The 283,999-nt window shown below is 42.9% G+C and overlaps 4 protein-coding genes across 7 annotated transcripts; 3 read left to right on the plus strand and 1 right to left on the minus strand.

Annotated features, from left to right (window-relative positions):
* Positions 1 to 11,048: 11,048 nt before the first annotated feature.
* Positions 11,049 to 70,374, plus strand: Lars1 (leucyl-tRNA synthetase 1). Its single transcript, XM_021650734.2, has 32 exons — positions 11,049 to 11,215; positions 15,448 to 15,572; positions 19,294 to 19,381; positions 19,768 to 19,848; positions 24,300 to 24,437; positions 28,267 to 28,428; positions 29,174 to 29,286; positions 29,474 to 29,537; positions 29,899 to 29,966; positions 30,187 to 30,412; positions 32,704 to 32,791; positions 32,868 to 32,944; positions 33,895 to 33,948; positions 34,595 to 34,735; positions 36,740 to 36,817; positions 38,677 to 38,762; positions 38,847 to 38,912; positions 38,993 to 39,075; positions 40,107 to 40,245; positions 40,902 to 41,114; positions 41,864 to 41,921; positions 43,293 to 43,356; positions 53,063 to 53,246; positions 54,770 to 54,860; positions 56,003 to 56,143; positions 57,104 to 57,244; positions 57,538 to 57,648; positions 60,243 to 60,353; positions 62,414 to 62,518; positions 63,992 to 64,087; positions 65,127 to 65,259; positions 70,006 to 70,374. The coding sequence occupies exons 1-32, from the start codon at positions 11,210 to 11,212 to the stop codon at positions 70,209 to 70,211; spliced, it is 3,537 nt and encodes a 1,178-aa protein (XP_021506409.1). The 5' UTR covers positions 11,049 to 11,209; the 3' UTR covers positions 70,212 to 70,374.
* Positions 70,375 to 74,614: 4,240 nt separating this feature from the next.
* Positions 74,615 to 89,590, plus strand: Plac8l1 (PLAC8 like 1). Its single transcript, XM_021650728.2, has 4 exons — positions 74,615 to 74,733; positions 79,874 to 80,010; positions 88,162 to 88,298; positions 89,450 to 89,590. Exons 1-4 carry the CDS (start codon positions 74,615 to 74,617, stop codon positions 89,588 to 89,590), a joined length of 534 nt encoding a protein of 177 aa, XP_021506403.1.
* Positions 89,591 to 93,227: 3,637 nt separating this feature from the next.
* Positions 93,228 to 209,834, minus strand: Sh3rf2 (SH3 domain containing ring finger 2). 4 transcript variants are annotated; one of them, XM_021650742.2, is made up of 10 exons: positions 209,723 to 209,834; positions 207,294 to 207,779; positions 161,353 to 161,622; positions 159,127 to 159,222; positions 151,997 to 152,317; positions 126,111 to 126,202; positions 123,760 to 123,930; positions 115,063 to 115,304; positions 111,916 to 112,274; positions 93,228 to 109,122 (listed from the first exon to the last, which is right to left on the minus strand). In XM_021650742.2, the coding sequence occupies exons 2-10, from the start codon at positions 207,669 to 207,671 to the stop codon at positions 108,847 to 108,849; spliced, it is 2,205 nt and encodes a 734-aa protein (XP_021506417.1). In that variant the 5' UTR covers positions 207,672 to 207,779; positions 209,723 to 209,834; the 3' UTR covers positions 93,228 to 108,846. The 4 variants fall into 4 exon arrangements, with proteins under 4 accessions (XP_021506417.1, XP_060233320.1, XP_060233319.1 ...); XM_060377337.1 differs by lacking the exon at positions 209,723 to 209,834 and adding an exon at positions 208,879 to 208,951; XM_060377336.1 differs by lacking the exon at positions 209,723 to 209,834 and adding an exon at positions 208,398 to 208,581.
* A 43,374-nt stretch (positions 209,835 to 253,208) lies between these two features.
* Grxcr2 (glutaredoxin and cysteine rich domain containing 2) lies at positions 253,209 to 267,147 on the plus strand. The gene is made up of 3 exons (XM_021650729.2): positions 253,209 to 253,565; positions 259,757 to 259,984; positions 266,649 to 267,147. Exons 1-3 carry the CDS (start codon positions 253,209 to 253,211, stop codon positions 266,829 to 266,831), a joined length of 768 nt encoding a protein of 255 aa, XP_021506404.1. The 3' UTR covers positions 266,832 to 267,147.
* The last annotated feature ends 16,852 nt before the right edge of the window (positions 267,148 to 283,999 follow it).

Consider the following 283,999-nt stretch of genomic DNA (forward strand, 5'->3'; position numbering starts at 1 on the left):
ACAATAGCTGGGTTGAGAGGTGGTTCAGCAGGTAAAGATACCTTCTACTGAGCCTGGGGAGCTGAATTCAGTCCCTGGGACTCATGGTGGAAAAGAGAACTGCCTCTCACAAGTTATCCTCTGACTTCCACATGTTCACTGTACCCAAACACACACACACAATAAAGTGTAATAAACATAAAAAGAAGAAGAAAAATTAACAAAAGCTGGCCAGTGCTAACACATGCCTTTAATCCCAGTGCTCCAGAAGCAGAGACAGGTAGATTTCTTGAGTTTGAGGCCAGCCTGGTCTACAGAGTGAGTACCAGAACCAGGGCTACACAGAGAAACCTTGTCTTAAATAAATAAATAGATAGATAGATAGATAGATAGATAGATAGATAGATAGATAAGGAAGGAAGGAAGTAAAAAACCCACAGCAGTTAAGATTGCAAGAGTGCTTGCTGCTCTACCATAAAACCAGGGGGCAGTTTCCAGGTACCTATATAGCAGGGCTCACAGCTGCCTGAAACTCCATTTCCAGTGGATCTGACATCCTCTTCTGTACTGTAGGGGCACAAGACACATGCCTGCTGCATATACATAGATGAAGGTATATACACATACTCATGAAAATGTATCACTCTTTTTTAAAAATAAGAAACAAACAAACATAAAAGCTGGGCATGGCAGCAAATGCTTTTTTAATTTTTTTTTAATTTTTTATTTAACTTTTATTAATTACACTTTATTCATTTTGTATCCCCCCATAAGCCCCTCCCTCCTCCCCTCCCGGTCCCACCCTCTCTCCCCCCCCCCCCGCTTTCTGTATGCCCCTCCCCAAGTCTGGCCAGGTGCAGTGGCACACGCCTGTAGTCACAGAACTTGGGAGGTAGAGGCAGGCAGATCTCTGTAGACTCAGGACCAGCCTGGTCTACATAGCAAGTGCCAGGACAGCCAGAGCTATATAGTAAGACCCTGTCTTAAAAAACAAAACAAAATAAACAAAAACCCCCAAAACTGGACCTCATGATACAAATGGAACAGGTATTGCCTATCACTGTAAATAAATGCTTTGCCAGAAAGACAAGCAGGGATTACAGTGGTGGCTTATCTTGTAAAAACACTTACTGCAAAGGACTCCAGCACCCACACAGTGACTCTCATCCAGATGCAAGTCCAGGTCCAGGAAATCTGATGCTCTCTTCTGATTCTTCTGATTCTTGTGGCACCAGGCACCCACATGGCACACATACATACATACATACAAGCAAAACATTCATGTACATAAAATAAAATAAATTTCTTCTAAAAATGCCTAATGTAGTTATTGAACAAGTTTACAAGGCTAATCTCATAGGTTAGTATTGAGTAATCAACTTCCTGATAGCCAATGTCATCTGTTGACTGACAACACTGCAACATGAGCAGTCATGATCATGGCAGCAGGATACGCTGAGTAAATTTTTTCCCTTTTCTCTGCTTCAATGTTATCATAACTACTTTGTGAATTTAGGACATTCTATACATGTATATATACCTGGTGTGTGTGTGTGTGTGTGTGTGTGTGTGTGTGTATAAATACTAGGACCACTTTTTTTTTTTTTAAGAAGGAGGCTGATGCTTCCCCCCCAGCTGCTGCTACTGGTTGCTGTTGAGAAGCCTGAGGTATCCTGAAACAAAGATTGGACTTGCCCCAAGGAATCCAATGACTCTAACCAGCAGGGAGTAGCCAAGAGACTTATACCCCTTCTCCCCACTAACCTTCTTTCTCTCCTACTTGGTGTTACGGTGTTGGAAGGATTAAGTTAGGTAAGAGTTGGAAGAGAGGCAGAGGTATAAGAACCCAATAAATTAGATTAAAAAGTACACCTACAGACTTTCTTTCTTTCTTTCTTTCTTTCTTTCTTTCTTTCTTTCTTTCTTTCTCTTTCTTTTCTTTTCTTTTCTTTTCTTTTCTTTTCTTTTCTTTTCTTTTCTTTTCTTTTCTTTTTTTTTTAAGACAGGGTTTCTTGAGACAGGCCTGGCTGTCTTGGACTCCTTTTGTAGATCAGGTTGGCTCCAAACTCACAGAGATCTGTTTGCCTCTGCCTCCCCAAGTGCTGGGACTACAAGCGTGTGCCACTGCACCTGGCCAGACTAGCTTTCCTGGCATTGGAAGGCGCTACGGAAGCTGCCAAGGGAGAAAAGTAATCAGGAGTCCTACCCAGCCATGATAGCAAATCACAACAATGACCAGCATAAGATACCCAGCATTAAGATATCATAAGGTCCAGCAGTGGCGCCATTATCTTGAGGGAAACCAAAAGCTGTCTAATTGGTCTAAGGCCCACCCCCAAAAAAGGAAATTCAGTTTGTCCTGAGTCTGGGTCACCTGGATCAACTCACCTGACGGGGGGGGGGGGGTCATTTTAATAAGAGTAGTTGGAATTTTAGTACTTTCTGTCTAGAGAAGAAGCGACTACTGCCGCTTCCCTAAACCAGTGTAACCCCTACGCCCCCGGGCAGGGGCAGTTCTCAGCCCTCGGCAGAGGAGCTTGCTTTCACAGCAGGATAAGGCCATTCCAGCACACCAGCACCGGTGGAAATGTAGGGAACAGCTACCTGTTTACCCCACCTGACAGACTAGAACAGAACTCCCATACCGCAGGCTTAGGGGACATCTCGGAAGAGGGGGGCAGAAATATCGTGAGAGCAGAGGACCAGGACCTTTGCTGAGATAGTGTGTTCTCTGTATATGACAGAGAAGCTGGACCAATATAATTGCCTGAAAAGGTAAAGCGCAAGTCAGCGTGGATGGGGGAAATCTCACAAGGCCCCACCCATAAATAAAGAGGTGCAGGCAGTTAATAGTCGCTGTGTGGGGAAGGATCATTCTTCTTCCCCTAGGGATGAGTTCCTTCATTGGCTATCTAATACTAAGTGGCCAGCCCTAAAATATATACAGACAAGCAACCCTAAATGGACACAGCAGATTGTGTGTGTGTGTGAGAGACAGAGACAAAGAGAGAATAATAAAGAAAAGGAGGTCAAATATTTGAGATCATGGTGGGGGAAGGGTTTGGAGGGAGGAGAGAGAAAGAGAAATGATATAAATATAGCACTTATATATGCAATTCTAATTAAAAAAAATATCAGTTGGTCCTGAGTCTGGGTCACCTGAATCAACTCATCTGACTCGGGGAAAAAAAAGTCATTTTAATAACAGTAGTTGGAATTTTATTTGGTGGACAAATTATGAGTCAAATTGTGCCTTTATTGAGTGCCTTTATTCTGAAAACAGATTTGTTTCTCTGGGAGAACTCTGTTTTAAGGGGTTCAAAAATTTTATATATGTATATATGTGTGTATGTGTGTGTTTAAAACAGTTATATGTCTCTTTATGTGAATGTATAATACTGAATGATATGGTGGACATAGAGAGAACGGAACCATTCACACCTTCCTGGTGGTGATGTGAAATGATAGCGTCTCTCTGAAAAGCAGTTTGACATGTTCTTCACAATTAAACCTATTGCTGGATGTGTAGCACACACCTGTAATCCCAGCACTTAGGAAGCAGAGGCAGGGGGATTATGCCAGGCTAGGTTACAGTTTCAGTCCAGCTACCTGAGATTGTCTCAAAAAACCAAACCAAAACCCAAACACACAAGTAAACAACAGAACACTAAATCTAGAAATTCAGTATGAGACAGTAATTGCACTCCTGGGCATACATTTCAGAGAAATGAAAATGAAATAGTATGTTCACATACAAAACCAAAGGTGTATAAGCTCTTTATTTGTATTTGCCAAAATATGTAGCCAGCCAGGATATCATTTAGCAAGTGGAGGGTTAAAAAAGTGTAGTGCATACAGCAATAGAATACTACCCACTGTGAAGAGGACTGAACTATTGATTCATGAAACAACTTGGATGGATTACACTGAGCAACAAAGCCAGTCTCCAAATTTTACATACTTTCTGTTTCAGTTTGTATAATGTTTGAAAATAGCATGAATTTAAAAGCAGAGGACAGAAATAGGAGATGAGTCATATGGTAGTATAACCTTTTTGTACCTCAATGACAAGGTGGATTGGAGAGATTACTCAGTTGGCAAGAGTGCTCGCTGCTTTTCCAATAGACCAGAGTAGGTTTCTCGGCACCTATGTTAGATGGTTCACAACTGCTTGTTACTCCATCTCCAGGGATGTGATACCCTCTTCTGACTTCCATAGACACACAAGGACATCTGGACACCCACACACACACACATACACCTTAAATGAAAGAACAACGAGAATAGTGACATTGTGTGTATATACAAATGAATACTAGTAAAGATTAAATCAAAGTCAGGATTCTGGTTGTGATACTATAGTTTTGCAAAACGTAACTCCTGGAGAACATTAGGAAATATGTGCAAGGGTTCTGCCTTTTTTTTTGTTTGTTTTTATGACACAGGGTTTCTCTGTGTAGCCTTGGCTGTCCCGGACTCGATTTGTAGACCAGGCTGGCCTCACAGCAATCTGCCTGTCTCTGCTTCCCAGAGTGCTAACATCACAAGTGCACCACCACACCCAGCTGCCTGCCTTATTTCTAAGTTGACTTTTCACTATAAGGATCACAAGAAAAAAAAAAAAAAGAAAGACAGAAAAGAAAGAAAAGGAAGGAAGGAAGGAAGGAAGGGAAGGAGGGAAAGCTGTTTCACTTGGTAAAAAACTGTCTACAGAAGAAAAAGTTAAAAGCAGTATCTGTAACTAGATAGCCATCCTGTTATCCTTGTTTTTAGAGGGGGAGACCAATTTGGTATGTGGCCACTCAAAATAGTCCTTGCCCCATTCTCTGAGCTCTGTGAGCTTTTGTTGGACCCCTGTGGGAACAGCGTCTGACACCTTTGCAGACAGGAAAAGCATCTAAAAGTACGTGAGGTTCTGCTTCCATGGCATCTTCCGAGGAGGAGCACAACATCAGTGGCAGGAGACTGACCGGAAGGCAGCTCCCTCTGATTATCTTCTGATGTAAGAACTGACTTTTCTCCTTTTGAAGAAAAAGACTGAACAAATCCTTTGAAATGTGGGCATATCAAATAATAATAACTGATACTGCTGAGTTACCTTGGCCTGGTACTTACAAACAAACAAACAAACAAACAAACAAACACAAAACAGGACTGGATAGATGTCTCAGCAGTTATTAGTGTTTCTTTTTTCTCTTCCAGAGGACATAGGGTTTGTTCCAGCCCCTACACTTAACATCTCATAACTGTTTTTAACACCAGTTCCAGGGGACCAGGCTGCCTCTTCCAGCCTCCATGGGTACCCATACATTTGTTCTTAACAAACAAACGAAAACCAACCAACCAAATGGAAAAGAAATCACGGGCTGTCCAGATGGCTCACTCAGTAAAGACTCTTACAGTTAAGCCAAAAGACCTGAATTCAATCCTCAGGACCCACAAAGTGCAAGGAAAGAACTGACATCCAAAATTTCTGCTCTGACCCCTACATGTGTGTTGTGGCACCAGCAGGCATGCCTGTGAACACGCACCCGCACCCACGCCCACTCGCACGCGCACACGCACACACTCACACATACACACGCCACAAACAAAATATATATGTTAAAATTAAAAAAAAAAATAGACTCACTGTGACGGCTTCATGTCCATCAGACTAAAGGAGGCATAAGTGAGGAAGGGAAACCAGCTAGGGCTGGTACATTAATCTGAACAAGAAGAGAAAATAGCAGTTTGAACTAGGTGAAAGGTGAGAGGCTGGACTGTGGATGCATGTGGAAGATAAAGTCAGTTTGTTTTGATGACAGATTAATCCGGGTGTTAAAGACAGATATGAGTCAAGACTGACACCAAAGTGTCCGGTCTGAGCAACTGGCCTGGAATGGGGAGAAATGGGTTTAAAGAATAGCTTGTAGGGCTGGACATAATGGCAAATGCTGTTCTCGGTACTCTGGAGGTTGGGGGAGGAGGAATGAAAGCTCCTGGCTGGCCTGAGCTATCCAGCAAGATTATGCCTGAATAAATAAATAAATAACAAACCAAACAACAAATCAAACAACAAACTCACTGCTCTCTCCTCCCACTCTATTTCTGACCCCGTTCTGATCACATATTCATGAAAGCACCCAAAAAGCACACGGTGCACCAAATTCCTGATCCACAGGAGCTCTGTGTGATAATAAATGGTTTGTCATTTTAAGCCAATAAGGTTTAGAGTAATTTTTTGGATGGCAAAGGTTGTTTTTTTGTTTTTTGTTTTTCTTTTCTCCCCCCCCCCCATCTTGGCGATAGGACTAGGGACTCACTTCTCCTGAGAGATATCTGAAACTATTTGAAAATTTTAAATTTTTAGTCGGTTTCTTACTAAGTTGCCTAGACTGCTCTGAATGAAATGTGCAGCCCAGGAGGGCCTTAGATTTGCAATTCTACTTTCCCAGGAATTCAACTTCCTGAGCAGTTGGGATTAGAGGCCTATGTCATCAGGCCCTGATTTTTAAATTCGTTTCAACACTGTCTAAGTATTGACTGGCCTAGAACTCCACTCCTCCTGCCTCTGCTTCTCCTACCAGATGACACACCTGCACCACATCAGACACAAAAACAGTGTTTAATGACTCAGGTGTCACACTGCCCATATAAGCTCATGACGTAGCTCTCAGTGCTCTGTGGAATGTCAAAGATGGCAGCTGCACACTGTGTGTGCTGTACCTGGAGTCACTGCACAAGTGCTGGACTTCTAGTCCCTTCGAGTTACAGATATTACCGTTTTAAAAAAATGTACGCCAGGTCTTCAAACATTTTGTACCTGGGGATGAAAATTTCCCCAATTTGGTTGCATTTATCTAAGACAAAGAGCATTTTCCATTAACTTAACAACTGTTCCTAGCTTGTAGCCATCGGGTCTAGAGTTTTCATCAACTGATGAAACTGGTTTTCCGTAGCATTGCTTGCTTGCCTCTTTCATATTTCTTGAGCACTTAGCTATGTACCAGACATTGGTAAATAGTACCCACGTGTGGCACAAGCCCATATTCTGTCAGCAACCAAAGGAGGTAAGTCTGATCATTATCTCCATTTCACAACAGGATTCAGAGGTCCTGGGTCAAAGGAACATGCCTAAAGTCACAGAGATAGACAAGCCTCAATACAGACCTTGGCACCTGATTCCAAAGCCCATAAACATAAGCACTGTACACACCCCCAAACTCAGCTGACTCATGAGCTGTGTCGGAAGTTGCACACAGAATAATGTTGTTATTAGTTGAGCTAAAAGGATTATTCCTTCTTCTCCGTATTTTTCTTTTTATTGCTTGGATCATGAAAAAGGAAGTTCACCTGTGTGCAATGATTCACATCTGTGATCCTGGACCCTGGGAGGTTGAAGCAGGAGGATCATGTATTCTTGGCAAGCCTCAGCTACAAAGCGATCTGGAGGCCAGCCTGGGGTGCATAGTCAGGCTATTATAAAAAAAAAAAAAAGAAAAAAAAAAAGAAAGAAAAATGTAGACGTGTAAAGAGAAAAGTAAAACATGAACGTAAGAGAAGAAAACCACTTATAGACTGAAGCTGTCTAAAGTAAAATAGTCACTGGCTACCATGTGCCTGGGCATCTCCCTTGAGAAGTGTGCATAGCTTTTTCCTCACAATCCCTTGTAATTTCAAGATAGAGAAGGTGGGGAAATAGGCATGTAAAACAATGGCACAAATGAACTCAAACACAAGACAAAACTGATTATAGCCTTACGGATCTAAATTTAGAAAAGGTATGAAACTGAATGAAATAACCAGGGACAGGTCTGAGAGGGAGGAACTGGGTTCTATTATGATTTTTGAATTCTGAGTGTTACATAGTTTGGCAATCACAAAGGCATAAGTCACAATTATATGATCATAACCAGCTCAATTAGCCTGGGGAAGAGATTCTTAGAAGCATAAGTAAAGCCATTAAATTGGGCTAATGTTTTTAGGCTTATTTTCCTAATGCCGTAAATAGCTAACATTTTAAAATGCTTACAGACACATGTACAAACAGAAACAGGGTCCATGCACACATCAGTTCTTTCCTCCTCATAGCAATCTGATGAAGTACATGTTATTATTACCTTTAAAGGGTAGTATTAGTTGTGGCCTCAGGAAATTGATGTGTATGGGTGTTTGCCTGTAGGTATGTTTGTGTGCCATGTACATGCCTGGTGCCCTCAGAGACCAGAGAAGGGTGTTTGATTTCCTGGAATTGGTGTTATGGATAGTTGTGAGCCACCATGTAGGTGCTGGAAAACTGGATCCTGGTGCTCTGTAAGAGTGCTCTGCTCCACTCCTGCACCCTGAAAAAAAAAAAAAAAGTCTAGTGTTATGGTGCATGCCTGCAATCCCAGCACTCAGGAAGCAGAAGCAGGATGATCTCAGTGAGTTTGAAGCCAGCCTGGTCTCCGAGTGAGCTCAGCACAGTCAGGACTACATATCAAAATCCTGTCTCAAAACAAAAATAAAGCAGGGTGGGGTGGCGTATGCCTTTAATCCCAGCACTTGGGAAATACATGCAGGAGGATGCCTATGAGCTTAAGGCCAGCCTGGTCTACAGAGCAAGTTCCAGGCCGGCCATGGCTACACAGAGAAACTCTGTCTTGAAAAACAAATGAACCAACCTATCAACCAACCAACCAACCAACCAACCAACCAAAACCCCAAAATAAGTAAACAAAAGAGTAGCAATTCTCTTGATTACTGAGCCATCTCTCCAGCTCTTTTATCGTGAGCCCTCACTTGGTTCCCAGGGACTTGGCCCAACTGGACGTAGCCAAGGAATGAAGAAAAGAGAAACTCAAACACACATATATAGAAAAACTGGGATTGGGTGGACTGGGGTCCTCTGATGAAGACACGGAAACATAGCTTAGCATGTTCATTACATAGAGATAGACACAGAGGCAGGGTTATCTGAACATGGAGGCAGATTTAGCTAACCTTGGTACCATCTCTGGAGGGAAGCAGTCTTCAGATGGGAAATAACTAGGGGGAGAATGTTATGTGGATGTTTTCTGCAGGCACTATCAACATCTATACATGGACCAGGCTCACCCTTGGGGGAGGGAGGCTCTGGCATTTTCCTGTGGGGCTGAGGCACTGGGGTCCTTGACATGGCCATGCCCCTATCAAAGGCACACATTCACCCAGACCTTCCTCTGTTCCCCACACTTTATTTTCTTAATTTCTTTCTCCTTCTAACTGGTGCTTCTATAGTTAATGACACCATCACTTCTGAACAGCAGTCATAGCTCTGCCTTTCCACTATTACTCTTTTCTACTCTTCTTCGGAATGGTCGTTGTAACACATAAATAAAACATTCCTTTCCTGCTTAAAGCCCCTGACTGGGCTCTCATTGTTCCTGCTGTTTAATGTCAGCCTTTTCCTTCCAGTCTCTATTCTCTATGAATGATACGACTATGTCTGTCTCTCCAGCATGAGGAGAGTGTCATGTACATAAAAGATGCTGGATGAATGGAATCCAGATGCTGCTGCCCTCTTTTGTGAAGCCAGGGATCAAACCTGGGACTGTGAACATGCAAAGCAAGCGCACAATCCTCGACCCCTTTAGAAAGACACATTTCAGTCATTTAAACAGGAAATAAGAATGAATTTGGAAGCATGAAGGTGGTTTGGCATAGTTTGTAGTCACTGAATCACTTGTTTCCTTTCTGCTTAAATGTCTTATTTTCTTTAAATGATAGCAACTTTGATGTCTTTAAAAGACAGCAACTATGATTGTTTTGTTCTTCATTCTATCTTATTTCTATGTCAGGCTCATGGGAAGTGCTTAATAAGTATTTGCTACGTGAGAGATTTCAATTACTAATGTGATTTGTGATGACAAATAGTACAAGTTAGGTCACAATTATAACAGGAAACTACAACACCAGTTATAAAAGCTGTGGAGCATGAGATTCTCTCACTCATTTAAAAATATTATAAAGTACCTACCATGTGCCAGACATGCTAGGCATAGGCCTACTATCATGAAACTTGAAGTCTGGTGATAAACAGGCAATTAAATTTAGCTTTTTTAAAATTTTTTATTTTTTTAAGGAAGATAAAGAACAGAGCACTTCAGAGGAGACATTTAACCAGGTGTTAGGAAGTGATTTCTTAATTGTTACTAGTTCCAAAAAGGTGTGCAAAGTGATGGGAGTGTGTTTGTGTGTGCAAAACCCTTATTTGAGAAAGCTTTCTTCTATGTAGCCTAAGGCTCCTTCTTTCTTTCATCCAACATTTTTTTTTATTGAGCTCATATCGTATACCAGACATGTATTATACCATCATTAAATTTTATATTTCTCTACAACTACTTGTGAAAAAGAAGTCTTTAGTACTGTAGATAGCCACATGTTTGAGCTGCTCGCCTCTTTTAAAGTGCTTTGTAGTCGCTTAATATTTACTGGATTGATATTAATCTGAACACTAGAGAGTAAAAGCCGTCTATCATTAGGTCTGTTCAATAGGATATTTTTGTGCTAACAGAAAGATTTTTAGCATATTTACATCCGACCAATATAGGTACGTGGACCGAGGAGTACTTGAAATGTGGCTTGGGCGTGGTCTGAGCCAAGCTCTGTGAACAGGTGGGTTTCCCATCTCGCGCCTAAAGGTGCAGATTGTTCGGTAAGTACTATTAAATGTCTACATGCTGAGCTGTTGAATGCCACCGGTAGTAATAAATACCCGTGCATAGTGGCAAGCTATAATTAGCACCTCACTCACTGAATAGTAATCAATTCCGCATTCTGGCATCCTGACAGACGGACAGCTCCACAGGGTGAGCAGGTTCAAATTCCTAATCCCACCTCCTTTAGGGCGCACACGCAGCAGGCCATCCCGAACTGCAACACGGATCTTGTAGTTCAACGTACAGGTGACATCACTGCCGGTGTCACCTGGGAGTGGGCCTATGGCTACAGATAACTTCCGGTATCACGATTGTCTTCTGGGAATTGTAGTCCACAGACTCCTGCTGGCCTTCGGTACTCTTGGTCTGGGAACTACAACTCCCTGCTGCCCAGGAGATGACCCCGGCTGTAGTCAGTGAGCTGTGCGATTGCCTCAGCAAGTGTGAAGTGTGTGCTCTGGTGTCTTGGGAAGCAAGACTTCCATTAGTGGGAGCGAAAAGTTGGACCCAGTTTTCTGAGGGAATCACTGGGGCCACTGTGCTAGATCTTGAGTCGTTTGGGCGGAGCCATGGCGGTGAGTTTGGGCGGGAAGAGCGTCCTCGGGTTCGGGCCTTGGAACTCAGCTGGTAGGGCACTCCGGGGCTCTCCACATGCCACTTTTCGCCGAGAAGGGAAGCACACCTTTCTGAAAGATGCCTTTCCCTCGCTTGAGACAGGGATATCCTGGAGAAACATTAGCTTTTCTCACTAGTTGAGCCAGGAGCTTAGTGTCTGCACTTTACATTGACTACTTGATTTCCGAATACGGAATTTCCTCATAAATTATGGTGAATAAAAATAGAGGTAGGTAAGAATACGTAACATTTCAACAACAGCAAAAGTCGGGCATCTCACTGTGAATGTGTTTACTATCTCTGAAGCACTGACTTTTAAATATAATCTTAATTTAAAATTAAGCAGCTGACCGGGTGGCACAGGTTTAGTAGTTTCACCTACACTGGAGATTGAGACAAGAGGATTGAAGTTAAGGCTTGCGTGGGCTGCAGAACGATTTCAAAGCCAACCCGAATAATTAGCCAGACGATTGTCCCGAAATAAAAAGTGAAAAGGGGTGGGGAGCTAGCTCAGTGGTAGAGTTTTTATCTAGCATGATCAAGGCCCTAGAGGTATTCTTTTAGGCGGTTTTTCCTCCTGCCAAGTCCACCTACCCAGGTGGAGGAGCAGAAATGACTGGGAAGGGTATTTCCAGGTAAGAACAATGATGGGAGAATAACCAGAACCAGAAGCGATTGGGCAACGGATACAGAGAGGGAATGAAAACGTAGAAGTAGGTGGGCTGACAGGCTAAGGATTGATGAAAAGGGAATCTGGATCGATAGAAGATCCCTATAGGGTTGAAGAATCTATCTGTCTATCTATCTATCTATCTATCTATCTATCTATCTATCTATTTTTGACTTAGTATTATGTAGTCAGATGAGCCTGAAACTCAGTATGTAGTTTAACCCTGAATCTTCCTGCCTCTTTGTAAAGGGGACTGGATTTCAGGGGTGCAATACTGTATTATTGGCTTAAAAGAAACCTATCTGTACATTTCAGAATATAATGGCTTTTCTCTTCCTTCCTTCCTTCCTTTCTTCTCCTCTTCCTTCTCTTTCTCTTCCTCCTCATCTTCTTTCTTTTTTTGGAAGTGCTATAGGAAATTGAACCTAGTGCCTTGCACATGCTAGGCAAATGGCCTGGAATTAATGTTGCATATCACTGTGAAAGAACAATTTAGAGTTATAGTAAAATCTTTGGAAGTAATGTGGTAGTAGTGCATTCCTTTAATCCCAGCACTCGAGGCAGAGGCAGGCCAATCACTGTGGGTTAGAGGCCTACAAAGTGAGTCCAGGACAGCCAAGGCTATACAGAGGAATCCTGTCTCAGAAAAGAAAAAAATCTTTTGAAGTGATTATATACATGGATATTGATATCCAATGTTGTGTTATGGGAGGAATAGTGTGTGTGTGTGTGTGAGAGAGAGAGAGAGAGAGAGAGCCAGAAAGGAAAAACCACAAGAAAAGAGGCAGGGACTGATTTTTCCATTTTATTCTGGTGATGATACGTGTTTCTGATCCTGCAAGGTTAAATATGTTTAAGGAAAAAGTAATATGTATTCATGTAACACCTTGCAGTTCACAAAAGTATGTTGTGTTCCAAATAGCCTGGAGTGTTGAGAGAGTACTGAACCGTTAGACTGAAAACCCAGATAGAACTTATTTAGGTTTCTGCATCAGAATGTGGTGGAGCCAGGATATGGGCAAAATAACAAGTGAAAGCAGAAATAGAAGTCAGAGGATGGTATCTGTTTATTTTCACCATTTGCCAGCTTGCTATCTGAAGCTCAGATCTGGTGTCTTGAAAATGATAGTCACAGTACATCTCCTTAGGGTTATCAAATTGAGATGCTCTTTATGAAGCTGTCCTAATAACTGCTGAATAGCAGGGCATGGTGCTGTACACCTTATTCCCAACAGGTCAGAGGCAGAGGCAGGAGGATCTCTGTGAGTTTGAGGGCAGTCTGGCCTAACATAGAGTTCTAGGCTAGCCAGTGCTGCATAGTGAGAACCTGTTCCCAAAACAATGTAACAACACGAAACCCAAACCACAAATCAGAATAAATGAACTGCAGAATGCTGTGAATAGGAAAGTGTTTATTATCTGTCTCAGTGATTCTAGTCAGGGAGTGGGCTTTCTCCTTTGCTAATATTTGTAGACTTTTTTATTGCTGGGTATGGAATCCAGTTCATTATGCTTGTGAAGCAAATGATCCACCACAGAGCTGTATCTCCAGTCCTCGTCGTATTTTAAATTTAAAGTTTTTGTTTTATTACTTTATGTGAGTGAGGCTTTTGCCTGTATGTTTGTCTGTATCATGTATGTGTCTGCTGCCCAAGGAGGACAGAGGTAGGCGTTGGATCCGTGGAACTGCAATTACAAGTGGTTGTGAGCCTGCATGTGCTGGGAACTGAATTCAGGACCTCTGGAGGAGTAACCAATGCTCTTAATCCCTGAGCCAGTTTTCCAGCTTCTTTCTTTCTTTCTTTCTTTCTTTCTTTCTTTCTTTCTTTCTTTCTTTCTTTCTCTCTCTCTCTCTCTTTCTTTCTTTTTTTCTTCCCTTCCTTCCTTCCTTCCTTCCTTCCTTCCTTCCTTCCTTCCTTCCTTCCTTCCTTCCTTCTTTTTTCCCTCCCTCCCTCCCTCCTTCTCTTTGTAATGGAGTCTTGCTGAGTTGCTCAGGTGTCTTTGAACTTTCTCTATATCCCACATAGGCCTGGAACTTGCTGTCCTTTGTGCCTTAGCCTCCCAAGTAGGTAGGGTTACAGTTCTGTGCCATCAGGCCTGGCCTGGAGACTCTTGTCACACCTAGAGTTGTGCTACTGGTACCTATTGAGTAGAAACCACATGTGCTTCTTGTAAACATCCTCCAGTCCGCCAGAGTGCTCCTGAAAGCAGAACATGGCACAACCGGTAGTGCATAGTTTGGCCTCAAAAGTCAGGTTTTTTTCCTTCTGATAATGAAAAGATACTGTTAACATTTTCATAGGCCTGAATATAAGTTGCCCTCCAGTTGTGGCTTAGCCAGGTAGAAATGACTGACTTTTGTGAGTACTTTGAAGTATTCATGTGGTCTAATAGGAGCAGTATGCTGGCAATATTAAATTGCAGTGTCAAATTTTATCTGTCTGTCTGTCTATCTGGAATAATGTCTCTCTTTGTAGCCCTAGCTGTCCTGGAACATGCTATGTAGCTAAGGCTGGCCTCAAACTCAAGGTGACCCTCCTGCCTCAGCCTCCTGCTGAGTGCTGGGATTACAAGTGCTGGGATTACAGCTTGTATTTAATTGGTATTTCAAAAATTTTACATAATGATTTGAAGTAGAAAGAGAATTAATCTAATTTTGTTTTTCTGTATGAACAGCACTTTCTTCATCTATTTATGTATTCAACCAACATGTAGTGAACATCCTTTCAGGCAGACCCTGTTAAATGATGTGAGTTAAGTCAGCAGGCAGAGGCCTGATGATTCAACCTGTGGAGTTCGGCAATATGGTATGTTCTGAGGATTGAGTACACAGATTAGGTAAAATGTTGGGTGGAGATGCAAAACACAACTTGAATGCTATCTCTTCTCTGTGTTTTGTTCTATTTTCTTCATTTAAAACATTGTTTTACTTGATTTCTATAAACTTTATCTATTAATGAAGTACCATATGGTGTTTTAATGCGTGCATACATTGTGATCAGGTGACACGCCTATTTCGTCAAACTTAACTACTTTATAGTAGCAGCAGTCTGTCCTTGTTCTCTAGTTTGTTGTGGGTCTAGGTATATTATTATTTTGGTTTTTTGAGACAGAGTTTCTTTGTGTAGCCCTGGCTGTCTTGGAACTCAGTATGTAGACCAGGGTGGCCTTGAACTCACAGAGGTCTGCCTGCCTCTGCCTCCTGAATTCTTGAGTTAAAAGTGTGAGACACTTGCTCAGCTCAATAATTACTTTTTGGTCTTGTTCATTTACATTTCAAGGTAGGCATGGGGAATTTGATTTGTCAGTGAACACTCAGTTCTTTATAAAACTGCTTTTTTTCCCCTCACAGTTTTTCACACAGGGTCTCATGTAGCCCAAGTTAGCCTCAAACTTGCTGTGTGAACTTGAGTTTTTGATCCCCTTGCTTTCACCTTCCAAGTGCTGGGATTACAGACATGTACTAGCATCCCTGGCTCTTACTTTTCAAAGCAAGCCATTCTGTCTTTTTGTATTTAATAGGAGAGAAAAGGAACAGCCAAAGTAGACTTCTTGAAGAAGATTGAGAAAGAAGTCCAACAGAAGTGGGAAGCTGAGAAAGTGTTCGAGGTCAATGCATCTCCCTTGGAGAAGCAGAAGCAGAGCAGGTGAGTCTTTGAAGATCCTCACGCTACCGGGCTACCTGGGCAGGAGGAGGGAGGTGAGACAGTGTGGACAGTGTCTGAAATGGGCTGACAGAGCCGAGTTCCACTGTGGAGTCAGCTCAGACTCTCTATGGAGTTTTCCTAGAATTTGTTCATATTAAGATTTTTTGAAAACGTTTGTGTGTGTGTGTGTTTGCATGTGGAGGTCAGAGGAGAACTTACAGGAGTCAGTTCCCTCCTACCATGTGGGTCCTGAGGATTGGCCTATTTATTTTATATGTGAGTACTCTATTTACATATACACTTGCAGGCTAGAAGAGGACATCAGATTCCAGTACAGATGATTATGAGCCACCATGTGGTTGCTGGGAATTGAACTCAGGTTCTTTGGAAGAGCAGTCAGTGCTCTTAACCTCTGAGCTACCTCTCCAGCCCCACCCTACAGATTTAAAAGAAAAATTAATTTTATTCTCTGTGCATTGATATCAGAATCCATGGGATTGAACAGTTGTGAGCTGCCATGTGGGTGCTGGGAATTGAACCGAGTCTTTTAGAAGAGTAGACAGTGCTCTTAACCACTGAGCCATCCCTCTAGCACCCAGATTTTTTAAATTAATATTTTTTACATTTTGACAGAGGAGACTGTTTTGAAGTTTTGTATTTGTTGACTGATGAAAGGAAAGTTTTTTTTTTTCCTTTGAGATATTTTTACTGATACTTATCTCTAATACAGAAGGGTCACTGTATTTGTTGATCTTATTTTATAAATACTATATTGCTTTTATACTGAGATAATTTGGAGACAAATTGTAGGTGATGATTATTGGAAGGAAAGCAAAGCAAAGTATTGTCCTCTAAAAGAAGGCCACAATAACCTGGCAGTGATGGCACACGCCTTTAATCCTAGCACTCTGGAGACAGAGACAGGCGGATCTCTGAGTTCAAGCCCAGCCTGGCCTATAGAGCAAAATGCCAGGACAGCCAGGGCTGTACAGAGAAACTCTGTCTCAAAAAAAAAAAAAAAAAAAAAAAACCAAGCATTAATACATTTATTTTAAATTAATGTGTGTACCTTTATTTTGGATATGTTGATGTGTTCAAGTCAACATGGCTTATACCATTGGCTTATACCGTGGTGGCTTATACCGTTAATCCTAGCATTTGAGAGGCAGAGGCAAGGAGATCCTTGAGTCCAGGCAGCCTTGTCTACGAAGCAAGTTCCTGGGCAGCCAGAGCTACATAGAGAAACCCTGTCTGGAAAAAACAAAACAGAAGAAAAATATATGTGTTCAGGTAACAGTGGTGGTGGCTAACTGTGAACTTACTGTGTGCTTGGAAGTACCATATTCTTGTTGAATGTTAAGAATTTTAAAACTTGTGTATTTTTTAATGTTTATGGGTGTTTTGCCTATATGTATGTCCGTGCACCATGCGGGTGCCTTGTGCATACAGAGGCCAGATGAGGGTGTCAGATCCCTTGAGACTGGAATTACAGACAATTGTGAGCTGCCTTGTGGGTGCTGTGAACTGAACTGTGGTCTGATGGAAGAGCAGCAGATATTTTTAGCCACTGGACCATGTTCAGGCCCTTGCTTAGCTTCTTAATAACCTTTTAAGGTTAATGTTTGTTTTTGTTTTTTGAAACAAGTTCTCATACTATCCCAGGCTGGCCTCAAACTTGCCATGTCGCATAGAATTACGGGAATTGATTCTTTGCCTCTACCTGGGATTGCAGGCCTGTGTCACCATGCTTGATCTATGGTGTGCTGGGGCTCAGACCAGGGCTTTGTGAATCCTGGGCAGGCACTCTAACTAACTAAGGTCCCCAACCTGGTAAACAGATACAGAGATGCTAAGTAGACATCTCAAAGTTGATAAGAGTTTCACAGGCTGTAAGTCTTTCATACTTCTGCCCTTTTAAGGTTCTATCTATCTATCTATCTATCTATCTATCTATCTATCTATCTATCTATCTATTTGTGGCAGGGTCTCTCCATTAGATAGCACTGGATGTCCTGGAACTTGCTATGTGGACCAGGCTGGCTTCTAACTCACCCTGCCTCTACTTTCCCAAAGTGTGGTCACTGGGCCTGGTTCTGCCCTTCCAACTATTATCCAGGCAAGGCCAGCTTAGTTTCCGATATCTGATGAACTTAACCTGAGACTATAGACTGTTTTTAGGGTTTATTCTATTCTCTTTACTTACTACTTAGCTATACTCAAATGGAATGCATATAGTATGAAGAAATTGCTGGCATACATTATATATTGTTATACCTTAAACAGGACAGTAGTTGGTTGCTTCTGCTGTTTGGTTTTAGAATTTTAGTCCACTTTAAAGAAGTGTAATAAAAAATGAGCCACAATAATGCTTTGCTCAGTAAAAGAGAATTAACTGTTGAGATTTGCAATGATGTTGAGGGAATTAATACTGTGAAAAGCAAATTGCCAAAGTCTTTATGAAGCATACTCTGCTTTATATAAAGTTCACATGATCCACACTAAGTGACTAATTGTTGAAGAGCATATCTGTATTTGTAAACTGTGGAAAAGGAAGATAATGAAAAAGCCAACTTGGAGGATACTGGTTTTCTCTTGTGGGGAGCAGAGAGCACACATGGGTAGCTTCACTGAGTTGTAACTTGGAGAGTGCATTCGTAAGTGCTCAGTTATTCAACCTGGCATAATAAAATGAAAATTTATTTTATTTTAATTTTGAGACAGGGCCCTAGTATGTAGCCCTGTCTGTCCTGGAACTCAGTATTTAGACCAAGGATTCCCTGCCTCTGCCTTCAATCCTGGCTGAAAAATTAACATTTATAAATGCGCTATTTATGCTGAGTGGTATAAATACATAGTTTACAAATACTTCTTGTGAAAAAGGAAGATGGCTTGACACAGCTTTCAGTAAGGTGTGCCACTGCAAGTGCTGCATGACATGTAGGAAGTTTTCCCCCAAGAACTTGAAATTCTTCAAGTGTATTTTTGAGGAAAAAGAAATCTCACTTTTTCAACTAAATCTTAAAGTAGTACAGATTCTTAAAAATGTTAATTTTTAAATTATGTCATTGTTATTCAAATATTTCAGTCTAAGTTAAGCCTCATACTTGCTACAAAGATACTTATTTTCTGTTTTGGATTGACCTCAGGCCTTATACATGCTATGCAAATGCTCTACCATCAAGCTACATGCTCAGCTCAAGGAAATTATTTCATAGTAGTCATTTATGAATGCACGATGTTTAAAAGTCAACCTTATTTTAAATGTTGGAGAGCTTTTAATTTCAGGTTTATAAACTTAAGATTTATTTTTTTGAGGCAGTCTTACTGTATAGCTTTAGCTGTCCTAGAGCTTTTTATGTGAGCCATGCTGCTGGGCTCACATGCACAGAAACCCACCTAATTTGGTTCCTGAGTGGTGAGATTAAAGGCATGTACCTCCATGTCCAGCCCAAACTTGTTAACTTCTACCTTTTGTATTATGCACATGAGCTGTTTTGCTTGCATGTAAGTGCTCCAGTGAGTACAGGGAGCTGTCCTGTGGTTGCTGGAAATCAAGCCTGGGTCCTCGTAAGCACTAAACCATGTCCTTAAACAACTAGACTTTAAACAGAATACTCATCTAACCAAGAATCCTTTCCATCTTATCATTTATTGTGAAAGAAATTTAACATTTCCTTTTTCATACTTTTTTATTTTTATTTTTTACCTGACTATTTTGCAGCAAGGGCAAATACTTTGTCACCTTCCCATATCCATACATGAATGGACGCCTTCATTTGGGACACACATTTTCCTTATCCAAGTGTGAGGTAAAACTTTTGTTTACTAAGATGGGGTAGGGAGGGTCTATAATAAATATCAGATTGAAGAAAATTACATGTATAAAATTTATTTTCTAATAAAGGACTTCAAATTCTTACTTTTAAAGAATAATTTTGATTGTTTAATTTTTATAGTTTTGTTTGCATGTGATGTGTATATTTGTTCAGGGTTCTAAACATGTTTGCATATTTAAAATTTCTGTATTGGTGAAAAACTGTAAAAAAAAAAAGTAGTACACTAGAATTTTGCAGCGACAGACTATCTGCTGCTTTCAAAGCTGGGAAAAGTGAAATTAGTGCTGCTGTCAAAAGTTAGCATTTTGTGTACATGTACCATCTACACTTATACCTGAAATTTGATTTTCTTCCTGTAGTTTGCAGTAGGATACCAGAGATTAAAAGGAAAAATCTGTCTGTTTCCATTTGGGTTACACTGTACCGGTATGCCTATTAAGGTAAGATTTGCTCATTGGGTCTACCCTTTAGCTTAGAGTAACAGTAATACTGGACATGGTCTAGGCTTGGGATTTTCATATTGTGCCATATTACATTAAAGTTTTCTATGAAATAGGTTGAATTTGTTACAGTGAAAGTTAACTTAAAAAAAATACCTGCTGGGCTAGAGAGATGGCTTGATAGTTAAAGCACTTGCCATGCAAGCCTGATGACCTGAGTTCAGAGCCCTGGAATCCACCTAAAAGCTAGACACAGCAGAGCATGCAAGTGTGTCAGCTCAGTGTGCTCCAGCCAGGAGATGGGAAGCAGAAGATTGCCAGGAGCTCAGGGTCAGCCAACCTGGCATATAAAGCAGTGGACAAGAGACTGTCTCAAGGTAGAGGGCCAGGGCTGACACCTCAGGCTGTCCTCTGACTTCCACACATAGGCTCATGCATGTGCCCTCACAAAAGTACATTAGCCAGGTGTGACAGGGCAGTAGTCTCCGTTCTTCAGAAGCTGATGCAAGAGGATTAAGGGTTTACGGCCAGTGTGAACTACACTGTGAAACCCTGTTTCAAAGAAAGAGAAAAACACAAAGCACACAATAATGCAGAAGTGATTTCTATGTTATCTTTAATGTGTTTTGAATAATAGATGTGTGTGTGCGTGTGTATATTTGTTTTATTTTATTTTTTGTCGAGACATGGTTTCTTTGTATAACTGCCTTGCCTATTCTGGAACTCACTTTGGGGACTAGGCTGGCCTTGAACTCACAAAAATCTGCCTGCCTCTGCCTCCCAAGTGCTGGGATTAAAGGTGTACCACACCGTGCCTGGCAATAATTTATATTTTTATATCTGTTGGAATTGGGTAATAATTTCTAACAAGTAAAATATATAGTGAAGTATACATTTGTACACACGGAACAACAAAATAATACATATCATATTTTGATCATTTTTGTAAGTTCATGTCTTCATGTCTTGCTGATGAATGGTAATGCACACCTTTTTTTTTTTTTAATATTTATGTATTATATATACAGCGTTCAGTACTGCATGCCAGAAGAAGGCACCAGATATTATAGATGGTTGTGAGCCACCATGTGGTTGCTGGGAATTGAACTCAGGACCTCTGGAAGAGCAACCCATGCTCTTAACCTCTGAGGCATCTCTCCAACTTGGTAATAATCTCAGCATTCAGGAGGTAGAGGCCGATAATGCTGTAGTTTTTTTCTCCTGTCACCAAGCCCTTGGAATAACTCAAAATATATTTACAAATAGGCTCCTCTCTGACGAGCTCATAACTTATATCCTGTTTATTTCTTTCTGAGTTCTGCCATGGTTCTTCAGCTCAGGTACCATGTGTCTCACCTCTTCCTGGGTGAATCTGCTGTGCCTGGCTCTATCCCAGAATTCTTTCTGCCTACTGATTGTACCACCTATTCTACCCTTTCCTATAGACTGTAGGCTTTTTATTGACAGGTGTTGCATCCATGCAGTACACAAGATACTCTTTCTACATGCCAATGGATGTCTGTGAGTTTGAGGCCAGCATGATCTACACAGTGACTTCCAGGCCAGCCAAGTCCACATAGTGAAATCCTGTCTCAAAAAACTAAAACAATCCTAGCACTCAGGAGGTAGAGGCCTACAGATCTCTGAGTTTGCAGCCAGTCTGGTCAAATAGTTTACACAGGCAGTTCCAGAAGTCTTCCGTAGTAAGACCCTTTCTCAAAAACAAAACAAAACAGATCAGAAAAACAGAATTGAAAAGTGTTTTTTTTGTTTCTTGTTTTTTGTTTTTTTTTTGATACAGGGCTTCACTTTATGGCTCTGCTGTTCTGGAACTCATGTATACCAAACCAGCCTGAACGTACAGAGATCCAGCTGCCTCTCCTTCCCAGTGCTGGGATTAAAGGCATTAAGTCACCATATCTGGCTGAAAATTTTTTTTTTTTAAAGTAATAGAATTAGTTTTTATGTAACTCAGGCTATCCTTGAACTTTTAGTATAGCCAGGATGACCTGCCCCCACCTTGTAAGTGCTGGGAATACAGGTGGTACCAACATGCCTGGTGTGTATGGTATGGGGGCATAGAACCTAGGACTTCATGTGAGTGAGGTAAGCACTGTGATGCACTCCCAGCCCAGGAACTTTATTCTCCAGCTTGTTGTTTTGGCAAATGTCAGACTTGCAGAAGAGGTGAAAGGATGGCACAGGGAATATGTAATTTTTTTGACTTACAGTCTGCTGCCTTTGCTTCAGCTCTGGCAGCTTACATCTAGGCACTCAAGTCTTACAGTTACTCTGTATACTTTTTGAAAGTGAGTTGCTGATGTCATGCTATCCACCTGACTATTTTAGCAGGCATCTCTCTCTATAGAGTATAGAGTGTGTCTGTTTTATAGTGTGTATCTCTTTTGTAGCGTGCATCTCTTTTGTAACATTCATTGCTTGTGATGTGCATCTTTTTTTGTAGTGTTTATTTTTCTTTTGTAGTGTGCATCTCCTGTAGTCTTCATTTCATTTGTTGCATGCATCTTTCTTTCTTTTTTCTTTTTTCTTTTTTCTTTTTTTGAGCCAGGGTTTCTCTATGTAGCCCTGGCTGTCCGGGACTCACTTTGTAGATCAAGCTGGCCTCAAACTCACAGAGATCTGCCTGCTTTTGCCTCCCTGAGTGTTGGGATTACAGGGGTGTGCCACTGCATCTTTGCATCTATGCTGCATCTTTCTTTCCTTTAGAGCATGCATCTGTCTTGTGTGCATCTCTGGAGAGCAAGGTCGTTCTGTGTATCACTGCAGTCACCTTATCTGTTTTTGATTGAGTACTAATGTGATGTCAGCTTTGTCTACTCTGGAGTTAAGTTTCTGTGGTCATCTCAAGATGTCTTTCCTGGTTGCAGTTTAACAATTTTTTTTTTGTGGGTTGTACTTTGCATATAGTTCACTTTAGACCTTGTTTGTCATGATATTAGTGCTTGGGTTAGGTAGTTTGAAAAGAATACTACATTGTACTTGAGAGGCAGAAGTAGGCAGATCTCTATGAGTTTGAGGCCAGCTTGCTCTACAAAGCGCATCTAGGACAGCCAGAGCTACGGAGTAACCTTGTCTTGAAAAACCAAAGAAAACAAACTACATTGATGAAGCATAAACTTCCACTGTGTCACATCAGAAAGCAGCTTGTCCCATTTTAGTAACATTAAGTTAATACATTATAGAGTTCCTCATTCTAAGGGTGTCTTCTTTTGTAATTAATAAGTAGCCTACCCAGGTGGTGGTGGTGCACACCTTTATTCCTAGCACTGGACAGGCAGAGGCAGCTAGATCTCTTGAGGCCAGCCTGATGTACAGAACGAGTTCCAGGGTACCCAGGGCTCAGAGAGAAATCATGTCTTGAAAAAAAAAAAAAAAAAAGGGAGTCTATGGGGACTATGGGACTATATTGAGAACCCCAGAATGGCCTATTATTTAGTAACCTAGTGGTTTGAACATTTTCCCATGATCATGGCTTATTTTAATTACTGTATTTGTGGTTGTAAAATGATGACTTTTTTGTATGTGTGAACCCAGGGTCTTATACATGATAGCCAAATGCTTTAACACTGGGTCACAGCTTCAAACCAATTCAAACCAATTGGTGATGACTTTACCCCCTTTCAGTATTGGGTTTTGAGGTGGGGCTTTGCTTTACTAGGTAAATAGTCTGTCCATACCTGAATTATATCCATATTTCTTTTTATTTAATTTTATTTTGAGACAGTTATAAATTGCCCATGATGGCCTTGAGCTTGTAATCCCAGTGTCTCAGCCTCTAGAAAAGGCCCTTGAGGCCCAGTTCAAATAGTTTTTTTTCTAGTTGTATCTTACCTATTAACTGAAACTTCTGGATGTAAGAGCCCTTTCCTACTCTCATAACCCTGTCTTTTTGATGTTTTTCCTATTTTGGGGAGTGAACTCGTGGTATAACTGGAAGAGCTGTAGTAGAAAGCCCAGTTCTGTAGCTTGTTAGCTTATGTCCTTGGGTAAATCACTTTGTGGTAGTGTCTGTTTTCTAATGGAGTATTTGTCCTGTCTGCCTAGTGGGAGTGCTAATAACTAACAGAGGGTAAGAATTTGTCTTCCACTACAAAGACAATAGTAATCTTTAAAGTGAGAAACCTTCCCTAGTATTGTTTCCCAGAATGACATGCTGTGTTTTATGTACCTTTGCATTTCTGCTGTGTAGTGTAATAGCATGCCAACCCTAACCCTGAGTACTGTAGATAATGAATGAAATACAAACTATATTCGTGTATTTTGAGGTATGTGACTTACATCGTTTGGGTTTTCTTTTCTATAGTGGTATGGTGTATAATGGTATGTATGTGTAGGTGTTAAACGAAGTTTCAAGCAACCAATTTAAGTTGGCCTTGGAAACAGCTTTATTTCCTTGAGTTCTGAACTTGGCTCTCTCTAACGCACTGTAGGCATGTGCTGACAAACTGAAAAGGGAAATAGAGCTGTATGGTTGCCCTCCTGATTTTCCAGAGGAAGAAGAGGAAGAGGAAGACAGCGGCGTTAAACCTGGAGATATAATAGTGAAGGATAAAGCCAAAGGAAAAAAGGTGTGGTGGTTATTTACATTTCAGTGAACATTTTCGCCTGTCTGGTTTATTTGTACTTGCCCAGCACTGGCACTGTGGGGGGCATAGGAGATGGTCTGGTAATTTAGAGACAAGGCTATTTATGTGGCTCTGTGGTTAAAGAGTTCTCTGGAAATTGCTGCATTTTCATCCTAGCACTGCGTTGTTGAGCTGGAAGCTAGAGGCAGAAGCTTGTGGGCCAGCTGGTCTGGAGTCAGAGTATCGAACAGCAGACAGACCTTGTCTCAAACAATGTGGAAGGCAAGGAATGCTACCTCCACATGGATACTGAGGACTGCGCACAAACATGCATCATGTATATACCCACAGCAATGAAAAAAATACCAGATCGGGCTGGAGAGATGGCCTGGCTGTTAACAGCACTGCCTGCTCTTACAAAGGGCCCATGTTCCATTCCCACCTGCATGCACATGGTATACAGACATACATGAAGGCAAAACACCCATATACATAAAAAAATCAAATCAAAATATCATCTGGCTTTAGTTTTTTTCACTTTAATTTAATGTATTTTTGATTTAAAAGAGTTTCAAGATAGCACAGCATTGCAGCATAACCTTTGCCCACCTCCCGTACACAGTCATTCTACCTAAGCAGCTAACTGTAGTGCCATGCTGGATACTAAACACTTCACCTGAAGTGTTTTTAAAACAAGAACTTTATTTCCAAAGATTTATTTTTTTAATATATGTATGTGTGTTTGTGTGGATATGTGCAGGTGTTTACAGAGTATAGAAGGAGCTGTTGGAACCCCTGTCGCTGCAGTTATAGGCAGTTGTGAGCAGCCTGACATGGTTGGGAACCGAATATTGTGTCCTCTGCAACAACAATATGCATTCTTAATTGCTGAGCTGTCTCTCCAGCCTCCTTATTTGAAATAGAGTTTGTGTGTGCATGTGAACGGGGATAGGAATGTCAGGTCTGTGCACAAGCACCTGTACAGCCTTCTTGCTGGCCTCTCATTTGAAGTCTTATCCATCTTTTTTCTAATGTCTTTTCTCTGACTTAAGAACCATTTGGGGTAGAATGGGGGTTAGGAGGGCTGGAGAGATGGCTCAGCAGTTAAGATCATGTGTTTCTCTTGCAGAGCATCCAGGTGTGATTCTCAGCACCCACACACATGGCAGTTCACAACTGTCCATAACGCAGAGTTCCACCAAGCCATCTCATTCTCTCTGTGCTTAACTAGAATTCTTGTGAAAGAGCTTGTTCTTTATCCCATTTCTTGGTCAGGGATTTTGTATCCACCTGGATTCATTGGTGTTTATTCTTTGGGCTATTAGATGTTGTCAGGGCTTTTCTGTATGCTATTGTTTAAGTTGTATCTCTCATTTGTGTAAGTTTTTTTTTTTTTTAAAGATTTATTTATTAATGTCAGTGTTCTGCCTGCATGTCTGCTTGCACACCAGAAGAGAGTACCAGATCTCATTATAGATGGTTGTGAGGCACCATGTGCTTGCTGGGAATTGAAATTAGAACCTCTGGAAAAACATCCATTGCTCTTAACCTCTGAGCCATCTCTCCAGCCCTGCTAGGAGGTCTTGTGAGTGGTTCCTATGCCTGCCTGCCTGCCTTTCTTCCTTGTATATATTCATTAATTTATTTACTTAATTAGGTATTTTGACAGTCTTACCTTGTAGCCTAGGCTAGCTGTGAACTTGCAATTCTTCTGCCCTAGCCTTGTTTGTGCTAGGATGACAGGCATGTGCCTACTCTCACCAGGTTCTCTAAGCTTGTCATATTTTCCCAGTTTCAGCCCTAAAATCAGTTGCTGCTCCAAGGAGCTGTTGTACATTTAAAAATATATTTTATTTGGTTTCTTATGCCTCTACCTCCCTTCACCCCAATTCCTTCCAACTCCATGTAAGAGAGAATTTTATGTGTAGTAAAATTTATGTGTAGTAAAAGAAGGTTAGTGGACAGAGGGGGCATAGTTCTCTTTCGACTACTTCCCGTTGGTTAAGGTCATCGGGCTTCTTGGGGCAACTCTAATCTTCATAGTCAGGATATCTCCACCTTCTTATCAAATTGCATCAACAGTAACCAGGAGCAGCAGTGGGGGTTGGGGAACTGCAGCAGCTGCCTTCTTCTTCCTTGGAGCACCCTCCCTCCCCATCCCTCTTTCTGGGCTCTGGCATCTATTCCCTCTCAGAGGCTCCCGAAGTAAAGTGTCTGCCGCTGGCAAAGATCATGCTCCTCTTCAAGTCTGTAAAAGGCCAATAGTCTGCAGCTGAGGACAATCAGAGGCAGCCACACCTGGGATTAAAACAACATGTTTACATAACACTTGAATTTTTAAAGAAACCAAAACTCCACTATAAGGAGCCTTTATTTTTTGTACTGAGGAATAGTATTTAGAAACTGAGGTCTGAGTGTGAGGTGTGCTCATTGTTACTGTGAAATTGCTGCTTCTGTGCCTCTCCATGCAAAAGAACAAGGAAATTATTCACACACATATTTCTCTTCTATACGACTCAATTATTCTATTCTGTTCTGTTCTGTTCTGTTCTATTCTGTTCTATTCTATTCTATTCTATTCTATTCTATTCTATTCTATTCTATTCTATTTTCTACTTTACAATCTTCATGTGCATATATGTATACACATATCTATATTTATCTGTTTGCATAAAAGCAAGTCAATTCACAGTGATAATCTCTACCTTCATTGTAGCAGCTTGGAGATCATTACAGCCTTTCCCCTTTGCTTCTATGTGATTCCTCACTACAGCACTGAGGCACCTGGCTGTTACTGTGTCCCATGTGTTTACTTATTTGTTCAGTCCTACTATACTTACAAAATAGTTTCAAAATTGCTACAAAGATGTTTGAGAGAAATAGTTCTATGGACTAAAATTATATTCAGTGTATATAATTACTTTTGTCTTTAGATTCTCATTAACACAATGTTTCCAGAATTGTTTAGTTTACCTCTTTCCTCAACTCTTTTTAGTATGGCCATGCCAGATATTTACAATGTAGATAGATACATTTTTTAAGGTCTGCATCCTGTATTTTCTCCAAATCCTGCTTGAATTAAAAAATTTATGTGTAGTAAAATTTTCTCATTTTCAGTATATGTAGTTAGGTTTTGAGCAATGCAGAGTCATGCCTCTGCCACCATTGTTATGCAGAACAATTCTCTGTTGAGCAACAAACCCTTTGGCCACCAGTTTACAGCTTTTCATTTTGATTCCATTTTTTTCTTTAAAAAAAGTTTAGACTTCTTTACTTCCTTTTATGTGTATAAGTGTTTTGCTCACATGAAAGTGTGATGCCTGCAGGGATCAGAAGACTGCATTGAATACCCTGCAACTCAAGTTGTGGTTGAGCTACCACGTGGGTGCTGGGAACTGAACCCCGGGTCCTTTGCAATAGAGGGAAATTGGGAGCAGTTTCTTTTATCTAAGAAAGGTACAGAAGAAAGGAAATAAGAGATTTTGGTGCTAAGTTTGTCATGATGATGGTTCTTAGTGGTTCTATGCATCTTGTTGTTACTGGTGTCATTTTGCTGATGGACCTCCTGACTGTATAGTGGACAAAATAGTATCCACATCCTGTGGTATTCTGATATATCAACAGTGTTGATGTTAGGCAGGGCAGGTAGATCCCTGAGAGATATCCTGATCTACATAGTGAGTTTCAGGCTAGCTAGGGCTACACAGTGGGATCCTTTCTTAAAAAGAAACAAAGGAAGTACCAAATGGGCTTACTCAATTAAAATTACTGCAGTCCTGGGATGCTGAACAGTTGCTGCGTATGCTTTAATGGAATTTGTGTTTGTCTGTAGAGTAAAGCTGCTGCCAAAGCAGGATCTTCTAAGTACCAGTGGGACATCATGAAGTCCCTTGGGCTCTCTGATGAAGACATAGTGAAATTTTCCGAAGCAGAACATTGGCTTGATTATTTCCCACCACTGGCTGTTCAGGATCTGAAGAAAATAGGTTTGAAGGTACACTATCACCTTCAATGTTGAAGAAAAGTAAAAGGCATTTACTTTATATCATTTTAAAAGATATGGATCACTGTTTAACTTACAACACTACATTTTGGCTGAATGTCACCAAAAATCTGAATTAGATTGGCAACTAGTGGGACTTAATGTGAGGAAGAAAAACTTCAGTATTTGTCTTGTCATGATATATTAACAATTGGTAGAAAGAAGTTTTATTTAAAGAGTATGAATACACCAAAGTTTAACTCATATACTGCCTATATTAGCTAACTTTTTTTTTAAGTTTATTGTAAATATTATGTGTAAGAATGGTTCTGTTTTTGTTTTTCTAGATAGAGTTTCTCTGTGTAGTTCTGGCTGTCCTGGAACTTGCTCTGTCGACCAGGTTGGCCTCAAACTCAGAGAAGGATCTACCTGCCTCTGCCTCCTTAGTGCTGGGATTAAAGGCGTCTACCACCAGCCAGGCTGTCCAGGACAGCCAGTGCTACACAGAGAAACCCTGTCTTGAAAAACAAAAAACAAAACAAACAAAAACAGAAGCCATCTACCACTACTGCCAAGCAAGTATGTATATTAATTAAACAACTTATTTTAATGATTCATATGTACTAATATGTGTAGCTGGAAACTTTTTTCTTAATAGTTGGTCTAATTTTAAGTTGGAATAAGTTATAGAAAGGTAAAAGATTGACTCATAAGAATCCTTATTTATGAAAATGGTCTTTCCCTCTTCTGTCTACAGGTAGACTGGCGACGCTCCTTTGTCACCACAGATGTGAATCCTTACTACGATTCCTTTGTCAGGTGGCAGTTTCTCACATTAAGAGAAAGAAAGAAAATTAAATTCGGGAAGCGGTGAGTTTATTTTCTTTCAGCATAATACACTAAAAATCATAATTCTTTCATTACAATTCAGTTTCTGTATCCTATCTCTTCTTATTTTCTGTCTCTCCACCCATCCATCATCTGTCTGTCTAATCTCTTTTCTCTTTTTCATCATTCTCTTCTTGTTCTATTGTATCTTTTGTTTTATTTTTTTTAGGTACACCATTTATTCTCCAAAAGATGGGCAACCTTGCATGGATCACGACAGACAAACTGGAGAGGTGATTATCTGGGACACTGAGTAGTAACTGTAATACTCTTTGTTTTTTGTTTTGTTTTTCAAGACAGGGTTTCTCTGTGTTGGCTGTCTTGGAACTCACTCTGTAGACCAGGCTGGCCTCAAACTCACAGAGATTGCCTTCCTCTGCCTCCCAAGTACTGGGATAAAAGGACTGTGTCAGCACCGCCTGTCTCACTGTATTGCTCTTTAGTGTGGCCACACCATGGGTTCTTCATTGAGAGGAAGAATTAATTCCCATGTACAAGAATCCATGTCAGAAATTTGAAACGGATCCGTGCATAGGCTAGCAAGGTCGAGTCCCCATCTTTCTCACTAGGTCTTTGCCTTGTTTACTTGTTTAGGGTGCTGGACCTCAGGAATACACCCTGGTGAAACTGAAGGTGCTTGAGCCACGCCCATCAAAATTAAGGTAGGTTTGCTGGGAGTCACTGCTCAACGGCCTGTTTGCTTGTCTCTTTACTTTCTTCTCTTCTTTTCTCTTGGAGACAGGGTTTTGCTTTGCAGCCTAGTGCTCTTGCCTCATGGGTACTGAGATTGTAGGTGCTATTATGCCTGGCTTGCTTGATTGTTGAGGGCATCCTGATGAAGGTATCCATATATGAATATAAATATGTGCCTTTTCTTTTTAGTGGCCTAAAAGGGAAAAATATTTTCCTAGTAGCTGCTACCCTCAGACCTGAGACAATGTTTGGACAGACAAACTGTTGGGTTCGGCCTGATATGAAATATATTGGGTTTGAGACAGCAAATGGTGATATATTCATCTGTACCCAGAGAGCAGCTAGGAATATGTCATACCAAGGCTTCACCAAGCACAATGGAGTGGTGCCTGTTGTGAAGGAGTTAATGGGAGAGGTAAGTTGGGGAACAGACTCCATTTTCATTGTATAACCAGGAAATATATGATATAATATAATATAATATAATATAATCACCTAGAGGTGGAGTTAGAAAAATATCAAAAACCTTGTAGTACAGTATAGGTGAGATAATGTACAGGGTATTTGTGTTTTGCTGACTTTTTACATGTACATCACCTCAAGCAAACCCGACCCCAATCAAGGCACAAGCTGCTCACGGTTTTCTAGAAGGCCCTGCCATGTAGAATATGAGCTCAGCCCTCCAATGGGGCCTCTGCCCCGACTTCACCGGTGATAAATGCTGTCTTGAACTTGACCTAATGGAATCATTCTATGTGTCCAGCTAACCCCAGCATTCTGGTTGTGGGGTTTGTAGGCATTGTATGTAGCTGCTCCTTTTTATTTACTGTATAGTAAGTAGTCGCTGCATTATCCCTAAAATGGTGTTTTTGGATTTTGTTTTAACTTAACAAGTATTTGATTGAAAAACACATAGTTCTTTGGGTCAATAAATCCATGAGAATAGTGTTTTTAAAAACATTGTCTGTGTTCTTGAGGTTGAATGAGAACTACTTTTCTTCCAGTTAGTAAATGATGTCCTTGGTTTGTTTGTTTCTTTTTTTTGTTTTTTAAAGATTTATTTATTTATTATATATACAGTGTTTTGTCTGCATGTATGCCTGCAGGCCAGAAGAGTACATCAGATCTCATTATACATGGTCATGAGCCACAATGTGGTGGCTAGAAATTGAACTAAGGACCTCTGGGAGAGCAGCAAGTGCTCTGAACCTCTGAGCCAGCTTTGCAGCAGCCCTGTCCTTGGCTCTTTCTTCCTTTCATTGATTGATTAATTTATTGATTGATTTTTCAAGATAGGGTTTCTCTGTATAGCCTTGGCTGTCCTGGACTCACTTTGTAGACTTGGCTGACCTTGAACTCACAGAGATCTGCCTGCCTCTGCCTCCCCAAGTGCTGACCTCCCCAGTCAGGTGCTTGTGCCAGGCTTTGTCCTTGGTTTCTTGATAAATAACCTTTAAAAATTTTTTTTTAATTCAATTTATTTTTTATTTTTATTAATTACAATTTATTCACTTTGTATCATACCTGTAGCTCCCTTCCTCTTCCCCTTCCAATCTCACCCTTTCTCCCTCTTCTCCATCAATGCCCTTCCCCCAGTCCACTGATAGGGGAGGTCCTCCTCCCTTTCCGTCTGATCCTAGTCTATCAAGTCTCATCAGGACTGGCTGCATTTTCTTACGCTGTAGCCTGGTAAGGCTGCACTCTTCTGAGGGGGAGGTGATCAAAGAGCAGGCCAATCAGTGGTCCTCATGTTTGTTTGTTTCTTTTTCTATTTTTTTTTTTTTTTTTTTTGTTTTTTTGTTTCTTTGAGGCAGGGTTTCTCTGTGTAGCCTTGGCTATACTATACTATACTATACTATACTCCTTTGTAGACCAGGCTGGCCTCGAACTCACAGAGATCCGCCTGCCTCTGCCTCCTTGATGGTGGGACCACAGGTTTATGCTAGGGTGCCTGGCTGGCCCTCATGTTTCTTTAAGAAAAAAGAAATGGATATTTAAAACAATTATTTATTATTGCTAGTGTGAGGGTAGGGTCATAGGTGCATGTTCCCCAGTACACATGGAGGTCAGAGGACAACTTTGTGGAGTCATTTCTCTTTTTCTATATGTAAATTATGTATCTTTATGTAGATTCTGGGAATTGAACTCAGGTTGTCAGTCTTGTGTGGTGAGCACCTTGCTAAGCAATCTTGCTAGCCCATTTTGGACATTTTGTAGTTCTTGCTATGGATCGTGGTACTGTTGTTCTCAAGAAATACAATATCATATATTAGTATACTAAGTTTACTATTACGTTGTTAAGTTTGCTATTAACATCATTTAAAATTATTTTTAACTATTTAAAATCATAAAATAATTACTTTTTCTATATTTTATATTGTTTACTTAGTGGAGAAATTCTGAACACTTATGTTTTGAAATGTGTCTCTTTCAAATTATTGTGGTACTTGATACTATTGCCAGGAAAAGCTAATGAACAAACAGTACTTCACAGACTTCCCTTTTTTGCTGTCAGAACATCTAAATCATTGTGATTTTCAGCACGTCGTTAACTTCAGCAGCTGCCTTGAGCGAGTTGATGTCAGTCTCGGGAGCTTATTCCTGTGCTGTTTTCAACAGAAGCTTCTTGACCTTAAAATTGTAATGTTATCCTAATTTTGTCACGATAGCTCCATTTCTTCATGTTTTTGCTGCTCTTTTACATAGGAAATCCTTGGGGCTTCACTTTCTGCACCCCTGACATGCTACAAGGTGGTCTACGTTCTCCCTATGCTCACCATTAAGGAGGATAAAGGTACAGTCGTTGCTGTTAGAATGCTTTGCTAATGGAATTCTTACTGTATCACTTAATTTCACTCTGTCTCTTAAAGGCACTGGCGTGGTCACAAGTGTTCCTTCCGATTCCCCGGATGATCTTGCAGCACTCAGAGACCTGAAGAAAAAGCAAGCAAGTACCTGTTTCATGCCCTTGTTTTAGATTCAGCATGACGTTAGTGAGGTGCTGCTGAGCTGCTTCGAGACAAGGCTGAGCACACACACGCTTGTGTTCCAAACTGTTACCTCTGACCTGATTTTCAGTGTTCGTATGTTTCTGTGGTTGGAATTGTGAGTACAGTTCTGTGACAGATTTGGAAAGGCAGTGTGTGTGGTGTGTGCACCATCACTCAGAGGACAGACCAGCACACATGGTGTTCTGCGCTTCCACTCTCCACCTTCCTCTTGAGTCGGCGGCTCCCGGAGCCTGGAGCTAGGCTGGTAGGCAGCAAGTCCCAGAGGATCTTCTTGTCTCCACCGTGTGCGGTGCTGGGATGACAAGGATGCCTGGCTCCTCACATGGGTGCCAAGGATTTGCCCCAGTGCTCACACTTGTGTAGGGAGTCCTCTCACCCACTGACTTAGTCTCTCAGCCGCCGAAAAACATCTTCTATTCAGTTTCATGACAGCTAAGAGTATTACCCTTAACTGGATGATGTCTGTGTGCATTTTTACATCTGACTGTGGGTCCTATAGGCATGTTCAACCTGTGGCCTGTATCACAGGGAAGCTATGGGTGGGGCTCAATGAAAAAAATCATAAACTTATTTAAAACAGGGAGTTTTTTTTGTAAGTTGATTGCACAGTTCTTTATTGGGAACTATATAGATGACAAGTTTTTTCACACTGTCAAAATATTAGACACAATTGAAGGTCATTCACTTTAAAGTAAACTATATGGTCAAAACATAATGGAAGAGAAATTTGAAGCCAGGCAAGAGGGAGGCTGAGGCAGGAAGATCTCAAGTGTAAGACCAGTATAGGCTATGTAGTAAACATTAGGAAACAGTTGAGTTTGCTTTTTTTATCGATTTTATCAGTAACAAAACTGAGCATTAATGTTAACTTACTGAATTTCTGTAGGCCTTACGAACAAAGTATGGAATTAGAGATGACATGGTCCTGCCATTTGAGCCGGTGAGTATGTGAGTGTTCACAGGCTTCACAGCTCTTACTCAGAGGGAAAAAAGAAGCACTGACATGTTTTCCTTGCAAGAAAAACAAACAATTGACAGGGTTTCAAAATAAAAGAGGGAATTGTGATACTTTAATTTGATAATTTAATATTGTAAGTAACAGCAAAAAAAAAAAAAATTAACCATGCACATTTTTGTCCCAGTTGGTACCTGCAATCGAGGAAGAAACAGCTCTTTAGTCTCATCATGTTCACAGTATGATTAATTCACTGCACTGTGAAGTTAGCATCGAACATACCTAGCCGTGGTTGTTTCTTCTGTAGCCTTGCAGAACTGCTTAGTGGTTCTTGCTTTCATGTTACTGCCTGCAGAAGAAGTCATAAGATTACTAGCAAATGACTCTCATTGAAGAGTCTGGGAGCGTGAGCTTGGCATGCTCAGTGCCCTGGAGTGATCCTTAGCACTGGGAAAGACTCCAAGAGTTTAATATAAACTTGGAACCATCACTAAAAATAGTTCACATTGCCTTGTTTCTTGCAGCCTTAGTGACCGTGGGCAGTGGGTGAGAGGCGGGTCGGCGTTAGTCCACGGCTGATTTGTGTCTGCCTTTCAGCATGAATACCTTCTGGTGTTCCTGTTCTCTACAGGTGCCAGTCCTTGAAATCCCAGGGATTGGAAATCTTCCTGCTGTGACCATTTGTGATGAGCTGAAAATTCAGAGCCAGAATGACCGCGAAAAACTTGCAGAAGCAAAGGAGAAACTGTATCTAAAAGGGTTTTATGATGGTGTAAGTCAGAGTTTTTGTTGTTTTTATTTGTAGCTTTGTGCTCTGGTGTTTCTCCTATTAATTTAACTTAAAAGAAAAAGAAAAATTCAACATAGTTTTTGTATCACATTAACTTGAAAGAGACAAATACATTTTATTAAAAATTTTCAGTTTTAGGGCTGGAGAGATGGCTCAGAGGTTAAGAGCCCTGGCTGTTCTTCGAAAGGTCATGAATTCAATTTTCAGCAACTATATGGTGGCTCACAACCATCTATAATGAGATCTGGTGCCCTCTTCTGGTGTGCAGGCAGAATGCTGTATAAATAATAAGTAAATCTTAAAAAACAGAAAAACCCAAAACTCTTTAAAAAATTTTTTTTTCCAGTTTTTTTTATCATGTCCTTTTCAGAAACATTTCCAAAAACAATTTTTTTTTCTTTTTTGGTATGTCCTGGGAATCTCTAAGAAATGAATTTCTTGAGATATTTAAAACAAGTTCTTGTTGTTACACAGTACAACTCTAAAGGTTGACTTTGATCCCAGCAGTTGGGAGGTGGAGATAGATGGATGTCTTCATTTCAAGCCCAGCCTGGTCTACAGAGTGAGTTCCAGGACAGCCAGGGCTACACAGAGAAACCCTGCCTTGAAAAACCAAAAAAAGAAGGAATACATTTTTCAGGACTGGGAGATGACATAGGAGCTATGTGCACTTACTGCTTTTGCGGAGGATTTGAGTTTGATTCCCAACACCCACGTGGTCGCTTACAGTAGTCTGTAACCCCAATGCCAGGGCATCCAGTAGCTATGCATGATCTTTTATTGCCTTTTTCTTTTTCATTTTTTGCTTATCCGTTTTATTCAGTCTATTAACTGACTTGTTGATGCCTCCTAAGTGCCAAGTGAGGACAGCAAAGCCATCCTGAGCTTCCTTTCTACGTTCTGCCCTTGCTGATGTGCCTTAGATTTCCATGGGAAGGCTAAACTAGAGGAGGTGAAAACTCAGACACGTGTTAGCCACTTCAGGTTGAAATGAATGTTTTTAAGGACACCAGAGGGAATGTTTTTTTATTTTTATATTTCTCTTTTTCTAGATAAACAAAAATTAGCTTAATCTCTTTTTTTAAAAATCAGTTGTATACTGCATTTGTAAGTAAGTGCTTTATTGCTGTGAAGAGACAGCATGATCAAGGCAACTCTTACAAAGAAAGCATTTAATTGGGGATTGCTTACGGTTCAGAGGCTTAGTTCATTATTATGGTGGAGAGCATGGTGGCATGCAGGCAGACACAGTGTTGGAGAAGTAGTTGAGAGTTTTACATCCCAATGTGAGAGAGAGAGACAGACTGAGAGGCTGGGCCTGGACTGGACTTTTGAAACCTCAAAGCACACCTCCAGTGACACACTTTCTCCAACAAGGCCACACCTACTGCAGCAAGGCTACCGCTCCTTTTCCTTCTTGAGCAGTGCCCCTCCCTGATGACTAAGCATTCAAATATACAAGCCTATGAGGGACATTCTATTTCAAACCATGGCAGTATTTTGAATGAAAGTAAGAGCCAACACTTAAATATCTTAAGAATATTTATTTATTTAGTATGTTTCTGGGTGTTTTGCTTGCTTATGTGTACGTATGCATGCATGCATGTATGTATGTTTGTTCACCACAGATGTGCCCAGATCTGTGGAGGTCAGATTGTCAGAAACTGGAATGACAGATGCCTGTGAGCCACCATGTGGGTTCTGGGACCTGAACCCAAGTCCTCTGTAAGATCAACAAGTGCTCTTAACTGCTGAGCCATCTGTCCAGTTTTAATTTACTTAATTCACAAAATAATGCTGCAGAGTGGGCATCAGGTAAGGAAATTGTAGCACAAAGAGGCTATGTGCTTTACTCAGGGCCAGCAGAAAGCTTGTGGTAGGGTTAGGATTCAGACGTGGCAGCTTTGCCCCATGATCTGCGCCTGCACAGGGAAACTTGAAGCAGATTTTAATTGTTTTGTATGTTTCCTCCTCTCATCCTTGTAGGTAATGCTGGTGGATGGATTTAAAGGACAGAAGATCCAAAACGTAAAGAAGACTATTCAGAAGAACATGATTGACGCTGTATGTGGTAGCCTGTCCTCAGGAGGCTGCTTGGGAACAGCAGTTAACTAATAGACCTAAGAGTACTATTAGCAGTGAGTTCTGTGGTGGTACCTAGCATTGTGTACAAACACAGCATAGTTTTATGGCAGGAAATTTATTTATTTGCAGCTCATGTAACTTAACTTGTCCTGGAGCAGGGATGAGGTTATGCTCTAACATATAGCCAACATGTGCCATGTGTGGAAGAGCATGCTTGTCATCTCAACGTTTAGGAGGTAGAGGCAGGGAGATCTCAACTTCATGGCTAGCCTGGGCTACACAGGCCGTGTCTCAGCCTGGCTCCTCCCCAACAACAATAGTAAAACAAAAGGCAAACCCAAACAAAAGCAAAGCTAGTGTGTGCAGAGAACTTAGGTGATGGCTCTGTAGTGGCCATTTTAGAATCTGTTACCATGGTTGCATCCTTTTTATTTTCACCTCCTTAGTCCTCCTTTGAAAGAACTCTGCTTTGTTATTTACCACTTAAGGTTTTGATTTTTGAAAATCACACTGACCCATGATACAGAGACCGTGTTCTTTATATTTACTGAATTCAAAAGACAAAGCTGGGTATTGTGGTTCACATGTGTAACCAGGAGGCAGAGACACACATACATACACACAACATCAATAGAAAGCAGTCATTTACTCTGTTCTTTCACATTCTTCTTAATTTCTCATTGGAGAGGAGAGCTTTCAACTATGTTGCTTATTGTAATACTGATCTCCAACTGTTACTCCTGTGTGTCTCTGTATCTCTTGGTTTCTCTTTCTCTCTCTCTCTCTCTTTTTTTTTCTGAGACATGGTCTCACTTTGTAGTCTAGGTTGACAACAAACTATTGGCAATCTTTCGTTTTAGCCTCTTAAGTGCTGGGATTACAGGTATGAGCCACTCTGCCCAGCTCTTTCTCATAGCTCTCTAATCTAAATGCTTATAATGTAGTTTTTTTTTTTGTTTGTTTGTTTTTTTGTTTTGTCCCCAGACAAGCTGTGTTAAAGCCCTGGTTGTCTTGGAACTCATTCTGTAGACCAGGCTAGGATCGAATTCAGAGAGATCTGCCTGCCTCTGCTGGGATTAAAGGCGTGCACCACCACGCCTGCCTTGTTTTGCTTTGTTGAGATAGGGTCTCTCAGTGTAGCCCAGGCTGACATTGAAACCTTTGCACCTCAGCCTCCTGTGGCTGGGATTATACTGTGGTACCATACCTGCTGGAGTATAGTTTTTGTTTTGATGTTTTTTTAGGTTTAGTCATTAGCCACTGACTTCCTGCTATGGGAAAAAATTACGATTTTAAAAAAAAATTATTTATTTATTTTACGTAATGAGTGCTCTGTCTTTTTGCACACCAGAAGAGGGAATCAGATTCCATTAGATGGTTGTGAGCCACCACGTGGTTGCTGGGATTTGAACTCAGGATCTCTGAAAGACCAGCCAGTATTCCTAACGACTGAGCCACCTCTTTAGCTCAAGACCTTATTTATTTATTTATTTGCTTGTTTGTTTATTTATTTATTTATATTGGAGGATCGCATTATAAGTACAGAGTAGTGAATCACTTGTGAATGACTATTGAATTTAGTTTTTAAAAATTATTCTAGCTTAAAGTGTTTGGCTCTACAATTTATTAAGAGATATTCACACCTAATAAAAATAAATAAATAAAGTTTGAGCCCATGTGGTAGTGCACAACTATCTCAGTACTCGGGGTAGAGGCAGGTGGACCAGAAGTTCAGGACCATCCTCTGGTACATAGCAAGGCAAAGTAGACAGCATCCCTGGGAGGGGAAGGCTTGATTGGATGTGACATCTGCCATGTCTTTATTTACCTTCATTTAGGGAGATGCACTTATCTACATGGAGCCAGAAAAACAAGTCCTGTCGAGGTCCTCGGACGAATGTGTTGTGGCCCTGTGTGACCAGTGGTTAGTCCCTTTTATTTCAAGAAAATTCATGAGTCACTTTGGTCACTTTTGACATTAAGAAAAGTTTATTTTGTTCACTCCCAGGTACTTGGATTATGGAGAGGAAAACTGGAAGAAACAGACATTTCAGTGCTTGAAGAGCATGGAAACGTAAGATGGGGGAAAACAAGATGGGCACGGGAGTGAGGCTGATGGAAGAAAGGACACACTTTGGCCTTTGTTCTTCTTAGATTCTGCGAAGAGAGCAGGAAGAATTTTGAAGCTTCCTTAGACTGGCTACAAGAACATGCTTGCTCAAGAACTTACGGTTTAGGTCAGCAGACTTCCCATCCTACTGTTTGGATGACTGGTTGATTTTGTTAAATAGGCAGAAAATGTACCTTTATTTATTTATATAATTTATTTTTCCTTTCTTTCACTTTTTTCTTGGTGTGTGCTAAGTTGGAAGTGATAGGTATTGGTTAGACGATGAGAAAAACTAGGATGTGGTTCTCTGTACTCTACCTAGTGCTAGATCTATCCTCTCTGACCCACAGGGCTTTTATATTATGATCTGTTTGTTTATCTGTGTGTGTGTGGTGTGAGTATGGTGTATGCAAACAGTATATGCACATTTATGAGCAGGGCATGCATGCCTGTGCATGTGTGGAGGCCAGTGGAGGATGCCTGCTTGTGTTCTGTCACTTTCCAGTACTTCTTTGAGACAGTTTCTTGCTGAACCTGCACCTAGGCTAGCAGCCAGAGCCCCAGTGGTCCTCCTATATCCCCCCATTGTGCCAGGGCTGGGGGATGCAGGATTTTACATGGGTGCTGTTAATCCAAATTTTGTTTATATGTGTGTGCAACAAGTGTTTGTACTCATTGAACCCTCTCTCTAGCCCTGTGACTTTTTTTTTTTTTTTAAGAATTTTATTTATTATTTATACAGTATTCTGCCCAGAAGAGGGCAGCAGATCTTATTAGAGATGGTTGTGAGCCATCATGTGGTTGCTGGGAATTGAACTCAGGACCTCTGGAAGAGCAGCCAATGCTCTTAACCTCTGAGCCATCTCTTCGGCCCACCTTGTGACATTTTTATTAAAGGACTCCAGAGGTTCATCCAGTTTTAGTTTTGTGCACCTATTTTATCTTTATAAATTATTAAAGTAGAATCTAGGGCTTGTTAGTGTGGGGATGTACCTCAATGGCAGAGTGCTTGCCTACCATGTGCAAGGCCTGGGGCTCAAGTCCTAGCCAACAAACAAAGCAAAATAACGTCCTAGACAAGCATCTGTGAAGACAGGGCTTCTGCCCGTGGGCATCTCTTAGCTCCAGTCAGCATTAATGTTTTTTCTTGTGTTGTAGGCACACGTCTGCCTTGGGATGAGCAGTGGTTGATTGAGTCACTCTCAGACTCTACTATTTACATGGCATTTTACACAGTTGCACACCTGTTGCAGGGGGGTGACCTGCATGGACAGGCGGAGTCTCCATTGGGCATCAGGTTGGTACATAGGCTTTTTTTTTTTTTTTTTGAGACAGGGTTTATCTGTGTAGCCTTGGCTGTCCTTGAACTCACTCTGTAGAACTGGCTGGTCTCTAACTCACAGCAATCCACCTGCCTCTGCCTTCTGAGCGCTGGGATTAAAGGCATGCGCAAGCATTGCCCAGCCTAAGTTGGTACAAAGTTAAGGAAAAGAAGTGGTTCAACTGCACATGTTGTGACATTTTGGTTTACATATTTAGACATTCATTCTTTCATGATTATTTTTTTCTTAAGAATGCGGCTAGCAAGAGGCATTCACTTTTAATCCCAATATTTAGGAGTCAGAGATAGGCCATTCTCTGTGAGTTGAAGGACAGCTTGGTCTACGTAGTGAGACCCTGTGTTTTTTTTTTTTTTTTTTTTTAAAAAGAAAGGGAAACAAAAGAATTTGGTTAGCAGTATTTTGTTATGTTTTGCTTTTTTGCTCGGCAACTGAGAAAGTTGATTAAGTAGACCAACCCCGACCCCCATGCTCTCATGCCTTCTCGATTCTTAGGATCCGTTTCTTTTCTTCTTGTTTGATAATTAAGTAATTCAAATCTTAATTCATGATTAGGTAAAAATTCTGATTGTTTTAAAATAATAGTGCGTTTCTTTGCTTTATTTCAATGCAGACCCCAGCAGATGACTAAGGATGTTTGGGATTATGTGTTCTTTAAGGATGCTCCATTTCCTAAGACTCAGATCCCAAAGGAAAAGCTGGATCAGTTGAAGCAGGAGTTTGAGTTCTGGTATCCAGTGGACCTTCGAGTCTCTGGCAAGGATTTGATTCCAAATCACCTTTCATATTACATTTACAACCATGTGGCCATGTGGCCAGAACAAAGGTGAATGCTCACATCTATGCAGGATGCATTTATTGATGGTCAGTAAGGGCATCTTAACGCTTTAAGTATCTAAAGGAATGGCTATGGAGGGCTTAGTTGCATTAACATTAATGTAGAGTGTGCGCTTCTTCCTGTCTTACAGCAACAGCCCAAAGAGTATGTTATATATATATTTCAGGTCATCAAGGGCTAGTGATGTGTTTGGTGAAGGAGTACAGCAGTTTTAAGACAGGTTGTAAAGTGCATAATGCAGTGTATAAAGATAAAAGGCTGCTGTGACCTTTCACCCACCTTTGTACTTACTCAACTCTGCTTTGCTATACTATTGTTTTCTATTTTCTTTTGGAACAAATGTTTATGCATATTCTGGGAATTGAAAGCTATTTATTTTCATTCATGTAAAGGTAACCACATTGCTCCTCTGTTTGTTTTGCATAATAGCATATTTTCAAGAGCCCTGCCTACAGTTTAAAACAGTTTGCTGTGTTTGTCTTATAACTGACAGCCAGTGCTTTGGTTCTTTCCACTGCCTCCTATTGAAAACAGAAGCATAGCACAGGGCGCACTTCTGTGGGATGAGCCAAGCCCCGGTTTTGAGCCCTAGAACTGTAAAACAAAAGCCACCTGCAATTGCAACAAAACCTTTGTTTCAACAAACTGCTTATTGTTACACTAACTTCAGGGTATAATGGAGAACCGCAATTTTGTTTTACTTTTTGTTTTCTGTCTTGCAACATGTGCCTATGAAGTGACAAGTGGCCTGTGGCTGTTCGAGCAAATGGACACCTGCTGCTCAACTCAGAGAAGGTAAGGCTCTGGGCAAGGCTTTTCAGCTGAGGAAGAAAATAGAAATGTGAATGAGTTAGAATTAAGAAAAAAGTTAACTAAATGCTCTAGGAATAATAGCATGAACTGGATTTTAATCTTTTGCTTAAGCAGAACAGATAGTACTGAGGTTTGTTATGATATTGGTATTTAGGATTATAGAAATCAAGACCGGAGGAGAAAGATGAAGAAAAAAGGAAGAATACGGTGCATAAAGATCTTAGAATTATGACCCATTGGATGCCTCTTACCCAGTGGAGAGAAGGCCACTGTGTCTTTTGTTTGCTACTGCACAGCTCTTGAAGAACAAGAGAGCTTGGAGCCTCAGGGGAATTTTATATGTGTATAATACTAACTGTGTTCTTGCCTGCATAGCTACTCCCAGCACCTGTCCTCAGGAGTATTTTCTTTGACTGGCCATGTAGGATTTATTATCAGTAAGCCAGTGTTCTAGTAAAAAGTTATGCAGACTCCCTTCACCTGTCCCTCTAATGTCTACTCAACAGAAACCACAAAAATAAAAAACAAAAAACCAACCTCAAAAGTGACTGCATTTATCTTTGCATTAGTAAGTTAGGTTCATTGCACAACTAAAATGGCAGGGCTGACTATTCTGAGTGTTACCGTAAGTGCTGATGGATAATGCAGACCACGCAGCTCCTTGTACCCATGTCACATTAGCTCCAAGGATCGTGCTAGCTTTTGGACTCTGTTGGTGCATGCATGCTTACATAGATACATAAATAAAAATAAATTTTGTAACTGTTACAATGGATGTGGTTGCAGATTTGAACAAATAGCCGATGGTACAAATTATAGTGTGCAGTGTCAGATGTAGCCATGTCCTAAAAACAAAAGGTGATTTTAAAAGTTCTTCTGTTTTGCTGGGTGTAGTAGCACACACCTTTTATCTCAGCACTTAGGAGGTAGAGGCAGGTGGTGGCTCTTCAAGAGTTCCATTCCCGTCAGGGCTATGTTGTGAGATCCTATTAGAATATGGCATTTTCTTGGTCTGTTGTGAATGCTGCTTCTCTAAGTGCTGCTGGAGGTCCTGAGAGCCTCACTCTACCCTGGTGAACAAATCTATTCTGCTAATGCCTCCAGGCCAGCAAGGCCCTTCCCTGTGTAAGCAGCCAGTATTCTGTTACATTTGAATCAGTTCTGTGCAGACCATCCTTACAGAGGTCACAGTGAGACCCTGTCCTAGCTGCTGACCTCCCCAGTCGTGTCACTTCCTTGTCTTTCGCATTTCAGATTCTTTTGCTTTTCACTTTCATGACCAGTCTGATTAACTTGATTTGGATTGTTTTATTTACATATATTATTAATGCCTGATCACTGCTTTCTTTTTAGATGTCAAAGTCTACGGGCAACTTCCTCACTTTGAGCCAGGCTGTTGACAAATTTTCAGCTGATGGTGAGTGCATTCTTAGCCTTGTACTCAGCTAGGGCTGCAGGAGATAGGTTGAAATTGTTGCTTGTTCTTTTGATTTAAAAAAAAAATTACTATTATTTCGTTAATCTTTTTTATTGTTATCATTTATTACAATTTATTCAATTTGTGTCCCAGCTCTGGCCCCCTCCCTCCTCTCCTCCCAATCCCACCATCCCTCCCTCTTTTCCCCCTCTACCTCTCCCCTAGTCCACTGATAGGGGAGGACCGCTTCCCTTCCCTCTGACCCTAGCTTATCAGGTCTCATGAGGACTGGCTACATTGCTTCCTCTGTGGCCTGGTAAGGCTGTACCTCTCAGAGGGAGGTGATCAGAGAGCCTGCCACTGAGTTCATGCTACAGACATCCCTTGTTCCCCTTACTAGGGCACCCAGTTGGAGACAGAGTCTACATCTGAGCCAGGGTTTTAGGTCCTCTCCATGCATTGTCCTTGGTTGGGGTATCAGTCTCTTCAGGGACCCCAGGGCTCAGTTTTTTTTGGCTCTGTTGGTCTCCTTTTGTAGCTCCTGTCCCCTCCAGGTCTTTCTATCTTCCCTTTCTTTCATAAAATTCCATGCATTCTACCCAAAGTTTGGCTATGAGTCTCGGCCTCTGCTTCGATACCTTGGTCAGTAGAGTCTTTCAGAGGCTGTCTGTGGTAGGCTCCTGTCCTGTTTCCTGTCTTCTCCTGCTTTGGATGTCTGTTGTGTTTGCCCTTCTGAATGAGGATTGATCATCTTATCCAGGGTCCTCCTTGTTGTTTAGCTTCTTTAGGAGTGTAGATTTTAGTATGTTTATCCTATATTATATGTCTAATAACCACTTATGAGTGAGTATATATCATGTGTGTCTTTCTGCTTCTGGGCTACCTCACTCAAGATGATCTTTTCTAGTTTCCACCATTTGCCTGCAAATTTCATGATTGCCTTGTTTTAATACCTGAGTAATATTCCTTTGTGCAAATGTACCACAGTTTCTGTATCCATTCCTCTGTTGAGGGGCATCTGAGTTATTTCCAGCTTCTGGCTATTATGAATAAAGCTGCTATAAACATGGTTGAGCAGATGTCCGTGTTATACTTGAGTAGCTTTTGGATGTATACCTAGGAGTCGTATAGCTGGATCTTGAGGAAGCCCTATTCCTAATTTTCTGAGAAAGCACCAGATTGATTTCCAAAGTGATTGTACAAGTTTACATTCCTACCAGCAATGGAGGAGGGTTCCCCTTTCTCCACATCCTCTCCAGCATGTGTTGTCACTTGAGTTTTGATCTTAGCCATTCTGATGGGTATAAGGTGAAATCTCAGGGTTGTTTTGATTTGTATCTCCCTAATGACTAAGGATGTTGAACATTTTTCTTTAAGTGTTTCTCTGCCATTCAATATTCCTCTAAGAGAATTCTGTTTAGTTCTGTACCCCATTTTTAAATTGGATTACTTGGTTTGTTGCTGTTTAACTTCTTGAGCTCTTTATATATTCTGGATATTAGTCCTCTGTCAGATATAGGGTTGGTGAAGATTCTTTCCCAATCTGTAGGCTGTCATTTGTCCTGATGACAGTGTCCTTCACTTTACAAAAGCTTTTCAGTTTCATGAGGTGCCATTTATTGATTGTTGATCTTAGAGCCTGTGCTGTTCAGGAAGTTGTCTCCCGTGCCAATGAGTTCTAGGCTCTTCCCCACTTTTTCTTCTAACAGGTTTAGTGTGTGTGGTTTTATGTTGAGGTCTGTCATCCACTTAGACTTTAGTTTTGTGCAGGGTGATAAATGTGGACCTATTTGCATTTTTCTACATGTAGACATCCAATTAGACCAGCACCATTTGTTAAAGATGCTATCTTTTTTCCTTGGTGGTGTTTTGGCAATACTAAGTATCCGTAGGTATATGGGTTTATTTCTGGGTCTTCAATTTGATTCCAGTGATCTACCAGTCTGTTTCTAAGCCAGTACCATGCAGTTTTTATTACTGTTGCTCTGTAGTTCAGCTTGAGGTCAGGGATGGAGATACCTCAAGAAGATCTGTTATTGTACAGGACTGTTTTAGCAATTCTGGGTTTTTTGTTTTTCCATATGAAATTGAGAATTTTTCTTTCAAGTTCTGTAAAGAATTATGTTGCTATTTTGATAGGAATTTCATTGAATCTGTAGATTGCTTTTGGCAAGATGGCCATTTTCACTATGTTAATCCTACTGATCCATGAGCATGGGGTATCTTTCCATCTTCTAATATCTTCTTCAGTTTCTTTTTTCAGAGACTTGAAGTTTTTTCATACAGGTCATTCACATGCTTGTTTAGAGTCACACCAAGGAACTTTATATCATTTGTGGCTATTGTGAAGGGTGTTGTTTCCCTAATTTCTTTCTCAGCCCTCTTGTCTTTTTTATACATGAGGGCTACTGATTTTTTTTTTTTTTTTGAGTTAATTTTGTATCCAGGCACTTTGCTGAAGGCATTTATCAGCTGAAGGAGTTCTCTGGTAGAATTTTTGGGGTCACTCATGTATATTATCATATAATCTGCAAATTGTGATACTTTGACTTTTGCTTTTCCAATTTGTATTCCCTTGATCTCCTTCAACTGTCTTATTGTTCTAGCAAGGACATCCAGCACTATGTTGAAGAGATATGGAGAGAGTGGGCAGCCTTGCCTTGTGCCTGATTTCAGTGGGATTGATTTAAGTTTCTCTCTGTTTAGTTTGATGCTGGCTATAGGCTTGCTGTATATTGCCTTTACTATGTTTAGTATCCTATATCTTGTGTCTTGTTTAGTATCTTCTATTCCTGATCTCTCCAAAACTTTAAACATGAATGGGTGTTGGATTTTATCAAATGCTTTTTTGGCATCTAAGGAGATGATCATGGGGGTTTTTTTCCTTCTATTTATTTATGTGGTGGATTACATTGATGGATTTCCATATATTGAACCACCCCTGCATGTCTGGGATGAAGCCTACTTGGTTATGGTGGAATGTTTCTTTTATGTGTTCTTGGATTTGGTTTGCGAGTATTTTATTGACTATTTTCGCATCAATGTTCATAAGAGAGATACGTCTGAAGTTATTTTTTTGTTGGTTTTTTGTATAGTTTAGGTATCAAGGTTACTGTGGCCTCATAGAATGAGTTTGGTAATGTTTCTTCTGTTTCTATTTTGTGGAGTAGTTTGAAGAGTCTTGATGTTAGCTCTTTGAAGGTCTGATAGAATTCTGCACTGAAACCATCAGGCCCTGGGCTTTTTTTGGCAGGGAGAGTTTGATGACAGCTTCTATTTTCATGGGGGATATAGGACTGTTTAATACATTTACCCTGAGATTGGTTTAGCTTTGATAGATGGAATCTGTCAAGAAAACTGTCCATTTCATTTGGATTTTCAAATTTTGTGGTATATAGGCTTTTGAAGTAAGACCTAATGATTCTTTGAATTTCCTCAGTATCTGTCATTATATCCTTCTTTTCATTTTTTTATTTTGCTGATTTGGATAGTTTCTCTCTGCCTTTTAGTTTGGCTAAGGGTTTGTCTAGTTGATTTTCTCAAAGAAGTAGCTCTTAGTTTCATTGATTCTTTGAATTGTTTTATTTGTTTCTAATTTATTGATTTCAGCCCTGAGTTTGATTATTTCCAACCATCTACTCCTCTTGGGTGTGTCTGCTTCTGTTTTTTTTTTTTTTTTTTTTAGGGCTTTCAGGTGTGCCATTAAGCTGCTTGTATGGGATGTCTCAAACTTTTTTTTGAAAGCACTTAGTGCTATGAACTTTCCTCTTAGCACTGTTTTCATTGTATCCTGTAAGTTGTCCTATAAATTATGCCATCATTTTCATTGAATTTTTAGGAAGCTTTTAATTTCTTTTTTTATTTCTTCCCTGATCCAGCTGTCATTGAGTAAAGCGTTGTTTCGTTTCCATGCATGTGTAGGCTTTTTGTTATTTCTGTTGTTGTTGAAGTCTAGTTTTAGGCCATGGTGGTCTGATAGGATACAAGGGATTTTTTCAGTCTTCTTGAATCTGCTAAGGCTTGCTTTGTGTCGGAGCATATGGTCAATTTTGGAGAAGGTTCTGTGGGGTACTGAGAAGAAGGAATACTCTTTTGAGTTTGGCTGAAAAGTTCTGTAGACATCTATTAGGTCCATTTGATTTAGGACCTCTGTAAATGTCATTATTTCCCTATTTAGCTTCTGTCTAGATGATTTGTCCCTTGGTGAGAGTGGAGTGTTGAAGTCTCCCACCTATTAAGATGTTGTGATTGATGTGTGATTTGAGCTTTAATTATGTTTCATTTATGAATGCAGGTGCTCTTGTGTTTGGAGCATAGATATTCAGAATTGTAATGTACTCCTGGTGGATTTTTCCTTTGATGAGAATGAAGTGTCATCCCTCTTTACCTTTTTGAATAATTTTGCTTTAAAGTCTATTTTATTAGATATTAGGATAGCTACTCCAGCTTGTTTTCTGAGTCCATTTGCTTGGAAAACCTTTTACCAGCCTTTTACTCTGAGGTAGTGTCTGCCTTTGTTGCAAAAGTATGTTGCTTGGATGTAGCAGAATGTTGGATCCTGTTTCGGCAACCATTCTGTTAGTCTGTGTCTTTTTATTGGAGAGTTGAGTCCATTGATGTTGATAGGTAATAGTGACCAATGAATGTTAGTTCCTTTTATTGTGAAGTTGGTGGTGATAGTGTTTTTGTGTGCTTGTTTTCTTTTAATTTTTGTTGGGATATTATCTGTATGCTATGTTTTCTTGGGTGAAGTTGTTTTCATTGGATTGGAGTTTTCCTTCTAGTATCTTCTGTAGGGCTGGTTTGCTGTGCAGATATTGCATAAATTTAGTTTTGTCATGGAATATTTTGTTTTCTCCATCTATGTTGATTGAAAGCTTTTCAGGGTATAGTAGTCTGGGTTGGCATCTGTGGTCTCTTAAAGTCTGCCCAGGCCCTTCTGGCTTTTATAGTTTCTGATGAGAAGAGTTTTGTTCGTTTCCTCTTTACGTGCCTCTAATAACTGGGTAAACCTAGCTTTAAAATCATTTTCCTGTGTTTCCGATGGATTAAAATATCCATTGCTTCAGGGGGTTGCTGGTGAAGCCATGATGTCCTGATTTTTGTTGGGCGTGTTCTTACGCCTGCCTCTAGCCATCTGCTGGTCAGTAGCCTTTGCTGTTTGTTCCTGGAGCCTGTACTGCAGACTGCATCCATCCGTCTGTCTCTGGAGTCTGGAGTATTCTTCAGGAAGTTGAGGGAGGTCCACCAGTTTGAGAGTGGGTGTTGGTGTTTCAGATGCAGCTAAGGGATTAAGGTTGCAGGCTCAAGTGTGCAAAGGCAGGGGTGTGTGTGGAGGTGTGCCTGCCTGGAAGGGTGAAGTGAGAGGGAGAAATGCAAGCGAGCGCAGGTTGTGATGCTGGCACAGTGCTCATGCGCACTGTGAATGCGCTGAATGGCTCAGTGGCTCATAGACCTGTCTCAATATAGTGCTCCAAGTGCTCAGATCTGTCTGGGCTGTGCCATCTTGGTTTCAGGAATTATTTGCCTGAACTCCACCAGGAGACCCATAGAACAGGGGCTTCAATGTTGAGAAGCTGTCCAAGGGATCTCTATATTATCCACAGCAGGTGTGTGGATGGGAGGGATCTAATGTCTGGCTGCTAGTGTGGAGGGACCGTGGATCTGGGGCTCTGTATGCACTCTTGAAGAAGCACTCACTTGTAGGCGTATGTGGGAAGCACAGAGGGCCTGTGAACTCACTCACAGGTGTATTCGGTAAGCTAAGAGAGCCCAAGTTTTCTACTCTCAGATTTGGGTCCTCTGTTTGGCCATTAGAGTAAGGAGTCCCTGTTATGGCCGGCCCCCTCCTGTCAGCAGGAGCCAGGGAAGGTGCAGCCGAAAGTGCAGGAGGTTGATAGTTTGTACTCTCAGACCCCAGGATGTCCAATGGGAGGTAGGGGTGCTGGATCTCATCTGTCCCAGCTCACAGGTTGTCCCCTCTTGCCTGGGAAGCCTCAAAGTTGATGCTCTAGCTTCAGATGCCCATTTCACTCACCGGTTTTGGAGTTTTGGCTCTTCTGCCCTTCAGAAACACTGCACACTGGTGGCTGCCATCTTGGAGTCCGTTCTTTTGCTTTTAACACAAATTTAAATACCCAGGTTATCTTTGTTGATAAGCAGCACATCAAGTTAAAACATGAGAATTGCTGATATAATCTGTTTAAGAAAAAACTCAATGTGTTTAGAGACTTTAAAGATGTTTATTTTTTTGTGCATCTATGTATGATGTATGTGTGAGTGTGAGCACAACCGTACTGTATAAGTCAGATGACAGCTTTCTTTTCCCCTCCACAACATTGTTTACAGTGAACAGATGACAGCTTTTTGGAGTGTATTCTCTCTCCACCTTGCTTTGAGGCAAAGTCTTATTTCTCTACTCTGTATGCTTCAGACTAGCTGGCTCACAAACTTGTGGATGAGTCTCCTGAATTCTTAGAAGCTTCACCAGTGGTTATGAGTTGAGGCTAATAAAAACAGTGATTTGTGAGTGTAAACATACATGTTTGTTCAAATCTGTACAAACATCATTGTTTGACAGGCACATCTCATCCATCTAGTAAAAACAGAATGCTTTCTCATTAGGACTTATGACCTTTCCAGTCACAGGTTTTGTCCTGGCTTACAATAGCAGACATGAATATATTCTTTTGGAACAGACCTTAACGCCAAATGGAAGGCTGTTGGTCTCACCCATGACAGCTGAGCCACTGTTGTGCAAGCAGGCACATCTTGCCTAGCATGTTGGTATTTTAGCACACAGGGCCCATAACCGAGCAGGAATGTTGGAGACAGTTCTCTACCAGTAGCCTGCATTGTCCCCTCTGTCAGTACAAAAGCCAGCCAGCAGCGGAACTGGTTGGATCTTTTTTCTTTTAATTAACCCAGCCCTGATTGGGTAACAAAGTATTTAGAAGTACTATGCATTATACCTTGTTGTCTCTCCAAATCTGCAAAACACTCAGATAGCATTATAGCATGTGTATAACAAAACATTTTCCAGAGGCTAGGCAGGACAAGGCAACATCCTGAGCCATTGTCCTGTAACAAGAAGACCTCGGTGCAGCACTCTGAAAGTCTGTTGTTGTCTGTCCTCAGCAAGCGTCAGGTAAGCCCAGAAGTTCACAACTAAGAAGATACTAAAGTCACAGGGAAAGAGGGTCTAAGTCAGCATGGAAAGGTTCTGTCCATTTGGATCAGTTGCTCGCTCCCCAGATCAAGGTTGGGTGCCAAGCATGGATAAGAGATGCTGACTTAATTATCTCCCTCCAGTCCATAGTCACTCTGAGACACTGTATGTCCATATCCTGGAGCTCTCCATGAAGCCTTCCTGGAAGGGTTTCTCCACACCTGATAAACTCAGTGGGCCTGACTTGATCTGCTCAGACTGACTTGGGGGCTAAAGGCGAATGTGACCCTGCTATACTTGCTGGCTTCCTTGGGAAGAGTGGCTCCAGGTTGGCATAGTGGCTTGTATCCTCTCCAATCACTACACCTAGCTGTTGGGGGAGTTCCTGACTGAGCAAGCCATCTATACTCCTAGGAAAACCTTTTTCTTCTCTAGTCTGGGAGGATAATTATCCACCCTTGGGACAGGTTTGGTCTTCTTTACTTGTTTTGTTGTATCATGGAATTTTTCCCCCCCTGTGAACTGCTCCTCAGGCTTTAGACAAACTCCTTAGCACATAGTTTGGCTTCTATCAACTTTTTCCTTAGGATTCCAGCTCAACACAAATCTTGCCACATTGTCTTTGAGTAACCCTGACAGACCTCTTCCTATTGCTTTACCCTTTTCTTATTTCCTCTAACTTGTTCTTTTACTTTACAGACATTCTTTACATGCTGTCTAAGTCACTGACTGCTGTGAAAGTCTTTCCTACGTTATAAACGATCTTCTGTCACCGAACGACTGGGCTTCATACCAGCTGTGAGGTCCATGCTCAGTCAACCTTTTCTTTAACTCCTGTGAACACAGTTCTATCTGGCCCAGTGAACTAGAGTTCAGACACAGCTCCTCTTATTCCTAGTTCCCTCAATAGTGTCTGTCCCTCCTCTGTGGTTCTGTAATTCTTCAAATTTATGGGAACTTTAGATAGAGATAACCAAGTGTTTCTAATGGCTTTCATAAGCCAGTTCACCAGGGACCAATTTCCCTCATACTGTCACAGGTTATGTAGCCTTTGCTCTAAGGAGGAATGGGAAGTTTCATTACTCACTTCTGCCTCCACAGAAGTCAGACTGATCCATCTACTCCAGTGTCTGCACCTTCACAAGCAACGCTGAGACAGGCTCTGCCATTGCTTGTTTGAAAAATCTTCCCTGATTTCAGTCCTTCAAGTATGGAGTATTTGCTGATCACACTAATTTCTTGCATTGGACCATTGTTAATGCCCCTATCTGGCCTCCAGTTTACAGATTTCCTCTTTTTCTACTAAAGGTTGACTTGAGGGTTATCTTTATTGCTCTTACTCTTCCTCTTCACTCTGAATCTTCCCATGGGTTCTAAGTTCTGAGAACCAAGGAAGGGCTTTTGAGCAAAGATCTGACTTTCTTCTGTCTCCCAAGAAGTGGCAAGCCAGCACCTTTATCTCATCCTCTAATTTACATGCCAGATCAGAGGCTAGCTCAGAGGATGCTGCCACATCTCTCTTGTTGCAATTGCTCCTTGATATAAACAGCTTCCTGCTTGGCTGCCATCTTGGCCTCAGATGCATTTCTAAGTACGCACAGCAGAGTCCAGGCAACCTCTGCCACTGCTGCCAACACAGTCTTGACCTTGTACACTAACCTTACTTAAAGGCTGCAAAACTCCCTCTAAACCTTTAACTGTTTTCAGGCTATCTCCAGTGTTTACATGGACCCCACTCATCTAGCAGGCATCCTATCCCATTCAACATCAAAGAAGACTCTCTCCTGGGACTCCTCCCACAGACACTGTTATTCCTGGTGGCTCGGCCTTAGTTGGGTGTTTCACTGCTCATAGCAAAAACCATGCCTCAGCATCATTATCTTCTTAACATGTGCTAAATGTGTGTGAACTGATACAAACACATTCAAATAATACAAATGTGATACAAAGGATAAAACAGTACCTTAAGAGTTGAGAGTCAGGGTTGGGGATTTAGCTCAGTGGTAGAGTGCAAGGCCCTGGGTTCGATCCTCAGCTCTGAGAAAGAGTTGAGAGTCTTAGTTATGCTGTTGATCCAGGACAATCACATATAACATTTATTACTTTCTAAATTATATGTAAGGACTGCAGTGTACCCAACTGGATGCACAATTTTCCCTACAATTTGAGTGGATTTTTTTTTTTTAATTTTGTCTCTTTTGAGACATTATCTTATATAGCTTGGAATGGCTTTAAATTTTCTATGTGGCCAAGAACTTCTGCTTCTAGGTTCAAAGTGCTGGGATTACAGTTGCTTGCCTGGCCATATATATATATATATATATATATATATACCTTATATAAATGAAAATAAAAATAAAAAAATGTAAAACCAAATATATATACATATTCATATATAAGACAGAGTTTCTCTGTGGTGACCAGGCTGGCCTCTTCACTCACAAGTGCCAGCTTCCCATGTGCTGGGATTAAAGGCGTGTGGCACCACCGCCCTGTCAGTAGCTGTGTTTTTAAGTGACCCACTTTGTTTTCTTTCAGGGATGCGCCTGGCTCTGGCTGATGCTGGTGACACTGTTGAAGATGCCAACTTTGTGGAAGCCATGGCAGATGCAGGTATCCTTCGTCTGTACACGTGGGTAGAGTGGGTTAAAGAAATGCTTGCCAATTGCAGCAGCCTCAGAAGTGGACCTGCCAACTCATTCAATGATCGTGTGTTTGCCAGGTAATCCTGGGCTAGCGCTGTGCCATGGGTGTCTGGTTTTTAGGGTGTCTGTTTTCCTTTTTTTCTAAGATAAGTTAAATAATAGAAATAGTTGCTATTGTTGAGGGCCTCCCTATGCTGGGCACTTGATGTTACTCTCCTTAACACAGCCTCATGCAGTAAGAGCGTAGCTGCCTCAGCATTAGAGATGTAAAAGTGGAGGCTTAGCACTTTTTCATTAAATGCCTTGATGTATTAATAGGAGACGTGGAATATGAAGTTGTCTGCATCTTGTAAACCTCTCTGCATTACCTTTCCCTAACCGTCTCCCATTACAGTAGGATAAAATGGTGACAGGAAAAATAAGAGCAAATGAGAAATACCTTCTAAAAAAATGTTCAAGATATTCATTGGCCTTGTGCTGGGAGGAATCCTCAGTGCTAGTGCTACAAAAATGAGTAAGACTTGCTGGAAAGACAAAGCAGTACTAACTGTGAATTCAGTAATGGGTGTAAGGAAGACTCGGGAAGCATAGGAAGTCTGGGTTTCTTGGGAAAAAAAAATAGACACTAGTCTTGCAGGGAAAGGAGAAAACATAGAGTCCCTGGGAAGGTGTGGCATTTGAAGTACAGTATATGTAGATCAGAGACAAGAGATGAAAGAGATCAGGGCCAGGTCAGGTTAAATGAAATTGGGTGGGGAGAGATGAGCTTCTAACAGCGGGTACCCATACTTTCCGTGCGACGCCTGTAAATCCCAGGTACCACTTTAGTTAGGTGATTTTTGTAGTGTGTTTAAGCATTACTAACAATGTTTTCATTGAGGAAGTGTTGGGGAGACAGGGTCTCACACTACCCTAGGCTGGCCTTGAACTTAATACACTCCTGCCTCAACCATCCAAGTACCTGGATTACAGGCCACCATGCCCAGCTCCACCAAGAAACCAAACAACAAAACACTGTTGGGTGTGTTATCATATAAATAGGAGCCTGAATAAATAGTGAAAACTGACATTGCATACAAGTGGGTAGATAAATAGACTTACAGTTTTAAGGAGGACAAAGCAGTTTTGTATTGGGCAATTTTCTTAAAACCAAAAATTTAAAAAGACTGTGTGTGTAAGAGAAAACAGCCTCAGGCATTGGTCTTACCTTCACCTTGTTTGAGACAGGGTCTGCTTTGTAAGCCAGGCCAGCAGGACTGGGGGGTTCCTGGGATTCTCCTGTCTTGGCTTCCCCTCTTCCCTTGGTGCGCTGTTATTGCAGAAGTGTACTGCATCATCTGGCGTCAGTTGGGATCTTGGCATTGGAACTCAAGCCCTCATGCTTGTATAGCAAACGCTCACTGAGCCATCTCCTTGGTCCTTGTATTGAACAACTTGTAATGCTTTTGGTGTCATATTCATTTTGCTGGTTATTGGTCTGTGTGACAGATACATAATACATAAATATGTCATTTAAATGTAAGCATACCATAATATTATGAAATACATAAGATATATAGTTGCCTTTAAACTGAATAGATTTTCTTTCCCTATTCAATAGTGAAATGAATGCAGGAATTATAAAAACAGATCAAAACTATGAAAAGATGATGTTTAAAGAAGCTTTGAAAACAGGGTTTTTTGAGTTTCAGGTATGCTATTCTTTTGGTGTCTAAAACATGTAAGCACTAACATGGTAGATTTCCTTCTTTTTCTTTTTGCCATGAAATAATTGCATGTCTATAGTGTAGACTGAGAATCTTCAACGAGTTTCTGATAAGCTTTCTGATAAATTGTGATTTTAAAGTAGGTTTCTTTGACATTGTGTCTGTGGTATCTATTTAGATAGAAAATTCTGTTCTTATTTTTTACTCATATGCATTAAGGAGAGATCTTTTTCCACTTAGGCATGTGTCACTGTGTCCTGCTGCACAAAAGCATTTTAAATTGATAAATACAAAGGCAAATGTGTAATTAATTGCCATCACCAGGAAAGCAAATGCTTTCTGAGTTTTTCCACAAGGTGTCAGTATTTTTCCAAGTTAGGCATGTCAAGGGCCAGGTGTAGCTTTATTCAATCAGGTCTGTAAAATGTCATTGTTGGGATTTATGTAACTCTCTTTTCAGATGTGGTTAAATAGGGCCAAATGCTGAGCAGAGAAACATTGTATTCATACCCCTTTATGTAAATGTTGCTTTGGGCACCGCTTAGAAAAGAGATGTAGCTTTATGTCTCACTGACATGAAAATGCCTTAACATTGCCAAAGAGAGAGAGAGAGAGAGAGAGAGAGAGAGAGAGAGAGAGAGAACTCTGAGCATGGTGGGCTTGTGCTGGTAATCCTAGTACTTGGAAGACTAAGGCAAGAAGATTTCTGTGAGTTTGAGGTTAGCCTGGGTCAAAGAGTGTGCTCATAAAAATGGAGACAGGGCAAGCCTAGGACACATAGTAAAAACCCTGTTTCAGAAACTCCAAATATTCTGATTTTTTTTTTTCTTGAAGTCAGGAAAATTGAAACAACTTTCTGGTTTATTTTAAATCCAGGGCCTTTCATGTGCTAGACATGTACTCTTGCTACTCAGCTTCCTAGCCTTCTTGCTTGAGAATTATTGATATAAAGACTTAATGTTCTCTCGATAAGAGATTGTTTTTGTGTTGTAGAGTTTAAAAAATAAATTGAAGTGTTTATAATAATTTTTAAAAGACTAATCCTTAATAGATTAAAACCAAGAAACTGAATTTGTCATCTTTTTTAAAGATGAGGAAAATGACAAAACATTTAAATATTTGTATAGGCTGCGAAAGACAAATACCGTGAACTGGCCACAGAAGGGATGCACAGAGAGCTCGTGTTCCAGTTTATTGAAGTTCAGACAATCCTTCTGGCTCCATTCTGTCCACATTTGTGTGAGCACATCTGGACACTGCTGGGAAAGGTATGTCACTGGGTTAAAATGTCCCGGCAGCATGCTTTGGTCTTAGTAAGTGTTGTGATAATGTCATTATTTAATGAGAAGTTCACGAATAATAATAGATTCAACACCATAATTCTATACAAGGTCCATACAAGACAGACACTGTATTTGCATTTGTACATACACAACCTGTATTTGGTAAAAATGTGAACCTATGTATATTGTGTACTGCTTAATTCCTATCTGTGTTTGAGTATCTGTTCAGATGTATATTTGATTGCACGCATGTAACGTTGTTCTTCTAGTGGTTAAAAAAGGTGGAAATATTTTAGAGACTTAAAAATATCATAACAGTGTGATTATAAACAAAAATATAAGGGCATATTTATATAAATGTTCTTGTTGTATATAAAACTGGTACATACAGGGCATATATATATGTGTGTATATATATATATATACATGTATGTGTATATATATGTGTGTGTGTATATGTATTTATATACACATCAGTATATTGGCCTGTTTCGTGTTCCTTTCCAGCCTCTTTAGCCAGGTGTTAGTGTTTTTCAGTCTGTGAGCAAATGCAGAATGTGCTAGTGATCCATATGCCGAATAGTCATGCTTTTAATATTGGGTGTATTAATAGGATAAAGACAGAGAGCATGCATAATTTATATAATAATGATTAAATTTAGGCAAATTAGCATTACATAATTTTCTTTGAAAGTGAGCATATGTGTGTGGGTATTAATATGCTTGTACAAATGGATGCTAATTAAGAATGTAGAGTCAGACTTCACAGCTTGAGTTCTAGGGAACATTAGATCAGGGACTGTGGAAGTGTGCTATGTGTAGTCAGGTTTGAACTTGGGGCACTTGAGTACAGATGGCAGCTGTGGTGTGAAACTGTAAGCAAGGCCTGGAAAGCAAGTGTTGTTTAATCTCACTCAACAATCTTGTTTGTTTTTTCTTTTAAAGCCTGATTCAATTATGCATGCCTCATGGCCTGTGGCAGGTCCTGTGGATGAATCCTTGATCCGTTCCTCACAGTATCTTATGGAAGTAGCACATGACCTTAGATTACGGCTCAAGAATTACATGATGCCAGCTAAAGGGAAGGTGAGGTCATCCTTTAAACAGTTTTAAAAAAGATAACAAACTCATGAAAATTAAGTGATTAAAATGGGCAGTACTCTTCGTATGGTGGATATAGCTCTAAAGCATGTATGTTCTAACTTAAAGGTCTGGAGCATATATGTACTAAATGTTAAGGGTCTGGAGTATGTCTGTTTTAACTGTTAAGGATCTGGAGCATGTATATACTAACTGTTAAGGGTGATGGTCTAGGTACTGAGTGTTCTCACCTTTGGTTTACACAAGACCCTGTGTTTTTCCTTTCTTTTCCTGTATAGAAGACTGACAAGCAGCTACCACAGAGGCCCTCACACTGCACCATCTATGTGGCAAAGAACTACCCTCTCTGGCAGCATGTCACCCTGTCGGTCCTGCGAAACCACTTTGAGGTGATGCTAATTTCCCTTAGTACTGTTGTCTGCTTAGGATATGTTTGGTTTTAGAAGGTTAGCAGTATGGGGGAGGGAGCAGACAGGTGGCCCTTTTTAGTTCTCTCCAGGCAGAGAGTGTCCTTTCTTATTTTCGGTAGCTCATATATGGATGCCAAGAGGAAAACTACCATTTTCAACATTTCTGAAGCTTTCTTAAAACAAACAAAAACAAAAAACCCATACACTGAACGTAGTTGTTTGTAATTAAAAGATGTTTTTATTCTTTTGCATGTATAGTTAAAATGATAAAGCACAGGGACAGAATTTACCTTTTGAATTTATTGTGACTTTAACAGTGATTGGATTCATGAAGGCTCAGCTTTGTAACATTTGGAGTACATTGAAGCTTTGCTCTTTACTATTTAAAAAATTGATGCATAATTATCCATGGGATAATCTCTTAAAGATGTCAGGTCAATACCTACGAAATGAGATAGTTCTGGTTATAGGAAGCCCAGTGTTTAACTTACTTCTGATTTTTTGTTCTTTCTTTTATTTTTATTTTTTTGAGGCAGGGTCTTACTGTGTAGCTCTGACTGGTCAGGAGCTTGCTAGTAGACCAGATAGGCTTTAAGTTTACAGAGGTTCGCCTGCCCCTGCCTCCCAAGTGTTGGGATTAAATGTGTGCCACTACTCTTTGCCTTAACTTTTTGTTTGGTTGTTTGTTTTTAAGGCAGAGTTTCTTTGTGTAGTCCTGGCTGCCCTGGAACTTGCTCAGTAGACCAGGCTGGCCTTCGAACTTAGATCTGCCTACCTCTGTCTTAGTGCTGGGATTCAAAGCGTGAGCCACCATTGCCTGGCTCTAACATTTGTTTTTAAAAAAATATTTAATTATTTTATGTGTATGATTAAAGTATGGAAAATGCATATTAGTTTAACTATGTTACCTGTATGTAGGCATGTCTATGCATCATATGTGTACCTGAACATTGGTGATATATGATAAGTGGTTTGTTTTTTTCTTTTTTTGGAATAGATAGAAATGATACTATTTTTAGCGTCAGAAACTCTAGGGAATCTTTTTTTCTTCATTTTCTTTCTTTCTTTTTTTTTTAAAGTAAAGAATTATTTACTTAAGTATCTTAGGGCTTTGTCTGTATGCATTTTTGCACACCAGAAGATGGCATCAGATCCCTTTATAAATGGTTGTGAGCTGCCATGTGGTTGCTGGAAATTGAACTCAGAACCAGTGCTCTTAGCCTCAATTATTCAAAAGCAGTCATATTTCAGGGCTAGAGAAATGGCTTTTGCCAAGCATCTGGGTTTGATTCTCAGCACCTAATTTAGGCAGCTCACAAAACTGCCTGTAACTCTGGCTCCAAGGGAATTTGATGCCTCTCACTTTCATGGCACCTGCTTTCATGTGCACATATATACACAGACACACACAGACAGAATTGGAGAGAAAAAAATCTCTTCCAAAGTAGTCATATGTTTCGTATAAGAAATGTGTTACCACCCAGGGGTGCAGTGGTGCACACACCTGTAATACCAGCACTCAGGGAGGCAGAGGCAGGTGAATCTCTGTGACTTCAAGGCCAGCCTGGTCTACTGAGTGAGTTACTGAGTGAGTCCAGGACAGCCAAGGCTACACAGAGAAGCTCTGTCTCTAAAAACAACAACCACAAAAAAAAAAAAAAAAAAAGAAAGAAAAGAAAAGAAAGAAAAAGAAAGAAAAGGAGTGGGGCAAAGCCTAGTTGCAGAGTGCTCCCCTAGCATGTGGGAGGAATTAGGTTCAAGTCCCAGTATTAAAAAACTGAACTCCACAAGGAGAACAACAGAGCCAAAATACCTGGGCCTAGGGGTCCTGCAGAGACTGATACTCCAACTAAGGACCATGCATGGAGAGGACCCAGACCCCCTGTTCAAAGGAAGCCCATTGGCTGCTCAGTTTCCAAGTGGATTTCTTAGTAATGGGAACAGGGGCTGTCTCTTTGATCACCTCCCCCTGGAAGGGAGCAGCCTTGCTAGGCCACAGAGGAAGACAACGCAGCCAACCTTGATAAGACCTGATAAGCTAGGGTCAGATAGAAGGGGAGGAGGTCCTCCCTTATCAGGGGACTAGGGAAAGGGCATAGGAGGAGAATAGGGTGTGTAGGTAGGACTGTGAGGAGATGAGGGTGGGGGCTGCAGTAGGGATACAAAGCAAATAAATTGTAATAAATAAATACATAAATAAAATTTATAAAAAGAAATGCATTGCTTTCCATTTTAATATGGCCAATGAAATTAAGATCTTTAAACTTGAAGACAAGTTCTTTATAAGAGTTCACCAGGTAAGCTTGTCTCCAGGAGGGGCTGCTTTTATTAAGGAAGATAAATATTTAGTATACCACACTGTTTCTCATTTGGACTGAGAAGCATGCTTCTTCCATTCGGAGAGGAAGGTCTTTCTGCATCAGACACTGAACTTACACTTGATGATGCTGGCCCAACACCCTTCTCTAACAGCTAGCTGAGGCCACCTTCTGGCAGTCCCTGAGGCATACCCATGGTCTTGCATCACCTTTTAAATATTTTTCTTACATCCCTCTCCTACTCCCCATTTTTAGGCCAATGGTGGAAAATTGCCTGATAACAAAATCATTGCCAGTGAACTAGGCAGTTTGCCAGAACTGAAGAAATATATGAAGAAAGTTATGCCATTTGTTGCCATGATTAAGGTAAGTGAGTGTGGACCACAGGTGTGGCCACTTGAGAAGTGGCTAGCTAGGACAGGAGAGGAAAAGGGAAAAGCTTGGGCACATTCTTCCCCAGTGACATGCTAAAATAGCACTTTTCACTCAGTAATTGTGAGCCATGAATGGTCAGATTTTGAATTTACCTCTAGAAAATATGTGAAAATATATTTTTACCTGAATATGTGAAAATATGTATTCCAGAAGAAAATTAGGCCTAGAGTTGCTGCATTGAATCACTCCCATGCTCTGCTTTCCTTCCTTTCCAGTTTTGGGGCAGAAATACACTGTTTTAGCTGATGTTAGGGCATCATCATTACTTTGACGTGAACCACATTTGAACATTTCTATAGCTTTAGCTGAGTAGCATGAATTACAGTGATAGTGGTTAGATCTGGGTTAGTGGATAGATCTGTGACTGTTGATATTTCTGAGCTCAGTATCAGATTTTTCTTTTCTTTTTAATTGATTCAATTTTTGAGACAAGTCTCACTATGTAGTCCTGGCTAGCCTGGACTTTCCTTGCAATAAGGTTGTCCTTAAGCTCACAGCGATCTGCCTGCCTCTGCCTCTTTTTTTTTTTCCTATCTGAGTCAAGGCTTCTCTGTGTAGTCTTTGGCTGTCCTGGAACTCACTTTGTAGACCAGACTGTCCTCAAACTCAGATCCTCCTGCTTCTTCCTTCCATATTCTGGGATTAAAGGTGTGTGTCACCATGTCCAACAGTAGTAATGCTTTTGATTTGCCAAGAAAAAAAATTAATGGTTTTGCAAAGGTTGAAAATGATTGATGAATCTGGGAATGAGAAAACAGCTTTCTTGGGCTGGGAATGTGGCTCACGTGATAGAGTTTAAAGCTGTGGGTCTGATCCGTAAACACCGCATTAAGCCAGATTTGGTGCACACTTATAATTCCAGTACTTAGGCAGTGGAAGCAGGGGGATAAGAATTTCAAGTAAGTACATAATAAGTTGAAAATCAGCGTGGGCTACATGAGAGCCTGTTCCTAAAGAAATTGGCTTTCTAGTACTTTTATGGAAAAAGAAACAACTTAGGTGATGCCTTACTTCATTTTCTGCTGCTATTATAGAGCACCACAGACTGGATACTTTTCCCATTTTTATGATGTTGGCAGCTAGATGTAGTGCTTTGTAGACATTAGGCAGGCATCCTACAACCAAGTGACATCCCTGGCCAAAGCTGGATAGTTTGTATAAACACTGGGAGTTTATTTGGCTTGTGCTTCTATAAGTACAGAAGCTAAGAGCAGCACTGGCACCTGCCTGTGGCCTCTGTGCTGTGTCACATGAGAGAAGGGCAGGTGAGGAGCGCCTGCAGTGTGTGTGGCCCAGTGGCTGGCCTCCCTGTGTAAAGGCGCTGACCTACTGTGGACGGTAAACTGGACAGGAGGGGTATTGTGGGGCCATGTCCATAAATGGACCACATTGTATTACACAGCTGTAGCCGTGATGATGAAGTTGGCCTACTAAGGTTATGCTGTGAGTAGCAAATAGGTAATTTGAAGAAATTTAAACATAAATTAGTTTTTGAATATCACAAGATTATCTGAATACCTTTATAGAATGACAATATCTAGAAAAAAAAAGAGAATGGCAGGGTCAGTTTTTCTTTAAGCTTTACAGGAATATCTTTAGGAATTTTAATATTTGTTATCTTGGAAAATTTAAAAATTTATCAGCTCAAAAAGTATTTCATACTTTTTAAAATGATTTTTAGTCTGTAAAATAAGTCATATTTTGATCTTGACAGTAAGTCATCTAAATAAACAGCTGTAAAAAACCCCATGCCTTCTAGTCTTTTCAATATTGCCTTAAATCTCATCTTATTTTAAATGGCAATTATTCTGAGCAAGTGATTTCATTAACAAGAAAACATTGATAAGGGAGACCCATGAGTCAAAGGCCTTTCCTTTACCTGCTGAAATGTAAAGACTTTATCAGTCAAGAGAATGATTACTTAGAAAAAATAGATTGTTTTTAACATGTCTTTAATATGATTTTGTTTTTCAAAACCATTTTCCTATTAGGAAAACATGGGGAAAAATGGTCCTCGAGTCTTGGATTTACAGTTGGAATTTGATGAGCAGGCAGTACTTACGGAGAATATAGTCTACCTAACCAGTTCTCTTGAGGTAAGAGGGCCAGGGATTGTAGTTGATTACAGTGGTTTTTGATAAAAACACAGCCTAGCTCTGTAGCCTGCTAGGATACTTTTCATAAGCTTCATCTTCTATATTTAGTACTTTTACCAAAATACAAAAATAATTAATAAATGTTTTTGAGATGAAAATAGATGGATATAAAAGTTACAAATAAAATGATCTGTTACCTTATTTGTCTATAAGCCTTATACATAAAACATGGTCTGTATGTGGCTAGGAATCCCCCTAGATTATCTTTAAAGCAGTCAAGAGAATTCCTGGCATGTGCATACACACACAAGACAAGAAAACCCAGAGCTCTCAACAGAGTGGCACTTTGTGTCTAGATGCCTCAAAAGCCTTCCTACATTCTGAGTTGTCCCACCTTCAGACCCCAGAGTCACAGAATTGGCTTAATTATAATCTGCAGTTCTGTAGACTGAAATGTAGTATATTCTCAGTGACAACTTACACAGAATCTAAAAATTCTTTCTCTTAAGGCTCAGGCAAAAGGAAAACTAATTTGCTTTAGAATATTGTTTAGAAAACTAGAATGTGATTCTAATGATAACAAAGACACTAAAAACCATGCAGGTTTAGAGCGACTGAGAACTGTTTCATGGAACACAGAGCTAAAGGAGAGTTCTACATGAAAATTTGTTTTATTCATTAGTACTTTGCATTTGTAGCTGGCTACTGTACCCAGAGCCTCGTGTATGCTAAGCCTGTTGAACATGAAGTTAAAGATTAGTAGACATCTATTTATGTGTATCTCTAAATGCTCATATATATACATTCATGTAGGTCAGAAACTCTGTTTGGGTCTTTCATGTGCATAGTAGGTACACAGCACGGTGCACCTACTGAGGATCTACAGTTTGTTCAGGTTCAATGTAAATCATGTATTTAGTAAATACTTGTTGGGGACTGGAGATGTAGCTCAGACAGATAGCAGTTGCCTAGCAATGCTTTGGGCCCTGGGCTGCATGTTCAGTACTTACAGTTAAAGCTGTGTTTCTATTTGTAACAATATATCCAAGTACATAGTTATGATGCAAATCAGTTGCTTGAGTATTCTGGCCTCTTATAACCAGCACAATGGGTACCAAAACAAGATAAAGAATGCTTGGGAATTCTGCTTCTGTAGCTTCTCAAATGATGAACTTTGGAGTGTCTGCTTTTGTAGGTGGAAGGCTTTCATGTGGCTTTCCTCTTTATGTAGCGGGTATTTGCCCGATCTTGATATAGAAAGTTCTACACATGACTGTATAGGGAGTAATGCCGTGAGACAGCTTGGATGAATGTTGATAACATTGTAGATCTCATTTAACATTTATAAGGAAAACAATACAATTGTACAGATTATTTTATATGGAGAAAACCATCTGCTGTTAATGAAATGAGGTGGTGAGTCATCTCAGTTGTATTAAGTGCCTCTGATAACATTTGGTTCCATCCACTTAGCTGGAACATATAGAAGTCAAGTTTGCCTCTGAAGCTGAAGATAAAGTCAGGGAAGATTGTTGTCCTGGGAAGCCACTTAATGTCTTCAGAACAGAAGTAAGTTGAAGAAGCCATATTGAATTGTTGCCTCTTAGGCCTAGAAAAGACTTGGAGGTCCTTACAGTAACAGCCATCATTGATATATGGAGGGAATTGAGTATGAAGGGTTAGAAGTGGGGCTGGACTGGAGGTGTCCTGATGGCCTGGCTTGTGCAATGCTTGTTATCCTTACTTTATTCCTGGGTAGAGTTAGGTATTTGTAGTTTAAAAAAACAAAATAAGATGTTCTCAACCAGATTTTTATTGAAAGAAAACAAAATAAAAAACCCAACCTAGCTGTGGGTAAGAATTTTAAACAGTGACAAAGCTTTCAAATGTCCCATTGTTTAACTGCTACACGAGGCTTTTTGCTTTTTTGGTGTAAACCAGGCAGATGCATTATCTTAATGTTGGAATTGTCCCCTACCTCTTATTTTTTGGTTGTTATTGGTGTAAGTATAAAGATCTTACAGATTCTCTTTAGCTTCCAAGAATCATTGTAGATTTGGACTACAATTACGATTCCATAGACTCAGAGATGGTGTAGCATTGTTGTTACTTTGACCACATTTAATTGAAAACAGCCTATTTTGGAAGAGTAAGGTCATCACAGTCATGGACACCTTCTGAGTTTATTATTTTGTGATGATTCTCTTGTCTCACAGTGTGGCTTGCAGAAGTGCAGTCATTTGGGTGGCAGAAATGAATAAGTGAAGTTGTGTTGTTTATACAGCTGTAATATTCTCCTTGGTGCTATGGAAGTCATGTTTAGAAAGTGCTTCTTCCCGGGCCTGACCTGTAGGAGAGAAAGTATGGTTATTGTTATGGTCTGTCACCAACATTGATACATGCAGTTGCACTCCATCTTACCAAGGCATCTGGGTGTAAACATGAACTTACACAATTTTTCTTCTATATTTCATTGTGTCCTGCTCATGTCTAGAGTACAGAATTAGAAACGTATTTAGTGAGTATTGAAATGTAGTAATTGAAATTGCTGTTGTCTTTGGCAGTATTCAAGTTTGATACGTCCTAACTTATACTTTTACTCTCCTAGCCTGGTGTACCAGTTTCGTTAGTAAATCCACAGCCATCCAATGGCCACTTCTCAACCAAAATCGATATCAGGCAAGGAGATAGCTGTGATTCCATAATCAGACGCTTGATGAAAATGGACCGAGGAATCAAAGGTAAAATGGTTTCCTTGAAATTCCCACTTAGCAGTCACTCATGTATTGATGAGTTGTAAGTAGAAGGGACAGACAAAGCTTGCTTAAGGGCAGTGCTGTAATACCATGGGAAGAGAACGGGGCCCAGAACTGGATGCCTAGATTCTTTGGGGTTGTTTGCCCCGGCTAGGTAGTTTGGTAACTTTGCTGTGTCAAGCTCATGTTGTCAGGCTTGGGCAACAAGAGTTTTTACCTACAGGGCCATCTCGCCAGCCCAGCATAAACATTTACTAAAGATACTTATAAATCTCAATAGTAACCTGACCTACTGAACTGTATACAGAGTGGACATCCTGTTAAAACAGAAAACTTGAATTCACTATCGAATGTGTCTTGTGCTCTGCTGTGGTTTTCTTCCTGTCTTTTGGACAAATGCTGTGTCTGCCTGGTGTGGTACATAAGAACAATGTCGGTTGTTTTGAGGGTTCCACTGCGCACTGTTGATTAGGAGCTGCGTGTGGTGAAAGGGTAGGGGCTAAGCTATTGAAGCGCTTGTCTGATGGAAGGAGAAACTACTGAGTCCATGAGAAAAGTGCAGGTTCAGTCAGGGCATGGCAAGGTGAGACCTCGAGCTGTGCTAACTGTGGGCACACCTACGGAGAAAATACTGTTTGGATGGGCCTTTTGAAGTGGAGGAGAATGTGTTGAGGGGAAGAATGCCCACTGTGTTTCACCATGTTTATCGTTAGCCATAGTGCACTACATAAGGAATTTTATTATTTGTAAACATGGGTTTAAATTATAGTAAAATTTATAAGTATAAAATGTAAAATGTACCAGTTTTTTTTTTCTTTTTTGTTTGTGATGGTCACTGTAGCTCAGGCTGGCCTTGAGTGCTGGGATTATAAGTGTGGCCTGCCATGCTTGGCTGTTACAGTCATTTTTCAGGTCACTGAGTGCATTCAAATTGTCCTGCTACAGAAGTTTTCTTATTCCAAACCAAAGCCCTGTGCCTACCTACTCACCTATTGTCTCTTCCTGTTTCCTTCTAGTCCCTGTGACCACTCTCTACCTGTCTGCCTATTCTGGGTACTTCACAGAAGTAGGTCTGGTGTATCTATACTTTATTTTAAAGATTAGAAACATTTTTATTAATAAGTTTTTTTTTTTTTTTTTTTTTTTTTTGTTAAGACATGATATGTCTAGCCCTGACCTAACTTTGGCATTTTTTTCTGCCTGGTCTCCTGAATGGCTGGCATTACTACTTTCCCCAGCAGTATTTTTTCTTCCTTTCTTCCTTTTTTGCTTTCTTTTTTTGTGTTTTTTCAAGGCGCTTTTTCTGTGTACCTCAGGCTGCCCTGGTACTCACTCTGTAGACTAGGCTGGCCCTTGAACTTAGAGATCCATCTGCCTCTGCCTCCCCAGTGCTGGCATTAGAGGTGTGCACCACCATTGCCAGGCTATTCTTCTTTCTTGTTAAGCTTACTTCACTGAGCAAAATGTCTCCCATAGATTGGTGTGGGGAGATGGCTTACTTGGTAAAGTGTTTGCTGTGCAGACATGAAGGACTGAGTTTGGATCCCCAGCACCTACATTCAAACAAACAAACAAAACCAAGGTACAGTGACCTATGTCTGTAACCCCAATACCTAGGGGTGTGTGCACACAGATGGATTTCAGAAAGCTAGCCAATCTAGCTGAAACAGCGAGACCCTTTCTTAATCAGTAAGATGGACAGTGATAGAGGAAGACGCCCAGCGTTGACCTCTGGCCTCCACATACACATGTGATGTGCCCACATGTGTGCATGTACCACACACACACACACACACACACACACACACAGCCTTCCAAGATTCATCCACGTTCTTAAAGTTGTGGTTTTTATTGTACGTGTGTATGTATGTGCACCAGTGCAGGTGTCTGTGGAGGCCAGAAAGGGGTGTCAAAAGATCTCCTGTAACTGGAGTTTCGACCCACTCAGCATGGGCACTGGCACTGGACCCGGGCCTTCTGCAAGAAGCAAGTTTCTTTAGCACTCAGTCATCTCTCCAGCCCGTCTAGGCGTTTATTATGCTTCCTTAGTCAGTGAAATACTATAGAATGGTCAACATGCCTTTGAAACAAGTAAGCAGGACTTGAAAATTTGGAAAAATGAGTGTCTAGGAAGCCATGTTCTGCTCTTCATATTGTGAGGCTTATGTTCAGTCTTACTCAGATTTTGTAGTAGAAAGAACTTGTAGCCCTGAAAAATATTAGAGTGGCTTTAAAAGAAAATGGGTTTTTGTGTGGACCCATGGGTCCTTATGCTGAGGTTGTGGTATACTAGAGGGATGTGTATCTGCATAGGAAAATGTATTATGAAGTGTTAAATCAGGCACAATAAGATGGATGCCTCAGCGAGTTAAGGCATTTGTTGCCAAGCTGATGGCCTGAGTTTGGTCTCCATGGTGTGGTGGAAGAAGAGAAACTTCTTTTACAAATTGTCTTCTGACTTACACATGCATGCTATGGTAGATGTGTGTGTACACACTCACAATATAAATAAATGTAATATTTTTTTAAAAAGATGTTAAACCAGCATTTTAATCAAAGATACCTAGAGCACTAACAGAATTCTTCAGAATTCTGCTGGCATTGCTTTCTATCTGTTGTCTTTTCTCATGGAATCTCTGGCATAGTTCCTATCTTTTTACTCATAACAGCTGTGGATAATATCACACAGTGTTTTAAATTTGGTCTTACTATCTGCTCTGAATTTTGGAAAAATTGATAGAAACATTAGCAAAGTTTGAAATTTACATCTGCATGAGAATTCACAGATGAGATCTAACCTTGAGACTTTCCATAGGCTCTCGGGTTGCTTTGATGTGTGTATATTGAGTATGTGAGATAAAAAAGCAGTTCAATTCAATAACACACCTCACACTGTCTGCAGCAGTAGAAAGCAAGCGGTCCAATTAGTGCCAATTGTATGGAGGGTGATTATGACACAGGGCCAGGACAAATGTGACTCAAACCACCACTTCACTCTACAAAGGCCACTGGGCAGCCCTTGCTGAGAATGACATTAGCTCACTTGCACCCATGCCACATGTGAACTGATAACGTGGGGAGGGTGGCACCCTCGCCACATGTGATCTGATAATGTGGGGTGGGTGGCTCCATTTCATATTACCAGTCCCGGGCTTTCAGTCACTCTTATCTTTCCTCTACGTGCCTTAGGTCTCATGTATTTGCAAACTTAAAATTTCAACATTTGTAGTGACGAGGGATCTAGGATAAGAATATGATGAGAGAGATCTAGGATAAGAATAGATAGGAAGGCCATGAAGAAAGGCCTACAAATGTATTGGCAGTAATGACCAACTACATGGCAAAACATCAAAGCAAATGTGTTTTGTCACTTAGAAGCCTGGCTGAATGTTAAGGTTTCTTTGAAATAGTTTGAATTAGAATTGGTTGAAATGATGGGGAAGACTGTTAGAAAGAGAGCTGCAGTGAATGTCTAAAATCTGCTGGCAGAACTTGTTACTATGTCTATAGCAAAATATTTGGTGCCACCGATGTACAGGTGAAATCACAATAGCTCTTACAGTGATTGTATCCACCCAAGAAAGACGAAGGCTGTGGTGGAGACTGCCCGCCTCTCTCCTATTTTGGTTTTCAGGGCTTGTGCTTTGTCTTGGAGCAGGCTATGTATAGTCTCTGCAGAGACTGAACACTTCCAGGCAGGGTTTGCTTTTATGGCTGATGCAGGTAATTGCTCTGTAAGCTCTGAGAGCTCTTCTCTAAACTTCAACCTTTCAGTCTTTGTTTCCCAGAGAGACCAGAATGCCTGGAAGGCTGTACTCTGGGTATGGCTGCCAGCTGCAATAATGTCTTCCTTTATCTCTTATTCCTTACAAAGCCAGGCTGTGTCCTGAGACACCACAAGGGAATGTAGCTCACATACCACCCCGTGATCTGTTTTAGAAAAGCTTGGTAGTACTATAAGAAATGTCTTTTGGGGAGGGGCAGGTAAGCACAACTGGTCCCACTAGGCTTAGAATGACATAGACCCAGAATGAGCATTTGTGTCAGTGTTTTCCTACCCCATAAAAATAAAATTTGTTTGATGTTGAGAAGTCTGAGCATTTCTTAAATAATTTTTTTAATTGATTGTTAAATCATAACTTTATTCATAGTTTGGTTTTGGGCTGTTTGTGTGTGTGTGTGTGTGTGTGTGTGTGTTGTTTAATCAGGAGTCACATTACTGTCTTGCGCTACAGTAGACCAGACACAGGTCAGATTAGAGCTCATCTCAAAGTTGCCCCTTTATCTCCCCACTCCTCTTCTTGATTCTCACCAGCTTGTGCTACAAACACTTCTTACCTTTGGAGAAAAAGAAGAAACAGTTTAACTGTTCCTCGCAGTGATTGTGACTTCTCCAAAAATAGCTCAAAAAAAGTCCTTTCCCAAGATGAGTGCATCTAGGAGCCCCAAAGGTTTATTAAAGCATGTAAAGATGATTTAGACCATAGGTTGGCACTTAAAAAGACACTGTTCTTCCTCCTTCTTGGTTTTGCATTCCAGATATGTTACACAGAATATAACTGTTTTGGCTCAGGTGTGAAGCTGGAAGCGGGTGAGGTTTACTAGGTGCTACCTTTGCTTCTGACACTGGGTCCTAAGAATCTGATGAAAATGCGTGTGTTTGGCTGTTACAACCAGGTTATGTCAACGACTGTATGTAAAGACTCACAGTGGTGATCTTTTTTGCTGTAGATCTTTCCAAAGTGAAACTGATGCGGTTTGATGATCCTCTATTGGGGCCTCGACGAGTTCCAGTCCTGGGGAGAGAGCACAGTGAGAAGACACTCATATCTGAGAACGCTGTTTTCCACGTGGACCTAATGAGCAAGAAAGTTCACCTCAGTGAGAATGGGCTGCGCGTGGATGTCGGCGACACAATGGTCTATCTGGTTCACTGAGCGCCTGCAACCTGGAGCATTACTAGGTTTTTAGGATACCTTTGCTTTGAGAACCTCAAGCTGGATCTAAATATACACCATTTCTAACTGCTGGATTCTACATGTAATCATAATTATACCAATTCTCCCTTGATTTCTAATCTAATAAACTTGCATTTTTCAACTTTGGGCCTCTAAGAGAAGTGGTTTATAACATGTTATTTATTTATTTTTTAAATTCTTTATTAATTACACTTTATTCACTTTGTATCCCCCCTGTGGTTCCCTCCCTCCTCCCATCCCAATCCCTCCCTTCCTCTACCCTCTGCATGCATGCCCCTCCCCAAGTCCACTGATAGGGGAGGACTTCTTTTCCTTCCCTCTGATCTTAGTCAATTAGGTCTCATCAACAGTGGCTGCATTGTGTTATTTATTTTTAACAGATAATTGCTGTTTCCTGGGAGTTTCCAACCTTTACACAAAAGTGACAGGATGCTTTCTTTTTGGTCCATTTTTGTGTCAGACAGGGTCTCACGTTAGCCCAGCCAGCGTTGGGGACCCGAAGAAGGCTTTGCTCCTTAGAGCAGGAGTTAAAGGCCATGGGGAGCCAGCTCTAGAGAATGAACACTGGTCGCTGCAAGAAAAGCAAGTGTTCTTAACTGTTGAACTATCCCCTCTAGCCTGCTTTTTTTTTAATAAGTAAAATACACAGTTTGAAAGTCAAAACTATATCCATTCACAAATGTCTTACACTATATTTCCACTTAATAGCTAAACGTTATTATTTAATTTCTTGGTCATGTCTTCTGTGTTTCTTTCCAAAACAGGCAGTTAATTTATTTATACTTCAATTTCTTTTTTTTTTTTCTAATACAAATAGTAGGAGAAAACATTTTTCTGTAGAATTTTATATAGATATCTTTCTATGGAATTATATGTGAAATTATCTTATACTTTATTTTTAAAGCTAACACCATAACCTGAATATGTGGTGATGAGAATTCTCTTTCATCCCCCTCCCCCTGCCCTACCTGCCCCTCTTCCCCCTTTTACTCCCTGCAAGGTGCTAGTGTGAAGGTTACTTGCCAGCCCTCCTACAAATGCACACTCACGCTCTTTGGAGTGTTCTTTCTCAGTGTTCTGTAGACTCTGTAAGAATGTGTAGTGAGTGGCTGGAGAGGAGCACTACTCAGCAGCTCTGCATACTTGCTGCTCTCGAAGCGGACCCGGGTTTGGTTCTCGGCACCCACAACCACCCACAACTCCAGTTTAAGGGGACCTGATACTCTCTTCAGGACTCTCAGGCTTCTCGGTGCGCATGCTGTGCACAAACTGATACGGGCACACACACATGCGTGTGAAAATAACAAGTCACTGAAAAGAAAGGAAGCACGACGGATAACCTTAGGGATATATGGTGCATTTTAAAAAATAGTTTTTATTTATTTAACTTTATTTTATGTACATTAGTGTGAAGGTATCAGATCCCTTGGAATTACAGATGATAGTTGTGAGCTGCCATGGGAACTCTACCCGGGTCCTTTGGAAGAGTAGGCAGTGCTCTTAACCACTGAGCCATCTCTCCAGCCCCTATGCTGCATTTCTTTGGGAGCATATATTTAGAATGAACTTGCAGAAGTGAGCTAGCTTATAGGTTCAAGGGTAGATGTGCCTGTACTATTGTTAGCAGGTGCCTGGGTGCCGCAAATACAAAGGCCTCTGAGAGGGCCATTTGGCTGCAAGTTGAAGCGGTAAACAGCAAGGAGGCCCCATCAGGCCTGGAGATGAGAAGAGCGTGGCCTGCCACCTGTGGCGGTGGGGGCGAGCCGGGGGGAGGAGGATGTTCCTTGCACTGCGGTCAGGTGAAACTTCACAGACAGGTGTGTGGAGGCCGGAAATGAAGGAGCAGCCGAAGGAGAGCAGGTTCTCCAGCTCCTGAAACTTGCAGATAAGAACTTGAGGTGATGGCTGGCCGTGCTTGTTCGGGAGATAATGCTCAGGATGGGATGTTTATAATCAGGAATGAGAAGGAATCTGGAAACAGGTAATTAGATGGGGCCTTTCATAGAGCTTTTGGATTTCAGGGTAAATTTGGATATTTTAACTTAATATTGGAGTGCCACTATACATTTTTGAAGCAAATATATTTTTATATTTTTATTTTTGGTTTTTTTTAAGATAGGGTTTGTCTGTGTAGTCCTGGCTGGCCTGGAATCCTGTAGACCATGCTGACCTTGAACTCAGAGATGTACCTGCCTCTGCTTTGCAAGGATTTAAGGTGTGCACCACCTTAAATTAATGGCTTAGTTTTTAAATATTTTGATATAGTTCTTGAAAATATATTTTTTTTACACTCTTAAGAATGTGTGGACTTAACACTATTTGCTTGTTCACTGTTCTTTAGTGTCTTGGACATCACACTTACCTTAGAGCATCAACCTTTCTAATGCTGCAACCTTTTAATACATTTCCTCATGACCCCAACCATAAAATTATTTTTGTTGCTACTTCATAGCTGTAATTTTGCTGCTCTTATGACTCATAATAAAAATATGTAATATGCAAGATATCTGAATGCCACCCCTGTGAAAGGGTCTTTCAGTCTCGAAAGGGGTTGAAGCCCATGGGTCGAGACCACTGTTGGAATACCCCTAAACCTGAGGTATTATAATTAAGTTTCTAACTGTTCAGTGCTATGCTATGTAGAGTATAACTAATTGCATGTGGACAACAACAACAACAACAAAACCTGGGTAGAACATGACCCTTCTGAGGGTCTTAAAGAATGTAATAAAAGGGTACTGGACACGGTGGCGCACACCCATAATCCCAGCACTCAGGGACGCAAAGGCAGGCAGATTGCTGTGAGTTCAAGGCCAGCTTGGTTTTCAAGGAGAGTCCAGGATAACCAAGGCTATACAGAGAGACCCTGTCTCAGTGACACCCCCCCCTTAAAAAAAATGTAATAAATCCTTAAGTACGTGTTCAGTTTGCAAGAGGAGATGGTAGTTTGTTCCTCATGTTTCTTGTGACAATAAATTCAGAGTTGTGCTGGTCAGGGCTTTGCCACTAGCCATGCGAGTCTTCAGAGCACTTGAAGTGTGGCTGGGCTAGCTCTTGATGTGCCATAACTAGTTTATGTTCCAGATTTTAGAGACCCAGCATGCAAAAAGAATATAAGATCTCAATAACAGCTTGAAAAAATGTTGATTAAGTGATTGGAGCAATGTCTCAGTGGTTATGCGCACTGGTGGTTCTTTCTGAGACCCTGCTGCTATTCTCAGCACCCATGTGGTGGCTCACAGCTGTGAGCCTTATGCCATGGGACTTGACACTCTCTTCTGGCCTTGTGGGCACCAGGCATGATCATGACACAGACATTCATGCAGTCACAACACCTACACATAAAAAAAAAAAAAATTTAAAAAATGGTTGAATGCCAAAATAGTATTGTCTCAAATGTTGGGTTAAGTTCAAGTTCGTCTTTTTACTTTTTGTTTTACTTGACTAACAAATCACTCACAATATATTTCTGTTAGCAATGGATGTAGAGGTTTGTTGAAATTCAGACTAAACATACTTTGCATCATTTGAAAATAAATTGTCCCATTTCTAGACTTGCTAAATTTCAGAATTCCCCTTGTTAGTGGTACCTCGTGACAACTTCCAGAGTGTTCTGTTTCAGAGGTACCTTCCCGAATGTCATTTCCAGAGCTGTCAGTGCAGGACATTCCCCTTTTTTCTAAAAATACTCTCAGAACTTTCAGTTGTAAAGACACGTTTTGGATACTGCTGGATTTTTCCAGGGATGTATGATGTGGCTTTCCCCCCTTTTTGTAATTAGAATTATATGCTTCAATACTTCTATACGTTGGAAATAGTCTCTCCTTAATCTTTTTTCTTAATGGGTTTCTGATCCTTTGAAGACTTTTTTTTCATGATACGTAATCCTCAGGCTGGAAGACCTTTCTGTTCCTGCGGTTGGGTAAATTATGGAATTGTCTCATCTTTCAGGATTGAACCACTGGTCCTGATGATGAAGCAGCCTTGCTGTCTAGTAGGGTAGAAAAGTGCAGCTTCTGAGACAGACTTGGTATGTAACAAGGTAAATACTCAGTATAAGTATCTCTAGAACGTTTTCCCATCAAAAATGAGTCCCTTGTTTTAAATTTGTGTTTACATTGTATCTCCAGTGGTCTCTCCCTTAGGATTAGAAAAAAGACAGACACTCCCCCACTCCCCTTAGGTATGTGCTCTTCTTTAAAAAGATACAATGTCTGTCAGACTGCTGTGACCTAAGGTTCCAGAATAGCAAGGTAACATTCTTTTAAAGGCATGCTTCACTTTGGTTTGAACCTGAGTTTAGAGGCAGCCTTACTGTCCAAGGGAAAGGATAGCCAGATGACACAAGGACACCTCTCACTATGAGCTGGCTCAGGCAGCACTTGTCCAGGTGGCACGAGGATGTTTCCTTGCTCAGTACACATGTACCACTCTTCTCACGCATGCCGCCTGAAGACGAGCATTTAATCTCGAACTTGAGGTAGGAAGTTAGGTGACTTTTCACCCAGGTTCTGCTGTTAGTAGGACTGTCTAGTCAATCTCTTTGTAAAAGGAGGCAGGGAAAGAACAGACTTGCAGGAAAGTAGGAGTTACCTACTGCCATGTGTACTTGAAAAGGGTACAACGGTGCTTGGTGCGGGAAAGGAGAAGGGCCACTCAAGTTAAAGGAAACCTCTTCATTCTCAGTTTAAAATGGCCCATCCTAGGGAAATGAAACTAGTTCCAGGGTCTGCCCATAATCTCCATCCCTTTGACATAAGAATCTCATAGATTTGGCTTTTAAGAATTTGAAGGAGCTGAGCATGGTGGTGCACGCCTGTACTCCCAGCTCTCAGGGAGGCAGAGGCAGGCGGATCTCTGTGAGTTTGAGGCCAGCCTGGTCTACAAAGTGAGTCGAAGATAGCCAGGGCTACACAGATAAACCCTGTCTCGGCCAGGGGGGTGGGGCAGGTGGCAGAAGAATTTGGAGTAAATGAGGCTTGAGTAGAAAGCGCAATGCATTCTTAGCACCGTGAGTTTGGTTAAAGAATTAGCAGAAACTGCCCAGACTGGTGTACCCAACCTGTGGGGGCATTCAACATTTGTTGGGGAAGGTGCCTAGCTTCTTAGAAGAGGGAAATGGAATAGAGTGAAGCCAGAAGGAGGGAGGGTGTAGTTTCCAATCTGACAGCAATACTGAGTAGGGGGAGCAGATGAGACTGACTGCATCTCCTCTCCTCATTTCCCACTAGCTAAAGCTTCCCTCTGGCTTTGAGAAGCAGAGTTGCCATATTTCTTGGTTTTCTCAATACCGACTTGCTTTTGGCAGCTGGTGTTTTTATCCTAGTAAAATCTTTATCCTGGAAAATTGAGACTGTTGGTCATCCCAACTATATTTCAAGGCATCTGGGTAGCATGAATATCAACCGGAAAAAAACAAAACAAAACAAAAAAACAAAAAAAACCCACAGACCCAGATTTCTCTGCCTTTTTTGTTATTCAGGAAAGCAAAGAATGTCCATGTTATTCACTGAATGCTGAAGTCATGTTAGCACCAAACACATATTGTTGAATGCTCATGGCAACCAAGAGCTAGAGTACTTAGAACATGGTTGGAGGGGAAAGAAGATGCCAGAACTGAGGGCAGTTGATGGGGTCTTTCTTAAACTTAAAAGAACTAGAATATAGCTAAGCTGAATTTGAAATTCAAACTTTAGTGGGCACAAACCTGCTCTTTCTGCTTGTAAATGGACAACTTCTCTGACCAGCAAAGTTCTGCGGGCACCAGCTGCATCAATCATGTCCTGTTCTTTATGGTGGCATAAGCAGCCCTTAGGGGGTTATAGACAAACAAGCTGCCTGAGAAGCCACAGTAACTACTTTCACCTCATCTGTAGCAGCCCCTTGCTCCTGCTTTAACAGCTCCCACCCTGCTCGAAAGAATTTGTTACGCATATCTGACTGCTCTCAATTTCTCCTGCTTTATTCTCCAGGTGCTGGATTACAGGTGTGCATTGCCATACCTAGATTCTTAATGGGACCACGAAATGCCTGGCACATAGAAAGTGCCCAGGGAAAGGCTGGCATTGCTATTTTAATTATGACAGATGAGCAATAAGCATAAACTGAAATGTCTTATCCAGTGTCTATAAATCTAAACATTTTAAAATAAAATCACGAAAGATTTAGAGTATTAGAATAGAGTTCTTTATTGAGTTCAAAATTAGGCAAACACATACACATACACACAGGTAATTTTTTTCCAACAAGTAAAAGTTACTTTTCTAGTTACTTGATTTGGAGTAGATAGAAGACTGGCTTCCTTGCTGTGATAAAAGGTGTTATACACATAATTTTAAGATAGAAGCAAAAAAAAAAAAAAAAAAAAAAAAAACCAAAATATTCTTGTCTAGGGCTGCAAGTTGTAAATGGTCCATTTCAGGGAAAAAATCTTCTCCAGGTGCTCAGCCCTCACAAATACCGACACTAAAATCAGAGATGATTGAAGCTCTTAGCATAATGATGGAAGCCTTGACAGTTAGGCATCATGGCGAGGAGGAAGTGCCTTGGGTTGTGTAGAGAGAGGCAGAAAGCTTCTAGGCTGCCCTTGCTTTTATTTCATCACACCTGAGAGTTAATGTCCTCTACTGCAGAATTGAAACACAGGTCAAGCTGCATAACTTAGCTCGAAGGAGCTAGATTTGAGAGACTCAATAGAAGAGACAGTGGATCTGTTGATCCAATCAGCAAATATTTATCGGTACACACTCAAGGTAGTGTGCTGACTGCTGGGTGTGCAAAGAGGAACAACAGCATGTGCTGCCTGGCAGCAAGGAGCTCACGTGGAGGGAGACGGGATAGGACCAGTATGAGAGCAGATTCTTCAGGACCAGTTTCAAATGTTCGTCGGTGGCTGTGACAGAAGAGCCTAGCTCAGGTGGGATTAGTGAGAACCAGGTCCCTCAGTTCTGGAGGCTGGAAGTCTGGGTGTGGGAGAGTACGGTTGGGTCCTATGAGGCCTCTCCTGACTCGCAGGGTGCTTCCTTGCTTTGTCCTATATATGGAAAGAAACCTCCTCCTTCATCAGTCCTATTGACCCAGGATCCCATCCTTCTGAGCCACTGAACTTTGCTCCTAGGAATAATCTCAATATGCAGCTACAGTGGGGGCTGGAGGCCCAATATGCATTTCAGAGAACGTGTCAGTCCACGGAAATAACCCCTAACTCACCTCACAACAAATAAGAACACATGCAAGTGCCACAATTCTCTTTTCTTCACATGGAGCGGAGAGGCAAATGAAAGGGTGTTTTACAAGTCTGGTTTGAAATTATCTGGTTTTAAGTAACTAGTTAGCCACTGGCTGCTGCTCTTCAGCAGCCATGCCTAAGGGGATTGTTGAGAAACAAAGAAAACTTAAATGTGTTTTCAAATGTGATAAAATATTTGTGAGTTAGCCTGAGTGTTTCAACATGAGCCAGTACTCAGTAGGCAGAGGCAGATTCATCTCTATGAGTTCCAGGCCAGGCAGGACTGTCTAGTGAGACCCTGTCTCAAAGAAAATCAATGCACCAAACAACCATGGGATTCAGGAGTTCTGTTTGACAATGAAATGGACATAATGCTAACTTTTAGTGTTTGATTTAGCATTGATCCATGTTTTATGCTTTTCTCTAAGACTCGAGAGCATATAGGTCTTAAATTGCAAAGGACCAGGGAAACTGTGGGGAGCACTGCACAGTTCTGGATCAGTGACTCCAGCCCAGCCTTCCTTCTGGGCTCTTGTGTAGCATCTTCAGCTCTTTGCTTAGGATCCTCTGATGACTCACTGGATCTTTGAACTAGGTGTGTTTCAAGCATCCTCCCTTCTTGCTTACCCTCTCTTCTGTTTTCCTTGCCATTCTTGGTAGATAGACACTGCCCAGATGGTGAAGGCTTGGAAACTGTTGCAGTCACCAATGAACTCCATGTCCAGTGCATGATGTGCTCGCTTAAGAATTATCTGGAAACCTGACTTCTGGACTTCTTCTTTGCAGACCGGTGTGGTTGGTCTGGGACAAGGCTTTGGAACTTGTTTTAACAAGCTGTCCTGTTTGTTATTGCTTGGGCAAGCTATTAGCTTTCTTGTCACTGTGACAGAATGCATGATATAAACAACGGAAAGGAAGAATTATGTATTTTGGATTACAAAGATTTCAACCCATATGTTTTAGCCCCATTGATTATGGGGCCCATGTTGAGATAGTATGCTGGAAATGTATGAAGAAAGATAGTGTGTGCCTTAGGGTAGACAGGGAAGGAGGAAGGGGCTGGTCCCAGAAACCATTAAAAGCGTGACCAGACCCTTCATAAAGCAGCTTCCACATCCATGATCCCAATGAAGCGCTTCTTCCAAACAGGCCTTCCTTACCAACTACACTTTCCAGAATGTCCCCAAATCATACCAACTGGGGACCTTCAACACAAGTCTGGAGGGGACATTTCATGTTTAACTCTAGCAGGCAATAGTGTGTGATAGAAAATACATACCATGATATCATAACATCTGGTTGATTTTATGGCTCCAAGTCAGAGGCTGGAAAGGGCTTCCCAGGGCAATAAAATCTTAGGATTGGTCAGATATGTTTCACTTTGACTTCTAGGGCACACAGAACTTGGTGACCTACTCCAACAATGGTTTCTGGAGAAATGGTGTTATGTCTTGTTTATTTTGTTGCACATCAGAGATCAGGTGCAAACACTTCATGGGGCTTTTGCTGCAGGAGAGGTGTACAACAGGATAATGACAGCATGGTGCAGGCTCAGATTCGTTTTAGGCTCCAATGAGTCCAAGTCCACCCAGCTTGGAGCTTGAAGCATCTTACCTTAACCTATGAAAATGGCTGTTGCCATTTCCGTGGCTGAAATTCAGATAAAACTTTCTACCTCAGAAAGAGGGAAGTTTGTTTTGTTTTTCCCTTCACCTCGCTGTTGTAGCCCAGTCTCTTGATCACTTGTTCCCTAATTTATGATCACAGAAAGTGGAATTATCCATTCCTTTCAGGGCAAATCAACTCCAGGTTAAGCTTTGTGGTGCAGCTCTGGACTTTCTGCATTGGGGTCATCCACATTCGGACTCCAGTAGCCTCGCCCGGGTTACCAGCTGCTCTCTCAGTCCTGTTTAAAAAGGTGCCTCATTCTTGGGGTTTAGCTCACCTCACCTGTGATGCTCCCTCTGGAGACAGCAGGCTAATTACATGCTTTCAATCAATACAGCAAGCCCCATGACATGGTTCTCCCATCTGAACTAATAGGGAGCGTAAACCACTTAGCTGAGGTCATGTCACCACGGAGGGCCATGCTCAGATCTGACCTGATGTCTCTTTGCTTCAAGTTTGTGAATTTAACTATTATGAAATGCTGGCAAACACTGAGGTGGTGGTTTGGACATTGAACTTGAGTGACAGGTTGCTCCTTAATGGGACGGAAAAACCAAAGCAAACTAAACACCTCAGAGAAGGTATGCTGAAAGAGGGAGTCACCCCGGATTATGAGTCAGAGCCTCTTGGCACCTTGTGACTCTGATCTACTCTTTACTGTTCTGTCTTGATCAATGGCTGTCATTCTGCATCTTTGTTAAGATAACCACCCTCGACTCTCCAGGAGCCACGTACCAGCCTGTGCCGTGGTGGAGCAGCCTATCCGCGGAGCCAGTGGCAGGACCACAGTCACAGCCATTGTTCCGACTGGTGGGGACTGGAGCACCGGCCTCTTCAGTGTCTGCAGAGACAGGAAAATCTGTACGGGTTTCTTTTTCACGTAAACCCCTTCTTACCATTTCTTTCCCAAGGTGTCAGCGGAAAAGCTACTCCAGCACAAAGTCAGAAAGTAAATGATTTCAGAAAATCATGTACTAGTCTAGTGTCTCAAGAGTACTCCTTAGTTAAAAAAAAAAAAAATTGTGCTTTTCAGCAGTGTAGACCTGCAGCGCCCAGTGATGCGTGCCCGTCATCCAGGCACTCAGGCCAGCCTGCTCTACAAGGCAAGTCCAGGACAGCCAGGGCTGCACAGAGAAACCTTGTCTCGAAAAACCAACCAACCAACCAAACAAAAAACAATGCAGACCCATTCATAGAATAAGTGGTATTTTCAGAGATTTAAAAAAAAAAAAAAGATAGAATCCATTGTTGACAAAGATACATAAAATAGCCTCCCTCATCCACTAGAGGTGAAAGTGTGAACTGAAAGGGGATAAAGATAGTTTTTGACCTGATAACTACATTTCTAGTTATGAAATAAATTTTCTGCAAGATGTACCAGGAACATTAAAACTGCAGCCTTGGCTACTGAGGCAAAGCTTGGAACAGCATACACATTGCATCGATCCACTGAATTATTATGCAGCCAGGAGAAGTCAGTAGTAGAGTAACATCTAATGGGGGGGGGGGGGAAAGATCTTTTGAGTAAAGTTTTATTTTTATTTAATTCTTATTTTCTGAGACACAGTCTCACTGTTTCCCTGGCTGGTCTGGAACTCATAGACATCCGCCTGCCTCTGCCTCCTGAGTGCTGGGACTAAAAAGGTGCATGGTACCATACCTGGCTTGCGTATTTTGGATTTTGGATTCAAGAAGCTGACTGACTGCAAAACTGTGATGATTAGGTTCCATCTGGAGGAGGTGAAAGCATTTAAAAATAAACTGTAGAAGGACACATACACAAATATTTACAGCAGACGTCTCCAGGTGGCAGGCTAACAAATATGTTTAATTTTTAATGATCTCTTTAATATCTCCTTGTAAAGAATTTGCATTCCTCTTATAACAATGAGAACGGCCTGAAAGGAAACCCACTTTGTTGCTTGAGACCTTTTCTGTCACTAGTTCAGTTGTCAAGAGGTTGCAGTTCATGGCTGATCCCTGGCTTAGAGCCAAGGCACCCCGAGTCAGTGTTTAATCTCAGCTGCCATGTATCGGATCCCCAGAACCCACAAGAAGTAAGTGTTGTATCCTTTCTGTACACCCTGTCTTTCCACAGGTAGCTAGTCTGACAGTAAGAGTCCAGATAGAGTCCACATACTTAGAAGGTTATGGAAAGATTTTAAAAGGAAATATATTTAAAAATTAAAAGCACCATTTAATGATCATAAAAATATATTAATCTATTAAATATGTAATATATTAAATACATATAATAAATATATAAAATGTAAATTATATATTATATTAAAATATATCTATAAAAGACAGAACCAAAGGACAGAACAGTAGCTATAATTGTACTTCTTGGATATTTTTCTTCCACCCCCAAATTCCTTTACTTATATGTGTACATAATTTACACAAATGAAAGAATCATAAAAACACATTACTTTATATCTGTTTTAGTCTCACCACACATTTAGGTCATGAGTACCATGTAGACACATCTGGAGCTAATTTCTCAAATTGCTTTATGGATCCCCTTGTACCACAGTTTATTTATGCAGAAACCGCTGTTGGTGGGCCTTTCTGTGGTTTATCCAAACAAGTGCTGTGCGAATACGCTTGTTCGGATGTCAGTTTCGCATGATGTGAGGATATCTGTTTCGGGTAATTGCTAAGGGCACGTTTGTTGACCGAACAGAACATGCCTCTTTAAATCACTGTAGGTATTGCCTAGTGGCTTTGCTCCTGGGAGGTGGACTAATTAACAGGTCCACCGGCAGCGCCTGCACATACGTCCTCCGCCCCTCTCCAAAGCGTCTCATTACTGGAAGGCCTGGTTCCTTCGCAATAACTGAACTGGCGTGCTGTGCTCGAGTTTCTACTCACCTTTCCTACTTCTGCTGCCTGGGCCTCTGCACCGCAGCTTCTTTCTTGTGTTTGTTTTGACTTGCCTGTGAATGAGTAGGACGGCATTCTACACACAGGGGTAGAGAACAGGCCTGGGTCTAAGTAAGCTGAGAGGGCTTGTGTAACCATCAAACTTGTAGGTGTTAAAGAAAAAAGCGCTGAATGTATGTCACAAACCCCTGTTGACCTTGAGCTGTGTTAAAGAAGAAAATACATGATTGATCACGCATTCATCTGTTCGCCTTATAAAAAGGGGATGCTACAGGAAAAGGATCCATGTCTCTTTGTAAAACCCAATTTGTGCTTGTTAACAAGAGTAACAACAAAAATCAATTTGGAACATTTTTCTCCAGGCATTTTCTCTGTATTTACCTGTGTGCCCATCAGCCAATACATGCTATTGCTTTGTAACTATTTAAGCAAAGCATAAATGGTAGTAAGCTGTATCCATTATGCAATATGACTTTTAAAAAAATTCGAATTAGTCAAATTAGTCTTAGAGACTTAGCTATATTGGGACTTAGCTGACCTTTCACCACATCCTTTTAGAAAAACGTTTATGTGTGTGAGTGGTGTGTGTGCAGGTGTGTCTTCCTCTAATGCTCCTCTTTATCCCTTTGAGACTGGGTCTCTCATTGTACCTAGAGCTTGGCTGGTCGCCCTCAAGCCCCAGCAGACCTTTTGTCTCTGTCTCCCGCAGTCCTGGTGTTTCAGGTGTGCACGCTGGCTTGCTATGTGGGCGCTGGGATCCAGCCTCAGGTCCTCATGCTTGCACACCAAGCACTCTTAACCACTCAACCATCTCTCAGGCCTTTTGCCACATTCTTAGTGGCTATCCACTCATGCCTTATCTGATTTTTAGCCCACTGATATACACTTAAACTTTTAAATTTTATGGCACAGACAGTGCTACAGTGACTGTCCTTGCAGGTCCCTTTTTTTGCAGTTTCATAAACAGTACTCTAGGTGCTGATAAGTGAAATTGTTCATTCCCAGAGGGTTTTAAATCTAATAGACGGTGCAAAGTTATCATCTAATGTGATTAGGCTAATTGCCACATCCATGGATTGTTACTCTAAGACCCAAAGCCTATATTAGAAAGGGGCATTCTTGTGCGTGGCCAGTAGCTTCTGATAGTATTCATATGCCTTTCTAACGACATTGCTGTTGGCCATTGGTATTTCCTTTCCAACAAGCTACCCATTCATGCCCTGTGCCATTTTCTTCTCTTTTGTCTTCTTTTATATATAGATTTATAAGAGTCTCTCCAATATTCTACACGCCAATCCTGGCCTCAGACATCACTATGAGGCATTCCCCTTTAGATAAAGGATCCAATCCTTATACTCTTGTACATCTCTTCTTGCGGTCTAGTCTAAGCGTCCTTATCACCAACCACACTCCTCACCAGGCAGAGCAGTGACACATGACTCAGAGGGTCCTTCTGAAGGGAATCACATGAGTTCAGATCATCCCCCAAGGATAATTAAAGTAACAATAGTCATACTGTCCTGGAATACACAAATCCATATGTATCATGGCAGGGTAGAAATGTAAAACACGAGAACATATGGACTTATATGTAGTAGTAGGCCTTTGGGGCCAGACTCCTGAAGTTCAAGTCTGGTCCCTGGCTTGTACTACTAATGTTATAAACTTACAGGGAATTACTTAATTCTTCTGGAGATTAGATGGACTAATTGGAAATTGGGCATAGTAAGAGGATCTATACTATTCACTTATTGGTTTTCTGAGATAGGGTCTTAGTAAGCACAGGCTGTCTTAGAATTTTCCGTGTTTCCCGGGCTGTCCTTGAACTCATGATCCTATTGTCTCAGTCGTACAAGTACTATGGTTATGGGATGGATTATCATGTAGGCCTTAAAAATGGATAGTTTGTATGGTCCTTTCAAAGATTATATGAACTAATGCGTGCAAAATGTTTTCAGCAAGAGCTTGCCACACAGTGAACTCTATAAATGTTAGCTATTATGAAATAAATATTTAAGCTTCGTATAAAAAAAAAAAACAGCTGAATTCCATTTCAAAGTCATTAAGTTTGAGTATTGTGGTTTGAATGAGAGTGTAGCCTATGGGCTCCTTCCTATGTTTAGATGCTTGGCTCTCCAGTTGGTGGAATTGTCTGGGAAGGACTAGGAGGCATGGCCTTGTTGGCGGACGTGTCGCTTGTGTTTAGGGATCTCTGCTCTCAGCTGCTGCTCTAGCGCCATGCCTGCCTGTCTGCCTGTCTGCCTGTCTGTCTGTCTGCCTGTCTGCCTGTCTGCCTGTCTGCCTGTCTGCCTGTCTGCCTGTCTGTCACCATGATAGGCATGGACTCTAACCCTCTGGAACCGTGAGCCCCAGAATGAAATGCTTTCATTTGTAAGTTGCTGAGGTCATGGTGTTTTAGTAAAAAGGATCTAAAAAGCACACTTATACAGCATGGTTACCTCACAGAAAGATTTAAAAAGAGCCCCGTGTGGGTCCCGACAACATGGCGCAGATGCGCTAAGGCACAATCAGCTTCGTTACGGTATGCTGACAGCTCAGAGACGTGCGAACAGAATCGATCAGGTGCTTGTTTGCCAGCTTTGCAACTCGGCCACATTTCGTTAATTGCTTTATTTGTGGGAATTTACAGTATTTCATAATTTTTACAGAACGGGCCATTGATTTCAAATTGCCCTAATTCAAGGTTGCAGAGGCTGGGAGTCCTCCGAGCTTAGTGTAAATTGTGCTGTTTTCTAAGTTGTTCAGATTAATTGTTGGTGCTGGGCAGAATCTCCTGACCTGCTTGGGAATTATTTTTCAGTGTTGGGTCCTGATCATTGATCATTCTAGGCAAATACACTACGATGGAGCCATATCCCAAAGTCAGTATTTTTTTTTTTTTTTTTTTTTTTTAACATTCAGATTAAAATGTCTCAGAATTACTTGAGACTACATGGTACCTACTGTACCTTTGTTTCCGCACTGGACGCTGCAGTGACTAACACTGCATTCGTCTTACAACAGCTAAAATAAAAACTGACAATAGCACATGCTGGCAAGGGTGTCAAGCCGTTAGAAGTCTTGAATGTTGTCGGAGAGGATGTGGAATGGTAGAGATGTTTTGCACAATTATTTGTCTATATTTGTGGAAGTAAACAGATGACCTAGCAATTTCTCTATCGGGAAACTACCCAAATAAAATGAAAGCATATATCCACATATGGAGTTAGAAGTATGTAAATATACAGATTAACTGTCCGTATAAAGAATTATAGAAACACAGATAAAGCATGGTGGTATTAATATAAAAAAGGAGCCATAAAAATGTCCATTAGTGGGAGAACAGGCTAACAGTTTGTAGGATGTTCATACAGTGAAATGCTATTTATCCAACAATAAGAACTACAGATTCATGTAACAACATGAGTAAATCTGAAAAAAAAAATACCCAGGATATTGCACAAAACAGAAATAGCTATAAAAGTAAATGTGATTTCCTTGAGATGAGGGATTAGACAGAGGCAAATTTTACTTGTGGGAATAGAAGTCATGGCTGTGTTTCCCTCAGGAGCAGGGGTGGGAAGGGTGGGTTTACTGTATGGAAACTCGACCAACACTGCATGAGGGCAGCATTTCACATTTCCTGATAGATTAAACTCTCCCAAAGTCAACACTTAAGATTTGTTCATTTGTGAGTATAAAATTACTCGATTAAAGTGTTTAGTATGTGTGCTGGATAGTTTTATGTCAACTAGACACAGCTAAAATCATTTGAGAGGAGGAAACCTCAACTAAGCAACTGCCATCATAAGATCAGGGTGTAGACAAGCTTGGAAAGGCATTTTCTTTCTTTTCTTTTCTTTTTTTTTTTTTTTTTTGATAAACACAAGACTTTATTTCAACAACTGATAAATACAAAAGTATCCATGAATTGTTTTACTTCATATATTTTTTCCTTTTTTCTTTATTAATTACACTTTATTCACTTTGTATCCCCCCCCATGGTTCCCTCCCTCCTCCCATCCCAATCCCTCCCTTCCTCCACCCTCTGCATTCATGCCCCTCCCCAAGTCCACTGATAGGGGAGGTCTTATTTTCCTTCCTTCTGATCCTAGTCAATTAGGTCTCATCAGGAGTGGCTGCATTGTCTTCTTCTGTGGCCTGGTAATGCTCCCCTCAGGGGGAGGTAATTAAAGAGCAGGCCAATCAGTTCATGTCAGAGACAGTCCCTGTTCTTATCACAATGGAACCCACTTGGATACTGAACTGCCATGGGCTACATCTGTGCAGGGGTCTTAGGTTATCTCCATGCATAGTCCTTGGTTGGAATAGCAGTCTCAGGAAAGACCCCTGTGCTCAGATTTTTTGGTTCTGTTGCTCTCCTTATGGAGTTCCTGTCCTCTCCAGATCTTACAGTTTCCCACTTCTTTCATAAGATTCCCTGCACTCTGACCAAAGGTTGCCCATAAGTCTCACTATCTACATTGATAGTTTGCAGGGCAGAGCTTTTCAGAGGTCCTCTGTGTCAGGCTCCTGACTTGTTCCCTTTTTTCTCCTTCTTCTGATGTCCAGCCTCTTTGCCTTTCTGGATAGGAATTGGGCATTTTAGCAAGTCCTCCCTCTTAATTGGTTTCTTTAGGTGTACAGATTTTAGTAGGTTTATCCTATATTATATGTCTATTTGAGTGAGTATATACCGTGTGCATCTTTCTGCTTCTGGGATAGCTCACGCTGGATGATCTTTTCCAGATCCCACCATTTACCTGCAAATTTCATGATTTCCTTGTTTTTTATTGCTGAGTAATATTCCATTGTGTAGATGTACCACAATTTGTGCATCCATTCCTCCACTGAGGGGCATCTGGCCTGTTTTCTTAATTAGTGATTGATGGGAGAGGGCCCAGAACATTGTGGATGAGACGACCCCTGGGCTGGTGGTCCTGGGTTCTGTAAAAAAGCAGGCTGAACAAGCCAGGGGAAGCAAGCCCATAAGCAGCACCCCTCCGTGGTCTCTGTATCAGCTCCTGCCTCCAGGTTCCTGCCCTGTTCGAGTTCCTGTCCTGACTTCCTTCAATGAAGAGCAGTTATTTGAAAGCATAAGCCAAATAAACCCTTTCCTCCCAAGTTGCTTTGGTTATAGTGTTTCATCACGGCAATGATAACTCTAATTAAGATAGTATGTTTCTTCCAAAGGACTGATCATCATGGCATTTTTGTTGGGTTCATAGTCTTAATTATTTGAAATCATCAGGGCTGTCAACTTTTTGCGCTGATAGATAATGTGACATCTAAACTGCATGTCAGGCGCTCTTAACTTGTGGCCCATTAACAGTTTTCAATAGCTTCGTGAACGCCATAAAGAGAATGCACAATTTGCCTGCCCATGTGCGTATATTTTTTTTCCTTCTGGAACAAGTTCACAACAGCCATTATATTCTCAAAAGGCTCTGTGGCCTCAAACATCTTTAGAATAGAATTTTTGTTAGAAAGTCCACTTAAGCTGTATAGCAACCCATATCAATAGTTAACAGTGAATGAACTCGTAAGTGGAAACCATTTCCAGTTGACACTCAAGGATCCAATCACCTAATAGTTTACAAATTAAAATGGACAAGTGTCAGTGGCTCTGTGAAGCTAGCAAAAATTAGAATAACCTCTGATAGAATAAAACCCTGATAAGAATAAGAAACAGAGTCAGTGTATACCCAAAAGTTTTTCTATCATTATTACAGAAAGGGATATCTGTTATTCAAGGCTATTCTAATATTCTAGGTCCATGATAAGTTCTGCAATTAGATAGATGAACATAACAAGCATCGATTATGATTTAAAAAATTACTTAACATTTTTGACAGGGGGAAAACTGTTATCATAGTCAGTGCTAACAGAATTGTGTCAGGTTCAGCTTTGGAAATATTTAACAAAAGAACACAATTTTGATATGGCTAAGTAATGGCAATTTTCTCACTCTGAGTCTTAAGAATTGTCTATTCATTCCCTGTCCCTGGCTGCAGGTGGACAATGCAATGTTGAAATTGATGGCAAAAGGTTGTGAATCTATTTAAGATGCGAAGTCATTCCCTGAATATCTGAGAGTGCTGGTTTTCTCTTTTGTTCAATTGACAGGTTTTTGTGGTCTGTTTTGTCCCATATGTCTTGAGTGTGACATTGCCAGGCATTATGGAGAATGTCTTTGTTGGCCACTGTTACCAGGGTCTACCTTTGCATTGAGAATTGGCACCAGAGAGAGACATAAGATACAGGTAAGGGCAGCTGAGGTGTGTGTGATTCTCAGTGTGATGCTTTTCAAACCCATGATTTTCCAGAGTGATAGGAGAGAGAGCGGGGGTGGGGGAGGTGTGGCTGAAGATGCTTAAACATTTCACACTTAACAGAAAACCGTAGGGATGAAAGTTCTGATTTCATTATTACCTAGGAGTATTGATTAACTAAAATGCTGTACAGCAAAGGATCATTCTAAGTAGAAATTATAATGAAGGCTATTGGTCAACAGGCTTGGTCAAATCATTGGCCAACTTACACTTCCTGAGATGTGCTTTGATGCATAGAAATAAGAGGTTATAGCTACTCTCCCCTCCCATCTACAAAAACAAAACTCTACATACGTCTCTTATTTACTTCAGGAAATAATAGATGGAATAAAACCTAATTTGGAGGATGTATTTGTGTGGTCTGACCTTAAGTGTAGCCTGTGTGACACATGTAGATTTTACTTAGGGGGTTCCCTGAGGTCCTTAACTTTCAGTGGAGCCATGGGAGGGTGAGGAGAGCTGGGTGACACACAAGCAGACACAATGATCTTCACAAAGGAACCTTTTGCATTGGGTACACTGACACAGACACTGACACAGACACACAGACACACAGACACAGACTCTTTTTCTCTCTCTCTCCTCTGTCTCACACAGTATCTAGGTATTTTATAGGGTGATCTCTAAATATCTTTTTACATGAACAAAACAAGGCACAGACTTAAAAGGACTATACATGTATATGTGTCATAAAAGGACTATACATGTATATGTTTAGGCTGACAAAGTTTGCCTGGAAATGTAACTGGTAACCAATGGGTTGTCTTTAGGCAGGTGGTTGGATGACTGGGGCCAGCTCTGGAGGAGGGAAGGGGAGATTTAACTTCCATACCTTTTTACTATGGAAATTTGGGGCTATTTTAGTTTATTACCTACTACAAAAAAAAAAAAAAGATATAATGAGTCTAAAAAGAAGAATTTCAGAAAGAACTGTCAAAAACGAAGGAGCATTGATTGCTTGGCACTTGGGCTACCCAAGGTCCTCTGGGTTGGCTTAAGGGGGATCTTGGAAGCTGAGGGTGGGATGGGCCAGCAGGCTCGGGAGAAACCAAATGAAACTGTGTAATTTGTTCTTGCCCTAGGGCACCCTCTGTGAAGACTGGATGGCCGTGTACTGCTGCTGGCCTTTCTCTGTGTGTCAGGTGGCCCGAGAACTCAAGATGAGACCCTCCCAACTCTACGAAATCTGTGAAGTCCCCGCACCCAAGGACAGCCTGGTTTGATGGCAGCCTCCTCCCATCCACTCTCCTACACCTTCCTCTCAGACCTGCTCAGAAAAACTGTTCTTTTTTTTTTCCCCCATAGGTTTTCACTGGAATAGGAAAATAAATGATTTGCTCACTAATGTCTCTGCTGTGTTATGATTCCTGGGAGGTCTTGAGTATATTCTGACTTTGATATTTCGGCCCAGCCATGCTCTTTGCCTTCTAGAGGTGAGTGATCTTTACTTTCCTCGTCAGGGTTTTGGGAGGTTGACTTTTCTCTGAGTTTTCTGATGTCATCCTTTCTTGAGAGCTGCCTGTGAGGCCACAAGAGTTACTCTGTATTTATTGTATTAACCTGCTTTGTAAAAGGAATCAGTGATAGGCAGGGCATGATTAACCAGGCACCAATAGTTTTGAACCAACTCCTTCAGTCTTAGTTGCACATGAAGAAAGTCTGAAGTTCATGCTGATCTTGAACTCTTCTTCAATACTCCTAGTCTCCTTACTCCAGGCTCAAAATCATAATTGGGCAATTGTTGTGGGTGTAACTGTGTTTCCTGCTTTTCCTACAGTCCACAAGAAAACAAAAAGTGTTGCAACCCAACCTCTGGTACTTGTGACGGAGATATTATCTGGAAACAGAGTCTTTGCAAGTGTGATGAAATTAAGATGAGCTCAGTAGGGTAGGACCTAATCCAGCGTGATAGGTGTCCTGTAAGGAAGAGGTAGAGACACATGGGAGAATGGCCATGTGAGGACTGGGGTGGAGATTGGAATGATGAATCCCCAGGCAGGGACTGCTTAGGGATGCTGAAGCTGGAGAAAGCACGGGAGAATCTTCCTTCCAGAGTTTTGGAGTAATTGGTCCTGACAATTATCCTTTGGACTTCAGCCTCTAGAAATGTGATGGAATAAGTTTCTGTTGTTTCAAGATGCCAAGTCTGTGCCCTAGGAGGCTAGTGTGGCAAATATCTCTACCTTGTGAAGTGAGTCTTTTGGCTAGGTCTTTCCAGGTCAACAGCTCAAGGCTGAAGAACATGTTATGATAGTTGATACCTGCAATCCCAGCCTTTGGGGGACCGAGGCAGGAGAACTGCCATCATCGAAAAGAAAATCAGTTCCTAGAATAGCTGGCACATGGATGTAGCAAACACTTTGAAGGGGCAAAAACCAATTTAAAAAATATTTGTGTTTATTATTATTAGTATTGTGTTATATGTTCACTCATGGTGTTTGTGTGTCATGGAGTGCATTTGGAGATTAGAGGGCAACGTTTGAGAGTCAGTTTTCTCCTCTTACCACGGGTTACAGAGGTCAAACTCAAATCATCAGGCTTACACAGCAAGTGTTGTTACTGACTGAGCCACCTCAATGGCCTAACACTAACAAGTTTAAAGTGGGCTGTATATTTTGAGCTACTCAATCCTCAACATTTGTTCCTGATGAACACTTTAGAAAAGAGGTCCAAGCCACAAAAATGCAAGTGACCTTTTCAATGCCCCATGGCCCTTCTGAGCCCACACGGTTGTTCAAACCAGACCCTTTTCTACAGAGATGAATTCAACATGGTCACCCTTGACAATGTTACTTGTACCTGTCCCTAATTATTTCCACAAAAATCACCTTTGGATCCTCAGCGCAGCTGTAGGAGAGACCTCTTGGGGAAAAAAATTAAATGTTCCATATTGACATTTAATCCATGATCAACCAAAGAAGCAGGCCTGGTGGACAAGATGGTTAAATGAAAATAAACCCATTTTTATTGTTTTGTGTTAAGAACACACATTAGGCGTCACAGGCTCAGAATGGCAGTAATACTTAATCTTGGCAAGGAAGCCTGAAGTAATCTCTGCACTTTCACACCAGGACTCTGTCTGAAGGAAGTGAAGATGGCGGCTCATGCACAGGTCTGTGGGCCAGTCTACCTCTCTGTTGATACAAGGTGTGTGTGTGTGTGTGTGTGTGTGTGTGTGTGTGAGTGTGTAGGCTTTCCTTGGAGGGAGCCCTCTTTCAATTTTCTGCTTCCGATAAGTAAAGAGCAAACCTAGTGTTTCGTCAGAGACAGGCTCAGGCAAGTCTAAGTCTGGACTCTGAAATACCATGTCTACCACAGGGTCATAGATCACAAAGCAGAACTGATAGGACAGTCCTTTGCATGTAGTACAGAGTGACCCTGAAGGGAGATCTCTCCAGACCACAAGTTATGATTTTCTCTAGAAGAACATGTCAAGGCCAAGAAAAGGAACATGACAAAAGCGTGTGCTCCCTATGAACACTATTATCCAGTACTAGACGTTTGTGTGACAGATAAGAGCTGATAATAAACAGCCATCAGCCTCGTCCACCTACCAGCTGTGGGAGTTGGACAGGGCAGAGACCTTGGTTTGGTCCGAGGGGACAGTGTACATAGACTGGCTGGTGCTGCTGTTGGCTTTTTTCCATCTGTCAGGTTACCTGAGAGCACAAGACAAGGACTGCCCATCTCTGAGCAGTCTGTGGTGTCTGTGAAATTTGCAGTTCAAATTTGAAAATTTTGCAACAGTGAAGACATGGCTTGTTTATTGTATTAGAGAAATTCCTTACGGTTTACCAGGATGAAAACTGTGCAACAGCTCTGATGATCTCTCTGGGTCTGTGATCCCAACACACAGGCAAAAGGAGTTCGAGAGTAATTTGTGTAGAAAGTCTTGTGTCACAAACCCAGGACGTAAGCTAACACTCTTCTATTTACAGAGTAAACTAAGGACAACAGTTGCATTTCCTCAGTACTCTAACTTTTTGGAACAAAGATATGAAAAGTTTGGATATCCTTTAGTGTCCATTTTTCTGTGCAATCATTTTTATCTGTTTATTTATTTTATATAGCTAGAATTAATTTATTTCATATTCTGCAATGACTTTTGCGTGACACCTCTATTATAAACATTATTTACAAAAACATTTGTAAATAATATCAAACTCAAAAATATCTTTTTTTGGTCTTTTAAAAACACTGAATTATTTTTTTTTAAGTAAGCAAAGATAGAAGACTCTATAGTATTTCTGTTAAAATGTCTGCAGAGGAATTAATATTTCTCCTGGTCTATTTTCTTGGTTTATTTTCTAACTAAATGACACTATTCTGCCTGACCAAATGCAGAAATAAGAAGCAATGATTTTAGATGGAACTCAGACTTTCATAGTTAGAAATTTATCATAGGCCAAATCCTGGCTGACTGTATTATAACATTTAAACACACTCCTTTGCTGTCACCCTACCACCTTTTGAGTACTTGGAATCTGTATGCTGGGACTGAGTCCAGACATGAGTACTTTAGAAAGTAAGGAGATAGCCAGTCTCTGTGCTGCACACCTGTAATCCAGCACTTGGGGAGGCAGAGGTAGGTGGATCTCCATGAGTTCAAGGCCAGCCTGGTCTACAAAGCGAGTCCAGGTCAGCCAAGGCTACACATAGAGAATCCCAGTCTTGGAAAAAGGAAAAAAGAAAGAAAGAAAGAAAGAAAGAAAGAAAGAAAGAAAGAAAGAAAGAAAAAAGAAAAAAAAATGAGAAGATTTTTCTAAGTTATCAGATTTGGCTAGGAATGAGCAGATTTCTCATCCTGTGTGTTACATAGTTTGGTTTACTGGATAATCAGGTTCAAAAGATGAGCTAAATCCTCATGAAACCCTTTATATGTTCCATAGAAAATTTCTAGAAACAAAACAAAACAAAGCATGCAAAAAATGCAGAATAGTGAGAATTCTGGTTTCTTAAAACAAAACAAAACAAAAACCAGTTATGTAATGTGACTGTAGTTTTGTTTTAATTCCAGGTGTGGGATAAGAGGCTGCTTCAAAGCAGGTGATAATGATTTGCCTCACGCATTGGCAGGGGAGTGGTTTTGTCAGCTGCAGATAGTTTGTGTTTAAACTGTCTGGGAGCTTGGAAGGTGGTATAAATTTGAGCACCCCAAGAGTGACATGGGCATTCTGAAGAAGAAAAGGCTGCTGCCCCTGGTTGCTGTTGTTGTTGTTTGATGAGAATTTGGTGATATCCTGAGAGGGAAAACTGGACTGGCCCCAAGGAACCCAATGTCCCTAGTCAGCAGGAAATAGTCTTAAAATACCTACCCCCCCCCCCCCCGCTTTGGGAGGGATTAGGATGGACTAAGGGTGGGAAGGATAGTAGGTATAAGAACCCAATAAAATAGATAAAAATATGCCAACAATGTGGAGCAAATTTCTGTTGCTCACACGATGGAGAGCTGGAAGCCATCTTTGTTTCCAGTGAAGCAGACGGGGATGATATGTAAAGGTCCCTGGCTCCTGGGGACTAACTTACATTATCCCCTAATTTTTATACGGACAGGTGTTCCCTCTCAACTTTTCCATATGCCACTAATAGCATTGAAACTCCTCCCAAATGCAGGATTCTGGCAAGCACACTCACTGGAACTCAAGTACAGGTGGGTCACAGCTGCTGCATGAACTAGTGTCACTGAAGAGAATGTTCTGCGAAAGTCTAGCCTTTCCCCTACTCTCCATTTGGCTGGTGCTCAATCTTGCTTACAAGCAGGGCTGGATGGCAAGCTGAGCAGGGATGCCTGAGTGTCAAATTAGGACCCCCAGCTTTAAGACAACCAATGTACTCCATCATCACCTCTGATTAGAGTGCTACGTCCTTTTAAAAAGACATTGCATTCTTAGCAATCTCTTAAAAGGAGGGCATAGAAATGTACAACTCATAAAAACTTCAGGGTTGTTTGTGAATCTCACTTATCTGGCCAATGTCTTCCTTAGGTTAACGTGACTTTCTTAAAAATTGTGTTTTAGATTACAGTTAAACACAAGCAAGCAGGCACACACTCACATATGCAGGAATAGACTGTCTTCCAATACCTTGCCTTTATGTTGGCTCTTTAGACACCGTTGTTTCTACTAAAATAGCCTGTCTGTAGACATGATACTCTGTGGTAACTGTCTTGTGCAATCCTGGTTTTTTTTTCTACCTGACATTCTTGGGCACAGTTCTTTATTTCCTTGACCACTATGTTGTAACCCCTAGTTTCTTAAGCTGTTGGTTGCCACCCTGTCTGGGCTTACATAACTAAATGTCAGGGATTATGAAAATGCAATAAAAAAGTGGTTTCCATGCCCATGATGCATTCATTGAATGACCTCACTGTAGCTTCAGTTTTGAACATGTAACCGTGTACTGAGTTTGCAAATATGCTGTGTGATACCAGTGAATGGATGCCGTGTGAGCACCTTGGCTTAGAGAATATTGGTGAATTTTATCATTTTTAATTCACATGCAAAATTTTCTACTCTTGTTGATTATGGAAAACAAAGACTTTTGATGTTTTCTTATCATCCTTCCTGAGTATGTGAGCATCAAATCAGCATACCTTTGGGTTGTATTGTGTTAGAATGCTTCATTTGAAAATTACTCTGTGGGTTGCTGATAGTTTCATAAAAATCATTGAATTAATTTTGGTTTGGGGTTAGGACAGTATTACTAACAGTTTATGAAGTGGCTCTAAGCATAGTTGTATCACTGTTTACTATGTATTTTTGCAAAGCAACACTCAGCATTGATGACCATAAAATCAAAATATTGATCAACTCTGAAAACATTGAAGATACTTTATACCATTCAGTATCGAGTTCTTATGCAAAATTAATTACTTTCTTGGTTTTGTGTTGTTTTTAAGACAGGGTCTCATGTGTCCCAGACTGGCTTTGTATTCACTATATAACTAAGCATGACCTTGAACTCCCAAAGGTCTAGAGCCTTTCACTCCCCAGGTTCTGGAATTACAGGCATGTGCCTGGTAAAATTCAATTCTTTATGTAGTAATCAAAGAACACACCCATCTAATTAGCATGCAGATTTGCTTTAACCTTTAATAAATGGTAAAATTATATTTATACCAAGGAAATGTTTTAAAATATTCTTTATGATTTATCAGTGTTTGATTTGCATACCTTTTAAACTTTATCTATCTACCTGGAGTTGCATAAAAATTTCTCAAGAAAAGAGGTTTTAAGTGGAAAAGTTTCATGAAGCACTCTTCTATCGGATTGTTAGGTCTGGGAATTGCTGAAAGAGGACCTCAGGCTCAGGTAGTATGCAAAAGCAAGGAGTGTTTATTCTGTAGAAATTTACCAGCATGCTGGGGCCACCATTCCATAGAGAGGCAACCCTGAAATGAGTACCCAGGCTCAATTTAAAGAAAGTTAGGTGACTTCCCCAGTTTGATTAGGTAATCTTTTCATTGATTTGTTGGTGCTAATCTAGGAGATGGAGGGGGGGTTACTTCATGGAGTGTCCAGGTAACAGGTAACAAAGAGTGCTAACAAAAAGTGCCCAGGTAACAATATCATTTTGAATAGCTAGACAAAGCATTTCTAATAACCTTTAATTTCATTGGCCAAGTGTTTGGGGACTTTTGAAGGCAGTTACTAGATTATTATTTCTAATTTTCAGGAAGGTTATTGAGTTATTGTATCTTATTTCCATGGACTATAGTTTCATGTTCAGAGAAACAGAAACATGATCTAAGCAAACTGTGGGAACATTCCTAGGAAACAGAAACTCAGGGCTACAGTATCTTCTGAAGCTTGGTATGGTAGCACAGCTGCTACAGCACAGCTGCTTGGGCCCTTCAAGACACACTCTGAGCCATTAGGCATCACAGGAAAAGATGGAGAGGTTAACGTGCTGGCTTCATGGTAGGGGGTCATGGGTGGGGTGAAGCCTAGAGGACAGTATTTATAAGCAGGAACCTCTCTGGATCAAAGCTTAGAGAAGAATACATCAGCCATGCATTGCCCTCAGTCATGAGCTGGAGAGACAGGCAGACACAGGGCTGGAAGGCATAGGAGGATGAGGGTTTTTTTTTAATTTGTTGGTGACATGCCAAGCATTGACCATTGACAAGGTCAAGTATACCTTTGACAACAGTGAGTAAAAGGGGAGGGATAGGAAGTGCAACCTACAACAGCATGTGACCCCTTGCTTTCCTCCCTTCTGGTTCAACACCCACTAGGGACAAAGGACAGATGTCTCTCTGTCTTGGAGGATGGAATCTTAGCCTTCCAGTGCCATCCCTGTTGTTCAAAAAATGTTGCCTGGGCCACAGTCTTCCACTGAATATCTGCTATCCAACAGCTTGTTTGCTTCCTTCAGCATCCTAAGTGTTCCTAGCTTTTCTGGAGCTGATTGCCAAGGCAGGCTCTGTGAAGGTGAAAAAAGATTGCAGAATGCATTAAGGCAGGGATGCAACCTGGAGGAACTACACTTCTTCAGAACTCAAGCACTCTGGGCAGGAGTTGGTCTTTTCTTCTTGCAGAAGAAAGGCTGTCCTGTCAGGAAAGGTTTAGGATTGTGTTTCCCCAGTGCTGGTGACACTCATGGACCATTTGATTCCTGAACTATAAAGTTGCCATATCCTGCTTTGTGAGGAGATGCTCCCGTTTCTTCAGGCTGTCACCCACCTAGTGTCAACATTCACTGATGGCTCTTCTTTGAGCTAACTATTACTGAGGTGGCTGCCAAGCAGTGGTGTCTCAATTCTACCCGTTTCTCTACACTTAGTACATGAATCCTGTAACAAAGTGCTTTTTTTTTTTTTTATTCTCTTTAAATCAGCATGGATATAGATATTCCATTTGATTCTTTGGATTAGCCTGTTGCTGTCCAAAGTGAATGATTGTGTTTAATGATGAAGACATAGATGACATCCATCCTATAAAATAAATGGTATTTTTCAAAATACCAAGATCCTGTAAGACAATCTTGAGCTGTTCCAGATTGGAAGAAACTGGAGAGCTATGACAGTTGTACTCCATACATGGATCTGGAAGGGATCCTAGACAAGAATTTTCTAAAGATTTTCTATAAAGAAAAATAGGACAAATGAAAAAAAAAAAAAGACAAACCAAAACTAGTGCGCCAACTCAATAAGGTCTGCAGACTAGCTAATAGCATCATGCCAAGCTGATGTCCTGATTTCCTCGCATTGAGGCCGTGTATGAGCATACCTTGTGTTTGGGAAATGAACTCTAAAATATACAACCATAACTTGCCATTTGTTCCTCAACCTCCGCTCCAATGGTTCAGGAAAAATAAATATCAAAACCAGCACAGTAAAATGTTAATGTTTGGGGAACCTACTGGCAGGGTGCATGGGAATATTTTGTGCAATTTTAGAAAACATTTATGTAAGCCTGAAATTATTTTGGAAATAAGTTAAAATTCATGAGCTCCTAGAATTTCCCTGAGGCTTCAAGCATTTCATTTTGAATACCAGACCTGACCTGTATCCTAGCCATCCTCATGTAAGCAACTAGGCTCTGCTCAACTCTACCTTTGCTGCTAGGACAATTGGAGGAGAGGACCCCAAATTGGTAGGGCAACTATTTAAGATCTTCGGTGCAAATGAAGTCCAAACTGACCATGCTGAAGGAGGAATAGACAAGTGAAAATAGAAAAAAAAACCTGAAAAACAAAAAGTCTGACAAATTTATCTAAGACTTGGCTTCTAATACAACTGGCCTCAGCTTATTCATGAGTTTCCAACAGGAAGTAAGCAGAAGTTGCTTTCCACATCCCTGCCTACTTTCACCGAAAGCCTGACTTCCGGCCAGGAACTCCTGGCGATGTGACAGGCTAGTTTGACTTAATTGTGGAAGATGTAGCAAGAACAGATGTTGGAAGCCAAGTTTGTGGGGGTCTAACAACACCAAGTTTGGGATCCTTAACCCAAATCCCTTGTCTCCCAAGAACTATAATTGATGGCTCCGGAAACTGGACGGACTAAAGGAGCCCCAATTCCCAAAAGGCCCATCAAGCCCCAAAGCTGAGATTCACATGGTTCCTAGGAGGCTGCATGCCCAGCGCAGCCCTTACTGATCAGCAAACGTGCTCCACTCAGCACGGTGTCGACCAGAGACGCCAGATGTGCCAGGTGGCTGCTTCTCCTTCAGCAAAAGAAGCAGGTGTGAACACAAAGTCCGTGCGTCCCCCACTGAATTCTGTACCGCCCTGTCACCGAGTCGCACTGGACTTGGTGTCACGTTGTCTTCACTTTTTTTTTTCCCCACGGTTTCTCTGTGTAGCCTTGGCTGTGCCAGAACTCGCTTTGTAGACCAGGATAGCCTCGAATTCAGAGAGAGCCGTCTGCCTCTGCCTTCTGAGTCATAGGATTAAAGACACGCCCCCCCTACACCCCCCAGGGGGAATTTTAGTTCTTAGGGAACTCAGTCGTCTCAGGCGCATCCTGCCTCGCACGTGGTACCTGCATCCGTGTTGGGCTTCTGTCAGTAAAGGGCCAGCTGCCCTCAGAAAAGGTCCACTGTGACCTGCTTATCAGTCCAGGTATCAGCTGGGGGGCGGGGTGGGGGGAGAGACTGTCTTTCTGAGAGGCCCGGGAAGCCATAAGGAAGGCCTGTGAAGGGAAGGTCACTGCCGCATTAACCTCACATTCCAGGTTGTACCAAATGACGTAGAAAGAATTCTGACCTGAGAGCAATTGACATTTTAATAGGCGCCCGAAAACCCCACTAATAGAGGAGCAATGTATGTTTCTAGGCTAGAATCGGGAAGGACTGCGAAGCTGCCCGTGTTAGCACTACAGGCCAGGGCTTTCCGGATTAGGCAGGCAGTAATTCTTTTCTTTATTGAGTGCGCAAAAGACAAACCTGAAGAAGAAGGCCCCGATGTCTGAGGCAAGCTTTTCACTGACCGTTTAGATGAGGTGGCGAGCAGTTAGCAGCCACGCACTGGATTCAGATTGCTTATTTTCCCCTAAACTCCATCAGTTACCAACCCGTGACCCGATGTGTGGTCCGAAGATTCCTTGTTGGTACCACGAAGATGGTGATAGTGCTTTGTGATGGTGGGGAGAATTTTAAACAGTCAAGTAATGCACACAGAAGACAGGCCCATAGCAGTGGTTCTAGAGTTATTGGCTCAAATGTATTATAAATGTAAGGGGCTCCTTGAAGGCCCCATCGTGACCTTGTTTCTTGATTAAAGAATGGTAAATCCTGTACATGGGAGCCGATCACCAAGTGCTGGATCCTTGTTACACATCTAACTAGAGTTCCTTTTGCCATTAAAGAGACCCCCCCTTTCCCGTGTTTGTTTCCGGGAGTTCTTACAATGACACATTTTAATTTATAAAACAGAAATAACAGCAGCTAGACACACACGCAATTGCGCGCGCGCGCGCGCGCGCACACACACACACACACACACACACAGGCTTTATTGTTAGTTCTGCTACATTGATGAGAGAATTGTCAGAGAGGTAAAGTGACTGCTCAAAGTTACACAGGAAGGCATATTTTGTATACAATCCAGATTTTCCAGTTCAGCAGCCCAGGCTCTATGTGCAATGCCAGAGAGGGAAAGAGAAAAGGAAGAGAGAAAAGAAGAAAGGCAGAAGAGGGCAGAGACCCATTACTGAGTATTTTCTGAGTGCATTGGTGGGTGTGGAACTTCAACAATTCATCCTAACGGTAAGAATTCATGCCTGGGGCTGGAGAGATCGACTCAGAGGTTAAGAGCACTGGCTGTTCTTCCAGAGGAACCAGGTGCAATTCCCAGCACCCACATGGCAGATCACCACTGTCTGTAACTCCAGTTCCAGGGGAACTGACACCCTTACAGACAAAAAAAAATTAAAAAAAAAATCATGCCTGTTTACACAATTCTAAATCACCATTTAGGGGTTTTTGACCCCACCCCCAACAGAGTTGTGCAGACATTGCCTTAAAGAGCCATGAGAGATGGTTCCTTTGGGATATGAGCTCCTAAGACCCTGAAGTTCTGGAATTCAGGTGCCTAAGCCACGCCTCATGTAGAGTTAGTGACCAGAGTTGGGTGGAGTTTGGGGCAAAGGACAGGGTCGCAATCTTTGTGTTGCTGTGGTAACTTGAGAAGCATCTCCAGGGTCCGTCCCTCCTACAGAGGTCTTTCTGGTCAAGAAAGAGGATCCATCTCCTTTCACACTGTCCTTTTAAGAAATAATTACTGCAGTCAATTGGTGGTGGTGTCCACTTTTAATTCCAGAACTGAGCAGGCAGAGTCAGGTAGATCTTTGTGAATTCAAGGCCGCCTTGTCTACATACAGAGTTCTAAGATGGCCTGGATTACATATAGAGAGCCTGCCTCAAAATATATCATTACTGCATGATCAAAGGTGCTTGCTGAATGGAGAGTGCTCAGTGGAACCCAGCCTGGGAGCTTCCTGGCACTGTGAGGTTACTCCTGCTCTCTTCTCCATGCTGTACCTCTGACTCCTTCCCAGCTTTTCCATTTCAATTTAGATGTCACCTTCTTGGAGACACCTTCCCTGGTAACACTGCTCCCACCTCTCAGCCATACTCTGTCCCATCTCTCTGCTTCCTTCTTGACCTCTGAGCTGTTCACAGTTGTGTGTGTTTACTGTTTGCTCCATTTATGGGTGTGGAAAGCTTGCCTGATGTTTACTGTGGTGTCCCAACACTATACAACAATTCCTGGCACACAGTAGGTGCTCAATTGAATGAAAAAATTAGTGGGTGAAATAATGTTGGTTTTTACCTGGGAAGCAAGTGTTCTGGCTCTAAGTGGGAAAAGGATGACTGCAATTGTGGCCCAGATCCCATAGGCCATGGTGGCATGTCCAGCAGGGGTTGACTAATGAGCACACGCATTTTCTGAGCTACGTAGCGTGTCATTTGGCAGCAAAGGGGAGGAGCTGCTGTTAAAATCATCAGCCAGCTGGAGGCTTGTCCTGTCAGACCTATTGCAAACCAGAATGAACATTTCATGTCTTGTCAGCCCTATAAAGCTTCAAGGCTCTAGCGTAGACATGACCAGTGACCCTACTAGCTATATTTGGGGCTACAGACAACCCTAAACACTAAAACTCCATCAGATGGGGTGGTGATGGAGCAGGGATAACTGGAAAAGACTGGTGAGGGCAATGGCATAAAACGCATTTCAGAATAACTGTCCTTTGACTGTGAGCCTCATGTACTCACCAGCTTATCTGAGAGGTAAAAGGAGGTTGCCTGCTGCTTCCTAACTGTGACCTTACATGAACGAATGGTTTATCGCTTTCAGTTGTTTGATCTGTGAAGAGGGAGCATAGTACTTAACTCATGGGATGGTTCTGAGGCTTAGATGAAAAAATGCATGTGGATAATAATGACAGCATTATAGAGTGCTTTCTGTGTGCTGGGCACAGTGCTAATGACATTGGGCCCATTGCCTTATTTAATTCCCACCAGGCCGTTCAAAGACAGAACTCTTTTTACTTGCATTTCATAGCTGTCTCTTTAGGCTTCCTGGGTGCTTATTTGTATGGGTCTCCTGAATGCCAGTAAAGAGCTTTGACAATCTCCTCATGTGGTCCAGGAGTCTCTATTTTCATGGGAAGGCATTTAGGACGCTTCTGGCATCCAGGACCCGAGCGATCTATGGCAGTCAAATCCTGATGTCACAGTGGCTCCCATTAAGTCTGGCCGTCAAGCTAGCATGGGCTCCAGGGTGTCCACTCAAACTGCCTACCATGAACAAAGTAGCCTCTACAAATGCCTCTTGCTTTCTCCCTGGGTCCTGGCCGCATCCTCTCTGTCCTTACCAGGCTGCAGTTGTTGTCCATCAGCAGCGCCCACAGCTTGCATCTGTGGGGGCTGCCTTTGAACTTTGTATAAATGCCGGAATGGAACACTGGAAGATGGCACCTCCGTGATCCATCTTGTTCCCAGAGGAGATGAAAATAGGATTATTTTGGAAATCATATTCTCTCTTGTCTGGGGATCTGCTTTGTATCGTTTAGTGCAAGGACAGGCAAAAACCAGAATATCAGGGAGAGGCAGTGATTTGGGAATTCAAAATGACCGTTGTGCTTTGATGTCCATTCTGTTTCATGCACTTGGCTGTGGCTGGCAGCTTGCACAGAAGGGATAGTTTTCCCTTCTTTGGGCAGAGACCTCTCAGATAACTTCCACTTCCTTCCAGCCAGGACTCCTTAGAAGGCAGCCATGCTCATTGCTCTTCCTCCACTGTCACACCTCACTCCTGCCTCTTGGACAAGATCTTACTTCAATTTCTTTTTTCTGGGAAGCTTTACCTGCAGAGATGTACCCCCCTGCTTGTCTCTGACCTAATCGTAGTGATCTTGCTCTATCCTTCCCAACTTCAACCACATTAGAAGAATGTTTTATAGTTGCTGTTGAAGCAAAGGGAGGCTGTGATTTGATTGAGGTTTGGGGGTTGAGTTATGGATTGTAGTCCTTGTGGCCTTGAACAAGTCATTTGAGCTCTGAGCCCTAATTCCTCTCTCTACAATGGCATGATATCAAAGCAACAACTGTCATAGAATAGGGTCGATTTAGAGAAATGTATGAAACATGTAAAGCCCTTGCCATGCTGTAAGTGCTGAGTAAATGATGGCAATTATCTCATTAGATGCTTTTTGTTTGTTTTTGCTTTTTAGTTTCTTCTCCACACCCAACTGATTTTGTGACTTTTCACAGGGAACTACACATTATAAAACACTCTTTTCTGATCTGCAGTTTAGGAACCAAAATAGATGTTTTCTCATGCTTCACAGGATTCTTATGGGCATTTGTCATTGTTGTCCTCATCATGGATCTCGGCATTGCCATTGTCTCATTGTCAATGTCATCATCAGCATCATCTCAGCAGCACCAAGACACTTTCAGTTTCAGATTCCCATAAACCAGTTTTGGTTTCCATAGTTGGCTACTAAGAGGTACTAGGCAAAGGCTCAGAAAGGAGGTGCCAAAAAAAAAAATCTCATCCTCTAACAGTTTAGGGATGGCCTCAACTTAGAGTCAACAAACAGCTGTTCTTGGAAGAGTTCTTGAAAAATCCCTGTAGCTAGCATCATGTCAAAATCACACACATCAGTTAATTTGTTCCCAGCAGCAAATCAAAGCGATGGGATCCCAGTGGCAGGAGCCAGATGGGGTTGCAAACACTCAAAATATTTACAGCACGGTGTTGCATCGTTCACTTGACTGTTTACTGAGCATCTCTGCAAGGAGTGTGTGAGAATTCCATACAGCCCAAGTGTGGGAACATCACAGTGCAAAGATAAGTGTAGAGTTCAGGACTGTGCTTGGGAGGGATAGTGGAGGGGAGAGTCACACAGTAGGACCCCAATAGCACTGGCAATTCCTGTTCTTTAAAAAGCTATGTACCAGATATAGCTGTTTTATGATGTCATGTAATCATAAAACTGTTTCAGTATATGTCATATATATATATATGTGTGTGTGTAACATTTGATAATTAAAAGGAGAAATAGCAAGAGAAGCCCCCAATTGAGGAACATCAAGAAATCACACACCACGAGGGCTGTATATATTTTTGCCTCCTGTTAACTAGTATGTCTCTGTCACTTCTCCTAAAGCCTGTTGTAAACGTGACTGATGGATAACTCACTGTGTGGCACACTGTTTCCTGTTCCCACTTTCCTGGTGTTTGATTTGAAGGTGTACCCTGGGTACCACCTCTTCAGTTTCGTATTTGTCAAAGTGTAGATCAGCGGACCGAGGGCTCCTGGGAACATTTTGTTTCTGCTCTGGTCTAGGACATAACTCTGGCAGACAGCTTGATCATTTACGATTGCTCTATTTTAAGCAAAATGTCCTTGCGTGATTTATTCCCAATGACACCAACCTGCAGCACAATCTTCAGCGTCAACTGGACCAGTCCTTCCTCTTAAACGCATCCCCTAAGCAGCTGTCTTTCGTAGTCATGTCAGAAGCTGCCAGAACTGTGAATATTCTCTTATCTCAACAAAAGGGAAGACTGGAGTCTTTCAAGGCATAAACAAGGGAAGCATCAATGGCCCCGGTGCTGGCCGGGCCAGTTTGTTACATGTGTGGTCTTGGCAGCAGAGCTGTGAGGGCATATTTGCTGTTCCTCTTTTCTCAGCTCATTTCCCAGGGAAGGAGTCCAGAGCTGTGTGGCAGGCCTGTGGCTGCCAGGGGTGAAAGGATCACGGGGGCTGTCTGGTGATCTCTTAGAGGCAAACGATTTCTACACCTGCCAATACTGTGTGTGAGGAGGAGCTGGGAAGCACATGAGCATTGCTTATGGGAGTGTTAGATGGAGGAGGCAGGCTCCGTGGAGGACATTTTCACCCAGTCATCTTCTTTCCTGAGCCAGGACAGAGTTGGGAAGAATCCAAGGCTTTCTGGCAGTGTTCTCTGTTTTTGAGTGACCTCATTGGCCCTGTTTTGTTTCATAGGGCAACAGTCAGGCTTTCAGTAACCAGACATAGGCACTAACTGGTCAGAATGAGGAAGAGCTTTATGGTAGAGATCTTCAGGCTTCTGTTTAGTTGCTGAGTGGTAGAGTGGAGGAGAGGGGTCTGGGGGGAAAATGTGACTGTGGATGGGGAGAAGATACAAAGAGCTTTGGGTACCTTCAACTCAATTGTTAGTACAGACTGATTTCAATATTCGAAAAAAACCATCCAGGCATGCTCCTACTGAATGTCATTTCTATTTTGCCCATAACAGAGGTAGATAAAACCTTCTTATCTTATCTGCTTCTGAGCCATTGTGGACGAGGGCTTGTTAAAAACTGAAGAGAGCCTGGTTTTCACCTAGAGATCACTGAATATGACTCCCAAAGTCCAGATCAAGGCCACTATCCAAGAATTCCTGGACAACCAGTCTTTAGTGACTCAGCTCTAACTTTGGAGGGGGTCATGACTTGAGAGATGGAGTCCGAGGGGCAAGTGTGTCTAAATGGATTGTGTGCATGAGAGGAGCAAGCCTGTGGGATTGGCGAGCTGACAGATCCGTGGCTAATGTGTTGAACTCGATCCTGACCCAGCTGTTTCAGGCTGCAGGGGCAACGGGAAGTTGACCTGGTGTGGACTCACATTCCGAGTTTTCAAGAGATGCTCAGATTCACGAGTCATTGTATCAGTTTCCAGACTCACCAAGTCAACATTACTTCAGATTCTTCTGCTCCAAGAGGCCTGTTTTGGAGATGGGTGAAGGGTGAGGGGTGAGGGTGAAGGAAGAAGATGAGCTCTGTTGGAGGATCTTGATGCTGCTTAGTTCCTTTTCTCAGGATGGTCCTTGGGTGGTGATGTCCCACTGTCATCTCTTAGCTGTCCTCCCATTTCCTTTAAACAAATGCTACCATTAACCCCTTTGGTGCCAGGGACTGAGCCTGAAGCATTGGGGCACCTTCCAGGGCTTCCGTGTCTTAGTTGGGAGGTTTGCATGTACAGGAGAAAATTTTCCTTTCAGACTTGGAGTATTGGGTCTCTTTAATGTTCTACTAAGGAGTAGATTTGTCAATGGAATGTGGCTTGATTGCTCCATTTAAGCCCAATTGCTAAAGCTTTCTGTCTACTTGGAAGACCGTTTCTCCCTTGCTCATTGTGACTCTTGCTTTTCCTTCAGGACTCAGACTGGGTTCTGACCTCAGAGAACAGGCTGTGTGGATTTCCTTTTAACTACACAGTGCTGGACAGATCTTTGTTTTAAAAATTCCCATCTGAGATTTTAAAGTCCTATTTTTGGTTGTATTATTTTGAGACAGGGTCTCACTATGTAGCCTTGGCTAGTCTGGAACTTTCTATGTATGCTAGAGATCCTCCTGCCTCTGCCACCCCCTCCCTCAAGTCCTGTGTTTAAAGGTACCATAAGCCACCATGTCCATCAGTGCTGTTAAAAACAACAACAATATAAATAACATCATCATCATCATCATCATCATCATCATCATCATCAACAACAACCAAGTCCAGCATTTGTAAGTAACCATTAAGCACTGTTTAAGTTGTTTTATTATCTCAGATAACCACCACAATAGTCCAGTTAGGCTGGCACTATTACCCTATTTATGCAAAGTAATATCTGCCTGATTAAGCAGGATAGCCTGTCTAGAAAGTGATAGATGAAAACCTCAACTCTATGTCCAGCAGAGCCTGCTGGCCTTGTCTGAATGTGTAGCCAAAATTGCATTATATTGCCTTGTAGCAGTTGGAACTCTCATTGTTCTGGACTCAACGGTGGTCTTTTGGTTCATAACACTACAGTCCCCAGCTGGGCTTTGCTATCAGATAGGTGGGGTTCCTATCCCTGCCTCATGTGGCTAGAACAAAGGAGTGAAAGGCGCTCATGAAACTGATATTTGGCAATCTTGTCAGCCCATCTTGTCTGAGCGCTCACAGAGCTCTACAAGATGCAATATGCTTTGCGAGGCATTCAGTTCTGGGAATGGAAGAAAGGTTTGGTGCTGGGGGGGCGGGTGGTAGTCCTTGGAAGCATGCTAATTTCTTAGGGCTGTTACCCTGTACAGATAGTGTACAATGTGCGGGGCAGTATACAGTGTTTCATGTTCCACGTTATTTCCTTTTCCTAGGCATGCCTCTCTGTTGTCCTTTAAGCAGCCTGCTTGATAGCTACAAACATTAAAACTGGACCTGTCACCACTGAAGAATGAGCTAGACATCTAATGGTCTGCCGCTCTGGCTGGACCTAATGGGAATGCTTTTGGGGGTAAGGGTGAGACACAGTCTTCGTACTTGGACAAATCATGGTGTGTTTCTGTCCTTGTGACTGCCTTGCATCTTCATGTGGATGGCTGTCCTGAGTTCAAGAAGGCAGAACTGAGCATGCTGATTTCACGATCTATACCTGAGTCACACTTATCTTACAGAAAGGCGAGAACAACATGCCATGGTGGACTCCACCAGTTCCAAGACTCAGGCACATATGTCGTATTCCTTGGCAGGATCATGGTTTCGTTTTATTCCGTTAATGCCTAGAAAAGCCTACAGATAATTCAGTTTGCCAAGTGTGTAGGTGGGTAAAAGATGCATGTTTGAAATCCAGAGCCCTGCAAGAACTGTTTCGGGAAACGTCTAATTAGACCTGCCTTTTTTTTTTTTTTTAAAGTGGCACCCAGCCTTAGTAGCAAATGGCATTTATGCATCAAAGTGTCCACATTGATGGGCATGAGATGAATGTGAAGTCACGACAATTACATTTAATGAGAACTAATGGGCTGCCTCTCAGAGCTGCCTCCCACCACTCCCCTGCCCTGCACGCAAGGCTCCTTGGCTGGACCCGCTCACTCCAGTGCATCTGTGTGGAGTCACCTGGTTTGGGCCCTTTCCCCGTGGCAGACTCTTGTCCCTTTCCCTCTTCTGTCAGCGAGGTAAACAGTGCTTCCGTACCACCTGCTTTATATCCTTCCCTGAGACGTTCATTCATCCCGCCTTCTCGTCTATATTTGTTTCACGCATGAGTCTTCCTTTATTCCTCCTATCTCTCTATTTCTCCATCCTTCTCTGTCTACTTCCTTTGGTAACAGCTCTCCTCCAGGAATTACCCAACCCTCCCCTCCCCTGCCCCCATTGTCCTAAAGGGGAAACTAGTCATCTGCTTTAAAGGGCTAGGAACCAGGGAGGGTGGAAATGGTGAATGCAAGCAGAATACAGATCTAAACTCACTGCCCATTCAAGGTTGCTTTCACGCACATTTTGCTTCGAGGGGAAGGATGAAAAGTCTGTACTACCATACATATCCCTTATCTGCCTTTCCATGCTCCCTGTATCCACTGTGTAGAAATATATGGGAAGAAACAGACCAAGAAGCTTAACGGATGATGATCTTTTGGCATTTGGTAGTCAGCATTCCCTCTGGCCTTGTTTGCAGCAAACTCAGGAAGTAACCCCCTTCAGTTCTGGTGGGTCCTCAGAATGTTCAAAATGTCCATCTCATACCATTCCCCCAAATTCTCTCTTTGCCACTGGAGTTGTGACTGTGTGGGAATGAAAAAGCGGTGGCCTCAGAAGGCAGAGGCTGTTGTAGTGTGATGAGAAGAGAGGGAGATGGCGATGAGGTTAAAGATGCCCTGAGAGCAATTTCACCACTGCCATACTCTGGCTGTTTGAGGATACACTGAGCACAGAGGAAGAGCGGTCACCACTGACACTTTCCCCGTCCTTTGGCCCAAGCAGTGGGCTTGGCTGTATTAAATCACTAAGTTTAGAAATGCGCTGGGCAGTGGTGGTGCACAGTAATCTCTGAGTTCAAGGGCAGCCTGGTCTACAGAGTGCATTCCAGGACAGCCAGAGCTAAAAGAAAGGAGAAGGCCAGTCTTGGAACTCCTGCCTTCTCATTCCTGCGGGTTTAAAACGGGAGATCAAGGAACAGCAGGCTGCGTGTAGTGGAGGCAGACTGTATTTACATGCCATTCACCTCTTGTGTCTTGAGAAAAGCCACTTGAAGAGTCATTTACTGGGAAGCACGGTCTGTGTGGCTGCAGCAGTGGGCGCTGAGGTCATGGTCTTGCCAAAAGATGACTTTCTCCGAAGGTCTGTCTGTTGTCCAGAGTGAGAGCCACTTCGGTGGGCAAATAGAACGGTCATCCCTGTTGCAGACGGGGGTGCTTCAGGCTGCGACCCTTTCAAGGTGGCTGGCTGTTCCAGCTTTCTAGAGGTGGCATGGGAGGTATAATGTTTGCTGGGAGGAGGGCTGTAATTCTGAAATCTCACAGTTTTGACTTGCTGTAAAATAGAAGAACAAAGGACCACGGATGAGATGTGTGATCTGTCCCCAGCCCTTTGATGATAGGATTTATGTGCTTTGCTCTACAGTTGTTTTCACTCAAAATGCCTCATTCATGTTGTGTGCATTCAGCAAGTATTTGCGTCTTCTATGCATGATGTAATGTACCGTGTCATGTGCTGTTGATCTGAGAGTGAACAAACCCACCCTGCCCAACAGGAAACTGTAAACACTGCTGTGGTGGGAGAAGAGTAGGCTGCTGAGGCAGTGGAGGAGCATCTAAGGCCTTTCTTGAGTCAGAAGAATTTAAGAATAAGAGTAAATGGGGCTGGAGAGATGCTTCAGTGGTTAAGAGCACTGACTGATCTTCCAAAGGACCCAGGTTCCATTGCCAGCACCCACTTGGCAGCTCACAACTGTAACTCCAGTTACAGGGGATCTGACAACCTCATACAGGTACACATGCAGTCAAAACACCAATGAACATAAAGTAAATATAAATACATTAAAAAAAGAATAAGAGTGAATAATTTGGGAGAAACAGGGTTGGCCGTGGTTTTGGAAAATTGGCCTTTGGAAATACACAGTCAACCTTTCCCCTATTCCCTCTGCTTTTCCTTGAGGTCTCTCTCAAGTCTGGCTTTTCTTCATGAGCTCTACTGATGACTCCAGTCTGAGTCTCCATAACACTTTAAAAATGTTCATCACAGAGCTGGTTTCTGGTCTCCTGCTGTCACCATCTAGCCCTCCATGTGTTGACTGACTTCCTCATACAGTAAGACCATGAGGTGAATATGCAGACCAGCATTTCATGTGTTCTTTTAAAAGATGAGAGACTCAGAGTCAGGTGTGGTGGCACAGGCATTTGGAGGCCAAGGCCAGGGCATTAAGAGTTTGAGAATAGCTTGAGCAATATAATGAAAAAAAAATCTGTCTCAAAACCGAAATTAAACCTAAAGGCAAACATTTGAAATCTAAGATCTGGCACTCTGGGCCGGTACAGTTCTGGCCAAGCTAAGGAGCAGCTCCTGTTTTCACAAGACTGCGTCTCCAGTTTGCCTCAAGCTCCACCTCACTTGGCTTCCTCTCATGCTCCCAGGTGGTCATGCATCTTGCTTGGCAATTGCAGGTGTTTGTTTTAGGCAGTCACTATTCCAGGGCTTAATAAAGCGCTCTTTCTGTGCTACTTCCTGAGAATTGCTTCTTTGTTCCATGAAATTCTATCCTTTTTGTCTCTAAAAGCCCCATACTTTTGCTTCTCAACTGTTTCTTGGGACTTGCTAAATGACTTCAGAGTTTGGGGGCTGTTTCTGATGACTTGGAGTATTGGACAGCTAGGGCATGAAATCCTTTAGATTATATGAACATTGGAAGCTGGAAGAAGCCCTCCCAATACTTCTGTCATGAGTTTGAGAATAGCTTGAACAATATAATGAAAAAAAAATCTGTCTCAAAACCGAAATTAAACCTAAAAGCAAACATTTGAAATCTAAGATTTGGAACTCTGGGCCGGTACGGTTCTGGCCGAGCTAAGGAGTGCCTTTCTACGCATGCATTTCCTTACAAGCTTAGCAGAAAAGCCTGGGCTGTTGGAATGGATACAGATGTCGGCTGTGTGGTTTTGCACAACGTTGTTAACTCCCCAAGCCTCTGTTTCCTCACTCTAAATGAAAATGAAAATACTCCCTGCCCTACGGGATTGTAGTCAGGGTTTAATGAGATGGAACACGTGGAGCGCTGTGCTAGCCTATTTCATATTTAGGGAAGGCTTAGCAAATAGGAGGGAATGTCATCCCATCTGTTTTGCAGGGCATGGGTGATGGTGGGATGGTGGCACAGGGGCTGGTGTGGGGCATGATTGATGGGTGTGGTGATGCTCAGCAAGCTGAAGGATGATGATGAACATCACGTGATCCCTTTAATGTCACCTTCTCCTTTTCATCATCTCTCTTGCTTCAAGGATCTTAAAAAAAAAAAATTCATGCCTTCTAGTGCAAAAGTATCCAGACTAGATGTTAACTCTGACAGTGGATGCCACAGAGGGCACAATAAGTCAGCTGTTACAATTATCATCTGATGGGACTTTGACGTCATCTAAATTCTCCTGTGTCTGAAATGTTTCTGTCGTCTGGTGAAAAAGCGTGTGTCAAGCCCCGTGTAAGCGCTTCACACATCTTACATCATTTAATCACATCTCCAAGCCTGTGCATGGTCATTGCTTTGATTTATTTTATATATATATATATATATATATATATATATATATATGCATATATATGTGTGTGTGTGTGTGTCTTTTGTTTGCATGTCTGTATGTGCACCATGTGTGTGCCTGCAGAGGTCAGAAAAGGCATCATATCTCCTGGAACTGGAGTTTTGGGCATGCTAGGAGCTGAATCCAAGTCCTCTATAAGGGCAGCAATCTTAACTGCTCAGCTATCTCTTTAGTCCCTATATTATTATTTCTATGGCTTAGTCAAATAAATAATGAATAATTAAACAAAGCTCCAGAAGGGTGAAGCGTTTTTGGCTGGAACCACCTAATCGGAGCTGTAATTCAAATCAAGCCATGTTTTCTTCAGGCTGTCTCTGGATCTCAAAAGAAGCATGTATGGAGGGAAGGGGGAGTATGTCTAGCAAGGAGGAGGTGTGAGTGGGATGGGGGCTGTTGTGTGTGAAGATTTTATTGCTGACTGCCAGCGCGGTTGGCAATGTCCACCAACATGACAATCTCATGATGTGCAAAGCTGGGAGGCTAAAGAGTCAGGGTCCCAATGTCATTCCCTTCTTACCTTTTCGGTGCCATTTTTTGAATTTTCTGGTTTCACTAGGATGGAGGGTGGGGCAGATGCAGGCGGCTTGACTGGCGGCTCACTCTTGATGGATATTTCTTTGCCTTCCATGATGACAGAACTGGCTGGTGAGTGGACCCTGGTCTTGGCACCTTTGTTGATGCAGGTCAGGGCAGGCTCCCCAGTGGAAATGGGTTTAGGCCCAATGTCCACCGTCATCGGCGTTAGGACAGGGGTCATCTCCTGTGGCTGACCCAACTGGAACTTCTGAGGCTGGATCACCATGGTGGAACTGCACCTGAGGGGGCCCACCATGAAAGCCGGGATCCCAGACTGGACTGGTCTCTGCAGGGATCCATCTGGGGATGACAGAGCAGATATCAGCAAGAGGATGTCTGAACATAGTTTGCATGTGGGTTGAGTGTGCAATGTATTTTGATATCCCAGCATAGACAGACAGGTGCTTCTCTAATGTGGCTGAGCTCATACTCTCATGGGGTCTGTCTTTCAAACGTGATTTTGTGTGTGTGTGTGTGTGTGTGTGTGTGTGGTTTGGGGATGCTGGCAGCAGGTAACTGATTCACTGAATGCCGTGAGAGGTGTCTGAAGGAATACTGCTTCAATTTACATTTCTCTCTCTCTCTCCTCTTTCCCTCTCTCTCCTTTTCCCGTTTAGGATGGTTAGGGAAACAGACACACAGAGTTCCACAGTGAGAAGCAGACACAGGCAGACAGGCCAAAGAGGAAGAAGAACAAGGGAACACAAAGTGAGCAGACAACAGAGAAGGAAAGCAACACAGGGAGAGGACTCGACCATCTGCTCGCTGGAGAAACTGATAATAGAAACTTAAGCATGGCAGGAGGGGCAGCAGCTCAGAACGTTAGCCTTGCTCACTGTCCCTGTTTATTTCCTGCTCAGTGAAGGCTGACAAAGTGTGCATTGCGTCTTACAAGATCTACAGACTGCCAGACAGTGCCTGATGTTTGCTGGTTATCATTACGAGGAAGGGAAGCATATTGTGCTGCCCAAAGTATGACCCGAAGTGTGATAGTGTGGGTCTGTGCCTTCCTGAGACAGGTTTTCCTTCAAAGTCTTCCCTGAGAGGCCCTAAGGAGGAGGTCCCATCTCATTGGCATAAATCCTATAGGTGACCAAGGGAATGGAGGTTCCTTGCCTTTGGGGAAATGGTAGGGAGTTCGATGTTGTGAAAGCATTGTGGGCTATTTCTCAAAGGGTCTCCAAATGTTTAGAGAACCACATATTATCCAAGGTCTTCCTGATGCTTCTTGGACACACTGAACCAAAGTCATTTGTGTCTAGTACTGAGAGCCTGAGCCATGTTCACATTCTCTGTTGTGGTTGTGAAACTTCACCGAGCAAGAAGTAGGCGTGGACACTGAACACAGGTGTGTTCTCAGCTGCCTGTTGCCCTCTCGCTGCCAGTTGCCGAGTCTGATCTTTCCGTTTAGACATTTGTTTTTGCATCGACGGCCGCTTGAGTGGAGTGGGTTTTTGGGGAGACTGACAGCTTGACCTGCCTCACTTTGAGAAAAGGGATAAAGGAAAGCTTCTGGAACTAGGGGAGGCAAAACAATACCACACAGATGTGTCCTTAGTTCCTGTGGGTATGTGGGAAATTTGGCTTCTTGCCTATCTGTTTATCGGCTTCCAACTTTCAAGAAGTCTAATGCTCTCTTATTACACGTGCATACAACACAAGCGGCCAAAGTCAGTCAAGAGTTACACAGCAATACAGAGGGCATGAAGAATAAAAAAAAAAAAAAAAAAAGCCAGTTAGCATGAGCGGAATGCAACTCTCTGCAATGCTGAGTGGTCTAGACTGAGGGAACGTTTCAACCCTAAACCAGATCATGATGTAGATGGACAATCTAGTTATAGTAGCAAGTAAGTGATTTATTGACTAATAATTAAAGTTAATTTACCAATAACTTTTTTTAAAGCCATGTGTTTGAGAGCTTATTAGTGGTAGACATTGCATTGCTGTCTGTTAATTTTGTCTGTTAGTTAAACCTGATAGGAGTACTAGACTAAGACTGTAGAACAGAGGGTAATTATTATTATAAATTATTATTATAAAGAGGGTGGTAACTTGTACAAGGCTATTATGGTGAATTGGGTGGGACAGCAGAAAAGAAGGGCTGAAAGTTGAAGCAGGAGGAACAGGCAGGTACATTTAAGAGACTATGGATGCCGTGAGATACAGAAACTGGGCACGCCTAAGTGAAGACGTTTGCTTCCTTTTGTTCTTGGGGACTTTCCCTGTGCATTCTGTCTGTTGTACTACTCTTCTGTCTGTTCAGTTTGCATCTCATGTGTACTCATATGTTGAGATCATACAAGAGGCTACAGGGCCGGCTTTATGAAGGAGCATGCTACACTTGGATTGTGACAGGAAGGAAATCACGCTCTTTTGTACAGCAAGCTTTCAAGATCTTTTTTTTTTTTAATCCCCACAAAGGAAACGTCACGCAGAAGTTTAAGATGCTGAGGCGCTGCTAACAGTAAGGTGTTAATGGCATCTCTGCACGCACTGCTGCGCCTTCAGTGTGGAATGTTATAGAGGGGGAAAGAGAGTCATGGGACAGAGCAGGGGGTATGACTGGCAGATGACTCCATTGATCTTGAAGACTTTGGACACCTGGTGGGTTCAGGGTGTGAGTCTTGCTTTTGCATAATCTTTTAAGGAAGAACCTCTCTGTGTGTGTCACACCAATAACACAGAAAATAGTGGGTTTTAGTACTGTCTCCAGAATCTCATCTTTGACCCCCAGCTCCTGCCCACTCAGGGGTGTCCCTAGAAACAGTCTGAGGAGCACTGAGCCTATAAATCACCCACCCCCCTTTTTAAAAAATAAAAAGCAGTTCCCCCTTGGCTACAATCCAATTACAAGGTCCCACTAAGCTTGGGATCACACCATTCACCATGTATGTATGAATGGACCCAGACAGTGGCCTTCACATGGTCTGGGCTACACTCAATAAGAGCACTCATCCCTTTGGGACTTATTCTTTGCAGAGGCTGAGCCCAAAACCAACACATCGTCCTTGTGTAAAACTTCCAGTGTGTTCCACTTGGAACCCCCATCATTTAGCTCTAAGCAAGTACTTCTCTGCCATCAACTTACTTTTTCTCACGCTGCTCCGCCCTTTCCGAAGAGACCCTTGTCCCGAAGTTCCTGGGCTAGGTGTGCTCCTCTCAGGCTTCGCTATGGCAGTGGGCACAAAGACAGATTTGAAGGGTTGGCTTTGCTGGGGATTACCTTCTGAAAGGCTACCCTGGGAGGACACAGAGGAGGTGGATAACGCCCATGAGGGGAGGAGAGTGGGGCTCCGGAAATCTGGAAAACTAGATGTCTTTCTTGTTGAACTATTTTTCAAAAGAGAAGAAATGGAGAAAGAAAATGTTCAGTAATACTCCTATTTTTTTTTAAAGTCAGCTCCCCCAAATGAAGGTGGCCTTTCAATTACCCACCCCATTGTCATCCACAGATGCAGCTAAGTTGATCCCCACTCCCTTCATCTTAATAACTATGTGGGTCCTGGCAGCAGGGAGAAGGGCTCCTGAGGTCCTGGTAGAACATGAACACCCAAGTTTCATTCTTTTGTATGGCCCCGGTCACCCCTCACCTCACACTCTCAGGCCAAGGTCACAGCACTGGTCTTACATGAGTCCACTGCTCTTTCCTCATTTTGTTCATTTAGTCAATTGCTTATTCAGCAGCTTTCCCGCTAGATGCTGAAACATGTTGAAGGTGGAGGTTTTTAAGGCTTATTTTACAGCCCCTGTGTCCTGCATGTACTACTGATTTATGTGTTTGTCGAACGGCTGCCTCAGTGCTTTCAGCACTCCTTCTAGTCATTTTGGCTAACACATGTGAGTGCTTACTGTATACAAGACACTGGTCAGATACTTCACTCGTATTCATGTGAGTTCTTTATAACAGTTTTCTGAGGGAGCATCATTATTGCCATGGCTTTATAGATGTAAAGAATTTACAGAGCTTGTGGGACTGGAGAGAGATCTCAGTTGATAGAGCGCTTGCTGTGAAGCCATGAGGACCTAAGTTCAGTCTCCAGCATCCACATGAAAAAAGCCAGGTGTGCTGGTATCTTGTGATCCCAGTTCAGGGGAGGTAGAGACAGGCAGATTTCTTGGGAGCTTGCTGGCCCTCCAGCTTAGCTTAACTGTTGAGTTCTAGGTCATAGTGAGGGACCCTGACTCAAAAGACAAGGTGGATGATTCCAAAGGGATGACACTTGAAGCTGACCTCTGACCTTCACACCCATACATACAGGTGCTTTCCCTTACACACACACACACACACACACACACACACTCACACACACACACCACACACACACACACACACACACACACACACACGAGAGAGAGAGAGAGAGAGAGAGAGAGACAGACAGACAGACAGACAGACAGACTCATGGTTACTTGTCCAAGCAGCTATCAGACTAGAGGTTTGAAGCCAGGTTGAAGCTAACTCTCTGCCTGCCCTACTTCTGAACTATACCCTCTCCAGGGCAAGTTAGAGATGCACAGAAAACAAGGAACAAAAAACAAAAAACAAAACAAAACAAAACAAAACAAAACAGCCAAGGCCACTAAGCTAGAGCTGCTAAGGTGGGTGGAAGCCTTGAAGCGACATCGTAAGACGCTAATGCTTGGGCTGTGATGTCAGCATTAAAGTTTTATAAACAACAAGTTCACGGCCACTGTTTGCAGACGGCAACCTTTGTGAGGCGCATTGGCAGTAGCTGGTACTTGACATGTCTTCCTCTCCCTCTCATTGATTCAAACCTGGCCTCCTCTCTCCTATGTGCTGCCCACCAATCACCCCATCATCGTGTTGATGAAATAGCCTCTGATAATTCCACGGAAGTAAGGACTTCCACGAGGGCCCTGGTGTAGAAAGCCCTCTCGTGTCCAACTTACACAGTGTCCTCCATGGTTTTCTTCAGGTTGTTTCTCCTCATTCTTTCTCTTTCCCTTTATTCTGCTTATTAGAAATACAATGTGTATGAGTCTCAGCATCTGCTTTGACATCCTGACGGGTAGAGTCTTTCCTAGAGCCCCCGTGGAAGGCTTCTGCACTGTTCCCTCTTTTCTACCGCTTCCAGTGTTTATCCTGTTTTCCCTTCTGAATGAGAATTAAGCATCCTCCCTAGGGCCCTCCTTTTCACTTCTTTAGGTCTGTACAGTTTAGTATGTTTGTTTTATATTATATGGCTAATATCCACTTATGAGTATATGCTATGTGTCTTTCTGCTTCTGGGTGCCCTCACTCAGGATGATCTTTTCCAGTTCCCACTATTTGCCTGCAAATTTCATGATTTTCTTGTTTTTAATTGCTGAGCAGTATTCCATTGTGTAAATGTAGCACAATTTCTGCACTAATTCTTTAGTTGAGGGACATCTAGGTTTTTTCCAGATCTGAATATTATGAATAAAGTTGCTATGAACATAGTTGAGCATCTTTCAGATATATATGGTATAGCTGGATCTTGAGATAGCACTAGTCCTGACTTTCTGAGAAAGCATCAGATCGATTTCCAAAGTGGTTGTACAAATTTATATTCCCAACAACAATGGAGGAGGGTTCCCCTTTTTCCACAACCTCTCCAGCATATGTCATCCCTTGAGTTTCTGAGTTTAGCCATTCTGATGGGTGTAAGGTGGAATCTCAGGGCTGTTTTAGAAAACTGAAAGAGCCAAAAAAATCTGGGCTCAGGGGGTCTTTCAGAGACTGATGAATCAACTAAGGATCATGCATGGAGAGGACCTAGACTCCCTTTCTCAGATGTAGCCCATGAACAGCTCAGCCTCCATGTGGGTTCCTTAGTAAGGGTAGCAGGGGCAGTCTCTGACATGGACTCAAATGGCCAGCTCTGTGATCACCTCCCCATAGTGAGGTGGCCTAACTAGGCCACTAGGATGCAGGCAGTCCTGATGAGACCTGATAAGCTAGGGTCAGATAGTAGGGGAGGAGAACCTCCTCTGTCAGTGGACTAGGGCAGGGATATGGTGGGGGAAAGGGAGGAAAGGTGGGACCAGGAGGAGATAAGGGAGAGGGCTACAGCCGGGATACAAAAGAAATAAATTATAATAAAGAATAAATAAATAAATAAAAAGTAATAAAATATTTTGCAAATAAATGGTAAAGCACAGTGAACAAAAAAGGAAATACAATGTGTATGATAAGAATGAGCCAGTGCTGTATGAAGGTAGGCAAGATATTGATTAACTGTGGCCAATGTTACCCAAAGGGATGACATTTGAAGTTGACCTCTGGTCTTCACACCCACTTGCACATACCTATACACAAAGAGAGAGAAAGGGAGAGGGAGAGGGACAGAGAAACACACACACACACACACACACACACACACACACACACACACACAGACATATACAAAGAGAGCCTCATGGTTACTTGTCCAAGCAGCACATAGTCTAGGAACTGATGCTTGGTGCAAGAGCCCTTTGACCCAGAGCTGTCAACCTGCTCTGGTCCCCGTGGCATGGTCAATGAAGAATGGAATATCAATGAGAAAACAGCCTATCAGTGAGAAAACAAGACTGTATGCTAGAAATGAGGCCTGGGAACTGAAGATCTCTGGAAACTGGCTTCCCCAGCTGAGTGTCTTTTGAACAAGAGGCCTCTTAGAGCTGCTTGCTGCAAAGCATATCAGCAATAGGCAAAACTAGCCCCCAAGTTGTTTCCAGCAGGAGCAACAGAAGCAAGGACAGAGTACAGCTAATTAAGCTCAATTCAGTCTTATTCCGCCAGTCCCTTCTCAGAATGACTCTTTAAGGCACCAAGTATAAGCACAGCACTGGGCTTGATTCCAGGAACTTCTAAATTGTGATTTTTTTCCCATCCAGTGCTGACTCCTTCTATGTCTTTTGGCAAAGAGACTTAGCACTTACCTAGCATTTTCTCCCAACATCAAAGCACCTTGCTAACATATATTAATTAATCCCCAGGAAACCCCAAACCTGAAGACATTATGATCCTTGTTTTCCAGAGGAGACTGAGACATTCTAGGCTTAAGTAGGAGGAGTGGATATTCTGGTTTGCTGCATTAACAGGTCCCTGTGTCCTTTTTCTGTCTGTGCTATTAGAGCTTATCCTATTTTCAAAGAGGGCATTCCACACAGCAGCTCTGCTGGGTTTGCCACATAAACAGCCTCCTGTGAAGGAGAAAGCTTGAATCTTTACCATTTTTGTAGTATCTGTGTGGAGAATGAAAAGGCAGTGATGGCCCCTTGTCACTTTCCTCTGCCCATAAGGCACAAGACAGGCATATTTGTCTGTGGAGGCTACAATAAAGAACCATCCTGTATAACTGCATAGAAGTGGTTTTATTGGGAGGACAGGAGCCAGGTGGAAAGTGCCTGGGAACAGGATGTGAGTGGGTACCTGAAGGTTCAGTTGGGGAGCTGAGGAAAAAGCATAGATAAGGTGTTATTGTTGCTCTCACCATAACGTTAGATCTTCAGTTTTTCTGTATCCTTTCCTCCCCAGCTCCAGTTCAAAGTCCCAAGTAAGACTGCAAGATTGACCAAGCTAAGCTGGCCTGGTGGCACACACCAGCAATCCCAGTACTTGGGAGACAGAAGTAGAAGGGTAAGTGTCTGAGTTAGGGTTTCTGTTGCTGTGAAGAGATGCCATGATCATAGCAACTATTATAAAGGAAAACATTTAGTTGAGTCTGGCTTACAGTTCGGTGGTTTAGTCTATTACCATCATGATGGAGAGCATGGTAGCATGCAGACAGCTGGAGAAGAAGCTGAGAGAACAGCTGGATACACAGGCAGCCAGAAGAAAGAAACACTGGGCCTGGCTTGAGCACCTGAGACCTCAAAGCCCACACCCAGTGACACACTTCTTCCAACAAGCCTATGAGCCTATGGAGGCCATTTTCATTCTAACCACCACAAGATCACCTTCATCTATACAGCAAGTTCAAGGTCAGTCTGTGCTACCTGTGACCTTATCTCATGCACCACCAACCCACAAGAAAATAGAATTAGTTGTGGATGGGATGAGGAGAAAGTTGAGACCCAACATCTACTGAGAGCGCACAGGAAAAAGACTGAAGTGGGCATTGGTGCTGTGAAGGAGTTTGGATGCTGGACAGATAGATGCTTGACAACTGCTCTGTAAGCCTGAGCCTGCATACGTCTTCAGAGTCTCAGAGAAGCGACTTTACAGAAGCAGAGGTTTAGCTGTGGTTAATAGGAGTTAGACATATTGGTAGGTGGAGTGTATTTTTCTTCACTGTGAGTAGTTAAAAAGTCCCACATTGAATCTTAAATAGAAATCTTGACATTTTGGTCAAAATTTTTTCAGACAGTCTTGCTACATAGCCCTGGCTGGCTTGATATCAACTATATAGCCCAGCCTTGTCTCAGAGTCATGCCAATCCTTTTATCTTAGCCTCCCGGAGTGCTGGGATCATAGACATGTGCCCCAACGACCAGCTCTGGTCAACTTTTATCTATAGGTTATCCCTAAACTCTGCCTCAGTTTGTAGGTCATGATGCTATAAAAGCAAATGTTTCAGAACCCAGGGGGCACCTCACATTTCTGAGTCCTGGCTGTTGGCATCCAGAGGAGCTAATGGCACTACAGAGCCATCACTGTAAATAGAGAACAGACAAGGGAGTTGTCAAAGAACAGAAAGGAGCCTTGCATATATTGTCTGACTCAGTAGGTCCTCACTTGGTAATAGTAGCAGAAACAAAGCAGACAAAGATCAGTATTTTTCAGTTGTGAGAAGGGGAGGATGAAACTTAACAAGGAAACAGTGAAAGGGTGGGTAGGAACAGGGTGAGCTGTACCCAGCTGCACAATTCAGCATGTACATTCACCTCTATGGTTAGTGAAGATAGGCGCTTTTTTTTGTATGAAAAATATCAAGGGAACAACACTTGGATCTTCTCTAATCCAACGGCATCAAGGAACAGAGGGGCTTGCTCCTTGGGAATGCCACTTCCCCATGAGAAAACTACGCCTCCGTGTTAGCACCTCATTATCTGCTAAGGTTCAGATTTCTGTGGACTTGGAGCTGGGGAGCAGGTCACTATCAGCCTGTGCTACTGGAGCCCCACAGCTGTCCGGAACGAAGCCGTTTCAGAGGGGTCAGCACAGATACGCATGACCTGCCTGAGGGCGCTGGGTGTCTACTCAAGAGAAAACCAAGGAGGGGACCACACACCCTGACTGTCCCAGGAAACTGAGGGCTTTCCTCGGTTTATACTTCCTCAAAAACATTCATCTATAATGTTAAGCATGCGATCATTCTCATCCATACTAACACTTTAATAATTCATCCTGGACTCTGGGCTAAGCCTCGTATATAAGCAAAGGCAGTGACAGTCATACCACGGATATCTCATCTAATCTCATGGCTTTAAACAGCATCTCAAGACCAGGACTCTTCAATGCTCACCTTGTCTACCCAGTGGCTCACCGGTATCTTTGCTGGTGTTCATAGGCACCTCACACTTAATCTGCTGGGAAGTAAGTGTTTGCTTGCCCATAGCTCAAACCCATCTGCTAGTGTTTTCACCATTGCCATCCTACTCTCTTTTGGTTAACCAGAGGGGGAAAAAAAACCCGCACTCACCTTGAATCTTCTATCCCTTCACACCTAATAGTTAATGTCAGAAAAAACCCTGATACCTCTAGCTTTAAGGTATTTGTGGAATCTACATCTTCAAATTACTACCTCCTATGCTGACAACATGATAATTTACCCTCTTCATAGGACTGTTACTGTTATTCTCTTAGTTAGATTTTCTATCACTACCGTTTCTTCTCTATAGCTTATTCTCAACCCAGCAATCAGAGACATGGTTACACATAGGTTAGATTGTATTACTTTTCTGCTCAAAAGACTCTGCTATGGAGTCAAAAACAAATCCTTCATTATGACCTAAGAATTCTAGATGAATTGGCTCCGTTTACCATTCTGACTTCATCTTCTTTTGCTCTTCCCCTCATCTGCTCTAACTCAGTCTAGTGGGTTTTTATGTCAGGTACATTCTTACCCAGGGCCTCTGAACTTGCTGTTCCTGTGGCCCAGAATGTACTTCTCTCCAAGATCAGCTTGGCTTACTTCTGCATTTCCCTCATTCTCCTTTCTTCTCAGTGAGGCCAAATCCTTACACACAGATGCAAGTAGGTGCATATGCGTACGTGTGTGTGCATGTGTGTGTTTTGTTTACTAATATTTCCCCAGGTGCAGGAAAGGTATGGTGTCTGACATATAGTTAACATTTAAGGGGCTGGAGAGATGGCTCAGTACTTAAAAGCACTTGTTGCTCTTGCAGAGGCCTTGAGTTTGGTCCCTAGCACCCATACATGTAGCACAACCATCTGTAACTCCGCCTCTAGGAGAGTCAGTGCCTTCTTCTGATCTCTGAGGGCACCAGACCTGTACATAGTGTACATATGTACATGTAGGCAAAATTCTTATGTATACCTATATACAACCTAAAAAAATTCAGTAAATGTTTGAAGAGGTGAAAGCGTCAGTTACACACACACTTTTAGTTTGCCATTCTTCCAACAAATTCTAAGTACCTTACATTGAAAGGAATAATTATGATGTCTCATTCCAACTTCTGTCATATTAAAAAAAAAACCCACAACTTTTCTTGAGGTTCTTGAAGACCTCATTTTTGCCTGTACCCTTCCTAAACAGGGATTCTTCTACCTTGCCAGCGGCCATGGAAAAATCTATGTATTAGAAAAGGTAGCCTTTTGTCTGAAGATTAGCCCCTGCTCTCCTCTGCTGCCCTCATAGCCCCAATCTAGCTCCTAGCACACACAGTTACTCATGAGCCCTTTGTCCTTTGTTCTTCACAGGTTAAACCACCGTACTTCATCAGTTTCTTCGAGGCTGCAGTTTGTTCTGTTCCCACCATTGTTGTTACCCTCCTCCGGACATAGCGCCTCACCTAAATGAAGGTCTCCAGAGTTACTTCAGAGGTTATGCTCAGACTCTGTCACTTTCCTGGAGTTTGTGACCCTCTGCATGTCACAAAGACAGGGTTTGATGTGTGACAAGGGCCTCGCTGCCTCATATCTGGGCAGGTAGAGGCAGAGGTAGGAAGGATGACAATAGATTTGAGGCCTGTTCGTGTGAATTTATGGGCACAGTGTGAAGAGGCAGGGCAGGCTGAGGGTCAGTGGCATTGATTAGGTGTGTCGCTGGGAAAGCTGGGAGGGAAGGGCTCCTTGAGTGTGACTGGTCTTTGATCTGGGGCATGGCTAGGCAAGTGTTGGTCTGAACCTATGGAAATTCTGCCTCACGATCGAGCGTCCTGAGAACCGTTCTAAGATGCCCTGGGGAGCCATCTGGTCACATTTTCCAATTAGTTCTCTCGATGGTGTTGTTTTTGTGTCAGATGTGATGTGGGAAATCTGGGACTCGGCAGCAGGAAGCCTCAGACGCAGTCTTAGGCAAGTCATGTCACTGTGTATCAGTGCCTTCATCTGAAGAATAACATGCCAGGCCCTTTGGCATGGCCAGGAAATTTAATGAGGCAAAGCTGGACACTGGGTCACACTTGTGGTCCTAGCACCTGGGAGTCTGAGGCAGGGGGAGTTTGAGGCCAAGTTGCCTACGTTCCAGGAAAGCCTGTAAATACGCAGGACCTCTGGGGGAAAAAAGTTATAAATATTTTGTGTGTAAGCTAATGAGTTATGAAGGCAAAAGCTATTTCTTGGTGTATGCTCTGAAAAGGCATAGCATCCACCATCAGTTCAATGCACAGAAGGGCCCTGGAGACATACCTGAAAACAGGGATGACATAGTTGCTTGGAAAGAGGCCAGTTCGTCCTGTGACTAAGGAAAGACCCTTCAACCAGCCATCTTGGTACTTTCCCAGAACCCTGATGCCTTCTCCCTTCTGCAGGTCCAGCTCATCAGGTCCGTGGGCTGAGTAAGAGTGCAGGGCTACAAACCTGGAAACACAGGGAGCTGGTAAGGGCCACAGAACATGCCACAGAACGGGCCACAGAACAAGACCTGGAGGTCAGGTGATGAAGTGCTGGGAAGCCAGTCCCTATAGCTCACCTGCCAGCACCTAGCAACAAAAATCACTAAAAATGGAAACTTAGACATGGAAGGCAGACAGAAGTGGAGCGACGTGGCTGAAATGCCAGCGGAGGACGCGGCACTCTACCTTCGTCTCGCCACCCTATGGGGTACCACACAGATGGAAATCATGGACAGGCCAACGTGGGCACTGTGGCAATGGGTACTGGCCTGTAGCAGAGAAAAGACCTGGAAGTCAGGATCAGTGGCAGAGGTGCGTAACAGTCCACCTCAGTGCCTTCTCAGTACTGTCTGCTGTGGTTCTGAAGACAGCAAGGCTCAGGGTTACCAGAGTTCAGAAATCTTTCTGAAACACTCTTTGGACTGAGAGTAGGGGTTTGTGTGACTTCCAGGACTGATCTGGGAGATATCTGGATGCCAACTGTAAAGTGCACATTAGGAAGCAGGAGGCAGGGGTGATTGTCATTATTATTTTTGCACATAATGATTCCACTGGGTGACTGGTAGGTGGAGGGGAATCGGTTTCTATCATGCAAAAATGTGAGAAGAAAGACTCTGTAGTCTAAAGTTCACACAGGAGTCAGGTAGGTGGCATCCAGATATGAGTCACTGTAGTGAGGACGACAGGGAACAGTGAGGCCAAGGACATGAGAAACAGCTGCCTCATGAAAGGCATTAAAGGAAGAGCTTAATTGCCATGCTGGATTTGGGGTCACCTCAGCCAGGCGTGTCCAAGCTTTTGACATTGTGACATGATGTTGTCATCTACAAAATTTATGCCCAAGACTGTGTAATTGAGTTTACAAAAAAAAAAAAAGCAAAATAGATTTGATAATATTTTAAGTTAGTTTATGGTTTGTGTTGGACTGCAACCATAACCACATTTGCATGGCATCTAGGGTGCCCAGTAGTCCTTTGGGATCCTAGAGACTGAGAGACTGTGGAGATACTCCTTAACTCTTTATCAAAGAGGTTCTTATTTGCAAGCCTTCTTTCTTTCTTTCTTTCTTTCTTTCTTTCTTTCTTTCTTTCTTTCTTTCTTTCTTTCTTTCTCTCTCTCTTTCTTTCTTTCATTACTTACAGTTTATTAACTTTGTATCCCATCTGTATCCCGCTCCCTCATTCCCTTCCAATCCCACCTTCCCTCCCTCATCTCCTCCCTGCCTCTTTCCAAGTCCACTGATAGGGGAGGACCTTGACCCTGGCTTATCAGGTATCTTCAGGACTGGCTGCAAAGTCCTCCTCTGTGGCCTAGTAGGGCTGCTCCTTTGAGTTCACCTCAGAAATAGTCTCTGTTACCCTTACTAGGGTACCCACTTGGATACATGGGTTACATCCGAGCAGAGGTTATATCCATACATGGTCCTTGGTTGGAGAAACAGTCTCATAAAAGACCCCTGTGCCCAGATATATTTAGTCCTTGTGGAGCTCCTGTCCTCTCCAGGTCATATTAATTTCCCCTTCTTTCTTATGTTTCCCTGCACTCTGCTGAAGGTTTGGTTATGAGTCTTAGTATATGCTTTGATACACTGCTAGGCAGAATCTTTCAGAGTCCCTTTGTGGTAGGCTTCTGTCCTGTTGTTTGTTTTCGCCTACATCCAATGTTCATCCCATTTATCTTTCTAAGTGAGGATTGATCATCTTACCCCAGGTCCTCTTTCTTGTTAATCTTCTTTAGGTGTACAGATTTTAGAATGTTTATCCTATCTTAGAGGTCTATATAAGTCAGTATATACCATGCATGTCTTTCTGCAAGCATTTTTCTTACCCCAATGTTAAATCTTTTTATTGTGTGTATGTTTTTTTTTTACTGACTATTGTAAGTCAATATTCATTTATGACCCAATATTTTAAACCTGAAGTGAGACAATAGAGACAGCTCAATACCCAATCTCCTGACAGTGCTGTGCTTTTGAATCTGTGTTTTTCTCATCTGTGTTCATCACCATTGGTGGTGTAAGAGGCAGGGGGGTAGTTAGCTGTTTGGATGGCATGGTTTGGGCATGGCCACTGGGTAACAGAGGGCTGCAAATATGAGCTCTTTACGGCAGAGGCTGGGAGGATGGAGCTGAGCTTTTTTACTTACATGTTAGAGGAGAGGTGTTGCTGGGAGCTGGGCACGCTGATCACGGCTGTGGAATGTCCTGGGGAGGCAGGCACAGGGTGAGAAGTGCTGACCTGTACAGACAGAAGAGACAGACAAGCAGAACCAGTAAGCACCACAAGGTATGAGAGAAACCACAGAGCAGCTTGACACAGCTGAAAACCAACAGCCATGCCCAGCACCACCTGCCTAGCCCTTTCTCTGGTTTGTGGCTTTGGGGAGAGTGAGGCGGAGCTGATATCTTACGGCCAGGTAATGTACCAGGGCTGGGTTCCCAAAGGAGTGCAATGGAGTGTGGCAGGCAGTCAACTTAGGGCCAGCTAGGACTATCAGCTTCCCCTTCTGTGCCGCCCACCCAGGTCTCATCCCTGTGTTCAAAGCTGTATGTGCAAAACAATAAGACAGCAAACAGGGACTCAGGACCTAGCTTACCTCCATACTTTTAAATGCTTCTTAAGTATCAACAAATTCAGTCCTTGTTAAAGGTAGCTTATTAATTAAAGGAGACATTGTGGGGGACAAGAGTTACTTACCTAGGACAAACACAATTTAAAATTAAATCTAGGATGCTTGAGCCCACTTGCTCATTAACTACTGATAGTATTAACACACACACACACACACACACACGCACACACACGGACACACACGCACACACACGCAGACTTAGCAGGATATTCAATAACTTACAGAACATGAATCTGAATCCCTTTCATTTCTTCCAGATAAGAACAGAACAGCAAAATAGAAGCCTCTGACCTCTGCCTGTTCTTCTTTCTATTGTTTAACAGGCTGATGTGCTTAAAGAAAAAAAGTTTATCTATCTTATCTATCTATCTATCTATCTATCTATCTATCTATCTATCTATCCATCCATCCATCCATCCATCCATCCATCCATCCATCCATCCATCCATCCATCTATCTATCTATCTATCTATCTATCTATCTATCTATCTATCTATCTATCTATCTATCTATCTATCTCTATCATCTCTGTGTCTATCTATCATCCATTTATCTATATTTATCTATCATCTATGTGTCTATCTATCTATCATCCGTCTATCTATCTAACTCTATGAGTGCATGTGCACTCATGTCAGATGTGTGCAGGTTAGAGAATAACTTACAAGAATCACTTCTCTTCCTGATAAGCTAGGGTCAGATGGAAGGGGAGGAGGACCTCCCCCATCAGTGGACTTACAGAGGGGCAGGAAGGAGATGAGGAAGGGAGTGAGGGAGGGGGCTACAGCTGGGATACAAAGTAAATAAACTATAATTAATATAAAAATAATAAAGAAAAAAGAAAAGAAAAAAAAGAATCACTTCTCTTGGCATGGAGTGATAGAATTCAGAACTCAGATCATCAGGCTTGGCAGCAAGCACCTTTACCTGATGAGCCATCTCATCAGCCCTTACCTTTCCCCTCTTTCTTGAGACCGAATCTCTCATTGGGACCCAGAGCTTGCTGGTCAGGTAGGCTGGCCAGCCAGTGAGCCATCTCTGAGATTACAAGTATAAACCACTACATATGGGTCTTTCATGTGGATTCCTGGGATTGAACTTCAGTCTTCTCATTTGTGTGGCAAACATTTTAAAGGCTGATCTACCTTACAATATGTTTCTGCTTCCCTTTTCAGCCTCGCCTTCTGTTTTAGTTAGGGTTTCTATTACTGCGATGAAGTAATGACAAAACAAACAAACAAACAAACAAAAAACGAACAAAAACAAAACAAAACAAAACACCATGACAAAAAAAAAATTGGTGAGGAAAGGGTTGATTTGGCTTACACTTCCACAGCACTGCTCATCATTGAAGGAAGTTAGGACAGGGGAGGAACCTGAAGGAAGGAACTGATGCAGACGCCATGGAGGGGTGCTGCTTACTACCTTTTTCCTCTTGGCTACCTCAGCCTGCTTTCTTATAGAACCCAGGACCCCCTGTCCAGGGATAGAACCACCCACAATGAGGCCCTTCCTCATACATCACTAATTAAGAAAATGCCCTCCAAGCTTGCCTACAGGCCTCATCTTATGGAGGCACTGTCTTGAGGTTTCCTCTTCTCAAATCTCTTTAGCTGGTGTCAAGTTGACCCCTTGTCACCTTGACACACAAACACATCACTATTAACCCACAACTTTTCTTTTCTTGTTCGTCCCCAAGATGACACGTTAATATCAATAACACAGTATAAAACATTTCACAAACTTAAAAAGTCTCACAGTCTTTACAAATTCAAACACTTCAAAGTTGAGACTTTTTAAAAAAATTCAAAGTCTCTTTAAAAAGCCCACAATCTCTTTTAAAATTTAATCTCTCAGCTGCAGGATCCTGTAAAGTCAAAAGTAAATTAAGCATATTTTTGCTCTGAGAGGGAAATACCAGGACATAGTCACAATTAGATCAAAGCAATGTCCAATATCTGGGCTCCTACAAAAAGCTCTCTTCCCCAGCCCCACCCTCCGCGTCACACACAGCTTGTCTTCTAAGCTTGGACAGGATCACTGCTGTTCTTGCTGGTCCTTTAAGGTCCTGTCATCTCCAAGATGCTGGGCTCTCTGCTGCATCTGGATGGCACTTTCACCAGTAGCCCCTCCTGGGGTTTAGCTCTTTATGGAGCTAAGCCTCAACTTCTCTGCATGGCCCCTAAACCTGGACCTTCAACTGCTATTGAGGCTGCATCTTGGCCTCTCAGTGCCAAGACTCAGCTGCTCTCCATGTCCCGTTATGTCTTCAAAACCAGAACCACCTGGGTGGCTCTTATACTACCAAATTTGGCTACCAGCTCAAGGTACAACCATGGCCACCTCTGGAACACAGCTGCTGGGTGCAGACTCTCAGGAGCCACTTCTCAGAAGAATTTGTGGTCAGTGATGCTGGTCTTTCTTCAATCACCGCTAATTTCTCAGCTTCAGCTAGCCAGCACAATATCCCAGTAAAACAAAAATGATTTAGTGGTTCTGGTCTCCTGTTAATTGTAGCCTATTCTTCAGCCCCAGTTAACCAGAACCCCAGATTCCTCACATAAATGGTGCCATAGCATCGTTGTTTCCTCTGAACCTTGACAAACCAGGTTTCTGTTACCTGTACTGCTCTCAACACTTTTGTCTTCAAGTCTCTGACAAAACAACCCACTGGGCTCTCAATACTCAATGGCTCTTCTAGTCCAAAGTCCTTCCACAATCCTCACAGAAGCGTAAGTCTGCCACAACAATATCCCTGGTACTGACTTCTGTCTTAGGGTTTTATTGCTGTGAAGAGACACAAGGACTGCAACAACTCTTATGACAGAAACAGTTCACTGGGGCTGGTGGAAAAATTCAGAGGTTTAAATCACCCTAATATTGGGAAGCATGGCGACACATAGGCAGACACGGTGCTGGAGAGGTAACAGAGTTCTAAGCCCGGATATGTATGCAGCAAGAAGAGGGCCAACCACTGTGCCTAGCTTGGGTAAATGGAACCCCAAAGTCCACCCCCAGTGACACACTTCCGTAAACAAGGCCACACCTACCTGTACAAGTCTATGCTTCCTAATGCCACTCCCTAACCATTCAAACATGTAAGTCTATTGGGGGCTGTTCTCGCTCAAACCACCGTACCTTCCTCTCTCTATTCCTGCTCTTCAACCCAGCCATGTGATCTCTTTGGCCAGGCTGTTTTTGTCATTTACTTCTCACCTCTTTCTTGTCACTTCTCTTTTCTACTAAAAAATCTAAATAATAAATACATCACGAGCACAGTTTACGCATCACTGACATAATAGTATAAGCAATGTGTGTATCCAAACCACATGCCTTCCCTCCCTCTAGAGCAAGCGGTTCTCAACCCGTGGGTCGAGACCGCCTGGGATCTCAGAGGTCCTGCATATCATGTATGCCCCACAGTTCATAGTGATAGTGAAATTACAGTTACAAAGTAGCAGTGAAATAATCTTATGGTTGGGGTTTGCCACAACACGTGGACTGTATTAAGAGGGACTGAAACATGAGGAACTGTATTGAAGGGCCACAGCATCAGGAAGGTTGAGGTAAGCGTAGCACTGAAGTGTGTGTGAACTGATCATCCCAGGGCTTTTCTGTGTAGTTTCTTCCACTCTGGTATCACATCCCTACCCAAGCTCCTCTGCTGTCTCTGCTACGAGCATCGCATGAAAGCACATGCTGTCAGTGACATGGAGGTTGGCTGTGTCTTCGTGGCTCCTGTCTCATATTTCATGGCGGGGATAGGCCACCATGGGACTGTTCTCTTGTGAATGTGTCACTTGGGTAGCTTTTAGTTTGGGGCTGTTATGAATAGTGTTATGAACATCCTTGTCCATGTCCCCTGTGCCCATGTTCCTCCAGGATACACACCTTGGAATGGAACCGATGGGCCGTAGGGTAGGAGCTTGTGCAGTTTTATTAGGGAATAACAAATGGTTTCCCCGTGTGGCTGTAACGGTTTACACGTCTGCCAGCAAAAGCAACAGTCCCTCTTCTTTCAGTCTTGACAGCATGAGGCAACACTCAGATATTTAATATCTGCTCCTGTGTTGGTATGGAACGCTCACTCATTGTGGTTTTACATTCTTGCCTCTGAATGCCAGTGAGCCTCAGTTTTTTTTTTTTCCTGAGTTCATTCTTTTCCGCTGTTTTCAAAGGTTTGCTGACCATTATTATTACATGAAATCCCTATTTAGATCCTTTGTCTCTGCAAAGTACCTGGGTTATTGATTATTTTATCATTATGTTGTGGAACTCTATTATTTTTAGGTATAAATTCCTTATACTTTTTTATTCTGTGGTCTCTTTTGATGGGCAGAAGTAGTTACATAATATATTTCCACGCAGTTCTCCCTTCTGAAAAATCTTGGCTAAAATGCCTCTTAATCTCAAGGTTGTGAGGTATGCTTCTATGTGAGCTGACATGTGGATGCTGGGAATTGAACTCAAGTCCTCTGGAAGAGCAGCCAGTGCTCTTAACCGCTGGGCCATCTCTCCAGCCCTTGTTTCGTCTTTTTTGATCCTAAAAACTGCAAAAAATTTGACACGATGCTGCCTGCCTGTAACCCCAGTACTGTGAAAGCAGAAGAAGGAGGATCAGAAGTTCAAGTTCAAGGTCACATCCTGCAACATATCAAGTTCAAGGCCAACTTGGGCTACCTGAGACCCTGTCTCTGGAAAAAGATGCAATATAAAGCCTGTAACTTTACATTGAGTACTTGGCAGGCTGAGACAGGAGGGTTGCCATGAATTTGAGGGCAATATAGATCCCAAGGTGAGTTCCTAGTCAGCCTGAGCTAGAGAGTGAGACTGAAAATAAAACAACAGAAGAAAAATCAAAAGAAAATTACCTTCCTATTTTTCTCTTTGGTGTATAGACATGCAGTTGTGTTTACAAATACTGATTTGAGACTATAACCTTGATAACAACATACCTATTCTCACTATATTCTTCTGTATTCTTTTGAGTTTTCCATATAGATGATAATATAATATTCATATAATGAGATTTTTTTTCTTCAAATATTCAACCTTTACTTCTTGCTTAGTCTGTTTGCAAGGCTCCTAGTCACGGTTGATCAGGAATAGGGCAGGGCCCTGTTCTAACCTTCAAGGGTCCAACATTTCACCATTAAACATGTTTGCTGTAGATTTTAGAGAGATCCTTCTCACTGAATTCTGTTAAGGATTTTATTCCTAGCTTGATAAACTTTATTTATTATAAACTTTCTAGTATATAATAAATAGATGTAGAATTCTAACACTTTTATTGATATCATTTTTGCATACTATATTTGTCTGTATTATTTAAAATGTTCTTTAACCCACTAACATGATATATTAGTAGAACTAATTTTCTTTTCACTTTTGTCTGTTTTAATTTTATATGTATGGGTGTTTTGCTTGCATGTCTGTGTACCATGTGTTTGCAGATCCCTCAGGAGTCAGAAGAGGGAATCGTGTCTTCTGGAACTGAAGTTACAGATCAATGTTAGCCACCATGGAACTGCTGGGAGATGAACTCAGAACTCCTGCAAGAGCCATTTCTCCAGCCCCATGTTTTTATTTTTAATACAAAAAAATATCCTAGGCCCCATGAAATACATGGAGATTTTTTTCTTTTCATGTTTGGAAGAAATTAAACAGCATTTCCTCAAAATTATGAATAAGCTTAATTATATACCTCTCTGAGTTTCAAGTTATTTTTTTTTAATTCAATTCCCTTGTTTCCTCCCTTCCTTCCTGTCCATCTTTCTTTTTTCTCTGAAGGAGTCTGGCTATATAGTCCAGGCTGGCCTAAAACTCAGGATCGCCTGCCTTGGCTTCCACAGTGTCGGTGCAGTAGTATGTACCATCACACTCGTCTTCAGTCTTCACTCATTGTCTTTAATGTTCTGTTATCCTCAAAGGTGCCCAGATGTACAACGTACACATGTGCCCCCTCACATACATACAACCACTCCCCAACACACACACACACACACACACACACACACACACAGAGAACACTTGCATGATGCAGAGTGTTCTGTATCACTCCTGTTTCAAAGACAGACCCAGCACATTTTACTCTTGTTACCAGTATGAGACGGGAGACATGCTAGGGAGAAGGGAAGGAAAGAGAGGCAGGCAGGAGGCTTTTCTCAGGAGGATCAAACTTTAGAAGTAGGTTTGTCTCTAAGATCCAGGAGTCAATCACAGTAGATCAAACTCCCCTAGAAAAGACCCAGTGACGGGCAGCTGACCTCCTGTCTGGGAACATGTGTATGGTGCTTCTCTACAGCTGTGGCTCGAATTGGAGGATTTGGAGAAGGCTCCAAATCTAACCCTCAAGTCAAACCACAAAGACAAAAATCCTCTCCCCTGATCTAGCTCATTTGCTTTGGTACAGAACATCTTCTGCCCTGCCACCTTTGTCCTTTGTCGTTGTCTTTCTTAGGCTTTTCTGAGTCCAAGTATCTGCTGCATTTAAAGCAAGATTTGGGTCCCAAGGCAGAGGGTAGGTGCTATAGCCCTTTTGAAAGACAAGGACATACCAAATCCTTAATTATAATCTTTGTTTTCGTCGGTTTTTTTTTTTTTTTTTTTGAGACAGGGTTTCTCTGTGTAACACTGGCTGTCCTGGAACTAGCTCTGTAGCATAGGCTAGCCTCGAACTGAGAGATTCTCCTGCCTCTGCCTCCTGAGTGCTGGGAGTAAAGGCATTCACCACCACTTCCCAGCCCTTTGTCCACTTGAAAGAGTTACAATTTATAGTGTAACCACAATATCTCAACAAGCAGAGTTCCTGTTAAGTCTGTTTTGATATGATTGTCAAGGGTCTGCTGGGTCACGGGGATTCTCAGCAGGGTCACTATTCTTATGCACAAGATATGCTGTGTGCTAACATGTCATCTGTCTGCAGCAGGATCTTACCCTCACCTTTTTCTAGACAGGACCAGCCCAGGATGTGATGTGCCAGAATATATAGTGAGGTCCATGATCCACCACCCCTGACACAAGCAAAAGAACCCTCTCTCCTTAGAAAGTAGCTTTTTGTGTAAGAAAGAGTGGCAGCAACATACATTTCTCCAAATAAAAAATGGCTGTGCATGGAGAGTTGGATGGGCCAAAACCAGTCAAGAGACTACAACATTTTTGCTAGAAACTAGTTCTGAATTCAGATCCCTGGGGATTGGGATTTTTCTGTTACTCTTTTACCACGTAATCACAGGTGAGTGGACCTGTCTGTTCCTAAATTCTTCTGACTTAGGTGAACTTTAACAGGTTTTTCTGTGACGACTTGTCAAAGTTTGTAAGTCTTAGAGTCTCTCTTCAGGAGAGATAGTTGGGGAGGCAAACCAAAGCCAGCAAAAAAGAAAAGTTAATTAAAAAAATATTTTTTTTTTGGGAGAAATTCAGAGAGTCCGAGACATCCTTTGACAATACTATGGTTACCTTTTCTATTGTTACAAAATTCACTATTTACCTTGTGTTTCTTGACTCTCAAGTTAAATAAAATCACTTCTCTAAAGTTATTAGAAGAACAAGGGTGATGATTTTTCAGAAAAAAAAGAAAGAAAGAAAGGAAAAGAAAAAGTCAGCTCTGGTAGTACATGCTTGTAATCCAGTACATAGGAGATGAGGCAGGAGGATTGTGATTGTGAAGCATGCCTGTGTTATATAGCAAGACATTTTCCCTCACTCTCCCACCCTTTTAAAAAGAGGAGAGGAAAGAGACCCAAACAACCATGACTCCGTATATTATCAAATCAGTTGTTCTTGTTTCCTTGGGGTCAGATGAGTCCCCTCAATAGAAGTAAGCTCATAGCCTTGGAAATCACAGCCATAGTTTTCCCATGGTAACCTGGAGCTGCCTGATACTTTCTTGGTGACAGGACAGCTTTCCTCTTTTAATTATTTTATGGAGGCCATTAGAAAAACACTTCATACTCAGGCTGAGAGCTTGGTTGGTCATGAAATCTTTCTTTTTCCTGGGACTAATAGAACAGGGATTCAAGGCCCATCAGTAGCCTGGCATCCTCTCTAGAGACAAGCCCCGGGTGTATGTGTAGGACTTTTTAGCACTTTCTCTGAAGTCGTCCCTTACTTAAAGCCTCTCGCTGGAAGCATGACGCTGGTTTTGTGTGACTCTGAAAGGAAGGAGAAGCCCATTCCTCACGTTTCTGACTGGATTTAAGCAGCCTGATCTGGCTGTGGCACAGGCTCACAGGCCCTGCCTAGATGCCGCCCAGTCTGCAGCGACTGAAGAAGTCCAATTGCCCTGCAGATAAACTCCTGACGTCCTTTTCTGTCCGAGTCAACCACATAAGCTCAGACAGAGTCCACGGCTCTTTGGGCAATGGCTGCCTCTCATCTTCCAGAGTTCTCTTGTACCCAAAGGGGAAAAGATAGCCTGGAATAGTTCAGACCATCTGTTTCCAAATATCCTGATAGCTTTTTTTTTTTTTAATCTCATTGTGCTAAAAAGGCATGAAAATGTGGATCTGTTTAAAGAAGAGGAAATTCATGGTACAGATACATGGCTTTGCCTTTCGCACCCCAGCTTTCAGGGCATACCTGAGCACCCACAAATGTCCACAGAGTTCTTTCAAGAAGACTGGTGTCTAAACCATCCTGGACAGACAGGAAGAGATGGATTCTCTTACCCAGTTCTCTCTTCTATCAGCATGAAGGATTTGGTAACATCAGAGAATTGAGGGATGTATTAGAAATTAGGTAGTGTTGCTTTTTTGTTTTTATTATTATTTTTTTCTTGAGATTCCCTAACTCAGCCTCTTTTTCCAATTGATAATTCCCCACAAACACAAGTGTTATTTCCCTCAGTGGTGGATCTGGTCTGGTACTCCAGCATTTAGACAGGCAGGCATTTGGTAACACTGAGCATCACTTGGGCATGTCTGATCCCTTTCAGTCAGCAAACTCTCTGTTACAGCACAACCCGCACAAGAGCTCATGCTCACAGAATATTCGATAGAGGCCATGTAATCTTTATAATAAGCAAAAAAAAAAAAAAAAAAGCAAGTACTATTTGTGGATGTGGATGTGGATGTTTGTGTGGGCGCACATGGTGTGCATACGTGCTCATGTGGAGGCCTGAGGTCGAACTTGGGTGTTAGAGCTCAGAAACCAACCCTGCCCCTCTTTTAGAAGGGTCTCTCATTGATCCGAAGCAGGCCCAATAGGCTAAGCTGGCAGGTCACTTGTCTCTGCTCCTCTGCTGTTCCAGACCAAGTGCTATTATTTCTTCCCCATGCTCATTTTGCTGACACGATTGGTAAAGCAAACTCATACTATGATAATTTGTCCAGGGCCACAGGGCCAGGTAGTTGGCAGAGATAGGATCCGAACTAGAACCATCTGATTGGGTGTTCACTTTGTCAGCACCATCTGCAGTGTTCAGAGGCAGCACGTGTGTTTTGGAGACAGGGTCAGGTGCGCCACTGATAGGCCTGCAGGGTTCTCAGAGGACAGGAACAGTGAGGGCTGGAACCACAGGCCGCAGCCTCACTAGCTCTCTGTTTCTTACTTGCTAGGCTGAGCCATGACGGGTTTGCCCGGTTTCTGAGAGACCTGCAAAGGCATCTTGAGAAGTTTCCCAGCCACCTGCAGGTTTTATGGATTTCACAGGGCGTAGGCAACAGAGCAGACCCTGAGGGCGAGCTGTCACAGCATTTGGGTTGGTTCACACACAGTGTTCATTGGTCAAGGCAGATGCTACCATACCTAGTGCCTCTTTGCTCCTGGTCAATGGCCAGGTTAGCTGGTCATCCTCTGTCTAATAGCTAATTATTATTTTTAATGGTTGTGGCCAAGGGCTTTTGGTTTTTATTAATCCTATGAATCTTGAAAAACCCTTCGCCCCTGGTTTTACTATTTTTTTAAAAGGTTTTATTATTTATGTATCTGTATGTTTTCATGTGTGTGCAGGTCCTGATGAAGGATGTTAGATGCCCTGGAACTGGAGTTACAGATGGCTGTGAGCCATACAATGTGGGCACTGGAACTAAACTTGGGTCCTCTGCAAGAAAGAGTCTTAACCACTGAGCCATACCTCCAGCCCCAGCCTCTGGTTTTAGAATCCCAGTATGTGAGAGCTGGAATAGACCATAAGGACAATGAGGACAGGCGGCATGCTGATGGTTACTGGTAGAGTTTAACATCAGTCAGGCTAGGCCCGCCACAGGGTCAGCGAGCACGTCCTGGGAGCTGGTTGGAGCAGGATTTGCTTTCCAGCCTGTTTCACTCATTCTTAACAATTCCTTAGGGGCTTTCCCCGTGCAGGCCTCCACCTTCATGGTGTCTGAACTCTGGAGAGTGGGGGCAGCACAACAAACACAACTAGAAGGGAAGGAGGCTGCTCAAATGCTTTCTCTGAAGGAATCGAAGATGGAGAGTCGACGAGAAATGTTCCTGATGACCTTTTCCTGTTGGACTCTGACCATTTGGATAGAATGAAATTGCCTATAAAGTTCATCCACAAGTATCACATTGCTCCTCCCTTGTACCTGGAATGTGTACTTTTGTGAGGTCCCTTGACTTCTGGGGTCCATCCCATTCACTTATGTACATGGAAAGAACTAGTGTTGGGAACATTGCTTCCTTTGTATGGGAGGCTACACTCTTGGAAGCATGGTGGCCTGGCCTGAGGCCCAGGGTTGCAGGCGACTTTGCCCATCAGGGGCAGAGGTCAAATATTAAAGCATTAAAGCACTGGCACACCATCCTCAAGGGAAGGTATCGATTAAGCTCAAAATTGCTGGCAAGGCAGGAGCCAAGGAGGGATAGTGAAGAAATAGTCAGAATGTGGCGCCAACACCTTCTGTGTCCTGTGGGTGGCTCACGAAACCTACATCCAGGGGTCATCCATCCACCCTAGAGACCCCCTTTCTTCATTCTTATTCAGTTCCTCATCTGTGTAAGAATCCCCTCACGTCTTTCTTTTATCAAATCCTGCCATCGTTTAAGGGTGTATACATTCTGTCTCTTGCTCATGGTCAGTGTGTGTACACACACACACACACACACACACACACACACACACACACACACGGGCACAGATACATTCAAGAGGCTTCCTTTGTCTGCTTTTGTATTCAACTAATGTTTACTAACCTTCTCACCCTGCCAGGCTTGACTGGACTTAACCCTGGAATGGTGGAGGGTCTCAGCTACCCTGGCCTCGTGGACCTGAAAGCAGTAAGATGGCACTGAAGCAAACTCCCAGACGAGGAGGGAAGTTGAGAGAGGTCTCTGCGTGTGTAGCCAGCCTGCGTGTGGTGAAGCACCGAGTGTTCCTTCCTCCCTGCAGGGCTCAAAGTGCCCAGACACACATGCTCACAAAGCCTTACAAAAGAAGAAAGGTCAAGGTCTGGGGCCAACCAAATTTCTCTGTAAAGGATCAGAGAGTAAGTATTTTAGGCTTTACATTCAGTTTCAGTCAAAATCGCTCAACTCTGTCATTGTGGTGTGAAGTAGGCCATGGATAATACTCAGAGAGCAAGTCTACCTGGGTGACAGTAAACTTTATTTTTGAGCACTGAAAGTAAAAGATAATTCTTGCCTGTTGCAGAGTACTACTCTTTTTGATCTCCGCCCTCAACCCCAGGTCCAAACCAGGGAGCAGGCAGCGCGCGGCCCACAGGCTGTAGAATGTCAGTATTGTTTTAGGTCAAAGACACAAGTGAACAGAAGACTATTTCCAGATGCAACAGTGGGGCGAGCCGTCGTTCCCTGGAGACTGCTCTCTTTAGGTTGGTGACTGCAGAGCGTCTAACATCAGGCTCAGGAATGAAGGACAGGTAGTCTCCAGTTATGTTCTACCACTTGAGACAAGGCAGGCTGGCGATTAAACCAGTCGATTCTCTGGGATCCAGTGCACGCCCACTCACATCCAGACTGCACATCCTTGGCACGTAGCCTCAGCCTCTCGTACCCAGATGAATAAATGACACTCACGTGGCAGGCCTCTATGTTTGCGAACACAAGCTTACTGACGGCAAGTATTCTTAGCAAGTCTGGCTTACGGAGAGCCAAAGCCTGTGAGAAGGGGGGGGGCAGGAAGAAGGGAAGCACTTAGGCTGAGTCAGGCCAGTGGTAAAGATTTGTCTTCCTTTCTGTACCTGGCCTCTCTGTCCTCAGTGATCTACCCAGCAGTCAGCATGGAAAAGATGTCTTGGAAACCAGTACTCTGGTGCTTGCCACGTTCTTTTCTATGTAAGCAGATTTTACTGTGCACCAAACTGTCTGATTTCCCATTAGTTGCTTGATTGTTTGGGGTTAAGAAGAGAGGGAGAAGGGTGTTTTTTTTTTTTTAATCTCTTATACTTGGACTTTGAAATACAATAGGCAATTTTTTTTTAATATAAGAAAATGCCCCATTTTCTGGAAATTTTTCTCTCTGTTTTTTTTTTTTTTTTTTTTTAATATTGTTACTCACCGGAAAATAAAATTGCTAAGTTGATAACAAAGGGCTGTGATGGAGGACCTGCTTTGCTTTTCTATGGAAACAATAGAAAGCCGTGCCCTGCTTTTGTCCCCCACAGAAACTCCACCCCTGAAGAAGGCCTGAACAGAGTAGCCTGTTTGTTAAACAAACTTGGGTGTACCTCCAACTCTGTACAGCCACCCCAAGTGACAAATGAAATGATTGTAGAGTTATGGAATCTTAGATTGTAGATTTGTCACATGGTGAATGTGCCTCATTTAGTATGCCCTGGCATGACAGACATTGCTAATCAGTCTCATTATTTCTTCTGACCATGCCTGTCTACTTTCCAAGAATTATTCCTCAACTGTTTTTGTGGACAGTTGAGATTCCCACATCTGCTGCTGGGGTAGGGAAAGACTTGAAAGGTAGTCGATCCTGGTTTCTGATCCACTGTTTGGCGTGGATCAGAACTCTGAGCTAATTATTGAGTCTTAGTTTCTTCATTTAAAATAGAAGTAATACTATCTATTAGCAACACCCACAGGTTGGGGTGGTATTTAGGATCATAGCACTGGGTCTGTCACAAAACGAGTCCCCTTTCCTCTGGCTTGAGCTGAAGTGGAAAGTGGACCCATTCTGGTGACTAAATCTCTAGATTCTTTCAGGCCTGCTTGCATTCATCCAGGGACAGGACACTGACAAACCTATTTGCCCCACCTTTGGAAATTTCTGGGTTTCTCTGAAGCCCCCACAGTCTCTCAGGATGTATCTGAGAGGCCTGGCTTGATAGGGTATTAAGATAGGTCATTCATTGTCTCCACACAGGCCTACCTTAGCTGCTGTCCATACCACACTCGTCAAGTGTCTGGTCTATACTTTGCACATTAGCAACTTTCAGCTGGGGAGACTCTGAGTCCAGGGCATGTAGGACAATGTCTGGACACATTTTTCATGGCCACAAAAGGGTGGCCCGGTCCAGAGAGAAGGTGTGTCCTTCTCGGGTCCCAGAGGATGTCAGTGAGCCTGCTGCTAAGCCTCAGAGCTCAAGAATCTCTGCTAAAATGCTGAGGTGTAGGCTGGGCCGCTCCCTCTTTCACCCAGACAGGGTTGGGTCTCCGTAGTGGTTCACCGGCCAGAATTAATTGGGCAAAGTGATGATGTAAAGTTTAACCACTCGTTGGAGAAGTGCTGAATCAAGGAAGCAAACAAGGTTAATTACCGAACCTCCTTTAGTCACCAGAAACCAGAAAGCTTTTTCTAGAGTACCTTGGGAAGCCGGGGAAGGGCTGGGACGGAAGTGTTCAGAGTTACTGTGCCCCAGGAGCCTTGCACTCCTCAGGGCCTGGGCGGCTAGGCAGGGAAAACTGCAGCTCCTGGCTTGCCTCCTTTCTTTACCTGATTGATCGCTAACTTCTAGGTCTCCACCTGCACACTGTGTCCTCCAGGAAACCCTCTTGCCTCCCAGACCTTCATGTCAGAATTTCTTCATGCCTCACCCTTAAACCTTATAGCATTTTGAATACATATAACCATGAAACCAATAGTTAATACTTTAGTATGTATCTACCTTGCCGGCTTGGAGTGTCCCCAAGTGCAGTGACCGAGAGTCTTGTTTGCTCTACCCCTGTGTCTGGCTCAGGTGTTTGGTGCGTGGAGGGTACCTAACAACTCTTTATTCACTGCTCCCCTGGTGGACTGTAAGGGAAAACAGGGCTCATTCTTGGCTCATTCAGGACGCTCACCAGGTGAAGACAGGACTCACATGAAAAGCTGAATGGTATGTGTGTGTGCTTGCATGTGTGTGCATGTGTGTATGTGTAGATGGTGGACAGGGAGCCGACCCTATCTCAGCCTACATCTCCTCTTTTCAAAGTCTTTTCTTATGTGTGCATTTTCGGCTTTCCCTGCATGGGTTTATGTGGGATTACAGCTGAAGGCAAGTGGAATTGTCCCAATAGCTACCAGGGCAGAATAACAAACTAGACTCCTGTACTTTTGGAATTACCACTGCCTGGCAGGGAAGTGATGGGCTCACGCTCTAACTCCAGCAAGTCATTTCTCTGAGGTGCACAGCTGATGACTCTTACTGTAAGCATGTTTGGTCCATACATGTCACCCAATGGTAGAGAAGATGCTGTAGCTTCCTGGTTTGACTTAACAGAAATGACAGAAGGGAAATTTACTGGGTCAGTAACCATTGCTGGATCTAGGTCACTATCTCCTGTACATGGGAAACTGAGGCTCTGAGAGAGGAAATACCTTTCCCAGAGTCCTTGTGCTCAGGAAGAAGTGGTGAATCCCTTCTCAGATGCCAACAACCCCAAAGCCTGTAGTTTTGCACACTCTTTGCTAAGCTGTTTGTCTCAGGGAAGAATCCTCCCTGACCCTCACCTCGATGAGGCCGAGAAGACTACATCTCCTTAGCAGATGGGGAAACTGAGATCTGGACAGCTGGATACCTGGAGGGCCACACACTGAATGGAATCCCATTCTCTTAGGCTTGATTGGTGTCATGTCCATCATGTTTCTTGTGCAAATAATCACCACTTTCACCTTCGATCATGCAGCTCAAGGGCCAGGCACCAAGTTTTACACATGAGGACCCGTATTTCTGCTTTAAATTGCAATTCAGTGTCTGTTTGATGATGAGTTGGATAATCTGTTAAGGAAGGACTGCTCTCTGTAAGTTTTCCTACCTGTGAAACAAGATGAAGCCCGACCCCACCCTCAACCCCACCTCCTTTGGATCTCCTGAGTCTTACAAATGATATGCTAAAAGCTCTGCTCTGGGGAAGAACACTGGCTTACAGAGCTCTGCAGAGACTCTCAATGGAAAGCCTCAACTCATTTTGCCAATGAGAACACCAAGGAACATCATATTAGTTCAAGCATATTAGTTATTAGACAGAAAAGCCACTCTAGGAAGCTCTGACTGCGTCAAAACCTTTACTGTAATTCCTTATCTGCAGAGAAATTGGAGACCAAATGGAAACACAATAGTAACAAATGTGCAGCTTCCTCCAGTGCCTTCAGTCTGCAGTGTCTAACAGTTCATGGGTTATGAGGGCTTTCTCATTGTATGTGTTCACAGCCTGTATACTTTGATTTATGTTCCTTTTCGCTTCTGAACACAGCCACACCATTTCTAGCATGCAAAGCCACGTTTGGAAAATAAAAGGTCATCACTCATTCCCACATCAACCTTGGAGCCGTTTCTTCTCCAGATTGCACAAGCTCAGGCCTCCTTCTCCTGGTCTTGGCCCAAGTGTGGAAACTAGACTTTGGGGAGGGTAAAGAAGTGAACACACAGCCAAGGAACCTGGGACAGTTGGGCCAGCTTGAGGGCAATGATAAGGATGTAAACAAGGAGATTGGCACCAGACAGTCAGGGCAACGTTAGCCCAGCTGGCAGCAACCAGTGGAAAAAGGGTTAGCAGTTCAGTTATGGCAAACATTCCAGGAGGGACACTGGTGAGAAATGAGTCCTGTTTTTCAACTAGAGAACGCTCTGGACCAAATAGGGGAGAGGGACAGAGATCAAGGATGTGAGCTTAGGAGTCTCTGACCTATGAGCTTCTCACAGGCACGTGTGGGATCTGGCGTGTAGCCCGCAGACAGCTCTCCGTGTCATATCTGACACACAAAGTACCCTTGGAAAGGTCAGTCAACATTACAGACGTGTTGCCACGTAAAAAGATGTCCATCGGGAAGGACGGATTTGGAATGTCTGCCACCATCTTGCCACCTGGCGTGAAATCATGCTCCAGTCACTGGAAAGAAAGTCTGATGGGGAGTTTGGCTGTGTGACATCTCAATTTTAATGCAAAACGAGGTGCAATCCAACATTTTGAGCCTCTTGATGTGTTGTGGTAAGTATTTAAGTTTTAACGAGAGTGTCAAGTTAACAAAATGGGGATGTGATGGCCTTTTCAACAAATGCTGCTGGGACAACTAGATATCTATGTGCATAAGAATAAATTTGAACCCTGATCTCATAGCATATACAAAAATCAACTGCAACTGGGTCCTGCACACAAGTGTAAAAGATAAAATTGTAAAATACCACCGAAGAAAAATAAGGTTAAATCTTAAATTTTGGCTAGGTAGTAGTTTTCTAGAGTAGATAAATTAGACACCATCATAATGAAAACAATTTGTGTTTTAAATAATATTACAGAACAAGCGGAAAGGCAATGCACAGAATGGGAAAATTTTGCAAGTTATATATCTGATATAGGACTCTTTGTAGAATATGTGAAGAACTGTTTTACAAGTCACTTAAAAGGGGACAAATGCACAAACAAAATACACAATCTTTTCTCCAAAGAATACTTGTTCAGTGCTCAATGTCATTAATCATCAGAAATGCAAATTAAAACTAAAGTAAGACAGTGGCATGTGTCTGTAATCTCAGCACTTGGGAGGCTGAAGCAGGAGGGTTTTGGGTCTGCGGCCAACCTGGGTTACATAGTGATCTTGCCTCAAAACAAACAAATAAACAAACAAACCCCAGAAAACAAAACAAAACAAAAAAACAAAACCCAGGAAAACCAAACACACACAAATGAAAAATTTACAATGAGATACTATAATTTATATACACTAAAGTGGCTATTGTCTGTAAGATAGACAGTGAACACATGTTGGTAAAAACTGGAAAAATTGGAAGCATTGTGATGTATTGGTGTAAATAATAAAATGTGCATCCAGTTTGGAAAATAGTTGTGAGTTTTGCAAACAGAATTTTTGTGAAAGAGAACCACTATATGAATGGCTAGCTCCATTCCTAGGTTTGTATATATGTGAAAATGTACCTAGACAGAAGCTTGCACACAGCACTCCTAGCAATATTATTGGTAGTAGACAAATAGAAACCACCCAAATGCCTATCAATTCATGAATGGGCAAACTAAATCTTAGGGCATTTCCATATATTGGAATGTTATTTGGCCATAAAAAAGAATAAAGTGCTAACACAGGCTGCTCATACAGATGAACTTTGAAATATTGACAACAAGAAACTGTCGCAAAACAAAACAAAGCAAACAAGAGTCTAAAACCACCGTGAAGAGGCAACTGTCAGTACTCAGATTTTTCTGAATTCAAGAAGACAGACGACTTGTACAGTGCAAGGGATAAGAAGGTCAGGGAGTGTACAGAATATAAGAAATTTGGGGAATGTCTCCAGCCAATGCAAAGTATCTCAGTTGAGAATGTTTGTAAGGCAAATGTAGAAATGCAAGCATGGGATCTTGAAAATATAAGACAAAGCTGTTTGCTGTTTGATAATACTATGACAGTGCTAAAATATTTTAAAAGACACGGTTACTATAATAGATAATTTGACCTGATGCCTGGGCTTCAATTTATTCCATGGAGGAATGGGGGTGGAAGATAAATTGGTCTACGAGTGTGTTCATTATAATATTTTAATTTTTATATAGATTTCTAACTTTTCATCGTAAAAAGTTTTAAAAGATGCATAGGAAAGATCAGACAGCAATATAACAACTTATTGCTGAGAAATTTTAACTTCAAAAATTTAAAAGAAACAATAAAATTGGGAGCCAAGTACTTATTCTTACATTTATCATTTTTTGATTTCCCAAGTGACTTTGTGAATCAGAGTATACTCATAAAAATATTAAATGTTTTAATTATTGTATTTTATGAGAACCTCATACATGAACACCACTTCTGAAATTATTCCCGTTCCTTATCCCCTCTTTTTACTTCCACGCGCCCTGAGTTTCTTCATAAATTCATGACCTCTTCTTTATCATTGTTACATATACACCTCTGTCTCTCTCTTTCTTTCTCTGTATAAATAATACTTACGGAAACCATCTAGTCTTGCTTGAATGTGCATGTGTCCAGGGCTGGGCCCATTGGGTTGGATAGCTGCACCCATAATATCTCAGCAATAGGTTGTCTGTCCAGTGTGGTCATAGAAACTCTGCAGGGTCCCACCGTGGATGAAGAGTAGTCAATGGCTATTGACGAAGGGTGTTCTCCAAGGACAAGCTCCCACATAGATTACACAACTTCAAGCATTCTCTCTCTCTCTGTCTCTCACTCTCTGTCTTTCTCTGTCTGTCTTTCTCTCTCTTTCTCTCTCATAGAGCCTGGAGCTCAGTGTGGTTATCTAAAGCTCAGTCCTGGGATGAGGAGAGGGTCCTGAGTTCAAGGCTGGCATGGCTTCTCTGGCTCATCCCTGATTGCTAGTTTCTCTATGCTTGTTCTCTATCCTTGTGAGCTTTGGTGGAACAGAGAAAGGAGGGGCCCTGGTCCCTTTCTTGCTTTCAGATGCCTGCCAGTGATCTCCTAAGGCTTTAACTGATAATTCATGAGCATACTTTTAGAATTTATCTCTATTCAGAGGCATGGTCTCAAAAAGTTAACAAATATATTTCAAATACCCATGAAGACTCATAAAAGGAATTCTGGACAGAAAATGATAGTAAGTGATAGAATGCTTGATGGAGGGTGTCCAGTCATACAATTTTAACGTGATTTAAAGATATCATTTGCAAATGTGGATTTGTTGAGTGATAATCGTGGAATGAATGAAATTTATATTGGGGAGAAAACTAGCATAATTCATCTCTGTAAATTGTCTTAGAGGGTGGGGTTAGGTAAAATCTTAAGCATAAATTTGCATTGAGACAGAGAGAGAGAGAGAGAGAGAGAGAGAGAGAGAGAGAGAAAAGAACAGAGCAGAACAGATAATGAGTTCAAGTATCTTAATACTCAATAAAAAAAAACATCTTTCATTCAGCCTTGAGCACCAAAGGCTGAGAGTCCCTAGTGGGAGACGGGTCACCCATAGAATGGATCAGAATTACAATAGTTCTAGAACTTGCTCCGCAATATTCCAGATACAGGGCTAAAAGGAGAGTTACCGTTGTAGATCCCAGAATTCTCAAAGCTGCATGCTAGCCTATTTCTCCAGGAACTCAGAGAAGTCGCCTGGCCTGGCTGCCGTCACCAGGCAGAGGTGGGAAGAATTACATCCCTCACACTAACTTGCCCCTGCCCTCTCTGTCTTTTCTGCATTGTCTGGGTAATAGAAACAGGAGGGATTCAGATATTCTCCAGTGTCATAAGTGAATAAAATAAAATCCCCAACCCTGAGAAACTTTCAAGTTATTGAGCAATGTAAAAAGATGTGTGCACACTGTGTTATATACTGATGTTCTAACATATTGCTTATAACAACATGATATACAAGAGTATAGACAGTGTGCAGTTAGCATAGGAGAGAGAAAATTCTTGCAAGGGATGACTGACAAGGGCTTCCTTATTCTCCTGCCTCCATCTCCCACGTGCTGAGATTAGGAGTGCTACCACATCCAGAGTGCCTCTATCTTCTGTGTCTTCCTGGCCTAGTAGTGTACATGTGTGGTTAGGACTGTGTAAGGAGCAAAAGCTGCTGGAAGGTGGATTGTAGCCAGACTGTGGACACTAGATGTTGCCACACTTAGGAACTCTTTTGGAGGGAGAGAATGAGTTACACTCAAACTTTGGCGTAGTTTCTAGTCTTGAGATAAGTTATGTGATCTTTTCTTCCCAGAGATTTGCCATCAGTTAAAGGCACATGTCAACACCTCTCTTGAACTGCCTGTAAGTCCTCTCGTGGTTTTTGGCTTTTAGTGGCCACAATAAACTGCAGACATTACCGTCTCCTAGGATTACTGGGCACCACTGGAGATTTGGGAAATAGAAATGGCTAAAAGGATTTAAATTTTAAGCAGTCATTACAAAATTATGGTTGTAAAAAAAAAAAAAAAAGAAAGATTATCTGAGGAGCTGGGCTAGGTAAGGTGATGTAATTAAGCATAGTTTTTAGGAGGCCAGGAAAGAGACTGGAACTACAGTCTGTGCTCAAAGGTTCAAAAATAAGAAAATGGTAAGAGATGGACACAATGCCTATTTAGGTGGCAAAATGGGCTTTCCAACTAGCTGCAGGTAGGAGGTTATGAAGGAAGAAGTTATTTTATTTCATTTATTTAGAGACAGGGGTTCTCTGTGTAGCCTTGGCTGTCTTAGACTCATTTTGTAAAACAGGCTGGCCTCAAACTCACAGAGATCTGCCTGCCTCTACCTCCTGAGTGCTGGGAATAAAGGAATATGCCAGCACGGCCCAGCTAGGAAAGATCTATCTATCTATCTATCTATCTATCTATCTATCTATCTATCTATCTATCTAAATGTTGATTCTAATTCTCTGCGTTTTACATGTAGGAAGAAGGAGGCTAAGAAGTGGGATTTACAGAGCTGGAAGTGGGATGAAGAGAAGGGAGGAAGCAGAGATGCCCAGGGAGCAGGTCATCTTACTGAAGAAAAGGACCCTGACTCTTTGCTCTGTGAGTGGGGCAGGCAGGCTTGTGAGAGGCGCCACATCCTGAATCAAGGGACCAGAGAGGGATGTGTGCTGGTGACTACCCTAAAGAGTTACTGTATCACCAAAGGATTTCTTTTGTAACTTGCATGTCATACCCTTGGCTTTGTTTTCTCCTTCTGAGGCTTCCTTCCTTCCTAGGTCATGGTCCTAGAGAGAATTCTCAAGCTCTCCTTAATGCCAAGTGTATTAGTGGCAAGACACCCACTTGACCTCCTCCACCAGAGGTTCCACAGAACCTGCTCAGGTCTGACTATGAGTCATTTTCAAATGCAGTTGTTTTCAGCCCATAGTTGCAGTGTATCTTTGAGGTTTTTACTGCATAGTCTACCCAGGACTGGCAAGTGGTTTCCTGTAGTTAGGATGACACAAAGACAAGGAGAAAATGCAGTCCTTTTCTCTGGCTCCTTGCTGTGAGGGAAACAGTTACATAGTGGAGACTTGGGCAATTCCAGCCTTGTTTCTTCACAGAAGGAAAGCGGGTGCTTAACCGGGGTGGCTGCTATGCTGATTTTATAAAACGACTTCTTGTTATCCAACCTCTCTTTTGTCTTGTTGGGGGAACCTAGGTGTGTCTTACAACCCCCCTAAAAGGAATTTCCTGGACCTTTCACTACACAATCACATAACGAAATAATACTCAATTATGCTTGGCAGGACATAGTGGTGCACAGCTTTAACCAGCTCTTGGGGAGGCAGAGGCAGGCACATCTCTGTGAGTTCAAAGCCAGTCTGGTCTACACAGTCAGTTCCAGGACTATATGGTGAAACTTTTTCTCAAGAAATTCAAATATTCTTCTGTCAAGGAGAAGGTTAAACACATGGATTATCTTCCCATCTGTGTCCACAGTTATGTGGGCATGCTCTGGTTACACACATATTCATGGGATCAGCATGACCTAATCTGTATCGAATCCCATGTTTATAGTTATGTTTTCTATGCCTACATACACACCCTTATTAACTTACTGTTTCTTTAAATAGGAAAATTTAAATCAAGTATCCAAATATTTTATGCCTTTTCCCCTGTGAACATAAAGTTAACATCACTTATAAGACTTAGAGAGTTAAAACCACACAGCACAATAGAAACACGGTATTTGTCAACCTAGAAGCGAGGCGGTAACTTGCTACAGGACCTGAGACTGTTCTCTCTTTTCCCTGTTTAGGGAGAGTAGCTAGGTGCTCAAGGGGTGATACAGATAGAGTGGAACAGAGCTGAGACCTTGATATCCTGAAAACACCCCATGGAACACCCCATTGAACACCCCACAATACTATAAAAGGAACGTGCTTATCAGCCTCTTCTTTTGTGTTAATAATTTCCTAAGGCAGTGTGGGGGCCATCAGGATCCTCATCTCACTTCAGGGAGCCTGGTCTCCACCGTAGCTAGCCATTGAGCTTTCAATCTCTGCTGGACTGTGGATTTCTTGATAACACCTTATTCTTGAGGTCCTTAGCAATATACACTGTGAATGTCTGGACACAGCTGGTAATTTGTAAAGAACATTGTGGCAGGAAATGAAAGGCTTTAGGTGGAGAAGACACAGGGCTATTGTTTTTTCACTGTGAGGTATGTGGGGAAGAATGGTGGAAAGCCATGTAGTAAAAAAGGAGAAAGATAAGGACAACCAACATGAGAGGATGTAAATTTAAGGCAAACTACACCAGCTTCATGATGATGCTCAGGTGATCTTTGTTAACAGCACAGTGAAAGGCCAACCATGTTCTAGCACTAGGCAGTACTAATATCAAATCAGACTCTACTAACTACATGTACTTGGCCAAGCCATGTTTATTCTTCGTCCTTAATTACCTTGATGTAAAGTGGTTTATAACTCTTCCACAAAGGTTCTTACATTTGCAGAATGCAGAGCAGGGCTTTGGAGAACGGAGCTGTCCTATCAGAGGATATCATGTATTTGTCAGTCTGTATCTATCACTGTCTATCTGTCCATCTGTTTAATATGTCCATCTGTTCTATCATTTGTATCTATCTGTCTGTCTGTCTATCTATCTATCTATCTATCTATCTATCTATCTATCTATCTTCCTACTATCATCTATGTATCATCTATGTATCTGTCTATCATCTATGTATCTCTCTATATTCCTATCTATCTACCTACCTGCCTACTTACCTATCATCCATCTACCTATTATCTATCTATCTATCTATCTATCTATCTACTTATCGTGTATCTTTCTATCATCCATCCATTATCTATCTGTCTATCCATTTGTCCAAACCTCTATCGTTTAACCATACATCTGTCTCGGATTAGTTTCAAAACATTTAAAATTACTATTGCTGCCTTGTTTTGGAAGCAGGATCTCTTCCCTCAGTATGATTACTAGTACACTGTACATAGCCTGGATACTGGATAGTTGAAAGAGTTACAGTAATCTGTGAGGCCCACAAGAGATCAGTTCTCCCTTTCAGTTTTCCCTAAGTATGTGTTACCACCTGCCTAGATATTTAAATAAAAATTTTTGATTATTTGATTTATAGAACTCCCACTTAGGTCTAAGCATTGTGTGAGGCTGTGAGGTGGGAAAAGTAAGGAGAAGTTGGTAGGCCAGACCGATCCTGGGCTGTCAACAATTTTAGAGGGCTAAGGAAGCATGAGAGAGTTTGCTCAATGGCGTAACTATCTTAAGATAGAGCTTGTACATGTGGCTTCCGGATATATTTTGACAGTGTATGGAGAGTCACCCCTTAGAGCTATCTGCGTTGATGAAAGGCTATAGTGACGGCCCAGTGAGTCCCTGTGAACGCTGTGGTTTGGAATTATCATTCTTTGTGTGCACTTGGAAGGAATAAGGTTTGTTTTGAGTACTGCTGAGATTCTCCCACTCTGGCTCACCCTCTTAGCAGATGAGGTAAACATCCAGGAATAAGGATTTCAAAGGCACAGAAAACACGTCTCTTGGCTACGTCTTTTGAGGAGCCAACTCAGAGTTGAGCTCACTCACTTATTTTTACAGAGTGTGGGCTGCACTTTTATACCCATGCCTCTATATAAGGAACGCTGTAGAAACTTGTGACTTTTCAGCTTCACGTGAGTCACTGGCTTCCTATTTTAGAGCGTTCATGTGTTTGTGTGTGTTAGAACAACTCTGGGCACAAAGCATGTATATACTTATGAAACTGTGTTTAGCATGCACGTCAGAAAAAATTTAAATGTAAGGAGAGTATATATGGAAAGAGGGAGAGAGAGAGAGAGAGTGTGTGTGTGTGTGTGTGTGTGTGTATGAGAGAGAGGAGAGAATGTGTGTAGTATAGGTGTGGGGTAGCACAGCTACGTGGAGACTTCCCTCTCAGCAGCCCAGACAGTGGCATAAGACAGAGTGTTAGTGGAGGTGGTTGTTTTCCTTTCAGACCAGCACACAGGTCTCTGAGGAGCCCTTGACTTTCTCCTCCTTCCGTGTCTTGTTATAAAGGGATTAGAGTCCAATTAAGCCATTTAATCTCAAGGTAGAAATTCATGTTTAAAAACGAGATTTACAGCTTCTAAAAAAAAAAAAAAAAACAACAACAAAAAAAGACATCAGCGCAAGTTGAAGTTTGTCCTTTCAAGTTGCCACCTGCACGGTTCCAAAGAGCGTCTCAGCTGAGCACCCAACACAGCATTCTTCTTAATTCCCTTGCCTCATCCGTCTCCTCCTTTATCTTCTGAAGTGCCCTTCAGCCTAAATAGCCCCATGCTGTCAGGAATACTTCAGCTTCTGGATCGCTGCAACTCACCGTGGCTTACCACTTCTCAGCATCTCGGTGAGCAGGACTAGCAACAAAGAATAGTGCGGAGAGCCAGTGCCGACCGAGAGCTGACCATGCAGGCATCCTTACAGCACGTTTTGTCTACCCATTCCCTCATCAGGGGCCCACTGCGACAGCATCCAGGCTGGCTCCATGGGGGTGACACTTGTGTGGTCACTGGGGACCATCACTTGGTTTAATGTGCTGCTGCTGCCATCTTGAAGTTCTTAAACATTTTCTGAGCAAGGGGCTTGCAGTAGATAAAATTATAAAATGCAAAAATGCAGAAACGGGCAACGGATCCGCGAATTGTATCAGCATCCTGAGAAACACCCACTAACCCACAGGTCCTGTTTCTTTTTTTTTTTCTATGTGGCTTCTATGTGAAGCCCAGGTTATTGCAGAAGATGTGACCTATTATGCCAAAACCCTGTTTAGACAATGGCTGCCAACATCTCCTTAGAGGAAAGTTTTCTGGTGAGCAGGCAATCATGCTTACCACAGGACAGAAAAGAGAAAGGTCTCAACCTTTGAAACCTTTGAGCAAGTTGCCCAACCCTTTGAACTCTCAGTTTCCTTACCTGTAAAGTAGGGATAACAGCCATATGCAACTTACAGGATGCTTAAGGACAAAATGAGATCACGAATATCTGATAGTCAGTACACACGACTTCAGGTAATACTCATGCATTCTGAGTGCCCGGCAGGTAGTCAGTATCCAACAGTGCTTGTGACATGGTGACATGTTCTTACCTACTACCCTGGTGCCGGTGTATTTGCTCCCTACCTGTCCTGTAGGGCTGGCAGGGAAGTCTGCCTTGTCCCCATGCTGTGTGAACACAGAGGGACTGCTGGAGCTGATGAGCACCGGGATGCTGGCTTCCCTCATCGGATGACCTTCAGGAGAATGGACCATGCGGTTGAGTGTGTTCAAAGCTGTTGTGATGGACTGCCCGGACCCCTTCCTCCTGGACCCTGGGCTCTTTCGGAGGCTGGAAGTGTTGGTTGCTTTGCCTCTGGATGGTGAAGACATTAGGGACAGGTTTTTGGTGCGTGATAACTGATGCCCTTTGTTCTTCTCTAGGAGGTGTCTTGCTGTGAGGTTTGGCTGCAAAGATAAGAGTATAGATGAGAGTTAGTCTCTCTGACATAGTACACTAGCTAAGTTTCATGCTCACTGGCAGCCAATGCTATCTTCTCAGAAGATTCTGGCTCAGAAGGCCATCCTTTGGTCAGTATAATAACAAGTTATATCTTTTATTTATTTGAAGTTCATACCTTTGGTAAGCGTTTGAGACAGAACAGACATACATTCAAGACCCTGACCTCATCTTTCTGTGGATCTCTTGTTTTCCTATTTCAAATACTGCCATCTCTTCACTTTCGTGTTCTTTGTCTCTAAAATCAGTTGTTCTGTTAAATTAGCTAGAAAAGAAATGGGTGGAAAAGCCCTGGTGTGTAGTGTTGTTGATAAACCAGTGGCTTAGCAGCTGCTTAGCACAATTTCTGGGAAATGTAACAAATGGTGTGTCTGATCTGGTGCCAGCGAGCCCAGTGCTATGTAACTGTGGCACTGTAGCCTTCCCATCATCCTGCTCACTTCATTAAGGGCCCCTAGGGACTTATAGCCTTTGGAATTATATAAAATTGGTTGAAAGAAAATGAGGTTTCCCATGAATCAACGCTTCAATCTCAGGATGATTAGTTAAATTCCTATTATTATATTAGTCACCAGTTGATCTCCAAAGCCACACATCTTGTTCTAATTTAGAAATTCAGCTAGAGAGGTAAAAAAGAATATTCCCATTTAAGAACGTTCAAAATGACAATGTGCAGAGGATTAAAATAGCTAAGATAGAAAACTTTGAGAAGAGATGATTCCTGTCTAAAAAAGCTTGCCGTATTGTGAAATATTCATCAAGTAGGGGATTAGCGTTATTATGTTCACATCTGTGTGTGCATATATTGCTGTGTTGCTGTGGCACACACATATGTGTACATGTGTACAGAGGTCAGAGGTCAACCTCTGCTGTCATTCCCCTTGTATTTTCAAGCAGGGTCTTTCACTGTCCTGGAGCTCACCAAGTGCTTTACTGAGACATCTCCCCTGTGCACTTTAAAAAAAAAAAAGTCAGTTTCAAAGATAAGAAAGCTGAAGCCCAGAAGAAGTGGCGTAAGTGATAGAACCCATTTGTAAGTTAGTAAACAAAATGACATGGGATAATGTCTTTCAGTGCAACAGGGAGAGTGGGTAAGGGAAGTGGCTACTTTAAATTGGTGATGGTGGGGGGAGGATCAAGGAAGAGCCTCCAAGAAGGAGACATTTAAGTTGAGACAAATGGTGAGAAAGAGCTGGTTGTGTGGAAATGAGGATGTGACGGACCAGGCAGAAAGGAGAGGACAGAAGAGAGCAGGCGAAGGAGACAGGGAGTGGCCGCCACAGGGTTGGCAGGCCCCGGAGTGCACAGACTCAGAAGGCTTTGACTTATTTTCAGTGTAACAGGAAGCCGCTGGCAGGGTCGGGGAAAGGGAGTGACATGATCTGATTTATGCCTTTTAAAGCTCATGTTACGGTTTGGCAGTTTCTCCTAGCTAAACACATACTTAGCATCTGATCCAGCAATCCCACTTCTGGGCAGTAACTCGAAGAAAGAAAAATGTGTGCTCAAACCACAGTTTTATTCGGGCTTGCCAACAATAGGAAACAACCTCGATGTCATTTATCACTGATAGACTGACTGATGGTTTCTGTGTGTGCGTGTGGAGGCCAGAGGTCCCCCTTGGTTGTTGTTCCTAGGAGCTGCCCATCCCAGCTGTTAGGCGGGGTTTCTCACTGGCCTAGAGTTTGCCAACGAGGCTGGCTGGCTGGCCACCAACCTCCAGGGATCCACATATTTCCACCTCCTCAGTGCTGGGATGACAAGTGTGTCCTATCAGAACTGGCTTTTTTTTTTTTTTTTTTTTTTTTAAACTTGGGTTCTGTGGTTGAATTCAGGTCCTCATGATTGCACGGGAAGACTTTATAGGCTGAATTACCTCTCCAGGCGCCAATGTCTTTTACATGATGAAAGTACTGTTTCTGGAACATCTGTGCCTTGGGACACTGTTCACTCATAAGAAGATGAGCTACAGACACATGACACACAGAGATGAGCCTCAAGTGTGCTAGGCAACCCAAAGGAAGCCAAGCTCAAGAAGCTCTTTGTTCTATGGGATTCCATTTCTAGGACACTCTAGAGAAAGAAAGCCACAGGGGCAGAAGATAGATCATTGGTTACTAGGTATTGAGTCTGGGAAGGAACGGACAAGAGGGTGTGGTATAACGGATTTAGAGGGGTGCATGCTGGAACTTTTCTATATATTGACCATAGTGTGCTTACATAATTATTTATGTTTATCAAAACAGAGTCCTAGATATATAAAAAAGGAAAAATACATTAATCCATATGCATAAAAATCTCATTATTGATGATGTGACCCGGAAGTGATGACAAGAAAAAGGAATACCAATTAACAAGATCTTGATCTTGTTCCCAAGGCTCTCATGGTGACCTGGACTAAGGACAAGGCCTTGCAAGGCCCCGCAACACCTGCTCCTCCATGGTTTGCACAGGATGAGGATAACTGATACCTTTCAAATTGAATGAGTGATGTTCTTTACAGCCATCTGCAGCTGTGATGATACAAGTTAATTCTTTCTTATTTTCCTGCCTGCTTTGCCTCCAGGTTGGCACCACCATCACCTTTTTTTTTTTAACAGTAACGCCAAACAAGGGGCCTTGAGAGACTGCTTCTGCCCTGGCCTCCAGTAGTGTGATTGATAGCTCAGCTGGGGAAGGACTGAGGGCTTCTTAAATTTGCACTCATTTGAAACAGCATCTTTGAAGCTCATTGGGTTGGAGGAAGTCCACATCACTGAGGCTGCCCTCCGGAGAAGTCCAGACAAGAATGGGCAGAAGCTCAGCTTTTGTTTTACCACCCTCTGTGCAGGTGCAGTTCAATAAATCAAATGATGCATTAACAGAAAAAAAAAGTCCTATTTATGCACACACACACACACACACACACACACACACAATCCATGGTATCTTTGTAAGAAAGCCTTCCATTTAATTGCTCTACTTGGTGCTGGCAATACAAGCTTAGAGTTCTTAGCACATGCTGTTCTTAATGAAATTACTGGAGTCAAAACTTTAAGTACTGCTTTAGAAAGCTCAATTTAGATTTGAAGTAATGTTTGAAAAGTAGGTTCCCAATTAGACAAACCACTTGATTATCTTCTTTTCCCTCCTAGCAATTAGGGGAACAAATGAAGCAATGGCTAGTTTAATGATAATTTTGAAGGTTCTTGTAATTGCTAATTTCAGAGGTAAATTGGTAGTGAGTATCCAAACGGATAATCATTAAATACAGAAGTGTTGGGGGAAAAAAGTTTTTGGAAAACGGATGATAAAATTAATCTTACTCCTTCGCCCCAGAGCTATGAAGGAGTATCTCAAAATAATGCCAAGTCTTTCACCTTCAGTGTGTTCATTTAGCTCCCAAATGCAGGTCCTGGGAGAGTTAACATTGTCTCCTAATCCTCTTTCTTGTTTCTACTTAGCAAACGGCCCCACCATTGACCTAGGCACACAAATCAGGAAGTGAAAATGCCCTAGGCCACTTTTTCTTTCCTATGCCCTCCACACTGCAATTCCCAAATTCTCCTAAGAGATAGAATTTGAATTTGTTCCAGAATTGTCAATGCATTTCCAGTCTAGCAGTCAAAGCCTCGTCATTTTCACTCATGCAGCAGCCTGCTCACCTGTCTTTCCGTGTTTTTCTCTCCTGCTTTAAATTTATTCTTTCCACTGCAGCCCTGAAACCTAAGTCTGGGCCTGGTGGCTCACATCTGCAATCAGAACTCTTGGGAGGCTGAGGAAGGTTGAGGCTAGCCTGAGCTGTACATCTAGTTTTAGGCCAGCTTGGGATAAACAATGAGACCCTGAATGAGATCAGAATAAACAAACCAGCGCCAACCAACCAGCCTACTGAAAAACAACAATGGAACAAAACAAGCCTGATGAAGTAACTGCTTTACTAAGGACCTCCTCTGGCTTCTATGGATCTCTGGGTCAAATCCAAATTGCTTATAGTAGATGGAGAAAATCTCCATCATGTATCATCCTGTCTGGTCCCTTTACTCTGCTGACTTGGGACGATGTGGTTTGTTCAGGCCAATGGGCAGTAAGTGACTGCGGTCAGCGTTACTTCAGGGGCCCTCAACCATGAATAGATATACAATCCACTCTCCCCTCCTGTGGACACTAGGAGGGACACATGCTCCAGATGTTTCAGCTAAAAGACGGCCCAGCCTCACTAGTGTGGGTGCCCAGGTGGCTGTGAGTACCAACAGCCGGCACCCTGTGCTGAACGTAGAGTAGGGAAGAAACACCGTGTTCTTGGTTAAGCCACTGAGACTGTGCGGCTGTTTTGTCTGACAGCATCACTTAGCCTCTTCTGACTGTTCACAAAATGGTTCAGAATTTACTACAATCTACTTCTTTGTCTTGGTGACTCAGCTTTGGCTCTAGTCAACTCTGGGTCCTCATGGTGCTACTTCTGTGTCGCCAACTGCTCTTCCCTCTAACCTTAATTGCTTCTCAGTTGGCTCAGATGGTGTTTGCTAACCTCCCAGATGAAGTTTTGAATCGCAACCTCCTAACAGATCCTTCTTCTTCACTCTTTGCATCATCCATCATCCTTGTAATTAATTATCTGAGTGCCGGACTCTCTGATCTCCGAGACTACGGACCCATATCTATCCTGTATCTTTAGAAGTTACTATAGAACCTGATAGAGCAGGTGCCAATGAAATGATTAAACAAATGAGTGCACAGGACAGGGTCAGAGTGAATGGCTGATTTATCTTTTTCTAACCACCTTCAAACAGGTTTTCGTTTATTCATTTTAATGCTTTAAAAACTGTTATATTGTTATTGGATCCCAAGGCCTTAGACAAGCTGGGCAAACTAACTTTTTGTGGAGATCTTGTTCTGTCTTAGCTGGCCTGTAAAGTCTAGCCAACAGGTGTTCCTGTCACAAGTTTAGAGGAGATAAAAATCAATCAGTGCTCACCTGGCTGCTGAAATGTTCTGGACATTTTGTTTTGTTTTGTTTTTTTTCCAGCAGAGCCTCATAAAATGAGTGAAAATCGAACAGGTAGGAAGCACAAGGCAGGTGTGCCAAAGACAAAGCATGAGGAATGAGAGTGTCCTTGAGTGAGCACACTGTAAGCACCGCCGGTCTTCACTGCTTTCCCTCCACTGTTACTTGGCTGGCTGAGTGAAGGACATACCCCGCACCTGAATGCCAGGCAACGCTTTGGATACGCCCTTCACTGCAGAACCTGCTTTGGCTTTCATGCTTGGAAGAACTGGCTCCTTCTGCCCAAGTATGCCTCAGTGCTGCTTCACCACCCTTCTGGAGGGTGGGGATGTTGCCTTGTGCTTTTTTTTATAGCTCTCTGATACTCACTTTTAATACTTTTATGCACGGCAAGCACTTAGTAAATGCAGTTGAACAATGAAAACTCTTTTGAATTTGCAATGACTTGCTTCGAGCTAGGGTGAGGCTCGTGACTAGTGAGGTTAGCGACTAGAGGTTAGGTAATTATACTGGAGAAATAGATAGCCTCGCTTGTTTTTTTTTCTTTTTAAGGTTTTTGTCGTCGTTGTTTTGTTTTGGAAGGCTGGGAAATTAGCTCAGGAGGCAAACTGCTTGTTGTGAGGAAATGAGAGCCTGTGTTTGGAGCCCCAGACCCTGCATAAAGTTTGGGTGTGGTAGCACGGTCCTGAAATCCAACTGCTGGTGGTATGGGTGTGGAGACCGGCAGACCCTGCGTGCTTGCTGGCCAGTATCATTAAGACAGCAAGCTCCAGGTTCTCCAAAGGACTCTCAAAAAATAATATGGAGTGCTATAGAGAGAGATGCCTGATGGCAACCACTGGCTCCCCTCTGGAATTTTACCATCGCGTGGTCACTGCTCCCAATATGCTGGTATCTTTCGGTGTATGTCATTGCAGTCCTAACCTGCTGCTATGCACAAGCACATGCTCATAGAGTTCCTTTCCACTCAGTGCAACTTTATCTTATTGTAGTGGAGGACGCCCACAACAGCGCTCCATTCATTTGAGTGTCTAGTCCAACAGTATTAGGGACACTCACGCTATTACGGGCAGGTCTCCAGATCTTTCTCACCTTGAGGATTTGAAAAATCTATACTCATTCAATTTGTTCTCAACTCAACAATAAATTATATATTTTCCCATAATATCAAGTTCTCCACAATATTATTCTTTAACATTTTAAATAATTATGCATATAAAAATTTCTAGAGCCATATAATTAGGAGTAAGCCAGGCATGGTGGCACACAGCTGTAATTGTAGCACTCAGGAGGCAGAGGCAGGTGAATCTCTGTGAATTTGAGTCTAGCCTGGTCTACACAATGAGACCCTGACCCTCCCTCACAAATTGAGTCCTTACTGTTGATTATTTAGATTATTTCCGCATTTTCACCTTTATGTACAATGGTGAACATTTTGTATAAACAACTTTACATGTTTTTTAAAATATTTCCTTATAATCAATCGTCAGATGTGGATTTGTTATCATATAATGGTATATACTTTAAGTTTTTTTTTTAATATAGGTGAATTTGCATTTTGATGTGAGAAATTTCATTACTTTATACTCCAAGAAACAGAATGAAAAAGAATCATTTCTTCACATTCGCCAGAATTGGGTGTCATCACGTAGAATAGCTCTTTGGAAGCTCCAGTAAGTTCTAAGCCTCATGTCAAACAGGAAGTGCTCTTGGGCGTCACTGGGGCACACAGACAAGCTTGACCCAGACACAGACTGGAGACTCACATACCTCCACGAACAAGATGGGGAAGATGCCTACTCTATCTCCCAGCTTTCCTTCTGCCCAGTTCTCATCCACTCTGCTGGTCACTGTGATGATGTCATCCTGCAAGAGAAGGCCTCAGTCAGCTCTGGCCTCCAGAGGTGATAAAACCTTCCATGGAGATCTGTTTGTCAAGCAGGTTATGTGGGAAATATGTCTGTCACCATTAAGGGTTGTGTTTGGGTCAGCAAGATTTTCAAGAGGAGTGGAAGTAATCTGAAGATCAATGGAACCTGTTAGAAAACCTCAGAAACGTTCAATCACCAGTAGCATCTGTGATTTTCATTTAAATTAATCTGATGGAGGAGTCAAGAGGGAAGCCATAGGCGATTCAGGTCTAGCTTGGCAAAGGGAATGACTCTCTTTTGCATTTTGAAGACTTTTCAGAACACACTCAGTTTTAATATGTCAAAAGCAAAGCAGCTTTCACTAAAAATTTTGTAGTTACAAAAGATTGTATACAAAGTTGCAGAAACAGTTAAAATGCTGATAAGAAAAAACAAGTGGATTCTACCCCCCACAGTGTTGGCACAACAGCTGCTAACAGCCAGCATGGTTGACAGTTTTTTCTAGATGTCTTTATAGCAAGCTAAAAGATATATGCGCATAAATATTGATTTAAATTATTTTCAAGACATGCATACATGCATTCAATAAAGTGCATAAATCTTGGAAATAAGCTGGAACAACCAAGGATAGCCATGAGCCCTGGCCCAAATCAAAACATAAAATTTTGTGCCTCCTTTGTGCCTTTTCCCACACTCTATCATCATGATCTCTGACCTTTGATATTGTCTGCTCGGTTTTCTTTCTACTTTTCTATTTCATACAAATGTCACACTTAATACCTCAATAGGAACACTTTTTGTTATCCCCTACCCCACCCGTGTGTGTGACATGTACCAAGGTGTGTGTGTGGAGGGCAGAGGACAACTGGGGAGAGTTCTTCCCCTGAACCCTGTGGTTTGGGGACTGAACTCCAGTCAGTATGTTTGGCAGCAAGCGCCTTTATTTACTGAGCCATCTCCTTAGCCACAACACCCTCTTTTCAGTTTTTGAGACGGCTTTCTCCGGAGCCCAGCCTGCCTTCCGTAATCCACCTGTCTCATCCCAAATACTAAGAGTACAGATACGTGCCGCCACATTTGCCAGGGAGAAGCTCTTTGGTTGAATTTGGACATGCTGAGTTTAGGACTATCCTAGATTTTTCTAACGTAGCTTCAGCATTCTGAAGAGAGAGAATGGACAAAATTTTCTGATCTGGTATCTTTGTCACACTTTCCCACTGATGTGTCTTCCATCGGATTCCCAGTTCAATGGAAGGAGAGACATCGATTCATCACGTTGTTTCCTGGGTGGGTCGGGAGGAGTAATGACTCTATTAAGAGCACTCACTCTTGCAGAGGACCCAGGTTCAGTCCCTAGCACCCACACAGTGGCTCACAACCACTTGTAACTCAAGCACCCTCTTCTGCTTTCCGCAGGTACCAGGTACACACGGTACATACACATGCATCTGGGCAAAACACATATACACAACAGGAAAACAGGTTAGAAATATATTTAAATGGAATTGTCAAATAATGGGTTTAGGGGATGAACAAGAATGTGGTCAGCTGTCCCTGTCTGCAAATCCCTAGAGAGTTTGGGGAAGCAGATGCCATTTTCTGCTATGTTTTCCTCCCAAACTCAGTGTCTAACATCTGCTCTACAGTCAAATACAAAGGGCAGTGAGATTTAGTCAAGAGGAATCTGAAGCAAAATCTCATTTCTTGTAATAGCAAAACACAAACACTTTAAGAAAGACCTTTACTGAGGAATTATAACAGTGACACCTCATGTGCTCACATGTTTACCTATGAAAGCAGCAAAGAATGAAGTGACCCCAACTTAGGCTTCTGTGAGAAGATTTGAACACCTATGGGACCACAGCTTCTGAAAATGTAGCTGAAGTCCCAGTTAAATGCTTTCTTTTGTAACTGTTGCCATGGTCATGGTGTCTCTTCACAGCAATAGAACACTGACTGAGACGGTGTCCATGCAGTTGAAATTAGACATATGTATTGCTTACATATGTGTGTGAGCATGTATATGTTTTATACATGGGCATTCATGTATAAAATGCACACTCTTAAAATCAGCAAATGTTAAACTGGGCTTTACTGTAGTCTGCATGTAGTCTGTGACTCTTACCTTGAGGAAGGTCAGGCAGTCCTGCTTCTCACTCTTATTCTTGTCTCGAAGGTCAAAGTTGTAGAGGGCCCTGCAGAGCGGGGGTGGCTGGGGCAGTTGCTTGATGACTTCCACAGAGCTGGCTGGGAAGACCCCACTGACCCCATTGATCTCCCCCTGGTACCAGTTCTCGTCAAGCTGTCTCCGAAGGAGAATGACATCTCCTTTATTAAACTTCAGGTCACCAGGATTCTTCCCTCTGTAGTTGCACAAGGCCTTGGCTCGAGGTACCTGCAAACGACACAGACCAGAAAATAGGAACTGAGCTCAGGACTGGAGAGATGGAAGGTCTCCTACCAACTACTAATGGTTGTGTGTGGACCGTTTTTCTCAGTGTAAGTAGCTGTGTTAGTGTCTTCTCCTGTTCTGTGATGATGTACTCTGACAAAGACAATTTCAAGGAGAAAGGCTTTACTTTGGCTCACAGTTCAAGGTACCCCTCATGATGGGGAAGGCAGTGGAAGCTTGAAGATTTGACCAAGAAACAGTGACAACAGCATCCAGTGTTCTCAGCTCCCTCTCCCCATTTTGCACAGTTCAGGATATCCTTCTGCTCATAGTTGAGCAGGGTAACCCCGGCATCAGTTAGGATAACTGCTCAACGCCTGCTGTCCTTCTCTTAAATGATCCTGTCAAGTTGTCAACTAACAGTAAACATCATAGTAACTTTTTTTTTTTTAACTTAAGGTTATAATACAATTAAAACCTTTCTCCTTTCTTCCTTCCAAACACCCCCATGGTTCTTTCTCCACTCTCCTTCAAACTCATGGCCTCTATTTTTTACTGGTTGTTACTGCACGCATATACACACATATTTCCGAATGCAGCCTGCTTGGTCTGTATAATGTTACTTGTGTGTATGTTCTCAGGGCTGACTGCTTGGCACTGAGCAACCAGTTGGTGTGTGCTTTCCTGGGGAGGGCCGCCTTTCCTGCTCCCAGGTTTGCTCAGCTGCCTGTAGCTCTTTGTGTAGGACTGAGGCCTTGTGGCCTTTTCCCCATCTACCTTAGCACACCTTAGCAACACCTTAGTTTTATACTTTGGTTTTGATGGGGGAGGTATGGCTATAGTTGATTGTTTCCACTTATTTATAAGATTTATGTACTTTATTAAACATATATTAAATATTTAGTGAATATATATATCACTCAAGATATATACATATATATATATATCTTGGAAAGAATTTCAAATCAATGTTTGTTGCATGTATCTGTTATCTCACTACGAAGGTATCTGAAAAACCAGTGGCGCCATCCTTGTTCAGCTTGTATTGGGGTAGTATGTTGCTGAGACTTCACAGGTGTAGCTTCTGATATTACTAGGAGACACAGTCTCACAGCAAACTCCCTGATTCCCTGGTTCTTACAATCTTTCTGTCACTCTTCTGAAATGTTCCCCAAACCTCAGGCGTGGGACATTGCTGCTCTGTTCACAATATCTAGGAAGTGGAAACAACATAGAAACCTTCTGACACAGAAATTCACATCCAGTTCCGTGGAGAAACCGACTGACAGTGGTTTGGTGACTTGCATAATGTGACACTGCTGGTCACCTTGGGGAATGTTAGGATAGCAAACATCAGCTCTGAACCCAAGCTGCCTGAATGGATGCCTTTTTTTTTTAATTTTTAAAAATTTATTACAATTTATTCACTTTTTATCCCAGCAGTAGCTTCCTCTCTCATCCCCTCCCAATCCCACCTTCCCTCCCTCTTTTCCTTCCATGCCCCTTCCATAGTCCACTGATAGGGGAGGTCTTCCTCCCCCTCTATCTGACCCTAGCCTATCAGGTCTCATCAGGACTGTCTGTATTGTCTTCCTCTGTGGCCTGGTAATGCTGCCCCTGACTCAAGGGGAGATGATCAAAGAGCCAGCCACTGAGTTCATGTCAGAGACAGCCCCTGTTCCCTTTACTAGGGAGCCCATTTGGAGACTGAGCTGCCATGGGCTACATCTGTGCAGGGGTTCTAGGTTATCCCCATGAATGGTCCTTGGTTGGAGTATCAGTCTCAGAAAAGACCCCTGTGCCCAGATATTTTGGTTCTGTTGCTCTTCTTGTGGAGTGCCTGTCCCCTCCAGGTCTTTCTATCTCTCACTTCTTTCTTAGGATTCCCTGTACTCTGCCCAAAGTTTGGCTATGAGTCTCAGCATCTGTTTTAATACCCTGCTGGGTAGAGTCTTTCAGAAGCCCTCTGTGGTAGGCTACTGTCTTGTTCCTTGTTTTCTCCCTCTTCCAACATTTGTCTTGTTTGCCTTTCTGAATGAGGATTGAGCATCTTACCCAGGATCCTCCTTCTTGCTTAGCTTCTTTAGGAGTATAGATTTTAGTATGATTATCCTATATTTTATGTCTAATATCTACTTATAAGTGAGTATATACCATGTGTGTCTTTCTGCTCCTGGGATACCTCACTCAGGATGATCTTTGTTCATAGCAGCTTTATTTGTAACAGCCAGAATCTGGAAACAACCCAGATGTCCTTCAATTGAGGAATGGATACAGAAATTGTGGTACATTTACAAAATGGAATACTACTCAGCAATTAAAAACAAGGAAATCATGATATTTGCAGGCAAATGGTGGGAATTAGAAAAGATCATCTTGAATCTCTGGCTTTTGTTCTTAATTTTGACACCTGGAGTTTGGGGTTAGGCTTGACTCACAGCTATGTGAGTTTGAGTGAGTAGTCGGGGTTACTATTGCTGTGATGAAACACCTTGATCAAATGTAACTTGAGGAGGAAAGTGGATGAACCCTTTGGCTTACACTTCCATATCACTTTTCATCATTGAAGAAGTCAGGACAGGAACTCAAGCAGGGCAGGATCCTGGAGGCAGGAGGTGATGGAGAGGCCATGGAGGGTGCTGCTTACTGGCTGGCTCTCCATGCTTGCTAGGCCTGCTTTCTTATAGAACCCAGGACCACCAGCCCAGGATGGCACTACCCCAATGGGCTGAGCCTTGCCCCAACAGTTACTAAGAAAATGTCCTTCAGGCTTGTCTTCAACCCTGATGTTATGCAGGCATTTTCTCAATTGAGGTTCTTTCCTCTCGGATAATTTTAGCTTGTTCAAATCAACATGAAACCAGCCAGTACAGTGAATCAGTGATTCTTCCTGGGTTCATACTGATTTTGCATTCTGTTTGTACCTCTTCCTACTTATCTGTTTAGGGTTGTTTAATATTTTTTGAACTATGTTCACGTATAAAACAGGGTATTAGTAGAATGTCTACCTCATTAGGGCTTTTACAAGCAACAAATAATATCCATAATGCTTTTAACATCTTGCCTGGAATATAATATGTGCTCAGTGAATGTATTCCTTTATTAGCATCATGTATAATGAGGAACTAATGACAGCAGCTCTCTCTACTCCTCAGCACTGATGGGAAGAAAATGGGAGTGGGAACCACCTGCAAATAGGAAGTGGTTTGTGAGAGTGCAGCAGCATAATTTCTCTACAGCCTTCCTTAGAAACTGTAGACTTCATGAGCGCGTGGATCATTAGAAAACTCAGCTGAGACAAGGAAACAATTAGTCAGGAATCAATCACAGCTTTTGAAAAAAATCAGCTTGTGAATCATCATTTGTCAGATCAGTTGTCTTTCTAAATAATTAATACAGCAAAATGCTCTTTTTTCCCCCTCCTAATTGAGACTGGTTTCTCCACATAGGAATGATCTCAATATGGTTTTATTTGAGATTGGCTTGGCGCATTGAAAATTCTAACAGCTTGGGTTTCAGCAAAAGTCTTTCTCTCACCTGAGAATTTGTGTGTGCTTTTCTAAGCATTGAGATGAAACAGTTCCCTTGCACTGGGATGTCTTGCTATCCCTAAGGGAGTAGGAATGATTTAATTCTGGTCTTCCAGGATTTTCTGGCACTGCAAAGCTCATTTAAATATGCAATTCCAAGCAGATTGTAGAGAGGAAATCTCACATCCCTTTGGCAATGGGATAACCAGGCTGTGGCAATTGTAAGGAAAGCCTGGGGCTCAGAGAAGTACAGGGACACAGCTCACTGTGGGGGTAACTGGAGGGTAAGTGAGCCAGGCATGTGAAAGTGCTTGAATAAAGTATAACCACACATTCACATGGTGAGAACTCTGTGGTCATTAAAACTGATAATGATGACATTTTAGCATGGACCTAAAGATGCTAGTTTTGAATAATAGAAGTCAAAGAGAGTCCTGTAGATTAGATTATCATCACATATTAGCTTAAGGGCCTTGGAAAATGTTAGATGTCGGAACATCAAAGCCCTGAGACTATTTCTAAGGGGCATTGTCTCTTAATATTAAAATTTCTCCTAAGTGTTTAGTTCTGGTTTTTAACTTTTATAACAAAAATGGTTATGTTGCTTGTTAAAAATTGATAAAACTGAGGTGGGGGAAGAGAAAAAATTGAGTAAAGCTTATAGGTGAGGAATGTCACTATGGAAGGAATTTGGGAAGGAAATTAGGGAAGGAATAACCCTTAGAGGGACAAGTAACTATGACCCATGTTGAGATGTTGTTTGAGAAACTAGCATGCAACAGGAAGAGAGCAGAGGATCTCCAGGAAACCCCAAATCTGTGTGGCATGCTGGGCTGGGGCCACCAGGGATCAATACCTGCCCTTCCAAATTTCTCCTCTCCAACTTTCCTCCATAACAAGAGCCACAGTTTTCTGGACATATGATCATATGGGGTGCTGGCTGAGCACACTTTTCAGTCTTCCTGGTAGCTGAGTTCTGGCCCATGGAGTCAAAACAACCCTTTAGAAAGGTTTTTGCTAAAGGAGACCATGCTGCCTTCCCTGGCTCCATCCTGCTGTGTGGGAAGCATGGAACTCTGACTGTCATCTTGAGTAGTGAGCATGAAGGCCACTTCCAAACTGGGAAAAAGAGGTCTTGCCATACTGCCCCGGACTACTTCTTTTCCAGATTTGTTTGAAGGCTACATAAACTTTTATTTTAATGCATTGTTCTTTCAGATTTATAAAAAGAAAAAAATGAAATAATAAAGAAAAATAGTCCAAATCCTTTGCATAAGAATGGTAACATACATAATAGTTAATATTATTTTTACATATACCAGCTACCATTACTTCATAATGTATTATATTTAATTCTCACAGCCAACGTTGAAGTACATATAAATTCAAATTTCAAAACTTAGAAAGCTGGAAATCAGAAATGTTAAAAGTTTCCCAACAGATGTAGCCCATGGCAGTTCAGTGTCCAAGTAGGTTCTCTAGTAAAGGGAACAGGGGCTGTCTCTGACATGAACTGATTGGCCTGCTCTTTGATGACCTCACCCTCATGGGGGAGCAGCCTTACCAGGCCACAGAGGAAGACAATACAGACAGCCCTGGTGAGACCTGATGACTAGGTTCAGAAGGAAGGGGAGGAGGAACTCCACTATCAGTGGACTGGGGGAGGGGCATGGGTGGAGAAGGGAAAGGGAGTGTGGGTTTGGGAGAGGAGGAGGGAGGGAGCTACAGGGGGGAAAACAAAGTGAATAAATTTTAATTAATAAAAATTAAAATTAAAAAGACTGTAAATAAAAGTTTCCCAAATTCACAAAGCGAGGTAGGTGATAGAGTATTCAGGATAGAACTCTCTTTAAGCTTTAACAATTAAGATTGTTTCTCAAAATAAACTTTTTGTTTGCTTGTATCAGAGTTCTGGAGGATGTTGAAGACACATATCCCAGGCCCTGGCCCTGAACTATTTGCTCAGTCTTTCTTGGAGTAGGCTTTTTCTTTTTTTGTACTTGCATTTTAATTTTTATGAAGCTTTCCTATACCATTGAGGTTTAATGATACTCATTTGAGCTACATCTTTTTCAAAATCAAATGGGGGCAATGGAGTTTTGCTATAAGCTTGTAAATTACTAACCTACTTTTTTTCTCTTCCTTCCGGAAAGATATTTCTAGTGCAAGTGGCGTACGTATTTTAATGAGTACCAAGAGAGTGTATTAAAGTAAAGTTGTATAAAGTGCTTAAATTCCTTTGAAGCCCCCTAAACTTTGAAATTCTGTGATGGTACTAATTGTCTGTCTTCATCTTCATCACTTTTCTTCTCCATTCCTCCTCAACACAGGGAAGTGTTGTGGACATGAATTATAGATGCTATATTCAGCACAAGGCTCTCTATCGTCCTTCTTCTGGGTAACATGTCCCTGTATTCTTGGTACTCCCATTTTAGTGACAGAAAACATGGTCTTCCATGTGCAGCAAGGGTGGAGGGAGGTGGGACAGCATAGAGAAGGAGAGGGAGGGAGAGGGAGAGAAAGAGAACGTCTCTGAACTCAGGAGGAAATGGACATTTCTCAGGGTTCTTTCAGGCCATTGACGTTTTTCTTACGTTATTGTACTACTGAATTTTTCAGCTGTTAATCTCACTCATGTGGCCTCACAACCCTATGAAGTGGCATCACCCTATTTTATTGGTTAGGAAATAGAAATCCTGAGATGATAAATGTCAACAGACAAAGGTTTATACCCAGCCTGTGTATACCAGGCCGGAGAAAGACTTGGGCTCACCTGACCCCAAAGTCCTGCCTGGCTCACCTGCCACACTCCTTCCATTCCAACTGAAGTCACCAGAGAGTTTTCTCACGGTAAAAGTCAGCAGGGCTGTTTAGTAATCAAAATCTAAATGGAGTGGGAATGTGATTGGCTTGATGCTGGCTGCATTAGCATGAATTGTTGAACTCCAGAGCCCTCACATAAAAGCTAAGCACTGGAAGAGTCTCAGATGCTTGATTCTATCTGGTCCTCAACTGTTCCCTCCAGGGAAAATGACTCCAAGTTCTGCATCAGCTATTACCCATTGTGCAGTTGGCACCAGCTTTTATCGCTCTTTTTTTTTTTTTTTTTTTTTTTTGTCTCTGCAGGTGCAGGGGTGAGGAGTCAGGGTTGAGGTGGGGGAATTTACTGGAGGACTCCTAGGTCATTATCCAACTCCTGTCACGGTGTTTTACAGAAGAGTGGATAATTTGTATTATAATGGAAGCTCATATGTGCCTAAAAAGCATTCCTTTGAGGTTCAAAATCTCAGGACTGTTCCTGTGACCTGTCAGTTTGGTTGTCTTTTCATGTGGCTTGAAGCTCCAGGGCTGTGCTTTAGGTGGGCAGTGTGCAGAGCTCAGAACTGAACGGTGGTATGGAGAGTTAGTAGGGATACAATTGTGTTGCTCTTTGTGGAGCAATCCCTTCATGGATTCTGCCTCCCGTGCCCCTTTCCACTGCTTACTTTAATCTGTATCCTTCAGCTGGAATAGACCAGATTTACCAATTTCCAGTAATTTGTTGAATCTGAGGGTGTCCTGGGGCGCTTGGACACACGCCTCATGGCCATGTTGAGAGGACTAATGGGGCAAATTGTGCGGACTACCTCGTAGAATGCGTGCACTAATAAACACTACACAAACCGAAGGAAGAGAGAGGCACAATCCGCCTGCTATTGACATATCCTGGCTTGACTTTCTCAGCTCTAGCTCTACTTGTCATTCATTTATTTGTTTTTCTTTAAACAAATATAATTTGAGAATGCATCATGTCTGCATTGTACAAAGCCTTTGATTGGTCTTACAGTCCGCTTGGTCAAACAAGAACCAACTTACACAAATAAATATAAAATTGCACTTTAGAGTGTATCTAATAGAAGAAAAGGGTAGGGGACAGGAGTCCTTGAGACAGGAAGGAGACGAAGTGCTAGAAAGATTAATATTGCCCTCGCATCTGTATTTAAACTTCCACTCTGTTCTTGTGCGCGTCTCTTTTGTTTTGTCTGAGGCCCTTTGTTCTAGCCTGCACTTCCAGCACTGGGGATCTCACAGATCTTCTTTATGTACTCGTTTCCTGTCATGTAGAGACATGGTATCCTTGCTTCCGATTCCAAGAAGATACCTGTCAAATGCTCAGGACATGCCAGGCTCTTGTCCCAATCCCTGCCACTTCCTGAGTTCCTGTAGCAGGAGGAAGGTAAAGGGAAGCAAGGGGTTGTGTCATTTATGTATTTTCCTGTCCTCTCCTGAAACATTTCCCAAGTTTGCTCTGGAGTGATTTTAAATAAAATCTGCCATTGAAGGTAACACCAGAGATGCCCACTGCCTTATCCCAGGCTCCAAATTCAAGCTGATTCTCAACCAATAACTCGGGATTGTTTTGGGCTTCATGCCAAATCCTGGAGATGTTCAAACAGATAGCATTGAGCTTCTCAAAAACCAAACGTTTCTGTCACCCTGTCACCAGAATCAATCACTTTGCTAGCGTGGGCTACTTAGCAGGCATGTCAAACCAACACAAAATCCTAAATTTATTTAAGAAGGGTGGGAAAGCACCGGTGGGAAGGTGAGAGGTGCACAAAGCCTGACAGACTGGGAAAGTACCATATCCCTTAGCCTGGGGTTCAGGTCTGCTCTCATCGTTTCTGCTTCCAGAGTCAGCTTTCCCAATAGGTGTGGCTCACGGAGGCTGGAGAAACGAGCCGAACCCACTCTACAGAGGTGAGGAAAAATAAGCCAAATGGCTTTCTAACTACCACCTTCCCATAGCTTAAGGAAAAATAGGGTTTTACTTTTTCTGGCTTTATCCCTTAACTCAATCGTTCCCCATCATCTCCAGGTGTAGGGGTCTGAAGCTGAAAGAGGAAAATATGAATGGCAACATAATCCATGCAAACAGCAGGTCTTTTCTGAGAATGGGGCTGTCACAGCTCACACACCATGCACCATACCCTTGGACAAAGCAGTAAATTCTCTTCACCCCAGTTTCTTCTGACTCAAAAACAGGTGATTTTTTTCCCTATTGCCTCCAACTCTAAAAATGACAGTTTTTAAGAATTATCATCATTATTATTAATTTTTATTTTTATTTTTATTTTTTTACAATTTATTCACTTTGTATCCTGATTGTAGCCCCCTTCCTCATCTTGTGTATCCTGGTACCACCCTCTCTACCTCTCCCCCACAAACCCCTCCCCTAATCCAATGATAGGGAAAATCATCCTCCCCTACTATCTGACTCTAGTCTATGAGGTCTCATCAGGACTGCCTGGATCCTCTTCCTCTGTGGCCTAGTAAGGTCACCCTGCTGCAGGGAGGTGATCAAAGAGTAGGCAACTGAGTTCATGTCAGAGACAGCTCCTGTTCCCCTTACTAGGGAACCCACATGGAGATTGAGCTGCCTATGGGCTACATCAGAGCAGGGCATCTAGGTCCTCTCCACGCATGGTCCTTGGTTGATGCATCAGTCTCTGCAGGCCAAAACTACAGCCTACAAACTGGGAAAAGACTGACCAATCCTACATCTGACAGAGGGCGAGTAGCCAGAATATATAAAGAACTCAAGAAATTAAACACCAACAAACAAAATAATCCAATTGAAAAATGGTGTACAGAGCTAAACAGAGAATTCTCAACAGAGGAATATAGAATGATAGAGAAACACTTTAAAAATGCTCAACATCCTTAGTCATCAGGAAAATGCAAATAAAAACGACTCTGAGATTCCATCTTACACCCATCAGAACGGCTAAGATTAGAAAAGCAAGTGATAACACATGCTGGAGAGGTTGTGAAGAAAAAGGAGCCCTCCTCCACTGCTGGTGGGAATGTAAACTTGCACAACCACTTTTGAAATCAATCTGGCGCTTTCTCAGAAAATTGGGAATAGAGCTTCCTCAAGACCCAGCTATGCCTCTCCTGGGCATATATCTGAAAGGTGTTCAACCATACAACAAGAACATTTGTTCAGCAATGACAGAGCATTTTTAAAGGTGAAAAATTCTAGATGTGTCTTTAACATGCTCTTAAAACAAAGGTAATGAATGAGATGAAATCAAGTCATCCAAATGATGATGGTTGGACTGGAATTGTGGGTAGAAAATAGTTTAGCATGTTATTCTGTTTTTATGTATGTCCTTCCTGGAACTGCCAGTGAGGGTACCACCACTGGGACATGCTGTTGTGGCAAGGAAAGAAACAGACACAGCATTGCATGTGTGTGCACAAGGGCGTGCAGCTGAATATGAGGCGTGATCTCCTGGGGCATCTCTGTGAGGACGCTCAATCCTGGCATGTAGACATTGCAGACTAACCACCACGGCATATGCTTCTGTGCCATCTCTGTCTTCCTGACACCCCTCGGCTGGACTGTGCCTCCTATTCTGTGAGTTGCCCTATACTTTGAGGATAGCACTCGTCACCCTGCGCTGTAATCACTGGCTCACTTGTCTGCATATCAGGCTGAGTTCCGTAACAGCACACACTTACTCATTCATGCCACACTCTCTGTACCTGGCAAAGTGACTGCAACATTCACGCAGTCAGCAGACATTTTCTGAGTACCCACGATAAAGAAGATAGACCCAACCTTTCCCTTTATGGAACTAGCATTCTACCAGCACCTAGTAAGTAAATACTCTTTAATTTGTTGAACAAATGAATGAGCAAAGTGAACATTTAATCAAGGCATCCCACTTAAGCACCATTCAAATGTTGGCATTTTCTTTACAGTATTATTCCTATAAAACTATATCATATACAATTAATTATTTCTTTAAAAGTGGGAATAATCAGACATGCTAACCACAGATAAATACTACATTTTTACAAACTGCCTACTGAAAAGGCACCATACTTTTACATCTGCTTTGAGTTATGTCTATGCTCAAGGTTTTCCAGAGGCATTAGCCTTGAAGATTCTTGCTTGTAGTAGACATTTTCTTTCCCAGCATGCCCCTTGCATTAAGTCTCTAATCTCCGGTGCAGGCAACCATGCTGAGTGACGAAAACTGACAGATGGTAGCTCCAGTGAAGGGAACAGGCGAGAGCAAGGAGCTATCTTTTTCTGTCTATTCAGAACATTGAAATCCAATTTATTGCTAGCCACATGTGCCAAAGAAAGCAGTTCTTAGCAGCTGTTGACCTGAGAGGCTCCAAGCTGCTCTCTGTGGGCTGGGTGCCATTGACACTCCTCTGGCATGTCAGGAAATAGGTTGGCATGAGGAAGTGGCCATCCTAGTTTTCTCCCCAAGGGCTGGCTTTGGGTGGGCCTATCTCCTGTGACAGAGTTGTAGCCTTGTGCTCTCTAAAGGCACTAATGTTTGCTGCTCTTTGTTGGGGGAAAGAATTTCTTGGTAAGTGTGTCCTGGGTCTCTACTCTTCTCATTCCTTTCACATTCGCTAGATGCTGTATGTAAATTAGTCTTTACAGAAAGGCTCAGTTTGAGCGTGTGCCAAATTTCCCAGTGAGCATTCCTACCTTGTTTAACTACATAACACTGAGTGTGATGTTTGGAAGACATGGGCACTATTATTCTGGACAGTGGGCAGAAGCTGTTCCAGCCACCTGTGCAGGGCTCCTGGAATTCACATTCAGACGAGAAACACACGTGGGAGCTTAAGGTGCAGTTTGCAGCATACTTTCGTAGCCCCTGTCACCTGGTTTGAGACACAACACTGCGATATTATTATGACTGCTTGTTAGTGGAAGAAACTGAGACATGAGGACACATGACTTGCCTTGGCTCACCCTCATGGCTGACTGTCTTCTGTTCTGGTCCATCCCCTGGCATCTTCCTCACACTGCCCACAGCAGCCCCTTGGAGTTTCTTTTTGTACTCCTTACGCCTGGGGATTTCTTACCTCTTAAGTGTTTTCCAGAATACTCTCTCCCTTCTCTTCCTCTATGGCCCAACTGCTACTTCTTGTTTAGGTCTTAAACGTCACATCGTTAGACAGCTGAATTAAGGATCACCTGCTTTGATGACAGTCTCCACCATGGCATTTATCTTTTGTTACTAAAGTTGCCAATTGGCATTAAAGTGGCTTTTGTATTTATCTGCCTCTTCCACTAGACTGTAGGTTTAGTAGGAACTGGAAGTTTTATCTCTTTAGTGTGCCTCATGCCTAACACTGTATCTGACCCAATAAAATTTTTAAATAAATGAACCCATTAATGATGGCATCTTAACCTCAACACTTCCACATTCTTTCTTACCACAAATCTCAAATATTCAGTCCTTATAAATTTGTTGAGATTTTTTTCATTTAAAAAAAAAAACATTTCTTTGTGTGTGTGTGTGTGTGTGTGTAGCTGCTAGAAGAGAGAGTCATATCTCTTGGAGCTGGGGTTGTAGGAGGTTTTGAGTTTTGAGCTACCCTTTGTGGGTGCTGGAGCTGAACTTGGCTCCTCTGGAAGAGCAGCAAGTGCTCAAGGCTGCTGAGCTATCTCTCTAGTCCCATTTGTTGAGGTTTCTTTAGGAGATGGGTGGGTTCCTGCTAGAATTCTCCCCGGGCTGGCTAATGCACTCTGTTTTGACACGGCCCCCTTGGGCTTTGAAAAGTGTCACAGGAGCAAGCTGAAACCTACTTAGTGTGCTGTGAAATGTGCTCATTGCCCCCATGCCAAGACGAAACTACGGCAAGGAAGAAACCTCCAGAGACACCTGCAAGGAAAGGCTATTCCGGAAGAGCAAGGCTTTTAACAATGGAGTCCTACAGACAGCACAAATTCTTTCAGTCTTCACCGGAGGAGGCAGGAAAGGGCCAGGCTGCTTGCCTGCTGAGGAGCTGTTGGCCTTTTATCACATAGTGAAGGCTCTCCTTATAGCTTCTAATCACCTTCTGTAAACACAGATGCTGCCCCTCAAAACAGGCAGGAATAGAATTTGGCACACACTGCTTGCTTCCCTTATATGACCTGAGCATGCGCGTGAAACTAAATGCAGGGAACACGGGGCTAAAGACGGTGACAGGCATAGAGTACATGGGGAAAAAGGAGGTGACAGGCTTCAGGGGATCCACTGGCACTTCGAGAAGCACGGCTGTCCAGCGAACTTCTTTCTGTGAAGGAGACCTGCTGTACAGTCCGTAGGCCTTGCCATGTCGCTAGTGCGGCGCTGGAACTGAATGTCCAACTTCATTTGCTTCAAGTTAATGTAAATGAAGACAGGCCAAATGTGCTAGTGGCGATTACGTAGGGTGCATGCGTGAGTGTCTGTCAGCTACAAAAATTCAGGGACTAAAGAACATGCACGGCAATACCCCAGGAAAGCATTAGGGTTCTTGGGGAAATCTAATCCTTGCACATGAAAAAAAAAAAAAAAGAATAGATTTGTCATTGAGCAAACCTACAGATTAAAAAAAATTAAGAGATGCATTGACCAACTACAATACACAGAACTTGGTGTACCCTGATTCAAGCAATTATCTATCAAAAAGTTATGAGGGACCGGGGAGACGGCTCAATGGGTGATGTACTTGCTGCCAAGACTGAATTTTTATGTGGTTATGGTATGCAAGTTGTGTTAAAAATAGATCTTTATCTTTGAAAGGTAGCAGCTCAAAGGCTGGAAGACTATAATGTATGGGTTATGCCTCGATCCCATTCTAATTGGAGGAGAAGGTAGATGGTCCAGAAAAGATCTCAAACTGACAGCAAAACGCTTTCAAAAATCAGAGGGATATCAGCACTGAGAAAGGCTTGCACAGACACCTCTCTTCTGGAGTGCGGGGAGTTTAAAATTTCTCAGTGGTGGTTGTGGGCTTCAGACAAGATCTAAGCTGTATGTTGCCGTGGACCCAGGGGCTTCATTTGTACATTTGTATGAGTTTTTCTTACCAGCTTATGCTAGAATGTCTGGAAACAATCATGTAGAGCAGGTTGGTAAATAGTAGACTGAATAGCTGGTGAACTGGCCTTTAATGTCTTTGACCCCAGGGTTTTGGAGTCACACTCATTCTCTTATTTGCTCCAGTGTGACCTTGGACTAGTAATTTGAGTCCAGGTTCCTCACACATGAAGCGAGAGGCATTATCAGTACCCTCCTCACAGCTGTGAGGTCTCAATGGGACAGTGCACATTAAGTAACCAGAAGAGGGGAGCGCTATGCATTTCTGCTACCACTGTTTTCTTTTCTGCTTTCCTATGTTCTCATTGCAATCTTCTGACAGCCCCTGTAGGTCAATACTGTTACTATCTATCCATCCATAGTACAGATGAAGAGATTAAGTCTTCAGGAGTGTGGATGGCATAGTGGAGTCCACTTCTCTGGCTCATGAGAACCAGGCGCTGAATTTTCTAGAAAATTTCCAGTTGGCTGACAGCACGTTAATTGCTTGGAGGCAGTAACATAGAGACGGATGCCTTGAGAATGAGTAGATACGGCATTCCTCAGAGCCTTTTGTTAAACTTTCTGACACTGAGGTCAGTTGGGTAACACATCTTAGGCTCCATGGCTCCACAGTGGCCAGTCATAACCAAACTGTGTGGCTGTGCGTGAATGTGCCTCATTTAAATCGTTGACTCTTGGGACGTAGTTACTAAGCTGAACACCATGGCCCTAGAGAAGTGATCATCTCGAGGGGTTGTTCAAACAGGCAGCTTTTTCTCAACCTGAGAAAGGTCTGAGGTGAGACCCCCACATATATGTGTGCTATCTTTGTGGGTGATGGGCCAGGGTTCGTATCTCTGACATTGTGTGTTGTGTTGTATAATTCTATTGAGGGTCTCTATGGAGACCAATGTGCTAGGATAAATCTGTGTCCCCAGACATCTGAGCACAGGAAGATAAGACCCAACTCTCCGTGCCTCCCTCTCTCATTTAACTCTGGCGGTTGTCCCAGGAGCTGGAACCTCTTTCTACATATAACAGTAGGCAAGTGAAAAAAAAGAAATATTTCAAAGTCTATCTTTAAAGTCTGGCAGAAAGCTGCCCTATAATTACCCCAAATGAACTAGTTACAACTTCTTTCCTATTGAGGTAGAACTATTATGCCATTGCTACTCAGTCCCAGGGAATTCAACAAATGAATTTGGAGCTGATTAATACATACACACAGACACAGACAGACAGACAGCACACACACATGCGCACACACACACATACACACACACACTCTCCTTATGGCTCCCAAATATTATAGAAACACAACCAAGAAAGAAGATGAGATAAACTCGGAGTTGACGTTCTGATCTGAGCATGTTTCCTGAAATGATGGCTGTGTTTAGAAGAACAACATTCTCTTCTAAGTATCTTCTGTTTGCAAATGCATAAAGACTCCCTGTGGGGAGGCTCATGGGTCTAGAAACACTAGACCTGCCGTCCCATTCGTACAGTTAGCTTTCGCTACAACGTCTCCTTATGTAACCCTTACACAGCCAAAGCAGGAGGAGATGGACCAGCCCGATGGATGTCACTGGTCACATTTCTAATCTCTGGTTTGGGAGATAGAAAATGTTCCAGAGGCCTTTCTAACCTATGCTGTGTGGATTCAGGGAGTCAGAGAACATTATTCTAGAAATGTGCACCCTTGGAATCAGCGTTTGTTTTGTTTCTTTGTTTTTCAGGTCTGGGGATCAAACCCAGGGCTGACAAATGTAAACAAGGGCCCTGCCACTGAGCTGTAGCCATAGTTCTGGAGTAGTTCTTGCAGATAATTGGAATCTCAATTTTTTGAGAGTAGGAAGTAAAACTTAGTACTCATTATTATAATCCTACATTCTTGGGCCCATAATTGGGGAATAAACCACACACACACACACACACACACACACACCTAAAAACCAAAACATACAAAAAAAATCCCAGAAAAATATACTCAACAGATAATTATAAATGACTTTGTCTCTTTGTTTTTTTTTTTTTTTTTTTTTTTTTTTTTTTTTTTTTTTTGAGACAGGGTTTTACTATGTAGCCTTGGCTAACTCTGGGACTCACTTTATAGACCAGACTGGCTGTGAACTCACAGCGATCCACCTGCCTCTCTGCCTTTCCAGTGTATAAATGACAAGATACTGTTGTATAAAGAGCAAGGGCTTTATAGTTAGAGTGCTTTGCACTCAAATCCCAGCTATAGTGTATAATTTTTGAACAAGTTATTAGCAGCGTGTTCCATACTTCGTTTCCCCATCTGTAAAGTGAGGATCAGTCAACATTTATCAAGTGTCTGTTTATGCCAACACTGTTCAAGAAGCCAGGGCTAGGCAGTGGGTAAGGCAGTCAGAATTCCCATGCACAAGATGTGTGTAGATGTGACGCTGTCTCTCAGGAAGGCTCGCTGGAGGCTATGGATCAGCCTACTGCTAATCACTCTTGTCAATGTTTACCACAGTCCCACTTACTGGCTGACTTCAACTGTGCCTCAATGTACCTTGTCTAAGCCTCACAAAGACCCATGAGGGAGGACCTTTTGCTACCTCCCCTTGATAGATGACGGACATGAAACATAGTACAGGATTGGATGGCAGCCCCACAACTGAAAAAAAAATGGCTAAGCCAGACACTACCCCAGGTATGAGGACACAGTGTTTTCTGTTTCTTTTTCTTTGTGCTAGGGTCTCAGTGCTCCTGAATAAAGTTGGAACTCAATCCAAGTTTAGCAGTAGGTTAGGCTCTAGCAGGGTTGGCTGAGAAACACAGAAGGTAGTTTTGCTGGGGTTTCCCTCTGGGTAGGTGAACTAGATAGACACAGAGGGAAGCAGTGAGTGAGGTGTATTGCCATAGTAGAGTAAAGGCAGCTAGGGTGAGGGCTGGATTAGCTGACCTGCCTGTCCTGGGTCAGTGTAAGTGGGGACTGAATGTCAAAGCCCTTTCTTTCCCTTGCATGGCTGTGAGTCACTCTTGTCTGCACGAGGCTTCCCATGGCATCCACAACTATCCCTTTAAGACAGAAAGAGGCTCAGCCAGCTAAGAGAGAAGTCAGAGCTTCTCTGTGTCCAGCCATCTTTTTCTAGCAGGTGCTGGAAAATGCTGGCTTCCCAGGACTGACTCCGAGCAGGCACGTCTGGAGCCATCTCGTTAAAGTGGCTATTGGGAAATTGAGCTCTAATGTCAGTTGGGAAGGACAGAGTGTCCAGGAATAGAATGGGACATCGCAAATGAGCTGTGAAAAACAAACCCAGGCCTTGGCCCTGCTGCTGGAGCCCAGATGTGCTTCTGCAGAAGCTTGGCAGAACGTGCGTGAAAGACGGTGCCCGCCTGGGCTGTCTATTCCAAGTTTCTCCACATGGCTTGGCTGAAGTGTTTGGCTCTGGGTGAGCCAGGAAGGTTCAGAAACATGAGACCTGTCTAGGCTCTTACCAGCTCTAGTTTGAGCTTATGTGTTTAGTTGGATTTGTGGAGAAACTGGACCTATAGATTGTATACCTATAGACAGTTTCTTGTTCTTCCTTCTTCCCTCCCCTGCCCTTCTCTCTGTCAGTTTTGATAATATTATATAGTCCAGGCAGGCTCACAACTCACTGTGTAGTTGACCTTGTGCTTCTGACCCTCCTGATTCCTCTTCTGATTTCTGGGATTGAACCTAGGGCCTTTTGCATGTCAGGGGAGCACTGTGCCCACTGTCTATCCCAGGCCCTGATGGCCCGGTCTTTCAAGAATGTGTTTGCAAATGGCTTAGAAGCTTTGTTCTCTCTTGTTCCTTCCTCCACTCTGTCTTTTATTCTCTTCTTGTATTTACCTCACTTCTCAGACTAAAGCACACAGTGAAAGCTTGGTTTATGGTCTAACAGAAACGAGCACGGGCCTTGCTTTTTCTCTTTACACATGTGATCATGCAAAGTTTCCGAATGCTGGTTTGATCTCTTGTAAAGTGGTCATAATAATAAAATGGCCACAGAGGGTTTGGAAGATTAAATGAGATTAAATGAGGAGGTGTATGTAAATAATGAACACCTTACAAGCAACAAGCCATTAATAAACATTATGTATCTGTAGGTACATTTCCATTCTCTGTTTTTGTTTTCTCCTTGCTGTTTTCCCCCTTCTCTTTCCTAGTCATCTGTGGCAGACGGATGACTCTAAAGTGGCCCCGTGGTCCCTGCCATGAGCAAAGGTGTTTGCTCATCCTTTGTGTGATTTCTCCTTCTAGGCACAGGCAGGAACTGTGAATTGCTTCTAGCCATCAGAACCAAGAAAAGGACGTGGGCCCTCACTGATGGGGTTAGCTCACAGTCATGTCATCTTGTTGGAACAATGCCGCTCGGTGGCTCCATTGCTGACTCTGAAGAAATGGGTGACCAAAGAGCTAAGAATGGTCTTTGTGAGTTTAAAGTGGCTTCCAGTGAAAAAAGCCTCAAGATGCCTGTGCCCTCAGTGTCATGGACGTTCATAAATGGATTCTGTGATATGAAGATTTGGTCATGAATCCTTCTCCAGTTGTGCTTTCAGGTGTTTCTTGAAACACTGTTCTCTTAACTGCAGAGGATCCAGCTAGTTAGGTTGTATAGGACTCCTGACTATAGAAACAGTGAGTTTGAATATATTTTTGCTCTTTTATGCCTCTATATTTGTGATGATTTGTTATACAGCATAGAAAAAGAATGAGGTGCCTCCATAGTCTTCAGACATCTTTGCTTTTGTACTTTGTCTCTTAGAAGATGGCCAATCAACATGACAAAAGCAAAAACTAAGTAGGAATGAAGCCTTTACTATACTGGTAGGATGCTAGAATTTTCCCTCCCTGCCCTTCCTTCCCTTCTTTTCTTCCTTGCTTGACCTAGTTTCTTTTCCAGATGAGTTGATGCTAAATTAAATAGCATTGTCAAGGTTGCTGGGTTGGGGGTCGTATGAAGATGATGGCAGTAATATAAGCTGTGTGCTCGTCTCATGGAGCTGAGAAAGAAGGTACAGGTCTCCATGGTTAGAATTTAGGACACAAGGTATTAGCCCCTGATATCACTATTCCTCTATCTACCGAAGCTGCAGCTACATCTTGGGTCCTAACTCTACCCGTCCTAGATGTGAAAGCTCTGACAACCAACACTGTACAAGCATCAGGTCAATCCACAAAATTTGCTTCTTTGGTAGCAAATGACTGGCATTCTGTCAATCACTGTGGACTGACTGGTGGGGGTGTTCGAACATCATTCATTGTTATGAATGGGTGCCTGGGTACTTTATATTTCTGGTCAGCTTCTCTCTGTTGTCCCAGTGATCAGCGCAGTATTAAGTAATAAACACAAATTTTGGAGCCATTCGGCAGCTGGAAGATCACAAAAAATGACCTATCTGCTCTAGATTTGTTTCTGTTTCTGACATCTTGGTACGGTCATTCTGAAGGTGAAATGATGCATGTTTCTTCCTTCATCTCTTCCCTCAACTGGCTCCTACATCCAGAGCAGGGATGTTCTGACATCTCATTCAGAAGGGAGATAAAAAGGCAGGCTATTGTTTTTGTTGGCTTGTTGCTTTACATTCTTACAAATCAATAAATCCAACCAGTCTGCTTTTGGTGGAAGAAAAAAAAATGTACAAGCCCAAGGGCTTAATTTTTAGACAGAACAAATATGGGTCTTTGTGGAGCTTTCAAGTTCTGTGGCAGCCGTGAAGGTGATATTCACAGGTTGCTTTAGGCTGGATTTGTAATTTTTTGGCAGAGGAAGCACAACTCTGGTCAGAGAGGAACTGGTCCAATCTAAAGGGAACCCCAAAGGCTACAGAGTATTTAGGCTTGACAGGCCTTGGAACATAGTGCCCATTAATATTCCCAATGACTAGGAAATGTCTAAGGATTGCTTCCTTCCATTTTTAACTGCTTTGGAAGAATGTGAAGATCAAATTACATTTGTAACCATGTCAGTGAAAATTACATGCTCATAAGTTATTGGAACCTCTTCTAATATACACCCAGTCTATACCGCTCACTCCTTTCTTCGAAAACACTCCTGTAGCACTAAATTCATGCAGTAATCTGGAAGCAGACAGGCTTCCTTGTGTTTTATTTTTGTGTTTTGTTTTATTTATTTTTTATTAATTTTTTTTGACTGCTTGTCTCTTCAGTTTGCTGGGGGAACAGAGGGCACAGTTGATATCCCAGTGTCAGCAGTGGGACTGGGAGCAAACAGGCCGCTCGCTCTTCCCAAGTTTCCATTTCCTGGTTTTTAAAACGTTTCTTCTGCATGAAGCATTGGAGCGCTGGTTCTTACCCTGTGGGTGGTGAGCCCTTTTGCAGATAGACAAACCTTCCACAGGAGGTCACCTGAGATCATCAGAAACCACAGGTGTGGACATATTTCTTAGCACACTCAGGGCTGCTTTATCTCAAACAGGGCAATAGAGATACAAGATTATTTAATTCCAGATAGAAGTGGTTTGGTGTGTTTCTGAAGTTTTCTTTTTATTTCATGGGCAGTGTTTGAGGCTCTGTACGATCCGGTTAAACAGCTCACTTACTGTGTCACAGGGACATTACTAAATTAGTAAGTGAAATACCTTAAACTTTTAGAGATTAGACCGAACATTTACCATTCTGGGGACATAGAAGATTACGGACATTTTCAGGAATCTGCCATAAGGCAAACATTTCCGTGGGTTTTTTGTTGTTGTTGTTGGGAGTTCATGGGTATCCTGAAAGCAGTTAAGGTCTCTTCCTGTGAAATATTTTACTGTAGAAGTAACATGATTATTGGCGAGAAAAGATAGAACACGTCTCATACAGTGGTCAAATAGAAGCACATAATTCTCACTTGTCACTTAGTGTTTGTAATCACGTGGACATACCTGAGACTCATCAGTTTCCTCCTCAAAGCAGAGGAACAAATGCCTCCCTGAGCGGGTCTGGCACACACACCACAGATGCTGACTAAACAGTGCTCCCTTTTTGGCATTTTGGTCAATTTGTTTTCCTTGAGGCACCTGTGGGCACTCCCCCCACCCCCACCCCCATCCCCACCCCGGCTCCTCATCCACACATCATACAAGAATTCTCTGTGTAGCCCTGGGTGTCCTGGAACTTGCTCTGCAGACCAGGTTGGTCTCAAACTCACAGAGATCCACCTGCCTCTACCTCCCAAGTGCTGGGATTAAAGGCGTGCACTACCAGGTCCATTGCACCTTTGTTTCTTGATGGAGTCCACTGAACACTGTTAGTGCAAGTCTGAGACTGAAAATGTCTAAATGGGGATAGCGAGAAGGCTCAGTGTGTGAAGATGTTGAGAGCCAAGCCTGCCCATCTGAATTTAGTCGCCAGAACTCACCTGACCTCCACATGCATGCCACACCACAGAGGCTCCCACTCTCCAAATAAATAAAGAAAATGTAACTGAATTGTTTTTTAAAACCATAGGTGGGCAGAGAGGAGTCAAATACGTGCTTAGAGTTTACTCACACATTTGGAGCCTTTTTTTTTCACATCACCTGTTGTTTTAAAGTAGCCACCTAAACACAAACCTTAACTAGTGTTTAGCTCAGACTAGAATTTCTGTCACATTGGAGTGTTTTCAAATAAGTCACAAAGGTTTTGATGGCTCCTTGAGTCTCTCCACTTATGAAACCATTGCCATAATTTCTTCTTCTGTATCACTGAGGTTGTTCTGGGTGCCAGGCCACATCTTCCCTCTCTTCTGTGTTCCCCCACAGTGGGTGGACCAGTGCTGGATATGGAAAGCCTTTTTTTGTTCTTGGGAACTAGAACTACTTTCTTGGGGTTCTCAAAAGAGAAAAAAAATGAAATTTTATGCAAATAATATACACTGGCCTGAAAACACTAATGGGAACATTTATGGGTGCTTACAGTGTGCCACGCATGAGCATAATGCCAATACATACACTTGATTTTCTTATTCCTACAACCCTGGGCTACCATTTTCACCACTGAGAACCGAGTCTTCAGATTTCAAACACCTTTACTACGTCTCCCTGTCCTCACTTGTCCTCGTTTGTCCTCTTTTCATAAAGGTGGCCACAAAGCTACTTACAAAATGCGAATTGGGTGATATCCTTCCTGTTCATAATCACTAATCGGCACCCCTATTTTTTAACTGTGTAGGTTCTTGTTCCCCCACAGTTCTCCTATGACCCCTTTATCCTTCTTTACAAAGACAACCTCTCACAGTTCAGCACCATTGCTGTAAATTTTTTTTCCCTCTCTCTTTGTCTGGGACACTTCTGCCCAGTTCTTTAGGTCTCATTTTGACCTATCCCCAATTCCTTAGGAAGTCCACTTTTGAATCCTTTCCTACTTAAGTCCCGCCCCAAGTATTTATTCCTTGTTAAATAGACCGGAGTGCTCATGCCTTTCCCTTCCTCTTACTATTATTTTTATTTTGTTCTGTTTTCGAGACAGGGTTTCTTCTGTGTAGCCTAGGCTGCCCTGGACCTCCCTTTGTGGAGCAGTCTGGCCTTGAACTCACAAAGACAGGTCTGCTTCTGCCTTTTGATTTGATTTCTGATTTTGCTGGGATTAAAGGCATGCACCACCACCACCCGACTCTCTTATTTCTAACCACACTCTAAGATGATATAATTATTTGTGTGTGTGTGTGTGTGTGTGTGTGTGTGTGTGTGTGTGACTACTCAACACAGCTCGCTGAGGCGGTTCTCTGGTGAGAACAGAGGCCAGCCACATCTTTATTTTTTTCTGTGTTTACCCATGGCTTCCCAGTTTGTCTGGCATGTGATGCTTGACAGGTAAATGTTTGTTAAATGGGTGAATGACATTTGGAATAGTTAGTATAAATAATGACTATTTTAGTTCTTTTCAACTTTAAAAACCCACAACACCACTTCCTAAGCACCTTACGCAATAGGCAATGTTTGTTTAAGTGAATACAATCTAATCCCCATTTTTATCTTCTCTTGGTTTAATAGAAAACTGCCGTAATCTTAGTCTAAAATGTTGATGGCTTCAGCCAGTGACGGGACAGTGTTTCAGAACAGTTCTGACTTGTAACACAACCTGTCAATAGCCCATTTTTCTGGGGCTAACCTAGATCCACACGACTAAGGGAGCCTGTAGCACTCTTCATTTGATGTCTGTCTACCAAGTCAGACTTAGCCTGAGGGTAAGCACCACTGACAGAGCAGGGCAATGCCATTTCTAGGAGAAAAACTAGAAAAAAACCAATACACTTGGTCTTAGAAAGATAATTCTTCTGTTTTGTTTTTAACAGTCTTGTCAGAAACACAAAAATAACAAAACGCGTCTGCCGCTCGCTTTCATTATTCTCCCAGCACATGAGAAAACCTCTTTCTACTGGAGTGTGCTTTGCAAGGACCAAAGGGAGCCCTGCTGTGGACTCTGAAGGCGACATAGTCGCAGTGGGCTCGGGGCATGTCCTGCAGCTTAATGAAGATTGTACTTCAGGGCTTCATAGAGATAAGGAGACACACTAAAAACCCAGCAAGTAAAGGAAATTTTGGGGACTCCTAGAGCTGGTGGGTAAGGTACTTTACACTATTTGGGCCACATATTTGGGAGAATTGGGAACCAGTTATAATAGGGAGGGATCTGGGGTCCAATCATCCCTAGGGCAGAATGGTTCATGTGGAGAAACACACACACACACACACACACCAAAATAAGAGGTAAATAAGGAGATAAATTGTTGCAATAGAAGAAATGCTATCCCAGGTAGGCCTTTTTCTTTCTTCTCCAGTTACTCCCATACTTTATTTTATAACATGGATGGTGGTGGTGAGGGGCAGGGCAAAGAGCAAAACCACACCTAGATGACACAAGAAGGGCGGGGCAATGAATGCACCAGGTGATTCTTGCATAGGGTAGACAGTTTCAGGCAGGCCAAAGAAGTTCCTTCCTAACTGGGTATGTGGACATAACCCTAAAAACTGTGGATAGGATTTCTGTGGGCTGAGTTGTGGGGGTGGTAAAGAGTTGGGCAGAAAGCCAGTTATGCTTCACAGAACTCCTGTTTTCTTTTGCAGTCTTACTAACTCTGAGAACGTACTCGGGACTTACCCACGTTTTCCTGAGAGAGTTCATCTGCACAGAATTTCTTCCTTTTGTGAACTATTTTCTGCATTTATTCTTAGAAATTCTGTTTAGCTCTTAGAGTGTCAGTGGATTAACTAACCATGTCATGTCTCTTAGCTTCAGGGGAGACCAGGTGATTTCATTCTGAGAAAACAGTATTCCCTGTACTCCAGCGCGCTTCCCAGAGGCACACAGAACCCAGCAAAGAAAGAGAATTGGATGTCTTTGGTAGGTGTCATGGAAGACACCACAGTTTCTCTATAACTTAAGACTTGAACAATGCCATAGACATTAGTTTTGGGTATCTTGTTCTTAGAAAGAACGGAAATAAACAAAACAACAGCCGTGGAGCTGAGAGACACAGAACCCCGATTATAGGACCCAGGGTCCATTCTTCAGCAATGCCACGAAAGTGCCAACCTGGAAGTCATTTCCTCCATCATTCTTTTCCCCTTAAGTCTACTTAAAGAGAAATTTTGTGAATTTCAATAGAAACTCAGTTTATCACAGAGTTGATGAACTGTGTCAACACAGAGAAATTGTCTCCAGATAAGTTGATCTAAAAAGTACTAACATCTGTCCTGGGCAGCTTTTCTTTCTTTGTGTGTTGGTAGCTTTAGTTCATTACTTGAGTTAAAGTGATAAAACCCCTGTCTACAGCTGAGTAGCTGCTGAGATTTCTTTAAATCAAAGCTACTAAGATTCCTTTCCTCTCATTATGCCGATTGTGTCATGTATTTTAAGTATCCAAGAACTTTCATTCCAAAGAATCCTGAAATAGTTTCTGATCTGCAGCTAGAATCATGAGAATAGTTACTTTATCTCTGAAATGCTCTCTCTCTCTTCTCAGCTCTCTAGTCTCCCTGGGGCCAGAAAGAGGTAATGTTTCTTGCAAAGAAGTTTGTGAGAAACAGCTCTACCTAGTCATTACTTCCTTCTGTCTGTTGCCAAGTAAAGGAAACCACCTCAGTGCCTCAGTGACAGAGTAAGATGACCCCCTCTACCCCGCCCCTCCCACTGCAGTTCCTTTGAGATTGTCACGAGGTAAATAAATGAAGACGGATGCAGGAAGACAGTGGCTCCTGAAAAATCCTGCTGTCTTCAAGAATGTTATCAACGTGCCCTCTTCATTGTCTCTCCATGGGCAAGTTGGCAAGAGCCATGGTTGGGCAGTGCTCACTGTAGGAGTGTGTGTTAGCAAAACTCATTTCAGCATTTGTATAAAATTTCCATCAGTTGCTTGCTGCTACCAAATATGACACGACCTGGGAGAGCTGTTTAAGGAATTGCATTTTAAATTCCTGTCCTGTTTTCCAGTGGAACTGAGTATTGCTAGCTGCTTTGCCTGTTGGGCTTTTTATCTACACTTTGACCACACTAATGAATATTTAAGTGCCAATAGCAATTCCACATTCTGTTACTGTTCTTCAAAAGTAAGAATATCATTTTTTATTTCATCAGAGTTTAGTCGGTAAAAACACCAGCTCCCCTTCTTTAAAATACACACACACACACACACACACACACACACACACACACACACACACACAATATACTTTTTTTTTCTCTTCACAAAAGAAACTAGACAGGTACAGAGGTTAAACAGGCTGAGGTGGGTCAGCCCACCCATTGTTAAGCAAAAGTCCAGGTGACAGATATTGGAGACATGAAGAAAATAGGAAGAGATAGGATTTAATTTCTTCTTAGTTTTGTCAATCGTAGATGCAAAAGAGTGCTTGGACTTAGATTCAAGCCTTGTTCGTTAAGCTTTTGTGTCATATCAGATCAGCAAATCTTAATTAAGCATCATTCATCAAACTAGGCAATGTTGAAAGAGGCTTTCTTTCTGGGGTAGTGGTACTGGAATTGAGTCTCAGCTCTTCGTTTTTTTGTTTGTTTGTTTTTTGTTTTGCTTTCTTTGTTTTTTTTTTTTTTTGTTTTATCTTTTTGGCGCTTGCTCATGATTGTTTTGAATTCTCTCTGCTGGAACCTCTCTGCTGTTTTGGGAACTCACCCACCACCTTATATGTTTTGGGGGCTGGTAGGATCTGCTTCAATATTGAGAAGCTGCGCATGCAAGCTGCATCACTGTCGCTATTAGCTAGGGATCTAGGCTGTGTCAATAGGATGCACCAGACTTAACTTTCAAGTTGGGGAATTAATGTTGCGGAAAGAAAAACACAATGTTAGGGAAGACTCCTTCCCTACTCTAGGCTATAGCACATTGGCCTCCAATGTAGCAGTGAGCCTAGGACCAAGGAGAGGCCTTGTTCTTAGTGTGAGCAAAGTATCAGGTGCAAACCAGCAGGGTTCTTTGGGATCAATTGTTCCTCATAGGATGGCCTCCAAACAGGTTTTCTAAGCCCCCCTAAAACCATGACAACCCAGTGTCTCTCTCTCTCTTTTTTAATCCTGCCTCTGCTTACCTTCTCCTCTACTAGTGGTTTTTACTTGCTACTAAAACCCTGGCAGAGTCACCATCTTCAAACTGAATCATGGAGAACATGATTTTCAGCCAAAGAGAATAGTGCTCATATGTGCAAGAAGTAGAGTCAAGACAGGAGAATAATCTAGAACGGTTTGGGAGACCAGTTTAACGGAACTTTCTATTCGATCCACTAACAAATTTCCGCATTCATTTAAAATCATTTGAGGCGGCTTCTGTCACTTGTAATTAAGAGTTTGGTAATTTTATTGCTGCTTCTCTGGAGAGCTCATCCCTTGCACTTTTCCTGGAGTCTTGGAAAACTGACCTTTGAGGTTCAAAATTGGCATGAACCGCAAGGCCATACAAACGCCTGTTTGCTGAGCTCATCAAGACTGAGAGCACCCGGCTGCCAAGCGACACCCATAACCCGCATAGATTCATGTTTCAAACATGTCTCTTGGCGTGCCATGTGCTGTGGAGGCAAGCGAATCGAATGGCCTGTGGAAAAGGCAAAACAAGTTTGAAAACTACGAAGAGCTCTGAGAGTAGAAAAGCCCGAAGTTTGTTCCTTGCGTACGTACGCTGACTGGCAAGCTGTGTGATCATGGAATCCCCATTTTTCTCGTTAAATTGCATACTCCACATTTGCATAGTAAGACATCGGAACAGATGTCTTTTTTTTATTACTCCCTTTCTTTTTTTCCTTTTTTTTTTTTTTAAGAGTTCTTAACATCCGTTTTCATGACTCCTTATCAGGTGCATTTTAAAGAAAAGATATCAGAGAGCTTGGTTTAGACTGCCCTTTAGACACCCAGTTCAGACTGGGCCTCAGGTAGCCATGGGAAGAATTTAGTTGGATGAGTTCTCCTTGGAAGACAACCTGCCCCTAGGTCTTTAGAGGAAGATCTCCTCAGCTAGCTCCAAGGAGATGGGCTTCTTGTCACTGTAACTCTGCTCTTGGCTGAAGGAGTCTGTTCTGCCTCCATTCTTGGCTCTTCACAGAGCTGTCTGCCTCTCATTCTTCAGGTAGCAGCATAAGTGTGCCCTCTAGAGAGGTTGTATTTGACCACCTCAGCTAAGGTCTTGTCTTCTACTTTGTGACTCTTGATGTCAGCAGACACATAACAGTTGTGATCATTTCTCGTGTGTATGTGTGCATGTGTGTGCATGTGCATATGGGTATGTAATGTTCTTAGTGTCTTACTAACATGTCTTCTGAGCCCTTCACCATTTCTATTCCAGTCAGCTCATTTTCTTTCTTTCTCCTTCTTTTTTTAAATTACTAACTCTAATGAAAGAAAAATTGAGGCTAAAGTATCAGGCATTTGGAATTTAAGATAAAAACCAGAATTTTTTTTCAAAACAGTTAAGTAGACATATATAAATACACATACACATATTTATCAATAATTAGAAAATCCTTATGCATAACACTAATTAACCTAAGAGGATTCTTTTTTATTTTTATTTTTTTTTACATTTTTAAAAAAAGATTTATTCAGGGCTGGAGAGATGGCTCAGAGGTTAAGAGCACTGTCTACTCTTCCAGAGGTCCTGAGTTCAATTCCCAGCAAGCGCATGGTGGCTCATGACCATCTATAGTGAGATCTGGTGCCCTCCTCTGGCCTGTAGTACACATGTGGGCAGAACATTGTGTATGTAATAAATAAAATGTTAAAAAAGATTTATTCACTTATTATTTATACAGTATTCTGTCTGCATGTGTGCCTACAGGCCAGAAGAGCTCTCATTATAGATGGTTATGAGCCACCATGTACTTGCTGGGAATTGAACTCAGGACCTTCCTTGGGAAGAATAGCCAGTGCTCTTAACCTCTGAGCCATCTCTCCAGCCCACCTAAGAGGATTCTAATAACATGTTTGATCACTCAGAACTGGGTTGATAGACTGAGGAGAACTAGTAAAAGTGATGTCAACAGATGACTATTGTACTGTCTAGTTTTGTGTCGAGTTGACACAGTGAGGAGGGAGCCTCAACTGAGAAAATGCCTTCATAAGATCTAGATATAAGCTATTTTCTTTCTTTCTTTTGTTTGTTTCTTTGTTTGAGATGGGTTTTTCTGTGTAGTGTTAGCTGTCCTGGACTTGTTTTACAGACCAGGCTGGCCTCATACTCAGAGATTAACCTGCTCTGCCTCCCAGAGTTCTGGGATTACAGCATGCACCACCATGCCTGGCTGGTGTTTTCTTAATTAGTGATTTATCAGTGAGGGCCTAGCTCATTATGGGTGGTGACATCCTTGGTCTGGTGGTCCTACATTCTCTAGAAGGCAGGCTGAGCAAGCCAAGAGAAACAAGCCAGTTAGCAGCACTCCTCCATGGTCTTTGCATCAGCTCCTGTCTCCAGGTTCCTGCTGGCTTGAGTTCCTGTCCTGACTTTCTTCAGTAATGAACAGTGATATGGAAGCATAAGCCAAATAATGCTTTCCTTCCCAAGTTGCTTTTGGTCCTAGTGTTTCATCACAGAATTCTAACCCTAAGACAACTATAAAAAAAATAAAAATTTAATTTTGATCAAAATAATTTATTGTATTTCTAAATGGAAACCTTAAGCCTAAGATAAAATATTGAGAAGTACAAATTTCTTTTAAAGGTGTACATAATATAACCCAATTACATTTATAGATAAGTTACTTATAGATTAAATACATGAGTTAATTTACAGTAGAATCAGAACCCGATAGTTTTTACGTAACCACCAAAATAAAAAGACACAAAATATTTAAGATTGGTCAAGAGATGTGGAGGATAGAATGCACGTAAAAGCTGGTATTTGGGGACTGTATTTGAAGGATTTCCCAGAATGTTTGGAAAGCACTGTATGAACTCTCTGTAGTTGTCATAACAAGTTACTGGCTTAGAGCAACAGAATTTTGTCTGCTATTCCTGCAAGTTAGAAATTCTACAAGAGTATCACTGGGCTGAATTCAGGATTGGGCAGAGTGCACGGCTTTCTCGAGACTTTAGGGGAGAATTCATTTCCAAAGAGGCTTTCAGCTTTCAGGAGCTGCCTGTATTCTTGCACCCCTTTCTTTCCCTTCAGCCTCAGGTCACTCTGAGCGCCCCCTCTGCCTGCTTCTTCAACTGCGTAAACAGTTGACTAGATCAGGCCTATGTGGATAAACCCTGGGCAGTCTTCACAGCTTGAGCTGGTCTGACTAGTGACCTAAATTAATCTACAATTGTTCACCGGGGACTAAGAGATGAGCACCATTGGGGAGCTGTTTTTCTTCCTGTCACAGATACAGACATCAATCTACAGATTTAAGAGCCTACCAACTTCAAGTAGAATCATATCCCACACACATGCGCGAGTGCAATAGCTCAAACACATTATAGTCAAAGTGCAGACTAGCAAATAGAAAGGAGTGGTTTTTGATAGAGCCAGATAAGGGGATATAGGTTACCTTAAAAAGAATTTTTTTATTTTTGTAATTTATTCACTTCATATCCTGATTGTAGCCCCTTCCTTTGTGTCCTTTGGTCCTAACCTCCCTCCCTCTACCTCCCATCCCCCTTCACTAGTCCATCCAAAAGGGGGCCCTCCTCCCCTACCATCTGACCCTAGTCTCAAATCTGGGTCCAGTGGGGCCTGGAGAGACTGATGCACCAACCAAGGACCATGCATGGAGAGGACCTAGACCCATGGCTCAGATGGTGCCATAGGCAGCTCAGTTTTCATGTGGGTTCCCTAGTATGGGGAGCAGGGGCTGTCTCTGACATGGCTTTTGTTACCCACTCTTTAATTGCTTGCCCCTGGTGGGGTGGGCTTGCCAGGCCACAGAAGAAGAGGAAGCAGGCAGTCCTGATAAAAAGAGTATTAACTCCATATTTGTTAATACGACCAGTAAAAATCAGAAAGCCTTAGAATAAGATTTTAAGTATGTAGAGGAAATACTATTATTAATTTGTAATTGAAAGCTGTCAACAATTACTAGAATAGTATTCCCGACTGTGTAAATAAGTGTTTTAATCCTAAAGCAGAAGTCTTGGCTGTCCTGGAACTAGCTCTGCAGGCCAGACTAGCCTCAAACTTACAAAGATCCATCTGCTTCTGACTTGTGACTGCTGGGATAAAAGGCATGTGCCACCACTGCACTGCTTATTTTCTTGTTTATACCTTCTTCTTCATATCTTCTTACATTCTTTATATTCTGTTTTGTTACTTTAAAAAACTGTTTTCATTCACAAAAAATAACTAGGCTAATACAAAAATTTCTTATATAGCCTCTACATAATTACATCTATGGCTAATGCTTTACATCCAGATGTATAGATTTAATATTAATAAACCAGTATTTATAAGTTGTTAACTAAAAGTCATATGTTGGTATAACGTTCTTTTGAAATGCATACACCTTACCCTTGTTCATTCAAATGCTGATTTCTACCCTTCCCCCTGGTTTCAATTCCAACATTACATTGTGATACTTATTCTAAGCATGCTGTCTCAACTTTGCATAAACAGGCCAAAATAAAGCAACTATGTTGAGCAATGGGAAGAGCCAGAGGATAAGAAAGAGGGGAGGAGTCAGAGGGCAGGAAATGAGTGGGAGGAGAAAGGGCGAGGAGAGATAGGAGAGCAGAGCTGGAGGACAGATCATGGAATGATGACGTGGAAAATGAAACAGACCTAAGATTTTACAAAAAGCCAGTATAATGGGCAAAATCTAAATGTTAGGAAACTATGAGGGCTTGGAGGTTTAGGAGGGAGTAACTATTGCCCAGCTTTGTGTTAACTAAATAAACCCAGTCTCTGTGTGGTGATTTGGTTATGCAGCTCTTTAGGACTAACAGCAGCTTTACTAAAAGATATATCAATAGTAAATATTAATCGACTTTATAACAGTCATACTTTATTCAGATGACATTTGTTGTGTCCCAAGCACATTTCCTTGTTCCTCATGTGTGCAGGAGTCAGCTCCTTTTCTATAGTCAATGCCTGCAATGTTGTTGGGATTCTTTTCTTTCTAGAACCTGGTTTGCTCCCAAATTGGCTCCTAACAGCTCATAAATGTGTGTGTGTGTGTGTGTGTGTGTGTATAAACACACAGATCTATCAGATGTTAGAATTTACCAATTATCTCCCAGAGTTTCACCCAGAGGATTAGGCCTCAGTGCCAGATGGCAGCTGGTTTCACTGTATACTGTTATTGCTCATCCTCTGTCCCCAGATGACATCTCCACTCTCCTGACAGTGCTCTTGTGTCTTCCAAACAAGCAGCGACAGAACCCAAGTAAGGCCATAAGTGTGTGCAGACTTGCATGCATGTGTGTATGTATTGTTGTTCTTTCTACTTATCCTAATAGAGCACATATTGATCTGTCTTATTCGTGGCTATAGCCTAGTGCCTACTTTGCAGAGAGGACACAGTATAGGTTTTTGTAACTGATGAGTGTCAGTTGCTACTATTATTAAAATGCAGAATTTCTTCATTTCATTGAGCTTAATTTATAGCAGCCCTACACACACACACACACACACACACACACACACACACACAGCACACTATGAAATAGGCTTTCCAAAATGGAAACTAAAAATATTTTCTCCAAAAAGGCTTTGAAGAATAGCATTCCTGTTACAGTGTTGTTTTAGCACAGGTTGTTATGGCTAGAGGCTCTTTACTGGGATGGGATGTCAAGAGAGGTTCTCTTAGGAGTGTGACACTTCTTGCAGGAGGAACTTGGTATCTCACCACTTCAGAGATGCATTACGAGTCAAAACTGCAGCACGGTTATTTGTGGGTGGTTTAAACAGAAAGCAGCTGGACCTTGGACCAGGTGCACGCAGTGAAAAATGACGGATACTTGTATAGAAGGTATGGCGATTGAAAAACCTAATAATAAAAATCGTGAACACGGAGCAGTCCTTGACTATGTTGGTTGTTCCTGAGAACTGGTGTGCGGTGTGTTGTAGTGACTCCATTCTTCTTGACCAAGAAGAGCGGGAGTCTGAAGCTAGTCATGATGGCTTTAAAGCCGCCCTCTCACTCTTAACCATTGCTCTATGCTCTCCTTTGTGTCAATAACACTAAGAACTAGGTCATTGGTTGAACTCAGTGACATCTTCAGGTTGAAGAAAATAAGATAGATAGTAAGCTATTGACGCAAAAATGCACCTGCTTGGAGTCGCCTTCAAAAAATTACAGGCCCCCACTTAAGATGGGACAGATGTGCTCTGTGACTCAGTTTCAGTTAGACATTTCTCATTGTTCACCAGGGTGGAGGACTAGAGCACACGCAGGCCCTGGAGGTGGACCCTTCTCTGGGAAGTCAGAGAGAGGACTGGGACACGGGAGAGGGAGCCATCTGGCTTTAGAGGACTCTCAAACTCTCCTTAGATGTAAAGGTCTAGAATATAAGAGAAAGACGACCTACATGGATGCTGGAGGTGCGGTTGGGACTACGGCACCAAGATTTCAACTAGTAACAAGAGTGATATGCACAGAGGCACGGGAGTAAACAGCTGTGTGCTCAACATACTCTTTGCACAGGCCAGCAAAGCTTCACCATGAACCCCACGTGTGAGGGTCTAGAGTCATGGTCCTCAACCTTCCTAAGGCTGTGACCCCTTTTCTCACATTGTGATGACACCCCCAACCATAAATTACTTTTGTTGCTACTTTATAACTCTAATTTTACTACTGTTAGGAATTGTAATGTCAATAGCTGTGTTTTCTGACGGGGTCTTAGGTGACCCTTGTGAAAGGGTCGGTGTTGACCCTGGGGGTTGCGACCCGCTGCTTGAGAACCACTGGTCCAGTATGTGGTGTTTTAGTGAATGTGCACGCGTGGACACATCTCGCTTCTCCTGAGCCGCAGTTTTCCTGTTGTGAAAAGGTATTGCTCTGTGGCTTAGATCATTCCAGGCCCTTGAAAACTGGAAGGCCTCGAGATGTTAGCTGTTCCCCCCACCCCCCAGACCCTTTAAATTAAAAATTTCCTTAAAATTATATGTATGTAGGGATTTCTGTTTCTTGTGCATAGTCTCTAAAATTGGAAGGGGAAGGTTTTAAATTTGGAATGCTAGAATATTCAGAATGAGAATTGAAACTGCACCCCCCTTCCCAAACTACAGTCATTGTTAAGGTTGCTTCTGGCTGGGAGTTTCCTGAAGCTTGGGCTTTGGCTTCCTGCCACCTGCTGAGAAGACAGGTTTCTGTGGGGGATGGAGCATAAACATTTTGCTCTGACTCTGTTTATATTTTGGAGAGGGCAGCCTAATTCTGGACCAGAGCTTGTCATAACTCCTGATAAAATATCTCCCTCCAATTTCCTGTCCTTACACAACTGATTTTGCCTTGGCTTCCCTCTCTGCTCTCCTCATGCCTGCTTTTCCTCCAAGCTCTAGACCTCCCATGTGTCCTTCCTGTCTTTGTCCTCTATTTTCCTTTTTTCTCTATTTCTCTCCTTCTCTGCTTACCTAAACTCATTTTTTTTTTTAAATGATTGAGATTCTTAAATTTATGACTAGGCAGTCCTAGTTAAGACAGAACACATGATTGCCATGGAGCTGGGAGAGCTGAGGATTAAATCACAATCTGGAAGCTTCTCAGAAGCATTACTGTGGAGAGACGGGTGCCAGCAGGAAGTGGCCAGCAATGGCAGGCTGGACAGGCTCTACAGAGTTACATTTTGTGGTCGTGGTCCTCTTGGTTGCCCTGCTCAGCGGCCAGGTCTTAAATTCAAGCAGATCAGTTTCAAGTCCTGGCCTTGTCACTAACTAACTGTTTTCTCATCTAAAAAAAAAAAAATGAGAAATACTGCAGACCTCCAGGGAATAGTGGAGGAAATAAAGAAAAACATGTTTATTTTGCACAGTGTCTGAAACAAGGTGCATGCTGTATGGTGCCAGACATTGTCAAGGTCATGATGAACCACGGTGTCCATCCCCTTTTCAGCTTCTTGTTCTGGCCCTCCTGCGGTCGCCGAAGCAGTCAGAAACCATACCTCCCTTGACTAGTTTTGTTCTACTCTGCAGGTCTTGAGATGAGAGCGGCAGAGGGTGGGAATGCTGCACGTCCCACCTCCGACCTAACTTGCTGTGAAGAAACCCAGACCTTAGCAAACAAAAGTGAAGCTGGGCGGCGGTGGTGCACACCTTTAATCTCAGCGGAGGCAGACAAATCTCTGAGTTCGAGGCCAGACCGGTCTCTAAAGTTCCAGGACAGCCTGGGCTACACAAAGAAAACTAAAATGAGTTAATAGAAAGAAATGTGTTTAATACAAAAATAATTCTCTTTCCAATATAAAGGGAACTCAAAAGGAAGAAATTGGAAAACTTTGTTCTGTGAGTATGCTTGTTCCTGGATCCTGTAACTTTTACTCTCTCTGGAGGAAGGTGGCGCTGGTGTCTCCTTCCCTCCTTCCACCTAGTTCCGCCTTCCTTTCAGCACAGAGCCTTGGATTTTCTCTGTCCACGGGAGCTCACTCCAAGGAGACACTTGAGTTTTGGGAGGTCAACACTGCTGCTTCTCTAGAGAGTGGGGAGGAGAACTTTTCTCCTTCCCTGCTCCAGCTCTCTTGTTTATTAAGCAAAAGTCCCAAGTAAGATTTATTGTCACCCCTGCTTTCTCATATCCAAGCAGCTTGTTAATATTTCAGATAAACACCGTTCCTGAACACAGCCCAGCGCGGTTCTATTCCTGTTCTGTGCCCGGTGATTCTGTTGCATTGCCTTGGTAACCAATTAAAATACTTTTATGTGTACGGCGATATCACTCCTAATTCTGCAAAAACCAGAACGCCCTACCCAGGAGACATGCCAGTCACCTGACGTTCTTCTTGCAGTCTGCTCCATTCTGGTTCAATTTTTTTTTTCTTTCTGAAAGCTAATTACCTTTGAATTCTCTGCAAGCACTTACAGGCCATTCCTAGCCAACCTGGACCTAAGTCAAGAAACACCTTTGTCAACCAGACACGGGCTGGTAAGGATTCCAGGAGCCAAATGGCTAGCTTTTTGCTAGCTTCGGGAGAAGCTAATAGCCTTCAGTGGAGCTCTTCAGCCTTCAGGCTGATGCATCTGACTGGTTTCTTACAGTGTGGCAAACATTAGCTATTCAGATAACTATTTAGTGAGTGTTGGTTGCAGTTGAGAGACTGTTATAGATATAGAGGAAGACAAGACATCTTCTTACCCATGGAGCTTGAGGTCAGTGGGAAGGAGTAGAGTGTAGGCTGACAGGTGCCATGGAAGCTTAGTTGGTAGCAACAAGAGAACCTGAGAATCTCAGGGGGCACATAAGACTGACCTGCGGTGAAAGACAGAGGGATTGTTTCCCAGGGGAAGAAGGTTACACAGATCCAAGAGTGAGTCTTAGCCAGCCACGTGGGGGTCAACTTCAGGATTAGGAAAAATGTTTCATTCTTGCCCTCTTATCACTGGCCCTTGGACCGACACCCTCTGCATGGGTGGTGTGTTTCAAGCTCTCTGGGATTATCTGCTTCATTTCTCCTTCTCCTGGCGAGTGTCCTCTTAGCAGCCTTCTTGGGGAAGGGTTTTACTGAATGCTCTAAGTTGTTTAGTTTCCTTCTCTCGACTGTGAATGGTAGCCAAAAACACATTTTCCCAGAGCCAGAAGCCTTGGGACCATGGGTCCAGGACTCAGTACCCAGCATAGATGCCTCAGTGTATTCTGAAATTAGTAGGCTCAGTGTCATCCATCAGTGCTTAGATGATTAGGGACCCAGACCACAAGTGTTAAAAAAAAAAAAGCAACTCAGTCACTTCATTTCACAGCTACTACAGGGCTGCCAAATTTGACCTGTAATCACGTTCTCCTATTAAAAACAGTAATTTCAACACCAGCTGAGCCTGGGACTACTATGTATGGTGTGGAGATTCCAGTGGCACTCATGCCAGTGGCTGCTTGTAGACTGAGAATGTTTGGGCTGGAAAGACGGTTCAGTGATTAAGAGCCCTGGCTGCTCTTCTAGAGGACCTGGGTTCAATTTCTAGAACCTACATGGTGGCTCACAACTGTTCCTTAACTCCAGTTCCAGGGGATCTGATTCCATCTCTTGGCCAGTGCAGGCACTATGCACACGCCGTACAGACATACACGCAGGCAAAGTATCTACACACAACAATAAATACATTTCTTAAAATAAAAAAAAAAACACTAAATGAGAAGTGTTTCATCCCAGGAATGACACTGGAGCGGTACACCCTACATGGACTGTGTTGGCAGAGTGGACCATCCTCACCTGTTATCTTAGCACACTGTGCTGCTTTTAGGATTTATGAACTCATCACCGTAGGGAGTGGATAAGGCTCTTTGAGGACAAGGGTCATGTCTCATTTGCTTTCGTCTCCACTGAAGCTAAAGAGAAAGGCTATGAGCCCAGCACCTACAAGAGCTTAATATCTGACAAGCCCTATGTTAGATAGCGTCTCCAATTTTTCTTGATTGTCCTCCAAGTGGAGCTGGGGCTGTTATTTTATTTAATGTGTGGGTGCATGGGTGAGTACCAGAGCACGTATGTGGAATCCAGAGGACAAATTCAGGTCTCATTCTCAGGAAGGCCATCTACCTACTGTAAGACAGGGTCTCGGGTTAAGAACACTGGCTGTTCTTCCAGAGGACCTGGGTTCAATTCCCAGCACCTACAAGGCAACTCAAAACAGTCTGTAACTCCAGTTCCAGAGGCTCCCAACATTTCACACAGACATATATGCAGGCAAAACACCTATGCACATGAAATAAAAGTTACTACATATGACATGTTTATACATATGTTCATAAAGACAGGGTCTCCCGTGGGCTGGAGATCACCAGTAGGTCAGTGAGCCTGGGGATTCTCCTGCCCCTGCTCCCCAGTGCACCACAGGCCCAGCATTTTGAGGTAGGTCCTGGGGATTGAACACTTATTCTTGTACTTGCGAGGCAAATGCTTTACTGAGTAAGCCATTCCCCCAGCCCCCAAGATGCCGCTTACCTCCATGATCACAGCACAGAAACAGCCATTTATTTAACCGGCAAGTAGAATAACATTTTAGCAGATACCTGTGGCTACCTGGATGAGTATACACACAGTTAACCTTTGCAGGAGCTAGACCACTGGCTGAATACTCTACAACTGCTGTCTCATTCTCCAAACCGTCTTGTGAGGTGTGCCCTGCTATTTCTATTTAATGCCAACAGTTCTCAGAGTCGCTAAGTGACTTACCCAGAAGCACACAGCCAGTACATACCAAACCTGGGCCTTTCGTCACAGTCACAACACTATCTAGTTTGCTTATCTTATGGGAAGTCTAATCAGAAGTAGCAGAACAATTGAAGTACATATTACTAAATCTGTTCTTTTTATTCAGAAACACACACACACACACACACACACACATCCCTACACAAGTACCAGATGCTGGGGGAGAGAAAGACTAAGACGTTACTGTGGGTCTAGACTTTAACGCAGGGAGGATGGAAGGATTCTGGAGGTGGACAGTGATTGTGGTTGAAAGATAAGTGTTCTTAGTGCTGCTGAGTGCTGCCTAACATGGCAGATTTAATACCGCGTGTGAGAAAGTTAGGACTTCGGCAGCAACAGAGCCCCCCAGCCATATTCCTATCCACACTGATAATGGAAGCCAGGTCAGTTCAGCTTGCACCTTAGAGGCAATTTACTCTGGGACCTATTCCTTCCTGTGACTAACTGCCAATTAACTCCGATGAAGTGCACCTACCAAGAACCACGGAACGTGTGTGGATTCGTGGTGCATGACAAAGGAGGTTAGCCTTGTGTGGACTGGCAGTTCCTGACCCAAGGGATTGTGAACCTGACCCACCATGTTTTTAAAAGAATGATGTTCATCCATCAAAAACGTATTTAAGGGGGTGACTCATGTCACGAGCATCTCAGGCACTATGTGCTTTGCCCCTAATAAGTGTGCAGCTCGTTCCTCAAATACTGTGTAATGGCTTCATTCACGAAGGGCTCATTTCTACACTATGAGTAGTTAGCCCGTGGTTCCACCAAGTCTACCAGAGACATGAACTCATTTACTTATTGACTCTTAATTTCTGATGAATATCTTGGAGATCCTACCACAGGTTAGGCTGTAGGCTAGGGACTCCCAGAGGTAAGTTTTGTGTTCTTTTGGTGTCTTGAAGAAAGACTGAGGAGTCGACAGAGTTCTGAGATGAATTCAGCGGGAGTTCCTGGTGTGGCTTGTCAGGGCAGGGCCTGTGCGTGGCAGGCACTTTGAGTACTCTGGCTTCTGAGCTGCTGCTCTGGAGTTGTCAGCCAGTGGTGCTGCTGGTAAGGGACCCATGTCTTGTGCTGTTCTCTCCCTTGCTTTGGGCGCCATGGCTGGCATTCCTATGCACTAGAGTTAGCTAGGAGACCTGACCATGTGAACAGTGCAGAATTGTTCTGTCACCTGCTGCTTCTCCATTTCCTAATGTGTTAACCACCACCTTGAAGCACACCTACGTCCTTTAGTTGTGTCAGATCCGTCTGATAGAGCTTAGAGGCCACATGGCGACATGTACTCAGCTTGGCATGGCTGTTGGAGTGACTTTATTACCTAGCAAGTGACATATACCTTCCAAGTGTTATATAGCCACCCTAATAAGAAGGCAGGATGCCCTGCCCCTTCTCCATCTGTTTCCTACCTCCCAGCTTTTGCTCTAATTCAGCACATCTCTGTCCTACCTTTCCTTGCAGCCCACATGCAAGCCAGAACGTGCCTTGACCCCAACTTCCCTCAAACTTTAAAACAGCTTACGTAGCGCAAAGTTTCTTTGTATTGACCAAGCTTCATTCTCCTCAAAACGACCTTCCTCACAACCTCACATTCTCATAGTATGTTTGAGTCTAAGTCTTCTTTGTCTTAGTCAATTTTATTGAATTATAACATGTATATATATGTATATATTCTATATATTCATCCATTTAAGTATGAAGGATGGTGATTTTGGTAGACTCATGTACAGTGACGTTAGGAATCTTCATTAGCCTCCAAATCATTGTAGTTCATAACTTCATATTATATGGAGCTCTATATAAACGGGATGAGGCAATGCTGCTCTTAGAATACCTCAGCATTCCTAAAATCGCTGTCATACAGTGAGTAGCTAATTCGGCCATGTTTCTTTTTTTCCCCCAATACATCGTAAGTACACAGACAGTATGTCATCTATGGATTCCGTCTTACAATCAATATCTGATTTATACACGGACACACCTGTTATACCCAGGTTTGTGTTCTTGTATGTTGATATCTGGGTTTCCAGCCAGTCAGAGTTAGAGATTTAGCCCTGGGAAGGTGGTATTCTTGTTTTGCTGCACAGGTTGTCACAGCTCCTGTGGCTGGAGACTGGTAGGCACTAAATATTGCAAAGGATGGACAGAGTGGGCTTCAGAGTTGCTTAAAAATATGAATGAGCACGCGGATTCTTATCAAAGTTTGTTCTCTTACTAAGGTCCCAACAAGAGACAGGAGAATGAGATGGGATACTGTTGAGATTTGGGAAATGAGTTTGCCCTCGTGCCACAAGCCTGCAATGCTGGCACCTTAGGAGGCTCAGGCAAGGGGACTGACGCCCAGAGCCCATCTAGACTGCAGAGTAAGCTCAAATAAGCAGGAAAATTTATCAAGACCATTTCCCCAAGTTAAAGCAAAACAAAACAAGAAAAAGCAAAAATAACACAGGAAGGGCTGGGGGGGGGGGGGGGAAGGAGCTCAGTAACAGAGCACTTGCTACCCTAGGTTCAAAACCCCAGAACTCCCAGGAGGAAGAGGGGTTTGTGAAATGGTTTTTATTACAATCTCCCGCTTGGAGAGTCCCAGTTCATTAGAGGCTAAAATCTTTTGAAATCACAACAAACTTTCTGCAAAGAAGCTTATAGCTTTGAGGTTTGACTCTGGAGCTCTGTGGGACACCCATTAAGGATTTAGAGTGCACACGTGTGAAAGGCTGGTCTCTGGAGTAAGCAAAATGAAAAGAATGCAAAAGATAGGAGAGGAAATGGCTTAATAACCTGTTTCATCTGGTTTGAGCAGATCCCTGGCTTGGGTCAGATGAGGCTGCTGTTCTTCATGGCTACACACACAAGTACTTTCTCTCCCAACCTCTTTATACTATGATGAGACACGGGTGTAGCAACCTTTCATAGGCAGAAAGGAAAACAACACAAAAATGTGCACATACAAATCCCCAGGTGGTGTTTCTCTTGGGGTGGATAATTGGTCTTGACTAGGGAGAACTTGATGCCCCGCCCACCTGCCTCAGAGCTGAGGTCTCCCACAGGGAATGAGCTAGACACCTTTAACCGAGTCAGGAAACAATCCGCTCACTAAAACAGGGAGGAGTCCCCTGCAAGAATCACCCAGATCATCAGGCAGAGGCCTTCCCGTCACTGCACACAGAGGACAAGGGAAATCAGAGGAGGCCGGGTGGAGATGAGGAGAGACTAAGAACGATGTGCAGATGAACTCTCTGTTTCACTTTAAAATCAAAGTACGATAAAACTGAGTATTTTCTTGCTGTTCATTTCCATGCTTTCAGTGCATATACATTGTGCTACAACCAGCATCAAGACTCAGGGTATGAGGCCACAGAATTCCTCACAGGGCCCTGCACAGCCACACCTGACCCCAGCCCACAAACCGTGGCAGCTACTGATGTTCTTTCTACCATTGTAACCCTGACCTTTTGAGAACGCGTTTTACTTTTGATATTCCCCCAAATACCCTTTACTTACTTTTTCAATATTTACCTATTACATCAATCTCTCAGCACCAGCAGTCTTTTCTATTCTTTTATTATATTTAAAATTTTTCTTTTTTATCTAAATACAGTTTTCCCCTCTCTCGGTTCATCTCCCGGTTCATCCCCACCTCCTTTCCCATTAGATCCTCTCACTGTCTGTCTCTCATTAGAAAAAAGAAAGCTTCTTGGAGATAACAACAAAACATAAATAATAATAATAATATAAAATGAAAACCATCTTATCGAAGCTGGACAAGCTAACAGAAGAATAAACGAGCCCCAAGAAAAGGCACAAAACTCAGAGTCACTTGTTCACATATTCAAGAGTCTCCTAACAGTACTAAACTGACATCTATAGTATATATGGAGAGGGCCTAGTGCAGACCCACAGACTCTGTGCATGCTTCAGTCTCTGTGAGTTCATATAGGCATCACTCAGTCATTTTAGAGGGCCTTATTTATTAGTTTCTTTGGCTGCTGCTTTAAATTATTTACTGTTGCTAATGTGTCTTAGCACCTGTTGGGTACCAGGCACATATGCTAAGCTCTCAGTATGCAGTATCACATTTTAACTTTAGAATGACTTTGTGCTGTATGCATGCCACTGTTACCTGCATTTTACAACACTGAAACTGAGGATTAGAGGCAATAAGTAACCTGCCCAAAGCTTCGAGGTTAACAAATGTTAAATCCTAGCACAAACGCAGCTCCATTGGACCCGAAATCCGTGAACACAGTTAGCAGTGAAAGGGAGAGTGCGTTATAACTGTGAACTGGTTCATCGGTGGCAGGTGCCAGCAATGACATTTGGGATCCTGTTTTTTTTTCCAAAGTTGTTTACAAATTAATGTGAGTGAAGCCGGAGACTCTCCCGTGTCTCCTGATTTCTCAACTGCAACCTCTACCTACCTGAATCCTTTTACCTATGGCTGTCCCAGGTGTCACCTGTCTGCTGTTTTCAGGGACCGGAATGATTTTAGTCTCTGCACATTTAGCAAAACCCGCCATCTGTGTTACAGCTTAGAACACATCTGAGACCCAAGAAAGGGGTACAGCCATCTTGTGGTTTCTGCCCGACCTCAGCTCCCTCAAGTGCTTTCTGACCTCGTTTTTGCTCCTCAGTCGCTTGCAACAGCAGCTGAATGGTTTTTTGTGACAAAGCCACCTGGTTTGTGTGTGGTGACAGCAGGTGTGTTCTCGCTGACATGGGGCGCGATTGTCACGGTGTTTAACAATGTAGGTAGAAAGTCCAGCCCTGAGAGACCCAGGTTGGTGACACTGGCGTGGGGGAAGAGAGAGGGAGACAGGGAAAAGAGAAAATGCAAAGGTAATGAAGAATCAGTGTTGCCTGGGAGGTGAGCCAGAAACTTGCTTTCTGTGTGCCGTTTTTGCAATTTTAATTAATTTTTTTGAACTATTCAGAGAACTGGAGTTTGAAAACTTTCTCTTATCTTCAACCCCTAGTTCCCTAAGTGGTCTGGAATGGAGTTTCAAGCCAGCACATGCTGTGATGTCACATACCTGAATTACGGGGCTGTAGATCATTTGAGGGAAACCACACAAGCCAGATAGCCAGGGTAGCAAGAGTCATATTTTGGGGTGGCACTTAATTCACAAGGGGGTGGGAGAGGGTGTGTGATTTTGCGTAGAAAGTGTTGAGTCACTTCAATAACAATCACAGCTAATATTTATTGAGCATCCAGCGTGAGCCAGTCGGTGCACTAGGAGTTAATGGGTGTGAATCACCTCATTTCTATCTCACCACACTCTGAGGTAGGCACTACTATTATCTTCAATTTGCTGATGGAGAATTGAAGGCCCTGAGGTTTAAGTGACTCAGTCAAAGTACACAACCCCTGTTGGAGCAGACTCGGGATTTGGAATTTTAATTTCTCAAAACCTTTATTACCTGCCCTAATTCAGAAATACTATTAAGCCGAACAAGGAGGAAAAGAGATAAGCTCTTTGGCAAGCCGTACTCCTTTGAAGGGCCTGTCCAGTTCCTTGGCCTTGGCTTCACTGTAAGGAAGACTAAGAACGAGAGGGATTTGTACCGTAAGGAGCCCACCGGAGCTTCTCATCTGGGTGGAATAATTGCATGCTGTAAACGCCTGTAGCCTCCTTCTCAAGTTTTCTTTTACACAATCAGCTTGGGAGGGATTTAGATGTGTAGGCACAATGGGCTAATTTTTCTCTCTCTTGGGCTGGCAGCATGAGGTGTGACTATTTGTTCCACCCTAGCATACTTGCTAGCACAACAGGCATCATGCCTCTTTGAGCCAACAGAAAAGATCTTGATGAGCTTGTTTGGTGGATGAGCCTGGGTGAGCTGAACAGACCTTGGGCTTAAAAAGCTTGTGGGTAGGAAGTTAAATGAACTCCTTCAGAGTGCCAGGCTATCAAGGAGGCCTATGAAAGAGGTGTTTTACAAAATGGTACCCTATGACAACAGATTATTTTCCCTGCTCAGGGGAGTACTTAGACTTCGTATTACTCTGGTCTGGGTTCACCACAGACTCATGTTTAATAACAATGCCTGTTCCGCTTTCCTGCAAGAGCTGTAACTCCTGCATTTTGCAGAATGCCTCACCTACGGCAGGGCACAATAAACAGTCAATAGTGATGTTTACTGTGATAACCATCTTCCAATGCCTTTCATCTGAGCCTCAGAGTGCTTTGCAAACACTAATTAGTTAGGTGTCAAGGTGGTTCTCTGCTTTTACAATACATTTTCCCATTTTACAGAATCTTAAATTGAGACCCAGCCAACTTAAGTGGCTTGCCCAAAGTCACGCTGAGTTTAAATTAATGATAATGATGGTGCTTTGCATGTCCCTGGCAGATGTTTTCCATGGTGATACAGCATGCTGCAGGGATGATTTCACAGCGCCTTAGAGAAGGGATGGGGGTAGCAAATATTACTAGCTGTTGGCTTGGTTGGATAAACTGAGGCAGAGAGGACAAATAACTCCGGGGGATTTGACTGATGGTGCAAGCCCATCTCAGAGTGCAGTGCCCATGTCTTAACTGGAAGGCCTGATGGTTTCATACTTTCATGCAGGAAGGAGAGTTATACTTTTACAAGCAGAAACAAGTTGTAGAATGACACTGTATTAACATCCGGGAATGAGTTTGTTCATATTCCCATCAAGAGGCAAAAGGCATGAGATCAACACTTCAAAGAAAGATATGAATGAGTTGGGGGTGCTGGGGGTGGGCTGCCAGCTCTTCTCTTTGAAAAACACGTTTATGGATTTGGGTTTTCTCTGAAAGCATGAGCCCTCAAGGACTCACATGTGCATTTCAGCTTGATGACAGGCCGGGACGGCTTGGTGAGTGGGCACAAGCACATCTCTATCTCCCTTGTCCCATGTTCCAAGTCCCCAAGAAGAGATCCAAGGACACCCACTATCTTAACATCTTCCATATTATCTGCTCTCAATCCCCCTTGTGGGTCCTGAATGGTTCAACTCACTGATAACTGTGGACACACTCTTCTTAGCATCATGGGGGAAAGATGAAAACCTCAACATAAGTCTGCAAAGCTTACAAGGGACCTGCCTTCTTCCAGGTATCAGTTCTTTAGTGAATGACGATCCTCGCCTGACAGGCAAGTCAGACTTTTGTAGGGAAAGGGAGTGAAGAGGTTTCTAGGTGTTAGGAGTTCAAGGCAGATTTGCCAACCCAGGGGCAGATAGCTTTCTCTATTAACAAGGCATGTTTGGATAAAGTTTGTTTTCACCCTACTCTACCTTTGCAAGCCTGTGGATTCTGATTGATTGAGGAGACTTCCAGAGGAGTGAGAGAGCACCCATCCCCTTTCTGGAATGTGTTCACACACATAAATACAACAGCAATAAAAAAAAAAAAGCCTTCGGTGAAGAAACCACACCAAGTTCCTGCTCTCGTTTTTGAATATTTACACATACAACCTTACCACATGGATGGCTTAATGGCGCCATTGAAGAACTTTGGAAATGGCTGTGAACACACACTGCAAGCCCCTTTCATGTGGGGAGGGAGTTTCAGTGCCAAACATTCGCACCCACTGCTATTCTTCAGGGCATGTCTTGGGACCTGCTGCCAGCACTAAAGCTTGCTGTAGGCAGGACTTCAAAGAATGCATCTTTGATTGCCTAAGTATGCCAACAATCTAAGCCATAGCTTTGTGTCCATTTTGGTTCAAAGAGTCGAGGCATGACAACGCAAATAATCCCGATGGACTCAAGACTGTGTCTGCTTCCAGAGATGTGCTCTTACAGAGCAGATAACCTCAGGATGTGCTATCAGGGCTAGGCAGAGGCACATGGGAGGTTTTACTCAGTAATCTGTATGGTCTGACTGGGTCTGTAGTGCAGCCTTTGACAGACATGTATTTTGTGTGTTCTCTTGCTTTGTAGACACACATCAGCAGTGTTCCTATACACATCTGTTCTATAATATATCCTAGCTTTTGCCATCAGTTAGTCCACTCACATAGGCATTTCCCTCCTATGAGATTTTGGGTGTCAATAATTTCGACAAATTTACTTCAAACAGATTATGAATGAGCATCATCATAACAGCACTTCATGACATGGAGTGGGAAGACAGAGTTAGATAAATTTCAAGCAACACCTGACATTTGAAAACTCAGAAATCTCAAAAGCAATCTATAATTGAATTAATTTTCTTTATTCCTTCCCCTCCCTGATCCCCTGCAGGGCATTTCCCATACACTGGTCTGTCCCCTTAGCAGCAGACATGAAAGACCCAAAATACGATCACCTACAAGTATTTTCCTCATTCAACTCTCGCTGGACAAGAACTAAAGAGAATCTACCAAGCATTAGAAGTTCTGAAACGAATTGTCAGACAGAGTAGGTAGGCTCAGAGTTCCCATCGTTTCTCTGTAAAGCGATCACGGCTCACCCAACTAATGTCTGGCGAATCAGCGCCAGCATTCTGGCGGAAGTCTGTTTCCCAGCTCTCAGCATACACATAGCCAGCCTCCAAGTGCACACGATATTAGCAAGCAAGTTTCTCTTACCCCATCCATGTGGATCCGGACGCTGGGCACCAGCCGGAAAGGGCTGGCCTGTAGACTTCGAGGGCTGCTCCTGGCTTTCCTGTTGTCCTGCAAGGTCAGGATCCCAGGCCTGCGAAAGGAGCCCCCTCTCCACGAGCTCTGTCCAGAGCGCACACCGTCCAGCAGACGCACCAGCAACAGGTTGGCTGGCAGCGCCTCGATGCTGCAGAGCACCAGGGTCCTGCATTCCGGGCACCTCAGCTCCTTGTGGGCCTTGAAAATCCTCTGGAGACATGGTTTGCAGAAGGTGTGCTGGCAGGGGAGGACCTTGGCTGTGACATCGAGCTTTTCAAAGCACACAGGACACTCCAGGAGATCAAGTAACGTCAAATCATCCATTTTATTTTAAAACCCCGGTCCCGACCTGGAGAAGCAGGAGCCACATTGTAGGGGCAGTCGAGCCGAGGGGGTAGAGCCAGTCTTTGGGGAGCATCAAGAAATCCCTGCCTGTTTGAAGGAAGGAGGAAAAAAAACGTGACTGCCCTCAGAGGTGTGTCCCACCTACATGGAGGCAGTGTCTTGAGAGGCAGCTGCAAGTACTTTGTTCCCGGAGCTTCAAATGACTCATTCTGATTCAGTGCAGCAGGTTAGAAGACTCAGCTTGTGCCTGCTGCAGGGATCAGAGGGAATCCTGCACAGTGACTGACTGCTCGTTGCCTCTGAGCGGAGGGTGCTAGCCAGGAGAGAAGACCGGACAGCTGAGGCTGGGAGCTACCTCTCTACCGGAAGGGCTGGGGTGGTCCTTTCTCCTGCCAGGGGCACAGTCTGTCTTAACTCAGACTAAGGTTCCTCCCCCCGAACCCCACAGGTTTTCTATCTGCTGCACAAGTAAATGAGCGTCGGGAAGTGTTTACCGACTCCGATGCAGATGTACACTTCTTTCCCCCACTCTAGAGATCCCTCCACTATTTTGTTCTAACAATAAACAAGAAAAATTCCTACTGCCCAATACTATTTTGCCTAAACTCTGTTCCCTGTCTGTCCCTCTCCCTTCTCCCCAGTTCTTCCCTCCCTGCCTTTCTCCACTCCGGGTTAGTTTAGCGTCAGAGACATTCTTCCTCCTACCAGGTGAGTTCCTGGGACCTGTTTAGCTGCTTTGACAATTGTCCTGGGTTTCAGCTTGAAGCAGAAAGGAATTCAGGCTCCTGTCACTGCCTACAGATACCGAGGAGAAGCTGCCTGAGTGAATAGAAGGGGTATGTTTGAGTGTGTGTGTGTGTGTGTGTGTGTGTGTGTGTGTGTGTGGTCTGAAAACAATCCTGGCTTTAGAAACAGTTTCATTTTGGATGCCTGAAACCAAGCCTCCAGTTTTGAGAGGTCTCCCCCATACAAGTCAGCCATGCCCAGGCTCCATGATCATGATGAGGAGGCTTAGCAGGAGGGCCTGTGGCCCCCAGCAGTTAGCAGAGGTGACCAGATTGCACCTTGGGGAGGCAGGATGGAGTGGGTGGGGGTGGGTGGGGGTGGGTGGGAGTGGGTGGGGGTGGGTGGGGGTTGTCTTCTTTAGAGCTGTCAGCAGGCTGGAGAGGTGCGTGGGGCCACTAACCTTGTGCCTTTAACTGCAGTTGCAATTCTGGGCTGGGCTGGGCTGGGCTGGGGCGTGCTCTGTCTAACTGGCCAGCCTCCTTTCCTCTCAAGGGCTGGGCAGCCCAGCTGCCAAGCTTTGAAAACTTCCACAAAGTCCTTCCAGTTTCAAGTGATCACCTTACCCAGCCCTGTTAACACTGTCACTGCCGGCGGCTGCCTGCCTGCCGCACTGCAGCTGGCCTATCCGTGCTATCACAGCACTTAGGGCCAAGCAGTGAAGATTCTGTGGATCTACTTTCCCCATTTTTTTTTCTCCCTCATTCAAGCAGCTTAAACTTGCTTAGTTAGAAACATGACAAGGCGCTCATACTTATTTTTAAACTTTTATAAGGATTTCCCGAGAAGGTCAAACATATTAATGATAGCTGTGGTACAAAGATAAGCCGGTCTCTCATAAAATCCTGGTCTTAAAAGTGATAATCACCCCTTGAATTTTGAGATGAGAAAGACTTCAGTAATCTTTGGTTCGGTTTCTTCCAATTAAAAGAAGAGTTGGGTGTACATGCACTTACCTTGTAAATCGAAGTTCAGGAAGGTCTTTTCAAAAGGTAAAAGTAATGGTCCTACATCACCCATCTGTTATTTCCAGTAGTCATTCCACACCCCTAACTGATGCTAAATTTCCATTTTTGATTTATCAATAATGTTTCATGTGAAGTTACAGGGCAGTCCAACTGAGTGAGTTGGTGATGCCATTATGTAACAGCAGGGTGGCCCCTGTCTGTGTCAGCTACTGTTCTCAATACTTTATCTGCATTCTCCCGCTTAACCCTCTTACCACAGAGAACACCAGCAAAGTTTACCTTCATCACCCAGAGGAGGACACGAAGATAGACGGGAAAGCAGGTCACCCACCAAGTAGCATCAGATGAGAGGCAGATGGTATGTGCTCTTAACTACTGTGCCACAGAGTGAGAGGGTTTGAGGGCACCCAGCCTCATCCAGCATGGCAAGAAGTCAAGAGATAATGACCCGGATTGACCAATCAGCATGCCTGGCAGATGAGGCAGCTGTACCCAGAAAGATCAAGAGATTCTCTCAAGTTGCTGAGTGAGTGAGTGAGGTAAACCTCCATCTAGAAACTGGATCTTCTCCTCCACCTCCTCCTCCTCCTTTCTTTCTTTGTTTCTTTCCTTCTTCTTCCTTCTCTCCTACTTCTTCAACTTCTTCTTCCTCCTCTTTTGCTTTCTCCTGTTCCTCCTCCTTTTTTTTGTATCTTCTGGCTGGGTATGTGGTCTAATCTGTAATCCTAGTACTGGGAAAGGAGAGGCAGGAGGACCATGACTTTAAGACTATTGTGAGACTTTGTTCTCTACCCCAAATACAAATCACTTTTCCTTTTCTCTTTTCCTTTCTCTCTTTTTTCTCTCTATCTTCTTTCTGTGTGTCTATCTCGTTAATCTTCTTATGTTTAAACATAGGGTAACAATTCTTTTGGCGGGGGGAACAGGGGATTGAACCTAGAGCTTGGTACTTGCTAGGAAGGACTTTATCACTGATGCCCTGCCTGGTAATAGATAATAATTCTTTATCACATGGAAGTTCCTTAGCCATGGCTCATTAGAAAAATCTTAAGAAGGAATCAAGAAGCCTGTGGTGGTTTGTCTTTCAGTTTTCTTCCATGTCAGTTCCAAATAAATAAATAAATAATAAAGAAAGAAAGAAAAAGAAAAAAATCAAACAGGCACGGAGCTCAGCATGAAGGAGATATCTGAAGGGAGCAGACGTAGTTGTCTCTTCTGCTCTGGGGCCTTAATCTCCACACACATTCATTTCAGAGAACGCTAGTGACTTTTTTCAGATTTCCCTTCAGAGCTTCAACAGCAACCCGTCCCTCCCAACTTCGCCTTGTCTGCCATGACGGCAGTTTGAACATCTCTCTTGAGTCTTCATTCTCGTTTCCTCTTAGGAAAGCTCAGGTCCTCTGTGAACTGCCCTACAGTGCCCTGGCCTTCTAGAAAGTACCACTCCACACTAGCACTTTTTTTTTAAATTAAATTTTTATCTTTTATATGAATTACAGTTTATTCACTTTGTATCCCTTCTGTAGCCTCCTCTCTCATTCCCTCCCACTTCCACCCTCCCTCCCTCCCTGCCTCATCTCCTCTGGTGCCTCTCTCCAAGTCCACTGATAGGGGAGGTCCTCCTCCCCTTCCATCTGGCCCTCTTCTATCAGGACTCATTAGGACTGGCTGCATTGTCCTCTTCTGCGACCTCGAAAGGTTGCTTCCCCCTCAGGGAGAGGTGTTCAAAGAGCAGGCCACTGAGTTCATGTCAGAGACAGTCCTTGTTCCTATTACAATGGAACCCATTTGGAAACTGAACTGCCATGGGCTACATCTATATTGGGGTTCTAGGTTATCTCCATGAATGGTCCTTGGTTGGAGTATCAGTCTCAGAAAAGATCCCTGTGCCCAGATTTTTTGGTTCTGTTGCTCCCCTTGTGGAGTTCCCATCCCCTCCAGGTCTTCTCTCTCCCCCTTCTTTCATAAAATTTCCTGCACTCTGCCCAAAGTTTGACTATGAGTCTCAGCATCTGCTTTGATACCCTGCTGGGTAGAGTCTTTCAGAGGCCCTCTGTGGTAGGCTCCTGTACTGTTTCCTGTTTTCTCCTTCCCTCTCTTATTCTTAAACATACTCCATTTCCCTGACCAAATCCCATCTGCACCTACATGCACACACAAGCTTGAATGAGAAAATTATGTTTTAAAATAGGCAACAAGGGTATAATAATTACAGAAATGTTATAGATAACTTAATGTATGCTAGACACCAGTGAGAAAACTTTAAGCAAAATTGTCTTCCAGCAACTCTAGATGGTAGGTGCTGTAACTTTTTCAGAGTTACAAACCTTTGACTTGAACCTGAGTTTTTATGTTACAAAGTCCTAGATACCATGGGTCTGTTCAAGCATTTTTACTACATAAATTCTCACACTTTTACGCATGAAGTCCACTGTGTATCCATCAGCAGATTGCAGAAGCAACCTAACAGAATAAGAATAAAGGAAGGTGGAGTGCTTTGACTCTCTCCTTCTTCAATGTGCCCTATCTCACTTCCCCTCTCTATTTCTGCACTGTCAGAGGGTCTCAAAATTATTTGGGGGTCTCCCATTCCTGAGAAAATTCAATCATATCTCCTTCCCTAAGAAGGAAGAGCAGAGCAGCGAATTACTCTTTCCTAGTGCATTTGGCAGCTGGAAATTCAAAACCACAGATTGAGATGGAAGGTTTTGGGGCACTGGAGTAGAAAGACGAAGTTAACTGGGAGTCGGGGTAGGGCTCTCAAATCATACCTGTAGGTGGTCCCTAACCACCCACAGAGAAGCTAGTGTCATGAAGACCTTTTCTTTTGAAGCGTTGGAAGACTTAGTTGGGGATTTTATTCTGGTGTTCCCAAGCACTACCTTGGCATCAAATCAGACAAACAGCTAGTTCCTAAAAAACAAACAAGAAGGTGAAATCTTCATCCTTCCCAGGCTCCAGACCCCCTGCACACATTCGATTCATCAGCACTCTTCACAAGACAAGGCCAGGCTACGCTTATTTAATATCTGTACGGCACTCAGGAGGTTATGCTGCTTGTATTTACATGTCAATTCATGCCAACAGCAGGCATATCTGATCGTTTGGTTCCCCTGTTCAACATCCTTCCTATTGGCCTTAGGCTGGAATCCAAGTATTTTTTCCTGGCCTGTAAGACCACGCACGTACGATCTGGCTTATCTGCCCGAGCTTGTGAGAACAAATTCCTTGGTATTCCTGAAGCACTGCCTTTTTCCCCTTCAACCTTCCTTTTCCTTCACTCCCTCTTTGCTTGTTTCATGTTCTCTATGACTCTGAGCTTTGATTAAATGCCCCTTCTTTTGGGAAATGGTCTTTATTCTGTGAGTAGCAAGTTTGTCACCCTATTCTTTTATTTCACAGTCTCAACCCAGCACTTTAATCATCCATTAATGTCTAACGCTCCCAAACAAAGCAGAAGGGAATGAAGCAGTTACTTGTCCAGCTATGTGGCTGGAATGTAGTTGATATTCAATAAATGTATATGATTGAACTTATGAGTGGAAGAATGAATATATGAATGAACAAATACTATTTTGAAAATGTTGTGTTTGGAAGTCAGGCATAGTAACCTATGCTGAAGCAGTAGATTGTGTGTTCAAGGCCAACTTGAAAAACTGCATCAACAAAATCATATTAAGGCCATGATACATCAAATATGTATTATCACACACATCTCTGTAGCCAAATTGAGTGTTCTGAATTCCACCTTTCACTTGACCTAAGAATTTTCACCAGATTCAGGTAGATGCCACTTGGCAGTGTCTTTCTTGTCTCAAGGTCTTGCCATCCACTTCCTGCCTCCAAACCCAGGTGTTCTCTGATGGTATCATGTGGGTCACCTTTGGGAACCTGACCCAGAAGCAGGCGTCTTCCTAGGTGATGGTAGCTTGCGGAGGAAGTTCTCATCTCTCTTCTCCTTTAGTCGATCAAGGGCGCTGCGCCTGAGAGCCAGTAGGTCCTGGTAGGTGAGCATGGGTTCATCTACAGGGAAGGCACACTGCCTGCCTGCCTCCACCTTCTGCCCCTGAGTAAATGACTTTCAAGAAACCAGCCTTCCTCCCAGATTAAGAGAGGTGTTTTTTTTTGTTGTTGTTTTTTTGTTTTTTTTTCATGAAAATTTCATCACAAAGTAAGTGCACTTGGTTTGGATGTAATTTTGGAATTATAATTTTAGTGGTATGCCATCTAAAACACACTATTTGGTAGTCTCCCTCTGTGTATGTGTGTAGATACAAGTGTGCATGTGGTGGCACAGGTGTGGGGATCAGAAGACAGTTCCCTCTGTCCACCAAGTAGTTTAGGGCTTGGATTCAGGTGGTCAGGCCTGTGGAACAAGTGCTTTTGATTGTGAAGCCGTATCACTGACCCACGTAAATCATTTTCATTTTCTGCTCTTAGTGTTCGTAACCTCAGGATCTCTACAATAAACCTAACCATTCATAATCAGTCCCTAAATCCTTCAAAAGAGTGCTCATGAACTCTAGCTCTCTAGAGTTAGAGCTGTGACATCGGGAAGCCTTTCTTGGCTCTCACTGCATTCTGGTAGAGGCGTAGACTTCTCACTCCCTTCCTTCAGTGCCTAGGATAAATTTGCATATGCCTTTAAAACACTTAAATAGAGCTGTGCTAATCCCTGATGTTGAATTGGCCCCTGTGATTTGGTTTTCCAGGGAGCCCTTGGGAACTTTTGGAGCAGGCAGAATGACGGTTTGACTCTCTGATGAGCATCCTGCCTTTCTTTGAAAGATGCAGGCCTGGAATGAGGTTAAGTGAGGAATTTATTCTCTCATCAGGGGATGTCTGCAGGTGAGGAGCGTATTTTAGGGTATTTCTATGCAATCATCAGGCTTGCAGTAAAGCCATCCAAGCTTGAGACAAGGACAAAGAGTCACTATTAATGTTCTCAGAGGACCTGTGGTCCTTATGGTTAAAGAAAAGTGATTTGAATCCATGTGAGGAGCTTGACTGTAGAGTCCTACAGACCTGATAGGAGTCCCAGCTCTGCCAGTTACTACGTAGCCCACTTCATTCCTCTCTTTTTTTTTTGATTCCTCATGTATCAACTGAGATTACTAATAGGATACACCTTGTGATTTGCATACAAGTGCTTACTAGATGAAGGATTCTCCTCCTTTTACTTCCTTTTTTGGGAAGCAGATATCATAAGAAAAAAAAAGAGTTTAAGACTTTTCACTCTGAACCAAATTAACCCGCAGGAAGAACACACCAGTGTGTGTAACCAGCCAGTTCTCAATCAACTTGAATGTCTAATCGGTGTTCCCACCACTCCTCAGAGCTGCATCCCACTTTCGGGCCTGTGGTCAAAAGAATATACATTAAACACATTAAACAATCTTTCTGATAAATAATTTATCTTTAAAAGGAAACTTCAAGCTGGGCGTGGTGGCCCAGCACTAGAGGAAGCAGAGGCACAAAGATCTCTGTGAGTTCAAGGCCAGCCTGGTTTACAAAGCAAGTCCAGGAAAGCCAAGGCTGCATAGAGAAACCCTGTCTTGAAAAACCAAAAAAAAAAAAAAAAAAAAGAAAAGGAGAAAAACTTCCAAAAAAATTTCTGCAGATGAGCAAACAGATTTTCCTGCTGTAATTTGCAGGTGAGAGTAAACGCTTGTGTAATTACAGCTAAAAAGAGAGAATTGACAGGTGCTAGTGTGGCGCTGAAGACCACCCTAGACTGGAGTTTCCTTGGTATAATCAGGAACTATACCAAGTACGTGAGGTAAATGAGTGAGGCAAGAAGGACGTTCTCACCTGGAGACTAGGAGAGATCATGTCTGTGTCAGGGTACCCAGCTCTGGGACACTGTCCTGGCTTCTTGGAAGGAAACGGGTGACTGAGGAGTGTGGGAACCTGACCGTTCTGGATCGTGAGGAGTGCTTTGCCTGTCTTTGCCTCTTGACTTCCAGAAGACTGGCTTGGTAAGCACACCGTGCTTTCTCCACAGACTAGAGCCCAACTTTAAGAGCCTCACGTGAGAACAGAAAGCAGAAGTAGGAAAGACTGCAGCTTTCCCTTCTGTCAACAGGGGAAAGCGGCTAGGCTGGTAAGTTCCAGCGGACTGTGTGCGGATGTCAGTCATCTCAGGTTTATGATGCCCTGTAAGATGCCATAACAGGCTGTGGGATGGGACAAGGGGTCCTCTGTACCATTTCTGCAAACTCTTGTGAAAAAGACCTTGTATAGTAATAGCGTATAAGTATATCCTGTTCACTCACTGCTATAGCACATCCAGAAATTCTCTCCGCCCCCCCCTTTTTTTTTTTTGGTTTTTGTTTTTTGAGACAGGGTTTTTCTGTGTAGCTTTGATTATCCTGGACTTACTTTGTAGACCAGGCTGGCCTTGAACTCATAGAGATTCTCCTGCCTCTGCCTCCCTGAGTGCTGGGATTAATGGGGTGCGCCACCATGCCTGGCTGCACATCCAGAAATTTATTCTGGTATAACAGGCTCATATCCATGTACATTCCTCACAGCACTAATGATACTAGTGAGCATTATCATTGTTCTCTATTAAAGAGCCTTAACAGAGAACAATGTGCTAAGGGATATTAGCGGTGATAGAGGGAGGTTTGTTTTATGTCATGAAGAACATTCACAACCAAGTGAATAGAAACTTGAAAGTCATGTGGTTTCAGAATGCTTCATTTTCCTTATTTATTATTGTTCTTTTGGGGAGGGGTTCTCTTATTTGTTTATTGAGACAGTCTTACACTGTAGCCTAGGGTAGCAATCCTCTTGCTGTGGCAACAGTGTGTACCACCGTGCCTGGCCATGCCAGCATGCTCGCAGAGTCTAGGTTATTTTAAAACCGTGCACAGATAGAAAATGGTATGATTAGAAGAATATATGCCAAAAAAGTTAGCAATGATAAGTCAGCTTATTAGTTGACTTTTATTGTTTTCAGTTCACTTATGCACCTTTGTAACTTTTTTGTAATGAAAATATGGTTCTACTATTATATATACATATATACACATATATACACACATATATACATACATGTGTACACACTGTGTATACATGTATGTATATATATATATACACACACACATTAATATTGAAAATAAAACAGAGCAGGGTGGCACACTCTAATCTTAGCTCTTGGGAGGCAGAGGGAAGAGGGTCAGGAGTTCAGGTCAAGCTATGACGCATAGTGAGTTTGTGGCCAGTCTGAGCTGCATGGTTTTTTTCTAAAAACAACAGTAACAAACAAGACAAAACCAACAAAACCCAACCAAGCCAACCAATAAACCGACCAAACAAAAAGCCAAAACAGGGGCTTTCAAAACAGTACACAGATATAAAATGGTATGCCAAAAGTAAATAGTAAAGTGCTTATCACTCAAACATGAAGACCTGAGTTTGACCTGATAACCTTATAACCCTTCTGGAAAGCCACATGCTTGTAATCCCAGATCCAGGGAGGTGGCAGCAGATCTCCAGGACTTACTGTCAAGTTCCAGGTCCCTGTGAGAGACCCTGTCTCAAAGAACAAAACTAAAAGCTCTTGAGAACAGTATGTAAGTTTAACTTCTGCTTCTACATACATGTGCACACATGTCCATCTGTATACATGTGAGCATGAAAACACACACACCAATCCCCCAAAGGCTTAAACCATTGAACATTTACTAAAGCATTTGCAATGAGGCGAGGTAAATCCAGACAGCCTGCCTGTATAACTGATAAAAAAACAAAAAAACAAACCATTAAGAGAATGAATTCCTTGCCTGATTTTTGAACTCCCTGATGGGGCTGCCTTGCCAGACCACAGGGTAAGAGGATGTGCTCAGTCCCGATGGGACTTGGTGAGCCGGGGTGGGTTGGTAGCAGGGGTGGGGTGGGGGCTCCTTTTCTGAGAAATAGGGGAGGGGGCTGGGGGAAGAGGGAGGAAGTGTGGGACTGAGAGGAGAGCAAGGAGGAGGCTACAGTTGTGATGTAAAGTGAATAAACAAATAAAAAAAGAAAATGAGAGAGGGAGAGAGAGAGAGAGAGAGAGAGAGAGAGAGAGAGAGAGAGAGAGAATGAATTCCATAAGCTCTGAAAGTGCAGTCAACCACCAGCAATCCAGAACGGGCATGTGCCTGGCAAAAGGAAAGACTGTGCCTCACATAACTGGGACTCCCTCTTTTTCACTGCTTCCTTTCTGGTGAAATCAGTAAATGCTTTGATTGAGAACAACAAGCAGGAGTCAGCCTTAACTCATACACTGAGCAGATTTGTGCAGAAGCTGACAATTTGCTGAGGCTGTTGCCCCCCACCGTCTTGCAGTTTTGATTACAGGTGAGGAAACTGCAAACCCGAGGAGGAGTCACACCGAATGTTATGATTAGTCTTAGATGTCCATCCTGAGTCTGGTCTTCAAGGACACTACAGATTAAATCAAATTACCTTTCTATACCTGAACGTAAGAAACACTTGTCAAATCAATTAGACACCTCTGAAAAGCTCCTGGGCGGTGCCAATTACGCATCAATTACACGCTACTTTGTCCTATTACTTTTCCTACAAGTCACTTTTCTCCCATGTAGTCTCCAGCGTGTAGAGCAGGACCCACGTCTGTGCTGAGAAGTCTGTGCCTGACGCCAACAGGTGTCGAGTAACTGTCTGCTGGGTACCGAGGATGGCTCATCTGCGTTTACTGATCACTGTGTTCCTGAGGAGAAGGCTTGGGCCTGGGGATATGGAGGCTGGACACTCGGCTCTAGCACCAGCAGCTCTTCCATGTGTGTGCTCAGCGTTCCCAAGCTCCACCCATAAAGGTTGCACTCAGCAACATCTCCTTCTCAGGCTTGTCGTGAGCCACACATTTCTTAGTACGGACTGGTATCCCTTGGAGCAGCAGCTGCCGTGTAGAATGCGCTCCATAGATATGGGTGGCAACATCTGCGTTCTTTCTGTCTCAGCTGTGTTCCTCTGGAGTCAGGTGACTCTAGCCATCTTATTAAACAAGAGAGGGACCTAAAGGTGGGTGTGGCCGCACGTCCCTGCAGTTCCAGCACTTTGGTGGTAAAGGCAGGAGGAGTAGGAGTCCAGGGTCATCCTGGGCTACTCAGTGAATTTAGGGCCACCCTGGACGACATAAGACCCTGTCTAAATAAGCATGTGTGACAGACGAGATGGCAATAATAACACCCTGTAGGGTTGTTGTGCACACACATACAGAAGATGCCCATAAAATGCTTCAAAGAGTGTGACACAGGATGAGTGCTCAGGCAGGGTTAACCATCACCCCCATGCCTGGCCTCTCATTATTTATCAAGTTGCCTCTAAAGTACAGTTTAAAACTGAGCCCAACTCCTGGCTTTTACCAAAGCCGTCCTGCGCTTGGCCTTTGCCTGGCTGCCAATCCACAGAGGGGCTGCCTGGAGGCTCACGTGATCTTGGGCACCGCGGCACTAGGTGGAACTTAACTAGGGTTGAAGTCGGCTGTTATGGTAGAATAAACAATAACAATTATCAGTATTTTGCCAGATTCTGAACTAAGAATCATAGCCCTCATTTTACAAGGTGAGAAACTAGAATCCTAGAGAGTTACCTGTTGCTGCAGCTTCTGCAAAGGGAACCCAGAATTCAGACCTAGTCAGCTGGCGCTCTTGACTTCCCTGTAGCCACTTAAAGTAGCTGTAATGTGAAAAGATATGTTATTGTAATCAGCAACATCTCAGATTTTTATTTTAATTCAGCGAGTAGAGTCCAGTCTTTGGAAAGGTAACAATAACTTCAGGTTAATTTATAGCAAAAAGAAAGGGAAATAAGCCTGGAACAGAAAGAGAGAGAATACACAAGGGATAGCTGGGTACGGAGGAACACATGCGTCTCAGCACTCAGTAGTCAGGGGTGGGAAGACAGAGTGAAAAGGCAACCAAGTCTACCCCAAAAAACCCTGTCTAAGAAAAGAGAGGCATAGGCCAGAAAGGTAAATAATGATTAGTATTATATTTGTATAAAATTAATTTGTTTTTAAATTAAAAACAATCCTGCAGAGGTAAACAATCACCTCGTTTTGTTTTTTGTTTTTTTTCCAGTTTTTGACTGTGAATCACTTTTTAGCTTCAAGTCTGAAAAAAAAATTGTTCTATTATAAAAATATTTTTTCTGTCTCAAAAACCTATATATATATATGTATGTATACAAATGCAACTTAAATGGAGTTACCATGTAATGATGGAGATAACATCCCCAACTAGATATTATATGCTACCAAATAAAAACCCTGGTAACAGGAATGTGTTACATTTTTTGAGTCATTGGCCAAAGGGGTCCCACAGATGTCCCCAAATAATACAGGCTATTGCTGTTGATAGTCCTTCACAACTGATGCCAAGACTCTATTGCTGAGGACGCCACATACTGTCACTAAACGTGAAGAAATTGAGCAGGGGTCAAATGAAGCATCTCTTCTACTGACTAGCAGTGATAATGCTGGAAGGTACCACACATGTTACCATTGTGGAAACGTAATCATCAATATGATTCGGTTATGAACTTTGTAAGCTACAATAGTGACCTGGACCTCCCTGCAAGATCTATTCACTGGTGCAGTAGTGGCATCCATATCATGGAAGTAACCAACCACCTTTTGTGTTGATTTGATGGAAACTGTACCTGACACTATTAGTGAGGCCAAAACCATGAGAGTAGATAGGTCATAGGTTTTAGATCTATTACTATTATTCTGTTGAGGGAGCATAGCAATAAAACTACTCCTAATGACATATTGCTATACCCATATATCACTGCATCACTGAACCCTCATCAGAGAAGCATCTTCTTACAGTAGATGGTAATTAGCACAGAGACCCAAAACTGGACAACATGCAGTGATAGACTCTGAACACTCAGCCCTAAATAGGATATCTGCATCAGACCCTTTTCCTCCAGGTTCAGGGATCTGTGTGAACTCTTAGCTCTTAGATTGTAAGAGCTAGAAGTAGTGGATAATTCCAAGCAAACAATATTTTCTAGTAGACTATGAATCAAGAAGTAGTTTCTCTTCTTTCTTTCTTTCTTTCTTTCTTTCTTTCTTTCTTTCTTTCTTTCTTTCTTTGTTTCTCTCTTTCTTTCTTTCTTTCTTTTTTATTTTTTATCTGCCAGTGTCTTGCCTCCAGAACAGCAGGCAAAATACATTTCTGTCACTTTTAAGCCACAGGTTTGGGAGAGCTATTGTAGTCCCCAGAGACTTTAAAGAATTATGCATAGATAGGTCCTCTCATTTAATACTTATCATAGGCTGGTCTGGGTAAGCATTCTGAAAGCAGATCAGGGAGGACAAGCAGCTCTCCCTACTCAGTAAGTTCCAGAGAGGAAACTGAATCCTGCTTAGTCTTCCCCTAAAGCCCTCGCAGCTTCCCTGGGGCATATGAACCCATTCAGCAAATGCAGGCTTCTTGTGACAGACAGACCAGAAAGCCAAGGGTAAATTCACATGCATCAGCAAATGAGATCACCCTGCTCCAGGGCTGAGAGTCCACCTCTCCAGTTCACCCCACACCCCAGATTGCTTGTCCTTCCCCTCCCTCTAAAAAAGCACCAGCTTTCCCCTGAGTTTGGATCCCCAGTAAGCACACAAAAAGCTGACACAACAGCACATGCCTGTAATCACATCCCTTGGAGGTTGAGCCTGAAGGAACCCTTGAGCTTTCTGGTTAGCCGGTCTAACTGAACTAAATTCCAAGTTCGGAAAGAGATTCTGTCGGAATATTGGTTTAGGAACACTGACTTCAACGCAAATGCAGCAGGACTGATGCATGCGTGACCTCTCAGAGCCTGTGACAGCATGCACATGTTCTACACATGTGCATTTATGTGGTTACTGGGATCCAAACTCAGACCCTTATGCTTTCAGGGAAGGCACTTTACTGCCTGAGCCATCTGGGCCATCTCCTTAGCCCTTTAGAAAAGTTTTGTAAGATGCGCAGCAATGATTATAAATTCCAGAGCATGAGGAGGCCAGACTGGCTGTGTGAGCAGGCCAGGCTGGAACTGTGAGAACCTTAAGGGCTGCTTCACGGCAAGTGACTGGTGTCTCTCAGTTTCAGCTGTGAATGAAGTGACAGATCTTTAGATTTTTTTTTTTTCTGAGAATAGCTGAAACCATGGCACTTTTCATTTCATGGTTTTGTGATAGCTCACTTCGCTGTGACCTCTGAAGCTGGAAGCCTCATAAATAAATAAATAAATAAATAAATAAATAAATAAAAAGAAAAACCAAAAATGTGAAAACTTTTAGTGTTCATTTAGTGGTAACTAGTTGAAACTGATGTTTTGTTTTGTTTTGTTTCCAAGGCAGTATTTCTCTGCGTAGCCTTGGCTGTCCTCCACTTGTGTTGTAGACCAGGCTGGTCTACAAAAATCCATCATCTGCCTGCCTCTGCTTCCCCAAGTGCTGGGATTAAAAGTGTGCACCACCACGCCTGTAATTGAAATTGCATGTGGTCAGCTGCAATGGCTTTGTCTTGAAGTCTCACTTCATATTAGAGTCTAAAATGGACTTACCAACCGTGAATCTTTCTACCTCAAACAATCGAGATAATCTTCCAAAGGCAAGTCCAGAAACTAACCTAATCTTATTTATTTATTTATTTAATCACTGATTCCAGCCCCTCCCTCTCCTCCTTCCAGTCCCACTCTCATGCCCCTCTCTCCCATTCTCCCCTGTGTGTACCAAGCCCCCGCCCCGGCATTAGTCACAGCAGGACTGAGCACACCCCTTCCCACCGAGGCTGACAAGGCAGCCCAGCTAAGGGGAACAGGAACCAGAGGCAGGCGACAGAGTCAGAGACAGCCCCTACTCCCATTTTTAGAGGACCCACATGTTGAGCACGCTGCAGCTACATATGTGTAGAGGGTCTAGGTCCAGCCAATGCATACTCTTTGGTTGGTGTTTCAGTCTCTGTGAGTCCCCTCGGGCCCAGGGACTAACCTAATGTTAGTTTGGTGCCTGAAGGCTTGTCACTTAGGACATTCCAGGTCCTGTCATTGAAAATCAGCACTAACCACCACAGTTACCTATTTTCATCAGCTTACATATGCCTTTATGTTTTCTCCAATGCACACACTATCTCCAAGCATACAGAGCAGATGCCTTATATTAGAAAGCTCTGAATCAAAATGAGTTTTTAGACAGTTCCAGCCTGGAACTAATTCCAGAGTTGAGTCTAACCTCATTACTAATCTTGAGAATCTTGAGGTTGGTGAATATCTGTGGGCTTATCTAGAGAAGGAAAATGGGCCCATCTAAATAAAGTTTTGGGCAAAGGTTTAGTAACCTGAGATGCTCCGATTTTGTTGAGCCATAAGAGTCTATGGTGGTAGAACTGGCTTTTCAGGAGTATTGGGTGAGAACAATCATAGCTCCATGGTTCTATCAAGAGCCAGAAGAGAATATAAATGTTGGGCATAAATGATCCATGTCTATAGACTTAGCTACTGGGAATAAGCAGAGGCAAGAGGATCACAGGTGTGAGGGAAGTATGGGTGGCTTAGTGAGACCATCTCAAATTAAGGAAAAAATTAAACAGCCTAGGCTGTTAGTTCAGTGGGATAACCCTTTTCTAGAACACACAAGATCCTGGGTTCAATCCTTATAGTTCTATAAACAAACAAACAAGCTGAAGTGACCGTTCAAATTCATTCAGCAATAATGTTGTGAGGACTTACTGTTTGCCTAGCACTGTGGTGGGACTTGATGAAACTTGTCTTTGGGGGAGACATAGCAGTAAGTAGACTACTGGGAACCAGGGTGAAAAGCAGTGTTATAAGGGCCAGCTCTTGAGAATACTCCATAGAAGTCAAAGAATGCTTCCCCAAAGAAGTGGCAAGTGGGTTACATTTTTTAGGGGTGAAAGGAAGTTTGCTTTGCCTTGGGGGATTTTAGGCTGAAAGCCTAACAGTTGCTGAGGGATGGAGAATGGGAAGATCTGGGAACTTCTGGGCATTGCTTGTGCACTGCTTAACTTGGGCAGAGGAGTGTGGGAACATCAGACATTGAAACTGGAGCCTGGCTGGCCAACAGCGAGCTTTGTAAACCATGCTGGGACCTCTGAGCTCCATTCTAAAAGCAGCCAAGAACCAACCACAGGTTCTAAACTAGGGAGTGACAGAGTCCCTTTAGATTTAGCACAACTTATATATTCACATTAATAAATGTCCTCAGAGCCTCTACCTTATATCTCTTCGAATCTATGAATCCAGGAGCAACGAAGTTCTGTCCACAAATGAAAAGAAATAGCAAAATATTTAACAAATACAGTAAGATGGCTGGGAAACTGTAGACAAAACACAAATGGATCTCAGTGTTTTGCCTTCTGCTGCCTGACTTCACAGACATTTATGGCGTGCCACAGACAACCATCGATTTGGATGGTTGCTGCTAGTTCCAGGCCAGTTTCGAGGGTGTGTGCATTCTGTGTGTGGGGAGCTGGCTGAGGCATCCATAGTATTAAGATAATCCTCATTGAATATTGCTAAGCTTCCAATTGGCAGTTCATCTTGCTCCTGGCATCAAAACCCACTGAGGGCCTTGCTTCTCTGGAAAGGTATTAAAAGAAAGAGACTTGACACGTCCAATTTGGTAAGAACTTGTTTTCCCTGTTTCAGGAGGAGAAAAGGGAAAGCTGGTGCTTTTTTAGAGGGAGGGGAAGGACAAGCAATCTGGGGTGTGGGGTGAACTGGAGAGGTAGACTCTCAGCCCTGGAGCAGGGTGATCTCATTTGCTGATGCATGTGAATTCACCCTTGGTTTCCTGGTCTGGCTGCCATCAGGAAGCCTGCATTTGCTGAATGGGTACATGTGCCCCAGGGAAGCTGCGAGGGCTTTAGGGGAAGGCTAAGCAGGATTCAGTTTCTTCTCTGGAACTTACTGAGTAGGGAGGGCTGCTTGTCCTCCCTGATCTGCTTTCAGAATGCTTACCCGGCCCAGCCTATGATAAGTATTAAATGAGAGGACCTATCTATGCATAGTTCTTTAAAGTCTCTGGGGACTACTACAACAGCTCTCCCAAACCTGTGGCTTAAAAGTGACAAAAACGTATTTTGCCTGCTGTTCTGGAGGCTGGAAGTCCAAGATCAAGACACTGGCAGATCTCATGTGTAGATAAAAAAAAGAACCTGTTCCTTGATTCATGGTCGTGTCCAGGACAGAGGGCAGGAGTGGGCAAGGAGCCTTTCTATGGTCTTTTATTTTTTAAATAAGGGCACTCACCTATTCATGAAGGCTCTGGCTGCTGCCCTACCCACCCCACAGCCCCCCATTCTGATAAGAATTTGAGGAGACAGAGATACCTGATGCACCATGACTGGCACACAACTCATGTTAGGGGAATGTTTATTTCCTGAATAACTGGAACTCTTGTTGTTTCCATAGAAATGACTGTCTCCCTGGCTCTCTGGCACGCCAAGTGTTCACTGAAAGGAAAGCAAGAATTTAGGCTGTGTTCCCACCTGGCTGTTCCTGATACTGTGGGCAGCTCAATGCATGTTCTTAGGATTGTAGAGTCTTTCTTTATGAAATGTAAGCAGTGATGCCCAATAGTGAGACAAGAGCACTCAGGCTTAAGGTACAACAGTCTCTTGAAAGCTTTATTAAGGTTCCCACTGATGGGCCCATCCCTGGGGGTTCTGACTCAATATTTGGGCATGGCCTGAGAATAAATATGCTGACCAGCTGTCAAGCAAGATGGTGTGGTGGACCAGGGCCACTTAAATATTCCTGGCACACAGAAAATATAATAATAGTTCACAGGTATAGATACTATACCTGACTGTAATACTTATTATAGGGTCTTTATTTTGGCTGTGCAAATAATCACTTGATTTTCAATGTTTGCAGAACTAACACAAACATGGATGAAGAGGAATTAAGTGTTTAGAGGAACTAGGAAGTACCAGGCATTGCTACCAAGGACATCTGAGTGACCTGGAAGTAGAAATGAAGCCTTGGGCAAGATGATTCCTGGTAAATTCTCCTACTTTATTTAACTTGCTACTAGACGTTGAAGGCATGCTTTGGGGAGATCCAGGTGAATCACATGAGACTTACAGGACAGGCTCTTCCTTGGTGAGCTGGAAAAGACCTCACCATTCCCAGAGTTTATAAGGATGGGAAGGAGAGATATCCCTACCCAGGAAACCCCAGGTTCTGACTTTGTAGCTCAGATGGTGAATGGAGAAGATAAGGGGCACAGTGACACCTCTGCCATTTAATGAGCAGTCTGAATTACAGATCTAAAATTATCAGACTTTCCTCCCCACTCCCACCACCCGCCCACCAACATTACCTAAACCTTCCTTTGTCATCATTTTCAGAGAAATCCTGGAGCACGAAACACCCTCTGAATCTGCAAACCCTGTCAATGCAGCCAGTGTGGGCAAGGCTCTGTGTCAATGTCATGATAGGGTTGAGGGCCTAGGTTCTGAGATCAGGAAGATGGACCAACTTCTCCCTTCCTGGCCTAGAGAATATGTCCACTATGTTCTTATTTTCATTGAGGACAGTAGTGGTGTGTTCATTAGATACAGCTTGAAGAGATAGCTCAACAACCAAGGCCACTTCCAAGGTACCTAAGGTCAGTTTCTAGCTCTCCTATGTTTGGTGGCACACAAATGCCTATAACTCCAGCTCCAAGGAACCAAATATCCTTGTCTAGTCTCTACCAGTACCAACACACAACACACCTGTGGCATGCACATATACAGAAACACACGTACACAAGAATTTAAACTAAATTTTATAAAAGGACAAAAATTACCATATAGGGCATATAAGAACTCATTATTGGGATCTGTTCCATAGATGACTCAGCTACCTCTTTTCCAGACACATGTACCAATGTTCAGCTTCTTTTCAGGGTCAGATCCTCTAACTTCCTTGACTTGTATATATATGGCTTTGGGCTGGAAGAGAAAAAGCTTTTATTTTATAGGACTGGGGAAACATGAACGGTGGACGCTCTATGAAGAACCTGCTTCAATAGATTTTGTTCCTAGGAAGCAAGCGTTAGAGCCACAAGGTAAGCCCCAGATGATGTGGCGATGGTAGCTCATAGCCGTGGTGGCAGAACTATGGAAGGGGCTTGCAGATGGCATTGTGCTCTGTGGTGCAGTGAGGACAGATGAGAACCTGACCCTATGTGCCACTCCAGGATTTGAGACCATAAGAAACGGCATGTGTCCCAGAAGCTGGTGTTGTAACAAATGCCAGAGGGGGATGACAAGGTAATTTTGATGGGAACTTATGGACAAGAGGCAAATACAAATGAAGAACACAAGGCAACTTGTTCCTGAGACAGAAGTCTGTAACCGGGAGAGAGGCAGAAGTTGCATAGGTTGGAGAAGGTGAACGGATATCTGGATCTTCTCATATCTGCTCATGCACTGAAGAGGCTGCATGGTGCTGGATTTGTGGGCAGTACTCTGGAGCCACTGCATGTTCCCAGCGCTCCAGACATTTTGACCTTTGCTCTTCCCGAGGGACAGAGATGACCTCTGCCACCAGTAATGAAGGATGTGAGAGCTCTCAGCTCTCCTTCATGAGAGTTCTTTGAAGAATGCAGGACAGGGTATGAACACTAGTCCAAATCTATTTTCACCGTCAGGGCCACTCGGGATTTCATTTGAAAGCAAAGACCATGCCTCAGGGGTCAGGAGCCAGGGGTGATTTTCAGATGAATCTGCTGACCGCTTTACTTACACAGAAGGTATGTGTTCACCTTCAGCTCTTATACTTTTGAGCTCCGAGGCTGCTGGCCAATCGTTTACTCCCTCAGCTAGAAGACAAGAGCAAAACTGCTTGCCTTACCTTCAGACATTAAATGGAAACCTTTTATAAGCCATGACATTCTGTTAAGAGAACTGAGGCAAGGGTTTTTGGCATGGTTGATGGTGAGGGACAGTGGCTCTCAACCTAGGATGTCCCTCCACTGTGGTGGAAAGTGCGTGATGGAGAGGTGTCTTGAGATATATTGAGTGTTCACAACCCACTTCTGAGGAGGGTCCACAGACATGAGGTCATCGGGAAGTGTCATTGGGCCAGTCCCAAGAAAGTCTGCAGAGCACTGAGGGCTCTACTGCTTCCGGGCTGTGACTTTCTACATGAAAAGCTATGTTGTCCTTCCGGCGTCGGACCAGATGCCTCCAGATGCCACCATCGGTGCTTGCAGGATGATTCATTGGCAGGTCGCCGTTGTCTTGGGACTGTGGTCTTGCTGATAGTTTGCATCTGCACTCTCATCCTCAGACCTCTACTCTTTCTGAAATGTCCTTACTGTGATCCACAGCTCTGGGGAGATTGGATACAGGAAAATCCGAGTCAGGGAAATGAGAATTGCTCTTTCCTCTAAGCTCTTCAAGCCTTGAGAATCAGGGAAGAGACCCTGGAAATAGTTACTAGTCGTGGGTGGGAAGAGTGGGCAGATCCTGTAGGGAGTTTGCATGCCTCAACACAGCAGTGTGACCTAAGAAGAGATGGGGACTCTTGGGGATCCCCGTCCCAAAAATAATGGCTTTTTTGGTTTTCAATACGAACAGGGAATCTACAAAATAAATATGTTGGTGCCTTCCGTTGTTAACAATGTCACGTGATACTGCTATGATTTTTAAGGTTGATGTGAAGTTGTTTCCATAACCTCTTAGGTGTAATGACAACCACTGGTCCCAGCCACACTGACAGTGACAATTATGATGATGATAACACCCTAGCAAGTTTCCTAAGAGCTTGCTTAAGACATTCCTGCATCTCTTCCATATCCTGTAGAGATATGGAAAGAGGTTTGGAAGGGTCAAAGGACTTTTCCAGCATCATTTTACTCAACATGGCTTACCTCCAGGGATGACAGCTACCTCAGCATACCCTTCTGTCCTTCATTCTGCCGCCCTTTGAAAATACATGGTGGGCTGATGATAAATTGTACTGAAGTGTGTTCTAAGCAGTTCAGATCAAGCCCTTCAAAATGCTTTGGTGCTTTCAGTGATGAGAAACCATCCCTTCTCTTCTTCCTTCAAGGGCTTTCTCATAGACTCCCTTGGGATTCCACCTGGGGGCTGGAAAAGACAACGCGGCAATAAAACAATGAAATAAGAGAAAGCAAAGGACCCAAGTCCTATCAGCAACCATCAATAAAGCAAGTTTCTCCAGCCTAGGAAAATGTCGAGCTGGTGTTCTTTGTTTTGAATGCTCTGGCTTCACACAGCATCAATTTTCTTTAATAATGAGATTTTTTCATCCCCACTCTAATGACATGGCCTTGCCTTGAGGATTTTTACCATGTCTATTGCTCATCCGTGATGACAGATGCACACACAGAGAGTTTGTCACTTGTCTTCTCTTCCTTTTTGTACACACTCCAGTACACACAGGAGCTCAGGGTAGTGGCCCCCTCTGCCCCACGCTACACACCCCCCACCAGCCTGGAGCAGACTTTGGAGTTTGCCACAGAGAATCACCTGTTTCCCTGTAAGTAAGCATGTCCCTTTTGCCCCCTGGCACTGTCTCTTTTCACCCCTTGTCTCTTCAGGATGACTTTCTGTGTCAATGTGCTAGGGTTATTTGCAAGCAATTTTTGACAACTTGTACCATTGTGTAAATATTTATCTTGCTTTTTTATTCTGTCCGAGACGCACACTAAGGGCTTTGAAAGACATTCTCATTCATCAACAGATGGAGATGGAGATTGGTGTAATCCACGGTCAAATAAGGAAACTGAGGCACAAAGGGAAGCTAGAGGATGTACAGTCCTCTAGTATCTGGATTCCAGAGCTGATTTTTTTTCTCTTTCTTTAAAATAAAATTGAAATATACAGGGCATGGTGGTTCATGCCTTTAACCCCAGCACTTGGGAGGCAGAGGCAGGTGGATTTCTGTGAGTTTGAGGCCAGCCAGATCTACATAGTGAGTTCCAGGACACCCAGAGCTACAGAGTGAGACTGTGTTTCAAGAAAAAAAAAGTAATCTATATAGTTTTAACATATATAATTAAAATATATATGTAGCTATATATAGTTTTAATATATATATATATTTCTCCCATTCCCTTTCTTTTCTCAAATAATCACCCTCCCTCTAGCTAATCTTATTTTTTTTGTTAATTTATTCTTTACATCCCTTGTCTCCTCCCTGTCTTACCCTTCCTCTCTCTTCCCTGCAATCTCTGTCCCCTAGTCCTCAGAAAGGGGGAGGCTTCCTCTTTTACCAACTGACCCCAGACTATCAAGTCTCTTCAGGACTGCCTGCATCCTCTTCCTGTGCAGCCTGGCAAGGGTGCCTCAGCTGGAGGAATTGATCGAAGAGCAGGCAAACAGTCAGAGACAGCCCCTAGTCCCCTTACTAAGTCACCTACATGAAGACTGAGCTGCCTATCTGCTACATCTGAGCAGGGCGCCTGGGTCTTCTCCATGTGTGGTCCTTGGTCTCTGTTGGTCTTCTTTTAGAGATCCTGTCCTCTCTGGGTCCTTCTATCCCATAATAGAGTCTTATGCTCATTTAAGGGGGGCGACTTTTCCATAAGACTCCTGTGCTCTGTCCAAAGTTTGGCTGTGAATCTGAGCATCTGCTTCAATCCTCTGCTGGGTGGAGTTTTTCACAGAGCATCTATGGAAGGCTCCGGTCCTTTCCCTCTCTTCAGTCTTTTCCAGTGTCTGTTCTGTTTGTCTTCTGAATAAGAATTAAGCATCCTCCCTAGGGTCCTCCTTGTTACTTAGCTTCTTTGGGTAGTATGGTTATCCTGTATTGTATGGCTAATATCTGCTTATAAGTGAGTATATACCATGCATGTCTTTCTGGGTCTGGGTTACCTCACGTAAGATGATCTTTTCCAGATCCATCCATTCTAGCTAGTCTTTTTAACTAGTATATTTGAGATCTTTCTGAATATCTCTATGTGAAAGTTGAGGAGGTTGAGTGTAATTTTGGTTGTTGAAGTTTTCAGCCCTAAGGACCCTACAGAATCAAGCTACATAATAACTTGGGAAAGGGTTAAGCCAAGCAACCATAATAACTTGGGAGGAGCACTTTCAGGGCATCTGGACTGTCCAGGACTACTAAAATGATGGCTGATATCAGCTTCTTGGGAAGCAGAGTAGGGCAGGAGGATCACAAGTTCAAGACCAGCCTGGAAAAAATAGGGAGACACTGTTTCAAAAACCAAATCAAAAACAAAAAAAAACATGACCTTTTCCTTTTGAGGACAGGAATGACCTGCTTGAAATTATCCTCTATGTCTGTGTTCACTGCCCATCTCCTACAGGAATTTTTTTCCAGGTCACTGTGGACTCCTGACACTTCTTTCTCATGTGCTTTCCGTGGAGAATGGACCCTAGAGGACAGCTTCTTGGGAGTGCTTATGACCCAATCCCAAAGCCCTCTCCTAGAAATTTCAATTCAGTGGTCTGGAACAGGGGCCCAGGGTTTTAAAATCTTACCGAGCATTTCTGCTCATCCTAGGGAACTGCTTAAAGTCACCATTGATCTTCAAAATATAGCACCAGGAAAAGGAAGCAAACAGCAGTAGTCAGTCAGTGGTCAGCTTTGCCCCAAACAACCATAATAATGGGTAGCATCATTGCAGTCCTGTGACCCTACTGTCCCTCCACTTCAGTCACTGTGTTTTAGTACTCTGCTCCTGGCAAGTAAGGCTGAGCGTCCAGCCTTTCCTCACTATCCTCTTGAGCTTTTGCAGAAGCTCAATAATGTTTGCTTTTCGTGTTTAATTTCCAAGTGACAATGGAGATTTTTCTCACCCGCTCTAAAATTTCCTTACCAGGGGATCCTTAGGAGACCAAGTGGACTGAGGAGGGTAAAAGAGGGAAGAAGACAAACTGCACAAAGGGTAGGTTAGAAAGACAGCTGCTTGTGTAGGCGGCATCTCCAAACTCAGTTCCTCTGAATAAATCATGTGGGAAGTCCCTTCTTTGCAAGAAGAGGAGTAGCTGTCCCGCCCGTTTCGATAAGATCTCCTTAGCAACTTATCCTGGTGGTTGTGCTCATATTTCAACCACATCGACCTATCAAATTGCTTTGAACCTAACCAGCTCCATCAGTTCCTAAAATGTTACCAATCTGCAATTAGTTATTTCGTTTTTTTTTTTATGGTCCTTCCTTAGAAAGCTTCTGAAGCCGGAGCGCTTCTGACATCTACTCAGGCTGGGACCTCTCCAAACAGCAAATGAATCTCTCGCAAGCGGGCTTCCCAGTGCCTGATACACAGAAGATTACTCAGAAGTAATTATCTATTTTAATTTCCTGAAGCCATATTTGATCTTGAAGGTCGCCCCCCTTAAATGAGCATCTGTCGGCTGGGCCACTATACATCCACACAAAAATTGAGAAAGGTGTATTTACTCAATACGAAGGTCGAAGACTGTTTGTCTGCATTTGGGAGTATTGAAACAACCTGCAGTATCCGAGGTACTTGTAACTGTCAGGCCTGTGCTGACTGGATCGACGCCACCTGTTCTTCTGTAGGCTGTCACCTTCAGCCTCGATGACAGAAGTCACTCCTGAAAGTGTTGCCTGCCCTATCTGTGCCTGCAATTTACCAGTCATGTTTCTTACACAGGACTGAACATTCAGACACGCTTGGCATCTGCTTGTTGAATGAATAAGAGCAGAGCTGGGAGAAAGTAGTTTGGTTATGAGATGAGAAATGAACTTTGAAATTCAGCCAATATTTAAGTACCTTTCACAGAGTGGACCCAGAGGAGAGGCAAACCTGGGCATTGGAGCTCATCCTGCATTGGCTTTGGGTCAGTCCTTCCTAAGTTTTCTTCCACTGTGTGTTTCCTTGGGTCTTTTGCCAGCCGCATTTAAAAAAATCAGAACTCCTGTTGGTCCTGCAGGCTTTCTTGCCCCTGTCTTCCCTGAATTGCTTCCAAAGTGTAGCCCTGGGGACCCCGTTTAGCCACACTGCCGTGCATAGGCAGCACGAGGGGGTGACACCCACCGCTTTCTTCTGGTTGGGCTTCTATCCTACATTGTCTCCTATTTGATGCAGAAAAAAAAAGAACTGGAGAAAAACTATGCAACTGGAGTAAGAGCAAAGCAGTGAGGAGGATGCTAATTATGGGAGGTGGATGTGTTCATTCGTGTCACTGTGGCAACTAGTACATAGCATGGAGTCAGCACACTGTAAACCATGAATATGTAAAATGTTGTCAAATAAATACCTCCGAGTAAAATCTTGTTTTCATAAAATGTAAACAAAGTGCAATAGGACACAATTTGAGTTTTTCTCTCCAAACCCTCCACATTACAGAATGGAACGGTCCTTACCAGAGGCTGGGAGAGGAAGGAAAGGGGGCGGGGAGGAAAGGGAGGTGGGACAAGGAGTGCTAAACGCAGAGAGAAACAGATTCTTGTGTTCTACAGCTTAGCGAAATGACTGTTCCACCTCAGTACATATTTTGTAAAGAAGAGAGACGTTCAAAGTAATGACACATGTCGGAAGAGACGGTGACATTAGCTATGTTGGTTGTGTCATTACATGTGATAGTTACACATAAAATTACTACATTGCACCTTGCAAATAAGTGCAATTATTATGTGTGAGTTTGAAAAGGGGAAGAAAATTAGTAGCTTTCAAGGCTAAAGTTTAGGCTGGTGAGATGGCCCGGCAGGTCAAGGTGCTTGCGGCTGAGCCCAACAATTTTTCAGTTCATTTTCTTGAACCTGTATGGTGGGAAAAGAGAACCAACTTCCACAAGATCCTCTGACTTTCACATGACACACGTGTTTATGCATCACACACACCTACAGTGAAATAATAATAGCAGCAATACTGTCATCTTCAAGAGCAAAGCAAACATTCATACCTACTCTCGGTCAGTGGCCTTTGGTAGATCTCACGAGAGCCTCACCCATAGAATGGGGATGTGGCTACCTACAGGTCAACACACATGTATGTGACTGACAGTGTCATTCTTTTGACCTTTGCCTGTGTTTTGCTGGTTTATATAAAATGGGTTTCCTCTCTCAGTTTCTGTTAGACTCATCTGATCATCCTTCACACTGCTCGTCACAATCCATGATTTTTCTATTTCAGAAAGACTTGATCCTGCTCTCCAGAACCATCTGCCAAGTGAAAAAGGTGTAGAGATTTGGAAGGAAGGAACAGGCAGACCCAGGATCTCACAAAGTGAAATTTATTGGGACTTGCAGACAGGAACACCAGCCAGGGTAAATAGATAGCACACCCTGGGCTGGGGTAGTTGTCCAAGGGCTCAGCTAGCCAAAATGAGCCATGGCTAACCAGAATCTTCCTGGCCTTTGTTTAAGGCTCAGGGGTTGAGTGCTTGCTGCTCTTGTAGAGGACTGGAATTTGATCCCAGCATTCGTGTTAGGTGGCCTACAACTGTCTGTAACTCCAGCTCTAGGGAATACCATGACCTTCCTTTTCTGACCTGTGTAGATTCCTGTGAATACACACACACACACACACACACACACACACACACACACACACACACGCACACACACACACTGAAGTAAAAGTTAAAAAATCCACTATTAGCAGAACTAATATCAGTTAGCAAAAAGATGGGGAGCAAACGGCTGGCATGCCACACTTGGTTGATTCTTTCGATGACTTGGGATGGATCACCTAACAGGCAAAATGGCAGCTGTGATCAAAATGGCCGCAGCTCTGTCAAGTCACTCTGTGTGTGTGTGTGTGTGTGTGTGTGTGTTTGTGTGTGATTGTGTTATTCTCTGATTAGACTACAGGCAGGAGGATCAGTTACCCATCTCTCTTTGTTGTATTCCAGGTATAGAAAGGTGTGGCAATATAGAGCTGGCATATATGTGATAACAATTATACCATTATTTATCACTCCTAGTTATAGATAGTGGGGAAAGTATTAGAAAGAAAGAAGAAGGAAAATGCTAGGCAAAAAGGTCCTGTTTCCTGAATGGAAAAGAGAAGGGGTCAAGCTTTGGTCTGGGGTCCTGGCTGACAGAACTAGGCACATGTTTCATTGGTTGTCAGTGTAGAATCAACATCGAGTTTGAAAATACTGAATTCACTTTAGTAGTGAACTCAGCTGGCATTTCCCCAATAGAATTTCATTATTAAAACAAACTTACCAGAGAACTCTGCCTGCAGGAACAACACTGTTGGGACAAAGTGAACTCCCAAGTATCGTGTGAATCCCAATATTGGCTGAGGCACAGCATGACAGTGAGAATGAATGGGAATGTTGCTAAGTCTGACAACTGAGCAGCAGCCTTTGGGAGAGGAGAAAACCCTGGCTGATCATACTGTATGTTAACTTTGTGTGTTAGTCAGGGCTCTCTAGAGGAACAGATAGAATGTGTATAAATATGGGATTTATTAGAGTAGCTTATGGGCTGTGGTCCAGCTAATCCAACAATGGCTGTCTACGAATGGAAAGTCCAAGAATCTAGTAGATGTACAGTCCGCCAGGCTGGATGTCTCAGCTGGTCTTCAGTATATGCTAGAATCCAGAAGAAGAATCTAGTCACTGGCATTAGAGCTCTTGCCAGAAGGAGCAAGAACAAGCAGGCAAAGGGAAAGAGCTTTCTTTTTTCATGTCCTTTATATAGGCTGCCAGGAAAAGCGGTGGCCCAGATGAAAGGTGGGTCTTCTCACCTCAAAAGCTCTGCATTGAAAATACGTCTTCCCACTTCAGATGATTTAATTAAGAAAAAAAAATTATTACTTACAAGTGTACCTGTACCTGTGAAGTTGACAACCACGAACAGCCATCCCACCTTATAAAATAAATGTGCATGAGAGAGAGAAGAAAGGTTTCAGAAGAAGAAAGAAAAAAAATACAAGGACGGTTCTCCTAACTTTTCTGCCATTTGTTAACAAAGCCAAAATAAAAACTTAATAAAATGGATTTATAAGAGAAATAATGTGAGGCCACAGTGGAGAGGTCTGGATTAGTGTTATTATGAGAACTGTCAGCCTCTTAATTGGACACTACTTCTGTGATTGGCCAGAAGTAGAACAGAGATGAAGCCACATTTCTTGTTGGTAAAAGTTCACCTTCTGATGGGAGATCTGTGGTAACCAAATAAGCAAGCTCCCAAATAAATTCTGTAAAGAAAGTAAGCCACAGTGGGATGTTGCCTCATGGTTGGGGAAGTGCAGATAACAGGCAGCCAGTTGAAATGCACATTCATGTTGGTGCATGAATGTATGGCTGGACATTGGGATAGAGGCAGTTGCACAGAGATGGAAGCTGAGAGCATCTCAGCTAAGGAAGAGGACAAATGCCTGTAATAAAGGCAGCATGAAAGGAAGGCTCTAGGATCTGTCTGTCCTCTCCGTATCCTCTACAAATCACCACTCCATATTCCTTCCTACTGACTGCTAGTGTTTATTATTTATTAGCAATGTGACCTTGAGCAGGATGTACAGCCGTTCTAATTGGATAGCTGTAACGTGGCAATGTTAATGAGCTCAACCTCAAAGCCTTGTCTTGGGAATTACGAAGCATAGCAACAAATACCAATAATTGCCACAGAGTGTTGGGAACTATGCTGTCTTTAGGTGATCTGATGCTCCTCTTTACAGGACCGGGGCGGCATTATTGTAGATGAAGACACTAGGTACGCAGGCTGAGCACCTTGCTTTAGGATACAGGATGATAGAGTCAGCCTTTGAATTGAGGCATCCTTTTTCCAGAGCCTTAGCTTCACCCACACATCACCCAGATTCAGAATTTGCAGATCTGTGCCTGCCGAGGGTCTAAGCCGATGCCTGCCTGTGATAGCCTTCATGCTTCTGCTTCTAGCATTATTGGGCCGACTTCCTTTGCCCCACTTTACAATTTTGAGTGATTTTTAGAAACTATAGTTTAGAACGATACCCAGAAGTCAGAAATCTGCCACAGAACTGGAGCTAGAGGCCGCAGCTTCTGATTTTAAATTCCCAGGTCTTTCTCCTGCAGTGTGCCTCCTGGAGTTTTGCTTATTATAATTAAGGGTATTTTGAAAGGAGCCCTCAGAAGCGCTCGCTGAATTTGCTCCAGTAGATCCAGCTGTTTGCAAAACAATAGGTCCAATTTTCTTCTTTAACACTGCTTCTATTAACATTTAGAAGATTTTTCCATATTCATTGTTTCTATTTTAAGCAAAAGATCCTCTGAGCAGTTCAGTACTCGGCAGCTGATGGAACCCGCAGAATTCTGGATCTGCACCCCTCCACCACCTGTCAGCGCTGCTTACTGTCTGCACCTGTCTTGTGCCTCCTTGTGTGTGTCCTCAGGATTTCTGAGTTATCTGGAGGCTTTGAAAAAAGGGAGGAATCTTTATTCCTGGAGAGTTGGTTTGCTTGTGTTTGGTCAGCCTCATCCCATTGGTACCCAGAGTTGTACTTTAAAATTAAAAATTTCAAAACCAGCCAACCAACAAATTTCTTAGCTTTTCTTAGCTGGGATGGTTGGAATTGAAAATCAGCCTCAGAGGCATGAGGAAAGGCACAGGGGCTGATAACTCTGCAAGTCCATCCAAGTTTCCTGTGGAGAAAGGAGGTCGCACCAGGGATCAACCAGGACAACCCAAGATGTTCTGAGCATTCCCTGGTTTTGGTGCAGGCTTAGAACTAGATAGAGTCTGGTGGTGCATTTTTTTTTTTTTTTTTTTTTTTTTGCTGTTTTCTAGAGACAGGGTTTCTCTGTGTAGCCCTGGCTGTCCTGGATTTGCTTTGTAGACCAGGCTGGCCATGAACTCACATCTATCTGCCTGCCTCTGCCTCCCTGAGTGCTGTGATGAAAAGCATGTACCACCGCACTCAGGGAGGCAGAGGCAGGTGGATTTCTGTGAGTTTGAGACCAGCCTGGTCTGCAGAGAAAGTTTCAGGACAGCCAGGGTTACATGGAGAAACCTTATGTCAAGAAAAGAAAAGAACTAGAGCCCTGATTTCTTCATGGGCATGAGGTTCTGATGCTCGAACACCTACCCTGCGCCTCCATGTTTCAAATCCAATTCGATGAAAACAAACTCCTGACCTTTGCTCCCAAATTTACTTACTGTGCTGTCTTCCTTACATTTGCTAGTGACAACTATATCCTTGAAGATGCTCCCATAAAAACGAAGTCTTCCCTAACACTTCCCTTTCCTTGTGTGATCCCAAGTACCAGTCATTGGCTTTACCTGTTCGCCGGTACCTTCCAAATAGATCCTGAGACTAATTGCACCACCCTCAAGGTTGCCAGCCCCAGCCCCCCTTTCTGAGGTCTCTTATGCATCCTGTACTTTCACTCCTGCCAAGTGTGATTCTTGACTGCATGGGTGTACACCCCTCTTCTCTCAAAGCTCTCCAGTGGCTTTATGGCTCTCAAGGTGAAAGGTCAATATTTTTAGGGGGAGATGAGTACTCTTGAGACAGGGTGGTCCTTGTATTCTCTATGTAGTTGAGGATGACCCTGAACTTCTGATCCCCTTGCCTTCACTCCCTGAGTGCTGGGGTTACAGGTGTCCAACACCAACATAAATCATGCTTGACAAGCACTCTACACCTTCAGCCTAACCATTCAATTTTCTTTTAGTTTAAAGTTGTTCTTATTTTGCTTTATTGTAGGAGTGCTTACTGTCATTACCTGTGTGCCTGGTGTCAGCAGAGACCAGAAGAGAGCAATTCATTCCCTGGAACTGGAGTCACAGATGGCTGTGAGTCTCCATGTGGGTGTTAGGGACTGAACCTGGGTTTCCTGGAAGAGCAGTAAGTGCTCTTAACCACTGATCCATCTCTCTGCCCACCCCCCCAAGTCAATTCTTAAGGTGGTCTCCTGGATGCTTGCCCTTCCACCTTGTTCCTTTCATTGAGCTGATCTTCTCACTGTTGAACGTCACTTCTCACCATTGAACGTCAGCCACTAGGGTCTCCTCGCTGCTCCTTCATCTGTCAGATGGAGTCCTGTCTTGGGAAAGAATGGTCCTAATCATGACGGCCTCCCCACAGCAGATGTTTGCTCATCTGTCAAACCTCCCCTAATCACCCTGTGTAAGACCTCAAGCCACATCCTAGCCTCTGCTCCCAGTTCCTACTCACCCATTTTATTCTCTTAGAGCATGCCTCAAACCACAACTTCCCACTAGAATGTATGTAGAGAAATTTTAATTCAGAACATGGCCGCTTTGGCAAGAGATCACATCCAAAGATCTTCTAGGTCTGTTCGATCCGGTGGGAAGAGAGACATACTTTTAATCCTAGGAGACAGAGGCATGCAGATCTCTGAGTTCTAGTCAGTTCTGTTCAGTCAGTTCAGTTGAGTCAGTGAGTTGAGAAGCAATGTGGTGGAGTTGATTGAGCTCAGTTCTTGGGATTCAGAGGCAGTTTTACTGGGAGAGTTTTACAGAGGCAGGTTGAAGAGAGAACAAACTAGACACAGGTGAAGAAAGAACCAGCCAGAGAATGAGAAGGGGCCAAAAGATTAGAACATATTGCCAAAGTTAGTATGAGGCCAAGCAGAGCAATTCAGTGAGAAACTGAGTGAAACCAGATGGATTCACTCAGCTTGGAGAGGAGTGTGAGCCAGAACAGCTGACTAGAACCAGCCAGCCAGAGTTCAGAAAGAACTAGAAAGGGTGAGTTTATTCAGTGGTAAGTCTCAGAGGATGAAAACATTCTAGGCCTAGATGAGCTTGTGCAGAGGCTAGAAGCTTCCTGGACTAGGCCTAGGTTAGCAGACAGAGGCAGCAAGCCTTGGAGACGACAATTATGTCAGGGGGAAAAAAGATACTTTAGCAAATGTGAGCTCCAGGATGCAGGGGTCTCTGTTCTTCTGTGTTTTCAGTGCCTTGATCAGTACCTGCCACTTTAATGTACTTGTTAAAGCAATGAATGCTAAAGCATCAACACAGTGTCTCATTACATTTAGCTAAAACCATTCCATTACAAAAAAACCAATTTGAGCAGAAGAGAACGGTGACTGGATGGTTTCCAAGACTCCTGGAAATCCAAGGACAGCTCCGTCCAGGAACGTAAATGAAGCCATCAGCGCCCTCCCCCCACTCTCCCCCACCCCACCGGGGCTTGTGTGCCCATTGTCTCTGCTGCTCTCCCTGGTGGCTTCATTCTCAGGCAGGTTTTCATTGCCACCACCGACTGCTGGCAGGACAAAAAGCAGGAGGCATCTGGAAGCATCCAGGCTGCCCTTCTTCCAGTTAGGTGGGACAGGAGTGCATGGTGGGTGGGAGAAACACTTCCCCTTTAACACGTCTACCTCATTTGTGGGATCTTCTCATTGGCCTGCCTCAAGTCAGGTGCCAGGACGTCAGTGTGATCCACTGCGTTAAAGTGCTACCAAGGTGAATCAGCTGGCCGTGTCTCTGGAGCAGAGTGGGAATCGGATCCACGATGGCTCCATAGCTGAGAGGGAAGCAGGGGTGCTTCTGTGAAGAGAAGTGAGGACTTCAAGGGTGGCTTCAGGGGTTCATTCATTACGCCAGAGGCGTGGCTCTGCAGGGCGTGGCTCTGGTCTGGTGCTTAGTCTTTGGACTCCTCAGTGGCTTTGTGCTACTTTCTTGCATTGCTGTGACAAATCGGCTAACAGAAGCAACTTAAGGAAGGAAGGACCTATTTTGGCTTCACAGAGCTTTTTAGCAGGAAAGGCGTGGTGAAGTGGCTTGGTTAGAACTTTGTGGAGGGAGCTTGTGACTTGCTGGAGGACCATAATACAGGGGCTGGAAGGGAGCTCTATAGCCCCAAAGGCCTGCCCTCAGGGACCCACTTCCTCTAGCCAGGTGTCCTACCCCAGATTTTCCACAACCTCCCAGACAGTGCCACCCGCTGAGGACAAAAATATTCAAACCCAAAAAGAACCTGTGGGGCGGGGCGACATTTCACAATCAAACCACAACAGGTTCCTTATCAGCATAAGGGTCAAAATCCTTGATGTGGCATCTGGAGGAGCAGATTTACGAAGCCTGCTCCTGCTCGGGCTTTGCCTCCCTTTACACCCTGTAGTGCTCTTTTTGTTCAGAGACATTGGAGCAAAGTTCATCCCTGGGACTTTCACTTGTTCATTCATGACTCTGTATACAGCATTAAGCACTTAATGTATGCCTCCAAGCCTCCTGTAGAGTCACTAAATGAGTGGCTGTTCCTCTGAAGGGGCTGTGCCTTGTCTTTGTGTGAAAGCCAACGCGTTCTCTGTGACTCAAGTCTCCTGCCCTCTGTGCCCTTGAGAACCATGTACCCTCTCCGTCTTACTCCATGATAGTTTACATACTTTCTTGGAACCCTTCTGTTATGCGTTCTTGGATTCAAGTTACAAATGTGCCTAGAGACCTCTGCGGCGAGCTCCCCATTCCTTGAGGGCTTGGGCATTACTTTTTACACATCCAGGCAGTTAGAGTACGGTATACATGTGGTAGGAATCTAATAAATGCTTATGAAATGGACAAGTAGTAGACTGAAGCAATTGGAAGATGAGCTTTCAATCCTTTGTCAAGACTGTGATATGTGTTTTGTGCAGGACACCTAGGTTTGAAAATATTGATTTTGCGTTATGGTAATATGAACTGGGCATGAACTACTTTAAGAATAAAGAAACAGAATCTCTGATAAGTCAAGCACCTTTTTGGTTGTTCAGGAAATAAAGTGTCAGAGGTAGAATTGAATGGTAATCTAATACTAAGTCTATTAAGTTACAGATATTTGGTGGCAAGTGACATCAACTCAAACCAACTTAGGCACGAAGAAGAAATTACTGATTGGTTTGTGACCCTTGAGAGCCATATTTTGTGGAGTATTCACTGTCCTGTTCAGTCCCTTCCTCCTAGCACTCACCTTGGACCTGTTGCTCTGGCCAACAGGACATTTTAGGTATGACGTGAGCAGAATCCTGGCAAGCTGCTGGCACACTGGGGCTTGCCTGGAGGGATCCAGCCATAGAGAAAAGGCCCAGAGACTGTCCTCCTATCTTGAAGTGCTCTGCTCTCTGGGCTGTGGCACTTCTCACACAGGGTAAGCAAAGCCAGGCTCACCTTGGAAGGGCTGTAGAATTTCCATAGGGTAGAAGTACTTGGGATATTCCTTTTTGGTGTGAATTTGTGGCTCTTTAAAAAAATTAAGGCAGTTTTTATAACATTTCCCAGGCCATTTTGTTTCCTTGGGCAAAAGATGGCTTTTATTGCCCAGGGAACCATTTTGTGCCTGCCTCAGAGGACAATCACTAGTGGTCTCCGGCAAATCAACAGAGATAGGGAGGAGGCAGTCTCCATCACTGCAACCATCACTCTCTTCTTCCCCCATTACCACCAGAGGAAGAAAAGCAGCAGATTAAAATGTGCCAACTCTCTAAAGAGAGAGTGTTAAGTCCATAATTTTAGAGATGAGGAAACAGGCCCAGAGAGGCTGAGGCTTGTTTTAGTCACAAAGCAATTTTATAATTAATTTGGTTTTACAGTTCTCAGTTTTGGATGAGAGTCAAATCCTTTTTCCATAGCCCTAGGATTTCACGATGACTTCAGACACAGCTCTGATACATGGCAGGGATGGAGGTTGTTTTGTTTGTTTGTTTGCCCTTGAGACAGGCTGTCTCTGTGTAGCCTAGGCTGCCCTGGACTTGCTTTGTAGAGCAGGCTGGTCTCAAACTCACAGACATTGGTGTGCTTCTGCCTCCCCAAACACTGGGGTTATAGGAGGAGTGAGCTGCCACATCCGAATAAGGGGTTAAGTTTTGAGGAAGGGAGCTAGAGAAGGAGCTGAGCTTCCGTGGAGGGGGTGGGTCGGAAAGTGACCGGGACAATGCAACTTTCTTTAACAGGGACTCTAGACTTCACCAACAGGACACTTGGATCTAACACCTTTAAGGCCATTTTCCACTTGCAATACAACATTAGCTCTGCTGTTCCCCGACCCCGTGGCCTTGATCCACTTTCCTGTGGTTCAGAGAAGTTAAGCAAATTACCCAGAACACAGGTAGAGGAGCTAGGCTTTAGACCCTGTATTGTATTGTGCTGTGGCAATGTTTAGAGTTGTGCTCATTGCTACCCACGGATTTGGAACTATTTAGTCAATACCTATTTGTCCCTGGGGAAAAAGGCATTAGGGCTACATAGGAGTTTATTTTTAATTCAAAGCTGCACAGTTCATGTGATTGACAGCATCGGATCTTGGAACAAACTGTCCAGGTTCAAATCCAGGTTTCATCACGCAGGCCTCCATCGCCCTGGGGTCTTTTCTTCCATGTTATGTCTACAGTGCACATGATCTGAACATTACGTCACGGTGCTGTGATGAGGGTACCTGGGAGACCACACATGGGACACAAGCCCTCAACAATGTCAGCATCTCTGATTCGCTACTATATAATTTAGTTAGAGATCTGGATGAGACTCGGAATACCGGAAGGGTTATAGTCTGGATTTACAGTAACAATTATTTGTCACTATCATGAAGGGGGTTAAGCAGAGAGCTTGTGTCTCTGCTTGTCGAATTTATGGAGGAAGGTGCACATTTGTGTTTTAGTTGTGTGCTTTTAAGTAGATTTCTATCTAAATGGGTACAAACTTTGGAAAACTTGAACTCTTTGTGTTCGGAAGAACTGGCATCCTTGGTACATTTTCCTGGATTGACTGGCCCTGGACAGGTTGTAGGCAGAGAGGTTTGGCCTAGATCAGGAATACCTTTGGCCTGTTAATTGCTCTTGCCTGTCTGGCCTGCACCCCACTTCCTTGGCTCAGCCCATTCCTTCACACTCCACTTGGGTGAAAGGGCCCTCTGGGCTGCTTGGATCAGGGCTGGATCTTATCTTCCAGGAGGGGCAAAGGACTAGGTCCCAGCACTTTGTCCTAATAACGTCTGTGATGACTCAGTGTCAGTTCTCCCTCCTCCCTGCAGGTGGCAGTGTTCACCCTCTAGCCCAGCGTTTCTCAGCTTTCCTAAAACTGAGACCCTCTAATACACCTCATGTTGTGGTGGCCCCCAACCATAAAATTATTTTCATTGCTACTTTATATTTGTAGTTTTGTTACTGTTATGAATCGTAATGCAAATATCTTTGGAGATAGAGATTTTCCAGGGTTCGCTATCTACATGTTCACAACCACTGCTAATCAGCCTTCTCTCCAGAAATGCGGCTTTCTGCTCGTCAGATCCAAAGGATGCTCCCAGGAGGGCATATTTTCCAGAGTCCTTTTACTGCTTTGGAGTGCATCTCACAGATTTAGTTAACTGCCTCCAAGTCTTAGTTCAACAAAACAATACAGCTTTGCTTTAACACAAAGACAGATGAAAGAAAAGTAATTGAAAATAAAGCAGTGAACCTTTTAGAAGCAGACGCTTGGGTGCACTTTATGTAGGCATTATGATGAAATAGATGCTAGGCCCGTGCCTATGATTGCTATGACTGTAGTGGTGCCAATGATGTGTGATAAAATGTCAGTGTGTGTGTGTGAGAGAGAGAGAAAGAGAGAGAGAGAGAAGGAGAGAAAGAGGGAGAGAGAGAGAGAGAGAGAGAGGTAGACAGACAGACAGACGGGGCGTGTGTGTGGGTGTTTCCTATGTAGCTCAGGCTGGGATTGGCATGGAACCTGCTATGCTACTCAATCTGGTTTTAAAGCCACAGGACTCTCCCATCGGTCTAGGATTACAGGCAAGTATCACCATGCTCCGCCTAGTCGATCAGTTAAATGCCTATCTATCACGGCAGACAGGTTTTAACAAAATAAAAAACAAATTTACGCTAACATGTGCATTTCAAATAAACAAATAAGCAAATAAATAAATAAATAAACGGTTTCCACAGATTTCCAGAATGTCCTCTAGGGGGCACTACCAACCTCATTAAGAACTTTTGACCACTGGGGCTGCTGCAGGCAAAGTCGCGGGATAGCCAGTTCCAATAGAGACCTCATTCATAATTTAACTTACCTATGACATTTAAAATAGATGCTCAGTTTGGGATTGCAACAATCCTAACGAGGGCAACAACTTGGACATGTGAATCCATTTTGCCAGCTATGTCCTTCAAGAGATCTGGGTACATATCAAATATTTGTGCCACGGTGTGCTGACATACTGGTATGATCTATGAATGTAAACAAATGCAGGAGTTTGAAGTGGTAGCAAAAAGAATATAAGGTACTTCATGACTAACTTTTTACCTGGGATGAGGAAGTACATTGAATAAGTATTAACTATCAAGAGTAATTTTATCTGCTTCTTTTTATTATTAAGATGCTGATACAGGGAAAAGCTTATACTCACAGCTTGTGTCTCACTTCTGCTGAAGAATTCTGGAATAGAGGAAATCCCAGGCCAATTTTCTGGCCTCTGAGTTCTCTTGTGCTTTCTCTCTGACAGGAATACACAGCATGCTGGAAGTGAAGAAACAGTGAACACGATTTTACTTTTTATTTTTATGTATTTATGTATTTATTTATTTTTTCTCGAGACAGGGTTTCTCCAAGTAGCCTGGCTGTCCTGAAATTCACTCTGTAGACCCGGCTGGCCTGGGACTCTCAGAGATCTGCCTGCCTCTGCCTCTCAAGTGCTGGGATTAAGGTCTTGCATCACCTGCCCTGAACATGAGTTTCCGTAGCCTCTTCCTATCCTGAAACCCATAACTGACTGTTATCAATTATGACTGTTACCAGTTATGCCTATCAGTTAAACCCATAATTGACTGTTATCAGTTATTTTCTACAGGGCACATGTCCTTCAGGACTGGGCCTTCAAATGTAGGCAAATCCTCAAGTTATTGTTATTATTATCGTCATCATTATTATTTGGTTTTTCAGGATATTGTTCCTCTGTGTAGCCTTGGCTGTCCTGAACTGACTTTGTAGACCAGGCTGGCCTTGAACTCACAGAGATTCAATTGCCTCTGCCTCCCAAGTGCCGGGATTACAGGTTTGTGCGACCACGTCTGGATGTTACTTATTTTTCAAAACAGGTTCTCATTCATCCCAGGCCTCAAACTCTAAGTAGCCAAACATAATCTTGAATTCCCTATGTTCCTGCCTCTACCTCTTGAGGATTACAGTCATGCACCATTATACCCAGTTAAAAATTATTTTTGTGCTTATGAAAGTGTTTTGCTCACATGTACGGCTGTGTACCATGTGTGTTCCTGCAGAAGCCAGAGCTTCCATATGTGAGCTGCCATATGGGTTCTGTGAACCACACCCGGGCCCTGTGGAAGAGTAGCCAGTGCTCTTAACTGATGAGCCGCCTCTCCCAGCCCCTCACATCAGTCGTATGCAGTGCTGGGAACAGAATTCAGTGCTTTGCGCTAGCTCGGCAAACGCTCTTCCAACTGAGCTGTGGCCCTAGTCAGTGATTAATTTTTGATGAACTCTCAGGTTTGGGCTCCTGGTTTCTGGCAGGGCTGATCATTTTCCACACACTTGTCCACTACCCATCTTTGAGATCCCTCGCTTTGCATTCTGACGTGGGAGTTTGGCCCACGGCACGAGGACTTGTGCCAGCCCTGTTCAGAGACAACGAGGAAGAGAAGCGTTTCAGAGCTCAGGAAGACGGCTTGTCCCTCTGGAGATACCCAGATAAGGCAGGTGGCTCCATTTCAAAGCAAACTCTGGGCTAGCTCCCAGGCGCTGGGTACAACCACCCACTAGATTACAGCCCAGCCAGCGAGCCCGATCAGGCACTGCATGAAGAGGCTACGTAAAGTCGTTTGTAGTCCAGTTTTAAAGAACCGCTTTCTCTCGCTGGGAGGTCAGTTTCATACCATGAGATGGTATGAATGGTATGAAACTTGATGGTGAGCCACAGAGCATTGAGGCCGGACCTGGCTTAGAATAGAGACTGATGCTCCATGGCTGTGGGGCCTAGCTTAGGTGTCTTAACCTCTCTGAGTTGGAGCTCCCAGTTTCTGCCTGGGAACATCTCTATGGGACAGGCAGTCCTAAAGGAGCAAGTTCATTACAGAGGAACACAAGAGCAGGTGCAGAGACCGTCCCTGCAGAAAATCCTTTTAGGGAAGCATCTTTCAGCTGCCTTTTCTCAGAATTTGGTCCCAGGGAATCTAATTTCAAAAATAAGAGTTTTGTGGGAAATAGTGTGTCCCCTGTGAGACTGATAAAGAATGACAGTATAGTGAGCCTTCTGAGAACTCCTGGCATAAAGAAATTAGCTTCACTTGGTTTCATTCAAGGTTTCCCATATTTATTTCATTAGGATTATCCCCCAGCCCCAAAGAACAATCAAGTCTGTGGGTTGGTAAAAAAAAAATGACCCAGGAAAAGTCTCCCCCTCCAGGTAGAGCCTCTCAGGCTCCCATTTTAGCTGGTCTCCATCTCCTCAGATTTTTCTATAGTGTGGATGGAAGGGCGGGACAAGCCATCAGGCTTCTCAAGCCACTCATCTATTCCGGAGGGAGAGTAGACAGCCCCGGAAGTGTGTTTAAAAGGTCACGGTGGGTTGGGGGGGGGGCTCAGACCATCTCTTGAAGGATTTCTCTGGTCTTTCTACCTGAAGTGGCTTAGATTTTGTTCTTTGTGCATTTTGTAAAGTCTCACAAACTCTTAGAACTCTCTACAAATGAGCAGCACTATAATAACCTTCTGCCATAACAATATTTCAAAAGGAACTGAAGACTGTTGCTTACACACATACACACACACACATACTCAGGGAGAGAGAGAGAGAGAGAGAGAGAGAGAGAGAGAGAGAGAGAGAGATCAGTAGCTTATGAGCAGATTAAAAGGACATAATTAATTTATAAGCCCCATCCTGATTAGAAAGTAGAGATATGGAAAGATCACTAAAGAATGATGTTCAGACTCAATTTGCAATAATTGTACATTTCTTTCACCAAGACACATATCTGATATAATCTCCCAAATCCCCAAGTACACATAGAACAAGGCTCAGGAAGGCTCAGTAAGTGACATCAGACAGGATGGGATAAAGATACTGTTGCTGAAAGAATTTGGGTCTAAATCAAAGTGTACAGAAGCGAACCTAGCTACCTGTGACTTCTTTTTGTTGAAAGCATAATTTCTGCCTAATTTTTACTAAAAAAAAATTTCAAGTGTAAAAATCTGGAGCAATAGTATAATAATCAGGCACCTGGAAATGTCAACATTTATCTGTGCTCGAATCCTGTATGCAAATATAGTTAAGAATGCATGCACGTATATCTCAGGGCTAGCTTTTCCATATTAAGTTGCAGACATCACAGCACATCACCTTAAATATTTAAGCATGTATCTCTTACATAAAGGACATTGTCCCACGTGATCACACAATACTCTCTTGCCTGAGAACATTGACAATTCTGTAGTTGCACCTGGTACCAACTCCACAGTCAGATTTCCTGAGAAAGCAGCCAGAGCTCATGTATTGCCTTTAGTTATAACAATTTATTCTTTGTAAAGCTGGACTGTGATTTTCCCACCTCTAATGTTTACCTGATCTAACGGCGCTTAGATAAGACTAGTGTTTTATAGGTGTCCCCCAGAGTGGCTTTGTTTTATGTGCTGTTTCTTCTTGGGTCGTTTAATAAGTTCTTCTATGCCCTGTCATTCTTGTAAACCAAGAGCTAGGCTTACACATGTGAAGGACTTTGGTCTAAACTGTCTTAGAGGTGGGCTTATTCTCTCTCTCTCTCTCTCTCTCTCTCTCTCTCTCTCTCTCTCGTATGTGTGTGTGTGTGTTTGTGCTCATCTGTGTGCAAGCCAGAGACCAAGCTTGGATGTCCTTCCTAAGGACACCATCTATTTTGTTCTTTGAGTCAGAGTCTCTTACTGGCCTGGAGTCTACTAAGTAGGTTGGTCTGGCTGGACAGAGAGCTGTAGGGATCTTCCCACCCCTGCCTCCCCAGTACTGGGAATTCAAGTGTGTACCACGACACCAGGCTTTTCTAAGGTTACGGGCACTGAACTCAGTTTTCATGCTTGCAGAGTGAGCATTTCACCTCCTGAGCCCTCTCCCTAGCTGTGTGAACTTACTCTTCTTTGTATTCTGTTCCCAGGTGAACACATGCAGAATCCCTGTTTAGGATGACGGGGGTCTGAGCTCTCTGTCTAGTTTGAATTCAAGCAGAAGAAAAATGGCAGAATGTTGACTATTGATGACTCTGTCTTCTTCAGCCAATTGTGCATATTCACCTGTATTTTTAAAATGTGAATCATTTCTAATATTAAATGATTACTTATTTAGCCCCATAATTTTAGAAACATGCACTAGAGTTTCAAAAAAGGAGAAGAAAAAATCACTGTGGATTTGCCTTTTAGGAAGAACTACTATCATGTTAATGTATCAACTCTCTTTTTTTCCTATAGCTTTCTATGGTGAGTTTTACATTACAAAACATAAAATTTAGTCATATTTTCAAATTAATTTGTAACAAAAACATTTCCCAGTTTATTTCAAACTTTTTGTACATCTTTTGAAAAATAACTGCATGGTCTTTCATATTGCTGAATTCTTACTGTTGGAAATTTAAGGATTTTTTTTCTAGGTATAAGTAATGTTATGGAGACTATCTTTATCCAGATAAATATTTCTCTCCTTTGAAAATTATTTCCTCAGGAGAAATTATTGGGCTGAAAGGAATGGATTTTTAGAATTTATTTTCTGCCTGATTATCACAGTAAGGTGAGTTTATCATTGGCATGTAAAATATAATAAAACTGGGGAAGAAAAAAGTGTTCAGCATCTTCTGCCTGGAGGCTGATGTTAGCATTTTGACATGATTTCTTCTGATACAGCCAGTTATTTTCTTTCTTAGTAAGACTCAAGGGTATGAACATTTTTAAGGTTTTCGATAATACTGCCAAGATTGCTTTCAACTCTTCAGTTTATTCTTCCAGAAGTGTATGAGTTGCAGCCATTTTGAAAACACAAGCTTCTAAAATTTGTCAAGGAAGTTTGCTTGTTTCCAAACTCTCTACACCTTTGCTGAGACTCACTGAAAGTCCACGAGGCTGCCTAGGAAGTGTTGGCCATTATGGGGACATGTTTGATTGTGATGGCTGGAGAAGTCAGCTCACTGGGCTGGCCTGATGAGACAGGCTACTGGCCATTCACAAATGCAGAAAGAAGAAAGGAGTCCTCTAGTAAGGGGCCTCCAGAATATGTTGTATGTGGGAGTAATGATAGCTTTCTATACACTGGAGGGCATGAACAGGGCTGGTGTAGACTTGGGCCCCATCAGGCTTTCCCAGAAGATGAGAAATCATGATTTCAGCCTCCTGAAATTGGTTGTTGTACATCTGGGCTAGCTTTGCATCCAAGTGAGAGAAATATGTCCTCTAAGAAGAGCAGAATCTCTCTCTTTTCCCTCCTTTCCCCTTCCCCCTCTTTTACTCTAGTTCTGTTCTCCTCCCTAGTTCTTGCAGCAGTCTTGTTCTCTGGCTAGAGGTGTTGTTTCGGAAGGCTGGTAGAACCTTTAAGAGGTGAGGCATGGCTGGTGGAAGTAAGTCACTATCACCAGAAGAAGGTCTCTAGTTCTGGCAAGTGTTTACTTCTTGTCCATTGCTGTACGGACAGCTACTGTTACACACCACAGCTTTGCTGCTCTGGACTGAGCCATTCCAACATGGCTTCTATGTTGTAAAGGAATGGAATCCTAAACCCCAAACAAACCTTTCCACTCTATTTATTTATTTATTTATTTATTTATTTATTTATGTATTTATTTCCACTCTTAAGTTTTTTTTCTGTCAAGCACTATGCTCAATATGATGCAAAATAATAATAATAATAATAATAATAATAATAATAATAATAATGCACACAGGACTGAGATACTTCCCTGTATAAGGCACATGTTTTTCCTAATACTCTTGTCTTACATGTTAGCTAGTCTATATAGAATACATGATATAAAAAAGCTTCTTTCCTGGTGCACACCTATAAGCCCAGCACTTGGCACTTGGCAGAGGCAGGCAGATGGCTGTGAGTTCGAGGCCAGTGTGGTCTACAAAGTGAGACCAGGACAGCCAAGGCCAAACAGAGAAACCCTGTCTCGAAAAAAACCCAAACCAAACCAAACCAAACCAACCCAACACAACCCAACCCAACACAACACAACAAGAAAGAAAATTTCCTTCTCTTATCAGAAGTCATTCAACAGGTCAATAGTTATTAACTAGTTCTAGTGTGTACTGGGCACTTTACCAAACACTGGGGACAGAAAGCTGGCACAGACACCTTATGACTCTCACATGTTCACAGCTATGTGGAAGGAAACACAAGAAGTTCATCAGGAGTGGATCCACATTCCATGGCAGACTTATTCAGCCAGTGGAGAGGCTTCCAAAAGCAGTATGCAACATGAAGAAATCTACCAACCTGGAAACAGTAATGAATATGAGACAGAAGCTTGGGGTTTTGGGGATGAATGACCTTTTGTGTGTGCCCTTAACACCACATTTCAGACAGTACTAGGAAGTGTAATAGGGGCTGAGGATGTGAAAGAAGGAAGCCAAGGCTAGAGTCTGACGAATTCTCTCACATACGGGCATAAGAACTTGTTTTGAAGTGCAACTCTGGAAATGTCTATAACCCACAACTGGCATTTGCAGACTGTTGGGGATGAGGGCACTACTCCCATATTAATGTTACTGATGCAAGCAATGGGAGGGGGTTGGGTTGAAAGTGATTAGGAGGCAGCTGAAACTTTGAAAAACCTAGGAAAGAACAGTGAGAAATCACTTCACAAAAACTCCAAACTAGACATGAGAAGCTCCCTTGAGTTGTTGACCAAGACTGCCCCAGACACTCCCAAAATATATAGCCAGTAGCTGTTGTCCTTGGTTACCTCCAGAAGTGGAAAAAGGGTCTCTATTGCTGAAGACACCATGCACTTCAGAAATAGGCCCAGAAGCCCCTGAGCTGGAGCTGACATGAAAACACTCTCCCTGTGGACTAGAGTTCATGGTACCAGAATGCTCCATGCAAGCTTTTGAAGGAGGAAATAACCACCCTACCCAGTACTCCCCAGCTATGATGCGTATGAACCACACCAACAAGCACCATGGTATAATAACCCTAAGGATGCAGCAAAGGCACAAATACCTTGGAGGTAACCAACAGTTCTCTAATTGGACTTAAGACTTGCTCAACAAGAGGGAAAGCATGACCATACCAGAAACCTTGCTAACTACTTGGTGCTGGTGAAGTACTTGTTATTGGAGGAGAATCTACAACAACTAACTTACTAAACCAGCATAATCCATAACAACGATTTACAGACATTTGTCTTATACCCACTAGTGAGATCTTCACCTCTCATCAAGGAAACCCCTCTTTGCAATAGACTGACACCATTACAGAAAGCCACAACCAATAAGGACACAGCTTTGGAGCCTAGTCCCAATGGATACAAATACAAAACACTCCTACGCTTAAGACCCAGAAAATATTGTGGAAGAGGAGGTAGAAAATTGTCAGAGCCAGAGGATCAGGGAGTTTGCTGTGAGATTGTGTCTCTTAGTAATATCAGAAGCTACACCCATGAAGTCTCACCCCCAAGTGTGATCTGCACAAGGATGACAGCAATGAACACACCAAACACAACAGAGAAAAGCAGAAGATGAGCCCTCAATGCTACACAAAGGACTATAGGTAACTGAGGAAAGCTGGGAACAACAGAGGCGGTCGGTCCTCTCCAGGCAAGAGCACACCAATTGGTTGTCCAGTGCCAAATGGTCAGCCCTGAAAACATAACACAAGCAGCATTATGCGGTTACATATATTGCATGTATGTGCATGCAATAAGGATTAGAGGGGGGAGGGAGAGAGAGTTCCAGTGATAGAATCCAGACTGAGGAGTGTGAGAGCTCAGGTTGGGCAAGTAAATAAATCATGCCACTAGTGAAAGCAGGGAGGAAGACCCATCGGTGGACATGTTGACCCCCAAGCATGAGGTGGTCAGTTCACACGTGTTAGGGCTGTAGGATGTGTTAGGACTGTAGGACTGTCCACGGGTCCCACGCCTCAGGCTTTTTTGATAGTCATCTCCTTAACTGTCCCAGAGATGGGAGTTGACTGAGCCCACTGGACTGCAGGGGCTAGTGCTGGCTGCAAGGGAAGATTTCATGTATTTGTTTGAGGATTTTGCCTGCATGGCCCATGTGTGCAATGCCTTTGGATGGCAGCAGAAGACGATGAGCCTTGGAAATGGACTCACGGATGGTCGTCTGGTACTGTGTGGGGGCTGGGAATCAAAGCTGGGCTCTCTGGGAGAGCCGCAAGGGCTCTTAAGTACAGTTACTTTGGTAGAAGACTCAGCTCCTGGACCCGTTGTCCTCCTACTCTAAGAAGTCCCAAGAAGCTGTTTTGTATTCAGAGCCCCGTGAAATACTGTTTGAAAAACTTGTGGGCCAGACGTGGTTTTGGAGTCGGGTGGACATGTATTCGAATCTCCTCACTAGGTTATAGTCGTTTCGTTAACAATGACAAGGCAATTGCTTAACTGATTAAGTGTCCCATCTTTACAGAGTTGGTACTCGATCTTGTCATAAACGTTTCGCCCCCAGAGTAAGAAAAGCCAGAGTTAGGGTGAAGTTAGGAGGATGAGGGAGACCAGGAAGAGAACTCAACTTGTCCTCTGTCCCATCTACTCCACAGAGGCACAATCACCTGCCTTTTCATGAGGTCTATCAATATTTAATGTGTGGGTGTCAGTTGCTGTAATTGAGCATTTTCCAGAGTCTCCTTGAATTAATCATATGCAGGAGGAGAGAAAATAAAATGCCCTTTTCTCAGAGCCTGGTTCCACTGGCTACTTGGAAGCCTGCAAACCACAGCGTGAACTTTCTGCTGATGGAGGACCCTGAAAAGAAACTGAATCAGAAAAGCGACGACAAACCCAGAAAAGTACGATTTAAAATCTCCTCTTCCTATAGCGGTCGAGTGTTGAAGCAGGTTTTTGAGGATGGGCAGGAATTAGAGTCACCCAAAGAGGAGTACCCTCACAGTTTTCTCCAGGAGGCCCTGGAACCAATGGACGGCGTTTACGGCTCTGGGGAAGCCCCCAAGCCCCAACTGTACTCCCCCAAGCCTGAGCTGTACTCTCCCAAGCTGACTGCTCAGAGGATCAGCGTGTTTAGAGACGGCAGTGCCTACACTCTGGCCGGCAGCCAGCCTCTGTTCAATGACTACAAGGCGAATGACCGTAAGGTTGGTATCGGGTGAGGTTATGGCCTTCTAGGGTAGGCTCCTTGAAATATGTCTAGAGAAATGCCGGAGTACCTGAGACACGCATCTCACTCACACTCCACTACCGGCCAGAGCTTTAGGGGCATCGAGTGGGGAGCTGTTATTAGAATAATATTTCTTGGACAAAAATAACACGCGGGTTGACTGCTCATTGGAAAGCGCGAAGAGTATAAACAGCGTTCAAATTCCATCCAGGGTAATACACTGTAATTGGGTCTTTGGCTGAGTTTCCTCAGCGTGTAAATTAAATAGCGGTGCAATGGTTTTCGGGTTGCTCGGCTGTCACTTTATAGCATTATGCAGCAGTAGGTCATTTCGTTTCCTGAAAGAATTGAATATTTGAAGGTACCTATTTTGCTCCAGCCAATTACTCGGTTGTACTTTATCCATGTCTCGTTTTTTCCCCCCCTCTCCTTATCACCTTCCCACTGCCTGCTTTTTTAAATTGTTGGTATATTTATTTAGTTTTGCCTTCCCAGTGCTCATTAATACGAGCGCTGTGGAGCTAGAGTCCTGGGAAGAAGTGGAGAAAAAGCAAATCAAACAGAAGACGTGTTTCTCGTGGAAGAAGTTTGAACTGATAGTTTGATGATGCAAGCTGTTCCAACAGGTCTCCTTAGCTTCCCTGGTATCATGGATAATCAGAACACTCAGTGATTTCCAGACTCTTAGGAGGTGGCTATGTGCTCATGGTGGTGGAAGTATAAATGCTGTTTTTTTTTTTAAAGAGTACATATAATTATGTAAGATATGCAAGTTATTACTGGTAACTATACCATGGCATGTTTTAGCGTTTGAAGGCTTTTATTCAGATAATTATTTTAAATCATTTTTACTGTTAGTTTCCTAAGAATGTATGGCAGCAAATGTTTTGGATTTGGTAATATTGGCAAAAAGATAATTGTAGGCATAGCCACAGTTACCAAAACTAATACTAGATTTCATTTTTGTATTAGTGGTTGGAGTGCCTTAAATAAACTGTTACAAAGTGCTGTTACAGATTTTCTTCTATGTCTATCATGGCTTTTTTTCTTTATCATATTCTCAAGAAAAAGGCAAGGTGTGATCATTTCAATTTTGTGAAAGAGGAAAATTATGTGCCAAGTTGATAAAGGACCCACACACCATTATAAGGACCTAAGGTGCCGACTCAAACTAGGAATCTGTATTCTCTGGTTTTCCATACTTTAATTTCTATGATGTGTTTCTATTTAACAAACAAAATCATTACATAGCAATGATGGCAATGGTGATGGTGGTGGTATTTGCCAATTATTTGGGTCTTAGGCACGTAGTTATGTTTTGTGCTTACAATGATAGTTCTTTGTAACTGTATCTTATTTAGAAGTTGAGAATCAACAAAGGCTTAGTTTATATAAGCCATGATAGATACTTTAAGCTACTTCATCACTCATTCGCCAACTTTAGCACATAAGAATGATCTGATTAAAGCACAGTATTCCAGAGGCCATGTTGAAGGTTGGAGTCCTTTTTGGTCTCATACCTTGTTTTCTCTGTTGTCCTATCAAATGCTGCGTCCTCATGTTGCCCAGGTCTGAGTGTAACAGGGACCAGGATGGACTTGTGCAGCATGCCTAGTAAAACAGTTCAGTATGGTATTCATGCAAAACAAGAAAGCAAAAGCTGGTGCTTCATGACTCCCCAACAGCAGATGGAGCTGTAAATTTCCCCTCCCCCCCAATAAATGCTGCCTGTGATACAGTGATGAGTTGCAGTTGAGTGCAGTGATTCACCTAAGGGTTGGGAATGCAAACAGATATTCGTATACCACTGTTCACAGAAATTCACAACAAATTAGAGGTGGAAGCAACGTCAATGTTCATCAGTTGATGAATGGCTGCACAGGAAGCGGTACATACACATAATGGGATATTAGAGCAACTTGGGAAATTTTGACATGCTTTAACATAGATGAAGCTTGAACACATTAGGCTAAATAAAATAAACCCTGCAGAAGCAGGCAAACCTGCACCATTGCTACATGACGTACTTGGACTGCTTTCAAATTAACAGAGACAAAAAGTAGATGGTGGTTGTCAGGCTAGGGGTGGAGAAGATGTTACTGTTCATGGATCCGGCATCTCAGTTTGGGGAGGATAAAGTTCTGGAGAGAAATGTCATAGAACAATTTGAATACCAGAGAACTCTACACTTATAAATGGTTAAAATAGTAAATTGTATGCTGTATTTATTTTACCCTAGTCGTGATAACAAAACAGAACATGGGCTCTGATGTCTGTCAAAGTCTACTTCTACCTACTTTCTGTGGGAGTTTGGACAAAGTGTGGACTTTGGTGAGCCCCAGTGTCACCATCTTGGCCTTAGAATAACATGAGTCTTCAGAAGAGGGCCATTCAGATGATTAAACAGACAATGCCTGCAAAATGGCTGATACGCTGTATGTGATTAGCAAATGGTACCTACTGCTGCAGTGATGAAAAAGTCCTTGAGGAAATGCTGAGTATTTTATTTTATTTTATGTTATTTTATGTGACGTGTATAAAATGTGGTGATAGATTTAAAGAAACGTTAAGGAATCAAAACTCACTGAAATGTGTAGTGTTCATGAAGTTGCGGACAGGAAAAGGAAAGAAGGTAACACTGAACACCCGATTTGTATGTATTAAATAATCTTGTAATGACAATATTTTGAAAATGATAAAGAATTTTTTAAATTGGAAAAACAGATTACGGGGATAAAATAATGTGTCCATCTAACATAACTGCCAAATAACATTTGAATAAAATTTGAATTGGAGCTGGGTGGTGGTGGCATACGTCTTTAATCCCAGCACTCAGGAGACATAGGCAGGTACATCTCTGAGACTGAGGCCAGCCTGGTCTACAAAGTGAGTTCTAGGACAGCCAGGGCTACAAAGGGAAACCCTGCCTTGAACAGCAACAACAACAAATTTTGAATTGTTTTGTTTTCCTGACTCCAAAGCCCAAGAAATTTCTAGTACTAACAAGGCTTCTCTGCATTCAGGAGTGCCTCAATAACCATCTCCAGGCATGTGGCTACAGAAAACAGAATACTTACAGATACTTTCTCTCATAAACTGCTATTCTAGACCGTATGCAAGAAGCTGAAGGATTCTTGGCTCCATCCAGCCCTCTATAATACAAGAGTGGATTTTCCTCATGGGTAGCTGGATGTAACCAGACCTTGTGAACTCCAGTTACACCCAGAGAGTTTTCTCAGACACAAGTGGGAATCTGGCTGGCAAGAGGAATGAAACTAAACACACATGGAGAATGATTGGAACCCTCCATCCTTGCAGTAAAAATATTTACTACCTTAGATGTTGACTGGGATCTTAGATGTTTAGGGGCAGGGAGTTGAAGTAGGTGATCATTCATTTCTTTGAGCATATTAAGAGTTTAGTTTTCTAGAGAAGAAACTCAAAGAAAAGATCTCTAGATGTGAGGAAGCTTCCCAGTAACTGAACCTTTTGGCTATTACAGGAAGGAGAAACAGAACCTTTCAAAAGTACCACCATCCTTATCTTCCAATGTCGGAAACTGATAGTCCAGAGTGTGAAATGGGAGTCCAGTGTGCATAAAACAGTAGGAAATGGAATCTGCCACAGGATCCCTTGAAGAGGGAGAAAAGAGCTCTAGACAGGAAGCCTGGGGCTTACGTAATCATTGAAAACCCCCTGCCTGTTTATAGGCGTCCGGATGGTAAAGACTTACTCATGTTAAATTTCTACTGAATTCTTTAAATATGAGAGTGTGTAACTGTGGAATCATCGAAGCAGACTGGGTCTGTCCAGTTTTAGAATCAGGAAAAATTATTCTTGCTGGGGTATTTGGTTGTACGGCTTGAGTGTGCATAGCCTGCTGAAGAACAGTTTTTAATACCAGCAGTGACCATGCCGATATTTGCATATTTTCATCAGCTTTTGCAAATCACACTTTCTTCTGTCTTCTATGCTGAGAAGATACTGTCATCCTTAGGTTCTAGAGTCAAAGTATGCAATTGTGTGGCTATTGCCAGCATGGAGGCCAGCAGAGAGTTGGGGAAAGACCCGTGGAAGTTGGTGTCTTAACCATTAACCCCTATTTTTTTTTGGGGGGGGGAGGGTCTCTCTGTAGAGCTTTGTCCTGGAACTCTCTGTAGACCAGGCTAGCCTCAAACTTACAGAGATTTGCCTGCTTTTGCCTCCCAAGTCTGGGATTAAAGGTGTGTCACCACCACTGGGCTGGCATTAACCCTTATGTTACTGAGCTTGACAATGTTGGAAGCTCCTCATAGGAGACTGAATGATATATGGCAGGACCCAAGAGTTTCAGCTCATCTGTGCACCACCAGTGTGGAAGTACTTACTTTTCATTTAAGGAACTAGCTTGTCTGTGGGAATGCCTACCAGCTGGATGTTAAGACACATGCTGATGACCAAAGTGGAGTTCATCAGAGTACATGGCTGCTCTGAGTCTTGGAACTAGTAGATGTCAGGACTGGAATCCAAGACTGGTTCCCTCCATGCTGTGTACATTGGTAGAACTGTGTGTTCCTGGACCGGTGGTACCTGAACATTTACTCCTTTGGTTGTTTTTCATTCTCTTGCTCTTTCTCCTCCTCCGCTTCCTCTTTCTTCTCTTCTTCATTCTCTTTCTTCTTTTCCACCTCTTTCTCATCTCCACCCCTTCTTTCCTCTGTCCTCTCCTCTCGCCTTCTCCTGCATCTCTTTCCTTCTCTTCCTCTTGGGCTTTCTGAACCTCAGGCTTCACATGTGCTAAGCAAGCTCTCTGCCAGTGAGCTACAATCTTACATCCCTGCCTTCCATCTAGCTTCTTTAACACACTATAGCAATTCCAATTTTTTTTCATGAGCAAAGCATTAAGTTACACATGGTAAACACATAGAAGGAGACATTAGCTATTAACAATGATCATTTAGAAGTATATTGAAATAAAATATTCCATATTATGGGATTATGACAGCATATATTTATTGATGGGTCTGTTGTAGCATATATATCTGTATATCTATATCTATATCTACATCTATATATCTGTATAGAAAGATTTGAGGAGAAAGGAATGCTTCTGAATCCTGAAGTGTAGGTATTAAGAATATGGGTTTTTGGAAACTAGGCGTGGTGGTGCATGTGTTTAATCCCAGCACTGAGAGCAGATACAGTGTATCTCTATGAGACCAGCCTGGTTTTCATAGTGAGTTCCAGGACAGCCAAGGCTATATAGTAAGACCAGCTCTAAGAGAGAGAGAAAGAGAGAGAGAGAGAGAGAGAGAGAGGAAGGAAGGAAGGAAGGAAGGAAAGAAAGAAAGAAAGAAAGAAAGAAAGAAAGAGAAAACAATGGAACAATGGGCTGGGCTTTAGGGGCTGGAGAGATGGCTCAGTGGTTAAGAGCACTTGCTGCTCTTGCTGAGGACCCAGGTTCAGTTCCCAGCACCCACATTCTGCTCACAACCATCCATAATTCTAGTTTCAGGGGATCCAATGCCCTCGTCTGACATCTGTAGGCACCAAGCTATATGGGGCGCACATACATATGTATAGGCAAAACACTCATATACATAAAGTAAAATGAATGAGTATAAAATAAGAAAAAGAAAAAGAAAAAAGAAATATCTTAGGTTTGAATCCCAGCTACAGTTCTGAGTCACTCTGTCACCTTACTGAGGAACTTGACCCCACTGAGATTTATTCCTCACCTATAAATTGTGGAAATCATACACTTACTTCATAGGAGTGTTTGGTAGGGAAGTAATGTCAGTAAAATGCTTAGCACGATACCTGAGACACAGACAATGTTCTGTAAGTGGTATGTGCTAATATTATTTATATTATAGACAAATTAGAGAAATATCCACATGAGACTGAAGTGTCCCTTTGCATGTGCCCAGCCCTGCACTGGCTGTTCTGGGGAACAGTAGGAACAGAAGCTCTGGACTCTGAGCTTTATGATCTTGCCCTGCGTGGTCCAGCCTTCCTCCATTCCTATCTACCTTGAGAAGGAGTAAGCAAACCTTGGAAGGAAACCTTGGGGTGGCATGAATCACAGTTTTGACAGGTGCAACGCTCTTCTCTCCTCTTTCTTGAAATGGGGCATTGGATAGGTTCCGCAACCACACATTTGGTGATGCTCACTCTCTGTTTCTCTAGCCTCCACCTATTATAGACTTTGGGAAGATAATAATCTACACGAACAACCTGAAAATCATACGAACCCCGATGGACAAAAGGGACTTCATGAGGAAAATCCTCCAAAAGGAAGAGATTGCTGAGGAAGACTGTCTGTTGAGCACAGGAGAAAATGATGGAGACAGGGAGCAGAATGGCAGCCCCCTGCCAGAGACGGAGCACACATTTCTCCATAATCAGCACACACAGGTATGCCAAGGCCACTGTTCCTCTCAGGCTGGCTCTGCAGCAATGGCCTACAGACTGTTCTGCTCCTGTGTTACCTCTCTAAACATTTTCGAATAACAACACTTACAATATCTGTTAAAGTGCGAGGGAATCTTAACGTCTATTTAATTGTAACGGCATATTGTTGGTATAAGCAGTTATAATTTCATATTTAACATATTTATACTTAAAATTTTTTTGGATGACTTTTCACATTCGACTAGGAATCTATTGTTTTCACTGTGAGATGTGGCTTATAAACCCCGAGTTCTAGAGATGAAGAACATTAGCTCTATTTGTTTATTTTTCTGAGACAGGTTGTACAGCTCAAACTGGCTTCCAACTCCCAGTGTAGCTGAGGATGATCTTGAACTTCTGATCCTCCTGCCTCTTCCCTGAGGGTACAGATCTCTCTCTCTCTCTCTCTCTCTCTCTCTCTCTCTCTCTCTCTCACTCACACACATGCCACTACTCCAGGTTTAAATGGTGCTGGGCATTGAACCCAGATTTCCTGCATGCCAGGCAAATACTCTACCAAGTGACCTTCATCCCTAACCCCAACTCTGCCTTTTTCTTATAGGTTCACTTGTGCCTCTTTTGTTTGTCCAAGTCTTAGGGTACTTATCAGTGAAGATACTGTAAAGTCTTGAGTCCATTGGAAATTAGTTGAGTTGAAACTGGTACCATTTGTAAATCTATGAGCACAGGCACCTGTGAACTGCAAGTTCTTGTAATATACTCAATATAAAATTGAGTGATTGACAAGGAGAGCAACAGAACCAGAAAATTGAACACAGGGGTCTTTCCAGAGACTCATACTCCAACCAAGTACCATGCATGGAGATAACCTAGAACCCCTGCACAGGTGTAGCCCATGACAGTTTAGTGTCCAAGTGGATTCCATAGTAATGGGAAGAGGGACTGCCTCTGACATAATCTGATTGTCCTGCTCTTTGATCACCTCCCCCTGAGGGGGGGAGCAGCCTTACCAGGCCACAGAAGATGACAGTGCAGCCACTCCTGATGAGATCTGATAGACTAAGATCAGAAGGAAGGAGAGGAGGACCTCCCCTATCAGTGGACTTGGGGAGGGGCATGTGTGAAGAAGGGTGAGGGAAGGTGGGATTAGGAGGGGAGGAGGGAAGGGTTTATGAGGGGATACTAAGTGAATAAAGTATAATTAATAAAAGTTAAAAAATTGAGTGATTGAGTCAGATGTTGCTGTCATCACTGAATATCACACCCCAGGGTCACTTGGGAGCAATGTTTGTTTCTTTGGAACTCACTCTAATATCCCATGAGGTAGACTGAAAAGTAGAAGAAGAGCTTTAGGGAACCCGAGTGATGTCCCTGCCCTGGAAGGACTGAGGCAAAGAGAACAGAGAACTCCCAGCCAGCACTGAGTGATGCCCTTAGGCCAACGTCCAAGTTTCCCTACTCTCATTCCTCTGCCTTGCATGGCTGCCCAAGTCTCCACATCACCTCCTGAAATCTATCTTCTCTCTTCCTCTCCTGCTCATTCCCTCTATAAGAACACAAGCCTTGTAGACTCCATTCATTAACAGCCTCCCAGTGTTTGTTTCACATCCACCCTTTGAGCTGACTTCAAACCCAATGTAATGCTTTTGAAACGAGAATTTCTGTTTCTGTCACCTCCATCCCCTCCACCAGAACACAAGCCTCTTGGACTCTAGAAAAAGGCTCCTGAACTTTGGTTCATACCCATCCTTTTTGCTGATATCACACCCAATGCAATAAATGAGAATCTGTTCTGTCACTCCCTTCCTAGACCTTCCAACCCCTCAAAGCTTTCTGCAGTGTTACATTGCTTGGGATAAGACCTAATCTCCTTATGTGTTTTAGAAAGCCTTGGGTTGCCTGGCTAGTGCTAGCCACTCTGGCTTTATCTGGTATTTCTTGTTGTGCCCTTTCTCCCTCTCCTCCCTCCCCTGTCCATCTATGCATCTCTCATATGTGTTTTCGCACTCTCTTGCTGGAAGCAGCTCCCCTCAGCATGCAATACTCCCAAGGTCTTCCAAGAACTTTTAGCTCTGGGGATTTCAGTGGAGGTTTCATCCCTCAGAGGGCTCTTGATGGTTCTCATGAGGACAGCATCCTTAGAATAAACCCATCAGGACTTTATACAGCTCTTCACAGTTTCAACTTTACTTTCACTTTTTGTGATCATGTGGTTAAGGTTTGCTCATGCTTACCAGTATTTGATCCCCACAAAGGAAGTTGTGGGGATCACACATAGAAGATGTGTCCATGTTGGATGCAGCACTGCAGTTCCCAGGTCCAAAAAAACAAAAATGCAAAAACCTGGCATAAATTGGTGCTCAGGAAATATTGTATAATTGTGTGTGGGAAACACTGGAATTTGGAATCAAGTGTCAACTTGTAAGAAGTACCCCTCTATTGTGTCTCCTCTTCTACAAGATGTATAACTGAGCATGCCAGCAGGACACTGTGAACATCACCATTCCTCTTTAGAATTCTTTCATTCCATTATTTCTTCTGCTGTGTTGTAACTTGGAAGATTCCCCCTCCCTCCCTGCACCTCCCCTCAGGAACAGAGTAAGAAATAGAAAGGTGCAGCTCACTCTGCAGGCCTGAAAAAAAAAAAAGCAATTGTGGGCTCCACATGACAATTACCTTTTAATTCAATTTGTAGGGATCCAAGTCTTTTCTTTTGTAGTGTTGTAATCAGGGGCAGAGTTGTATGGCAGAAGGTTGCTGGGAAAGGTTATACTTCCCTTGTCTGTCCTTTAAACTCTGTTTTAAATTACTATTTGTTTGTTCAATCCCTTGTGCAATAAATGCCCAGACAAGTTTTATTCTAAAAGAAAGGGTCAAAGAACATCAAGGAAGCCCTTCTGACCAAGAGACACTCTGCTTTGCTATCTGAAACTGGGAATAGAGAGCCCGATGAAAGAGTTGGGCAAGGCCAAAAGCTGGGCCACTTTGAACCTCTGTCAGCTCTAAAGCAAAGGAGAAGGATAACAGAGTCAAGCCTCAGCAGAATGTGAAAGAGGGGGAATTCTGGCTCTGTGCTTGGTGGGTTTGTAGCTGGAAACCTCTGAACACGTTAATGCTTCATGTGATCTCCTCTTTGAGAAAGTAAGATAATACAATAATAATAACAATAATAATAATAACAGTAATAGATATTGATTTTTGAAGGCTCATGAGAGTCAGCTACCATTCTCAGTGTTTGTCTATGCAACAGTTCATTTCATTCCCACGATGAACCCTTGGAGTATTACCAACAGCCTTACTCTGCAGCTAGGGAAACTGAGGCTCAGAGAGTTGAAATAACTTGCCAGAGGTCTCTAGAGACAGTCATATTTAGGTCCCTGTACTAATGTCATGATCATAGCCACTTGATTCTGCAGACTCTGCTTTTGTGCTGGTCACTGTCTTCAGAGCTGTGCAAGCCTGCATGACTTCAGGGACCACGGCCACCTTTTCTTGGTTATAGAGTGAGTAGGAAATGGATTGAAAGGATTTGCTAGGGGTTTGAGCCTAAGCTGTGCTATGCACCTATGTTTTATTCCTGGTGCTATATATATTTTAGAAATTTTTCTATAATAATTTATTTTTTTATGTTGTTTTGCCTGCACGTGTCTCTGTGTAAGGGTGTCAGATCTTGGAGTTGCAGACAGTTGTGAGCTGCCATGTGGTTTCTGGAAATTGAACCTGGACCCTTCTAAAAGAATAGTCAGTGCTCTTTACCACTGAGCCATCTCTCTAGCCCTTTTGAGAAGAATTTTAAGAAATTCTTTAAGAAACCCTTTAAGAAAAGGGGTCCTCTGATTCTTTTGCCTGTACTTGGGACTCTTTGGTCTGTTGGTTTGCCTTGTCCATCCTCAATGTGATTTTCTTTTAGGTTTTTGTTTGTTTGTTTGTGTTGGCTTTTTGAGACAGGGTTTCTCTGTGTAGCCTTGGATGTCCTGGACTCTCTTTGTAGACCAGGCTGGCCTTAAACTCATAACGATCTGCTTGCCTCTGACTCCCTGAGTGCTGGGATTAAAGGCACACACCACCACTCCTGGCTAATGGTTTTTGTTTTAATCTTATTATATTTTGTTTTGTCATGTTTGGTTGTTTTCTCCTAGAAGGACTCTTCTTTTCTGGTGAGAGAAAGAGAAAGGAATGAATCCAGAGGGGAGGAGGGTGGCAAGGAGCTGGGAGGAGTAAAGGGTTGGGGAACTCTAATCAGGGCATATTACATGAGATAAGAATCTATTTTTTGTTCTTTTTTTTTTTTTTAAAGATTTATTTATTATTTATAGTTTTCTGCCTGCCTGTACACCTGCAGGCCAGAAGAGGGCACCAGATCTCATTATAGATGGTTGTTGAGCCACCATATGGTTGCTGGGAATTGATCTCAGGAACTCTAGAAGGGCAGCCAGTGCTCCTAACCTCGGAGCCATAAAAGAAAAAAGAAGGTTCCCCACACATGGTTACGTTTGCTTATTGGAAGGCCAACAGGGGAACCGCGAATACTGCACTGGGCACTGCTCTAAACGTGGCTCTGGGTGCCTGGAAGTGATGGTGAACTAGCTGGGAAGCTTCCGGTCAGAGAGTCGGGAAACCTCTGTGGAGCCAGAGACTTTCTGGCTGGGGCAGCCATGGGTGGGACTCCTGAAAGGGAAAAGTGGGTGGGTGGGCCTATCAGGAGGGAACTGAAGAGCTGACACCTGGAGACAGGTAGGAGTTGGCAGGGTTGTGTTGACAAGACTCAGGATAAGAGCTTGGTGCTCTGCTAAAATACTTTCTTTTTAGATCAGCTAAGATTGTGCTTGCTCTATCATGAGGTTTTGGCAGGAAGGCAAGTGTTTGTTAAAAGAGTTTTCCAAGGTTTCTTGTTTGTTTGATTGTTTTGTTTTTGTTTTTCTCCTGAGATGGTCAGGAGGATAGGCAATTCAGTTGGATTGGCTTGACTGGAAAGAACATCTCCCAAGAACGGGTGAATTTGCGCCAGCTTTGGTGGGCACCTGTGGGAATGTGGGTGTGGAAGAACCTGAGACGGCTGTGAAAGGATGTTTAGAAGCTGAACTGGGTGGGCTCATTAGGAGGTTCAGCAGGCATCAGTCTGGTTTGCAGCTGACTCCTTGGAAGATTCAGTTTATAAAGTATCAAATTGCTGATTTCTCTGAGACCTCTCCCAACGCATTGTCTCAAATCATGGTCAGGGGGTATTTTTTGGAAATGGGAGATTTAGCTGAGAAGGAAACTGGCTTTTATGGGGAGCTGAGGCTATGCGCGATGCCTCACTTACTATTCTGAACCTCAGAAGGTAGGCATTGCCAGTCCTTCTTCATAGGTAGAGAGAAGATGAGAGGCTAAACAAAGCATCCCGGGTGAGCTGCCCTCCAAACATCAGCCTCCATTCTAGTCTATTGACCCCACAGCCCAGGGAGGTTTTTTTTTCTAATTGAGAATTTTATACACATATATCATGTTTTTTTTTTTTTTTTCTTTTGAGAAAAGGTCTCACTATGCAGCGTTGGCTGGCCTGGAGCACACTGTGTAGACTACACTACATAGTGTAGTGTAGTCTATATAGAATATGTTGGCCTTGAACCCTGCCTGCCTTTGCCCCCCCCAACTGCCGGCATTAATGCTATGACATTCATGTATAGCTGGACTACTTCTCCTAGCCATACATAAAGTGTTTTGATCTAATCCACCCCCATTCTCTACCCCCTAATCCCATACTCACCCCAAATCCCCTCCCTGCTTCTCAAGCTTTCTATCTTAAAGAAAAAACACTGAGTTGGCTTAGTGCTATCTACTGGAAGCGCATGGCTGTATGACCATCTACTGGAAGACAGGCAGCCATTCAAGGTCCAAACCAGCTCCCATCCGCAGCAGCCATCAGCTGCCAGTGAGACTTCATGAGCCTTTACCTTGTCCATCAGAGACCAAGCTTTTAATCATTGGGCCTTACTCAGTTCTCAAAGAGAATAAAATATTACAAGAACTCGGAGCTAATTCGTTCACTCACCCAGACTGCCAGCTGCAGAAAACATCCTTTCTTGAGCACCTGATATTGGCCAGCTACAATGAGGGGCTGTGTGAAGAGTCAGGGAACATGGATTTTGGTGTTCAGCTCCAACGGATCAGAATTTGCCTCCTCTTCTTCCAGGCTGTGCATTTGACATTTCCAGTCAATTTCTCAATATGACATCCTCCAGCTGCACTGGGTGATAGGATGCCCTGGACAGCTGTGGGAGTGCCATGTGAGACACAGGAATCCCCTAGGGAAGGAAGCACCTGCTTTCCTTGAGGTCTGCTGAGGTTTGTCACAAAGGTTTGTTACTCTACTTGGCAGGGGCAAAAGTCATGTCCTTGCCTTTAATGGAGCTTATGTCAGATGGGTCACAAGGGTGGTCAAGGGCAGAAAGTTACAGAATGACAGATGTGGTGGCAGATGTTGTGCTCATGACATTCATCTAGGAAATCCCCTCTGAAAAAAAAGTTATTCTGTGTCCTGGCCATTTCCCTCTTTAACGTTTGGTGGGAAACATTGTCTCCAATTCTGCTTCCGTCTTTGCCAAGACCTAGTAATGTTTTGATCTCCGTGAGAACCGTGGGCTTGAACCACTGGTCTAACTGAAGCCCGACTTGTCTCTTGCAGGATGGGTTGGTCCCTGAGGACAATTGTCTCCACTGCCAGGGGTCCGGCATCACCACCTGTTCTCTGTGCCATGGCAGCAAGTTCTCGATGCTGGCTAACAGATTCAAGGAGTCCTACCGAGCCCTCAGGTGTCCGGCCTGCAACGAGAATGGCCTGCAACCTTGCCAGATTTGCAACCCATAGCCCGTAGCTCTGGTTTTCACATCTGCCCTCATTGCGCGCTCTCACACGTTACTCCTAAGAAGCTACCCCTCTTCCTCCTGCCTCTCTCAGAAAGGAAGCCTGCTGCAGCTGCAATCACTCCCACCGCTAACGAATCTCAAATTATTTGATGACGTTTCTGAAGCTGGTAGCATCTCCGCATGGGTCTGAGTAACGGGGGCACTTTTGAATTGGAAGCTGCTTTGAAACTGGCCCTAAAACGATCTTTCCAAGAACATGTGCATGTATCTCACTTGATTTAGCTCAGTTCTCCCCCTTGCACCAGTGAACAAATAAATAAATGTACTCTTCAGGCGGCAGGTTGAAGTCATTTTCCGGGCTGGGAGTTATTTTGCAAAATTATGTGGTGAGAAAGGAATAAAGAAGTGGGTTTCCAATGAGCCAAATTCCTGTTGCTTATAACACATCTGAAATTGTCATTGGTCAAATAGAATTTCTAATGAAGCAGAAGAGGGAAGGGACAGCCAACACTGGAGGCCCTGGCAGGCCTCTGCAAGCAAAATAGGATGCTCGTTCCAGAGACAGGTGGGCTGAGGAGGCCCTTCTTCTGTAGCCGCTCCTGTGTGACATGCTCTGGCACTCACTAGGAAGGTAGGGAGCTGAACTCCCACTCAGGCGAGAATGAGATAGAATGCTTCTGTGCGCCTCTAACTGGCGAGGTTATAAGCCACACCAAATCTATTTACGTTAAATTTGTGGCTCAAGCACGTATTTGTGATAAGACTTCTGCCAGCTCTGCAGTAAATTACCAGATACACAGGTCTATTTTAAGACTGAGATCCAGCCTCTTTAGAAAGGACAGCAGGTGTTTCGCGCTGATCTCCAGAAGCTCTCTAAGAGAAAAAACCAAGAGGGCTGGTAATTAGACATTGTGTTTCTACAGCCCACGAATGCGTGTGTGAAGGGTGACTCTTCCCTCTTAAAGACAGTTATTAAGTTTTGAAAACACGTTTGTTAATGAACTTTTGTAGCTTGAACACCCACTCTCCAAATTCCCTGAGAAAGACACCGAAACCCGTTATTTAGTGAGACATGCTGCTTATCTTCAATAATAATTCTGATTTCATGTCTTAGTAATTCTCCAAGGTTTGCTTGTTCTTCTCTTAAACTCGGTTACATCAACAGTGGGTTGTGTTCAGTGTTGCAATACGAACACTTTTTAATACAAAGATGCAAACACCCTTTGAAGCTGCGCTGGTCCGCTGGGCTCTCCTGTAGCTCACCTGATTCCTTTGTGTCTCTGTGTGATTGCCTCCTGACTCCATGGGTACTGCTGACAGCTGTTCACCTTTCTGCCTTCCCAACATCATGGAAGGAGTGCTGTCAAGAGACGTTTAAGCGCTTTGCTGTTTGGTGGGCGCATTCTGCCACAAGCACAGTTTGGACCCTGACTCGCCCACTTGCTTGAGGCTGCGTGTAACCCAAAGACATCAAGCCTTTGGCACCCCGTGTCTTACGGTTTTAGTGGAGGCCGACTTGTAACAGGTAGGTAAAGTGCAGTGCAGCTTTACTGGAGTAGGACGGTTATGGGACGGGACTAAAATAATTGGAGCAAAAGAAGGACACCTCGTTAGACTTCGTGGCGTTTTCCTTTCTGTTGGTGCTGGGGCTTGGATCCAAGGAAAAATGCATGCTAAGCAGTTTCACCCCTGAATTGTCTTTAGCCACTTCTTTGGTGGGTTTAGGGAGGCTGCCCATAGGAGGTGTGAGCCACGTTGCCTCGTCCTCCTTACACACGCACACTCAAGCACGCACGTGAGCACACACTCACAGTTGTCATTTTCTTGCCTGTCCCACATGCTCTTAAGGGCGGCTACTTTTTAAAATAAGCATACAATAAAAATATCTACTAATGGTTATAATAATTGTGTTTATCAGTAGGTGCTTATTGATTTTTGTGAAGGAAACACTTCACATATGACCTCTTAATAGGGTATTAAATATATAAAATCTTACTGTTGGATGAATATATAAACTTCTGAAACTATGACCCCAAACCAAATATTCTTCTTTAAAAAAAAAATCTATTGAGCATTAAAGCTATAGAAGTAGGCAAAAAGACAAAATCCTGGCTCCTCTGGAACTTGTATTTTGGTAGGGGGGGAAATCAATGCCTAAATACATGCAGCTATAAATTACTAATACATCTGTTATATATGCATTAGCTATGTAAAATCTATATAAAATATGGTACAGAGAAATACACAGTTATACAATACAGCTACGGACAGAATGTATAGCATGTTAGAAAGAGACAAATCGATGCTAAAGAGCACCTCAAGGAACTGAGAGCTGGAAGTGGTCGCAGACAGCGACACTGAAAAGTGTCCTCTGTGCCAGGCAGTGGTGGTGCTTGCCTTTCATACCAGTACTTGGGAGGCAGAGATGCATGGATTTCTGTGAGTTTAAGGCCAGTCTGGTCTACAGAGTGAGTTCCAGGACAGCCAGGGTTACACTGAGAAACCCTGTCTTGAACCCCTACCCACCCCCACCAAAAAGAGAAAGAAAAGAAGTCTTTAGTAAAGGCCTAGCAGATGTCTTGGGTTAGAGTAGACCTCGTAGAAGAAACAGCCATGCTAGACTTACAGGAAGGAGAGGGGCCAAGAAGCCATTGTGGTCTAAGGCAGCACACAATGGGACAGATAGGGGGGTGGCAGAAGTGAGTGTATGCCTGAGTGTGACGTGTGTATGTGCTCTAGCATGTGAGGTATGTGTGCTGTGTTGGGTGGTGGGATCCTTTCTCAGAAGCCGTGGTAAGCACTTGGATTACCGTGACATGCTGCTGAGGTTTAGGCAAGGTCGCAGGATCCCCTTCTAGAATTTCCCCTGATGCTGGGGACGGGGACCTGCAAACTACACTTCCCAGGTGCCTTAGCCTGATGGCATCCTGCCAAGTCCTCCCAATGGGCAGGAGGCTGCGTGTGGGAGAAAGAAATACTCTTCCCACCCTACCCCCACCCCCATCGCTGCCCTTCTACAAGCCAGGCCTCTGGCTGCTTGTGCCACAGGATTTCTGTTCTAGCAACTAGGAATCTTTGTAAGCAAATCTTGCAATGAGTTCCCTGTTTGAAACGTGTAGAATGGGTTCTCTTCTTGGTTGGTGACGACTGGCATAAATGTTTGAACAGGAGGTGCAGGGCTTTTTGTTTTTGTTTAAAATTTTCTTTTTCTTTTTCTCCCCACTTGGCTCCTGGGTTGGGAAGGGAAGCAGCAGGATAAAAGAGGAGAAATGGGAGGAGGGCAGAGGGTGGTGGTCACGACCCTGGCGGTGGCTCATGGTAGATAGAGCTTGTGTGGTACAAAATGGTCCAACTGTGGATGTGTTCTGAAGGTAGAACCATAGGTTTATTTACTGCTCTTTGTAGTCAGAAATGTCCACTTTATGATTTGTGAATTTCGTGTGCTGCCGGTTGTGCCGGACAGAGGGCTGCTTAGGGAAAGGTAGACTGTCCTCTCAGGACTCTTAAGAATCCTTGGAAACAAGTGTGAATACTACAAAACACAGTCTCCACAATGCTGTGATGCGATGATGCTGTGTTCTCTGAAAGTGCAAGAACTTTTTAATGAACAAGTGAGTTTAAACATAATAGTGTTTCACAGAGTATGGTGGCTGATGCCTGAAAGTTCAATGGAGAGGTAGAGGCTGGAGGATGCTGAGTTTGAGATCTGTATGGGTTACACAATGGGACTCTGTCTCCAAACCAACCAACCAACCAACCAACCAACGAACCAACCAACCAACCAACCAACCAGCCAAACAGCCAGCCAGCCAATCAGCCAGCCAGCCAGCCAACCAACAAACCAAACCAAACCAAACCAAACCAAACCAAACCAAACCAAACCAAACAATTCAGAAGTAACACTGAGCCATTTTTACCTTGGTTTCCCATTATGTTTCATGAATATGGAAACATACACACAAAAGAATTAGTATTTATCACTAATGTAACCACAACGCTGGGCCTCTAAGTCAGGGTAATAGTGGATTAGCCTTTACAGTCTGGGGATAGCACTATCTATTGCTATTACAGTCAGCGCATTTCCCTTTCTCTGCCTGGCCAGATTAGCTGAGACTGTCTTGATGGGTGTGTGCAGATTCTATTTACTTTATTTAACAAGCGCATATCGGCCTTAATAGGCACAAGACCTTATTCTAAGTTCTTTTCACTTCCCAGTTCCTTCAGCTGTCTTCATAGTAAAATGTATTCAGTTATTCAGTTTACTACTGTCCTCTTACCCCTCTGCTCCCACCCAGGGGTGGTATGAACGAGAATGTTCTCCATAGGCTCTGGCGCACTGTGTGAGGAGTCTTAGAAGGTTTAGCTTTGCTGGAGGATGTGCATCACTGGGGATGAACTCTGAGGTTTTTCTGCCTTCCCATCTTAGTTCATTCCTTTCCTCATGCTGTGAGTAGAGTGGCTCGTCTCTTTGTCCCTGTTTCTCGACTTTACACACGGGGTCTTCAGCATCTGGGCCTCTCCCTTCTCAGTTCAGCCCTGTTTGGATCTGTGGACTAGAATGGCAGTCTATCCCCCTTCTTGCTTACCTAGCAAAGTCTGCAGAGTCAGGAAAGCAGTACCCATAGGTCTTAAACTTTTGTTTCTAGAGAAAAAAATGTTTTTCAAGACAAGGCATAATTTCTGTCAGGTTAGCCTCAAACTCACTCTGTGGCTGAGGATGATCTTAAACTTCTGACCATCCTGTCTCTATCTGTAATTATAGGTGTGTGCCTCCATGTCCAATTTTATGCAATCCTGGGGATCTATCCCAGGGCCTTGCACCTTCTGGGTAAGCACTCTATCAACTGAGCCCCAGGCCCAGGCCCTCTCCTTTAAAAACAATGACATTCATTTATGCTTCCAGAAAAGATCTCCGTTGAATGATGAGTTACAAATTTGAAAAATTTTTGGAAACTCCATTCAGCATTAGCTTTGTAACTCCAAATTTATCTTCCGAACTTAAACTGTCTCCAAACATCAGCTAAGTTTGAGTCCTGTGGAAGATGATGATTCTTATTCTAAGCCTTCCACAAATATGAATTATTTCAGCAATGTATTCATTTAGATGAGCACTGGCTGCAGTGCTGTGGCTCACTGGAGCTTACTTGGAGTGAAGTCTATGTAAGAGGTAAATCAGAAAGAAACGTTCGGTTGTTTTCATTACCTGGCCTCATTAGCAAAATCTTCTTGTTTTCTAATTAAACATAGTAATTATTGAGAGTTCATATTCACGAGAGAAATGGAGCTATGTCAGTGTCAAAATATATTCCCTGCCTGTGTCAGAGAACATGGAAAACCCTAAGGTCTCAGAGATGCTTCAGTGGGGTCTGTTAACTGAGCTGGGGAAAGGAAGGAGGGAGGGGCAGCTGTCCTGCTGACACTAGACCAAAGTTTGTCTGCTTTGCTTCCTGTCTGCTTCACAGGCTTCCTGTCTGCGCAATTCCTTTAACGTCACCGGTACCCAGCTCGGAAGCACTTCTGTCCCATCAGTGGTTACTTCTCAGAAGACTGGGACCACTAACTTATACAAAAGTATACATGGCTTAGAGATAAACAAACGTATCTGCTTTTATAAACTCAAAGTGAGTGTTTTGAGGATCCTGTATGTCAGGTGATGTGAAAGACAGAAGCATGCACAAAGATGAAAGAGAGATGTTTCCCTTCAGGGACAATTGCACTTTCATAGGAAACCAGAGATTTAAACAGATAATCTCGAAACAGAGTGGCAGGTGTCACAAAAGGAAGAGAGGAAAGTCTTTTCTGGAAGGCACCATGCCTCGCCATCACTGTATCAACATCTTTCCATAATGCCCGGCACACAGGCGTTCAGTGCAGAACTGGAGACTGATTGTTTGTTGAGACACATCTGGCTTCACCCCTGGGCCTTTCGTGTGTCATTTGTTATCTTAAGTTCCAATACCTTATGAAAGCTTCATAGTGAATAGCTTTTAAAGTGACTCTGAGCCAGGCATGGTGACACACCCTAATCCAGGCACTCAGGCAGGAGGTTTTTCAGTTTGAGTCCAGCCTCGGTTTCATAATGAAACTATACTTTTTTTAAAAAAAAAAAAAAACAAAAAAAAAACAACACTTCAGTAAGACCCAGTTCCTGCATTTGTGCTCTTCTGTAACCACCTTGAGGCCCCTTTTCAAGTGTTCCTGGACCCAGAGGCTTTTCCTAACAAAAGGACATGGCCCAAATGTGATGTCACCTCTGAGACTGGCCATAGAGAATGGGAACTCTTTCCCTGGCTCACGCAGGCTGTAAGTGGCGTTTTGGATAGGTCCGTGTTGCAAGGAGTACAATGTGGCCTTCTGCTACAGAGGTCTCAGCAACTGCCGGTGACCACAGGAGGGAGCTTGAAAGAGTCCCCTTTCCCAGGGCAAATAAAATGCTGCAGCCCCGGCTGGCACCTGTATGACAGACGATGACAGTCATAATCTGGAGCCGAAGTGCTCAGCAGATCTAGGCTCGTGGCTCTAGTTAACACATGCTTCGAGGTGGAAAGTAAAGGGCTGGTGATGTAGCTTGGTTACCAGAGTGCTTCCCTAGTGTGCATGAAGTCCTGGGTACCATCCAAGCACTGCACCAACCAACCAGCCAACCTCTAATACCAGCACTAGGGAGGGAGGTGGAGGCAGGAGGATCATAAGTTTAAGGTCACCCTTGGGTAAGTAGCAAGTGAGAGGCCAGACTGAAACATGCAAACGTACAAACAGGTAAGACTTGCCTGAGTCATTTTCTGGAGGAATGGGTAACTATTGCAGGCTAAGGCCACCTTTGTCCAGCTTCTTGTCGGGGCCTTTTATGCTCCTAGTTTTTGTTTGTTTGTTTTTCAGGCTAAGGGATACTCATGACCATTTCTGTGATTAATGCTCATGATCCTGATACCCAAATCCCAAAAGCAAATTTTCTTGGAGCATTTACACAGTGATTAAAATGTTGTAAGTAAACTTTTTAAAAATTTAAAGTAGCTGTAACTTTATATTTAGGATGGCCAATCTTTTCAAATGCTCTATTAACCCAGACTGTGAGCAGATAAAGGTGGTAGGGCCTGGGGCGGAAGCCTCCCCCACCTCTCCTGGGCAGTGTTGACACCACGGACTGGGTGGGTTTTTTGTTTGTTTGTTTTTACTTTTTAAATTTCTATGCCTGTTTTTCTATGCTTGTTTGGACAATCATTGGGGCCTCAGTCTTGTTATTATTTCTTTTGCTTTCTGGGGTCACAACATTCTTATCAGACTCAAAGAAAGATTATTCTATCTGGACCCTGAGACTGGGCTGTGGTGCATGGATAGATTAATCCTTAGGCAGGCTTATTTGCGTCTCCTGAGTTGATTTTAATCCAAATGACTTTTCCATCATGGCTTTTCTATAGTTTGTTGACATCTGTCGTGTTATGAAGACTATTTCAGGCCATATCTTAACCCTAAGGCTTAATTTTGCAACCTACTGTCTAACCTTGAATTAAAAAAAATTATCTCTTGACAATTGTTATAGAACAGATTGCATTGTCAGAATCAAATATTGATTTGTTCTGTTAGCCTTAAGGACGTGTCTTATTATCACGGAGGCTTAATCTCTTGAGTTGAGGGACAGAGTCTGCGGTTGGGAGCTTTGCAGCTAACAGTTTGTTTGTTATTATGGAAATCACTGTAGAACCTTCTTCCTCTTTGGTTCATATGAGGGCTCATTCAGACTCAATAGCTCTGCTTGATTTTGGCTTATGCTTTCCATGTTCCTTCTCCTTAAGCAGGGAGAGAAAGGCATATGATTATGTCTCATACACACCAAATTAGTAGAAGAAACACGAATCCCTTCTTCATATGAAGATCAGTAAGGACGGTGTTCACCATTTTCTACCACAATGACCTCTCTGTCTGGGGTAGGCATCTATCTATTTTGAGTTGTTCTGAATCCCTACTCATCCATAAGATTTACCTTGTTCTTAGAAGGTATGATGTAGCAACAATAAAAATCTTGATGCTCAAATTGTATCATCACATTAAGAACCTCCTCCTTGGGCTGGAGAGATGGCTCAGCAGTTAAGACCACTGCCTGCTCTGCCAAAGGACCCAGGTTCAAATCCCAGCAATCATACAGCAGGCTATAACTGTCTGTGATTCCAGTTCCAGGGGATCTGACACCCTCACAAAGACATACATGGAGGCAAAACACCAATGTAAGTAAAATAAAATAATAATTAAGAAAGAACTCCCTCCTTCTCCTTTTCTTTGAAAAAAAAAATTAGACAAGTCCAAGCCATAACCCCGTAGAAACAGACAAAGGCATAGGAAACCAAAGGGAGCCCTCACAGCGAGAGCTCCCTCTGCATAAAGAAGGCAGTGTGGCTCCGGGGAGGGAATTATTAGGTTGGGTAGCACTGTTTGATTTGGTGGACCTGGAAATTCATATAATTTGTGTTATTTTTGTTATCTATACCTTTTTTCTACTATAAATTTTAATTTTTTTTTTCAATGTAGTTTATTTAGGAACCTTGAACAATCATCTGACCCTGGGGAAAGCCAGCCCACAGCTTAAAAAGCCTCTGGGTAGCCAACCCCAGCATGCCATGTGGGCAATAAATTTTAATTTTTTGTTAAATGGAGTTACATAAGGCCATTTTCATGCATGTGTATAAAATTCTTTGACCATAATTTCCTTTTCTTCCTCCCCTTCTCCCCTGCACACCTCCCATCAGCCTGTTCTGTTGCCAAGACTGTTTCGCTACTGCTCTCATGTCATCAATACGTAAATCTAAAACACAATTTTTATTTCAGACGCTGTCACTGTGTAGTCAGAGGAGACTTCAGGTGTCCTCTTATTTTCTGCAAAGCCATGGTGACATTTTTGAAAACATTTTTACCTTTTGGTAACAAAAGGATGGTAGGAAAATGTCCTGATTTTTTTCCCCCTCTGTTCTCAGTCATAGACCTAGATATCCCTTGAGGAACTGGGTTTCTCTTCAGAACAAGAAAATAATGTGGAAAGCCTTATGCTAGGCTTTAAGGATGCATTAAAACACTGGAGTAGGCATTATTGATGTTGCTGCTGAGTCATGAAGAAAAGACTTTTAAAGGTTATTATTTCCCACTAATATTTCCAGTTTAACCGACAATGTTGCCATTCCTTGCTCTTCTTGTGTTACATAAGTTTCATCACCTTCCAAACCTTTTCCCTAGATTGAAATCTTTATTCTCTCACTCTCTCTCTTTCTGCTGAAACTACTAAATGGAGCCAAGGCATACCTTCTATTACACTACCCTGTTTGGTGTAATGATTCCCAAACTTTTGTCACTTAGATAATTCACATTTTTTTTTGCGTTATTTTCAAGTTAAGCGTTCTGAAGTGGTTCTGTTATTGTTTTATTACTATTCTGATTTCATTAAACATTAGGTATCCTCAGTTAGCCTGGAACTCAGGAGCACCTTGCCTCAGCAAGTGTTGGGAGTACAGGTATTTACCATCACACATGGCTAAGATTTTATATGTATTAGTCATCGGTTATCTGGCAATTGAGAATTTTCAGTTAAGTGGATTTTTGAATATACATCTGAATAACAGAAGTTCTCTTCATGGTTGGGGTGTGAAACTGGACAATAACAGTGCCTGACTGTGGCTATTACATGACTTAATATATGCCAGGCCCTCTTAGCAGCTACACAAACAGTGGCTGGTACCTATGTTCAGTTCAGTACCCAATAAATGCTAGCCATCATTGTTAAGAAACTGTAACATGTCTTGCTTGACAGCAGCTCTATCATCAGAGAACTTGTTTACGCTTTGTCTTATCTGTGTTGCATGATGTTCCTTTAGCGTTCATTTAATGTTCCTTGCACTTTCTGGATACAATTATTTGACACAGTTGCATATTTGAGAAATCTAGCCAGTTCTGTTACTGTATTGATAGTTTGAGGGTGGAAAAAGCAATCTCTCCAGGAGAGCTAAGCCTAGACTATTAGCCGTTTTCTAGTTGGGGTGATTTTTAAAAACTTATTTTTAAGTGCTTGTGTTTGAGCACATAAGTATATGCAAGTGCAGGGGCCCACAGAGGCCAGAAGATGGCATCAGATCGTCTGGGGCTGGAATTACAGACATACGAGCCTCCTGATGGATGGTGGGCACTGAAATTGGGTCTTCTGCTATAGCACTTAACCACTGAGCAATATCTGCAGCCCGGGATTTTTTTTTTTTTTTTTTAATCTACAAGTCATAGCCTAAACTACACAGTGGCTTAACTAAAAAGTGAGTTTGTTAGTATATTGTTATGAAAATTGTATGATATTTCAGACATTTGGTCCAGGGTTCACTAAAATCCTAGCCTCCTGTAAATTGTTAACACCTCACATTAAAGTGATGGTTTGGAGCTGGGTGTGGTGGTGCACGTCTTTAATTCCAGCACTTGGGAGGCAGAGACAGGCATGATCTCCGTGAGGTTTGAGGCCAGCCTGGTCTACAAAGCGAGTCCAGGACAACCAAGGCTACACAGAGAAACCCTGTCTCAAAAAACCAAAACACATACAACCCACAAAACAAAGCAAAAACCCAAAGTGATGGTTTGGATCTTAAATGTTTTCCCAAAAGCCATGTGTTAAGTGTAGGGTTGGCTGTCAGCTAATAGCACTATTGATAGACAGTGGAACTTTCAGGAGCAATAGACAAGTAGAATAAAGTTAGAACAAGTGTGAAATATCCCGAGGAGAAGGTTAGTGTTCTACTCTTCCTTTCTCTGGATGCCCTGAGGCAAGCAGCTTCCTCACCATGATGTACCTTGCTGTAGGCCCAAAGGCTCTGGGGCCAATTGACCATGCTTGAAAACCTCTGAAACCAGATGCCCAAATAAAAATTGTCATCTTTTTGAGTTGTTGATGGTTTTGATGATGTATTTACCCCAGTGGTGTAAAGCAAGCTTATCAGGTATCAAACCGAGACTGCTTACTGACAGGATGTTTGCTAGTGTTGGTTGGTATCACTTCCTTGTTTGTATCCAGGGCAGGCAAAGCTAATTTCCAGAAGCCCTACAAACCTTTCTTCGTGTCTCAATGGTCCATACCATGTCTTGTGCCATTCATGTCTGGCAGTAGAGGTGATCCTTAGACCCACCAGGAGGACCCCTGAAGCCTGGGCACCTTCCCTTCCCTTTCTGTTTTGGGAAATGGTGCTTATTAGCACTGAGGCAAGGGTCTGAAGGAGAGCAAGATTCTATTTGAGGATGGAAAGGTGGAACAAATCCTGATAAACAACAGACAATTCACATCTACCCTTTGAAAAAGGAACTATACTGTCCTTTCCTTTATACTGTACTATAGTCTTTGCCAGGTGCACGGAAAGTACTTGACAAATACCAGAAAAGAGTGTGCTGTAAGGATGGACCAAGAGTTATCTATTCGCTTACACCAGTCTCTGAATCCCAGAAGTGCTTGACCCAGGAGCTAGCATCATTGCTGTTTTCCTTGTTTGACTTCCCTCTCTTGGCAACTCCACGCACATTCGGGACTGCTAGATGAGGTACAGATTGGCTCTTTCCTCTGGAGACTCTTGTTGATTAATTATTAGCTGTGATGCTTTTCATTCATTCCAGGATCATGGGGCCACCTTTCGGTGGTTTGACATCTTATGTTATGCTAGATGAATCAATCTTGAGATTTATGCCCAGAAAACTTGTCCTTCAGTCACCATCTTTATCATAGCTCTGAGGTCAGGGAAGCGGCTGCTGATGGGTTAATTTCAGTCTTGGGGGTCACGCAGAATGTGATCCCCATGTGTTGACAGTTGCTTACTTGCTCTTCTCAAGAGATTCTGACATGATCGCTAGAATGTTGTTTTGTGTAGAACATACCGGCTGACTTGACCATCCTGGTTTGAGCGAGCAGCTCAATGAGATTAATCAGCGTGAAAGACAGCATGTCTATCTATCACCTCAGGAAATATGAGTGGGAACACCGAGAGGTGTGTGACAGACAAATCTGCTGCCTCCCTAGAACTCACCCTTTAACGTCCACACTTTGCGTTGCGTGTTTGCTACTATTTGTGCCTAGCAAAGTGGCTGTGACGTCTGGACAGAATTAGGGCACCAAGGAATCATTTTATTCTGTGTGGGCCTAACACCAATCAGGGATGTAACTCAGCGGTAAAGGGCTGGGCTAACCTCCAGGAGGCCCTGGGTTTGACTCTCATTATCTCTCCCCTATCTCCTACAACAACCACAAAAAAGAAAAAGTTAAAAAATAATAATATTAATGAAAAGCTTGGTCTGGTCATACATTTCTATAATCCCAATGTTTGAAAGGCTGGGTAAGAGGATCATGAGTTTGAGGCCAGTCTAGGCTAGACAATGAGACACTGTCTCAAAACCAAAAAAACACTCCTTTGACTTAAATCACCCTGCTCATCAAGCTGACTCAGAAGTGTTTTCTTTTTTCTTTTTTCTTTTTTTTTTTTTATTCAATGCAGTTTATTCAGGAACCTTGAACAATCTTCTGACCCTGGGGAAAGCCAGCCCACAGCTTAAAATAGCCTCTGGGTAGCCAACCCCAGCGTGCCACGTGGGCAATGCAGATAGGTCCACATACACGGAAGCAAGCCAGATCCTCAGCCTTAGCCAAATGACAGAGAGCACTCACCATCGGGAAGGTGGAAGGCGGAAACCAGCTCCATCTTTCAGGCACGGCATTACGCAGCTCTCTACAGTTCCCCCTTTTTGTTTTAGACGCATCAGGCAAGAGTAGAGGTCTGATCTCTGATATTAGAAATAAATTGGGACTTTGTACCGATGTTCATTTAGGTGTCATCCACCCAAAGAGCATCAGACCGACCGATACCTTTTTCTCAGAGGCGGGACCTGGGGCATCAGCCCGCATCCACCACCGCGGCATTAGCCATGAGTCATACTGTGCAGACTGCTCAGACCCTGAATAATCTTTTAGCCAATGTAGCTCATGCCTTAGATGTACAAAAAGGAATTAATGCTCAACTAAAAGGAGGCTTGATGGTGTTCAATCAGAGGATTGACCTCGTGCAGGAGCAAATTGCTACCCTATGGCAAATCGCTCAACTTGGCTGTCGATGGAAGTATGCTGGACTTTGTATCACTAGCATACAATATGAGAATTTTTCCTGTGCTGCAAATCTATCTAAACAATTGTCTAGCTATATTTTAGGTAATTGGACAGAAGTGTTTTCTTACACCCACTCTCATTAGAACAGATCTCTCTCTGTAGCCTGGGTAGGCCTAGAACTTACTACGTATCTCACAGTCTTCTTGCTACAATCTCTCAAGTGTTACCATGCCCCACTAAAATAAGTCATTTTACTGTTTTGTTTTTTTCTTTTATTGTGACAGGGCTTGGTTTTGTAGTTTCAGTTGACCTGGAATTTGCTTGACAGCTGAGGCTGGCCTTGAACTTGAGATCTTGCCTCAGCTTCCCAAATGATGGGATTATAGATGTGTATCAGTACACCTGGTGAGAGGCATTTGCTTGAGGTTAATCATGATGATGATGATGATGATGATGATAATTGCTAGTGGGAAGATGTACAAAGCTATGAGAACTTTCTGTTTGAAAGCTGTTCTCTACAATCATATTTACCCGAGTTCTATTTTCCCACAATCTACTAGGCCGTCAGCTTTCTTTTGTACAGTGTACCCTTTCTTTGCAAACATCAGTGTCTTTCATCTGGAAGACTGCGATTAAGGCTTCTTTGAAGCTCTCCAGTTTTCTTGTACTTACTCTGCACATGTCTTTGCAGACAAGAATTTGGGGAGACTAGATGCAGCGTGCTCTGGATGTCTTACTCCCTCCACACCTGAGCCTTTCCCTCCTGTTCCACAAACGCTCATACTGATGACATGGCAGCACCTTCTTACCTCTCTCCTCATTGCCTGCACGCTCGCCTCCTCGGGCTTTATCAGACTTGTCTTCTGTTACAGGGGACTTGTTTGCCTAGTTGTCCTGCTAACAGAGCTTCCTGAGGAATTGATGTGGTCTCGAGTGGAACAGAATCTGGGACCAGAATGACCTTCTGCCCTGTGCTGTGTTCTTTCCTTTCTCCAGGTATATCTGCCCAAGGCACCTCTTAATATCCCTGTATGCAAATCCTCATCTGGAAATCTGTTGCCATGGAAACGAATCTGAAGATAAACACTTCTTCGGACTGTTGCTGATGGACTGTACATGTGAAGGCTTTTGGACGGCACCTAGGCTTGGGAACAGACACCATAACATCATTTGCTGGATGTCATCATTCTTGAAGAGCACTTTATTGGCTGATAATATTATTACCATTCTAGTCACTCTTACCAATCAGTTTTTCAAGGGAAAAAAGATAATGGTTAGCTAAAGGTTCTGTTGTAAAATAGCTCAATTCACTCTTCCTTTGCTCTGGGGTTCCTAGTGGATGGTCTCTTCTTTTCTCCCCACTTCTTCCACCTAGTCCACTTGTCCTTTTTTTTTGTCATATCCCACCTCCCTTGAAAAATAAGTGGGGACCTAGGGGTACAGCTCAACAACAGCAGAGTGCCTGTCTAGTATGCATGTTGTCTTAAGTTTTGATATCCAGCACTGAAAAAATTTGTATACATAGGAAAAGAAAACTTAATTTAAAAAAAACAACACATTATTATTATTATTAGTATTAGTATTTGTGTGTGTATGTGTGTGTGTAAGTACATGATGTGTGTGTGTGGGCATGAATGTGTCATATGCAAATGTGGAGGTCAGATGTCAGCTGTGTAGGGTCACTTGTCTCTTTCCACACGGAGGTAGCTTTTGGGGGATGGACCTCAGGTCACACATTTTTGTGGCATGTGTTTTTAACTGCTGAGCCATCTTGCCAGCACTCAAGAAAGACCTTATGAGATTACTCACATGCTATGCTACGCTATGCTATGGGGGGAACTTGTGGGTAAGCCATGGGCTTTGCATGTTTGAGACTCCTGGATCAATGCCCAGCATCAAGAACAAAGGTTACATGAAGCTTAAGATAGCATCCTGATGTCTCAGTGCATTTAGTTGTCTTTTAAAATTGTTTTTGTTTTGTTTCTTTTGTTTTAAATTCATATCCAAACCCTGAGCCTCCTATAGACTGGGCAAGCATGCTTTCATTTGAAGTTCTTTTTATCTCCACATCTCTTTCCTTCTCCCTTCTTGCCTCCCTCTTCCTGCTCTCTGTGCACATATGCATGTGTGTGTGTGTGTGTGTGTGAGCATGGGCACACATGCCTTGGAGAGCAGATGGAGGTCAAAGGATAAACTCGGGCGTGAGTTCTCACCTTTCACCTCCAGGGTCTCTGTTGTTTGCCATGGTGCTTTGTATGTGGGATCACCAAAGCTCAGGCTTCCAGGGGTTCTCCTCTCTGCCTGCCATCTTCCCTCAGGAATGCTGGGATTAGAGAGGAGTGATGCTTCACCTGCCTTTGCCTGTGTTCTGGGCATCCATACTGAGGTCCTCTTACTTGCATAGCCCGGACGTTACCCACTGATTCATCCTCCCTGGCTCTGCCTTTGGAATTTAGTTATTATTATTTTCTGTTGTACGGCTACAGATGCCCTTCAGTAATTTCCCCCTTTCCATCTGGCATGAGATCAGTCTTTTAAAATCTATCTTCTAAGGCAAGAAGTGTCTGAAATAGAGGCTTTTAAAAATGCATGCCTCTAATAGTGTGAGTTGCTTGGCCTTTTAAGGGTGCAGTTTTACCAAACAAAATGAATAAAATTCTTTTTGGATTTTTCAGTAACAAAGGTGAAAGCAAGGTAAGTGTGGATGGCAGCATGGCTTTTCAAGATCTCAGGAGCTGGGTTGCTCTGGGGATAGAAAATAGACCAGACAATGCAGTGTCTGCTTTCTCTTAGCATGTAAACTCACGCCAGCTCAGTCTCTCCCCACTTCCTGCTAGGTAGGAGTCTTAGTTCTCAAATTAGGTATTAAAGGAGAGACTTAATAGAAGGATCTTGTTGAAGCTCAGAGAATCTAAGGAAAGACCATATCAAAAGAAAAGTAAAAAATGCAGGGACCAGAGATAGATCCAGGACCACCAGGATCTCTTCTCTCTTTCATCACTGCTTGTGCACTCCAGGCATTATGGGTAAAAGTGTGTTCTCCGAAAATGGGTTGACATCCCAATTCCAGTAGCTCTGAATTCGATCTCATCAGGAAGGTAAGTCTCAGCAGATGATCAAGTCCAGGTGAGTTGGTTTTCAAAAGCCCCATTTCAAAGCATAATTTCATCACTAGAGGTATAACTCAGTGGTAGAGAGTGTACATAGTTTGTGAGATCCTAGATTCAAGCCCCAGTATCCTAAATAAATGAGAAGGTAGATAAATGCAGCTAAGGAAGGACTGGGACTTCAACACGGGATTTTTGTAGTAATACAGTGCAGTCTGCAACAGCTGAAATCATTAAAGTTATTCGGTAGTCCTTGTTCCCCTTTTTGTGGTCCTAAGGATTGAACCCACAGCCTTCTGTTTGCTGTGTGCCAAGACCTGGGTTAGTTTTAATTTAATCTAGGTGACATCCTTATGAAGATGTAGACACAAAAGCAGATGCATTGAGGGAAGACATGTGAAGCCATAGGGAGAACACCATCAATTGGAAGTGACCATGTGGCACTTTTGGAAGCCAGGGGAGCCATAGGGAAGTCCATGGTGCTGATGACACTTTGATTTCACACTCCTGGATACTGGATGTACAAGACAACACATACCACATTTCTCCTGTTCAAGCCAGTCAGTGTGTGGTACCTATTTATAGCAGTCCCAGAACACAGATACAGCCTGAGTCCTGCTAAACACACCTGATCTTTTCTCAGGCGATGGCCGGGATGGCCTTTACCTCCTCTTCTTCATTCTACTTCCCACCTTTCATCAACCAGTTGGTCTCTACCTTCAACATAGAGCTAGAATCCCAACATTGCTCATGTCTGTGCTCTGCCACTGTGGTCCCAGGCACCATTGTCTCTTTTCTGATGTACATCAACGGCCTCCTTTCCACACAGAAAACAGTCAGCACGATTTTTCTAGGTAGAATTGTTTGAGTGGGATTAGAAGGTGTGACTTCATGGGAGGAAGTATGTCACTGAGGGTGCACTTTCCACATCATTCCCAGTCAGCTTTCTCTCTGCCTTGAACT

This window comes from Meriones unguiculatus, chromosome 2 (assembly GCF_030254825.1).
Source record: "Meriones unguiculatus strain TT.TT164.6M chromosome 2, Bangor_MerUng_6.1, whole genome shotgun sequence".
Lineage (NCBI taxonomy): Eukaryota > Metazoa > Chordata > Mammalia > Rodentia > Muridae > Meriones > Meriones unguiculatus.

Coding starts and splice junctions, on each gene's coding strand:
- Sh3rf2 (XM_021650742.2), bottom strand. CDS start 207,671: ATGGATGATTTGACGTTACTTGATCTCCTGGAGTGTCCTGTGTGCTTT. Junction 126,203..151,996: donor CTGCCAGCCCTACAGGACAG/GTAGGGAGCAAA, acceptor CTGTCTGTACAG/GTCAGCACTTCTCACCCTGT. Junction 123,931..126,110: donor CAACACCTCTCCTCTAACAT/GTAAGTAAAAAA, acceptor CTGTGTTTCCAG/GTTTGTAGCCCTGCACTCTT.
- Lars1 (XM_021650734.2), top strand. Junction 38,913..38,992: donor TGCTTGAAGAGCATGGAAAC/GTAAGATGGGGG, acceptor TGTTCTTCTTAG/ATTCTGCGAAGAGAGCAGGA. Junction 53,247..54,769: donor AATGATCGTGTGTTTGCCAG/GTAATCCTGGGC, acceptor CCTATTCAATAG/TGAAATGAATGCAGGAATTA.
- Plac8l1 (XM_021650728.2), top strand. CDS start 74,615: ATGAGCTGGCTCAGGCAGCACTTGTCCAGGTGGCACGAGGATGTTTCC. Junction 80,011..88,161: donor CTGCAGAGACAGGAAAATCT/GTACGGGTTTCT, acceptor TTCAATTGACAG/GTTTTTGTGGTCTGTTTTGT. Junction 88,299..89,449: donor GAGAGAGACATAAGATACAG/GTAAGGGCAGCT, acceptor TTCTTGCCCTAG/GGCACCCTCTGTGAAGACTG.
- Grxcr2 (XM_021650729.2), top strand. CDS start 253,209: ATGGAGGACCCTGAAAAGAAACTGAATCAGAAAAGCGACGACAAACCC. Junction 253,566..259,756: donor ACAAGGCGAATGACCGTAAG/GTTGGTATCGGG, acceptor CTGTTTCTCTAG/CCTCCACCTATTATAGACTT. Junction 259,985..266,648: donor TCCATAATCAGCACACACAG/GTATGCCAAGGC, acceptor TGTCTCTTGCAG/GATGGGTTGGTCCCTGAGGA.